The sequence below is a fragment of the Papio anubis genome, chromosome 14, assembly GCF_008728515.1.
Source record: "Papio anubis isolate 15944 chromosome 14, Panubis1.0, whole genome shotgun sequence".
Taxonomy (NCBI): Eukaryota; Metazoa; Chordata; class Mammalia; order Primates; family Cercopithecidae; genus Papio; species Papio anubis.
Window position 1 is genome coordinate 64,425,529 of NC_044989.1, and position 288,358 is coordinate 64,713,886.

General features: G+C 39.9%; 1 protein-coding gene, 2 long non-coding RNA genes and 1 pseudogene across 13 annotated transcripts; 2 read left to right on the forward strand and 2 right to left on the reverse strand.

Annotated features, from left to right (window-relative positions):
• Positions 1–8,932: 8,932 nt before the first annotated feature.
• Positions 8,933–61,498, reverse strand: LOC108581656. The gene is made up of 3 exons (XR_001894194.2): positions 60,892–61,498; positions 51,017–51,135; positions 8,933–9,785 (listed from the first exon to the last, which is right to left on the reverse strand). It is a non-coding gene; the product is annotated as an uncharacterized LOC108581656 (long non-coding RNA).
• A 1,966-nt stretch (positions 61,499–63,464) lies between these two features.
• PELI1 (pellino E3 ubiquitin protein ligase 1) lies at positions 63,465–129,233 on the reverse strand. Of its 5 annotated transcripts, none has more exons than XM_021924886.2 (9): positions 128,839–128,949; positions 128,107–128,279; positions 89,366–89,475; positions 78,781–78,920; positions 75,280–75,409; positions 70,967–71,068; positions 67,020–67,217; positions 66,736–66,924; positions 63,465–65,860 (listed from the first exon to the last, which is right to left on the reverse strand). In XM_021924886.2, the coding sequence occupies exons 4-9, from the start codon at positions 78,849–78,851 to the stop codon at positions 65,294–65,296; spliced, it is 1,257 nt and encodes a 418-aa protein (XP_021780578.1). In that variant the 5' UTR covers positions 78,852–78,920; positions 89,366–89,475; positions 128,107–128,279; positions 128,839–128,949; the 3' UTR covers positions 63,465–65,293. The 5 variants fall into 5 exon arrangements, with proteins under 5 accessions (XP_021780578.1, XP_021780579.1, XP_017803078.1 ...); XM_021924887.2 differs by lacking the exon at positions 128,107–128,279 and adding an exon at positions 102,234–102,308 and having other exon boundaries at positions 128,839–128,945; XM_017947589.3 differs by lacking the exon at positions 128,107–128,279 and having other exon boundaries at positions 128,839–128,946.
• Position 129,234: 1 nt separating this feature from the next.
• Positions 129,235–174,146, forward strand: LOC103876998. Of its 6 annotated transcripts, none has more exons than XR_004178280.1 (5): positions 129,251–129,561; positions 139,997–140,147; positions 142,225–142,347; positions 143,952–144,066; positions 164,073–167,146. It is a non-coding gene; the product is annotated as an uncharacterized LOC103876998 (long non-coding RNA). The 6 variants fall into 6 exon arrangements; XR_002516677.2 differs by lacking the exons at positions 142,225–142,347; positions 164,073–167,146 and adding exons at positions 144,208–144,298; positions 147,293–147,758 and having other exon boundaries at positions 129,262–129,561; XR_002516679.2 differs by lacking the exon at positions 142,225–142,347 and adding an exon at positions 167,161–168,733 and having other exon boundaries at positions 129,265–129,561; positions 164,073–164,370.
• A 110,861-nt stretch (positions 174,147–285,007) lies between these two features.
• Positions 285,008–287,198, forward strand: LOC101023085 (annotated as a pseudogene). The gene has a single exon (XR_636500.4). The product of XR_636500.4 is annotated as a 60S ribosomal protein L6 pseudogene (transcript).
• Positions 287,199–288,358: the final 1,160 nt, after the last annotated feature.

A 288,358-nucleotide genomic window follows, 5' to 3' on the forward strand; every position in this document is an offset into this window, starting at 1 on the left:
TGTTGCCCAGGCTGGAGTGCAGTGGCGCAATCTCAGCTCACTGCGACCTCCGCCTTCTGGGTTCAAGCGATTGTCCTGCCTCGGCCTCCTGAGCAGCTGGGACCACAGGCACGCACCACCGTGCCCGGCTAATTTTTTTGTATTTTTAATGGAGATGGGGTTTTGCCATGTTGGCCAGGCTGGTCTCAAACTCCTGACCTCAGGTGATCTGCCCACCTCGGCCTCCCAAAGTGCTGGAATTACAGACATGAGCCACTGCGCCCAGCCAGGAAAAAAAATTCTCATTTAAAACTTCTTTAGGGAAAGGAGAAATTTTGTTTAAACTTCTCAAGGAAAATTGTGGGCAATTTTCAAGCCATACATTGCCAGAAAAATAGAAGCCAGGGTTGGCCTCTCAAAGGATTTTCTCAGGAACCACCTTATACATCAACAGGGTATGTGACACCACCAGTCATTGCTCAGGAAGAACACCCTAAGCGGTAGGAATACAAGGGATACAAATTCTTACCCTGCTATATAATATTTTTAAATGGAAAAAAAAAAAGAAAAATCAAGCAGTGAGGAAAATTTTACAAGGCCAATAGAGACAAAACAACCCTGAGCATCACAAAACTAGGAAAATTTAACAACATAATCCAAAGAAATTAATATAACAATGGATTGCAATTATGTAATGGATTTTCCTGGATACCAAAATGCATTATAAAGGTCATTTAATTCTCATGCCACTGTCTGGTCATTTGGTTCCCATTACACCAGGCAGTAAAACATCTGTATTTTTTTACTCTCTTTACTGCTATGAATTCCTGAGCTCTAATAAAAAGTTCTCAGTCAGAATCTGGTTTCAATTTAGAAGTCTTACTTCCAAAAATCTAACTTTATATTTAGAACAGCATTTTTCCCTTCCATGCTTTTATTTAATAGCTTTTAAGCCAATATATAAAATAGAATTCATAAACTCAAAAGAAAGAAAACCGCTGAAATCAGACTTTTAGAACAGCGGATGCCTCTCATTTGACAGATGAGGGCTGAGACAGATCATGTTTTAGTGGTGGCAGCTGATTTCCAATCAGAAACCAGGTTTAAGGACATTAAGACTAGGTGATCTTTGCCTCACACTATACTGAGGGAATGCTATAACAAATAGCTGAAAAAGTAAGAATTACCTTAACTGAAATTACTTATTAGTTGAATTTTAAAAAAAGATATTCTCCTCTCACTGTCCCCAAAGGAAAAGTTAGAACTTTCACTAAAATATGAAATATGAAGTTTTTCATTAATTGTAAGAAAAAAACATCTTGTAGGAAAGATTTTGCTTGGTAACAGATATTTAATAACTTAGGAAATAATCAATATACATTAATTTATTATTTTAAATACTCTTTACCAGTTCTTAAGTCCAAAGATAGATCTCATGTTTGGTTGCAAGAATCCAGTATTTTAGAAAATGTATAGCCTATTTTTGTGTATTCTTCCTTCATAAATATGCAAAAGCCTATTTCTATTCTTCTAAGTTTGTCCCAACTTTACTTTGCAGATCAGTATGCATAGCAAAAGAAATGGTAAAATGAGCATAAAGGACACATTTACAAAGCATAGGTATTTCCATGTCTATTACAAATTGAAAGACTACTGACAGATTTTCCCCCTGCAGATCTCTAGAACAAGCATATATCAAATCAATGAGCAAACAAAAAGCTTGTATAAATGGCTTTGTCTTTATGATTAAACTGGCTCACTCAATGCATGCCAGTGGAGTGCTGCTTTGATTCCAGGTGGTCAGCATCTCTCTCTGGTTAATGGCATCCAAGAAGGAAATTGCTTATTCTTTACTGCCTGCTTGACCCACCTATATTTTGCTCTAGTATATTGGAGGCTACCTCAGTTACTCACTACTTGCCCCCAGAATGAGGTTAAATTTTGTCAAAATTATGATTCCTCTTAATGGTGGAACCAATATTGTGATCCTCATTCTAAGTCTTTTATTGTAATGACGTGGTAGGAAAAACATTTCTATACAAGTACTCCTTAACCCCCAGCACACATCCTCATTCCCAAATAAACATCCAGATATTTATCAAGGGCGTTCTCGGTCCTGTATGCTAGCAGCAAGCAAGACTGGTTCAGTTCTTGCTGTCATAGAACTTACAATCTGGAGTGAGAAGACAGACATTAAACAATTATAGGAAGTGTTAGACAATAGTTAGGATGTGTATCATGAGAAGGCAGAAGTTAGGAGAGCTTGTCAAGGTGAGTATAATTTAACATAGATAAGTAGAGAATCCTTGCCCAAGAAAGCAACATTTAAACTGAAAAATGAATAGGAGTTGGTCAGGGAAGAGGAGTACTGGTGGTGAAGAGGAAACAGCCAGCAGAAAGAGGCTCTGAGGCATGAAGAACTAGTAGGTGAGCAGAGGAAACAAAGGACCAATGTGGCTGGCGTTAAATGAGACAATTGGGCCAAAGCCAGAGCATACAAGGTGTAGGTCTTGGTGGAGTTTGAGTCTTATTATAAACTATAATAGGGCTTTGGGCAACGAGATGACATAAGCATGTTTTTAAAAGATCAGTTTGACCCACTATGTGGAACGTGAATTAGTGAAGATGACCAAGAGAAGGTGTGGCACCTGCAGTTAGAAGGGTATCCAAGGGGTCCAGGTGTCAGGTAAAGACTAAGAGCAGTTAGACAGATGTCCTTGTTGGCTTGGGGTGCCATAACAAAATACCATAGACTGGTTGGCTTAAACACCAGAAATTTATTTCTCACAGTTCCAGAGACTGAACTCAGGATGCCCATGTGGTCAAGTTTCTGGTGAGGACTCTCTTCCTGGCTTGTAGATGACTGCCTTCTACCTATGTCCTCACACGGTAGATAGTGAGAGAGAAACTTCAGTCTCCTCCTCTTCTTATAAAGACACTAATCCCTTCAGGGGAGCCCCATCATCCTGACCCTTTCTAAACCTAATTACCTTCCAAAGTCTAATTACCTCCAAATACCATTATATTACATTGAGGGTTAGGGCTTCAACATATGAATTTGTGAGGGGACACAAACATTCAGTCCATAACAACAGATCGAAGAGGTATCCTTGGAGACAGAATTGATAGTACTGGGTGATTGGTTGGACAAAGAAGCTAAGAAATGGGTAGCTATTAAAGATGATTCCAGTTGGGTGTGGTGGCTCTCGCCTGTAATCCTAGCATTTTGGGAGGCCGAGGCTGGCAGATCACAAGGTCAAGAGATTGAGACCATCCTGGCTAACATGGTGAAAAACAACGTAAGAAGGGAGAACAAATTTATTGCTTCTTGTCATTAAAAAATCCAAGGTTAGGGATGACTTAAGACATGGTGGGATCTAGCAGCTTAAATGATCGAGCAGGAACCAGTCTTTCCCCATCTCTCAGTCATGCTGTCATTCATTTAAAAATATTTATTGAAAAGCTGCTGTGTCCCATGCTCCATTTTAGGCACTAGAGATGCAATGGTACAAAAGACAAGCAAGTCCACTATCACTGCTTCTTTTTAGCATTGTACTGGAGGTTCTAGTCAGTGCAATAATTCAAGAAAAAGACATTTTTAACAATATAAGAATTAAGAAGAAGTCTGGGCACTGTGGCCCATGCCTGTAATCCCAGCACTTTGGGAGGCTGAGGTGGGTGGATCATGAGATCAAGAGATTGAGACCATCCTAGTAAACATGGTGAAACTCCATCTCTACTAAAAATACAAAAATTAGCTGGGTGTGGTGGTGCGCACCTGAGTCCCAGCTACTCGGGAGGCTGAGGCAGGAGAATCGTTTGAATCTGGGAGGTGGAGGTTGCAGTAAGCCAAGATTGCACCACTGCACTCCAGCCTGGCGACAGAGCACGACTCCATCTCAAAAAAAAAAAAAAAAAAAAAAAAAAAAAGAATTGAGAAGAAATAAAAGTGTTATTATATTTAGATAATACGAATGCATTTTTAAAAAAATTCCAATGACTCCATAAATATATTACTAGAATTAGTAAGTTGCTAGAAACAAGGTGTAGTGGGTAGAATTCTAAGTTGTCCGCAAAGATGCCAGTACAATAGATGTACAATCTATGTGAACACCTCCCCTTAAGTGTGGTGGACATGTGATATTGTGAGATTTCACTTCCATGGTTAGGTTATGCTGTATGGCAAAGGTGAAGGAATTTTGTGCATGTAATTAAGGTTCTCAGTCAGTTGAACTTGAATTAGTCAAAAAGAGAGATTATCATGGTGGCCCTTATGTAATTAGGTGAGCCCTTTTAGAAGACAGTCTAGATGTTAGAGACATTAGAAGTCAGAGATACTTGAAGCAAGAGAGATGCTCTCCTGTTGACCTTCAAGAGGTGAAATGCCATGTTTTGGAGAGGACCACATGGCAGGAAATTGTAGTGGCCTCTAGAAGCTGAGAGTGGCTGCTGGATGACAACCAATATGAAAAGAGGAAGCTCAGCTCTACCCTGCAAGGAACTGAGTTGTGCCAATAACCTGTGTGTTTGGTAGAGGATCCTGAGCCTCAGGTGAGATATTAGCCCTGGCTGATAATTTGATTTCAGCCTACTGAGACCCTAAGCAGATCTTTTGACATAGCCAATCTGTATGTAAACTACTAACTCATGGAAACTGCAAGATAATAAATTTGTGTTTTAAGACGCAAAATGTGCAACAATTTGTCTTGCAGCCATAGGGACCTAATAGATAAAGTCAATTTACAATAATTCAATTATTTTTCTATATGCCAGTAACAAATAGAAAAAACATTTTTAAATTTTAGTTAATATTTACAATTGCACAAAATATCAAATACTTATGAACAAAAGTAATGAAAGACTGCAAGACCTCTTTATACAGAGTACTACAGAATTTTATTAAGAGAAATTAAAGTTAACCTAAATAAATAGAAATATATGTCATGTTCATGGATTGGAAATGTTAATGTTGTAAATATGTCAGTCTCCCCAAACTGATTTACAGATCCAATGCAATCCCAACGAAAATCTCAACAGGTTTATTTGTAGAAAACAGAAACATGCTTCTAAAATGTGTATGGAAATACGAAGGGCAAAGAATGGCCAAAACACTCTGAAGAAGAGGAACAAGGTGAAAGGACTTATTCTACTGTTCATCAAGGTTTATTATAAAACAATAATATAATATGGTATTAGTATAGTAAAGCAATATTAATATCAGGATAGATAGACTCATCAAAGAGAATAGATAGTCCAGAAACAAACCCTTGCATACATAGACACTTGATTTATGAAAAATGTTACACTGCAGAGCATTAAGAAATGATGTCTTCAAATTAATAGGGCTGCGTCAATTGGAGAGCCGTATTTTTTAAAAAACAAACCTTGATTCCTACTTTATATCCCACACAAAAAATTAATTCCATATAGATTGTAGATCCAAATGTTAAATGGAAAAATAATTAAGCTTATAGAAGATAATATTGAAGAATATTTTACTCTAGGACACAAAAAGAACCACCATAAAGGAAAAGGTGGTTAAATTTGAGCATATTAAAATTAGGAACAGTGGCTCATGCCTGTAATCCCAGCACTTTGGGAGGCCGAGGCGGGTGGATCACGAGGTCAGGAGATTGAGACCATCCTGGCTAACATGGTGAAACCCCGTCTCTACTAAAAATACAAAAAATTAGCTAGGTGTGGTGGTGGGCTCCTGTAGTCCCAGCTACTCAGAAGGCTGAGGCAGGAGACTGGTATGAACCCAGTAGACGGAGCTTGCAGTGAGCTGAGATTGAGCCACTGCACTCCAGCCTGGCCGACAGAGTGAGACTCTGTTTCAAAAAACCCAAAAAATTAGGAACATTTGTTTGTCCAATGGCAGCATTAAGAGAATAAAAAGGCAAGCCCAGTGGGAGAAGGTATTTGCAACACCTGTAGCTAAGAAGGCTTTATATTCAGGATATTTTAAAAGATAAAAATTTTAACATCTCCTACAAATCAAAAAAGAAAAAAAAAAGGGTAACTCAATAGACACTTGAATAGGTACTCCACAAAAAAGGACATACAAATAGCCAATAAACATATGAAAGGGTATTCAGCCTCATTAGTAATTAGTAAAGTGCAATATGATATACCGTACATTCATGTTTAAAGACTCATAATACCAAATGTTGCCTAGGATATGCAATAACAGGTACACATTAGGGTAGGAGAGTAAGCTGATACAATCACTTCAGAAGATAATTTGGCAGTAATCTTCTAAAGCGGAATATTTGTATACTCCATGATCCAGCAATTCTATTCTCAGGAATATATTCAATAGAAATGAAGGCATATATATACCAAAGACATTTACAATGTTGAGTGACAGAAGCCAGATACACAAGTATATATTCCATTCATCTATATAACTTTAAAAACTGTCAAACAATGATGTTATTAGTTAGGAGGAGAGAAGGTATAGTGATTGGGAGAAGCATGGGGGGTAATGTACTATTTCTTCATCTAGACAAATGAGTGTATTCATTTTGTAATAAATTTTGACCCAAACATTTGTTTTGTACATTTTTTTTTTTGTAAAGCCAAGCTTTCTGCCCCCATGGACTTTACATTCTACTGTGAGGATCCCTGCTCTCCTCCCTGTTGACTGACTTCAATCTAAGGCTGCAAGTGGTGGCAAGTGGTGGAAATATGGCGACCAGTAGCTCATAGTCTACAACTTGCCATGTTCAAACAAGTAGAAGCCAAGGCTTACTTATCTTAAGCCAAGGCATACTTATCTTAGGAGTTCCGCAAAAGTCCCACATAGACTCTGACTGGCTCTAATTGGATCATGCCTTCATCTCTGATCCAATCACCATGACCAATGTGAGACTCTAATTGGCCAAGCCTGAATCACACCCAACTCATGAAGCATGAAGTCAGAGTCAAATAGTCAGCTTCACCAGAACACATATAATACAAATAGGTAAAGATTCAAACAAAACAAAAAGGTGGCCCTGTTTCAAAAGAAGAAATAAATGTGGGTTGAAAACCCAACAAATGTCTGTAACAGATCTTCTGCAAATGAGAACCCAGATTTCCTACTTCGTGTTAGGCTAACTTCCCTTTAATTCTTTCATTTTATCACATGTCTCAGGGATTTGGCTCTTCCACTGCTATCATGATTGCAAATGGACTCTTTTCTTCTTCCTTTTGGTCACCTGAGAAATAGGGTACTCTCTCCTACTCCATCTCTATTTTTCTGACTTTGAAATAAGACAACAACAATCAACCAGACAGATGAAAGTGAGTAACAGTAACAACAAAAATTTACTTAGAGTTTTAAATGTTTGTGTCTGCTAGAAACTACATGTTAACATAAAGGCTAATAAAAATAATCAGACCTTAGAAAGTAAGTTCTATTTCTATCCCTCTTCAAAGAATCCTTTGAGGTGCCTCAGGGAGTACCTCCTCTGGTCAGTTTTCTTTACCACCGCCACCCCTGATCTGAGTTATTGAACACCTCTGCCCCTGTGCTCACTCATACGATATTGTAGTTTTCTGTTTACTTATCTGCCTTAAGCATTGGCTCATGTGTTCCTTGAAGGAAGGGTTTCTACCTTTATCTCTGTATTATCAGTACAAAGCTCAGTGTCTGGGACATATACAGTGAAGGGTCAGTAAATATTTTCAGAATGAGTGAGTGTTTCATATCCCAGTTAAACTTAAACCTGACAGCAGCCCTGTGAGATAGAGGTGATCAACCTGAGGCTTAGAGCAGTAAGGTAGGTAGGTGACTTGCTCAAGATCATAAATAGTAAGTAGAATCAGGATTGGAGCTCAAATCTATCTGATAAAAAGTCTGAGCCCTTGACCAGGGCTTTGGTCAAAAGTGTTCATTTATTTGGAATAGGGTTCAAAATCTAGCTGGGAGTAGTTTTCCCTGATTGAATCCTACCTGCCTTTCTAACCCTTTTTGTCATTTTTCTCATTCATGCATCTTTCCTCACAGCCCCTGAACAGACTTGGGCTTTCCTGCCTCTTTGTTTTCACTGGACTCTGTCAACTCTGCCTACTAAAATCCTACGCCTTCTTCAAGGATCAGCTCAGACATCATCTCTTTTACAGAATTTTCCTTTATCACATACCCAGAAGTGACATCATCCTCCTTTGAATTGCCATATTATTTCCTGAACCATGAACATGGCGTGTATGACATACTAGCTCTGCTCAAACTATTAGTCTCCATATTAAACTACTAGACCATGCCTTGTCTTCTTTATGGCCCTTAGTATAGTGATTTGCACATAGTAGACTTTTTTAAAATTTGCTGAATAAATTAATGGTGGTAGTGGTGACTTTTTGGTACACCAACCATTTCCTCCACTGTCTAGGGCTTAGGACTGTGCAAATCATTGTTAGATCTGCCCTATTTCTTTGTACCTTATAGGCTGTGATATGGTTTGGCTGTGTCCCCACCCAAATCTCATCTTGAATTGTAGTTCCCATAATCCCCACATGTCGTGGGAGGGACCCAGTAGGAGGTAATTGAATCATGGGGGCAGTTTCCCCCATGCTATTCTTGTGATAGTAAGTTCTAGCGAGATCTGATGATTTTATAAGAGGCTTCCCCCTTCTCTTGGCTCTCATTCTTCTCTTTCCCGCTGCCATGTGAAGAAGGACGTGTTTGCTTCCCCTTTCACCATGATTGTAAGTTTTCTGAGGCCTCCCCAGCCCTGTGGAACTGTGAGTCAGTTAAACCTCTTTCCTTTATAAATTACCCAGTCTCCAGCATTTCTTCATAGCAGCATGAGAACAAACTAATATAGACTGTATTCTCTCTTGATGACCAAAGTGGTTTTATATATTCAGAACTACCAAGTATCAACTTGGCAAATTGAAGTATAAATGGGCTTTTGATAGCTGTTAACAATGGGTTTTCACAAGTAGTTGGGAGACATAGCCTTGTGAATAAGTTTTATTTTGTTTTAATTAAGAAGGAATAGTGACTGGGAGAAAAAAAAGAAGGGAATATATTCCAGGTGTTTCTAGGGGTGAGGTAATTTGGCCTGCTAATAGTAAAACCCCAAGTTAATCAGAACCCAATTAACTGGCATTAATTGGCACCTCAATTACACACACATACACACACACATAAAGCAGACAGAGAAAGAGAAAGAGAGAGAGAAGAGACAGAAAAGAGAGAAGGGGAAAGGATCTGCCCTTAGTAGAGACAAATGACGACAACAAATGACAACAGCAGCAAAATAACATCAAAACAGCATCTAGCAGCATAGGTTCTGCTCTCAATAACAGCATCATTTTCAGAAACGAAGCAACTCAAAATCCTGAATCATGCGACAAGATTGAAAGATAAAAGGGTTTAACCAGAAAATCCATTTAACCAGCACATGTCATTTCCCACAAATTATGCTTAAGCAGTGTTATATATCATATCACTATAGTCTTATAAGATTATAGTTATATCATACATCATCACTATATCATATATCATACCACTATACAGTTATATATCACATCACTATGATCTTATAAGATTATAGTGAGCCACTTAGAACTTGTGAGTAGGTATGAATATATAATATTCTTCAAAAAACAACTTTGCAAAGTTATTTAAGGCTTGAATTATGTTATAGCAACAAAAGTAACTAGAAATATAAGGGTATTTTTAAAGAGACTCGATCTTCAATATGCAGCTGGAGCAGCAGAGCCTGGTGTGACTTGTTTTCTGCTAAATTGCAGGCTTCTTCAATGATCAGGTTTCAAGTTTCACTGCAGCAACTGACTCAAAGTGATTATTTAGCCTGCAAAATAGAAAAGAGTATAAAGGGACATGGTTGAAGTACTGAAAATTGCAATTACAGAGGGCACATGAAAATTGATCTGTTCCTCCTTTTTATCTGGTTGAATAATACAGGGACAAGAGAATTTAAAATACATTTTAATATTAATGAGAATACCAGAGATGTATGATTTTATGTGGCATTTTTAAGAGGATATTATTCACAATGGCTAAGGAGGAAAAAGGAGGCACGGGGAAAAAGAGTGACAGAAGAGATGTATTTTTTACTGAATAATCACACATTTTAACGTTTAATGACAGAGTCAACAAAATCATGTTTCAGGTGATTAGACCAAGAACTTTCGGGCTAACACTGAAGATTCTGCTGGAAGAACACAATGGCTATTACAATAAGTAAGGTTGGAAGCAAATTAGCATGATAGGCAAAGTAGTCCATGTCACATAGTGTTCACATAATGATGATGATGATAAGGATAATAGCTAGTGTGTTTACAGCTACTTCCCCACCATATGTAAGAAAAATTATATGAGTTTCATTTCGTTTTGTTTTCTTTTATGCTTGAATTGCCTTCCCTGGGCTCCTTCCCAGTTCCCACATGCCCAATTCTGCATTTCAAATTTGACCTCTTCAAATACCCTTTTAAAAATGCAGTGTAGTCCAAACAGCAATCTCTGACCTCACTACTAAGAAAGAGTAATCTTCGCCGGGCGCGGTGGCTCACGCCTGTAATCCCAGCACTTTGGGAGGCCGAGGCGGGCGGATCACAAGGTCAGGAGATCGAGACCACGGTGAAACCCCGTTTCTACTAAAAATACAAAAAATTAGCCAGGCGCGGTGGCGGGCGCCTGTAGTCCCAGCTACTCAGGAGGCTGAGGCAGGAGAATGGCGTGAACCCGGGAGGCGGAGCTTGCAGTGAGCCGAGATTGCGCCACTGCACTCCAGCGTGGGCAACAGAGCGAGACTCCGACTCAAAAACAAAAACAAAAACAAAAACAAAAACAAAAAAAAAAGAAAGAGTAATCTTCTACCCTGAATCCCTCCTCTATACCGCTCACGCAGCATTAGTCATTTCCTGCCTAGTAATGTGGCTATGTGACATACTATGTGGTTAGTTTCCCTTACTAGATCTTTGCATATGATTCATGATTTATCTCTGTATTCTCTGCGTTGTCATAAGCTTTTATATAATAAGCAACTAACAAATACTTACAAATAATTATAAATATGTGTTTAATGAATGGAATAGTAGGAATGGAGTTGTATTAATTTCACTGTGTCACATCAGGTTCTCTTTGACCAATGTCTCATCTTTTCCAAGGATAAAGACGCAGTTCTTATGACTTCACGGGCTCAGCATTGCCAGTGTTCAGACAATGTGCAATAGATATGTGCCAGAATCTTTATGTGTGAGTTAATTTTATACATTTTATAAATTTTATAAATTTCATGTATATATATAAAGATGTATATATATATATTTTTTTGAGATGGAGTCTCGCTCTGTTGCCCAGGCTGGAGTGCAGTGGCGCGATCTTGGCTCACCATAACCTCCGTCTCCCAGGTTCAAGTTATTCTCCTGCCTCAGCCTCCTGAGTAGCTGGGACTACTTTGCCTATCATGCTAATTTGCTTCCAACCTTATGTGGTAGCATGCCACCACACCTAGCTAATTTTTGTATTTTTAGTAGAGACGGGGTTTCCACTATATTGGCCAGGTTGGTATCAAACTCCTGACCTCATGATCCGCCTGACTCAGCCTCCCAAAGTGCTGAGATTACAGGTGTGAGCCACCATGCTCGGCCAAATTTCATTATATCTTAATGCCAGAGGGGTCTTGCTATTTACAGGAACCATACATAGGATCCTTCTGAAATATTTAGCTTCTAATTTAAGAGTTTTGTAAGTTGTAATTTTAATACACAGTGTTTTTTATAATTGTATTTTTAAAATTTATTTTTCTTTCCTTTCTTTGTTTTTTTTAAGATGGAGCCTCACTTTGTTGCCCAGGCTGGAGTGCAGTGGTGTGATCTCGGCTCACCGCAAATTCTGCCTCTCAGGTTCAAGCAATTCTCCCTGCCTCAGCATCCCAAGTAGCTGGGATTACAGGCGCCCACCACCACGCCCAGCTAATTTTTGGAGTTTGTAGTAGAGACGGGGTTTCGCCATGTTGGCCAGGCTGGTCTTGAACGCCTGACCTCAGATGATCTGCCCACCTCAGCCTCCCAAAATGCTGGGATTACGGGTGCGAGCTACCTCGCCTGGCCCGAAAAATTTCTATACACTAAAAGTCACTCATTTTAGCACATGATACCATGCGTTTTGACAAATTCATAGAGTCATATAATCAAGGACAGAAAGTGCCATCGCTCAAAAAATTCTCTCATACTGTCCTTTTGTTAGCTTGTCCCTTTGCCCCTGACCCCTGGCAACCAACTATCTGTCCTATGTCCCTATAGTTTTGCTTTTCCAGAATGTCATATAAATGAAATTAGAAAGAATATAGCCTTTGAGTCTGGCTTCTTTCACTTAACATAATGCATTTGAGATTTGTTCATATTGTTGTAATATGTATCAATAGTTCATTTATTTTCATTGTTGGGTAGTATTCCATAGTATGGAGGTATTCATACTATGGAATATCAAAGGAATATCCTACAGTTGAAGGATATTTGGGTTGTTTCCAGGTTCTGGCTATTATGAATAAATCTACTGTAAATATTCATGTACAGATTTTTGTATGAACATATACTTTCATTTTTCTTTGGTAAATATCTAGGAGTAGGATTATTGGCCATGTGGTATGTGTTTAACTTCATGAAAACTGTCAACTGTTTTCCAAAGTGGCTGTACCATTTTGCATTCCCATCAACAATGTATGAAAATTGCTGTACACCATTACCAGCACTTGGTAGTATATGTGTTGTTTTAAAAAAGCCATTCAATGAGTATATAGTAGTATCTCGTTGTGGTTTTAATTTGTTTTTCTCTAATTACAAAAGGTGTTGTACATCTTTTCACTTACTTATTTTGCTATCTATATATCTTCTTTGATGAAATAGCTGTTGAAATATTTTGTCCATTTAAGAAATTGGGTGTTTTTTATGGTTTGATTTTATTTACATACTTTAAAAAATCAAATAGTTAATTTTGTAGAAAAATTAGAAAATTTAAGTAAGAAAAAAAGAGAATTTAAATAACCCATGAATCCACAACTAAGAGATAACTAGTTTAACATTTTGGTATATGTACTTTCAGACTACTTTTTAATGCAGATGTACATGTTACAGACATCTAACCTGAATATCCTTGGCTGCATCAGCCTAAATGTTCTGGCTGAACAGTGGACGGTCAGACTCATTTCTACACCTTGCTCACAAAATGCAACTTAAGATGGGAGAATTTAGTTTCTTCTATGGAGAAACTAAGTTACTTTACTTTCTCGTCCTGACATTTGGTAGTTGGCCAATAAAAAGACTGGTGTACCAATCGATCACCATAAGTGAAACCCACCATTTGACCTGTCCTCCTCACTCCAGCAAGGCCTTCCAATATATCTTTTTAGTTTATTTCTGTCATGTAAACACACATGCAAAAAGAACAAAAACCCAAGAATCACCAGATAATTGGGAAAAGCTCACAATATCAAAGGTAACAAACCAACCAAAAAGGAACTCAGAGGAAACCAAGATGATGCAGGGAACTAAAGAAAATTATTTTTAAAAAGCATTTGGGAATTTAAAATACAATCACCGAATTTAAAAGCAGAAAAGAAGAGCACGAGAACATTGATGACATCTCCCAGAAAGTCAAACAAGGAGACAAAGAGATGGAACACTGGAGAAGAAAGGTAAGAGACTTAAAGAATCAACCAGGAATTCTATTGTTTAGCCAGTAAGAGATCCAGAGAGTATCAAACAAAAATGAAGAAGAAAAAAACTACAGCACTGGGAATAAACACCATCAAAGCTTCCAAAGAGAGGAAAAAGGATCAGATCAAAAGAAAGGAGAAAAAATAACTTCATGCTTCTTAACATTGTCACTGAATTCTAGAAAGCAAAGGGCTGTTATCTTCAACATTCTGAAGAGAAATTAGGTTTAGCTAAGAATTTTAGATCCAACCAAACCACCAATAAAGTATGAGGATAGAATAAAGACATTTTGGCCGGGTGTGGTGGCTCATGCCTGCAATCCCAGGACTTTGGGAGGCCAAGGCAGGCGAATGGCTTGAGCTCAGCAGTTCGAGACCAACCTGGGCAACATGACAAAACCATGTCTTTACAAATACAAAAAAAAAAATGAGCTAGGCATGGAGGGCCACGCACCTGAAGTCCCAGCTACACTGGAGACTGAGGTGGGAGGATCACCTGAGCCTGGGAGATGGGTGCTGCAATGAGCCATAATCATGCCACTGCACTCCAGTCTGGCAACAGCCTAAGACCCTGTCTCAAAAAAAGACATTTTCAGAGATTCAAGGACTCAGAATTTTACCTATATGTACCTTTTCTTAGGAAATTTTATTTCAGGAATACTGGAGAGTGAACTGAGAAAGAAAAAGCAGTCCAGGAAATGAGAGAGCTAACACAGGATAGTGAGGAGAAGTCCAAGAATGACAACTGCGCCCCAAGTCTATGGAGCAGTCAGTCCTGATTAGATGAGGAGTTAGAGGGATATGAGAGGAAGGTCTTGAGAAAAAAATGGAACTACTAGGTTGCTGAATGTTTTTATGTTTGGAGATTTGGAAAAAAATATTGCTATCCCTTTGATATTTAGAATCTTTACATAGTCATAATTACGTAAATACTTATTACCAAATTAATCAAAACACTTTTGCCCTATGAAAACAAGGTTTTGTTTTTACCAAAAAGTCCTGCCTTATGACATTTAAAGATTGTGAAAAAGCTATAGTGAGAGGAAGTGGGGAAAGGAAGTGGAGATTGAGTAAGAGAGTGAAATCCTCAACTACTTTAACAGGATGTCTGTAGACAATGTTTTAAGTTGATAAATCAAGAAAAAGCCTGAATGAGCAAATTATTTAAACACAAAGAAGTAAGTAGTAGATGAAATGACTAAAACGTTCTTGAAAGTGGTAGATTGGAGAGCAGTATGGATAAGAAATGGAGCAGAGGTACACTGCTTTCCCATCTAAATCTTCTAGAGTAATTAATTTTAAAAATACCATGTGCACGCAGGACACGATGGTGCATGCCTGTTTTCCCAGCTGCTGGAGAGGCTGGGGCTAGTTGGGAGGATTTCTTGAGCCCAGGAGTTTGAAGCTAGCCTGAGCAACTTAGCCAGACCTTGTCTCTAAAAACAACAACAACAAAACAGAACAAAAAACCCAACCATGTGCATATATTACTTTGATTAAAAAATTATTTTAAGCATATCTGCATATACTTTTCAGATAGAGTTGGAATTGCTGGATCACAAGACCTAACATTTTTTAAAAGTTTTTGCTATCTACTGTAAAATTGTCTTCTAAAAGTTGTAATCCCTTACACACCCACCAGCAGTATATGACAGTACCCATTTCTCTGCATCTTTGCTAATCTAGGTTATTTTTTAAAATCTTTGGCCAGGAACAGTGGCTCACACCTGTAATCCCAGCACTTTGGGAGGCTGAGGTGGGCAGATCACAAAGTCAGGAGTTTGAGACCACCCTGGCCAATATGGTGAAACCTCGTCTCTACTAAAAGTACAAAATTAGCTAGGTGTGGTGATGGGTGCCCATAGTTCCACCTACTCAGGAGTCTGAGGCAGGAGAATCACTTGAAACGGGGAGGCAGAGGTTGCAGTGAGCCGAGATCATGCCACTGTACTCCAGCCTGGGTGACAGAGCAAGACTCCGTCTCAAAAAAAAAAAAAAAATCTTTGCCAGTTGGTCAGGCAAGAAAAGTCTCTCACCACTATTTGAAGTGTGTTTTCTTTATGAGTAGGTCCTACTTGTAGCTAAGGCTAAGTGGCATTCTGTTTCCTTCCTTTTGAGTTCCTGGATTAATACTTAATGAAATTACAAATCTTCTATATAAATATATGTATTAACATCTAGATTCTGGACCTAGAGGGAATTAAAAAATTGTCTTCATTGTGCAGTAACAGAAAAACTGAATTATTAACTGCTTGCCCAAACAAGTGTGTATGACTTCCTTATTTCTATTAATGCCCTAGTAATGTTTGACCCTTTCATCCATATTCAGTCAGCAAATTAATTAGACTCTACTTAGGCTTTCATATCTGTTGTTTCCTTTCCATTCTTACTCTTACCATTCAAATGTGGCTGTTGCTTTCGGGAGAATTTCGATAGATATTTCCAAAGTACTCTTCCAAGGGGTTTTATATGAACTTATATTTCCACCAATAGTGTAGAAGAATGTGTCTTCGAACTATCAACAACAGTTGGGAGTAACAAATTTTTTATCATTATCAATCTAATAGGTGAAAATGGATAGCCCTTCATTGTTATTTTGATTTGTATTGCTTATGTATGTAGGTAGAATATATTTCTGCCTAAAGCTCATTAACTAGCATTAAGGGTCATATGGACAGGCTCAGTGCCAGGAGGTTAGCAATGCCAACATTTCACTTTGTAGCCTTTACAACGGAAGGCAGGGAGGAAGGGAACTAGAATGGATGCTAAAGCCATCAACATTTTTTTCATTTATGACTTTTGGGTTTATGTCCTTCTCTACACTAAGACTAAAATTGTACATGTGGTTTTTTTTGTAGCTTTTTATTATAAAAACATTCTTCCAATACACAAAAGTAGAGAGAATAGAATCGTGAACTTTCATGTAACACACAGCTTAAAAAAGTATTAGCAGTCTATATTTTTGTTTCATCTATCCCATGCCTAATTATTTTTCTGAAGTTTTCTAAGAAAATCTAAAGTATCGTACCATTTTATTTATTAATACTTTAATATGTTTCTCTAACAGGCAAGGACATTTTATTGATGTGTAATATATACATTAAAATATATGGCTCAGCCAGATGCATGTAATCCTAGCACTTTGGGAGGCCTAGGTGGGAGGATCCCTTGAGTTCCAGGAGTTTGAGGCTACAGTGAGCCATGATTGCACCACTGCACTCCAGCCTGGGTAACAGAGTAAGACCCTGTCTAAAAATATATCTATATTGCTCATATAATTTTCACAAAATGAAAACACTCATATAACCACATCCCATATTAAGAAATAGAATATTTCCACACTTTAGCAGCCTCCTTTTCATCTTTTCGCAGTCACTACTCAAAGTTAAGCACTGTCTTGACTTCTATCAGCTTGAATCAGTTTTTCCTATTTTTGAACTTTATATACATAGAATTGCATTACAAACTTTACATATATAAATGGTATCACATTGTTTGGTGTTTGGCTCACTTTACTCAACATTATGTTTGTCAGACTTAGCTGTGTTGTCATGTGTAGCAGTAGTTTGTTCATACATACCATATTTACTATACTCTAGTACGTAGATTATCTACATGCTATGAAGACTTTCTAGAGTATTTCATTGTATGAATATACCATAGATTTTAACTCTACTGTTGATTTTAACTCTACTGTTGATTTCATTGTATGAATATACCATAGATTTTAACTCTACTGTTGATGTGTATTTGGCTTGTTTTCTATTTTGGGCCATTGAAAATATTGCTGCAGCCAGGCACGGTGGCTCACACCTGTAATCCCAACACTTCGGGAGGCCAACGCGGGCGGATCACGAGGTCAGTAGTCCGCCACCAGCCTGACCAACATGGTGAAACCCCGTCTCTACTAATTAGCAGGGTGTGGTGGTGCATGCCTGTAATCCCAGCTACTCAGGAGGCTAAGACAGGAGAATGACTTGAACCTGGGAGGCGGAGGAGATCGAGCCATTGCACTCCAGCCTGGGCATCTCAAAAAAAAAAAAAAAAGAAAAGAAAATAATACTGCTGTGATCATTCTTAAACAAGCATTTTGCTGCACGTATGTCTGCATTTCTGTCACAGGAGTTGCACCACCGGATCATGGGTATTCCTATAGTCAGCGTTAGTAGATTCTTTCAGTTTTCTAAAATGGTTATACGAAGTTACATTCCCACAGTGTATGTGAGTTAACAGTTGTTAACAATTGTACTGCATCATTATTAACACTTGGCATTGTCAGTTGAGAGATAGACTCTGAGGAGATTATCATGTAGAAAACATATTAGGGGTTGCTCTTGGGATTAACACCCGTGGAAGGGATGGAGCAGAGGCAAAATTGGACAGAGGCAGAAGTTGGGCTGTGGTGCAGTTTCAACTAACGCTTCAGCTGACCCCATAGAGAGCCCCTTTTTTTGTTTGTTTTTTGAGACAGGGTCTCACTCTGTCATCCAGGCTGCAGTGCAGTGGTGCAATCACGGCTCACTGCAGCCTCGACTTCCCAAGAGCCCATGCTTTTAAGACCTTCCATAGGCCGGGCGCGGTGGCTCAAGCCTGTAATCCCAGCACTTTGGGAGGCCGAGGCGGGTGGATCATGAGGTCAGGAGATCGAGACCATCCTGGCTAACATGGTGAAACCCCGTCTCTACTAAAAATACAAAAAAAAACTAGCCGGGCGAGGTGGCGGGCGCCTGTAGTCGCCCCCCCCCCCCCCACCCCGGGGGGCAAAAACAGGGCCCCTCCGAAAAAAAAAAAAAAAAAAAAAAAGACCTTCCATAGCCTACTCTCTGCCACGATGGTACACTGTTTATTTTTATTTATTATTCTTATTATTGAAAGGGAGTCTTGCTCTGTTACCCAGGCTGAAGTGCGGTGGCATGATCTCAACTCACTGCAACCTCTGTCACCTGGGTTCAATCAATTCTCCTGCCTCAGCCTCCCAAGCAGTTGAGATTACAAGTGCCCGCCACCACACCTGGCTAATTTTTGTATTCTAGTAGAGACGGGGTTTCACCATGTTGGTCAGGCTGGTCTCGAAATCCTGACCTCAAATGATCTGCCTGCCTTGGCCTCCCAAAGTGCTGGGATTACAGATGTGAGCCACCATGCGCAGCCATGGTACACTGTTTGTATCTAACATATTAGCACTAGATGCTGATGATGAAAGCTGGCTGAAGTCAACCAGCTGAGTCATTTTGACTTCTGGTTGTTTAGTGCCTCCTTGGTGGTAGATGGTGCTTGCTGGTAGGCATACCATGTAATCTTCATGCTCACTTTGCGCCTATTCACATATACCCATCCTTCCCCAGACTTTCTTGTTCCTGATCTGCCAAGCTTTCTCTTCCAGGTCCTGAGGAGCTTTGTTTTAGAAATCAGATAGTCCATTATTTGCTAGGATGGTTTAAATAAAAGAAGCTTGTTTTAAAACTCTCCATAATATATTTGACTTTTTTTTTTTTTTTTTTGAGACGGAGTTTCACTCTTGTTGCCCAAGCTGGTGTGCAATGGTGCGATCTCAGTTCACTGCAACCTCTGCCTCCCGGGTTCAAGCGATTCTCCTGCCTCAGCTTCCCAAAGTGCTGGGATTACAGGCGTGAGCTCTTTAGTAATCTGTATCAAGACGTTTTTTTACACCAGAATTGTTTTAATGTTTGTTTTACCCCATATTTACGCCCAGCCGATATTTCACTTTTTTAAAGCCGGGCTTTACTATAAAGAATGTTTTCAAAAGAACCAGCCAAATTAAAATTATTGAGAGTTTTTTGCTATCTTTAGATAGCATGTTTTAATATTCACAGTGAACTATCTTTTCTACTAAAGCCCTTAGACAACTGGCAGTAGCAATTTTCACTGTCTAGAAGGCAGCTTCTCCAACCTGACGTGCATAAGAAGCACCTGGAGCTCTTGTTGAACTGCAGCTTAAGATTCAGTTGCTCTCTGGGCTGAAGCCCAAGATTGTGCATTTCGGTTAGACTGGTGCAAAAGTAATTGAGGTTTTTGCCATTACTTTTGATGGCAAAAACCACAATAGCTTTTGCATCAACCTAATAACAAGCTCCCAGGTGATGCTGGCGCAGCTGGTCTGCGGACCGCACTTTGAATGGCCAAGTTCTGTGGCCTCTTGTCCTTCCCTGCTAGCTGGAAATTCACCTTATAACAAATTCTAACCCACTTTGGTCCTTTGGGCTAAAACTGATCCAAATTTTAAGATGTTCAAATTGGAGTGGTTAACTGATCCCATTACATGTTCTGCCATGCAAGTTAGAATGCAGACTTAAATGAAAAATTAAACTATAGTCAAGTATAGATTTAAAAAAAAAATTGAGGCTGGGCATAATGGCTCATGCCTGTAATCCCAGCACTTTGGGAGGCGAAGGCGAGTGGATCACCTGAGGTCAGGAGTTCAAGACCAGCCTGGCCAACATGGTGAAACCCGTCTCTACTAAAAATACAAAAATTAGCCAGGCATGGTGGCAGGCGCCTGTAATCCCAGCTACTTGGGAGGCTGAGGCAGGAGAATTGCTTGAATATGGGAGGTAGAGGTTGCAGTGAGCCGAGATCGCGCCACTGCACTCTAGCCTGGGAGACAAGAGCGAAACTCTGTCTCAAAAAAAAAAAAAAAAAAAAAAATTGAAAATGTGACCCACACTCTCCATATTCATTCAAACTCTCTATGTCCTTTGATTTAAGCAGTATTCTTGTCATACCTTAATCTCTTCTTAATGAATAAGATTTAAAAAGATATATTGATGGAAATGACGTGTTAAACAACTTATCTGTTGACATAGCAAATAAGTAGAATTCTTTTAGAAAGCTATATAGTAATCTGTATCAAGACATTGTTTTTTTACACCAGAATTGTTTTAATGTTTGTTTTACCCCATATTCTCATTGTTGTAATGTTTGCTTTACCCCATATTCTCATTCTCATTCTTATGTTTTAATGTTTGTTTTACCCCATATTCTCATTATTATACAAGATTATAATATTTGCTGAGCATTGCCACATGCTCTTCACTGTAATGGATTGTAGATCAACTTGCAGTAAGGAGAAAAGCACTTTCCAGAAAGATATTTATTTCAGTATGAGCTAAAATGAAAAACATAGGAAACTAAATCTTCAACAATTGGGTAAATTGTTGTATAACAACTCAAAGGAATAATTCAAGACATTAAAAATGTGTAAATTATAAAACTGTGTGTTAAATGAACGCGAATAAAAAACTGTAGAAGCAAAAAAATGAAATAAAAGTTAAAGAGGTAGAATTTTAAATAAAATGTTGCCTTAAAAGTTATTTGAGGCTGGGCACAGTGCTCACACCTGTAATCCCAACACTTTGGGAGGCTGAGGCGGGTGGATCACGAGGTCAGGAGTTTGAGACCAGCCTGGCTAACACGGTGAAACCCTGTCTCTACTAAAAATACAAAAATTAGCCGTGCGTGGTGGTAGGCGGCTGTAATCCCAGCTACTCAGAGTTTGAGGCAGGAGAATAGCTTGAAACTGGAAGGCAGAGGTTGCAGTGAGCCGCGATCACACCATTGCACTCCAGCCTGGGCGACAAGAGGGAGATTCCATCTCAAAAAAAACAAAACAAAAAAGTTACTTGAAACACTATACACACACACACACGTGTAGAAGGATCAGATAATGCAAGACTTCATCTCATTTCTTTGGCTATTGAGGCAACTTTAAAAAAGCCTTCTCTTCCACCAACAAAAATATTCTTGTCCTTTCCTGCTTTCATAGCCTACCTCTTCCTGTCTGTGAATACAGGTAGGAGATGTTGGAGTGGCAATCTGGGGCTCTCCTGTGGTTTACAGTGAAGAAAATAACTCAGTTTCATCAAGAGGCTGGCAAGTGTTTCGCAGATATTTTACAATTGCATCAACCATAACAATGCCATAGATTCTACAACGCTAAAAATCAGGCAGCAAGGCATTTGTGTTTCAGCTATTTTTGCTTAGAAGTTATTGGTGTTTGGTCTTATTTTTCTTATATTGTAAACTTTTTGGATATCGGATATTTAGTTATAAATGTCAGGTTGTTTATATTTGAGCTTACTCAACATTGGAATCCCTAAGGAATTCTTGAAGTTTGGTAAATTCCCAGATACAAAGGCACATTTAAGGAGAGGGGTTGGCCGGGCGCGGTGGCTCAAGCCTGTAATCCCAGCACTTTGGGAGGCCGAGGCGGGCGGATCACGAGGTCAGGAGATCGAGACCATCCTGGCTAACATGGTGAAACCCCGTCTCTACTAAAAATACAAAAAACTAGCCGGGCGTGGTGGCGGGCGCCTGTAGTCCCAGCTACTCGGAGGCTGAGGCAGGAGAATGGCCTGAACCTGGGAGGCGGAGCTTGCAGTGAGCCGAGATCGTGCCACTGCACTCCAGCCTGGGTGACACAGCGCGAGACTCCGTCTCAAAAAAAAAAAAAAAAGGAGAGGGGTTTAGTACTCTTAAAAATTGGGGGGCAGGGGGAGGCACAGTGGCTCACACCTGTAATCCCAGCACTTTGGGAGGCCAAGGCAGGTGGATCACGAGGTCAGGAGATCGAGACCGTCCTGGCTAATATGGTGAAACCCCATCTCTACTAAAAACACAAAAAAATTAGCCAGGTGTGGTGGCAGGCGCCTGTAGTCCCACTACTTGGGAGGCTGAGGCAGGAGAATGGTGTGAATCTGGGAGGTGGAGCTTGCAGTGAGTTAAGATTGTGCCACTGCACTCCAGCCTGGGCAACAGAGCGAGACTCTGTCTCAAAAAAAAAAAAAAGTTGTCGGGGGGACAGGAGACTACAGTAGCTGATGGGTGGCGAATGGTCTCAGGGTGGGAGTGGAGAATGGAGAAGGAGAAGAGGAGGCTCTGGGGCATAAAATGATGGGCCCTATATAGCACCTCATTTTTGCTTTTAGAGGGGAGCGAAAGACTTTTCCTTTACACTCCTAGGTTTAAAATTTGAGTCTGTGAAACAAACTGACAATACGCAGATTAACAGGAGAAAAGGTATACAAACTTACTGCATGGATGGGGCATCACAAGAAAAAAAAATGAATACCCAAAAAAGTGGTGAGATTTGGGAGCTTATGCCGTCTTCCTAGGGGAAAGAAGAAGAGGGATATGGATGACTTAGGGGAGAGTAAATAATTTGGGGGAAAGAATGAGCCCTTAGGGAGATGGAATCGTCTGTAGCAAACTATTACATTCTGTTACAGATGTAATAGAAGTGGTGTCCACTTCTAGTCTTCGGTCCTGTTGTAATAGTCAATCTTCCCTGGCTGATTAACCTACCAGGGAGGGGAATTTACGACAACTGAGTTCCTTTTGGAGGATCTGTCTTTAGGCAGGTAAGACAGAGTTCAGAGAAAGCCTCTCCCTGCATTTGCTGTCTTTCAAGTGTCTTCAGCTTAAAATAATTAGTATACCAAAGTAGCATATTTTGGGGTGGCATGTCCCAAATGCCTTTGCTTTCGTTTTTCTGAGTTTGGGAAATGTTCTTCCTTTTCTTGGGCACACTGTCCCCACCAAGAAGACAGAACAAACAAACAATTCAAGCGTTTATGCAATGGGATAGACACTGTGCTAGGCCTGCCCCCATTTTTGGCCTCCTACAAAAATCCCAAGGAGCAACCTGGGATTTTTTTTTTTTTTTTTTTTTTTTTTTTTTTTAACATGGAGTTTCGCTCTTGTTGCCCAGGCTGGAGTGTGCAATGACAGGATCTCACCTCACTACAACCTCCACCTCCCAGGTTCAAGCGATTCTCCTGCCTCAGCCTCCCAAGTAGCTGGGACTACAGGTGCGCGCCACCACATCTGGCTAATTTTCGTATTTGTAGTAGAGATGGGTTTCTCCATGTTAGCCAGGGTGGTCTCAAATTCGTGGCCTCAGATGATCCGCCTGCCTTGGCTTCCCAAAGTGCTGGGATTACAGGTGTGAGCCACTGTGCCCGGCCACAACCTGGGATTTTTGCGGAAATCCAGAACAAGGCTCAGGAATGCTGTCCTGAAAATGATCAGTTTTTATTTTCCTGAAATCCTTTCACCTGCTTAAGTCTTGCTAGGGGCGTGGAGAATACATAAAGATACACAGAACTAGAAGGATGGAGGAAGTAATGAGCCTGTCATGGGAGATTTCCTAAAGGTTACTTTGAATTAGCTAATTTGTGATACCTTGTTGCTAATTGCTGAAGAGAGGCTGCTCTTGTATTCAGAGTTATGGCTATGCCAGTTCCTTCTGGGCACCATTCATATGGATGAATTTGCCTCTTGTTCTACGTCTGTACCTCCTGGTTTGCCCTCCTCTTTATACTCTTGATACGCAGAGGTGAACGCAAGTGGGGTTGTCTTTCGTTAATTTTGTATGGGAGGAAGTGGTTGTTCAGTGACCTTGAAAAAGCCCAATGCTGATGTTTTACAGCAGGTGGCAGCCTTTCCCTGGGAGAGAAGACAGAGCTAGTCTGATCTAATGCAAAATTGTTTAGGGTTTTATTGCTTTTCCTTGATAGACGTTTCAAATGATTATCTGACCCCGAAGTTGAAATTGGCTTTATCACAGAGGGAAGAGAAGCAGAGACCCTAAACCCTGGAAAAGGGAGTGTAAACTCACTTCTGGGGCTCAATCCCACAGCTGCTCCCTCTGAGGAAACTGGTGGCTGCCCTCAGGGCGTCTGGTCAAGTTCAGACACCACATGGCACCTCTGAGCAAGGGCCCATAGGAAGACACGGGTTGGAGCAGATCAAGAATTACCCTGCTGTATTTTGTGAAGGACGGCATTTGATAGCAGAAGTACCCCCTTTCCATTCTAGATGTGTAAAGCAGCCTTTTAAACTAATCTGCCAAATGGTTTTCTTAAGGTTATTAAGTTATTTGCATTCAAATTTGCAAAGTGCTTAATAGAAGAAAAGGCAGACTTGGTAGAGAAGCTTGATGCTGGAAATATATCGTTTGTTTCTGAATTCTTTTTTGTCTTTATTTACTTTTAAAAAATTTTTTTTTGAGACAAGATCTCACTCTGTCACCCAGGCTGGAGTGAAGTGGCATGATCTTGGTTCACTGAAACCTCCGCCTCCCAGGTTCAAGCAATTCTCATGCCTCAGCCTCCCAAGTAACTGGTACTACAGGGGCTCACCACCACATCCATGGGAGTTTTTTGTATTTTTATTAGAGATGGGGTTTCACCATGTTGGTCAGGCTGGTCTTGAACTCCTAACCTCAAGTGATCCACCTGCCTCGGCCTCCCAAAGTGCTGGGATTACAGGTATGAGTCACTGCACCAGGTCTGTTTTGGATTTCTTAATGGTAGGATTGTATGTATCATTTATCAACAAAGTGCTATGTAGAAAACATTATTCAAAACTTAGTGTAAATGAGTAGAGACTGACCAAAGTCCCTATAGATGAATCTACTTTATGCCAAGAGGAAATAGGGGTGTTTAGACAAGGATAGGAGCAGACAGAAATCAAGGAACTAAGTGGACTATTGAAATTAATTAAAATTGGAACTAAAAATTAAATTCCTAAGTTGTGCTAGCCACATTTCAAGAGCTCAATAGCTACCTGTGACTCGTGGCTACCATAGTGAACAGCACAGATAATTGACCATTTTTATCACAGAAACTTCTACCGATAGCAGTGGACTAGAAGAAAAAAACAGGGAGTATGGCCAAGTGAAAAGGTGAGTAGTTAAGGACAAGCCCTCCCTGTAATGCTAATTATTGAAATACTAATTCCTAAGTGTAGCAGGAGTTTCAAATAGAGTATCTCATATAATCCTCATACTAATCCACAATCACAATAACGCTGCTGACATTTGTTGAAACCTTTTTACTACTGCAGGCCAGGCACTAAAAACTCTTTTGTAATAACTGTTGGGGCTCAGAAAACAATACCCTAAAACAAAGGCCTCAGAAAGCAACCTCAGAAACAGAAGTTTTTCTTTGACCTTCTCCTGCCTTCCTGTCTTTCAATCCATTCTCCACTGAGGCCAGCCGCAGAAACTAGAATCCCTCTTCCCCAAGGTAGGTCATAGAAACCAGAACCCCTTTCCCCAAAGCTAGTCATAAAATCTACAATTTTACTCTAACTTTCCCTCCACCTTTTTGTATAAAAACTGACCATGAAGAAATGATCTGACCTCCCTTATTTGACTGCAGGACATAAGGCCCTGGTTCCAGAGAGGGTCCTGTCCCACACCCAGAAGGAAGGAATGCATGCTTAGAGAAGCCAAGAAGAATCTAGACAGACAGGCCTTGCTGGGTTTCCCCACTCAGGCCATTAGCATTAGATCTTACCCTTTTTGTCCAGTCATATTCCTACACAGCTGGCCATACTTTGTTGAACCTAAGCATAAACATGACAATTTCCCCTGTGTGTTTGGGTCTTCATTCTGAAGGCTCCTGTGTATTCCCATTAAATAAATTTGAATATCTTTTCTCCAATTAATCCACCTTTTTTGAGTTGGTTTTTCAGCAAACCTTCTGAGGGCCATGGGGAAAGCTCTCCCTTGGCCCCTGCGTAACTTGCTTGTCTTTTCAAGAACTCAGTCAGGTCGGGACTCTTATTGTTCCTATTTAACAAATGAGGAAACTGTAACAGAGAGGGAGTTTAGTAACGTATCCAAGGTTACCTGGCTTGTAAGGAATAACTGGGACTCAAACCCATGTCTTTCTGGGTTGTAATAGAGAGAAGGCAAGCAAGGAAAATACCTAGCACTCTCTATATGTGAGTCAAATTTGCTTTTAAGCCACTTTCCCCTAAGGCAGGCCCACCTCTTAGATTTTTCTGTCACATAATTGTCTTTCTGGCTGAAGAAGAAGAAGGCATTATGCCAATTCTGAGAGAGTAACAATGACCCCCTGTTAGTCAGGATGTGAGCCACTTCCTTCCCCCTAGAGCAGAGTCTGCTGCTGCACAAGGGAAATTGGTTTCTCAGAAGCTCACCTTTGTAGACACAAGTGTGTTTGGGTGACATTTTTGAAGTAAAATATTCTTGTTTAAGATGAAAATGAAGACTAGAAGTGTACATGGGAGATGCTGTTTTCTCTAGGTGGTGAGATTAAGAAAAACTGTTTTTCTGTTCATCTGTATTCTGTAACTTTTCTACACGAATACATCTAAAAAATTAAAAAAAAAAAAAATCAAAGCCAGAGACTGCATGGGAAAAATTGTACCTTGGCTTTTGTTAATAGGCTTTTGATAAGATAGTAACTACTTTAGTACTAGTAGCCAATAAAAATACATTTGGTTGAGTGCTAAATACTTTAAACAATAGCTGGGGGATTGTGGAATTTAATTATAAGGTTAAAAAGGACACTAAACAATGTCCAGGTACTCAGTGCTTCTCTGCAGATGGGGACACAGTTGTTTTGTGTTCATGGCCCTTTTAATTTTTTTTTATTTTTTTATTTTTTTTGAGATGGAGTCTTGCTCTGTTGCCCAGGCTGGCGTGCAATGGCTCAATCTCGGCTCACTGCAACCTCCGCCTCCTGGGTTCAAGCGATTCTCCTGCCTCAGCCTCCTGAGTAGCTGGAATTACAGGTGCCCACCACCACGCCTGGCTAATTTTGTATTTTTAGTAGAGATGGGGTTTCTCCATATTGGTCAGGCTGGTCTTGAACTCCCCACCTCAGGTGATCTGCCTGCCTTGGCCTCCCGAAGTGTTGGGATTATAGGCGTGAGCCACCGTGCCCAGCCATAGTCCTGTCTTACGTCACAAAGTTCAAAGTGAGGCACAGGCTGGTAGATAAAAAACAGGGTAAGTCTGTGAATCACAATATTACTTTTATCACCAATTAGCAACAAATGGTCTCTGAAAACTAATAAACTTGGCATGGGGAGAGAGGTGATCTTTCCAAGCTACAGTACATGTTTGTTCTTCCCAGGTGAGACTCATTAAGTAGAAGCCATGTTACTGAGAATTTGCAAATGTAAACAGTATGGAGGCAGAGAAAAAAAAAAGAGGCTGAGAACTGGTCAGTGCTTGCTAAGGTTCTTTTCTCCTACAAAATTCTAAGATTTTGTGATTGTTTTAGTTTAGTAGTATGTCTTTATATACTTTTAAAGTTATGTACTCTTAAGTTTCTATACATTTTAAAGCTGGCTTTCCCTAAACTGATGTGCTGCTAAAGGGTATCTTAGACATTTAGTTAAAGCTGTAGGTGAGTCCAATATAAAATGCTAGCCAAATGAAATGGTAGCCAAAATCATTTTCAAATACCTAAGTATCCAGAGAGAGTACAGTTTATAGGTTCATTCACTTTAATGGCCAAATAAAGGAATTTTAAGTACAAAAGATAACTCAGAGGAAGAATCAGTGATAATACAGCACCAAGGAATCAAGAAGTCACCCCCCACCTTCCTCACTTCCCCATCTCTCAGGGTTCCATTTAAAACCAATTCCTGCTTATCTTGGAGTGTAATTTAAGTGGGGTGGCTATAATATTGAAGCTAAGGAGAACGAAAAACATGTGAATTCCCGGCAGTCATCTGTCTAGGCAGACAGTTGGAGACAAGAAAGAACAAACTGCAAAAGGGCAACAGACTCATGCCACAGGTGGTGCATGCAGCTGCAAGGACTTGGGTCAGACAAGCCCTTCTCAGAAACACAGAGAAATATTCAGCCTTGTTCACTCTCATTCCCTGCAAAAGGACAGACCTGGCAGCCTTAAAAAGGAGGAGTTCTGGAATCAAACCAGGCTCTTTTGTGTTTCCTGTTTGGCTGAAACCAATGTGAAGCGAACAAAATCCTAAGATCAACTCACTTTAAAAATTGTATATATACATGCACATATATACATTTTATATTGCCTGATTATGCCAAATAATCTGCCTTTACCACCTACATTGTCTTTGCAGATGACGCGGAGCTACCTGTTTGTTTTCTCTTTTCTGTGCTTCGTTGTTAGATAACTCCCTGTTTCGTTTGATGGAAATAACCACGCTAGGGTCACTGATCTGACACCGCAATCTCTTTATTCTTGGTCTTACACTGCACTTCTATTTTTATAAATAAGGCCGTATTTAGGCTTTGGTTTATGGAATTGAGTTTACAAGGGTATCCTTCACTCTGTTTTATTTCTACCCTCTGGCTTCTCATGGATGTGTGCTTTGCTCAAGTGTCCCCAGAGACCGGGAAGAACCAGCTAGATGGATGGTCCTTGAGTTGCTAGTTGCACAGATGTTTACGTGAATTATCTCAAAAATCAGATGTCGCATCCATTTATGGGATGAAAAAGCTTCAAGAAAGGAAGGTGGGATTTAGATCTTTCCTTTTTGCTTCTTTTGGACTTAAAGCACAAAGATCTGCGTTAATTGCCCTCCTCAGATCACTGTATGTGATCATCCATGAGAGGCCTTTTCTTGTTTTATTTTACTTCATTGTTTTCCTCCTTGATTGCCAGCATTGGCAGTCACTCTGATGTATTTAATAAGTGTTTGGATATGAGTGTATCCCCAGGTTGTTTTTTCTATAATGCTGCTTTATGAATATATGTGTTAAATCTGTAATGTTCAATGGCTCTCATTCTGTTTCTTTCTTTTTGATGCAATACTGTTTTACAGCTCTATTCATGTTGCTTTATGCACAGCTAGTGCATTTCTGCTAACTGCTGCATAAGGTTCCATATTATGTGTCTTGATCATGTCATGATCATCTGATCCTCTTAAAATACCCGTGGCGCTAGTGATGGACTCCCAGACTGCCCCGAACTCTCTTGTACCACAAACAATCCTGTGACAGACATCTTTGTGTGTATTTCTTCATGAACCTGTGTGGAGAGGGATTCCTGGATCGCAGGTTGTCAATGAGCATGCATGTGTGTGCATGCACGCGTGTGAGCACACACACACACACACAAATGAGATACTGCCACAGTGCACTCTAGGATACCTACATCTGTGTACACTCCCGGCAGCAGCACATGAGGATTTCTGTTTCCCACACCTTTGCCAAGATTACCAAGATTTCCCAACTTTCTAATTTTTATAAATCTATTGGGTGTAATGTAAGGTGGTATCTCAAATAGTTTTAATTTCCATTCTTCTGTTGACTAGTGACACTGAACTTCTCTTCAATCCTTCTTAGGCATTTGGGTTTCCACTTCTGAGAGTTGGCTATTCATACTTTTTGTCAATGTCTCTCTTGGGTACTTTATCTGATTTATAGGAGTTCTTTATACAGTCGTCCCCACTTATCTGAGGTTTTGCTTTCTGAGTGTTGTTACCCACCATCTTTAGTCCAAAAATATTAAGTGGAAAATTCCAGAAATAAACAATTCATAAGTTTTAAACTGCATGCCATTTTGACTAGTGTGATAAAAACTTGTGTCATCTCGCTCCATCCTGCCCAAGGCCTGTATCATTCCTTTGTGCAGCGCGTATCCACCCGCTGCCCACCCCTTAGTCACTTAGTAGAACTCCCGGTTCTCAGAATAATTTGTGGTATCTCCATGCTGTGTTCAAGTCACTCTTATTTTATTTAATAATGACCACAAACTGCAAGAGTAGTAATGCTATTATATTATTATAATTGTTGTAATGTATTATTAGTTATTGTTGTTAATCTCTTACTGTGCTTAATTTATAAATTAAACTTTATCATAGGTATGTATGTAAAAGAAAGAAACATGGTATATATAAGGTTTGGTGCTATCCAGTTTCAGGCATATACTTGGCGTGGTTTGGAATGTATCCCCTGCAGATAAGAAGGACTATTGTATATTCTGGGTTTGAATTCCTTGTTGGTGTGAAATATCTTCCAAATGTTTTCTTTCTGTCTATCCTCTGTCTGTGTAAGTTTGTTTATGATGGGCTTCACTGAACAGAAATCTGTAATTTTAGTGCAGTCAAAATTTCATGTCTTGTGCTTTTTGTGTCTGATTTACAAAATTCTTTCCCATTCCAAAGTCTCAGATATATTCTATATATTCTTCTATTAGCTTTATCATTTTATAGCTGTATAACAGGTCATAAGGTACTCATAAATATATGATTATTGTTGGCTACCCCTAACATTGTGTAACACAGTACTGGCCATATTGTAGGAACTTAACAAATAAATTATGTTTCTTTCTCTAGCCCTGTTTCTCTGGTAAGTGGATTGAATGACCCCTCTGCTGCGGACTGTTTTGTAGCTAAAGAGGGTGGAGAGCTCTTTCTGCTCTGGGCCTTACTAAGCCAACAGCATGCTATCTCCGTGCTATCACCCTAGTCCAAGCCACTGTCATCTCATGCCTGGACTTTTATAGCAACCTAGCAACCTCCTAACTGGCTTCCTGGCTTATATTTTCAGCTTTTTCCTATTCATTTGCAGCCCTGTTACCAGAGTGATAGAGCTTAGATTAGTGCTGGCACATAGTAAGTGCCCAATAAATGTTAGTTATGTGATGATGATGATAATTATTACTATTGTTATTATGCAGCTTGGCATTTATAAGCACTTAATAAAATAGTTATAAATGAAAAATGTGTTCCATATCTATATAGAATGCATTGTACTAGTGAAAGGCTAGTACAGACTAGCAACCTATATTTGGCCATCCATCATCTGTCATGGTCCCAGTGTCATCATTCCAAACATATACTCCCACTGTGCAAGATGTAAGTAGCTGGGGATGTAAGTAGCTGGGGATTCAGCTCTACAGGCTATAGAAAATGTCCTAGAGGGCTAGGCGCGGTGGCTCATGCCTGTAATCCTAGCACTTTGGGAGGCTGAGGTGGACAGATCACGAGGTCAAGAGATCGAGACCATCCTGGTCAACATGGTGAAACCCTGTCTCTACTATAAAAATACAAAAATAGCTGGGTGTGGTGGTAAGTCCCTGTAGTCCCAGCTACTCAGGAGGCTGAAGCAGGAGAATCGCTTGAACCCAGGAGGCGGAGGTTGCAGTGAGCCGAGATCACGCCACTGCACTCCAGCCTGGGCAGCAGAGCAAGACTCCATCTCAAAAAAAAAAAAAAAAAAAAAGACAATGTCCTAGAATTTTAAAAACTCAAGCCTTTGATTTTAGCATATTTTCAATTATTATTTGCCTTTTTTCCATAAAAGTCAAGTGCACTTTATCAGTCAAGGTCCAGCCAGAAGACAATCACACAATAAGTCCAATAGGGGAAATTTAAAGTACATTAACTAGAAATGGGATTAACTACTAAGGGGTAAACATAACTCTTAAGAATGCAAGAGGCCGGGCGCAGAGGCTCACGTCTGAAATCCCAGCACTTTGGGAGGCCGAGGCGGGTGGATCACGAGTCAGGAGATCGAGACCATCCTGGCTAACATGGTGAAACCCTGTCTCTACTAAAAATACAAAAAATTAGCCAGGTGTGGTGGCGGGCGCCTGTAGTCCCAGCTACTCGGGAGGCTGAGGCAGGAGAATGGCGTGAACCTGGGAGGCAGAGCTTGCAGTGAGCTGAGATCACGTCACTGCACTCCAGCCTGGGCGACAGAGCGAGACTCCGTCTCAAAAAAAAAAAAAAAAAAAAAAGAATGCAAGAATGGTGGATATAAAGAGCCGCTGCTACTTTCTAGACCAGAGTTTCTCAACTTATATAAAAAAAATTTGTCCCTGTAAGGAGACATTTTTAGATTTTTTTTGCCCCTTATCACCACCTGTCCCCCCATCCCCATGAAATCTTAATTCTATAGGTATACTGTATATCTGTGTGTATACTGTGGCCCTTTGGAGGAATAACCTAAGATTATTTCACATATACTCCCCACCCCCACAAAGAACCAATTTTCACCCCCACCGAGAATGCTTGCCCCAGGGCTAATGCTGAGTACCCAAGGAAGGAACAAATTTGGAAGAGTCCTCTCTCCAAGGCTGACTTCACTGGAGTCACTTCACTCGGATGTAGCTATCACCTCCTGGATGGTAAAGAAGTTCACCAAGGTTCTGCAAGTCAGCGTCAGGAAGCAAGAAACCACCTTCTGGGTTGCCTGTGAGACTCCCTGGGCAATTGAGCACTTTTGGGATTCCTGCACCCACTGGCTGTCAAGTTACCCCAAGAGAAGGAAAATCACATGGGAACAAAGAAGAGAGAAGCACTTTCCTCCTGCAGTGGCCCTCCAGCCCTGCAGACACAGCTTAACATTCTGCCAGCTGCAAAGGAGAAATGTTTACAGGGTCTAGCTCCAGCATCACAGAGCAGAGCAGTGCAGGGTAGATTTGGAGCTGAGAGGAAAGAAGTAGATGCATCAGAAAAAATTCTTTTAAATGAAATGTTCTAATTAATTTCTGTCTAACCAAAGTTTTATGATGCTAAGGTTTTACCACACTATGGAGGATGCACATCAAAATACCAAGGAATTTGTAAAAATGCAGGGCATAGCTGGGCGCTGTGGCTCACGCCTGTAATCCCAGAACTTTGGGAGGCTGAGGCAGGCAGATCACCTGAGGTCGGGAGTTCAAAACAAGCCTGACTAACATGGAGAAGCCCCGTCTCTACTAAAAACACAAAATTAGCTGGGCATGGTGGCACATGCCTGCAGTCCCAGCTACTAAGGAGGCTGAGGCAGGAGAATCACTTGAACCTGGGAGGCTGAGGTGGGTGGATCATGAGGTCAGGAGAGCAAGACCATCCTGGCTAACACAGTAAAACCCCGTCTCTACTAAAAATACAAAAAAAATTAGCCGGGTGTGGTGGCAGGCGCCTGTAGTTCCAGCTACTCGGGAGGCTGAGGCAGGAGAATGGCGTGAACCCAGGAGGCGGAGCTTGCAGTGAGCCGAGATTGCGCCACTGCACTCCAGTCTGGGCGACAGAGCGAGACTCCGTCTCAAAAAACAAAAACAAAAACAAAAAAAACCGGACATATGCTTAGTAAAGTAAATTGTTATTATATGTTGTCATTTATGTGTGAAGTTTATGCCTTTGACCCACTGACAGTGGGATTTATACTTGGAGTTATTTTCTTGAGAATGAAAATGAATGTCTGATTTATCTATATTCTCCCTCCAAACAATTCAGCCAGAGAATATGCTGACTAGCTGACACCAGTCTTATTTCTTTGACAGTAACATTTCTCAGCATAATTGAATGCACATTTTTATTTACCAGTAACTCTGTTTGTGAGGTTGACAAGTACATCAATTCATCGGAACCTGATTATTCTTGGGTGAAAAAATGAAATTGAATTTCTGAATCACAGAACTAAGGTCTAAACGTCAGAGGAGAGGTATAAGTCACTGTAACAAGCCTAGCTTGGCCATTGAGACTTCTCCAACTACCTGATACCACACCACCTAAGGGTAATATCTGCTGCCAAGCGATACATCAAAGATAGCTCAAAGACCTTGTTTAAAATTTTGCCTTAGACCTTGTTTGAAATTTGCAACAGTGCTAACTTCTTTTGTAAGCCCACAGGGGCATGTCCTGTAAATGCCTCAATTTATGCTTCTGGTTTGGATTTTGGTGTGAAGTGGCTTGCTGAGATGGGGTATGTGAATCAAGCTCTCTCGGATTCAGTTTCATTGTCTGTAAAGTGAGAAATTGGAAAACATTATGTTGAATAAGCACAATTCTCTGATGTAATAAAAAAGCAACTTTAGGCTGGGCACAGTGGTTCACACCTGTACTTGTAGCACTTCGGGAGGCCAAAGCGGGTGGATCACTTGAGCCTAGGAGTTTGAGACTAGCCTGGGTAACATGGTGAAACCTTGTCTCTATAAAAAAATGCAAAACTTAGCAGGTGTGGTGGCATATTCCCATAGTCCCATCTACTCAGGAGGCAGAGGTGGGAGGATCACTTGAGCCCAGAGGTCAAGGCTGTGAGCCAAGTGAGCTGAGATCATGCCACTGTACTCCAGCCTGGGTGACAGAGCAAAACCCTGTCTCAATTTAAAAAGAAAAAAAAGCAACTTTATTTTTGTCCCTATTGTCCCTTTACATATATAAAGTCTATCCATCTATCTATCTAGACGTCTACATATCTATTTATCTATAGATATGTTCTAGTATGAAAATTCTGGCAAGTCCTTAAATTTTCTGGCTTATAATGATCACTATCACTATAGATTATCACTTTCAGTTACAAACACAGTCTTCATGCAGAGATTAGGATGTCCAGTGTAAGATATTAATCAGGCTGGGTGTGGTGGCTCATGCCTGTAATCCCATCACTTTGGGAGGCCGAGGTGGGTGGATCACAAGGTCAGGAGTTTGAGACCAACCTGACCAACATGGTGAAACCCCGTCTCTACTAAAAATACAAGAATTAGCCGGGCGTGGAGGCACATGCCTGTAATCCCAGCTACTCAGGAGGCTGAGGCAGGAGAATTGCTTGAACCTAGGAGGTGGAGGTTGCAGTAAGCCAAGATCACACCACTGCACCCCAGCCTGGGCAACAGAGTAAGACTCCAACTCAAAAAAAAAAAAAATATATATATATATATATATACACATATACACACAAACACTCCAAATCTGGTAAGATATTAATCAACACTCCAAATCTGATTTTAAGGACACATCCTCTCCACTCTTCCAGCCCAAGACTGCTTTACTCTGAAAGCTTGAAAGCTTGCAGTGGGAAAGGAAGAGATGTGGATGGCTCTTCCTCAGTGCTTCTTGTGGAGTGAATGGGGGTGTCATTATGCTCCTCCAGATTCCTCTCCACCCTATTCTACCTCCCCCTCTGCCTGACCCATGTGTATATGCTCCATTTCCCTTTGGCTTCCAGGTGGTTTTGGCTAATGGGGAGCTCTGGCAGAAAAGGAAGAAGTGCAAGATCAAAGTTTTTATTCCCTTGGCTTTTTCCTAGAGAGGTTGACTCTGGCTGTATGTGTCCCTTGAGTAAAGGTCACTGCTCCTCTCAAGGTGGTCTCCTCCAAATGCTACTCCTTTTCCAGGTTCTGATCATCACTCCCTTAGGGCCTAAGGGCATAAGCCATTCTGAGGCTTCTAATCACTGGTTTCTAGACTAGCCTTATGTTTCCATTACATCCCACCAGCTCTCCTGTAAATAGTCCCTTTAAATATAAACTCTCCCCCACTGCACTCCAGCCTGGGTGACCGGGCAAGACTCTGTCTCGAAAAAAAATTAAAAATAATAATAATAATAAACTCTCCTCAAATTATCCTAATTCAAGTGTGTCATCTGTTGCCTGTTGGGACCCTCACTAGAAAAAAATCCATCCAAATTTATATTGCATAGCAACATTTGAACTTGAAAAAATCCATTTTCTTTTTTTTTTTTTAGACAGAGTCGTGTTCTATCAGCCAGGCTGGAGTGCAGTGGTGTGATTGCGGCTCACTGCAATCTCAGCCTCCCGAGTAGCTGGGACTACAGGCGTGTGCCACCACACCCGGCTAATATAGATATATAGTATTTTTAGTAGAGACAAGATTTCACCATGTTAGCCAGGCTGGTCTTGAACTCCTGACCTCGTAATCCACCCGCCTTGGCCTCCCAAAGTGCTGGGATTACAGGCATGAGCCACTGCACCCAGCCAAAAAATCTATTTTCTTAGATTAAGTAACTTACATTGCAAAACTTATAATTTGCTTCGCAATATCCTTATTCAAAGGCTCAACAACTACTGTACTATACTGTACTGTACTGGATCCATTCTAGGTTCAGCAAAGTCAGAGTTGGTACATCTAGCCTCCCTTGATGCATCTCTTTCTTCCTCTTTCAGGGCTCATAGGGAGGAACATGGATCTAAGTGGTTTCAGTGTCTTCATGAATTGGTCTAACATATTGCCAGGAATAGACGCATTTTAAAAAAGGACTCCAGGATAAAAACAGAGCTCTAACGGTAGAAATTATGGACACTATGAACGAGGGATGGAGAAGGATGTTTGATCTTGTTTATTCTGATCAAGATGAGGCTTAATTTTTCTGCACCTTTATTCAAAACATGTAACTTAGAGCAGATTTTTTTTTTTTTTTTTTTTTTTTTTTTTGAGACAGGGCCTCACTCTGTCACCTAGGCTGGAATGCAGTGATGCTATGATCACAGTTCACTGCAGCCTCAACTTCCTGGGCTCAAGCAATCCTCCCACCTCAGCCTCCCAGAGAGCTGGAACTACAAATGTGCGCCACCACACCTAGCTAATTTTTTTGTAGAGATGGGGTTTTGCCATGTTGCTCAGGTTGGTCTTGAACTCCTGGGCTTAAGCAATCTTCCTGTCTTGCCTTCCAAAAGTGCTGGGATTACAGGTGTAAGCCACCACGCCCAGTACCCAGGGCAGAATGTTAAAGTCCTTGCTTCAGTGTTTGTACAGCTGTTCAGGACTTTCCAGAGTATCAGTCATTCAAAATTTGAAAGCACCTATCAAAGAGAGCTTAGTTTTCAGTCTCAAAAGTCCAAGAAATACCTAAAGATTGTTGGTGGTTATTTTATAGCACACCCAAAAAGATCTTTCACATTGTCTCTCTTTCTACCACTTGCCTCTGATCAGGCCTGCCTCCTCAGCCACACTTCAAATGAAAGAAATCAAGTAAACAACTTTTAGCAATCAGGAACCCTAAAATAGCAGGCGATCTGCCGCGGGTCAAGCACACACCAACACACGTGCAAACCAGTCAAATTTTGTACCCGGCAAATAAGGCTAACAATTGATATTTTGATCGACTTGATTATTTGAAAAAACTGCTTTTCTGTGACATAAACATAGATGTTAGTTCTGTTTTGCAGCTAAGTATCTCACGAGAAAGCCACATTAATCTGAATGATTTCCTGACCTAGAAATTAATATTCCCTAGCAAAGAAATAAAATGGTATCCACTGGTGCTTGTGGAGTTAAAAAAATACTGTCTTCCTCCTTCCCTCCCTTGGTTGACATTAGTTGGTTTCAGTCCACAAATATTTACTGAGTGTTTACGATGTGCCAGGCAACTGTTTAATGCTAGAAACACAGTGCTGAAAAAGACAAAGCAAGTCCCTGTTTAAGGCAGTTGCATTCTAAGGGAAGGGGGATATGCAATAAACATGTAAACAAACAAATAAATAATACAATTTCAGGAACTAAGGACTATGAAGAAAATAAAGCGGAGTACTATGGTAGATGGTACCTGGGGTGTGGTGTGGCTGCTCCGTGACATCTGAGTTGAGACCTGAAGGCTCGGAAGGGGGCAGCAGTGTGAGAATCTGGGGAAGAACTCTGCTAGCAAAGAAACAGTAGGTACAAAGGACCTGGGGTAGAAACGAGCCTTGTGTACTCTGTACTTGAGGGCAACAAGATGGGCAGTGTGGCTAGAGGCAAGTAGTTAGAGGGAAAGCTTGGAAGGAGATAAGGCTGAACAAGAGCCAGGATGAAAGAAGCAGAGCCGGATCAGAGTGATGACAAGCTGGAGGAGGATTTAAAGCAAGGAAGCTGGGAAGGGGTGTGATCTCATTTGTATTTAATCTGGCTGCTTTGTGGAGAATGGATTATAGGAGGTCAAACACAGAAGTGGGGAGACCTGGGAGGAGCCTATGGCAGAAGTCCGGGTGACAGACACTGGCAGCTTGGCCTAGGGTTTCAGCAACAGACCACTACTGGCTCATACGGTGCCTTTGTGGAAATTAGAAAAAGGCTCCTCTTTCCCATTAGATGCCCTGATTGCAGATGGATTAAACATGAGGTGTGAAGAAAACAGAGGAATCCAGAATGACTCAAGTTTACACCTAAATAATTGGCTGGAGAGTTATGGAATCAGTAGTTCAATTTTGATCAGGTTCACTTTCAGGACCGTGAAATTTTCCCCATGCAGCAGGTGCACCCCTGTTACAATGTGAAAACTCAGTAGCATTTGCCACACTGACGCTGGTTTCCTTTCAGCTGGCTCTGGGAAGCTTATGCTGATGTAATGGAGATAACCTTTGTGAGACGTTAAATCAGTGTATTTGCCTGCCCAGTAAGTCTTTGTCTCCGTGGCTTCCCCTGCCCTTAGTCAATGGCATGCATTGAGTCACAGGGAGAAAAAAAACCCAGCCAAGATCCGATAAGTCATCCCTTAGCTTAGAATTTCAAAATAGGATTAATTCATAGGAAGACAATAGTTTGAAATCAAGTGCTTTTGAGTGGCAAAAACCAGACTTTGTTGGAAGAAAAAAATGTATTTGTATACACTAGTGAGGCAGAACTTGGAAAAGTGCCCCTGAACAGATCATAGATACAGCCGAGAAGAACACAGGATATGATGTCAGAGCCACTTTCTCATGACTGGAAGGGAAGATAAAAGCAGCAGGCAGAGGCCGGGTGCAGTGGGTGGCTCATGCCTGTAATCCCAGCACTTGGGGAGGCCGAGGCAGGCGGATCATGAGGTCAGGAGATCGAGACCATCCTGGCTAACATGGTGAAACCCCATCTGTACTAAAAATACAAAAAATTAGCTGGGCATGGTAGCGGGCGCCTGTAATCACAGCTACTCGGGAGGCTGAGGCAGGAGAATCGCTTGAATCTGGGTGGCAGAGGTTGTAGTGAGCCGAGATCGCATCACTGCACTCCAGCCTGGACAACAAGCGAGACTCTGTCTCAAAAAAAAAAAGAAAAAAAAAACAGCAAGCAGGAAGTTGGGACATCCAGAGAGTATGAGCACAGGGTTGCCCCACATGAGTGGAGGGTGCACTAAAGCAGAGGAGGCATGTACCCTGCTTTCTGTTTGGAACCAGGGTAACTACAGAGAAGTGGAAATGCTATGATTAGGCACAACAGGCTTGAGATAGTGATTTCTGTTCTTTGGGGTCGTGCATGATCTTTAGGAGATCCAGTGGCAGAACGACAAAGGCTAAAACGGGATGAATGGGCTGGAAGAGGCCTGGCCCTTGGGCCAAGAAGGTGTGAGGCTTATGGTCCTTGCCACTGGGAGCCATGGCTGGGGCCATGGTTGTCAGCAGTGGAAATGGTTCTAGGCCCAAAAGCCGGAGATAATTTCCTCATCAAGGGAGGCCAGGAGAGCCTGGAGGATGGCCGATAGACTTGCTCCGCCAGTTTTTCAAGACCCGAATGACATCTTAAGAAACAGAAGTGGGAGAGGAGAACTGTTGGATCAGGGAGAAACCTTGAAAGATTGAGTGATTTTCCAAGGGAAACTGTTTTAAACCTAAAGAGACTGCGTTACCTTTAATTGGCAAGACCAAGTGTTCCCACCTACGCCAGGAATGGGAGGTTTCCAGCAAGAAATCGTTATTGACAATGAAGTTACTTTTTTTTGTAAATCTGTTTTTTAGTGGGTACATTTAAACCCTGCTGCATTAGGAAGGTCTGTATTGTTATCAAATAAAGAGAACTCAGCTTGACATACCCCTGCCTCTAATGGAGAGAGGCGGAGGAAGGAGAGGGAGGGGGAAGATGGAGTCAGTGAACAGTGGTTACCTCCAGGGAAGATAACCGAGGGATAGAGAAGGAAGAAAAACCTATTTCCCATGGAACGTTTTCTGTACCTTTTGCATTTTTTCCATATGTGTGCATTAACTATTCAAAAATAAATTAAAATGGGAAAAATAATTTTCTGAAATGAGAAAAATGCAGATGCACAGAATGTGATATTCAGTGTTTGGCAATTAACCTTAAATAGTTTTCATCTCACCAGAATCTCTGAGCCACTTCTCCTCATTGGACCTTGTGGTTATTCTCTTCGTTTGTGTAGGTGTTGGGTAAGCTGTCTGTCTTGCCTCTCCAGCGAGCCCATGGCCCATTTGCGATTGGTACTCCAAACACTGCACCACCCACCCTACTGGTGGCCCGCCCCTTTCACAGGGGAAAACAATCCCACTGACCCATTTGGTCTTGCCTTTCATCCTGGATTGAGGTGTGGGAAGGATAAATAAGGGTTTTTTGTTCTCACTCTGGTTATTTCCACCCCATTGGCATCGCATAGCAATGGGGAAGCAGTGGAAAGAACTTAGGTGCTGGAATCAAATTTGCTAGGGATTACCTCTGCCAGCTACTAGCTTTAGTTACCTGGGTGGGTCTCAAGTTTCTTCTTCTATACATTGGAGTAATACAAACCTCACTGGGTTAGCACGACACAATGCTAGAACTGTTCTGATTACCCCAACCCCCAGTCTAAGAGACCAGACGAATTTTTGTAAAATCTTGCATCCGGCCAAACTCAGCGTACCTATTGTCCCTGTATTCCTCAGTTTCTACCCAAGACATAAGCCTCTTCATTCATCTGTTTTATCTCTTACTGTCATTTATATCATTCCCTGTATTTCACTCCCTTGACTCAACCTCCCTCTGCTTCCCTCTTTTAAGTAGTATGTTTTCATTTGCAGGCTACAGGAAACTCAAGTCTAACTGGTTTAAACATTAACGGGATTTACTGACTCAAGTAACTGAAAATTCAGCAGAGGCAAAGGCCTTGGGTTAGCTGCCAGACAGACACACCAAGGGCCTTGTTTCTTCTCTTTCTCCACTCTACTACCCTCAACGTGAGCTTCATTCTGGGATTGGCTCCCCTCGTGGTTATAGAGGCTGAGGTCAGTAGCCGCTGAGCCTGCATGCTTCTGCATTAAGTCCAGACGAACTGAGGAGTGAGTCTTTAACCATCAAACAAAAATCCTGGCCTTTCATTCAATTACAACGACCTGAACCAATCATGGTGACTAGGGGAATGCCATGTGCTGATTTGCTTAGCTCTGAACTAAATTATCCATTTTTGAGCCAATTACAGTGACAAGGGAGTTGAGATCATGATGATTAGTTTAGATCAGAGGTTCTTGACTGGGAGCAGCACTGCCTCCTTCAGAGTATTTGGAAATGTTGCTATGACTGGCAGTGCCACTGGCATTTACTGGAGGAGGGATGGGGGAGGGGGAGACTAGGAGCCTCAAAGTTCCTGGAATGCACAGGACAGTTATGTGGAATGAAAAACTAGCCTGCCCAAAATGCCAGTAGTGCCCCTATGAAGAAACACTGACTTAAACCATCAGGGCACACTTCTGAAACAGGAGGTTGTTTTCTGTTAGGTACATAAGCCATACTGGGGCATGAGGGACACCTAAACAAAAATGACTAGACTACTCAGGCTCCTTCCTAATCTTTGTTGACTCCCTTCTATCTTTACTTAGATTCCTACTCAGGCTATTATGTATTACTTTTAACTAACCTCTTGACAATGTCATTTATTTCCTAGCCCCATTCTGTTCTACCTACCCAGATAAATCCTATAGTGGCACTGACTTAAGAAAGAAGACACTTTTAAACCTTTTAAAAATCAAAGCGATAGGCCAGGCGTGGTGGCTTATGACTATAATCCCAATACTTTGGGAGGCTGAGGAGGGTGGGGACAGATCACCTGAGGTCAGGAGTTCGAGACCAGCCTGGTCAACATGGTGAAACCTTGTCTTTACTAAAAGTACAAAAATAAGCTGGGTGTCATGTTGTGCGCCTATAATCCCAGCTACTCAGGAGGCAGAGGCAGGAGAATTGCTTGAACTCGGGAAGTGGAGGTTGCAGTGAGCCAAGATCGCGCCACTGCACTCCAGCCTGGGCGACAAGAGCAAGATTCCATCTCAAAAAAAAAAAAAAAGTCTGGGTGCAGTGGCTCACGCCTGTAATTTCAGCACTTTGGGAGGCCGAGGTGGGCGGATCATAAGGTCAGGAGATCAAGAGCATCCTGGCCAACGTGGTGAAACCCCATCTCTACTAAAAATACAAAAATTAGCCAGGTTTTGTGGCGCACGCCTGTAGTCCCAGCTACTCGGGAGGCTGAGGCAGGAGAATTGCTTGAACCTGGGAGGCAGAGCTTGCAGTGAGCTGAGATCTCACCACTGCACTCCAGCCTGGTGACACAGCGAGACTCCGTTAAAAAAAAAAAAAAAAAAAAAATCAAATATATATAAAGTTTTTTTAACTTTTTTGTTTTGTTTTTTGAGATAGAGTCTCGCTCTGTTGCCCAGGCTGGAGTACAGTGGAGCAATCTCGGCTCACTGCAAGCTCCGCCTCCCGGGTTCACACCATTCTCTCCTGCCTCAGCCTCCCAAGTAGCTGGGACTACAGGTGCCTGCTACCACGCCTGGCTAATTTTTTGTGTTTTTAGTAGAGACGGGGTTTCACCGTGTCAGCCAGTATGGTCTCGATCTCCTGATCTCGTGATCCACCCGCCTCGGCCTCCCAAAGTGCTGGGATTACAGGCGTGAGCCACCGCGCCCGGCCTTTTTAAATTTTTTATACAGAGTCCTTCTCTGTCACCCAGGCTAAAGTGCAGTGGTGAGATCTCAGCTCACTGTAACCTTCATCTCCTGCGCTCAAGTGATCCTCCCACCTTGGCCTCCCAAAGTTCTGGGACTGGAGATGTGAGCCACTGCACCTGGCCCTTTGTCTGTATTTCATGTATACCTGTGCACATCCATGTGTTTGTATATTGTCTACATGATACCAAATGCACTTATACATAAATGGGCACTCATAAATTAGCCCAAATAAATGCTTTCCAAAGTTCACATTGACTTGTGAATATTGACTTTTGGTAAATAAGGTTAGTTTAACAGTGTTGGTTTAATAAAAACAACTATGTCTTCTGAGTTATCAACAAAATAGATACGTATTTAACTTTAAGATTCTTGCCCAATCATAAAAATGGTGAATAGAAAATTTAACTTGAGATGATGGATAGATTCGTCCAGTGTCTTGTAAAATTTTCCAAACATTATTGTTAAAAATAAATAAATAAAATAGATGTAAATGAGGTAGAAATTTATAAATGAACTTTTAATAATTATTATGTTTTATAAAATGTTTACTTAAAGGGGTTTTCAAATCTTTTTGGGCTATAGCCTTAGCATTTTTCTAAACTAGGCCAGGTGTGGTGGCTCATGCCTGTAATCCCAGCACTTCGGGAGGCTATGGTGGGCAGACCACGAGGTCAGGGGTTCGAGACCAGCATGGCCGACATGGTGAAACCCCATCTCTACTAAAAATACAAAAATTAGCTGGGTGTGGTGGTGCGCACCTGTAATCCCAGCTACTCAGGAGGCTGAGGCAGGAGAATTGCTTGGACTGGGGAGGCGGAGGTTGCAGTGAGCTGAGGCTGCTCCATTGCACTCCAGCCTGGGCAAGAGAGTGAGACTCCATCTTAAAAAAAAAAAAAAAAAAAAGGATTTTGCTAAACTAAATGATAGATATTAATTGCAGATGATAATCTAAATCATCTGCAAATAAGATATAATGCTAAGATTTTAATTACTAATCATGAGTTTAAGCTTACATGCTTTTAACTTACTTCAGAAAACAAAAGGTATTTAGATATACTAAAAATGTTCTGTTCCACATTAAAAAATTGTTCGATTAGAAAGCCTATGTTTCAGGCTTGGCGGGATGGCTCACGCCTGTAATCCTAGCACTTTGTGAGGCTGAGGCGGGTGGATTGCCTGAGCTCAGGAGTTTGAGACCACCCTTGGCAACACAGTGAAACCCCGTCTCTACTAAAATACAAAAAATTAGCCAGGCATGGTGGCATGCACCTGCAGTCCCAGCTACTCGGGAGGCTGAGGCAGGAGAATTGCTTGAACCCAGGAGGCAGAGGTTGCAGTGAGCTGAAATTGCACCCCTGCACTCCAGCCTGGGAGACACAGCCAAATACTCATAAATTCAAGTTGGTGCTTGACTGACAGTTAAAAATTGCTTACTTTTTAGATTTTCACCATAAATACAAAGAGTTAAAATGTTGACTAATATATGGTAACTAAAACTAAAGGAAAACAATTCTACATACAGAATATAGCAGAAAAGTAAGAGGTGTTTTTAATAAGGAAGATTATAAGAAAGACATGAGACTGGGAGCGGTGGCTCACACCTGTAATCCCAGCACTTTGGGAGGCTGAGGCAGGCAGATCACCTGAGGTCAGGAGTTCGAGACCAGCCTGGCCAACATGGTGAAACCCCGTCTCTACTAAAAATACAAAAATTAGCTGGGTGTGATGGTAGGCACCTGTAATCCCAGCTACTCAGGAGACTGAGGCAGGAGAATTGCTTGAACATGGGAGGCTAAGGTTGCAGTGAGCTGAGATCGTGCCATCGCACTCCAGCCTGGGGGGCAAGAGTGAGACTTTGTCTCAAAAAAAAAAAAAGAAAAAGAAAAACACATGAGGATATAGTTTTTGTTAAGGAAAAGTGATTTTGCCTAGTTAAGAGGTTACTTATATGTTGTATTAAATTGGAGGAATAAAAGAAGGAAAGAATGAGATAGATTAAATAGATATAGAAAATTGCGAAAAGAAAGAGAATGGAAAAGTTGAAGAGGTTGTAAAAGTTTTATGGAGATATTATTATCTTGTATGGTCAAAGCTGATTGAGATTGGATGGATCTGTCTACAAGGTTGGTTTGTTTGTTTTGGAGACAGGGTCTCTGTTGCCTGCTGGAATGCAGTGGTGCGACCATGGCTCACTACAGCCTCAACCTCAATGGGCTCAGGTAATCCTATCACCTCAGCCTCTTGAGTAGCTGGGATCCCAGGTGTGCACCACCACACCCAGTTAATTTTTCCATATTTTGCAGAGATGGGGTTTCACCATGTTTCCCAGGCTGGTCTCAAACACCTGGGCTCAAGTGATCCACCCACCTCAGCCTCCTAAAATGTGAGCATTAGGTGGGGCTGGGTAGGGGGCAGGCACCGTCTCCAGCTTGTTTACAAGATTTTATTAAAATTAGCTTCAACTTTAATACGTTGATGCAAAGGTAGAATTTAGTTTTCTCTTTTAAACTAGATTTTACATAGTATTAATAACAGATGGTAAAAGATTTTTTGTTTGCCTTTTAAGTAAACTACAAAAAAAAAAAAGGAGTTGGAAAGAGGGAGAGAGACAAATTCTGTTTGTCTCATGCTGTCTTTAGTAGGTCTTTTGATCATTTGAAAAACTAAGTCTCCTTTTCTATCAAAGAATAGAGGTCGTTGTTTTTTGAAATCTTTGAATTATTACTTTGGCTAAATGAATGACTTGTACAGTGACCTGTGATCCTATTTTGATCAAGTATTTTAAACCTTTCTTATTTTCATATCAACTGTTTTAAACCTTTGATATTTGACATACTTCCCAAAATCAAAGTTCAAATTCTAAATTAAGTATTTTTGGCTTCCAACTAACTTTTGGACACTGAACAAAGGACCCTTGGAAGTCCAAGAGAAACATACTAAGCTTATTTGGTATGTTAAAATCATATGGGAAGCATTGTCAAACAAGAAATAGTATTTTTTTTTTCTTTGAGATGGAGTTTCACTCTTGTTGCCCAGGCTGGAGTACAGTGGGGCGATCTCAGCTCACTGCAATCTCCGCCTTCTGGTTTCAAGTGATTCTCCTGCCTCAGCCTCCCGAGTAGCTGGGATTACAGGCACCCACCACCATGCCTGGCTAATTTTTGTATTTTTAGTAGAGATGGGGTTTCACCATGTTGGCCAGGCTGGTCTCGAACTTCTGACCTCATGATTTGCCTTCCTTGGCCTCCCACAGTGCCTGGATTACAGGCATGAGCCACTGTGCCCAGCCAATAGTATTTAATTTTCTTTGAATTATATTTATGTAAATGTATTATTAATAAGTGTTCCAAAATTGTATGAAATTTCCCCCCAAAAAATATGTATTGGTATATTTTATCAGTCATAATTCCGAATATTATGTTAAATTGTATGCCACAGAAATAACCAAATTTCTTGTCAACTTTGGCTTTAACTGTGGTTATTTTAAGTCTTGTCATTCACGGGCAGTTATTGGTTTACTTTAATTCTTCTCAAAAGCATTTTACAATCAGCAACAGTCAAAAATTTGCTGCTTCCTTAAGGAAATTCATGGAAAGGACCATGACAAGTACTCTTAAATACAGGTATCTGGTAATTTTGGAAGTCATACCATTGGACTAAGTAAAAACTTCCAGAACTCACCGGACGCGGTGGCTCACGCCTGTTATCCAACACTTTAGGAGGCCGAGGAGGGTGGATCACCGGAGGTCAGGAGTTCCAGACCAGCCTGGCCAATATGGTGAAACCCCCGTCTCTACTAAAAATACAAAAACTAGCTGGGCGTGGTGGCAGGCACCTGTAATCCCAGCTACTTGGTAAGCTGAGGCAGGAGAATCGCTTGAACCCGAGAGGCGGAGGTTGCAGTGAGCCGAGATCATGCCATTGCACTCCAGCCTGGGTGACAATAGCGAGACTCTGTCTCAAAAAACAAAAAACAAAAAAACTTCCAGAACTCTAAACCTGACAGGTTCATGAAGATTGCTAACCTAACGTTAAGCAGAACAAGACTTAATTTCATGGGACTGAATTGATGGAGTAGTGAAATTATTTTCATGTCTTTTTGTGTAAAACATTGCTGATTATGTCTGGACACGGTGGCTATTGCCTGTAATCCCAGCACTTTGGGAGGCCGAGGCAGGGGGATCACCTGAGGTCAGTAGTTTGAAACTAGCCTGGCCAACATGGTAAAACTCTGTCTCTATGAAAAATACAAAAATTATCTGGGCATGGCGGCAGGTGCCTGAAATCCCAGCTACTGGGGAGGCTGAGGCAAGGAGAATCGCCTGAAACTGGGAGGCAGAGGTTGCAGTGAGCCAAGATCAAGCCACTGCACTCCATCCTGGACGACAAGAACAAAACTCCGTCTCAAAAAAAAAAAAAAAAAAAAGGCCAGGCGAGGTGGGAGGTTGAGGCGGGTGGATCACAAGGCCAGGAGATTTAGACCATCCTGGCTAACATGGTGAAACTCTGTCTCTACTAAAAATACAAAAAATTAAACGGGCGTGGTGGCACGCTCCAGTAATCTCAGCTACTCGGGAGGCTGAGACAGGAGAATCGCTTGAACTCAGGAGGCGGAGTTTGCAGTGAGCCAAGATCATGCCACTGCACTCCAGCCTGGGAGAGAGAGCGAGACTCCATGTCAAAAAAAAAATTGCTGATTCTTTTTATGTTTTGTTTTCCAGAGTCAAGATATAACAGCTTTTGAGTTATTTGTGGCCAACAGCAATTGGGTAAAGTATACTTTTTTTTTTTTTTTGAGATGGGGTCTTGCCGTATCACCCAGGCTGGAGTGCAGTGGCACAATCTTGGCTCACTGAAACCTCTGCCTTCCAGGTTCAAGCAAATTCTCCTGCCTCAGCCTCCCGAGTAGCTGGCATTAGCTCACCACAAGGCCTGGCTAATATTTGTATTTTTAGTAGAAATGGGGTTTCAGCATGTGTTCCGGCTGGTCTCGAACTCCTGACCTCAGGTGGTCCGCTGGCTTTGGCCTCCCAAAGTGCTGGGATTACAGGTGTGAGCCGCCATGCCCAGCCAGGTAAAGTATACTTTTATGAACAAATTGAGACATTTACCTTTCTCTCTACCTGTCTTCTCCAGAATTCAGAAACTATTCATGAGTAATGAGTATCCTTGTTTTCTAGCAATATAGTAATTTGCATAAGTTCAATAAGAATTTGGGTTTTCTTTGTAACAGGACACAGTTGGAGACACTGGTAATTTTACCAAGGCGTTGGCCGGAATAATGTATTTTAGATTATCACCAGTCTTTGAGGGATTGAAATTGATGTTAGAAAGCCAACAGACTTAGAAAAAGACTGACTTGGTACCATGTCTATGCAGTTTTCTTACAAGATTCCTGACCTTGTGGTGAGTAAAGAATGTCAGTTTCTGACAGACCCAGAAACTTCAAGATATTTGGAGACCTTGAGAAGAGAGGAACTCACCTGATTTCTTGGCTTGGCTTCGTAGCCTCAAGAGGCTTTTAAAAGTGTAATCTGAAATTCTTTATGAAAATGTTCCAGCAAAACTAATTTAAAAGGAGACTATATGGCCAATCAGTATTCTTGTTGCACTTTATGTAAATAATCAGGCAAAGTATAGTAAGACTAAAACTTATTTTACAAGTAAATTGGTCTTACTATGATTTATCTTTGATACAATGGGGGAAGTGGAGAGAGAAAAATGGTATTTTAGTAGTATGCCTACTGTCAGATTTTAGCCCTGACCATTGTTTTTGACTTTTTATTGTTTACCTAATATTTGGATTGAATTTGGAATTATTTTCTGGCTACAAGACTTTTTTTTTAAAAAAAACACCTGGATTTAATTTTCTTCTTGATGTTTTTAGTTGGCTCCCTAATGGAATAGTTTATTTTTGTTATTGTTCTGTCATCCAAATTCTGTTTTTGATTATAATCCTTCTGTGCATTATATTTCTAGTATTCAAATTATTAATACTATATATCTCTCATTGTTTTACTTCTGAGAAAATTAAAATCATGGCATTCCAAAGACTAAAGATCATCCGACAAGTGATAACAGCTATATAAATCAGTGATTTGACTGAGGTCTCTTGCCAGTCTGTGATTCCATCACAATTCAGCTTTTGGGTGCTCTTAAGATTTCTTCCCTGAGATGTGTCCTCCTTACCTCTGATTAAGACAGGACTATATGGGAATGAGTCTTCCCAGTGATGAGGAACACTTTGACACTCAGACTTTGATCATCAATGCTTTCAAGAAGAAAGATTTTTGATCAAAAGGGGGAAATGATAAAGAAAAGAAACTTAATCTGAGGAATGCAAGTCTCCTTTAAATGATCAGGACCAGAGAGGCATTGAAATATGATGACAGTCACATCCCATCTCCCCCCTCCACTGTGCCCTTGAGTTTAGTAATCATTTCATAGTTGCCTGCTGTATGGGCTCTAGATGGAGTGTTTCCAGCAATAGCTATAAATTAATCTTGTAATGCCATATACTGGACACCATAACTCATACCCTGTTGTACAACAGTGTATAGCCAATCACATATCAGTGTTATTTCTGTAAACCAATGAGAATTCCTGACCAAAAACTTTTGTAATTGCCCCCTCTCCTGATTCATCCTTTTTTCTTTAAGACCTTGAGCCTCTCCTTTTCCTCTGGAACACTTCCTAGTGTTTCCCAGGCTGCAGTCCTCAACTTTGGGCCAAACAAACTCTCAGCCTATATTAATTTTGCCTCAGTTTCTTTCTTTAGGTTGACAGACTCTTAGTGTCTCCCAGGGGCTCTCCTTCTCTTGCCCTTGAAAAATAGGACCTCATAAATTTAACTGGGCACATGGTCATTCATGATAAAGACTATATTTATCAGCTTCCCTTGTGGCTAGATGTGCCATGGGACTAAGCTATAGTCAATGGATTTAAGTAGAAGTGGCATATGTAACCACCTGATAGATTCATCTTGCACACTGCCCAGATAGAGCCAATTATAAGACAGGGGAATTGCAATAGAGAAAGAGTTTAATTCACAGTGGTGGCTGAACAGGAGACCAGAGTTTTATTATTATTCAAATCAGCCTCCCTGAAAATTCCAAGGCTAGAATTTTTCAAGGATACTTTGGAGGGCCTGAGAATGGGTGCTGCTGATTAGATGGGAGTGCAATCATAGGGATGTGGAAAATAGTTTGCTTTCAGGTGAGATCACAAGACTGCTTGATGGGTCTGCATGGAGCCATTGTGGTCAGAAATGCAAACCTGAAAAGACATCTCAAAAGGCCAATCTTAGGTTCTACAATAATGATGTTTTCTGCAGGAATAATTGAGGAAGTTGTAAATCTTGTGACCTCCGGAATAATGGCTGGAAATTGTTTACATAGACAGCTTAGCAGAATTGATGCTCCTCTTATCCTCCTAACCTGGTGGTCTTTTATTAGCTCACAGTTTAGATTTGGGGAGGGGCTATTATCATTTAAGCTATAAACTAAATGTCTCCCAAAATTAGGTTGGCCCAAACCCAGGAATGATTAAGGGCAGTTTGCAGATTAAAGGAAAAATGGGGATTGGTTAGATTAGATCTCTTTTACTGTCGTTAATTTTTTCACTGTTATAATTTTTGCAAAGATGGTTTCATTATCTTTATTTCAAAGTTAAACTATAAACTAAATTTCTCCCAAAGTTAGTTTGGCCTGTGCCCAGGAATGAACAAGGGCAGCTTGGAGGTTAAAGGCAAGATGGAGTTGGGTTAGGTCAGATCTCTTTCACTGTCATATTTTCTCACTGTTATAATTTTTGCAAAGGCAGTTTCAGATATGCCCCTCTTCTGATACTTCCTCCTGTTGGCTGAATGCAAACAAAATGAATAGAGCTGGAGAAATTGTATTAAACCACGACATGGAAGCCAAACACCAAGGATGGCAAAGAAAGGAGCTAGAAAGAATCTGGATTCCTGACATCATAGACCTCCATTCTAGCCTTATTCATCTACCTGGAATTTTATATAAGAGAGCAACTAACCTCTTTCCTGTTCAAGCAATTCTTACTTGGACTTTTCTGTCATTTGTAGCCAAACACAACTAATATGATAATATTGGGCCAATCTAACTGTCTCACACCCCAATATGGGGAGTTCTAAACGCTGATGATCAAATCATGTGACTAAGCAGATCAATTCCAATATCAGGTATGTTCACCAACCTCAACTGGGCCTTCAGTGCTGCATAGCAGTCTCTCCAATTCTCTCTGGTAGCCACTTCAGGCATTTATGTTCTTCAAACTTTTCACTCCTCCTTCTCCCACTTCTCAGCAGTTGACCTCTGCTTATTTCAGAGGGAAGATATAAGAAGCCATTAGATAAGAACTTACCCTTTCAGGCCGGGTGCAGTGGCTCACGGCTGTAATCCCAGCTTTTTGGGACGCTGAGGCAGGCGGATCACGAGGTCAGGAGATCGAGACCATCCTGGCTAACATGGTGAAAACCCGTCTCTACTAAAAAATATAAAAAATTAGCTGGGCGTGGTAGCACCCGCCTGTAGTCCCAGCTACTTGGGGGAAAATTATTTGAACCCAGGAAGTGGAAGCTGCACTGAGCCCTCTCTCTCTCCTTTTCTTCCCGACCATAGTCAAACTACTTGACTTTTCTGGGTCCACTTCTTCATCCTTAAGGATCTTCTCAAAACCTCTGAAGTATGGCTTCAGCTTCCGCCACTCCATGAAAATGCTGTCAAAGTTGCCAACTTCCCTTGTAGCTAAATCTACTGTACATTTTTCAGTCCTCAGTTTACTTTGCTCCTCAGTAATGTGACATTGCAAACCATCTCTCCTTAAATGATTCTTGTCTCTTGGCTTCTGCGTCATTGATCTCCTCTGGTTTTCTATCTCTTTTTTTTCTGACAGCTCTTACCCTTGGTCTTTGTTATGGGTTTCTTTTCTTTCATCCTACCCCTTAAATGTTAATCTCAGTCTAATCCTAATCACCCGACCCTAATCCTCTTATTATGCAAACGAATTTTCTACTTGGCCGGCGCCATGTTGTCTGCTCCTTACTGTACATGTGGTCGGCAGGGAAAAGGGAAGATGGAGCCACCATGTTGAACATGCCAACCCACAGGTAGCCTTTCCCTACTGGCACAGGTGCCGGCATTCACCCGTGCAAGCTTCCAGTTTGTCTTTGTATGTCTGCAGCTTTATTTCACAGGCTGCACTCTGTTAGAAAAGAAAATGATGTGGGGGCTGCTTTTCATTAAAAGGAAAACCTTATTGAGGACTTTCTTACCCTCACTATCTGCCTAAATAATTTCTTTTTAACTTCTATATCAAAACTAGCATCCATCTAATTGCCCAAGCCAGTCATGGCTCCACTTTCATCTAATCAATCATAAAGCCCTGCCAAGTTTATTTTTACATATGTTATATACGTTTCAGACCCATTCATCTCTCTCCATTCCTACTGCTACTTCCCTTATTCCAGTTCCCCATCATCTCTCACTTGGGCTATTCTGTAACTTTCTCTCTCTCTGCCTCCAGTCTTCCATACCCAGTCTCCACAGTACAGCCACAGTGATCTTTCAAATGTGGAAATTTATTTATTTGAGACAGCTTCGCTTTTGTCACCCAGGCTGGAGTGCAGTGTCATGATCTCCGCTCACTGCAACCTCCGTCTCCCAGGTTCAAGTGATTCTCCTACCTCAGACTCCTGAGTAGCTGGGATTACAGGTGCCCACCACCACGCCTGGATAATTTTTGTATTTTTAGTGGAGACAGGGTTTCACCATCTTGGCCAGACTGGTCTTGAACTCCTGACCTTAGGTGATCCACCCACCTTGGCTTCCCAAAGTGCTGGGATTACAGATGTGAGCCACCGCGCCTGCCTGAAGCACTGAGATTTAATCACACCATTCTCTGATTCCTTATGGCCCATAGGATAAAGCTCAACATCTAGACTTGGCTTACAAAAGCCTGTCGATGTGTCTTCTGCCTGTGTCTTTGGCCTTTTCTTGCCACTCACCTCCTTTTACTCTCCATTTACCCACATTCAATTCCATTTTCTCAAGTATGCACTACTCTCTATTGGTGCTGAGTCACTGCAAAAACTGAGCCATTCCTTCTGCTGGGAATCCTCTTCCCACTTTCCCCACCTGCTACTCTGCCCCCGTCTTTAGCTATCTCCCTTTTCCTTCAAGTCCCTGATTCCTATCATTTCCTTCTACAGCATCTTCTCTGATTTCCAGAGTCTGGTTCAGCACCCCTTCTATGTGCTCCCAAAGGTCTTCTTCCTCTTTTTTAAAATTAATTTTTAATTTTTGTGGGTACACAAAAGGTGTATGGATTTATGGGGTACATGATATACTTTGATGCAGGCATGTTAATACGTTATAATCGCATCAGGGTAAATGGAGTATCCATCATCTCAAGCATTTATTCTTTGTGTTACAATCCAATTTTGCTCTTTTAGTTATTTTTAAATGTACAATTATTTTTTACTATAGTCACCATGTTGTGCTAGCAAATACTAGGTCTTATTCATTCTTTCTATTTTTTGTACACATTAACCATCCTCCTCACTTCTCCCCCATATCCCCACTATCCTTCCCAGCCTCTGGTAACCATGCTTCTACTATTTCCATGAGTTCAACTGTTTTAATTTTTAGCTCCCACAAGTAAGTGAGAACATGTAAACTTTGTCTTTCTGTGCCTGGCTTATTTCACTTAACATAATGACTCCAGTTCCATCCATGTTGTTGCAAATGAAAGGAGCTCATTCTTTTTTTGTGGCAGATTAGTACTCCATTGTGTATGGGTACCACATTTTCTTTATCCATTAATCTGTTGGTAGACATGTAGGTTGTTTCCAGATCTTGGATATTGTGAACAGTGCTGCAATAAACATGGGAGTGCAGATATCCCTTCAATATACTGATTTCCTTTCTTTTGGGTATATACCCAGCAGTGGGATTACTGGATTGTCTGGTTGTTTTTTGAGGAACTTCCAAATTGTTCTCCAAAGATCTTTCCTTCTGCTATAGCACTTACACCATATTGTAATTGCTTATTTACCTTCTGCAAGACTGCAGCATTGTAAGGGTAGGGACCATGTCTATTTTATTCATCTTTGTATTTCCAGAGCCTCTCAGCTCAACGTATTTTTACTGAATAAATGAACCCAAAGTAGGTATTCAGTTTTTAATACGTGCTTCACTTTCCTAGTAGATAAACTTGTCTGCGTAGTCAGTCAATTAAGAGATATTCTGTGTAACAACCACTCTCATGGTGAGTGAAAAGAAAGAATTCCCCTCTAGACATCTTTAATGTTCTTTAAAAAAATCACTAATTTTAACAGAGCATTGTAAATTGTGATACTCAAGCAGAAAAAAAGATCAAATTAAAATCAGCTCTTGTTTTCCAATTTAAGTTGTCAATAGGCCTCCATGTTTGAGGTTTCCCCAGGAGTCCCACAGGACAAGGAGAGAGAAAAAGGCTTATCACAACTGCCAGTCCAGACTCTTCCTACTTTCCTTCTCCACTCAAGAGTGGAGTTCCTCTCCTATCCAGTGATCTTAAGGTTGCTAGAAAATTAAAAATAGTTCTTCAACACATGCAGGATGAAGGCTCCAGTTCTAATCTGCTCAAATATTCAATGAATATTTAACTGCAGGCTGACTGTATGCAAGACATCTTATTTTTCATAATCTCCTCAGGTCTCCTGTAAGTATTTTATTCTCTTGGAAAGACCTCCATTTAAGAGAAGGAGACCCTTACTTTATTGACAAAGCCCCCCTAGCCTTTAGGAAGTAGAATAACATCTGATAGTTTAACTTCCAATCATACAAGTACCAATCACACTACTAATTTAAAATACCAAAAAAGAGATTTTGGTAACAGCTAATGGAAAGGTGTCTTGGGTCAACATAAAATTAAATTCCAATACAAATACAAAAAAAAAAAAAAAAAAAAAAAAAAGAATTCTGGTATCTTAAATTATCAGAGAATTTTGCTCTGAGCTGTTTTTCTAATCAGATTGATTATGATGTATTGCATTATTCATACTCTTTTATCCATTCATTCCTGTATATATTAGTCCCAATATATGTTTGCAAGATTGCTGGTCATAGGATAGTTTTTCTTCAGGAGAAAATAATTGGTCAACAAAGGGGATCACATTTTAGATTTATTAACATAATAACTACCTCAAACCCCACTTCAAAAAGAACTGATGATCTGGCATTCCATTAAAAACACAGCATTATCTTCTTGGCACCCATATTAGTTTGCTTAGACACAACACCAGAAAACAAAAAGCAAATGCTGGCATTTCAGAAATGCTGTGTTAGCTGGAAATGAACCATGCAAACAGAAGCACATAAAGAACCTCAAGAGTCAATGTGTTTTTTCCAGCCAGGAAAATAGTGTCACTACCTAAGATTCCCTTTTGTTTAATTATACCTAGTACTCTAAATAAAGCCTTTCCACCTTTCCACATAAAGGGAAACTTTAAAGAAACAAAGTAACAAAATAGATGTTTTTGAAGTATTTTCACTCAATGAGGTATGAGCTTCTTGTTGCAGACCCTCGGTCCTGTGGTTACAGATGTACTTACAAATCAGGCCAAGGATATCTGGAAATCCAGGTTAATCAGTAGTCCAAAATGTCAGTCATAACAACAATAATGACAAAGTCAAATTAATGTAATATTCTCAGAGTAAAAGTATGTATTTCTCCTTGTTATGTCAATTATTTTGCTCATGTTCCTTCCATTTTGTAGGACATTTCATTGGTCAGCAGGCTTAACTCATCATAATGAAGGAATGAATTAAAAGGTGAAGATCAGCTTTCTAATTCCCATTATGACAAAACATTTTTGCAGATCAAAAAGATGTTTGAACTAGTGTCACAGATCAACACAGAATTACATTCCAATACAAGCTAATAGGAACAAATTCCTTGGAATTCGTTGTTAGAGAATTTGATATGTTGGATCATTGCTCTGTACTCTGTCCTCCAAACTATATAACCTTTCAAAAGTGTTTCAGCTACAAATAATTTGGATTATCCTTTCCATTAGCCATTGAATGATTAAAAAGCTCCTTAGACTGAAGATAACTTTAAGATTCATTTAAGATGCTCCAGCTGGGTGCAGTGGCTCATGTCTGTAATCCCAGTACTTTGGGAGGCCAAGGCAGGTGGATCACCTGAGGTCAGGAGTTCAAGACCAGCCTGACCAACATGGAGAAACCCTGGCTCTACTAAAAATACAAAATTAGCCGGGCATGGTGGTGCATGCCTGTAATCCCAGCTACTTGGGAGGCTGAGGCAGGAGAATTGTTTGAACCTGGGAGGTGGAGATTGTGGTGAGCTGAGATTGCGCCACTGCACTCCAGCCCAGGCAACAAGAGCAAAACTTCGTCTCAAAAAAAAAAAAAAAAAAAAGCTCCAATTTTGTTTTATTTCGAAGAGCCTACTGAGCTCCCAAAATAAACAGGCTGTAAATTTGTTAGTCTGAGACCATCTGCTGTTACAAGTCTAATTCCATACATAGGGCCAGCACCAAAGACCCAAGGAACTAAAATAGGGTAGAAGTATTAATTCAGGATGCCAAAGGGTTGAATTACTTTGTTCCCATAGAATGGCCAGGTAATGAGATTCATGACCACAGAGCCAAGGAGTTAAAAATAAAAGTATGTTACAAAAAAATAGGAAATGCTGGCTTCAGTATAACCGAATCCTCTCCGAAGGACAAACTGCTTCTCTTGATATTTTCTAACTCCCCTCACTCAGTCTCTAGTTTATTTACAATGAATAACTGCCCATTGTTACCTACTTTGATAAAGGAACATTTAAGGACTGGTATCTGAGGCCAGACTGGATTAAGGCTTGGACCCATGCCTTATCTGAAGAATTCCTTGTATTTGTGAAATTCCACCCAGACAACATTTTCAATGGTCCTTTTGTATTTAAAGAAGAATTAAAACACTTTGGTAAATAAATATGGCTATATTTGAAGTCAGTAGCAATAACGAAACCATAAAAGCAGCTGCAAAGAAACTCTTGATTGTTAACTCTCAAACTTTAAAAATCCTATAGCATATACCAAAGCAGAAAAACATTCTTTTAATGCTTCTCTGCAAAAGGTTACATCCCAAGAGTCATATCTTTGACTTTAATTTCATCATGACAAGTATCACTTCACAGTTATATTAGCGCTGCAACAAGATACCAACTTTGCATAGTATACTTGATTCAGGGATTCCTGTCACAGTTGAGTTCTTTGAATAAAATCAATGAAAAATAGAATCAACATTTGCATTCATGCAGTATGACTAATATAGAAATGACACTAAGAAACATGTTAGAATTCACACACTCAAATGAACACTGTTTCTTTCAATCTGGTCACCTTGAGAAGCTATACTTATTCCAAAATTTGGAGGGTTTTTTTGGTGGGTGTGTTTATGAGAGAGGAGAGGGAGACAGAGAAAAAGAGGGAGATGGGGCTTGAGGAGAGAGACCAATCTCCAAAAAACTGCTTGTTCTCTCTTCCCCAACCCCTATGCAAAACAACTTTGGAAGACTCACAGTGGGGGATTCCTCCCACTACCCCTCCGCAGCTACCACCTGAGCCCATACTACTTTGGGAGCTCCTAGCTGTAGATATCAGACAGCCTGTGTGAACCTGTCATTCTCTTGTCCCTATATACCTGGTCCAATTCACCTCCTGCCCCTCACGATTCCAGATTTTGACAACTTTTTTTGTTTTTTTTGTTTTGAGACAGAGTTGCTCTCTTCACCTAGGCTGGAGTGCAGTGGCGCGATCTTGGCTCACTGCAACCTCCGCCTCCCCGGTTCAAGCGACTCTCCTGCCTCAGCCTCCCAAGTAGCTGGGATTGCAGGCGCCCGCCACCATGCCTCGCCAATTTTCGTATTTTTTTGAGATGGTTTCACCATGTTGGCCAGGCTGGTCTTGAACTCCTGAACTTAGGTGATCCCCCCACCCCCGTCTTGGCCTCCCAAAGTGCTGGGATTACAGGCGTGAGTCACTGCACCAGGCCCCAAATTTAGACAACTTTATGGTCACTACGGTTCAGGTTACTATTGTTCAACTACTTTGTGAATTGAGAAAGATTTTTTGAATTGCTTGATAGTATAGTAATTTTAACATTTTAATGAGACGTTACCATCTCCATTTCAAATAACTAATTTCCCAAAGGTCATTTGACAAAGAAGTCAATTGAAAGTGAACAGTATCTGAATGCATTGCATTACTGCAGAGGTATGGTATGTAAAACAACTGTCCTAACTCCATAACAAATAGAAGAGTAAAGTAAGATCCTTGTCCCTGAATGAGCACTCATATATTAGCTGAATGATTTATAATGATTTATATAGCGTACCAAAGGACTGTGAGTCTACTGGACAACTCTTGATTCTCTTTCCCTGCTTTTGTCTTTCATTTCCAAACTAGGCAGCCTTTAGTTAAATGAAATCTGAAGCAGATCATTCCTTACCTTTAGGGGAATCATTGTTTACATGACAATAAGAGTTGATAGTTTTACTCTGCAGACACTTATAATTTAAAAACAAAAACTTAAAATGCAATGTTCTTACCTCTGCTTCAACAAACAAAACATGGAAATATAACTGAGTCTTGGTGACTCAAGTTTATGCTAATCAAAGTATGAGGATAGACATAGGCATGGAAGTTCTAATACCAGATCTGTCAATCAGTAATCAGTTCATCTTGGCCTTCATTTCCTCATCTGTAACTTGATATCCAATATCCTCTCTAGTTTATATTTTATAATTTTTATTAATAGTTATGCAGTAATACGATATAATACAACTCCAGGAAATCTTAATTTTCCCTTTAAATATTGGCTGCTTGTTGTGCCTTTCCTCATCAAAATAGGTTCTTAAAAATTTGAATTCTGGATGACATCCTTTTTGGCTATCATTGATATTTCTTTTTTTTTCCAGGGTAATCCTTTTGTTCTATCCTGGCACCATCGATTTTCTTCTTGTTGCCTTGTCAACTTTCCAGTTAGTGCCACTTTTTCTAGTATCTTCGCCTTTTTCCTTCCTATTTTTCAGCCGATGAAAGCATATTTTCTGATCAAATAAAGAGCTTATACATAACCTTTATTCTTCTATTTTTGTTAATGCTTCTACTCAGTATTAAGTAGCTTAAAGGACCAGAGTTCTCAGTTTTCTCCAATCATCCAATAAATAGTTTTTGAACATGTATCATGTGCCAGAAATCATACTTATTTACCAACTCGCAAAAGAATTCCTTCAATGTGTTCCATCATTGAAATGGGGAAGCAGCAAAATGTGGTGGTTATGTACACACAAATTGGGTGAGACTTCCAAAGTTCAAATTCCAAGTTCCCCATTTAAAAGACACGTGAATCTTGGGCAAGTTACTTTGCTATGGCTGGTTTCCATTGTAAAATGGATGTAACAGTTCCTTCCTCACAGGGATGTTTTGATTTTTAAAATATCAGTAATATTCCTAGGAGGGCACATTTAGAATAGTGCTTGACACACAGCAAACACGCACATGTTAGCTGTGAGGAATGCTTGTATGCTGTGGCTTAATATTCACACACATAGCTGAGTTGACAATTTAATGTCAACCTAAAAAACCCAGCATTCCTATTGCATCATCTAACACAATGTATGGACATGGTATTTTATGGTGATTATTAGGAAAACTTTGGATCTTATTACTGTTTTTTTGTTGATAATTATCAAATACAGGCCTATTTCCTTCAGGGAAACTGGACACTAAAATCTGGACTTACAGGTTTAAGAATTCTGTTTTCCATAAGCACTCAAATATTTTTTCAAAAATTAATTAATTAATTAATTTATTTATTTATTTATTTTTGAGACGGAGTCTCGCTCTGTCGCCCAGGCTGGAGCGCAGTGGCCGGATCTCAGCTCACTGCAAGCTCCGCCTCCCGGGTTCCCGCCATTCTCCTGCCTCAGCCTCCCGAGTAACTGGGACTACAGGCGCCCGCCACCTCGCCCGGCTAGCTTTTTGTATTTGTTAGTAGACACGGGGTTTCACTGTGTTAGCCAGGATGGTCTCGATCTCCTGACCTTGTGATCCGCCTGTCTCGGCCTCCCAAAGTGCTGGGATTACAGGCTTGAGCCACCGCGCCTGGCCCTTTTTTCAAAAATTTTAAAATCAAAGCACAACCTGTGCTCTGCCACTGCCAAAAAGGATTTGAAGCAGCAAAATACTAAGATTCAAGAAAACTGAAGAGTTTTTTTTTTTTTTTTTAAAGGCAAGAACCAAGGAAAAAGGTATATATGGTGAGGAGGAAGAAAAACTTTATCAGAATACTTTGGCTAAATGAAAGGATTATAGTTGAAAACAAAACTTCATTTCCTTAGAAGGAAGCCAAAGCAAAGAGAGAAACATGAGAGGTGTCCCAACTCTCTTCAATGAAAGGAAATTCAGCATTAATCAGTTTCTAAGCTAGCGTGGGGTATAGAGAGAACACTGATCATAATGGTTGAGAACTTTGATAGTAGTTAAAAGTGGAGATGTCCTTCCTTTGCAAATGTCTTGTCTAACAGCTGACTCAGTCTAATACTCAGGACTGAGTTCCTGATTCCTCCACCAGTGCGCCTCATCCCCTAAACGGTTCTTCCTATAATCTCTACTTCAACAAATGGCAGTTCCATCCCTCTAGTTGCTGAGGCTGATTGAGTGGAGTCATCCTTGATCCCTCTTTTGTCTTTCAAACCCTGTAGCTGATCTGCTAGCAAATGCTGTCAGGTCTGCCTTTAAAACACATTCAGAATCTGATCACTTTTCAAACCACCTCCACTGCCACCACCTTATCCAAACCAGGGTTTATCTCCAGGATTACTGCAATGCTTTCCCTGATCCCACCTTCAGTGTACTTAGATCCTATTAAAATATGTCACATCAAGTCACTCACCTGCTCAAAACCCTCGTGTCCCAATCTCATTCAGAATTAAAGCCATAAATCCCAGGGGGCTCTCCAAAATCTATTGTCATCCCTATCTCTCACTTAAATTCTGTCATTTTACTTCAACCTTACCTGCTATTCTTCCTTGATTCATACCACTTGGCATCACATGCTTCTTTGCTATTGTAGAAATATCCCAGACATGCTATTTCAGGGCCCTTTTAAGGGCCTTGTAGAGCTCTCTGCCTAAATGCCCCTCTAAGTGGCCACTCCCTTCTCTCTTCAGCTCTTTTAGAGCTTTATTCAAATACCACCATCCCAGTGGGGCTTTCCCTGGCCTTCCTGTTTGATATTACAAACACTACTCCTCCTGCCCCAGCATATGACATTTTGCATCTGCATCTCCTCTACTTTATTTGCCCCCTTAGCACAGTTCACTGTCTATCATATTGTACATATATACATATTTACTTTTACATATATACATATTTACTTTTTCTTGCTCATTTCTATCTTGTCCACTAAAATACAAACACAATGAAGGCAGGGATCTTTTTTTTTCCTGCTGTATCACCTAGTTTAGGACAGGGCTTCGTGCACAGTGGGTATACAAAACTCTGTTTTAAGAAAGGAGAGGCAAGGCGCAGTGGCTCACGCTTGTAATTCCAGCACTTTAGGAGGCTGAGGTGGGCGGATCACTTGAGTCCAGGAGTTCGAGACCAGCCTGACCAACATGGCAAAACCCCATCTCTACTAAAAATACAAAAATTAGCCAGGTGTGGTGGTGGTCACCTGTAATCCTAGCTACTTGGGGAGGCTGAGGCAGGAAGAACTGCTTGAACCCAGGAGGTGGAGGTTGCAGTGAGCCGAGATGACACCACTGCACTCCAGCCTGGGCGACAGAATGAAATTCCGTCTCAAAAAAAATAAAAAATAAATAAAAAAGAGTAGAAAAAATTTGAGGACAAAACATTAAAGAATACTTATACAGAGTAATTCTGAAAGTGGGGGTGACATAGAGTAACAGAGTTCAGTGATGTAGAGTTTTGCTGTTCTGATTTGCTATAGGTGCTTAGAGAAAAAAAGAGAATGGAATGGAGCATAGGTTTATTAACCAGTGGTCTCTAAAGTGCAGTAGCACAGCAGGGTGTGGTGGCTCACACCTGTAATCCCAGCACTTTGGGAGGCTGAGGCGGGAGGATTGCTTAAGAGCAGGAGTTTGAGACCAGCCTGGGAAATCTAGTGAGACTGCGTCTCTACTGAAGATGAAAAAAATTAGCCAGGAATGGTGGTGTGTATCTGTAGTCCCAGCTACTCAGGAAGTAGAGGTGGAAAAATGGCTTGAGCCTGGGAGGTTGAGGCTATGGTGAGCTGTGATCACACCACTGCAGTCCAGCCTGGGCAAGAGAACAAGACCCTGTCTTAAACAAAAAAAAAAAGTGGTAGCACAAGACGATCCACTGCAATGAAGGGCCAAAGTATTAGAATTATGTTGATCTTATAACCTTAGAGACATAACAAGTGGACTTTCACCGGTGCCCTCAGTCTGGGTCAGAAGGGAAGAGTGAAGTGGGACACTCAAATGTTAGAAGTAATCCCAGCACTTTGGGAGACCAAGGTGGGTGGATCAGAAGGTCAGGAAATTGAGAGCATCCTGGACAACATGGTGAATCCTCGTCTGTAGTAAAAATACAAAAATTAGCTCAGCATGGTGGCGCCTGTAGTCCCAGCTACTTGGGAGGCTCAGGCAGGAGAATGGCTTGAACCCAGGAGGCAGAGGTTGCAGTGAGCCGAGATGGCGCCACTACACTCCAGCCTGGCGACATAGCGAGACTCCGTCTCAAAAAAAAAAAGAAGTAATTACATACTTTATTTATTCCTACCCTGCTTTACGTGTACTGGAAGACTTTTATATGAGGGAAGTGAGCAAAGAAGGCTACAAGAGGATAAGCTAGCAAAAGAACTCCGATGTCCGAATGGCTGCCCTTCATGTCTTGCTTCATTACCCTACCATGTTAGATAAAGGGAAATTTAATTCCTTGAACAAATTAAGTAGCATTTAAATATGAAGATTACTTTGATAAAAGAGTTAAGCCATAAAGATTATCTTTCTTGAGAGTGATTTCTTGGGGAGACCTAAATACAACTTTTTCTCCTCCTTGGCCAGAATACTGACATTCCCTTAATACAACTGAGTACTTACAAGTAAAAGTGTGCTATTAGGCCATGGCAAAATAACAGATCCAGTATTGAAATGCTTAAACAGCAAACACCCAACCGATCATTTAAATTGCCTGAGTTTTCAAAACTTGAATGTGATAGAAAATGAGCCAGGTTTTTTCCTGTTAGAAGAAATTGTCTTTACCTGTTAGAAGAAAATGCAGGCAACTTTAGGAAGGGCGTGAAACTTTTACGGTTATGAAGGCACTATTTAAATAGTCTAACATGCAACTTACAGGTGCCAACTCCCTAGCAAGGCTTAACTTAGACAAGTCCTCAATTATTCAACCACTAACAAAGTTTCTTTATTAATAAGAGATGCTTTTCAAAAAGAACCAGAGACTTTAAAGTGTTACATTAAATGCAAACTCTTCATCTGTTTCAACTGAGTATTTTTGGAGTGTGGAATAGAGTTGTCCACAGTTTTCACTTCTCGTTAATCATTCTCGATTATGCAAAAATGAACTCACAGAGACAAATTCAAATATCTATTTTGAAAAGTATTTACTTAGTTTAAATAAATTAATGGCAAATAAAAATTAAGCTACAATATATAGCCTGAATAGAAATGACTAGAACAAATACAACACAAGACTTGCTTTCTTGCATTAGTCACAAAGCATGTGACAATCTAGAAAACTTCAAAATCAATTATATTTCTTTGAAAAAGGGGTAACAGCAGTTACTGATACATCACAACTAATAAACTTATAATACAAGTTCCTGACATGCATTTCCTGAGTGAACCCAAATGATCATTTTTAAAAACAAGGAAGTTTTGACAGTTGAAGTAAAATAAAATAGTTCATGGCTTCTAAGCAACAAGTTTTGTTTTTTAAAAACCAAAAGAAAATTCAGAACAGTTTTGTAAGAGGATAAATTAAAGCTATGCTAACATATATAAAACTTTGCTACAGTCAATTAAGTATTATACAACTTCTCAAACTAAAGGAAAACAAATCAAAATATTAAAAAAAGATACTGTCTAATCTAAAAGTGTACTGGTTTCTACAAGTGTCAAAAACAGATTTGATGTAGTGCAACTGTCTATACTTGTGGTGCCTTTGAAAAAAGGGTGGGAAGGAGGGGAGAGAAGAAACTTGTTCTTGCTTTTGGAAGCAAAAGACATATTGGAATTAGAGAATAAACAGACCATGCAGTGCGTCACTCCACGCTGCAGTCATTGGTGCTCATCTGCCAAGCAAACATTTACTTAAGTCTCACTGTGGCAATCTCCTTAGGATTCAAACCCAGAGTTAAGGCTGGTCTGCTAGAAAGGGGGGCACTATTGTCATTCAACCCTTTAGATCTCTAGATTTCCTTATGCCTGAATAAGGCCAAATACAGAATAATTAATTAAGCATTTCTTTTTCCAAAAGCAAATCAAGTCACTCTCCTTTCTTGCTAATTTATACTTTTTCTTACGGGAATGATTTTTTTCTAGGAACAGTGAACAGATGAACCACAGTTTATATCCAAAAAAATAAACTTGCCAAATGCTGCTGATACTAAAAACAGATTAGTTATCATGGGAGAAAAATAGATAATCTAGATTAAATTGCATATTCAAAGGAGCATATAAAATGTTTCTTAGCATTAAGTTTTTGTTATAGTACTACGCTCGAGAGAAACATTAAGAAAAAATCTTTCCTGATTATCTTTAATGTGGTTAAAAACAAACACCTTTCACACAATGGTAATTAATATGAAATTGGTCTTACAAATTACAAAGTATTCTAATTTACCAAATTCCATATTTAGACTGGGGTGGGGAGAGAGGTTCTCTTGTCCTTCTTCCTAACTTTGCAAATCCTTGAGCTAGGTGTGCTCACTAAGCTACCATTCACACCAAGGGTGTGACACCATCGTTACCATGCTACTCTATCAAGAATATTCTAAGGTAAAATAGAAAAAAGTTAATATACATGTTGCTATATTTTACAATGTTTGCAACAAACTGTAAACTAACATAGTTTGAACCAACAGTACCCTCAGTTATACAAAACAATTTCAGCACTGAGGATGGGTGATTCAAAAACACTAAAAGGAAGGCATCAAATTAGACTATGTCTTTTTCTCCTCAAAATATATTTTCAAAACTCAGAATTCAGAATACTGATACTTTCAGTAATTCCTTTGCTTGAGTTTCCCAGATTTTTGCTCAGAAATTGCTATTTATTATAAACGTTTTAAAAAATTCTTCATCTTAATGCAAATGACCAGAGCAGAAAAACTGTGACGTGGACAACAGGTTCGAAAACCCAACTCACTTAGCTTATAAATTTATAATGTAGTCCTGGAGGACAATGGTCTGTTAGTCTAGAGGTCCTTGAAAAATAAGTCTGATGTAGCCTTGTTCACCAGCCAACTGATGTGCACAAAAGGGACAGGCTGCATGAAAAGTATGAGTACCATGAGGAAGCGGGATCTGGGACCAATAGGCAGTTGTCTTTTCTGAACACACATGCCCACAAGGGCTAAACGCATGGGTTGGAGGGCCGGCGTCCACATAAAATCCAGCTTCACATCCAAGCCACAGAGGAACATAGGGACCGACAGACCTACACATAGGACATTCACGATCTTTTCCATCACGTTCTTCTTTGTTTCCCCAGTTATGATAGCCATGTACATGGCCGCAGTTTAGATATACCCATGGTTGTTTTTCATCTACAACATCTTTCCTCTTCATACTAGGAAATGCTAGTGTGTTGAACCCTACAGGGCACTGAGGTCGTGCTGCATTGATTTCCTGTCTTAAAGCCTCCAAATGCTTCACGGTAGGAGTGTGGGAAAGGCCTTCTGCAGTACGCCATAGCAATGTTGCACCACAGAGGTCAATTAACGAGCCATCTTGTAACTGATTGGTTTCAATTTCCACCTAGAGAAGACAAGAGTCGAAAAACATATTCACCACTCTGTTTTGGATTTTTACATAAGCCTTTTGGTTTTAAGTGCTCCTTACTCAAGAAATGAGATTTCCTAGGATTTTCACTAAATATTCAAGAAACGGACAGTAGTTATCAAAAAGGTAAGTTTGAAAATCAAGGATAAAATATCAAACATTAACATATTTCTTTTTAGCCTTATGGTAAAGACAACTTATGATTAAAACACCTGGCTAATCAATAAGTCTAATATTTTTAATGAGGTAAATATGGTTAAAGATATACAGATGGCTGAAAAGATCAGAGTGCTGTTTAGTTTAAGAAAGCTTAGGTTTTAAAATATATTAACATGATATGACAGAAGAATAAACTTTCAGAGTTTACCAATTTTTTTTTTTTTTTTTTTGAGACAGAGTTTTGCTCTTATTGCCAGGCTGGAGTGCAATGGCGCGATCTCAGCTCACCACAACCTCCACCTCCCAGGTTCAAGTGATTCTCCTGCCTCAGCCTCCCGAGTAGCTGGGATTACAGGCATGCGCCACCATGCCCAGCTTATTTTGCATTTTCAGTAGAGACAGGGTTTCTCCATGTGGGTCACGCTGGTCTCAAACTCCTGACCTCAGGTGATCTGTCCGCCTCGGCCTCCCAAAGTGCTGGGATTACAGGTGTGAGCGACCGTGCCCGGCTACTAAATGAAATATTAACATACTGACCTCTAGTATAGAATCTGGTAGTCAGTGTTTGATAGCCTTAGTATTCTGTGTTGGCAATAGATTTAAGAGTTTTCTGGAATGTACGTAATGCATTCAGTTCAACTCATCCTATGTGTTTATTGTAGCTAATTAAGAAAATACCATTCAGTATTTACCATTTTTCCTCTCTGCTGTGCTGATCTGGTTTCACGCAGGCTAAATACGTTTCCACACACCGATATTTCTCTCCATATTCCAGGCTTGGAGTCTTCTGTGAATCCATTGCGTGGATGCATCACAAGAACACCATTAGTGGTCAAACCATCCATCTGCCCATCTGATGTCTTCCATTTGGCAGCCTTCTCCTAGTAGAAATAATAGAAGTGAGCTTCCAATTACTTGTAATTTGGAATGAAAGCTAGTATAAAAGAAAGCATCATTTAGAAAAAAAGCTTTTTACCCCAAGAAAGATGTTTTTTGATGAGTCAAATCCTGCAGCATAAATCCGTGCTGTAAAGGGAGGATTCCGTTCACATATGATTCTACAGGCAAATCTTGATATAGTACTTTGTACTGACTGTGTATCAGAATTACTTTGACTTCCAGGAACTGTGTCAGTTACTACAAAATCAATGGGGCTTTCAGTCGACCGGCCAATCTGAGGGAAAAAAAATATCTATAAACCCATTCAAAGAACACAGTGGAAAATCCATTCAAGAAAGGCACAATAAGGAGAAAACATTAGGCCTTTGAAATTTCTAAAGTTGAAGCTTACCATACTTAATGTTGGGGGCATCTATACTCTTGAAAACTAATCAGACTGTCTCTGATGAAGTAATCACTTAGAGCATGGAATTAAATGAGAACTTACAATAATATATGAAACCCTCAGGAAATGAAGAGTTCAGGAACGGCTGAAATTTCTAGATGACTGCAGATTTTAATTTTAACCCTTTTGGATGGAAATATGTGTATCATGTAGATTTCTTCTCTTTAGAGATATTTAAAGAGATATTCTACCTTATTTAACAGAATATAGTGAACATATATAAGTAAATATTTTAGGATGACTGCAGAACATTTACACTATAAATACCATTTACATTAAGCTGAAATGCAGTGATGTCTTCAGGTGCTATAAGAGGTATACAAGACTGCTGATCCTTATGTCAAGGGCTTACATAGCCTTGCTTTGAGGTCTTATGTATACTTCATATATTTTCCTGTTTCTTTTCTGCCAGGTTGTCAGCTATCACTCCTTGTTTTTGGTCAAGCCTGTATCCAGAAACAAGCCCCTCTTTCAACTGGCTACTCTTACTCTGTTATGGTTTGAGAAATCAAATAACCTACTTCAGAGAAAAGTATTCCAAAAGGTTCTGGTGAGAGCCTAAGGGATTCTCTAGGGAGCACAGAAAAGGAATTTCACTGCATCAACTTTGTGGCATTTATTTTATATATATACTCTTCCTGGTTCTTGGGGATATTTCAGAGAGACAAGGCTCCCAGGTAAGAGTTCTGGATGGGTGAGGTGTCAGAGATTTCAAAACATCTTCAGAGGTACTAGCTAGTAAATAAGTTAATTGCATTTTGAAAGTTGAAAAGAAAAAAGGAAATCAATGGGTAGATGACAATAGTCACAAGTGTCACAGGACTTTAAAGCAAACATTTGGAAATTATCAGTTCATGAATGTATTTGTTATAAAGTAGTATCATAAAATTGAAGAATGTGGGTACTGAGAAAAAATACTGACCCTCTACAAAGATAAAGACTCTTACTCTTTACATATTTTAGCCTCAAGTTCCCTGTATCAGCACACTTTCAGATAAACTTCTTTAGTGTTTTTGTCCACTTGTCAAGTATAAAGTCTTTATATTTAGATTGGATAGTTTTAGAGGGAAACTAGTTAACAAATACAAGGTTGGATATTCCTTTTCTTTATTCTTAAAAATAAACATATCTTAAATGGCCTCAGATCTTTGAAACTAAAAATATTTCCCCAAACACAAAGGCTCTTTAAAGGCTAAAAGATACAGGCCAAGGATTGAACTAATATTCAGAATCAACAGAAGTAGCACTTATTTGGAAAGAGACTGCTCCAGAGAGCTAACATTTCAACTTGGTCTTGGAAGAGACTAGTTAAGACACTGAAGCAATATTTGTAATGACAATGAGAAGGAAGAAACTTAAGTATCTATAAAGGGAAAAAAACCCATCATGAATGTGATCATATGCCAAAATCTGATTGTTACTAATTCTACCCCTTTCTAACTGCTATTATTAGCATTAAAAATACAGCTCTTTTGTTACTCTCCCTCACCCTCATGAGAAAACTCAATGGTTCCTTATAGCTTATCCAAAATTTGTAGTTTATTATTTCTAATAATAGTTAGAAACTGACTCAAGATTTGCCTCCCATCTACCAATCCAGCCAAATTTCCTGCTATTTATGTATATTAGCTACAAGTAGCTTATTCATCAATCTTTTACCACACTGTGTACTACTTCTTTGCCATCTCTTTTGCTAGAATGCTTTTCTACTGGTTGCTGGCAAAAATCCTACTTAACCTGATAAAAAGATCTACATGAAAAGACACCAGTACAAAGTCTCTTCTCCATCTTTCCTCAACACAATCAATGTGCTTAAAATTTAGAGGGTCAGTACAGCACCTAGGCATGTAATCAGCTTGTAATGTCTCCCTTACTTCGTAGTGCCAAACAATGCATAGAGTTGGAGTTGGAACATCTGATGACTTGAACAACAAATGTTCTTGTTCAGTTTACAGGGTAGACAATCCTAGAATGTTTCTAATACAATTCCTCAAAGACTGCCTAGTTTATCAAGGTAGTTTCTGATACATCACAGTCTTTTTGATGCTGAAATGTTTGGATTTTCCAAAGGTATAATACCTGTAGAAAGGACATAATCAGTTTATGATACTGGGAAAAATTCTCTACTTTATGAAAAAGACAAAACTCAAAATGTTAAAACTTATTTAAGGGCCTTCATTAGATGGTGAAGACATTGTTTCAGAATTCAGGATGCCTGGTTTAATTTCAGTTTTGCCCCCAAGTAACTCTATCATCGTTAACTCACAAGATTTCAGTTAACTTAATCTACCAAAGATAAGGGGTAAACAAATAAATATAAGGTACTTTCTGAAGCTAAAATTCTAGCCTGTGACCAAATATCTTGGAGATACACACACACACACACACACACATTTATCTACATTTTATTAAAGAGACGAAGTCTCACTATGTTGCCCAGGCTGGCCTCAAGCTATTCTCCCACCTCAGCCTCCTGAGTAACTGAGACTACAGGCCTAGTAGCACCTTGATTTTCAAAAAGCTAAGCTCATTCATTTTCACTGCTTGTCAGTGAAACAAAATGTGAAAAACCATCCTAAAGCTTTGTGTTAGGTTTTTCTTGGATCTAAACATTAATCTTCATTAAAGATGTAATTTATTTTTGGTAAAAGAGAGGAAAACACAAATGCCCACATTCTAATATTAACTAGAGAAAAGAAATTCAGTATCTCATCTCATTAAAAGGGTTGAGCAGAGGGAGTGACTTCAAAGAAATATTTCACTATTGACTGAAATTAAATATATTTCCAGGCCTTTTCACTTTTATTTGCCTTGTAAAATAAAGAAAAATGGAAAAGTCCATGTGACAATAATTATAAAAGCAACATTATCAGATAATTTATGTTCTACTTAAGTTTGTTTATAAAAGGCTAAGCTTTGGAGAGCTCAATATTAAGGGAGAAGATCAAAGATTCTATTTACATCTTTGGAATTGACTGTCCTAAAATCTACCAGTTTACAAAAATATCAGCACTGGACTGGTACAAAAAGTAAGAGAAAAATACTTTTATTGCATGAGTAGCACTGACCAAATATATGCTGAGAAAAAGGTTTGATTTCACATAGATAATAAAATAGTTAGCAAGTGCCTGGATTGTTTATTGCCTAGAGAGGAAGGTGGGAGGTAGTGGTAGAAAGAGTCATAAATGTGTGCAGAATATTTATTGTTTTCTTTTTTGGATAATAGCTACTATTCACTAAGTGTTTTTACTAAGTACTTGGCACAGCGCTGAGTACTCTACGTGTACTAGATCATTTAAGCCTCTTAACAGTCATAGGGGAGAGTCTATTATCTGCACTTTACAGAGAAGTAAACTGAGGCATATAATGGCTATGTAATATTTACCAGTAATTCTTATTCCGGAGCCTATCTCAACTGTGCTAGACTGACTTCTATTTATGAGGGTTAGCAATCAATCCAAATTTTAATAAAATACAATATAAATATATGATAATCCTTTATCTGATCTCAGCAAAACTTACCAATAGATTTTTAACTTTTTTGTTTTTAAGAAAAAAAATTTTAGATGTTATAATACCTGAAACATATCGGTGTTGCTGTCATGAGTATATTCAACCACCACAGTCTGGGCCCGAGATAAAGTATATGATATGCTATGCTGGTCCTTGTTGCTTATTGCCTAAGAATGAAAAAGTTAATAGCAAAAATTAGTAGGCAGGTCAATCCAATCAGATAATCTTTTCATTAAAAAAAGGGAAAACTATTTATCAAATACATGACATACTTATATATTTTCCCCCTGAAATTTAGAGAGGTTACTAACTCCTGTCAGTTGTGACAGTAGTTTCTTGGGTTGAATGGGGCATTGAAGAATATTTAGAAGCAGTTACAGAGTAAAAACATAATTTTCTTTCTTTTTTTTTTTTTTTTTCCAAAGATGGAGTCTTGTTTTGTCGCCTAGGCTGGAGTGCAGTGGTGCGATCTCGGTTCACTGCAACCTCCGCCTCCCGGGTTCAAGCAATTCTCCTGCCTCAGCCTCCCAAGCAGCTGGGACTACAGGTGCATACTGCCATGCATGGCTAATATTTTTGTATTTTTAGTAGAGACAGCATTTCACCATGTTGCCCAGGCTGGTCTTGAACTCCTGAGCTAAGGCAATCCGCCCACCTCAGCCTCCCAAAGTGCTAGGATTACAGGCGTGAACCACTGCGCCTGGCTCATAATTTTCTTTTATCAAACCACTACACTCCCTTATTAAGTATTTTAAATTATAAAATAATCAAAACCAAATCCCACATAAAAACAGAAAACAACAGTACTCTGATAAGAAGAAAATGCAAAATCTTGCAAAATAAGAGGAATCTTATTTTTGAAGTAATTCAGAGAGCTATAAAGTTCACTCACAAGCCGAGTTAACTGGTTTTCTAACCATTTTGTGACTCTACAGATGACAAATGTTTGCCATATGCTGGGTGAGATACAGAAAAATGCATTTGGGATTTGGTCCCAGGAGATAAAAGAAAAAAATTCTTTAAAAAACAAAAGAAACATTCATAGAATGATTAAACATTACCAAAGGAAAGGGATGTAATGCTTATGACTGTATTTCTGACTTATCTCAAACTAAAAACATTGCTAAAAAGAACTTTTCAGTTTTGTTTTCAAGTGTTTTCTATGTATATGAGTTGAAGATAATATCAAAGAAGGGGAAAAATCTAGTCATCACACAAAGGAAGTAGAAATGGGCTGCATAAAAAGAAAACAGACACAAAGACAGAAGAGAATAATTATATACAGCAAAGAAGCTGAATGAAAACATCCTTCTTAATTAGAAGTTTGGCATCATAAGCTTTTACTTGGTTTCAATTTGCAGCTAATCTGTAATAGATAAAGCCTTAAAACAACAGCTTTAAGACTGTCAAATTTCCAAATATCTACAAACAGAATACAGAAATACACTATTTCCAAATATACAGAGACCATACTAACGACTCAGCTTTATCAAAGCTTAATACTGCCACTTTTGCTTCTGATTTTTTTTTTTTTTTTTTTTTTTTTTGCGACAGAGTCTCGCTCTGTTGCCTAGGCTGGAGTGCAGTGGCGCTAACTCACTGAAACCTCCGCCTCCCAGGTTCAAGTGATTCTCCTGCCTCAGCCTCCTAAGTAGCTGGGATTAAAGGTGCACGCCACCATGCCCGGCTAATTTTTGTATTTTTAGTAGAGATGGAGTTTTGCCATGTTGGCCATGCTGGTCTCGAACTCCCGACCTCATGATCCGCCCGCCTCGGCCTCCCAAAGTGCTGGGACTACAGGCATGAGCCACTGTGCCTGGCCTGCTTCTGATTTTTTTAAGGAATTAAACTACAGATACAATCGAGGCTGCCTACATGTCCCTCCCAATTCCCTTTTCTCCACAGAGGTATCCAACCTCAAGAATGCAGTGTAGATCATTTACATGCATGTTTTACATATTTCTTTCTACACATTTAGGTATTCATAAATACTATATAATTGTTTTACAGGTTTTAAACACACACACACACACACACACACACACACACACACACACACACGTTTTAAGAGACCAGGTTTCGCTATGTTGCAGAGGCTGAAGTGTAGTGGCTATTTATAGGCAGGAAAACGGCACACTACAGCTTTACTCTGTGCTCAAGTGATCTTCCTGCCTCTGCCTCCCAAGGAGCTGGGACTAACAGGCATGTGCCACTGGTTAAACAGCTGACTTTTCAATGAAATAATTACTCAGTATTTTAAAATTAATTCTTAGTGGCTAAAGAGATTTTAAAACATTGGTTTTTTTGTGCTTTGAGATTGTAATCTTTGTTTGTTAGTTATTAAACCTACTGTTAGACTGAGAATAAAAACTATGTCTAGTTAAGTTTGGTTCTCACTGGTCTAGAACGCAGGGTTTTACCTACTCATCCCAGATGACTGCCAGACTAAATGCTTAATTTTCGTCATGACCTCACAAATACATTCCTCCAAAATTTAAAGAGGAAAGAGTCAATCTTTTTTCTTTTTTCTTTTTTTTAATTGAGACAGGGTCCCACTGTGTCACTCAGGCTACAGTGCAGTGGCATGATCTCAGCTCACTGCAGCCTCCGCCTCCCCGGCTCAAGTGATCCTCCCACTTCAGCCTGCCAAGGAGCTGGGACTTTGGGGCATGCCACCACACTTGGCTAATTTTTTGTGTGTTTGGTGAAGATAGAGTTTCACCATGTTGCCCAGGCTGGTCTCGAACTCCTGAGCTCCAGTGATCCGCCCACCTTGGTCTCTCAAGTGCTGGGATTACAGGTGTGAGCTATCACATCCAGCCAAGGGTCAATCTGATCCCTAAGATTCTTATTGCCTAGTAAAGATGAAAGATGAAAAGGAGATAACAATGAAAACATGAGGGCACGGCAGAGTAAAATAGGAAGAAAAGTACAGAATATGGTATTATAGAGGTAGGGATTAGAAATATTTTCCCTTATAGTGGTTTTCAACCAGAGGTAGTATTAGCTGTCTAAGGGGCATCTGAAAATATTTTGTGCATTTTTTGGCTGTTATGAGGATTTGCAGGCTCAAATGGCATTTTGTGGGTGAAGGACCCCTAAATGTCCTGTAGTATGTGGGAAAGTCCTGAACAATGAAAAAGTGGCACACCCAAAATGTCAAGAGCACTCCTGGGGGAGATACTGTAAGAAGCTCCTCAGATTGAATCAATCTGAGGTTTACTTCCACCACCTGCTTAGCATATTCCTTCTCTCCAAAGGAGCAAAAAGAAACTGTCCCCTTTCTGCACTAACTGGTTCCCAAATAGTAACAGAGGAGTCCTAGTCAAGGCCTAAGGATTCTTTCACAAATCAAACTGGATATAAAACAAAGCTGAGAAGCCAATTACCTTCAGACACTGAAGCTGTGACCTAAAACCACATCATATGCCAATTTTTCTGTCTCTTGTTTCTTTAACTTATAAAGATATGCTTCAGATGGTATAATATTAATGTACATTCTAGGGCTACTTAGCTAAAGATACAGGTACTTCCATGACTCAAAGAACTCTAATTTTTCTTATTTGCTCATTACAATATCAAATTCTTTATAACATAAGGTCTGTGTTATAAAATTGGAAGCAAATTCACAGAAAATATAAAGATGTGAAATTCCCCCTCCTTGTCTGTCGCTCTAGGAAAAGCCCAAGTATCCTGAAATGGTGGTCCAGCTTCTGGAAATTTTGTTAGAAGAAGACGACAGGGCTAGAAGCATGAAATAGGCTGGGGGTTGAGAAGTTATATTGTAGATGCAGTTGGATATTGCTTTCATAACTTTGATTCAATTTAATAATTATTGAGGTCTACTTTGTGCAAGGTACTATGCTAAAATATATGAAGTTATAAACCAAAAATGAATACAACCAATACACAGAATCTTAGGTAAAGACTCTTAGTTTAAAAATTACCTCACCCAAATATGCTTCTAACACCTGAATACACATATTATACATCACATTCTTCATCCAGCCCAGGGAGGCTCCTCTAGTAACAGAGTGGGAACTTTCCACTTCTCAGGGCAGACAGCTGCATAATTCCAGGTACTAGATAAAGCCCTGTCCCCCACCCCACCTCTTTTAATAAGGAAAGAGAATATTTCCTTCTAATTTCCACCCACTGATCCTGGTTTGTCTTTTTTTTTTTTTTTTTAAAGTCCAATTCCCCTTCCATATGGCAGCTTTTCAAATACCATGTCTCCAAAGTCTCTTCTCCAATCCAAACAAAAGGAAATTTCTGAAATAGAAATGTGAGGGGAATGCTAGAGAATATAAACAACACATAAAAGTCTTTCAATTTCTCCAAGTTAATTTATGTAGCTTTTTTTTTTTTTTTTTTTTACCTTTGCAGCCTGAGGAGTACAAGCAATATGCACAGTGCTGGGCTTCACCCCATTTGCCTTAGGTCTTTTAAACAAAGCAAATCTACTTTTCCTCCTTCCTCTATCGCCATTTGGGAGAGACCCATTATACCTGATGGGGGGAAAAAAAGTATAGGTGATCTCTTGCAAGAACTGCACAATTATAAAACAAATGTTTGACTATGCCTTGCAGAATCAATTCCCAATTAATTATCTATTAACACATTATAATTATTTAAAATTCCTTTGAGCAACTGTTGATCTCCATATCAGGTGCCAGTGTGTGAAACAAAATGAGATTCTTTTTCTGGCTTCATTCCAAGTCACAGAGAACCTTTTGGATTATACAAAGATTCAAGTTATCTCTATTTTTCTCCTTCCCTCTTTTACGGAAGATAATTAAGAGCTGATTAATGGCATGTCTGACTCCTTATGACTCATTCTGTTTTTTTTAAGGTGAATTGTTTGCATGTGCTAATACAACCTTTAAAAAGTATAGTATGTATTGTTTAAAACACAATCTCCTTTATTTGTGAACCAAACACTTTAAACAGCTGAACTTTTGAAGTAAGGAATTTTTAGACTTGTTAAGTCTTAGCTACCTGAATGTACAAATGCACTCTCATTATATTAGCAGAACTTGTCCAACAGACATGTTTGCTAAGTAGTAAACATACTTTTGTTTTTCAGATCTTATGAACATTTCTCTATAACATGTACACATACACACACACACACACAAACACACACACACGTACATCCTAAAGGTAAGCAAGTACTAAACCAATGGAAAAAAGTTAAAAACAAAATAAAAATACTTGGTGTTTACTATACACCAGGCACTACTGAATGTTATCCCATGCACATTACCTCACTAAATCTACCCTTGCAAAAATTCTACCAGATTGAAATCACTGTCCCCATTTTTACACGTTAGGAAACAGACTCAGAAGAATTATATTCTGAAGTGACACAGGCAAAGCCAGAATTTGAATTTAAGTATGTTTGTCATGTGGTTATGTCATTCTTTACTGCTTCATTGAGGCATGAGCAGTAGCTTAATAATAATCTTTCCTCATTCACTGTCCACCTCCCCTGCCCCCACCCCCTGATAAATCTTTGGTTTGATGATCTACCATATGTCAATCTAGGAGGAAATGAAGCAGGGAATAGGGACAGTTTTGAGGTTGGAAGAAGAGTGATTATAAAATGGCCTGTAATTGTGGCTGGCAAGGAAGAATGTCTTAAAGCTGAGAAGCGAGTTTACTCAATGACTGCCATATATAGAAACTACACTGACCCTTTACAAAAAAATAAAACACTTTGTATTGGAGAAAGCCCTTGGTAATGTTGCTAGCCTTGCTGTAAGTCCAAAGTACAGTCCCTTAGCTAATAATTATTTTAGCTATTCTAGGCTTTGTGTTGCCACCAGCCCCACTGTCAATTCCTCACTGTCCCTTAACTACTGTCGCCTGAGTTGCATGACTCATCCCACTTCTGGATCTCACTCTTTAGTCCCACATTGCGTTCCTGTAGTTCAAAGCTCTTTTCTAAGTAGCAAGAGCATGAAACCTTGTCTAGCTTCACTTCTAGAGGGTTGAGAAGAAAAAGTATTTGCATTTTAGGACACCAAGTACCAGAGACAATTACTGTTGCTAATGATTAACTGAGGAACCTATAGGCTAAGACTGGCAGTTTAAAACCATAAGCTAAATTTTAAACTATTCTTCAAATGACTCTCAAATTTCCTGCTAGAAGAATTTAATCTGGAAAAGTTTTCGGTAGTTAAGAGCTGTTTGTCACTGATACCATTAAAATCTATGTGATTTGAAGTTCTAATACTGAAGTTACTATGCTAAATTTATCATCTTTTAAAGTTTTGTTTCTGAGAAAAGAATTTTAAGTCTCAAAGGGCCTTAGAAGATCATGTCTAATTGTCATTTTTACAGAGGAGGAAACCAAAGCCCAGGATGGTTCAGTGACTTGCCCAAGGTCACACAGCTAGCAGTGCTGGAACAAGCACTGGATTCTAAGATTCCTAACATCTAGTCAAGCTCAGTAACTCCATATGATTTCCCCAGTTTCTCTAACTCTCTCATCTGAAACAACACATTCTCACTTTAACCTGACTCTCAAACATACTGCAATATCTTGAGTTGCTTTTTAGGCAAAAGCAGAGCAACAGCAGGAGGAAAATAAAATTAGCAATTTTCTTTTTTCTTATTTTTTTCGAGACAGAGTCTCGCTCTGTTGCCCAGGTTGGAGTGCTCGGCTCACTGCAACCTCCTCTTCCTGGGTTCAAGTGATTCTCCTGCCTCAGCCTCCCAAGTAGCTGGGATTACAGACATGCACTACCATGCCCAGTTAATTGTTGTATTTTTAGTAAAGATGGGGTTTCACCATGTTGGCCAGGCTGGTCTCGAACTCCTGACATCAGGTGATCCACCCACCTTGGCCTCCCAAAGTGCTGGGATTACAGGTGTGAACCATTGCACGCAGCCTAAAATGAGCAATTTTCTAGTTTCTGAGATCTCTAGTTAAGAAAGGCTAATACTGTGTCTCCACTTTGATAGTTATGACAAGTTTAAGTGGAACAAATTGAAATAATTTGGAATAACAGAATCATCTATTCCTCAATCTTCAGGTTCTATTTCTGTGAGTTACATGGATGAAATTACTTTAGGAGCTAAGACATAGCTAGGTCCTGGGCTTCAGAGGCATTATGCTGTCACCATACATATATACAACTCCTTTAACCAAAATGTACAGCACAAAGCAGTAACTACCTTAGATAGGCAAAAGAATAAATGAAGACTAACCTACATGAAATGACTTAAAGCAGGCAAGGGAAAGGGAATTTTTGGTAAAATCAGCTGAGACAAAACATGGGATAGGGAAGACAAATGGAATGACTGTGACAGTGGACAAATACAATTTTCATTTCATTTCATTTTTATCTTTTTTTTTTTTTTTTTTCGTGAGACAGAATCTCACTCTGTTGCCCAGGCTGGAGTACAGTGTCGCAATCTCAGCTCACTGCAACCTCTGCCTCCAGGGTTCAAGCAATTCCCCTGCCTCAGCCTCCCAAGTAGCTGGGATTACAGGCACGCACCACCACGCCCGGATAATTTTTGTGTTTTGCGTAGAGACAGGGTTTCACCATGTTGGCCAGGCTGGTCTTGAATTCCTGGCCTCAGGTAATCTGCCTGCCTTGGCCTCCCAAAGTGCTGGGATTACAGGCGTGAGCCACCACGCCCGAAACTTCCATTTCATCTTTAAGAAACTTTGCCCTTTCTGCGGGTAAGGGTGAGACAAAGTTTATGTCATATTTGAGTGCTTTTAAACAATAGCATGAATATGAGAATTAAAAGTGTTTCTTGATTTGGTAACATTACCAATTCCAAAAAAAAGTACTTATAGCCTAGATGCCAAAGTTAGCATATATTATTAAACTGTGTGTCTTATCAAATGGAGAAACCTTACCCTAAGACAATGAGTTCACCATATTTTACTGGTGCTTTAGATGGATGATTTTCTTGATCAGGAGAAAACATGAGCTTGGCTGTCTTTCTCAAATCTTTGTTCACTGGTCAGGAGCCTTGGGACACCTTTTGCATTATTTCCTAGAGGGGAAAAGTTTTCATTAATAATGTGAACAATTCGTTTCAGTTTAAATAAAGATGTTATTTTCCAGCAGTCCTCTTGAACACAGTATTATGCAAAGCATCACATGGTATATACATTTTATGGGACATTTTGCCCAATAATGATTATACATTTTACAAAACTGTTTAAATGAGTCAAAAAGGCAAATTTGAAGACTTCCACTTACAGAAGCATACAGCAGATAATACTTTTCCCTTTCATTTCTGCTAAGGATAACTAAAGACCCTGGACCTTATATATAGAACATGAGAAGACTGTGAAAAGTGGAGAGAAGGCAAACTAAGTAAGGGACCTCAGGACCCATGGAATGACACGGTGGTGTAAATTCTCTGGGTTTTCTTTTTGCCTAATATATCCCAGACTTGGAGCTAAAGAAGGCAGCAACCTGGAAATGCCAACTGGCACGGACAAAGCCACAACAAAAGCTTGCTCTCCCTAGCCAAAGAAACAAGAAAGGGACAGCCTGGCAAGACGGAAAACTTTTGACAGTAACTGCTCCACTCTAGCCAAACCCAGTAAACAGTTTTGCCCCACCACCACCCACACCAACGAAAGCTAAGTGAGGAGCCTTGACTTCCAGCTCATAAACCATAGTGAGGAGCTCCAATGCCCTACTGGGGCAATGTCAAAGTCGGCCAAGTAGGGAGCCAGGATTTTCACCCTGATGGCCGGGCATGCCCCAACACCTATCCCAGTGGTGTCAGCTAGACTTCTACCCCCCACTCACCAAAAACAAGAAGGATCCTCTTCCTGAGGCGTCAGTAGAGGCTGAGTAGGGACCCCTGACTTCTACATCCGCCTGGAAGTAATGAGGCACCCCCTATGACCTTGCCAAAGCAATGTCAATAAAAGCCAGTGGAAACAGAAGGTTTAGATAATATCCAGAGTCTAGGAACATAATATGAAAATATCTAGTTTTAACAGAAAATCACTCATCCTAGCAAGAACAATATTTAAAACAATACAAAACATAGGCTGGGTGCAGTGGTTCACGCCTGTAATCCCAGCACTTTGGGAGGTCGAGGCAGACGGATCACTTGAGGTTGGGAGTTTGAGACCAGCCTGACCAACATGTAGAAACCCTGTCTCTACTAAAAATACAAAATTAGGGGGGGCGCGCCCAAGATGGCCAAATAGGAACAGCTCCAGCCTCCAGATCCCAGCGTGAGTGACACAGAAGATGGGTGATTTCTACATTTTCAACTGAGGTACCGGGTTCATCTCACTGGGGTGTGTCGGACACTTGGCGCTGGTTCGCGGGTGCAGCCTGACCAGCAAGAGCTGAAGCAGGGCGAGGCATTGCCTCACCTGGGAAGCGCAAGGGGGAAGGCAATTCCTTTTCCTAGCCAAGGGAAATTGAGACACACAACATCTGGAAAATCGGGTAACTCCCACCCTAATACTGCGATTTACCAAGGGTCTTAGGAAACGGCACACCAGGAGATTATATCCCACACCTGGCCCACAGGGTCCCATGCCCATGGAGCCTCCCTCATTGCTAGCACAGCAGTCTGAGATCTAACTGCAAGGCGGCAGCAAGGCTAGGGGAGGGGCGCCGCCATTGCTGAGGTTTAAGTAGGTAATCAAAGCTGCTGGGAAGCTCGTATTGGGTGGAGTCCATCACAGCTCAAGGAGGCCGGCCTGTCTCTGTAGACTCCTCCTCTGGGGACAGGGCATAGCTAAACAAAAAGCAGCAGAAACCTCGGCAGAGGTAAATGCCCCTGTCTGACAACTTTAAAGAGAGCAGTGGATCTCCCAGCAGGCTGAGATCTGAGAAGGGACAGACTGCCTGCTCAAGTGGGTCCCTGACCCCTGAGTAGCCAAACTGGGAGACATCCCCCACTAGGTGCAGACCGACACCTCACACAGCGGGATACACCCCTAAGACAAAGCTTCCAGAGCAAGAATCAGACAGCAACACTCGCGGTTCAGCAATATTCTATCTTCTGCAGCCTCCGCTGCTGATACCCAGGCAAACAGGGTCTGGAGTGGACCTCAAGCAAACTCCAACAGACCTACAGCTGAGGGTCTTGACTGTTAGAAGGAAAACTAACAAACAGAAAGGACACCTACACCAAAACCCCATCAGTACATCACCATCATCAAAGACCAAAGGCAGATAAAACCACAAAGATGGGGAAAAAGCTGTGCAGAAAAGCTGGAAATTCAAAAAATCAGAGTACATCTCCCACTCCAAAGGAATGCAGCCCATCGCCAGCAACAGAACAAAGCTGGATGGCGAATGACTTTGACGAGTTGAGAGAAGAAGGCTTCAGTCAATCAGACTTCTCAGAGCTAAAGGAGGAACTATGTAACCAGTGTAAAGAAACTAAAAACCTTGAAAAAAGAATGGATGAATGGATAACTAGAATAATCAATGCAGAGAAGACCTTAAAATAACTGATAGAGATGAAAACCATAACACGAGAACTATGTGACAAACGCACAAGCTTCAGTAACCGACTTGATCAACTGGAAGAAAGAGTATCAGCGATTGAAGATCAAATGAATGAAATGAAGCGAGAAGAGAAGTGTAGAGAAAAAAGAGTAAAAAGAAATGAACAGTGCCTCCAAGAAGTATGGGATTATGTGAAAAGACCAAATCTACATCTGATTGGAGTGCCTGAAAGTGACAGGGAAAATGGAACCAAGTTGGAAAACACTCTGCAGAATATCATCCAGGAGAACTTCCCCAATCTAGTAAGGCAGGCCAACATTCAAATTCAGGAAATAAAGAGTATGTCACAAAGATACTCCTCAAGAAGAGCAACTCCAAGACACGTAATTGTCAGATTCACCAAAGTTGAAACGAAGGAAAAAATGTTAAGGGCAGCCAGAGAGAAAGGTCGGGTTACCCACAAAGGGAAGCCCATCACACTAACAGCAGATCTCTCGGCAGAAACTCTCCAAGCCAGAAGAGAGTGGGGGCCAATATTCAACATTCTTGAAGAAAAGAATTTTCAACCCAGAATTTCATATCCAGACAAACTAAGTTTCATAAGTGAAGGAGAAATAAAATCCTTTACAGACAAGCAAATGCTTAGAGATTTTGTCACCACCAGGCCTGCCCTACAAGAGATCCTGAAGGAAGCACTAAACATGGAAAGGAACAACAGGTACCAGCCATTGCAAAAACATGTCAAAATGTAAAGTCCATCAATGCTAGGAAGAAACTGCATCAACTAGCGAGCAAAATAACCAGCTAATATCATAATGATAGGATCAAGTTCATACATAACAATATTAACCTTAAATGTAAATGGACTAAATGGTCCAATTCAAAGACATAGACTGGCAAATTGGACAGTCAAAACCCATCAGTTTGCTGTATTGAGGAGACCCATTTCACATGCAGAGACACACACAGGCTCAAAATAAAGGGATGGAGGAGGATCTACCAAGCAAATGGAAAACAAAAAAAAGCAGGGGTTGCAATCCTAGTCTCTGATAAAACAGACTTTAAACCATCAAAGATCAAAAGAGACAAAGAAGGCCATTACATAATAGTAAAGGGATCAATTCATCAGGAAGAACTAACTATCCTAAACATATATGCACCCAATACAGGAGCACCCAGATTCATAAAGAAAGTCCTTAGAGACAAAGAGACTTAGACTCCCATACAATAATAACGGGAGACTTTAACACCCCACTGTCAACATTAGACAGATCAACGAGACAGAAAGTTGACAAGTATATCCAGGAATTGAACTCATCTCTGCACCAAGTGGACCTAATAGACATCTACAGAACTCTCCACCCCAAATCAACAGAATATACATTCTTCTCAGCACCACATCGCACTTATTCCAAAATTGACCACATAGTTGGAAGTAAAGCACTCCTCAGCAAATGAAAAAGAACAGAAATTATAATAAACTGTCCCTCAGACCGCAGTGCAATCAAACTACAACTCAGGACTAAGAAACTCAATCAAAACCGCTCAACTACATGGAAACTGAACAACCTGCTCCTGAATGACTACTGGGTACGTAACGAAATGAAGGCAGAAATAAAGATGTTTTTTGAAACCAATGAGAACAAAGATACAACATACCAGAATCTCTGGGACACATTTAAAGCAGTGAGTAGAGGGAAATTTATAGCACTAAAGGCCCACAAGAGAAAGCAGGAAAGATCTGAAATTGACACCCTAACATCACAATTAAAAGAACTAGAGAAGCAAGAGCAAACACATTCAAAAGCTAGCAGAAGGCAAGAAATAACTAAGATCAGAGCAGAACTGAAGGAGATAGACACAAAAAACCCTCCAAAAAATCAATGAATCCAGGAGCTGGGTTTTTGAAAAGATCAACAAAATTGATAGACCGCTAGCAAGACTAATAAAGAAGAAAAGAGAGAAGAATCAAATAGATGCAATAAAAAAATGATAAACGGGATATCACCACAGACCCCACAGAAATACAAACTACCATCAGAGAATACTATAAACACCTCTACGCAAATAAACTAGAAAATTTAGAAGAAATGGATAATTTCCTGGACACTTACACTCTCCCAAGACTAAACCAGGAAGAAGCTGAATCCCTGAATAGACCAACAGCAGGCTCTGAAATTGAGACAATAATTAATAGCCTACAACGAAAAAAAGTCCAGGACCAGATGGATTCACAGCCGAATCCTACCAGAGGTACCAGAAGGAGTTGCTACCATTCCTTTTGAAACTATTCCAATCAATAGAAAAAGAGAGAATCCTCTCTAACTCATTTTACAAGGCCAAAATCATCCTGATACTAAAGCCTGGCAGAGACACAACAAAAAAAGAGAATTTTAGACCAATATCCCTCATGAACATCGATGCAAAAATCCTCAATAAAATACTGGCAAACCGAAGCCAGAAGCACATCAAAAAGCTTATCCACCATGATCAAGTGGGCTTCATCCCCGGGATGCAAGGCTCGTTCAACATATGCAAATCAATAAACGTAATCCACCACATAAACAGAACCAAAGACAAAAACCACATGATTATCTCAATAGATGTAGAAAAGGCCTTTGACAAAATTCAACAGCCTTTCATGCTAAAAACTCTCAATAAATTCGGTATTGATGGAATGTATCTCAAAATAATAAGAGCTATTTATGACAAACCCACAGTCAATATCATACTGAATGGGCAAAAAACTGGAAGCATTCCCTTTGAAAACTGGCACAAGACAGGGATGCCCTCTCTCACCACTCTTATTCAACATAGTGTTGGAAGTTCTGGCTAGGACAATCAGGCAAGAGAAAGAAATAAAGGGTATTCAGTTAGGAAAAGAAGAAGTCAAATTGTCTCTGTTTGCAGATGACATGATTGTATATTTACAAAACCCCATCGTCTCAGCCCCAAATCTCCTTAAGCTGATAAGCAACTTCAGCAAAGTCTCAGGATACAAAATCAATGTGCAAAAATCACAAGCATTCTTATACACCAATAACAAACAGAGAGCCAAATCATGAATGAACTCCCATTCACAGTAGCTTCAAAGAGAATAAAATACCTAGGAATCCAACTTACAAGGGATGTAAAGGACCTCTTCAAAGAGAACTACAAACCACTGCTCAGTGAAATAAAAGAGGACACAAACAAATGGAAGAACTTACCATGCTCATGGATAGGAAGAATCAATATCGTGAAAATGGCCATACTGCCCAAGGTAATTTATAGATTCAATGCCATCCCCATTAAGCTACCAATGACTTTCTTCACAGAATTAGAAAAAAGTGCTTTAAAGTTCATATGGAACCAAAAAAGACCCCGCATTGCCAAGACAATCCTAAGCCAAAAGAACAAAACTGGAGGCATCACGCTACCTGACTTCAAACTATACTACAAGGCTACAGTAACCAAAACAGCATGGTACTGGTACCAAAACAGAGATATAGACCAATGGAACAGAACAGAGCCCTCAGAAATGATACTACATATCTACAGCCATCTGATCTTTGACAAACCTGACAAAAACAAGAAATGGGGAAAGGATTCCCTATTTAATAAATGGTGCTGGGAAAATTGGCTAGCCATAAGTAGAAAGCTGAAACTGGATCCTTTCCTTACTCCTTATACAAAAATTAATTCACGATGGATTAGAGACTTAAATATTAGACCTAAAACCATAAAAACCCTAGAAGAAAACCTAGGTAATACCATTCAGGACATAGGCATGGGCAAGGACTTCATGTCTAAAACACCAAAAGCAACGGCAACAAAAGCCAAAATTGACAAATGGGATCTAATTAAACTAAAGAGCTTCTGCACAGCAAAAGAATCTACCATCAGAGTGAACAGGCAACCTACAGAATGGGAGAAAATTTTTGCAATCTACTCATCTGACAAAGGGCTAATATCCAGAACCTATAAAGAATTCAATCAAATTTACAAGAAAAAAACAACCCCATCAAAAAGTGGGCAAAGGATATGAACAGACACTTCTCGAAAGAATACATGCATACAGCCAACAGACACATGAAAAAATGCTCATCATCACTGGCCATCAGAGAAATGCAAATCAAAACCACAATGAGATACCATCTCACATCAGTTAGAATGGCAATCATTAAAAAATCAGGAAACAACAGGTGCTGGAGAGGATGTGGAGAAATAGGAACACTTTTACACTGTTGGTGGGGCTGTAAACTAGTTCAACCATTGTGGAAAACAGTGTGGCGATTCCTCAAGGATCTAGAACTAGAAGTACCATTTGACCCAGTCATCCCATTACTGGGGATATACCCAAAGGATTATAAATCATGCTGCTATAAAGACACATGCACACGTATGTTTATTGCAGCACTATTCACAATAGCAAAGACTTGGAATCAACCCAAATGTCCATCAGTGACAGACTGGATTAAGAAAATGTGGCACATATACACCATGGAATACCATGCAGCCATAAAAAAGGATGAGTTCGTGTCCTTTGTAGGGACATGGATGAAGCTGGAAACGATCATTCTCAGCAAACTATCGCAAGAACAGAAAACCAAATACCGCATGTTCTCACTCATAGGTGGGAACTGAACAATGAGATCACTTGGACACAGGAAGGGGATCATCACACACCGGGTCCTATTGTGGTGGTGGCGGGGGAGGGATAGCATTAGGAGATATACCTAATATAAAGGACGAGTTAATGGGTGCAGCACACCAACATGGCACATGTATACATATGTAACAAATCTGCATGTTGTACACAGGTACCCTAGAACTTAAAGTATAAAAAAAAAAAGTGGACATTCTGATTTTATCAACATAGTGATTTTGTTGAAATGAAGACAATAAAAATAAATTTTATGAAACAAAAAAAAATAAAATATAAATAAAATATAAAAATACAAAATTAGCCCAGCGTGGTGGCACATGCCTGTAATCCCAGGTACTCGGGAGGCTGAGGCAGGAGAATCACTTGAACCCGGGAGGCGGAGGTTGCAGTGAACCGAGATCATGCCACTGCACTCCAGCCTGGGCAATAGAGCGAGACTCCGTTTCAAAACAAAAACAGAAACAAAAACAAAAATAATGCAAAAGATAATCAACAGGTGCCAAAACTTAGATGACAGCATTACCTGACAAAGATTTAAAAGCAACTATGATAAAACTGAACAGTGGAAATTACTTGATCTGAACAATAGAGAGAAAATAGGAAAAACAAAATGAAACAAAAAACAAAGCCTTACGGACCTGTGAGACTATAGCAAAATCTAACTTGTGTGTCACTGGACACACATGTCAAAAAGAGAGAAGAAAGAGTCAAGCTGAAAAAGCACTCAAAGAGGCTGGGCGCAGTGGCTCACGCCTGTAATTCCAGCACTCTGGGAGCCTGAGGCGGGTGGATCACTTGAGGTCAGGAGTTCGAGACCAGCCTGGGCAACATGGTGAAACCCCGTCTTTACTAAAAATACAAAAATGAGCCAGGCGTCGTGGTGTGCCTTCTAGTCCCAGCTACTTGGAAGGTTAAAGGGGGAGTAATTGCTTGAACCTGGGAGAAGGAGGTTGCAGTGAGCCAAAACTGCGCCACTGTACTCCAGCCTGGGCGACAGAGTGAGACTCCGTCTCAAGAAAAAAAAAAAAGAAAAGAAAATATCCTGGAAGCAGAGAGAGAGAACACTGCATTTATAGGAGAAAAACAATTAGATTGACAGTGGAGTTCTCACCAGAAACCAGAGAACCCAGAAGATAGTGGCATAATATTTTTCAGGTGCTCACAAAAATGGAAGGGAAGTCAAGACATTCTCTGAAGAGGAAAAACTGAGAGAATTTGTTACCAGCAGACCCACTACAAAGAATGGCTAGAGGAAATTAACTAAACAGAAACTAAATAAAAGAACCTTAAAAGAGAAGACGTAAAAACATGGTAGCAAAAATATGAGTAAATACAATAAACTTTCCTTGTCTTGAATTTTCTAAATTTTGTCTGATGGTGAAAGTGAAAACTATAATACAGTTAGATGTGGTTCTAAATGTATGTAAATGAAATAGTACAGAAAGGCTAAGGTGGGAAGAGCACTTGAGGTCAGGAGTTGAAGACCAGCCTGACCAACATGGTGAAACCCCATCTCCACTAAGAAGACAAAAATTAACAGGGCGTGGTAGTGTGTGCCTGTAGTCCCAGCTACTCGGGAGGCTGAGGCAGGAGGATCACTTGAACCTGGGAGGCAGAGGCTTCAGTGAGCCCAGATCGCACCACTGCACTCCAGCCTGGGTGACAGAACAAGACTCCATCTCAAAAAAAAAAAAAAAAATATATATATATATATATATATATATATATAAAAATTTGACACAAGTATGACAAACAAAAAACTAACACTTCTCATAAGCCAGAAAAATCACTACAATAAATAATCCCCAAAATATTATCATGTCTATTTCATCCTCAGTTGAATGGGATTAGGTATTTCCTGTATTTATTTCTCTCCCTAGTTCCTGATAGACCTGTTACAAAGGTTTCACAGCAAAACTCCTACTAGCTAGCCCATAAAAGTCTCCTCATTTTATACCTCCACCAACAGGTTTCATAGGAATCTCAGGAATGAAAAAGGTCTACTTGTCTTTTTCTACAGTACAGTGAAATACAGCCTGTGCAGTGGTACTTCTGGTGAGAAGGCAACAGGGAATGTATGTAGCCCAATGAATAAGAGTATGTCAAAGGAAAAGTCAATGCATAAAACAAATCATTCTGACCCCTACTAATCCCTTGGAAATGACATACACATTTAGACCAGTCATCCACACTAACACACAACTTCTGTCATCAATAAATTCAAAAAATTAAATTATTTTTAAAAAATGCTTCAGAAATACTTTAAGAACATTTCCATCATTCGAATACACTAAAAACACCTCTCGTCTCCCTAGATATCTTTGCTTTTGCTGAAGAGATTTTAATTCATCACAGTATTTAAAAGGTTACAGACACCAGTATATTGCTATTTCACCATAACTGTGATGCATTTGAGTTGTGAGGCAATCAAATTCCTTATTTAGAAAGATAAACTTATGCTAACTAAAACCTTCAATGTAAAAACTGAAGTTTCAAGAACAATTACATCAACCAAAGAATAATTTTGGTCCATATAAGATCTTCCGACATACATGAAATCATACTTTAGTATATAAACATGTATTCATGCCCTCTCATTTCCCCTCTAAGAAGCATTTCATTTTAAAAAGTTATACAGAAGCTTAACTAGAGGCATTAGCTGTACTTTTTCTGTTTAGACAATTAAGGAACTGCCATCAAACATGAAACCAATGCTTTGACACATTTCTGACCAAGAACAGCAATAATTAAAAATTTAATAACCATTAAATTTAAATTAATTTTAAATTAAATTTTAATAACGTTGCTTTGTTTTGATTTGAATTCCTATTTAGAGTTACTATTTAAAGGATATGATGGTTTTCTATTTATAGTAGCAAAAATTTCCTTTAAAATAAGCTTACTTATTTAAAGGAGTCAATTTAAATTGTATTAAATAGAATTAGTTAAGTGCACAGATACGGCAAACATCTGAAAGTGTAAATGCCTGTATTTGGCTGACATTAGTACATCGCATGGCTAGCAAGTATTAGCCTGTGTTCTAGTTCTTGCTGTCTTTGAACAAAGCAATCTGTTTCCTCATCTCTGAAAACGAAGGGACTAAAGTAGAATAAAGTGAATTTGGGAGCTGGAAAAAATATAAGCAACCATCTGGTCCTGACATAAGAATTTACAAGTAACGTGCATAACACTATAGATTTAGTTCTATTGCCTCTATAGCAAAAGGAACAATTTTTTTTTGCTCAGACAAGAAACTAAAAAACAAGAGGAGGGCTGGCATGGCACCCTCACTTTCTAGAGCCCTTGGTCAAATTAGCCAAGAAAAGCAATGTATTTCCAATCAGACACACTCTTACTCTGCTTAGATCCGTTAGAAGGTCTTATCTGGGGTTATTTTCTCAGTGACATCGAAGTTTCAATCACAGGAACACATTCAATCTTGGCTTCTACTTCTGTATTTGATAATCTGAAACCCAAAATAAAACACTTTTGTAGTACCAGTTATTTATATACATAAATGACCCAAGATAAAGTTTTTAAAATTTAAAAATGGCATATAATCAATCAATATACAACTGGCATTATTAAACTGCAAATAAAATGTGCTATGACAGCTATTCCTCCTGGAACCCTTTTTTTTACGTGTTCTCTGAAGAAAGATTCATGATCTTCCCAAAGGTTTATAGTCTTTAACAAAGTCCAGTACACCTAGACAGTGCTTTCCTACTCACTCTCTTTATATATTCTCTCTATATTTTAAAATCTGAGTAAAAGAATTCTTCAAAATGAATTCCTAGGCTGGGCATGGTGGCTCATGCCCGTAATCCCAGCACTTTAGGAGGCCAAGGTGAGAGGATCACTTGAAGCCAGGAGTTCGAGACCAGCCTGCACAACATAGTAAGACTCCCGTCTCTACAAAAGAAAAAAAAAAAGTAAAAACAGAAAAAATTAGCCAAATATAATGGCATGCACCTATAGCCCCAGCTACTCAGAAAGCTGAAGTGGGAGGATCACTTGTGCCCAGGAGTTTGAGGTTGCGGCGAGCTCTGATCCTACAGCCTGGGTGATGGAGAGAAACTCTGTCTCAAAAAAAAAAAAAAAAAAAAAAAAAAAAATCCTGAAGTCATGTACTTGAGAACTTTAAATGAGTATGTAGATAAAAAACATCCAAATGTTTCAATTACTGGCTCCATTTGTTGGTCTTCAATTAAGTTAGTTTGACCTCATATATTCAGCCCTATTCCAATGTTATCTAGCACCAAGAACATGAAATAGCACCATTAATTCTACTCAAGACTAGAAGAAATGCTAGAAAAAATCTTCCTAATAAAACTGTCTTCTATTTTGTCTATTACTTTAAAACTCTGCTTGATACTTGAAAGCATGTTGCTCTCGCTAGCAGAAACTAAACTTCCAGAGTTAAAAAATTTTTTTAAATAAATATATTCTGGAATAGTGTTATTTTCTTTGTGGGTGGGGAGAACATGAAAAATAAGTCATAAAATATATATTTATTAGGAATAGTATTATTAATTTGACTGTTAAACATTCTACTCATTTCTTCTTTAAGGGCCAGTGAAATACAATTATTTTCATATCAAGTTTTCCCAAAGGAAAGACTTTCTATAATATCTTGCACTTTCACCCATAAGAAGAAAAACTGAGAAATCAATCTTTGTCCCTCAACATAACAAATGTTTTCTTTCATTATTTACATCACACACAGCCTTCTGCTTACTACCTACTGAACACAAGTACAAAATTCCTGCCCTAAAAAAAAAAAAAAAAAAAAGCAAAACAAATACTAAGCAAGGGACAAAACAAATCTTATGCAGATTGTTTACACAATCTTCTGAGCACTTCTATTTTGGTGGGCAAGTGGGTAGGCATAATGGGGTACTGAGAAAAAAAAGAAAGGAAAATGTTTTAAAACATGAAAATGTTATAACATTTCTTTATGATGAAAAACAATGTGGACTGCATATATTATCTCAGATAAAACAGATTTCCATCTATACTAGAGTTTCCTTGTGGCTGATTTCAAAAACATGACTCAAACAGAAAGAACTGCTTTAGTATGTTTGCGGTGGAACCATTTTATGAAACCAATTCAGCTGATGACTGGAGTTTAATTCACAGCAGTTTCTTGATAAGAGTGAAAATTTAATCACCTTCTTCCTTCTTTTGCAACCAGCAGGAGTAACACACAGCATTTTTACATAAAAGGAAAAATAATGGTGTGCAGTAGTAGTTGGAGGTTACTACTTTCTGCTAGTGTCTTTTAGCTTCTCAACACAGCGGTGGAGGAAGTGAAGTCTATGTTCCCCTTCCCAAGATACAGGACACCACCTGTGCAAATTCCCAGCCTCCTCTCTTAGAGAAGCCAAATAACATGCTGATAGTCTATCACCTACAGGGATAACTTATTTTCATCCGGATGGAAAAGCAATTAACATCTTTCCTAGGGACAGTATGTGTTCCTTTAAACTGGGGTTTCTCAACTTAGGCTTTACTGACATTTTTATATTGTGGGGTACTGGCCTGTGCACTGTAGGGGGTTCAGCAGTATCTCTGGCCTTTCTGTTCTACCTAGACGCCGGCAGAACATTCTAGTTGTGACTTTAAAAATGCCTCAACTTCCTATCTCCCCACTACTCACTCCTCCACCTTATGAGAACCACTGCTCCAATCTTGAAGACAACATACTTTGTTCTTGGGATAGAAATTTCCCCTTTTTCTGGCATACTCCTTGGCACATAGTAAGGTACTTAATGTTTGCTTACTAACATTATACTGATACTGATAATAAAAGGTTATTTATACTAAGACTTGTGTTAGTAAAGGCCATGGCTTTGAAGGTGGGTGTAGTTTCAGTATTTTACTAGAATTTATAAGGGGCTGAGAGTGAGAATGAGAATCTTGCCTTGATGGCAATTAATTATTAATGTTTCCATGCATTTAAAATATTTTAATACTGTGGCTACCTCTCTCAAATGGTTGAAGAAAGCGACTAGAGCTGGAGTGGCCAAGGAAGTAGCTATAAGGCTAGTGCTGGGTAGCCTGCTGTTTAGAGAAAGGCAAATATTTGGAGGCTAGATAAGTAACTTCTGGACTAAGGGACCCATATTTAGAAAAATTAAAAGCAGGTTTTGGAAAGCATGGGAGAATTCTTTTAGGTCAAAAGAGGGTGTCAATTTGAATCAACCCTGGGGTAAGGTCTATCTTGCACTTGCATAGAATGGTAATTAGCAAAATGCTTTCACAAAATATTATTTTATTTGACCCTCATAATAACCCTGTGAATTGGGTAGGAAAGCCTTAACTCTATTTTCCAGATAAGGGAACTGAGTAGGTCAGAAAAGCCAAGTGACTGTTTGAAGGTCAAAGAATTCTGGCAGAGCTAGGACTGAGATCCACATGTTAACTCAACATACATTAACCCATTTAATTTCTATTACAACTATAAAGTACAATCATTTGTCCCCATTTTATAAATGGAGAAACTGAAGCTACCACAGATAAAGTGGTCCAGGTTTTCTGATGTCATTACTCCACACCCCAGACAAGGTAGAATGGGGCTAATTCCTAAACAGACTAAAAGACCCTATTATAGAACCATTTAGAGGACTTGAACGTATTCATGTGTAAAGTAAGCCCTAAAAAAGTTATACTTCAGCATAGATTAGTAACAACTATTCAACTATGACTCGTGCTTTTTGAGACTATTTGAACCTTTGTCACTTCCTCAATGTTCACTGTACTTGTCAACCATTTCCTGGTAGTGGCCAACAACAAATATTTCAGTAAATAAAGTGGACTTTGTGTGCTTATTTTAAAAATGAGGACAGAAAGGAACCACCCAAGGGGGGAAAATCAGGGTGTTTCACAAACGTAAATTCCTGGTACCACCAGGAAGAAAAACATACACATTAGAAGTGAGTCCAGACAGCTTAGGAACAGACAGGGTCAAGTGCTCCCTGATTGTGGAAGGAGAGCTGTTTACATCGACTTGCAACCTTACCCACAAATAATCACTTAATTCCCCACACCTAGAAAATATATTTTTAAAGACACAACTAAGAACCCAAACAGTTTTATTGTCTCTGCCCATTCTTAGCTTGTATTCAACAATTTTAGATTACCAAAGTTCTTAAAATGATAAAATGCTCCTCAGAAAGCAAGATTAGAAAGTCCTCTAGGTTTAACCATTAAAGTCGCAAATAAAATTCTGCAAAAAGCAGCAAATTCAGTGGGATTTGACAGTTATTTGGAACAAAAACATGGGATAAAAGGATATTCGGGAGAAATCCTATCATTTTCTAAAGTCAGCATCCCACACTGGTAGTCCCTTTTCATAACGGCAAACACTGAATTCTGTCTCTGCGCCAAGCACTGTTCTAAGCACTTTACATGTATTAAGTGATTTAATCTCTGGGACAACCTTATGAGATAGGAACTATTATAACCCACATTTTACAGATAACAAAACTAAGGTTACAAATCAGCACTCTGGAATTGCTGAAACAACTGAGTTTTAAAGTACAGGCACATCTGGTTTTATCGCACTTTGCTTTATTTTATTGTGTTTCACAGATACTGTGTTTTTTACAAATTCAAAGTTTGTGGCAACCCTGCATGGGCAAGACTATTGGTGCCAATTTTCTGACAGCATGTGCTCACTTCATGTCTGTGTCACATTCTGGTAATTCTCACAGTATTTCAAACTTTTTTCATTATTATTATTATTATTATTGTATCTGTTATGGTGGTCTGTGATCAGTGATCTTTGATGTTACTGTTGTAACTGGGGGTGTCCTGAATTGTGTCCATATAAGGTGGTAAACTTAATTGATAAATGCTGAGTGGGTTCTGACTGCTCTACTTTCTCCCATCTTGCTCACTCTCCTTAAACCTCCCTATTTCCTGAGACACAATATTGAAATTATGCCAATTTAATAATCCTACAGTGGCCTCTAACTGTTTAAGTGAAAGAAGAGTTGCAAGTCTCTCTCCTTAAATCAAAAGCTAGAAATGATGCTTACTGAGGAAGGCACATTGAAAGTTGAGACAGGCTGAAAGCTAGGCCTCTTCTGCCAGTTAGCCAAGCTGTGAATGCAAAGGAAAAGTTCTTGAAGGAAATTAAAAGTGCTACTTCAGTGAACACATGAACGATAAGAAAATGAAACAGCCTTATAACTGATACGGGGAAAGTCTGAGTGGTCTGGATAGAAGATCAAACCAGCCACAACATTCCCTTAAGCCAAAGCTTAATCCAGTGCAAGGCCCTAACTCTCTTCCATTCTATGAAGGCTGAGAGAGGTGAGAAAGCTGCAGAAGAAGAGATGAAGCTAGCAAAGGTTGGTTCATGAAGTTTAAGGAAAGAAGTCACATCTCCACAACACAAAAGTGCAAGGTGAAGGAGCAAGTGCTGATGGAGAAGCTGAAGCAAGTTATCCAGAAGATCTACTAGCTAAGGTCATTGATGAAGATGGCTACACTAAATAAGATATTTTCAATGTTGACAAAATAGCCTTCCTTCTATTGAAGAAGACGCCATCTAGGATGGCAGACAGCATTTCATAGCTAGAGAGAAGTCAATTCCTGGTTTCAAACTTCCAAAGGACAGGCTGACTCTCTTGTTATGAGTTAAGGTAGCTGGTGACTTTAAGTTGAAGCCAATGCTTATTTACCATTCTGAAAGTCCTAGGTCCCTAAGAATGATGCTAAATCTACTCTGCCTGTCCTCTATAAAGGAAACAACAAAACCTGGAAGACAGCACATCTGTTAATAACATGGTTTACTAAATATTTTAAGCCCACTGTTGAGAACTACTGCTCTGGAGAACATTCCTTTTAAAATACTACTGCTCACTGACAATGCACCTAGTCATCCAAAAACTCTAATGGAAATGTACAAGGAGATGAATGCTTCCTTATATGGAATCTATTCCTGATGAAGATGCTGTGAACAATTTTGAAATGACAGCAAAGGATTTAGAATATTACATAAACTTAGTTGATAAAGCAGTAGCAGAGTTTGAGAGGATTGATTCCAATTTTGAAAGAAGTTCTACTGTGGGTAAAATGCTATGAAACAGCATTGCATGCTACAGAGAATCTTTTGTGAAAGGAAGAAATCAATGTGGGAAACTTCATTGTTGTCTTATTTTAAGAAACTGCCATGGGCATCCCAACTTTTGGCAACCACCACCCTGATCAGTTGGCAGCCAGCAAAGATCACAATTTGCTGAAAGCTCAGATGATTGTCAAGCTTTTTTTTTTTTTAAGCAATCAAGTATTTTAAATTAAGGTATGTACTTTTTTTTTTTTTTTGAGACAGAATCTTGCTCTGTTGCCCAGGCTGGAGTGCAGTCAGCCTTCTTCCAACTTAAAGGTGTGAGAATTCCATGTTGTACTGGCCCTCCCAAGTCATAGTGCTTGCCAGGTCTCATGTCCTTTTTCTGATGTGAAACTGTCAGGGACAGTTGGTACTACACAAGTGTGACCACTCACTGGACTGAGTGATACCTAACCAAAGTGACCTAGCTACACACTGGCAAGAATTTGGCAGAACAATACTTTACGGTGTTTTCTTAAAAATAAAAACAAAAAACACTTGTGACATATAAATGGCAATTTTACTACTGAATGCTCCTGGTGGTTTTATTAGAAAACACTTTATATATGCAATCATATTACAGCTTCTGAGTTAATACTATATATCAAAATCTTTAAGAATATTTGAACTTATTTCAGTTCTGCCACCTACCCACATCAATCGTACTCTTAAGAGTTTATGAAGGGAAAAGGAATGAGGGCTTGGAGGAGGAAGAATAAAGAACAAGCAGCAGCCATAGGTAATTTTGACACATTTCATTTAAAAAGCTTTAAGAAAAATATAAATCTTGAAAAGCCAGAAAGTCATTTTATTGAATTATCACTAATTATTTCATTATGATTGTTTTCTTTAAACTAGAAGAGACACTCATGAAGGACTAAGCCATGACTGTACTTAGGGCCAACTGAGAACTTGGGCCCTTGACAGTCAGGAGGGTCCTTCACAAATTCTCTGATTTACAAACCAGCTCTGTAGCACATGATTTTCTCATCCTATAAAATGAGGACAACGCTTTCCAAACCTCATAGGATTTGTTGTGAGGACTGAATGAAATTCAGTTTGCTTCACTCACTAAATACACTCTTTTTTTTTCTCTTTTTTAATAAACCAACCTCATAGCACAGGACTCAACTTGTGCCTCAGCAAAATTTCAAATGACTACAAGTCAAAGACTTTTGGGTATCTTAAAGCTATTCTCAAAAAAAAAAAAAAAAAAAAAAAATCAAGCATTTATTAAATACCTACTATGTATTTAGTTGGGCATACGAAGTTAGTCTTAATAAATACTTGGTTGATTTATGGTGATGCTGCCCCATCACTTAATATTTAATTATTTTCTTAGAGATTCATATTTCTCAGTATCTTAAAAAAATGTTTATAATCTGTTCTTTGTAGATAACTTTTGATACCATGCAGAAAGTTCTATTTTTTTTAACCACTCTTAATATATAATAGACCTGGAAATATAATCAAAGACCTCAAAAAACATTACACTTAGTTTCAAGGTTGAATGCTGTATGAACATTTGATTCTCCATGGGGGGGAACTACATCTAAATCAAAAATCTAAATAGAGCATATATTCTCTGCTCTTTTAGAGAAGCTAACTTTAAGTCTTAGTTTCGAAATTCCATTATAAGCTTCATTCAAAAGGAATGAAAACAGAAAAATGTAGTTGAAAAATCAAATTACAAGTAAGTCTCTAATACTGTAGTAAAGTCGACTACTAAGAGAGAGAAATCGTTATTAAAAGATGACAATTATTACTACTCTAACGAACAAAAGTTTCATCTTACGAGAGTTCTAATTTTCTCTTTGGGTCATGAAAAGTTTTCAAAAGTAGCATCTAATCTTTCCTTAACCAAATCACAATGTTTTCCCAATAATTTTTTTTTTGGGACGGAGTGTCGCTCTGTCGCCCAGGCTGGAGTGGAGTGGCATGATCTCGGCTCACTGCAACCTCTGCCTCCAGGATTCAAGCAATTCTCCTGCCTCAGCCTCCTGAGTAGCTGGGTCTACAGGTGCGTGCCACCACGCCCAGCTAATTTTTTGTATTTTTAATACAGAAGGGGTTTCACTGTGTTAGCCAGGATGGTCTCGATCTCCTGACCTCGTGATCTGCCTACCTTGGCCTCCCGAAGTGCTGGGATTACAGGTATGAGCCACCGTGCCCAGCCCCTTTGTTTATTTAAACAGAGTGAATATTTTAAATCACTCAACATGGTATTCCTATTTAGCCCTTTTCATTAGCAAAACAATAAATACATACAGCTGGGATATTTCTATGAATTCCCTCTTTATCCACTCTTGATTACTGTTATGCTAGCACATTAAAAATACCCCAATTAGGTAAATTATTATGATCAACTTTCTTTCCAAAATTACAACTTTTCTCTTGTCACTAACTTAACATCCATTTTATACCTACACAAGAGAATGAATACTGCCTCCTCATAAACAGATTAGAAAATTGGATCCAAAACAATCATACATTACTGAGCAGCATGTCTGTATTCTAGAAATCAGATTAAGCTTTTCATGAATTTCCTATAGAAAGAAAAACATTTTCAATTACACTTTTTCTTCTGGTGAAAATAAAATGTTTCAAAAAAGAGCACTGCTGGGAAACTAATTATTCATTTTTTAGCGGAAAGAGTCCCCCTCATCAATCATTAGACCTAAAATTATTAAATCCCTTCCAACCATATCAGAGGAAGAACAAACAGAATATTCAGGTAGAAACATTACTTAAAATCTCTATAAAGCATGACTGTCAATATTTTTAACAAATTCTTCATAATTTTTCCCACCTTATAATATTTAAATATTAAATTGTAGTTGTCCCAAAGGTCTAGATCTCTTTTTTAGAAGATCTTGGGAAAAGATTTATGGCTGAAAAACTATGCTTCTGAATAAGTTGTCCACAGCTAATTAAAGTACAATGACAGCATCACCATTCTGGCTACAAAACAACATAATTCTCAAATTTGTAACAATGAACAACATTAAGTTCTAAAACATGTTTTGTTTTTTTTTTTAACCCTAACTACTGTAGCTTGGATTGCAAAAATATTAAAAACGAACAGCTTTCAGTTCTCTGTTGACCAATAATCAACAGGCAATAGACACCTGTAGTGATATTTCTTAAGCTTTCTTTAAGACTGATGAGAGATGAGATTCATAGTGTAAATATTCTCTAAGAACACAAAAGCCTTAGAGCTTGAGATTTACTTAACTCCTTCCCTAAGATGGAAGGAAATTTAATCCATACAACATACTTCCTAAAACTGAATATGAAAAAATAAATGTGAAAAGTTAAATAGAAAAGATCTGATGAATTATGCTTCAAATCATTCCTTTTGCAAGCTTACTTTTAACCTGAAGCATTGACAAGGTGACACTTAAAATGAAGCCACAGAACACTTATCTCTATTTCATCGTCATCACCACACGCTATAAAGACAACCTTCTCACGGAAAAATAAAATCCAGATAGCATTAAAGCATCTGCCAGTTACAGTTGGAACCACACACTGAATAGCTGGCTGTCTGCTCACGGTTTTTTCACTTAAGTACCTCATAATGTGTGTGAGTGGGCCTATGTTACGCAAAATAGGTAAACACTACAAAATTCTAGATTCCACTGACCGAAGTGACAATTCACTTCTCCCTCACCTCCTCCCTAAGGAAGTCTGTGCCCCAAAAGGGAAGAAATGGAAGAGGAAGCACAGAGCAATTTTTAACACAGGCTTAATATCAAGTTATAGAGTAAGGTACTTCCAGAAAGAGTATTGATATTCCATTTCTTAAGAAGCAGCCTGAATTAACTATATATTCTATAAATGTCAGAAGTATAACTATAATATTGAAGCGCCTTTTCATATTAGTAAACCTATTTTTACAGATTTAGTATAGTACTCAATTCGTTAAGCGACACTACATTTAAAAAAACACAAAAATCAATACAATTCAGATGTAAAGAAGGTAGCCCCTTTAGCACTATTCAGTGAAACTGATTTTTGTGGTCTGGTTATAAAATACTATATTATCTCAGGCATAAAAACAGGTGAAAATTCAATCACATTTTCAATGGATCACACTTGTTTATTTCCAGCTTTATTCTTTACAACTTTAAAATAAATTAGATACATTTGACGCTTATGAATATGGAGAAACTACAGCAGTACCCAGAGGTAAGCTGGGATTGGACAAGCTTAATCAAATTGCTATGGAAAGCACCAACTTACTGACATGTGCTGTTCTCAGATTATCCCACTTGTAAATTCCATTCTAGAAAGTACTGCCTGCCACTCCAAATTTCCCCACATGCTGTCTCTGGAAAAGAACTGTGTTTTCTTATGGTGAATGGTTACACACAGAGCTTGTCTAATCCTCCAAATAGTCAAAGGCGAACCTGATTAATTACATTTAGGATTATTTAAAAGAATACTAAAATTAAGTCACAATAGTAAATGCTTTTCATACTTGTTCAATAATTTGCCCATGCAAATCACTGATAATCTCCACTCATTAAAGTTCAACTTGAGTCTAGATGCTTGACATTCTTTTATTAAAGTTCTTTAGCAGCCCTCAAGTGTTCAACCCTTTTGTAAAAAGTTACTAGTTATTACAGCAGAGCCCTAAAATTAGTATTGATACCCACTGTTCTGAGCCACCTAAGTAAATGGCTATCTAGACAATTTTAGCCTTAATTCAATTATGCTATACTGAATAATACATTGCTAATAAAACCTGACTGGAGACTCAGTAAGTGTCCTTGGTGACCTTAATTGGAATCATTCAAAGTCCCACCTATAAATACATTGATCTTTTTTTAAAAAAGTAGTATAAAAATACTTTTGGTGGCCCTAAGTTTATCTGCAAAGCCTTCTTACAATGTGTCCACAGGACAACAGTTCTGTTTCACAGTAGGGCTATCATTTTTAAGAGAACATCACTATAACAGTATGTAGTAACTTAATGCCTTGGCACAAAATGAACCACCCTCTATCACACAGCTACAAGTTTACTTCTGTTGCTTCCCAGCATTCTGTAGCTGTCACATCCCCTGAAGCAGTTCTGTAAATCTGTTTAATGTTTCGTTTGCTCCTTGTGCTGGCAGCAGGCCCACTTAGGTTACAGCGAAATAAATCTGCACAGATAGGCTGCTTATATCCATTGTTGATACCTGTTCAGTCCAGGAAACTGCAAAAATGCTCGGGGCATATTCTAGGGTTTGTTATTTGATGATCCTGCCTTGTCATGTGATTCTGGGCTGATGAGATTGCTCAAGAAGCCGGACATGACAAACTTTATACTCATACTAAATAGAATGTAGTTGCAGCTGACTCTCAATGCCTTATACTTGATTCCATAACAAAACCTGAGGTCCTGTCATTCTTTGAACCAACATACCAACTCTCTTAACTTTGGAAGCATATCTCCTGTTTAACCCTAGGGAAACCAAGATATCAATAGTTCTTATATCATCATTACTATCTTGATGATTAAAAACAGAGCACTGAGAGTATAAAAATTCCTTATGTCTTTAAAGATCTGTGTTTATATCAAATAATCTCTTGAGGAAATATATTTTTTTCTTAAAAAGTTCTAAGAAGACATTAAAGATAAAATCTCCATATTTTCTAAGTATCATAATGAGCTGGCCAGGTGCCGTGGCCCACGCCTGTAATCCCAGCACTTTGGAAGGCCAAGGCGGGTGGATCACCTGAGGTCAGGAGTTCGAGACCAGCCTGGCCAACATGGAGAAACCCTGTCTCTACTAAAAATACAAAATTAGCCAGGCATGGTGGCGCATGCCTGTAATCCCAGCTACTCAGGAGGCTAAAGCAGAATAGCTTGAACCTGGGAGGCGGAGGTTGTGGTGAGCCGAGATCGCGCCATGGCACTCCAGCCTGGGCAATAAGAGCAAAACTCTATCTCAAAAAAAAAAAAAAAAAAAAAAAAGAGTATTATAATGAGCTACTTTTATAATGGAATAAATAATCAAAGAAAAAAGGGTTAGAATTTCCTAACTTTTCTTTTCAAAATTACATTGTTTTAAAAGAGAACTTTCTTTTTACTTCTCATATACGCTTTATTTACAATGATGTTTAATTAATAACATCATGGGGACCAATTGATACAAAAACAAAACATAACCAAAACCTGAAGTAGTGTTCTTGGTTGGAATCAAAGTTACCAAACTTTGGCAAATGAACCTGAATCTCAATGACCTTTCCCCTACTCTTCCACATCCTGCTTGGCTTACAAAAGTTTTAAACTTCCTTATTTTCCTCTACAATGTCTGAACCTCTAGCAATTATCTCAGTTGAGCTCAAGAAAATGATAAACTTTGGTACTCTGAAACTTAAAAAAAAATAACTCCAGAAAAAAAACCGAACAAAACAAAGTGTACTTACCTCACAATTTCTAGGCCTTTTCAGAGGTTTCTTTTCTTACTAGGTTTGCTTCACCCGGAGATAAAATGACCTCTGAGAACGTCCTTCTTCTTTAATGATCTCTCAGTACTTCCAAGAAGGCAATCAAGGACTCATTCCTCACAGTCCCTTTACCTCTAGCCACACCCTCAGCAGGTGCATAAATTATTTCTTCCTTTAGTTCCACTCCACAGGTGACTCTTAGGTCACGTTCCTCCACCCCACAGTGCAAATTCACGCAGATGGCATTTGCTATTCTACAGTACATTTGTACTGAATATCGACACATGCCCAGTTTTTTACTTGTCAAATCCATCTAACTCCAATCCTTTTGCGAAAACGTACATTAGGCCTAAGATTTTTCAACAAGGTTTAAGAAGAAAAATAATCACGGTGTGACTGCATTATATAATTACATTTTAAAGCTGGAAAGAACCTTAAAGAATATACTGTGCAAGTTGTTCAATTTTCCTTCCAATTTCATTTTATAATAGATGAGAAAAATCTGTATTCAGAGAGGGTAAGTTATTTAATGACAGTCATAGGGCTAAGTAGTGCAGCTAGCTAACTGATCTTGGGACTCCTATGTTAGAGTCTGTTTCATTAATTTTGGAGGCAATACCACAAGCACTAAAGAACAGAGCAGTCAGCCAATAAGTAACTCCTACCTTGTACTGTGTATTATTACAGGAGATGGCCAACTGTTCAACTTTAGCTCCACTCTTTTCTATATGTTGTTATAACTGTATACCACAAAGAAAAAGCCGAAAATTAGATACAAATTTAATGACAGGCATACCATGAAGATTTGTTTCTTTTTGCTCACCAGATAGAGCACTGCCTCCCTAAATTGGCTGTTCATATTCTGGCTTTGTGGGCTTTGTTTACCTGGCAGTCTCCTTAAACAAACAAAAGAAAACTAGGTATCAAAAGTATTGCCATAGGTAACCCACATAATGAGAAAAATTATTTGCAAATCATGTATCTGATAAGGTACTTATATCTAGAATATCTAAAGAGGTCTCATAACTCAATAAAATATAAATGAAATTAAAAATTGGTAAAGGATCCACTTATTTCTCCAAAGAAGATATACAAATAGCCAATATGTACATAAAAAGATGCTCATTAGCCATTAGGGAAATACAAATCAAACCCACAATGACCACTTCAAACCCATGGCTATTATCAAAAGGTCAGATAATGACAAATATTGGTAAGGATGTGGAAAAGCTGGAGTCCTCAATCATGGCTAGTGGGAAAGTAAAATGGTGTAGTTACTTTGGAAAGTCTGGCAGTTCCTCTAGATTAAACATTAAGTTATCATGTGACTCAGGAATTCAATTCCTAGGTATATACCCAGGAGAAATGAAGACCTATGGCCACACACAGACTGTGCATTAATGTTCATAGCAGCATTATTCATAATAGCCCCAAAGTAGAAACAACCCAAATGTCCATCAATGGTTGGATAAACAAAATGTAGTATATCCATACAATGGAATATTATTTTGCAATAAAAGGGAATGAACTACTGATATATACTACAACATGGATGAATCTGGAAAACATTCTGCTAAGTCAAAGAAGTCAGTCACAAAGGATCACATATTGTATAATTCCATTTATATGAAATGTGCAGAACAGGCAAATCCAGAGACAGAAAGAAAGTAGATTAGTGGTTGCCTGGGAGGGGAAAGGAAGGGGACAGAATAGGAAATTGGGGTATGATAGCTAAAGATTATGAGATTTGTTTTTCGGATGATGAAAAATGTTCTAAAATTAATTGTGCTGCACAACTCTAAGACTATACTAAAAACCACTAAAGTGTACCCTTTAAGTGTTTACATAAATGGTATGAAAATTATACCTCAATAAAGTGGTTACAAGAAATAAGCAAATAAAGCTCTAGCACATTAAAAACAAAACCCTGCTATAGACTCAAGGTTCACTGGATGCTAGCACATACCTCTGAAATTCAAATATATTCCTGATCTTATGCAACTTTATAACCTACACAAATTTTAAAAATTCTAAATACTGTTAACTCCTACTTCTTGGCCAGAGAAACTGAGGGAAACTAATCATTTGAACATTCTACAAGATAAGTTTTCACAAGCAAAACTGAAAACTTTCCCAAATGAACTGCTTTTTGTACCAGAAATTATGAAACTGACACTTAGGTTTGGAATTTTAAATCTCATAATTTGTTCCAGATTAGCTTTAATCATAAACATGTGCTTTTTTGTTTATGTTTTTGCTGATAATCTCGCATCATGTTCAATGAGTGTTCTCTCTGACATCAACCACCAACTCTCCAATTCTGACACCGACTGGGCATCCAACAAATCAACTCAATTCTGACATTATTATCTACCTGGAGTTAGCGTCAGATCTCACAAGTTAAAGGGCGCATGCCACAAGACTCCCCTAAGTTCAGATGGCAATCAAAAGTCCCAAAAACCTGACTTCTAACCAACTAGCTATAAATTGAGGGTTCCCACAACCCCCTCCTCAGGTTCCATAATTTACTGGTACAGCTCACAGAAGAACAAGAAAACACTTCTTTTATGTTTACTGGTTTATTACAAAGAATGCAACCCAGGAACAGCCAAATGGAAGAGATGCACAGGGCAAGGGCAAGGTATGTGGGGGGGAGGGTGGGTAGGGTAGGGAAGTGAAGCTTCCATGCCCTCTCCAGGAATGCCACCCTCCCAGCAACTTGATGTGTTCACCAATCGAAAAACTCAATCTCCAGGCCTCTGTCCCTTTCCCAGAGGTCACTGGGTGAGGACAAAAGTCCCAACCCTCTTAATTTCTTGGTCCTTCTGGTGACCAGCCCCATCCTGAGGCCATCTCAGGGCCCCATCCTAAGTTACCTTTCTATTATGATCAGAAAGGGGGTTGTTATAAATAATAAAAGACATCCTATCACTCAAAAAATTCTAAGCGTTATAGGAACTCTGTGCCAGGAACACCACGTGGTAGAAAGACCAAACAGAGTTTTGTATCATACCACAGCAACAGCATCAAAGAAAGCTGAATATTCAAACGCATTGCTCAATATAATCCCATGACCAATATAGTTTCACTTGATTCCTCTGAGGACAAAGACATTACCAAACCAACAGATCTGGTATTTAATCCAATGACTGGCATTTAATGTAAATACCTAATGTTTTAATTAATTACCTAGCCTGTCCCTCTAGCTAGCTAACAGTCCTATTTGGTTAAATAGCTAAAAGTCAACATTTTCTAATAACTAATATGTCTAGGTTACCAGACGATGATATCCCTCCACCACAGAAGTACCTAGGTTAGTACAGGTTGAACAACCCTAATCTGAAACTGCAAAATGCTCCAAAATCTGAAATTTTTGAGCAACACATGACATCATAAGTGGAAAATTCCACATGTAAGTACTTAACACAAACTTTCACGTACAAAATTAATAAAAATTTGTATAAAACTGTCTTCAAGCTATTTATATAAGGTATATATGAAACATAAATGAATTTTATGGGTCTCATCCCCAAGATATCTCATAATATATATGCAAATATTCCAAAATCCAAAACACTTCTGGTCCCAAGGATCTGGTTAAGGGATATTAAACCTATACTCTCCATAAAATGCTCATTAATGATTTCTTCTATTAATAACCATTGTGAGCTTTCTTTGCAGTTTAATTAGCTTTGATGTTGGAGCAGTTTTTAAACCAAGGGCTGTGGTCTCCCTATTTTTTTTTTTTTTTTTTGAGATGGAGTCTCGCTCTGTTGCCAGGCTGGAGTGCAGTTGCGCAATCTCGGATCCCTGCAACCCCCATCTCCCAGGTTCAAGTGATTCTCCTGCCTCAGCCTCCCAAGTAGCTGGGACTACAGGCATGCGCCACCACGTCCAGCTAATTTTTTATGTTTAGTAGAGACGGGGTTTCACCATGTTGGCCAGGATGGTCACGATCTCTTGACCTCGTGATCTGCCTGTCTTGGCCTCCCAAAGTGCTGGAATTACAGGTGTGAGCCACTGCGCCCGGCGGGTCTCCCTACTTTTAATTTAGTGCATCTAGAGTCACCAACAATACAATTACTAAGCCAACAAATATTACTGAGCATTCAGTATAAGGTCAGAAGTTATGGGAGTATTCAAACTAATGCAAAAGGTATGGCTCCCTATACCAAACATTTGTTTACTTATGTTTACTAAAAAAGGGTGTAAATCAAATCAGTATAGAACAGATACCATATTAACGCAAAAGACCATAAATACTGTAAGACTTCAAAGAAAAGTGTTACTACTTAGGAGGAAGAAGAACAAGAGGAAGCTTCATAAAACGAGAGGTATTTGATTTGGACCTTGAGAGACAGACCAGACTTTGATAAGTGGAAAGAAAACCAGTTTAGGTGGAAGAAACAATCGCATGAAGATAAAAAAGACAAGGGGGAAAAAGTATATTGTGTTCTCAGGAAAGAGTAAGTCAGGTTCAATGGAGTTTGCTTAGGAAACAAACGAAAAGTAAGTCTGTAGAAATCATGAACCATGGCTTTGTAAGCTCAGTGACTGTCAGGAAGTGCTGAATCAATGTTTAATAGCTGAGTGAGACGCATCTGGAAAGGTAAAGAAGTGCCTGTAATAGTGGGCCTTAAGAATCAGGATAGAGACTGAACTTTATCCTAGAGTTAATGAAAACCCTTTAAACTTAGGTTTCAGAAAGGGGAAGAAAACACCCATGTATATAGTAGGTACTAGGAACTGTCACATGTTAATCTTTACAATTGTCCTATGACAAATGAGGAAATTAGACTAAATAATTTGTTCAAGGTCATTTAGAAACTAAGTGGCTAGAGCTGAGATCTACATTTAAGCATGTGTTCTTTCTACCATTCCATACTGCATGAATAAATAAATCAACCAACCAACCAGTGGCAGAAGTCTGGAAACAATGTTTAGGACAAATATAATGTACTATGACAAATTTAAATTTTTACTCTGTTTATTATTACATTATAGTAACTTACTTTTTTTTGACAAATTTGAGTGGAATATTGAAATAGTGTGACCCAAAACATAGGCTGTGTAACCCACATAAAATTCACTTTTGCAACTCTTGGGAAGTCATCTCAAATAGAGTTACCTTTCAGAACAGATTAACTGATAGATGAGAGGTCAATCTAAAGGTGGAGAGAGAAAGATGTGCCATATATATTAAGACAAGACAGATGAGGAAAGCTATAAATTGGAAGCCACAAAAGACACCCACAGCCTGGTTGTCTTTCTAGTTACTGATTCTCATTTGTCTTTGTAATTTTTTATTGTTTATTTGTGAAAATCTATGTTGATGAATACAGGAGGCTCATGTGGCCTCCCTCAGTATTTGCATATATTATGGTTTAATTTCTCCCAGGAGAAAGGCTCTTTCCCTAAGGAAGGCAGGAGATCCTTGGAATCACCACGCAGAGATGAGTTTGCACCTGTCCTTTTTCTCTGGGTAAATGGACCAAGAACAGATCAGTAATGTGGCTCTCTCCTCAAGTAAAATGGGTTGCATGAAAATGTCTAGAATGCAATTATGTTAAAGAAGAAGCTGTATATAAAGCTGGAGGATGCTTATTAAACTATGTAAAACAAGCCCGGACAAAATTAATCAGAAGGAATCTCTATAGATGTTAGATATGGTCTTCCTATTTTTAGATATTGAGAACAAGGACAAATTAGATCAAGTATGAGTTTACTTAGAGATGGGGGGGAGAAGGGGAAGGTGGATTGGAACAAACCCAAAAAAATTATTCAATTATGATTTTTAATATCTGTGTAACAAAATATAAAATCTTACTTGAAAAAATTCAGTTTGGTGTAAACAAAAAGTATGACAATTATTAACTCCTCTTTACATCTGCAAAGAAAAATCTTTTTTTTTTTTTTTTTGAGATGGAGTCTTGCTCTGTCCCCCAGGCTGGAGTGCAGTGGCGCGATCTCGGCTCACTGCAAGCTCCCCCTCCTGGGTTTACGCCATTCTCCTGCTTCAGCCTCCCCAGTAGCTGGGACTACAGGCGCCCGCCACCTCGCCTGGCTAGTTTTTTTTCTGTATTTTTTAGTAGAGACGGGGTTTCACCGTGTTAGCCAGGATGGTCTCGATCTCCTGACCTCGTGATCCGCCCGTCTCGGCTTCCCAAAGTGCTGGGATTACAGGCTTGAGCTACCGCGCCCGGCGAAAAATCTCTTTATACTCTTAGAAAGATAGACTACCAAGACCAGAAAAAACATTCCCTTAACACATATTAATTTGCAAAAGTCCAGGTTGTTATATAACACTTTTGCTGATATTTATTAAACAACAATAAAATAAACGAGATTGAAGGCACAAGACCTATTAAATTCCAAGCCATTAAAAGTTTATTTGAGGCCGAGCAAGGTGGCTCACACCTGTAATCCCAGCACTTTGGGAGGCCTAGGCAGGAGGATTGCTTGAGCACAGGAGTTTGAAGCCAGCCTGGCCAACAGAGTGAGTCCTTGTCTCTACAAAAAATTTAAAATTTCGCCAGGCGCGGTGGCTCATGCCTGTAATCCCAGCACTTTGGGAGGCCGAGGCAGGCGGATCACGAGGTCAGGAGATCGAGACCATCCTGGCAAACACGGTGAAACCCCGTCTCTACTAAAAAATACAAAAAATTAGCCGGGTGCGGTGGCGGGCGCCTGTAGTCCCAGGTGCTCAGGAGGCTGAGGCAGGAGAATGGCATGAACCCGGGAGGCGGAGCTTGCAGTAAGCCAAGATCACGCCACTGCACTCCAGTCTGGACCACAGAGCCAGACTCCATCTCAAAAAAAAAAAAAAAATTTAAAATTTCAGACAGGCATGATTCTGTATGAAACATGTTGGGCTACCATGCTTTAGTAGATCATAACATCACAGTTACATGTTGAGTGAGGTTTTCTTATTTTTTAAGTTTATTTTATTTTTCCTCACACTATCAGGGAGAAGAGTAAGAAGAGTAAAGTTTTTAACATTGATGAATATGGCTTGAATTTGAAGTGGGTATCTTCTGGGAACTTTTGTTATGTTAAAAATATATTCATTTAATGCTGTTTTACCTTTTCCCCGGCCCTCTATTACCAACAAAGACCTTGACTGTGATAACTGCAATTTTGCTAACTATAGTTCTTTTCTTTGTTGTCAAAGGATTACTGTACTTGAAATTGGAACTAACTTGGAAAATCTAGGTGGTTGTCTCAACTGACCCCTGAGAGTTGAAATTTAGCTCCCCTTTAACCACACTGTTAGGACTGACCACTAGACAGGACTATCTTTTCCTTTTTTCAAATCAGCTGTCCACCTTAGTTATCTACTCCTTTTCCAATCAGCCATCTCAGATGAAAACAGACTCCCTCCCATTCATAATTTAGTCTAAGTCCTTCTTTCTGAAAAGAAGGAATTCTCCTAAATCAAGTTCCCTTTCAGGCAATTTCAGCTCAGGCCAACATTTAGTAGATTAAAAAATATATCAACTAGTTTTCTTCACACCCAAAACTGAGAACCTATTTGTATCAAAACTGAGATTCAAAGGTGTGTACAAGGGGAAGGAGGAGTGGTACAGTTTTAAAGCCTGGAAAAATAATTCTGCTTTACACCCTGATATTTCTAAAATTCAGGTTAGTTCAGTAAACATTTATGGAGTGCCTATTATGGTTCAGATTCTGTGCTAAGAGACTAATAAGAAATGTTCCTATCTCAAAAGGAGCTAATGGAGTTAGAAATAACACTTTTACCTTCTAGAATTTTCCAATATTTTCTATTTTTAATCATGTAATAATAATAGTATTAAAAGTGAATAACATTACACATGATATAATTCTCTGCTTTTGAACTAAGTGATTAGAATTGCAAATGTACTTCTTAAATATACTATATACATTCTAATTGCCAGAAATATTTATTTCTCCCCACATCCCACCCCAAAGTAGATTCTTTTCTTTCTTACAGTACCTTGAAAATCCCTAAAATTTTACATTTCTGACCAGAGTTACAGACTGAGTCAGACTAATGTGACATCCACTAGGTTTTTAAAAAATTCTTATTTTGCTTCTACTGTTATCTTTGTCCTAATTATGCCACCTGCCTTTACTGGAGTTTACTGTGGAGTATATGACACTAAGTTTAAATTTCTACACATATCTATGAATTTCATGCAGCTTTAAATTCTCAGCAAGGATCTCCTCTATTAATATTTTCACATAGTAACATTTGTCAAAACTCTTGGGTTTTACGTAAGTTAACATGATTATTTTTTCACAACAGAAATTCAAATAAGATCCTAATCAACATATTGCTTCTTCTTTAAATACCTTGACATAGACATAAAATTGTTGACATTTGGACCTATTAAGTTTGGTGGGTTTTTTTGTTGCTGTTTTGTTTTACCTTTCACCATGGAAAATTTGGTCTATCACCATCACAATGTTTACTGAGCCAACTATCTACAAGGACAAATAGCAAAGCTTCTTATTCATTCCAGCTAAATCAATTAGGCTATTCATACACTTATTGAACATTTGCCAAAGTGCCACCCTTTTTTAGTATCAATAAAAAGCAATCTTGTAATAAAGATTTATTTTGTTTTGAAAAAAAGCCAGGGTTCTCAAATTCACTGTATTACTGTGCAACTCTTGCTTCCCTTGCCTTCAACATTGTGTGGGCGGAGGAAAGAAACCAAGATATTCAGAACAAAATGTGAAGTCAAGAGAAATTTTTAGACAGCAATAAGTTGTGAAAATAACTTAAACTTATTGTCAGAACAATCTTTTGTACAGAAACATAAATGGAGGCATTTTAATATACCCCTGGCATTCAATGAAAAAATATGAGGCTCAGAATACCATAAACCCAGATATTCTATTTGTTTAAACTAATTGGGCTCTTTTATATATAACTCAAACTGTAATTACAACCATATTCAAACAAGTTTTGTCTAATTCCTCTTAATACCTTTTCAAAAAGAGGACTTTATTTAAAGACAAATTCTTAATAATTCATGAAATATATTATTCCTTTTCTGTGATTATGAAATGTTCTTCAGTACATATTTAGACTATTAAGTTTTCTAAGACCATTCATTTAAAGTTACACTGTATCTTCAAAAGCCCACTTTAAACAAACCATCCTATTATTTATAAAACACACTAAGACTTATGTAAACACCAAACAAATACATACACTGCTGATTCTAGAATATGTATAATAGAATATAGTCTACAATTGCTTGTACTGCTGATCCACATAAAGTCACAGGAATTTCTTAAATGATAGAAGATTAAAGTAACACTTTTTAAGGCAATGCATGTACTATTAAGTTTTCATGCAAATCACTGATTACCTCTCCAGAGACACAACATAATTTTTGTTAGAAATGATTCTCAACTCTAGTATATACTACAAAAAATTATTGTGGTGGCTGCAGTAGAAAGCTTCTCACTTGATGTGTCCCAATAAGCTACGTGACTTTTGATTTTGAAATTTCTAATCATGTGTCTTTTGAATTCACCATAATTCCAGATTCTTCCCAACTTCCCCCTCCGCAATTTAAAGTGACATGGTTATTGCTCTCTCTATCACATATATCAAAAAAACAATTTCTTTTGAGATAGGGTCTGGCTATATTGCCCGGGTGAGTCTGAAACTCCTGGGTTACTCCCATTTTTGCCACTCGAGTAGCTGGGACTACAGGCACATGCCACTATGCTACGCTCATAATCAGACATTTTTGACAAAAATGAAACTAAATATGTAATAAATACTCAGTAAACAAATGTTGTTAACGTTATCACTATTCACTTGTAAAAACTTCTAATAATATTTCAAGGCCCATTTGATGTTCTTTTCCCAGTCTGAAAGTTTTTCCTTATACCCTAAACTGGGTATAACCTTATTTGAGCTCCCATAGTTTATCTGCAATTCCTTTATGGGCCTTACCCAGTTTTCTATTATAGTTACATATGACCTTGTGCTATCTTCTATTAAAGCTGAACACTCCTCCAAGGGAGAAACTGTCTTGCTCATTTTGCAGCACTTAATATTGAAGAAATAAAGGAAAAGACATTAAAAATAGTTTGCTAAATTAGATCTTACGAAGTCTTCATTTTAATTTGGTGCATAAAAAGGCATAAATATTTCTATAAAATTTATTCAAGAAATTTAGAAGAAAAAAATAAAATTTCCTAGAGACTACAGAATGTTACAGCCTTTGGGGAATAGATGTGCTTATTCCTATACACAGTAATATAACAGAGGAAATAGAAGAAGCTATATAAATGATATTAGAGGCCATAATATATTATTTTTTATTTCATTTAATACTTTGGGTATTAAAAAGAAAGAGTAAAACACAATGGGCAACTTATATTCCTTTTTGGTAAGAACTGGGTTTTCATTTTCAGACTAAAATCAGTTCTAGAAATCAACATGTAAAGACCCTGTTAGTGTCCTTCACAACCCTTTACTCCTCTCTCTCCTTGAGGCCCTGAGTATCTAGGAGAGAATCTTCGTTTTCATGGTTCTTTATGAATTTCTTGGCCCAAAAGCACGGTCTGCTTAAGACATTATCAAACTAGCTATCAACAAATTTCATTACTAAAGCTAACAGGAAAATCAATAATAAGATGTTATATTAAACTTGTTAAAGTAGTGCCAAATTTTAAAATTCTGATACATTCTTAAAGCTCTCAGGCTCAAAAAGTTCTAGTAATTCATATATATATATATATATATATATAGCTTTAAAACAGCAACGTAGAAGGAAATTCATATAAATCCCAAATTAGTACTAAATACTAAGTAAGAAGAAAAAAAAAAAGAGAGAGAAAAACATGAACGTGTCTTTCCTAGTTAAGTGCTACCCCTTAAAATAGAAAAGGCACTATCAAGCATTATGGGCATCTGTTTCCTGCTGCCCAACAAATATTCCTCCTTTCTCTCATATAATGGTATCTTCATTTCCTTTTTGGAGGAAACCCCTCTTTTATTCTCAGTTTATATATATCTGGAGTTGACTATACCCTCAAACTTGATGGTTGGACATATGGCTCAGTCTCAAAAATCAGAGCTTCACAGTCTCCTGGCCACAAGGGAGTGGGCCAGTCAGAGCCAATGAAATGCACTGAGACTTTTGCTGGGACTTTTAAGAAAGATGGTCACTCTTTCTAGCTACACGACACTGGGTGGATTTAGGTGCTAAGGGAACTGAAGCTATCTTAACGCTCATGTACAGATGGATCAGAAAGCCAACACCAAGAAAGCAGCACTAAGAAATGTACAGAAATTAAGTCTTGATGACATCATGAGAGCCTTGGATGGACCCATTCTTTAAGCCACACCTATCCTGAACCAATGTACACAAATCAATACATTTCCCTTTTCCCTTTCAAGTCTGTTTGAGTTGTTTCTGTCACAATAGAGTGTCTTAACTGACACAACAACTATTTCAAGTATGTTTGTTTCCCCAAAAGTAAATACACTGGGTCACAGAATCCAGTTTCAAAACCAAGGTAAAAACAGACTTTTCTTCATAGATGATTCTGGTTTTTCAAATCTGCCCTCTTCTCAAAGACTATTAGATATTTGTATCTTTTGTCTTTATACTGTCTTAATACAAAGGAAATTCTTTTGCCACAAACGAATAAAACATTAACAATGGAAAAAAGAAATCAGTAAGTAATGGGGAATGAGATGGGGGAGAGAACAAATCATCTATAGAAACTTTAAATAGTAATCAGATGTGCTTTTTATTTTTACTAAAGGCCTAAATGAGTGTCACAGTCTAAAGCTTGTAAAATTAAGCAGATTCAACTATATACAGCATCTAATACAAAGACATCAAAATACTAAAATCAAAGTTTCTATTCAAAAAGCAGCTGATAAAAATTAAAATTCACAGAAAAACTAAAAACAGACAAATCACTACACAATTTCAAAAGAGGTACCAGTTAATCATATTCATAAAAATTCTTGATTTTAAGCACACTATGTAGTTACAACATGATAATGAGCGCCAGTCATTCTGAAAATGTTTAGCAAAAGAAGATTTAACAGACTAAGTAAATCACGACAACTAAAGTCACTATATAGTAATGTAAAATTAGTACTTCCACTTTCTAGGGATTTTGGTGACTGTTAACAAGAAATGGAGAAAAGCAAACATGAAATAAGATAGAATTAAATATATATTCTTATATTTCTCAGATCGTATTAAAGTGAGCTTTTACCTGCATATTTTAGAAATTCTACATTTTAAGTACCACACGTGACTGCTAGAATGAATTTTATTACTCCTATGATCACAATGAGACCATTAATATGGAGGCTGTAAGCAAGAGGATAAGATAAATTATCATGGCCGGGCGCGGTGGCTCAAGCCTGTAATCCCAGCACTTTGGGAGGCCGAGACGGGCGGATCACGAGGTCAGGAGATCGAGACCATCCTGGCTAACACGGTGAAACCCCGTCTCTACTAAAAATACAAAAAACTAGCCGGGCGAGGTGGCGGGCGCCTGTAGTCCCAGCTACTCGGGAGGCTGAGGCAGGAGAATGGCACAAACCCGGGAGGCGGAGCTTGCAGTGAGCTGAGATCCGGCCACTGCACTCCAGCCCGGGCTACAGAGCAAAGACTCCGTCTCAAAAAAAAAAAAAAAAAAAAAAGATAAATTATCATTACTTGAGATGAAGTAAAATAGAATGGTTAAGGGAGTTCTGGAGTCAGACTGCCTATGTCCAACTCCTGGCACTATCTTTTAATAGCTGTGAAACTTGGACCAATTTCACTGAGTCTCAGTTTCCTAACCTGTAAGACTAAGATAATAAATAACAGTAACTAACACATATGCAGTGCTTATTATAATAAATGACAGGCATTTCTCAAAGAGCTTTTTAAAAATTATTTAATTCCTAAAAATGTTCTTAGGAGATAAGTTATATTATCATCTATTTCATATAGGAGGAAACTGAGGCTCAGACCAGTTCAGTAAATTGACCGTGGTCAAACAACTAGTAAGGGCTGACATCTGGGATTGAAACCTCAGAAATTTTGGTTAATACTTGCAATCATTATACCCTATTACCTTTTAATATAATATTACCTACCTCAAAGGATTGTTATGGGACATTAAACAAATGTCTAGTACACTGTAGTAGGTCAACAAAGGTTTCCTGTTAGAGTTTTTCTGACAGTAAATTCCTACTGAATTACCTGACTATTTCTATTATCAATTATTTAGAAATGATTACTTCAGTACAGAAACTATTTTCTGCTAAAGAGAATTTTTTTGGGAAAGGGGCAATGATGGAAATTAATTTCTATTAAGGGTAATAAATCACTTTGAAGACTTGTATAGTGTGGTATTCTTGAGGCTCCCATAGGTTTGATCCGGGGCATGGAAATGGGAGGTACTTTTGAGGCATCCATGGGGAGAGTTAGAAACAAATATAGAGTTATCCCTTGTTATCTGCAGACTTTTCTCCAATACCCAAATCTGCAGATTTCCAAGACTTTTCTTCAATACCCAAATCTGCAGATGCTCAAATCCCTTATATAAAATGGCATAGTATTTGCATACATCCTCTGGTATACTTTAAATTATCTCTGGATTACTTATAACAGCAGTCCCAATCTTTATGGCACCAGGGACCAGTTTCATGGAAGACAATTTTTCCACCGATGGGGGTTAGGAGTGAGTGGTTGTGGGGGAATGGTTTCAGGATGAAACTGTTCCACCTTAGATCATCAGGCATTAGTTAGATTCTCATAAGGAGCGCCCAACCTAGATCCCTCGCACTTCCCAACAGGGTTCACGCTCCTGTGAGATCTAATGCCCTGCTGATCTAACAGGAGGTGGAGCTCAGGCAGTAATGCTTGCTCATCCACCACTCAACTCCTCTGTGCGGCCTGGTTCCTAATACGCCACAGACAGGTACAGGTCAATGCCCTGGGGATGGGGACCCCTGACTTATAATACCTAATAAAATGTAAGTGCTATGAAAATAGTTGTTATACTGTACTTTTTATTTGTATTATTTTATTGTTATATTGGTATTTTTTATTGTATTTGTTTTCCAAATATTTTTGACCCATGGTTGGTTCAATCCTCAGATGCAGATCCCATGGATATGGAAGGCCAAAGGCAGAAACGACAGGATCCTAACCGGCATGTAGTGATTGAAACAGTAATCTCTCTCCTTTTCGCTTTTTTTTTTTACATTGAGACGGAGTCTCACTCCATTACCCAGACTGGAGTGCAGTGGTACCATCTCGGCTCACTGCAACCTCCACCTCCTGGGTTCAAGTAATTCTCTTGCCTCAGCCTCCCGAGTAGCTGGGATTACAGGCAGACACCATCACGCTCAACTAATGTTTGTATTTTTAGTAGAGACGGGGTTTCACCCATGTTGGCCAGGCTGGTCTCAAACTTCTGACCTCAAATAATCCACCCACCTCGGCCTCCCAAAGTGCTGGGATTACAGGCGTGAGCCACTGTGCCCAGGCAGAAACAGTAATCTCTACCAGTATTGAAGGAGGCAGAACAGATATGGAAAGAAAACAGAGGTCTTTTTCACTATGGCAAGTTTGAAGAATTTTAGTTAATATGTCTAATAAGCAGTTGAAAATTTAAGTTGGCACACAGAGAAAGGTCCTGAATTGGCGACAGATCTTTCCCACTCTTTTTTGTCTTTCTACTAGAACAAGTCAGGATGCCAGTAGGAATAAAAAAAAAATAGCTTCCAATTCTTGAGTACCTACTTTATGTTTGACATTGTGCTGATAACTTTATATATTACCTCTATTCCTTTCAACAACCTTACCAGGAAGACACAGGTTGAACATCCCTAATCTAAAAATCTGAAATCCAAAATGCTACAACACCTGAAACTTTTTAAGTGCTAACACGATTCTCAAAGGAAATGCTCTTCCAAGTATAATGCAAATATTCCACAATCTGAAAAAATCTGAAATCCAAAACACTTTTTTGCCCCAAGCATTTTGGATAAGGAATTTAGTAAGTCCTGGTGAGGCTTGTACTCAGAACTTTGAGATTAAGTAAACTGAGTCAACTGTCCAAAGCAACAGAGCTACCAATTAGTGGGGGAGGCATCTGAATAAAGTTTTCTTCTTATTAAAGCCTCTTTCTATTATACTACCTTAGCTTTAACTTGAATGACCCCTACGTCAAGTTCATTCTAGAAAGGGAAAAACAACAAAACTAATGGAGCTCTCAGACTGAGAAAATAAGGAATGAGTCTAGTAATATGTGGCTTCAAAAAGTACAAGTTTAATAGTGATACAAAAGAGCAGGAGAAAAAGAAGTGGACTTATAATTTAAAGACCCTTTAAACCCGAAGGAGCCTTGGAAATGGCCTAGTACTTTTATAAGTGTGGTCCATGGCCTATAGCAGTAGCACACCCAGAAGCCTGCTAAAAATGAAGAATCTCAAGCCCCAGTCATACTTACTGAATTAGCATATGCATTATAATATGATCCTTAGGTAATTTATACAATACATTAATGAAAAACACTGGCCTGATACCATTACAATAGATGAAGACACTAACCAGGTTAAAAAAACAGTTTGCAAAGCTAGAACTCAGGCCTCTTTATTTCTCAGTCTAGGATTCCTATGTCTTCATTATGTGCCCTCCAGACAAATACATCACTTCAAATTTCACTAACCTGAGGTCTGTGCCACAAACATTTAGAACTTAAAATGAGTTTCCATCAAATTAGCACTAAAAATTTTTATTTGTTACCATTTCATTTGGAATTTTAAGTACCCTCATGAGTTTTTTCCAATCATTTGTTTTTAACATCACTAAATGAAACATAAACATGCTATCCCTGACTACAAAGAATTCTTAAGCTCAAACAGTAAGTTTCACTTCACTGAACACTCAATGTGAAAAGAGAGTATAGAAGACAGAGACTTTCCATAGGCAAATTATTTAAAGTCATAGAATCCTGGAGCTGGAAGAGACCCGATACAACTGAGATGATAAAGAGATTTCATCAGAATGGCAATTATATATATAGTTCCTGACAGTGCTGTATCAAAAAGTTATCTGAAGCTGGTTTGGGATACAGATACAGATACAGCTAGCAGCTGTATCTGCCATGGGTTGGTTCCAAAGAGGGTGTGAGTTCTGGAGTTACTGACCTTGTAAAGATAAGGAAACTCAGGCTCAAAGAGGTTAAATGAAATATATAAAGTCACATATTGAGAAGATGAACCAGAACTCCAGGTCCCCTAACTTCTGATACAGCGGTTTTTATCCTGTATCATATTGCCTGTCCTATTTATTCAATAAAGAATATAAAATCCTTTTCATGTAATAGATAATAAAAACCAAACCAATTAGAAATGAACAGGGAATAAACACCTCAGACGGTTTTATAGGCATTATAGGATTTACAATCCTATAATAAGGACATACATGGAAGTACATTAAAAGATTTAAAATGAAGCCCACAACCTATAGATTGTATCATTGTGATCAATGAATGATCTCTGACTCAGACTGCTGACATTCTCCCTTCATGGAGAGTTTTTCCATATGACAATTCTTCTTTAGAGTTTATCCATGATGACTCAGGGTACCTAGATGGTACGAAGGAGCCTTCAATTTAAGGAGTAGGAGGAAAATGAGGGGGCCTACTGAATCATTAGCAGCCTACTCAGTTCTGAAACTCAGCAAATCCTTTTGGAAGCCATTTTAAAGTCAGCTTTAGGAGACAAATTCTGGCTAAAGCCTTAAAAGACTAGTCCTTAAGAGCTGAACTATATGCAAATAAATAACGTTATTTCTAAAAGAGACACAACCAAAAGGCTTTAGCAAAATCTGATCTTCTTTTTGTTGAATAAATGTCAGTGATGAATTTTTTTAAATGTCTGCTCTCAATGAAGTTACAGATCTGCTCAATGTTAAACAGTTTAAGAGCCCCTGCTCAAAATTCATCCTAGTTCCTTTGACGAACAGACAGGGCTAGTTCAGAGACTGAATCATCCTATTTTAAATGAAAATAACAGTAAAGCAGTAAGTATATTTAAAAAGCTTTTTGATACATAAGGTATGTCTATAGGACTAGTTTCTAATTAGAAGCAGCCACTACTTTACAAAAGATACATATTTAACACATTTTCTCATGAATGATGAACTTAACTAGTTTTGTAATTTGGATGTTTTGATCCTTTAATGGTGAATTTAAAGAATGACAGTGAGAAACAATTCAAAGAAAAATCCATCATGTTAATTGTAGTCTAAAATTAAAGCCAATCAGCTTTTAGTGCTTCCAGTACATGCAGTTCATTAAATCTGAAATAAACCCAGAGGAACATGAAGTACTATGGATAGTATCTGCCAAGAACCAGAAATTCAACATTAAGGTTTTGAAGAATCAACAAAGCACTTTCAATTGTTTTCACTTATTGTTAAAAAATAAAATTAAACTGTGCCTTCTAAAGACTAAGCCAAATGATATGTTGAACACTACAATGAGTTACTAGAAAAATATCAGGGCCAGTCACTTCATACTTCATTCTTGTGGAAGGAAGAAGTTATAACCTTCTTTACCACATTACTTATCTTTTTATCTTTTCCACTTGACTGTCAAATAGAAGCTCAACAGAAGTACAGTCTCCCTCTAAGGTCATATATGATTATTATTACACTAATGATGAAGTCCCCAATTGTTTGACATTTTTGGAAAAGACAACAAACATCAAGAGCTGAAAATAGCTTTTGAAATTCCACTATTACTATCAAACTTTGCTAATTTAGGTATGTAGGTTCTGGATGGATGCAGGATTAACTCAATGAGTATGAGTTTAAACTCACTGTTTCCTACTGTTTCCTACATTACTGAGTTTAAAAAGTATTGCATCCTACAGTTCACGTAGTTATCTCTTAGTGTCTGATGAGAGATCTTCACAACGGCACACAACAGAAATAGACAAGGAAAGTTTAAAAAGATTAAATATGGCACAAATAGGAAAAGTATTGTACTTGCCATCCACAGGTTTCTACTTTATACCCCAATTCATTCCAAGTCTACTTTGTAAGTATAAAAATGGTAGACAAACATCGAAAACGCTGTTGAAGAGCAATAGGCATGACTAAAGCTGGCAAAGGATGATAAAGAGAGCTATTGGCAGAGTAATGAATAGATGAAAGTGAGACAGGCAGGAAATGAGAAGTATCTTGCAATGCACAAGCTGAGAAGAATAACCTTGAACCTGTTGCTGTAAAAATCTACAAAGCTTAAATAATAGACTGAATTTTCAAATAATTTCTCAATTATTATTATTCATTACTATTTCCAAAATTAAGTATAGATTTTATCATGGTCATATGGTTTAAGTCAACATGAAATGTAAGATGTCCTTTAGCAAAGCAACTTCTCTTCAAATGAAAGTTGTATTATTACTTCTATTCTCTACTTAATTTACACATTTGAGCCTTAGCTCATTAGGTCACAGACACTTAAGCACATCCAACTTAAGAGAATTATCCATAGTCATATTTACTGTTTTGTGAGATCCAATTTTTTCCTTTCCTTCCTTCTCTTCCTGACTTCCCTCTCTTTCTCGTCCATCATAAGTTACTCATTTATTCCACAAAAATGGAAATGAAAAACAGATTCATGATCCTACCAGTAAATTAACAGCCTGAATGAAAGCTATTTCTAAAATAAGTCACACTTCAGTATGGTCATCATCACAGAACTTCAAAGATCGTTATGAAAAACCACTCCCACTTGTTTTTTTTTTAGATTAATCAAAGGTTTTAAAGGACTTTCAGAGTTAATGGAAAGCCCAGGAATTAAATATGGGCTCAGTTGTTCCATGTTAACAGACTAGTGTTTAAAATACATTAAATAATCTAGTCCAGCAGCTCAGTCCTGATAGTATGTGCAGTATACAGTAAGAGAGTCTGGCTGTCTATCTATACATACACATGCACATATACATCTACATACACTACAGGGACAAAAACTCTGAGTGAATTAAAGAACTAGATTCCTAACAATTTACTGAAAAATGTTTAAAATAGGCAGTTTTGTTAAAGTATTCCTTACTTTAACATAAGTTAAATATAAGTTATATACTTATATTCTTAGTGGTCACTATGTAATTTACTACATGGTAAAAGTTCATAAATTCTACTTCATGGCATTAAATTTTAAATATAATTGGTTAAAAATACAAATGAGGCTGGGCGCAGTGGCTCACGCCTGTAATTCCAGCACTCTGGGAGGCCGAGGCGGTGGATCACGAGGTCAGGAGATCGAGCCCAACCTGGCCAACATGGTGAAACCCCGTCTCTACTAAAATACAAAAAATTAGCTGGGCGTAGTGGTGCGTGCCTATAATTCCAGCTACTTGGGAGGCTGAGGCAGGGGAATCACTTGAACTCAGGAGGTGGAGGTTGCAGTGAGCCGAGATTGCGCCACTGCACTCTAGCCTGGTGACAGAGCAAGACTCTGTCTCAAAAACAAAACAAAACAAAACAAAACAAAAAAAAACAAATGAAAACTTTGTGCTCCCCCACCACTGGACATAAATAACAAGAAAAAGAATGGCTTTCTTGACAGGAGAGTAAAAATCACTGAAATGTTTAGTTTCTCAGGTTGGAAAAACTGTACCTCTAAAGAATGAACTAGTATGGTAATTGTTCAAAGTAGTAATCCTACATGTATATTGTCCTGAGAGTAGATTTTTACAATCCATATTTATTGAGGTTTTTGGGGGCATTTAAACATTTAAATGAGATCCAATTTTTTCTATGCCTTTATTAATAAAGATTAAAAACAGTTCTTTAAGGTAAATCAGAATGTTTTCAAAACAACTACTAATCTGAGAAATGAAGCATGAATATAAGAAGACTTAAGAGCCAGATTCATCTCTTAACACTAACATGTGTTAGTCTTTTAGTTTCCCAAGTATATGCCATAGCGACAAGAGTTAAACAATTTCACTGCGTTTTTTTTTTTTTTTTTGGAGACGGAGTCTTGCTCTGTCGCCCAGGCTGAGTGCAGTGGCCAGATCTCGCTCACTGCAAGCTCCTTCTCCCGGTTCACGCCATTCTCCTGCCTCAGCCTCCTGAGTAGCTGGGATGCCCACAGGCGGCCACCGCTACTCGCTAATTTTTTGTATATTTTTAGTAGAGACGGGTTTCACCGGGTCTCGGGACCTCCTGACCTTTGTGATCCTCGGGCCTCCCAAAGTGCTGGGATTACAGGCGTGAGCCACCGCGCCCGGCTTCACTGCGTTTTAAATACCATCCCTTTAGTCTTGAATGCAGAAATGAAACTTACCTGAAATGACTGTTTTGAATACTTAGTATTAAGAATGGTATATGATCTTGTATGTGTGTATATGTGTGTGTGTGTGCATTTTGTGAGACCTTAAATATCCAAATGAGTATGGTGCCTTCCATACTAGTCATTCTCAGAAGTTATATACTCTTATTCCAAATGATGCTACAATTGTCCACAACATTATTAAAATTCCTTTTTGGTCTATGGGTGATTCTGACTTTTACAAACAATAACTGCCTTCTCAGACTGGATCTGATTTTTAGAAAGAGCCTCAAGTTACTTTCCATTTTCTTTCTGTCAAGATCCTCTGTGAGTCATTATCTGATAAATAACATGAAATATCACATGGCCAATCACCCCATTTTTCCTTAAAAACAAGGAGCAAATACAAAGTAATGAGCTATTTTCACGTGTGGCTCTTAAGCTGGCTTAGAAAACAACAACAAAAATTTCTAAAAGTCTTGAGTAATGCTAGTATTGTTAAGTGTACGGCTTCCACAGTGACTATTCTAAAGTAGAAGACTTATTTCAGATAAGTGTATAAAATATTTTTACTTTAAAGCAAGATGGACAACCAGCCCTACACAATGTAAGTCTTCTCTACCCTTCCTTTCCCATGCTGATGCTGATTTTATGTATTCATGCTCACCCTGATCTAGTGATCTAGTTACACTAGTTTTTTGTTGTTGTTGTTGTTGTTTGAGACGGAGTCTCGCTCATCGCCCAGGCTGGAGTGCAGTGGTGCGATCTTGGCTCACTGCAAGCTCTGCCTCCCGGGTTCATGCCATTCTCCTGCCTCAGCCTCCAGAGTAGCTGGGACTACAGGTGCCCGCCACCACGCCCGGCTAATTTTTTGTATTTTTGGTAGAGATGGGGTTTCACTGTGTTAGCCAGGATGGTCTGGATCTCCTAACCTCGTGATCCGCCTGCCTCGGCCTCCCAAAGTGCTGGGATTACAGGCATGAGCCACTGCGCCCGGCCGTTTTTTTTTTTAGACAGGATCTGGTTATGTTGCTCAGGCTGGTCTGGAACTCCTGGGCTCAAGTGATCCTCCCACCTCAGCCTCTTGAGTAGCTGGGACTACAGGTGCAAGTCACTATGCCTGGCTCACCCTTGTCTTCTTGTAGTTTCTTGCAGTTGTAGGCATGCTGCCATCTCAGGGCTACTGTACTTACTATTCCCTCTGTGTATAATGTCTTGCTCCAAAAAGTGACGTGCAAGGCTTGCTCTGCTACCTCCTTCAGGTCATTATTCACTTTCTCAACTATTTATCATCTTCTCAATGAAGTCTTTTCTGACTACCCTTTAAAACTGCATCTTGGCCAGGCATGGTGGCTCACGCCTGTAATCCCAGCACTTTGGGAGGCCGAGGTGGGTGATCAGCTGAGGTCAGGAGTTTGAGACCAGTCTGGTCAACATGGTGAAACCCTGTCTCTACTAAAAATACGAAACTCTGCTGGGTGTGGTGGCGTACGCCTGTAATCCCAGCTACTCAGGAGGCTGAGGTAGGAGAATCACTTGAACCCAGGAAACGGAGGTTGCAGTGAGCTGAAATCACACCACTGCACTCCAGCCTGGGCGACAAGAGCAAAACTCCCATCTCAGAAACAAAAAACAAAAAACTGCATCCCCCTCCCAACCACATACTCAAATCCCATTTATTCTCCCTTCCCCTTCCCTGCTTTATTTTCCTGTTTGTGTGTAAAACAGTTTATTAGGGGAAATTTCAAACATACACAAAACTAAAGAGGAAGTAAGAAACCTCATGTATCCATAGAGCATCTACCTTCAGCAATTTTCAATATATGGCCAATCTTGTTTCATCTACGTTCCTCTCCCTTTCAATATTTTGAAGTAAAAACCCACACATCACATTTTAAGTTGTAAACACTTTATTATATATCTCTAAAACAACACTTAAAAAAAATACATTCTCACACCTGAAAAAATGGACAAATCCTTTTCATTAAATATCCAGAGTCTAAATCTCCCCAATTTTGAATAAACGTCTTTTTACAGTTAGTTTGCTCAAAGCGGGATATAACTAAGGTTCATACATTGCATTTGGTGGATAAGCCTCTTAAGTCTCTTTTAATCTTATAGTTCTCCCTCCCTCTCTTATTTCTTGCTATTAACTTTTTGAAGAAACCAGATCATTTTTCTTTTATTTTTTTAATTTTTATTTTTTTGAGGCAGGGTCTCGCTCTGTTGCCTAGGCTGGAGTGCAGTGGTGCAATCATGGTTCAAGGCAGCCTCAACCTCCCAGGTTTAAGTGATCTTCCCACCTCAGCTTCCTGAGTAGTTGGGACAGTGTACAGTTCATTTTTTAAAAAAATTTCTTTGTAGAGACAGGGTCTCACCATGTTGCCCAGGCTGATCTTGAACTCCTGGACAAGAGGCATCTTCCCACCTCAGCCTCTCAAAGTGCTAGGATTACAGGTGTGACCCACTGCGTCCAGCCATTTTTCTTAAAACGCAATGTATTTTACTTATTTTATGGTTTGTGTCTTGTTATTAGAATGTAAACACCATGAAGGCAGAGATTTTAGTCTGTGAGGTATCAGCATCTAGACCTGTGACATGTAAAAGGCATCAATAAATATTGAATGTATTTGGCATCCATGTCAAAAGTCCACTGCTCACCAACAGCAGAAATTGCTAATCACAGTAGTCTTTTCTCTTAAGTTTGAATAAGGACTCCCAGTTTTCTAAACATGGCACTCTAGGCAGCCACCACTAAACAATCAGATTTGGTACCCCAAATGAAATTTATTTGCTGTACCTGCTTTACCCCCTTCAAAAGTGTACTGTCTCTAAAACAGATTTCATTGCACCTTGTATGTTGAAATTTTAGCATGATAAATTACTGTGTTTCTTGTCAACTACATGTAAACATTTCTTAGCTTATTTTAGACAGTTTAGGGGAAAAAGAAAACTGCAGCCAAAAAAAAAATAGAAAAAGAAACTGTAGAAGATGGTGGGAAACCGGGGGTATTACATATTTTTAGAATTAGCAACATCCCAAGAGACTCATAAAATAAAAATTAGCAACAAATTTTCTGAAAAGGAAGTAAATTACATGTGTGTTGAATTAATTTTTTAAAAAACTACATGAACAGTCAAGATTAACTGGAGGACGAAGACAGATGTCAGGATTTTCCCATTTACAGGCATCAGCAACACATTCTATTTTTCTGCAACTGGTATTTTGAGGTGTAAATGTATTACAGGGGTGATACTAGAGTACTATGTAGAACCTCAATTCTCTGAAGTGGAGTTTATGTGGCAAAAAGAATCTAAAACATCTGGTACAACATTCTGAAAAAACTGTCAATTCTTTATAGAGTCATTTACAATTCATTTCTGTTAAACTACCAGATGAAGCTCTCTTTCTCTAGGCTTATTTCTGAAGGTAACTATGCTAATTGAAAGACTCCAATCAGATGTTTATGTTTTGATTACTTTTTTCTATCAAAAAAGAAAAAATTAGAAATTCCCTGACATCCATTCAAGAAACACTGTGCTTTCTCTTTATTACCTGTAAATTCATTAAACAACAAAAAGTATTTAGGACCTACTAAACATAGTATGTTAGGCAGTTATTTTCAACCTTTGAAGGAAAAATAGAAGTGATCTATTCAAGACAATTTGGAGAGAAAAAAAAAAAAAAAAGCTAGGGGCAGAACTTGAAATCATATCCCGATATTTCAATGACCAATATTTCTTGTCTTGAGGTTCCCACACATTAGTCTAGGGGAATATTCTATGGCACAGGTCACACTTAAACTAAGAAAATATAATAAGCACTCCCCTCCCCCACTACCACAAGTGTAAAAAAACTCCAAGAACCCAAATCCCTTGAAAGAATGACTTCTATTTACTTTGCTTGTGTAATATATTCAGAGGGAATCTGGAAAAGATGGCTAGAAATCTATAAACAGAAAGTGCTAAGTGGAATTCACTGTTTATAGACTTCAACTAGAATTTTGTCCCTTATATATGAATGCTGCCAGGAAACTTTATATTGTATTATTTAAAAACATCTTCATCAGGTTTTCTTCACTTTGTTGATTTTCTTCCTTTTTCCACTGGCTTTTAAATCTGCTTTACTCTCCTCAAAGACATAAATGTAACTTTTAGAATAACAGGACTTTTTTTCCCCCAAAAGGAGCACCTAAAGCCACCTCAGTGCCATCATATATTAGTCATTATGAAATTTTAATATATACAGTTAAATATATTTGTATAATAAAATCATCCACAAAAGCCTTTCTAATCTAATAAATACTAGGATAGGTCTACATTGGTGTATTATGGTAAAATGTACACGTATATGTTAGTTTTCAATTCTAAGTCTTTGGCTTAAAATCTCTATCAGCTGTAGAAGCTTCTGCCTAAAAATATTAGTTGTCCACGAAGCATAATGACTATCTATAGTCCTTATCACCTGACCTACTAGAAAACCATAACGAATCATATTCTGAAATGACAGAACTCTTAAAATACAAAAGTGACATTCTGACAACCCAGAAGAGTCTGAAGCTAAATCAAACGGAAACATCCTTTGGCTTCCTCTTTGAAACTTGCCTCAATGGCATTTGGCAGTACTAGACTAGCTTCCTACCCCGTACTTTTCAGTCATTTCCTTTAAGGGGTCTCAAAGAAATTATAAAACCTGCAAAGCCAGACTTCGCCAGTCAACACTAACTTCTGCCTGCGGACTCCAGTGACTGAGCCAAGACAGTGTTAGTAGCTTCCTTAAAGTACAAATGTCCCCGGTAAATCTGGCTTGAAAATGCCACAGAAAAAGTTCAACATAACCAACTGCAAGAACATTTAAATGTCAATCTTAAGGAAAGGATGGATTATCTCCCCCTACAAACTCCACTGAGGCAAATTTCCAGCTTGCTTTTTAGAAGTAAATAAATACCACTACTACTACATTACAGCACTTCTACCATGCCAATAAAAAGCTAGGTGATAGTTTCCTCTTTAAAACCTGTAAATTCACTAGATGAGACATTATAACCACTTCACTACATGCAACTTTCCATACATATAATTGTTCTACTTTCCAATTATTTATGTTAAACTCAAGATCTCTTTTAACATACTATAGAAAGGGAACAGGTTAGAAGGCTCTGGAAAAATAAAATAAAATAACGAACATCTCACTTTCATTTTCTGATGCAACCACCAAAATCTAAAATCTAAGGACAACCACACAATACAAAATTAAATGTAAGAGAATTTAGAGTAAGTGAAACTATTCACTGTTACTACAGTTCTGATCATTATTTACCTGAGGAAAGAGCTAGTAGAAGTGATGCTTGATTTAAATTTTTGGTACTTTCCAGTTTGGTACCGAAGAAATAAAAACTCACAAAACAAATAAGGTCCTCAGAGTTAAAGATTTTTATCCAGAACAGGTTGCTGATATAAATAAAGGAATTCATATGCTGTATTTGTACAGTAAGAACAATGTTTTGAGACATGTAAATCTGATCACTCAGAAAATATTTTCTGTTGGCTATAAAGAAGATGCATCGCAAACTGAAACAGAACTGAACAAAGTGAACCTTTTCCACAACTAAAAAATTTTAAATTCACCCTATTAAGCAAACTGAATAAAAAATTCATTTCTCCTTAAGTGTGAGAGTAATACATATTCAACACAGTAAAGGACAATGCGATTTCTGAAACAAAAGATTATGTGCAAAGAAAACAAAGTAACATTTTGCAGAGTAAGAAAAAGTAGAGCCTGTGAACCGAAACAGATGACCTTTTCTTATCTATAAAGTATAAAGCTTCAGTTTTTAGCACAACCAGCATCTTACGAATAAAGTTCTCAATAATATTTGTTGATATACTGTTTGATGACTAAACGACAGGAATATTGTTGGTGCTGTTAAAACCAAGGCACATTTCCTTCTGTGTAGTGATTAAAATCTGTTAAATGTACATTTTTTAAAAACCTATGCCCTCTGTCCCATTCTTGCTCTCTTGCCTCTAAGAGACCTACACGTACAAAAATAAAAGTAGATGGTGACGTGACTTTATGATTTACATTAATTTCCCTACTCGAAGCATTTCTCAGTAACTCTTTAAAGGTTTTAAGATTCAAACACTATGTAAGAAGAATTATGGTTTGAACTACGTAACAATTACCTAGACATCTTTTGGACTTCAGCTAACCTGTAAGTAAAATGAGCATCTTTAACTTTTCCACGGGGCATTTGAGAACGGGTTCTTCCTCATAAACTCTTTCATATCCTCAGATACCAGGCGCGGTAAAAGATCAAGCGTATCCATCAGAGAGCTTTTCACGACCTCAGTTTACCCGCTTAGGGAAACGGGCGTATTGTTTCCTAGGGGACCCAGGGGTGAAATTAATTAGCGTGTTTAAAATGCTCTGAGATCCGAAGATGAAAGGAAATGTGAAAGACGCGCGGAGATTACGACAACAATCATAACAATAAAAAGAATGACTAACTTGGAAGTCTGCGTTATGTAAGGGAGGAAAAGAAGTTATCAGATCCGCACAAACAAAAGGGAAACCCACCGCCCCTTTTGTTTCTCCCATTTCCCTCTCCTACCCGCCACCCGCAGAGCTCCCCTCTTGCAGCCCGAGCGCGCGGCCAGCCAGGCGCGGGGCTCGGAGTTGGCCGCCGCGCGCCCGGCTCCCGGGCGGAGGGGGAGGCCGCACAGGGCCGGTTCCTGACAAAGGCGCTTCCTCCTGCCAGGGCGCGGGATGGAGGCGCCGCAAACTCCGCTCCCCGCCGCCGCGGGGGCGCGCAGCGGGCGGGGAGAGCTAGCTGGCTGGCTGGCCGCCGGAGAAGCCACCGAGGAAGTTGCGCGCCCGCCCTCCCCGCGCCCCTCGGCGGCCCCGCCGCCATCCATCCCGCGGCGCCCCGCGGCCACACTTACCGGACAATTGCTGGTGGCTGGGATCCCAGCGCTGCCCCTGAGACCCGAGGCGAGAGGGTGAAGTGTTGTGCGCGGGGAGCACGAGCAGACAGCCCGCCGTTCCGCCGCTGCCCTCCGCGCCAGCCAGCCGAGCCCAGCGAGGGGAAGTTGACCACGAAGTCGAGCGCTGAGGAGCCGCGGAAGCAGGGAGAGGCGTTGGGGCTGCTTTGTGGTGCACTCCCGGAGGGCTGGGGACCAATTCGACCGCGCCGCGGGGCTGGCGCTGCTGCTGCTGCTGCTACTGCTGCTGGTGGAGGCGGCGGCGGCGCCCCCCGACGGTCCCTCCGCCTCACACCGCCTCTGGTTTACTGACATACACTCCCAGGGAGGGGAGGGGTCTAACCGGAGGGCGGGGCCTGAGGGAGGGGACGGGGCAGGGCCACAGCGGAAGGCGGTGTCGTCGCGCCGAGAAGGCTCTTGGGAATTGTAGTTCTCTGGCTGAAGAAAAAAGGGATTCATTGTTTCCAGCACCCTACCAGGCTCGCTCTGCACTGAGCATGCTCGAGGGCGAGGTTTGGGCCGCCCCCTCCCACCGTTACCATGGTCACCGACACACTTAGCGAACGTGTTCAGTGCAGATGTTGGCTGAACAAGGGCGGTCTTGTATTCTGGTGTTGTTGGGGATCCACCCCTTAGCCGGTCCTTCCTACCTCGCTCCACCCCGAACTCCTAGCCTCACCAGTCGTAAGTGTCCAGTGAGATCTGACTTCCTCCCGATATTTCAGTCTTCCCTGCTGCCTAATTTATCTTCCACAAACCCTAAATCACGAATACCACTGTCCCTCATTTCCCTCAATTGAATCTTCTCTGTCTAAATTCAATTTTCTTTACCTAAGGCTTGTCGAAATGTAGTTGTTTCCAGTAATTGAACAATTAGGTTATAAAACTTACGAATATCACCACTATCAAAATCCCGTAATTAATTACTTTGCTCAGTTAATCACATCTAACTTTAAGATTAGCAAAGTACAGGATTAAGATCCCTATATTTTACTTGATTACTATACAAGAATCCGGGTTCGTTCATTTTAAGGCCTACAATTTTTAAGACATACAGATTTCATAAAGTATACGTTCAAAAGACAAGTTGAAAATTGTTTATGTGTATTGGCCAACTTTAGTTTGGTAATAAGAGAAGTCTGAACCAAGGTATGAGTATGTTGTTGGGCTGGTCAGCTAAGTCTACACCCATCTTGGGCACCCAGGTGTGGATAGGTGGTGGGGAGGAGGGTGGAGAAAGGCAGGACACATTACTGGCTCTCCAGAGAGCTAAAGGCAACGCGTCCTGAGCTCTTTTGTTTTCCTTCTCCGCCTAGCTAGAACCCCACACCCTGGAAGAAAAAGATGAATGCTTAGGAATCAGACAAACTTTTGGAGCAGGTTTTCAAACAGAGTCTCAAGATCAGAAATCCTTATATCTACAGACTACATAATTATACACTCATTCAAAAAATGCTTCCTGAGTGTCTACTTGTGCTAGGCACTGTTTTGAGCCCCAGAAATAGAGATTCAAAAATGTAAAAGAAACATTCTTATTTTCAAAGTGCTTACTATGCAAAGGAGGAGACAGGTAAATAGACTTAATATGAGAAATACTACAATAGGAAAGTGCACGGCTACCCCTGGATGTGGGCAAAATCAGGAAATGCTTCAAAGATCACTTGAGATAACTAGGAATTAGCATGTTTGTGTATTTTGGTAGGGGAGGAGGAAAAGAGAGGTGGGTGAGAGCATTGGGGGTGGTGTTTGGAAGAGCAGCAAGTGCAAAGACCTAGAGGTGTGAGACCCAAATGTATTTTGGTTCAGCAAATAGTTGCATTGCTGGCAGTAGAATGGAGTTGGAGTGGCAAGAGGAGACACTGAAAAAGGTAAGGGAGACGGCTTAGGTAATGAAGAATCTTGTGCAATATGCTAAGAAACATGGACCTTTTCGTGGAAACAATGGAAAGCCACACAAGGATTATAAGCAGACGAAATTTTGATAAGATATGCATTTTAGACAGATCATTCTATGGAGTGTGGCATGTATGGGACCTGTTACAGTATTACAGGAGAAAAAAACCATGAGAGACTGAGCTAAGGCAAGGCAGTGGCAGAAGAGAAAACTGAGGGTAATCAGACACTATTCAGGGGATAGAATATAGAACATAGTGACTAATTGCCTATGTGTGGGGTGAAGGGAAAAGGAAAGTTATGAATTATCATGCTTGTGGTTGAAAGCAGCAGAAACCCCAGCTCTAACTGGCTTAACCAATAAAGGAGATTCAGTGAACCATCTAGCTAGAAAGTTCAGGAAAAAGGCAGGCTGTAGGGATGACTGATTCAACAACTCAGAGATGTCATTAAAGGCACTTTTTTGCCTCATTTTAATTGTTTTTTCTTCTTTAGTATTAGCTTTATTGTCAAATGACGGTTGCCAACAACTCATGTAGTTTTAAGTTTTGCTATTTAGGTCCAAGAAGAAATAAGAAAAAGAATCACTTTTGGAAGCTCTTTTGTGAAGGAAAGAAAACTACTTTCCCAGAAGCCTCAATGATTTAGTCACATGTACCTACATAAACCAAAAATGGCTGCCAGGAGATGGCACAAGGATAATGATCTTAGAATGAAGACAAGTGCGTACCCATAGAGCCACAGAAGTCAGCTTCTACCAAAGCTGTGGTGACAAGGTGCAAATATCCCAGTGATAATTGAGCTGATTACCCAGAAAAAGAAGCATGGAGCTAAGAAGTGGACCACAGTGTCTACAAGGAAGAAACCAGGGATGGATCCCAGATTTTTGGATTGTGTGCTTATGGGCTAGTGGTCAGTTATGTACATGACTCTTGTGCCCTGGAGACAGATATGGGCAGCAGAAGATATACTTGGAATATACCATCATATGAATGGCTGTTGAAATTATGGCAACGGATGAGATCACCCATGGAGAGTATGCACGGCAGAAAAAAAGGAGTCAATAATAGAGAACAGTGCTTAGAGAACATCAGCACTTAAGGTGTAGGCAGGAAGATCATGAAAATGCCTAGGAAGTAGCAAGACAACTAGGACATACAAAGAAACAGGAAAGTAATCTACCACCAGGAGGAGAGTCAGTCAACATAAAGCCACAAATGACAGAGATGATAAAATTAGCAGTCAACAATGTTAAAACAGTAATGATAAGTATGCTCAGTATGCTGAAAGAGAGAAATCAAAGATATAAAAAATGGAATTTCTAGAAATTAAAATGACAACTTCTGAAATAATTTCACTGGATGGGATTAACACTCAGAGGCAGATTAGGCACAGAGCAAATTAGACACTCAAAAGAAAAGATTAGTGTACTTGAAGACACAGCAGTAGAATCTAGCCAAAAGAAAGCACACAAAGAAAAAAAAATGAAAAAATAACCCCCAAAACAAAGTCTCAGTGAGCTATGGGATAATACCAAGTGCTCTAATATTTGTGTAATTGGAGTTCCAGATGAGAGATGGGTCAGAGGGGTGACAGAAAAATTATTTGAAGTAATATAGCTGAAAATATTTTCACGTTTGATGAAAATTATAAACCCACAGATTCAAGAAGTTCAATGACCCCTAAGCAGAGTAAACACACACTCCCAAAAACCACTGTAAAAGACTTCACTGTTAAATTGTTGAAAACCAACAATAAGAAAATATTAAAAGCAGCCAGAGAAAAAAGGCAGATTCTGTATAAAGGAATAAACACAAAACATCAGTAGACTTCTAATCAGAAGCTGTACAAGTCAGAAGACCATGAAAAGGCATTTCCAAAGTGCTGAAAAAAAAACCTGCCTGGCATGGTGGCTCATGCCTATCATCCCTGAACTTTGGGAGGCCGAGGCGGGTGAATCCCTTGAGCTTAGGAGTTCGAGACCAGCCTGGCCAACGTGGCAAAACTCCATCTCTACGAAAAAATACAAAAATTAGCAGGGCATGGTGGCGTACGCCAGTAGTCCCAGCTACTCCAGAGGCTGAAGTGGGAGGATTGCTTGAGCCCAGAAGGTCGAGGCTGCAGTGAGCTGTGAACGCGCCACTGCACTCCAGCCTAGGTGACAGAGCAAGCCCTTGTCTCAAAACAAACAAACAAAACACCATGACACATAGAATCCTATAGTTAGAGAAAATAATCTTTCAAAAATGAAGTTTAAGACAACAAAAGCCGTGAGGATGTCACCAGTAGAACTGCACTGCAAGAAATGTTAAAGCCGCTTCTTGGTAACTTGGATTTATATTAAAGAATGAAGAGTGCCAGAAATGGTAAATATATGAGTAATTATGAAAAACTTCTCCCCCTGACTTAAATTTTTGTAAAAAAGATAACTGACTGTAAAATGAAAATGACAAGACTGTATTATCAGGTCCATAATTAAAGATTTCTGTCAGTATTTATATATAAGGGACAAAATTCTAGCTGAAGTCTTTAAACCTGTAAAGTTTGATAATAATAGCTTAAAGGATGGAAGAAGGAAGTGAAATTGTACAAAGAGGTCTTATATTACACACGAAGTATTATATTATTATTTGAAGGTAAATTGTGATGAGTTAAAAATGCATAATCTAAACCTTAGAGCAGTCATCAAAAATGCAAAAGAACAGATATGGCTAATAAGTGAATAGTGAAGATAACATGAAATCTTAAAAATAAAAAGCTTGAATGGAGAAGCAGAAATATGGAAGAAATCTGTGTCCCTAATGACCGTGGAGCTGACATATCAGCTCTGGACTCTACCTCTTGACTTCTTTTAAGTGAGAAACAAACTTGTTTTATTTTTAAAATTTTTTTATATTAAAAAAATAGAGACAGGGTCTTGCTATATTGTCCAGGCCGGTCTTGAACTCCTGGGCCCAAGCAATCCTCCCACTTTAGCCTCCCAAAGTCCTGGGATTACAGGCGTGAGCCACCATACCCAGCCAAGAAACAAACTTCTATCTTGTATAAAGACATTGCTATTTTGTACTGTGTTATGTATAGCTGAACCTAATCCAATTCACAAGCCTATAGAAGTTTCATGAAATAGAGCATATTTCTCAGAATCAGGTAATCCACGTGTGGCCAGCAATTTCAACATAGTTCTGAGGTTCCTATATTTGTCACTAAAATTCCAGGCATACAGCATCTTTCGTATGGATATCATTTACTATTAGTTTAATTAGTTTTTCTTGAAGGAGAAAACACATGTAAAGTGCTTAGCCCAGCCTTGGAATGCAGCAGATTCTCAGTCAATATGTAGTACTTTGAAACCAAACCACGATAATAAGGTAGATGGCCCACAGGTTAGACATATGTTCGGGTTTGTTCTCCAAAGTCAGGTGTAGAAAAGCATGGTGACATTCACATATATCAAAATCTGTAGATTCCTTTGTGAAATTGTGACTTTACCTCCACCATACATTCTGTACATTTCTTCAGAATCTACAGTCTTTTGAATTCAGGACAGTTCAGTCATGGAAAATGAGTGCACCTACAATTACCATATGCTCAGTCTACATATCTAGTTAAATACCTAAATTTCTTTCACCAAAGGGGCTATCCTTTTGTTGCTTATCTGCAGTTTCCAATTTGGTATATTCAGATATCTAGTCATTTCAGTAAGAAAGTGAATCCTGGGAGACTAAGGTTTTTTGGATCTCTTAAATTCTAAAAAGTTTTTGATCTGTGGACATTGCTCAGTAAACTTCAAGTTTCCTGTACCATCTGACTATATCAAAATCAACTAAAACTGTGTTTCTACTCTTTCCTCAAACAAACATGAAAACAGTGTTTGGGACATGAACATAAGGAAAAATCACAATATTGATGTCATTTCTAAAACAACATGAAATAAATATAATTTGCTAGTAAATGAGGAAGAGGAAATTAGATACACGTCTTTTCTTATAACTTGAAGAAACTGCTGCAAACTTATTTTTCTCCTTTCACTGCAAATATTTCATCCACTTCAAATGAACATATCTTCCCATGTTTAGTCCAAATTTCTCATAGTTTATACTAACCCTAGACTGCCTATTGGACTCTCACTGACATTCTTGGGATTTGAGAGTGATAACGTTGTGTGTGTGCGTGCGTGTGTGTGTGTGTGTGTAATATTCAGATTATAAGTAGGCTATCTCTCAGAATTCTTACCTCCAATATTTCTCCCAAAAATAAAATTATTCTCTTCTAATGTCCTCAAAGTCTCCAAATAGCTCATAGTCAACATAGAACATGTTCCTATTTTAAACCTGTGAATGGCACATAATTTGAAGGCCTGGGCTTTCACTCAAAAGATTTGTAGGCCCCAAATACTGGCTCTGACATTTTAGATATATTTGGAAAATGTCAAAGACAAGCCAGTTAAAATTTCAATGTTTTAAAGGAGTCTGCTTGTACACCAAAGAATGCAGCCTATAAATTCTCAGTATTAGTACAATCAACATATACACAAGCAGTTATTTCGGAATTTTAAATAATACTGTGAATTGAGAGAAGTGGAAAACCCATAAGAGAAGATTTAGATTGTATTTGCATCCCTAAAATAGATATATTTGCTGATACACTAATTACTTAAATTTTTGTATCTCAAATTTCATGTATTCTTTCATGGAATACTTACTGAGCACAGACTATGGTGCCAGACTATGGATACAAAGATTAATTAGTCTTGGTCCTAAGCTTTTTTTTTTATTTTTTATTTTTCTCCTGAGATGGAGTCTTGCTCTGTCACCCAGGCTGGAGTGCAGTGGCGCAATCTCACTCACTGCAAACTCCTCCTCCCGGGTTCAAGCAATTCTCCTGCCTCAGCCTCCCAAGTAGCTGGAATTACAGGCGCCCGCCACTGCGCCCAGCTAATTTTTGTATTTTTGGTAGAGATGGAGTTTCACCATGTTGGCCGGTCTGGTCTCGAACTCCTGACCTCGTGATCCACCTGCCTCAGCCTCCCAAAGTGCTGGGATTACAGGCGTGAGCCACCACGCCCAGCTGGTCCTAAGCTTTTTGATGTTTGGGAAAGGGGAAATGCAGAGAAGGGAATAATCAATTTTACATGAGAATAAAGTCAGAAAAACATTTCACAGAGGAGGTGGCAACTGAGCTGAATCCTAAAAAATGAGTAGGTGCTCACAAGCTGAACAAAGACATTTCAGCAGAGCTTGCGATGTTAAAAAAGACATGGGAAGAGCGAAGTAACAGCCCATTTAAAGAACTACAAGCAGTTCAGTATGGCCAGATCATAGGGTGTGACATGGGCCAGGTCAGGAAGTTTCTGAGACCAGATCATAAAAGTCTTATATGCCATGTCATGACAAAGAGTTTGGCAATGAAAAACTGTTGAAAGATTTTAAGCAGAGGAGAGATATAAAATCATACTAGTATTTGACAGAGTGACTAGCTAAGAGAATATGCAGTAATGCAGGTGAGAGATGATGGACAAACCAAGTAACTGTGGGAAATCAAAAGAAGGGGGAGATACCAATGATGTTTCAAGAGACAAAATGAATAGTGCTTGATATGTTGATTGGGTGTAAGAGGTGAAAGAAAGAGAAAGGAAGGATCATGTGGAGGTTTCTGGTCATGTAGCTGGGCATTATATATTATATTCATTAGTATAGAGTAGAAGCAACTTTTTATTGCTTTTTACAGTCAATACTTATTTATATTCATGCATTTACAGTCTTACCAATATTTTATTTTCTGTTGGCTTCGTTTTAGTAAGTATGCAGTGTGTCATTTTAGTTTTATTTATTTATTTATTTATTTATTTATTGGAAACAGAGTTCTGCTGTGTGCCCAGGCTATAGTGAAGTGTCTTCCCAAGCTCAAGTAATCCTCTCACTTCAGCCTCCTGAGTAACTGGGACCACAGGCTTGTGCTACTATGCATAGACAAGATTTTTTAATTTTTTGTAGAGACAGGGTCTCCCTATGTTGCCCAGCCTGGTCTCAAACTCCTGGGCTCAACCGATCCTCCCACCTTGGCCTCCCAAAGTGTTGGGATGAGCTACTGTGCCCATCCCCAACATTGTAGTTTTAATTTACATTTCCTTGATGGTGCATGCAACTGAGTAAATTTTTATAAGAATATTGGCCATTTGCAAATCCTGTCTTCGAAGAGGCTGTTTAAGTTAAATTTTGCCCATTTTAAAATTATATAGTCTTTCTTTATTTTCTTATTGATTTACAGGTGTTCTTTATATATACTAGTTACCAGTCATCATTCATCAAATATGTGTATGTGTATGCGTGTGTGTGTGTGTGTATATATATATATATATATGTAATATTTTCTCCTACCTGGACTAGTTTTTATGTAATCTCAACTTGGGATTCTCTTACCACAAAGGCAATGGGAATTTAGACCCTACACTCATCAGTTATGCAACTTTGGGTTTAGATTTCTCCCAGGAGAATATTTTTTCTTCTAGAGCTCAGGGCAGACAACAAACTGCTTGGTACTTGTCCAGTCTGATAGACTAAATTTTCTGGCTCCTTTTCACCGACCATATAACTTTGATAGGACTTTATGTCCTGGAATTAGCAGAAATCCCAGTGGTAGCCCCTGCACTGCAGATGCAAGAGCACATGTCTTGTCCCTATGTGGGCATTAAAACCCTGGCTACTAGCTGCCAGGGCATATATTCAGCCTTCTGACTTTGAGTCTCTCCCTACCCCCCACTATACCATCCCCAGCTTTTTTTTTTTTTTTTTTTTTTCTTCTTACAACAGGAATTTTTCTTTCTCTCAAGCTTGGTTATGTATTTCACTATTGTTTTAGTGGTTATATTTACCCAACATTTCTACATATTCATATCAGAAAAGGTGGCTTCCATTAGCTCAGTCTGCCACGATGTAGGAACCTATTTTCCATTCATTTTTGAAAATTATTTCAGACACTTTGCCATAACTACCTACATTACTCTTTTTCTAAAAGTATTTCAGGGATACTTGTAAGAACACATCTGACTTTCTAAAATTCTACTTTATTCATGTTTAAGTAGAAAAGAAACATACTGTTGGTTAGGCATCCCCATCTCCAGATTTGTAATGTAGAATCTTATTACATTGTTAGAGAATCCTGGAGATCTGGAACAGGGTCAGGAGATAGCTTAGGGTAACAGCTATATTTAAATTTGGTAAATTAAAAGAATAATAAACTCATTAAAAGAATATAAACTCAGAAAGCTCAGTTTAATTCTCCCTATTTCATCCCTCCAGCTGGGTGCCCACATAACCCAATCCTTTCTTGTAAGTTTCCTCTAGTTCTCCAAGTTACTTTAGAAACTAAAGTAGCAAGTTATGCCCTAAATGCCTCAGTTTTTGTTTTAAATCTCTTTATAGACCTGAGTACAGGAATCCTGGATTTTGCTAATTAAACTTTCCTATTTGAGTTCTGCCTTTTTGGAGACTGATTCCTCAGAACTAGCTTTCCCGAGTGGTACTGCTTTTAATATTTTGTCACATAATCCCCCCCAAGCAGTTTCATGCTTTGCCTTAATTATCCTGTGTCTCCTCCTGCTCCTCCAGCCTCCATAGTTACCTCTCAGGGATATTTCTTCACGACTCCACCCCACTGCATCAACGTACAAAGCACCCAGGCTCCAGCCTCCCGTCCTGAGTCACCCCATGCCCCCTTCTAGTGTTACCAGCTCAGGCTCCTGCCCTGCGTCTTGTCTCTTCTCAGATAAAATCAGTATCATGTAGTATTAGCATAAGTGCAGTTCCATCCATTTGGCTAGACTTAGCCAGCCTGGAGATTTTCAGTTGATGGGAGGTTTTTTTTAAAATGCACAATTTAAAAATCTTTTTGTTATAGAAACTTCCAAAACACACAGAAGGAGAAAGAATAATCTAATGAACCCCATGTACCCATCATCCAACTGCAATAGTTTCAATTCTTTGTCAATCTTGTTTTATCTCTACCTCCACCACACCCACTGGTTTATTTTGATACAAATCCCAGATGCCCTAAAATTTATTTTGTATTTCCATATGTGATTCTAAAAAGGGGGATTTTTTTTTTAAAAGCATAAGCACAATAACTCCATCACACCTAAAAGTAAAAACCCCAAATATTTTCTCAATATTCTCAAATATCCAGTTTTTAAAAATTGAGATCCAAATAAAGAATATGCATGACATTGGTTGATGTATCTCTTATGTCTCTCTTTTTTAAAAAACCTTTGCATTATGGAAAGTTTCAAACATATACAAGGCAAACAGAGTAATATATGTACTCTATATCTAGCTTCAACAATGATCAATTGTCTATAACTCTTATATCATCTATACCTTCACCTACTCCCCAACTCAATTGTTATTTTTAACAGTTCTTTTGAGGTAACATGTATTAGTTGTACAGCTTTGACAAATGAATATACCAGTGTAACCCACAACGCTATCATGAACACAGGACATTTTCATCTCTCCAGAAGTTTGTCTTGTGTCTCTTACTCTTTCAGAGGCAACCAGTGTTTTGATTTTGTTTAACCTTAGATTAGTGACTGTTCCACAACTTTATACTATTTTACATCCAGCTTCTTCTCACTATAATATCTGTGAGATTTATTCATGTTGTTGGATTAGTTTGTTTCTTTTCATTGCTATCACTACTAAAATATATTTATTCTGTTGAGCTTATTTACACATGTATTTTCTCTATAAGGCACATTGCAGCCTTTTTGGGATTAGGGACCTTAGGCAGCACTTTATCACTATGCTTGAGGGTCATTTTAAACAGTGAAGTCACCAAGAAAAAGCAAAAAATATGGCACTAAATAGACTGCAAAAAATATGTTTATTTATAGTATGAGAGCTGAAACAAGTGGGTAGAGAGCACGACCTCATCTGAGAACATATGCATCAGGTGATTCACTATTTGGCCACTCTGTGAGTGTTCATGAAAGACCACACCAGTATTGATTTTGAGGTTATGAATACCTTTTAGCGATCAGGCAAATTCACGAATACTGAATTCATTAATGATGAGTAGCAACTGTGCATATGTGTATTGGCATATGTACAGATAGTCCCTGACTTATGATGGCTTAACACATGATTTTTTAACGTTATGGTGGTGTGAAAGCTATACACATTCAGTAGAGACCGTACTTTGAATTTAATGTCAACAAGTGTCTCTGCCCCAGTGCCTTCTACCAATGATTCTCCAGCCTCAATAGAAGAGAGAGAAATTGATGACCCTGTTGATGTAGCATCCTCATCATCCAGCAACTAATTTTAGTTCAATACTTCAAACATTCTTGAGGCCCAGTGTTCTTTCAGCTGTGTGTGTTAATGGTGAGTACTCATACAACCATTCTGTTTTTTACTTTCAGTATAGTATTCAATAAATCACATGAGATAGTCAACACTTCATTACAAAACAGACTTTGTGTTAGATGATTTTGCCCCACTGTAGGCTAATGTAAGTGTTCTGGGCACAATTAAAGTAGGCTAGGCTAAGCTATGATGTTTAGTACATTAGGTGTATTAAATGCATTTTTGACCTGCATTTTCAAATTACAATGGGTTTATCAGGACATAACCCCATTGTAAGTCAAGAAGCATCTGTACATATGTATAGTTATAAAACAAGGTTATCATCTATTTCTATTGTCTTGAACTTTGGAAACTAAAAAGAAGAATAAGCTTCCTACTTTCAGAAAACTTGATGGGACTATATTCCAGGAGACTTGAGCTTGATGGGGTATCCTGCCCCAAAATATGTGTGGATGTAAGGGTAACCATAACTCATTGTGAGATGAGAAAATATAAATAAATTGGGTTTTAGATATGCTAACATTTTTACTAACAAAGATTCCCGCCAAAGTGAGAAAAAAATAGAGATAGGAATGACATGTGTTCTAGAAAGAGAAATATAAAAGTGTTTAAAAACCTGATTTGAAAGAAAGAGGAGACTGATAGTTGTATACTCAATAAAGATAAAGGATGCAGTTCTAAGGTATTTCAATGAATGGAAAATGACAGACATGCCTAATGCAGATGTCAGGTGACTGCAAGAATCAGTTTTACCTGGGAGCTGAGAGGTAGAGGTGGGGCACAAACAGAAATGACTTTGCCTCATCAATAAAAGGGAAAATAGTCCTGACCGGGACTTGAAGGTATATGCATGGGAAGCCCTAGTAAGAACAGACCAAGTAATTCCAGAATATGGGTAAAGGAAATTGTCTCAACCTGGTTGTGTACCTTAGAGAACAATTTATTAAGAATCTGAAGAATTAATTTATCAACATCAAATTTGTATTAAAAAACCTAATTATCTGTGATTTACATTTGAAAATAGATTTTATGCCCCCCAAGATCTTTATAAATTGTAGTCATGTATTTTTGCTCTGTATTTGACTTACTAAGCAAGAGCTGGACTGAAGAACATTATCAGGGATACTACAAGAAATGCATAAGATGAAGGTCATGTTCTCCAAATATTAGCATCACAATTACCTTTTCCAGTCTCTAACCTTTACTACTATTCTCTTTGACGATGACAACAGAAAATAAGTCACCTGACTTTTGTTCCACTCTCACCCTTAAAATTTCCCTGTAGCTCAGATATCCAACCTAAGATACTTCTTGGAGTCAAGTCATAGAGCTATTCTAGCACTATCTTAGGATCCTTGACCACAATACTTACATCTCTTGCTGACAGATTCCAGTCTCCTTCCCAACCTTAAACCATAATTCCTATAAAGCTCTCCTATCATCCCCACTCCTAAGACACTCTTACACTCCTAAGATGCTCTTATAACAGCATGCCCTAAGCCATAGCCTGGGTCTTCTTTTGTTTATTGGATATTTTGCTTGCACTCACTGGTTTCTATCTGGATATAAGAATTTCAAAGACTGTACAAAGACAGTTTAAAAAGTCCCTTGATATGGAGGGAGAAAAGGTATTAAAAAACCCACCAGTATATATTTTTAAAGAAAGCAACTTGGCTAATCAGATTATCATCACTATGATGTATACCTACATTTTAGTTTCTCACTGATCAGACTTAATATTTAGGAAATTTGTGAGAAGTAATCTGTTTATCTTAGAAGACTAGACATCCAAGAAAGCCCTATCATTCAGAAGTAGTTTTACTGATTGATAAGAATAAAACAGAATTCAGTGAAAAACTTGTTTTGTTCATAAAAGTAGTAGGATTGATATAAAATAAGAAAAACTAAGCCCTTTCATAATTTCAGGTTTAGCTTGAAGTTTTGTTTATTCAATTTCTAAATTTCATTCTTCTGTTACAATCATATATTACCATTTGTGCCATTATTTTACTATCTTGAGCAATTTGTTGCTATTTATTCCTTAACCGTAACTACCTGCCCTCATCTTTTACTCTCCATTTCCAAATTCCTACAGATTATTCAACTGGAGTATTAGACTGGGCTAGGGGTCGCAGACCATTGTTAGTTGATACTTCATAATAAAATCAGAACGTGTCAAATTACTCTGAAGACAGGTCCCCATGTACAGCTTTGAGAGGTAACAGGGGCCAGATTAGTGATTGTGTGTAATGTTAAGATTTGGGAATGGTGTTTAGCTGGCAGTTATTATTGCGTCTCACCTTTCCCCTTGGAAAAGTGTCTGCTATGTTGCAATCACTGAGCAAATGCCAAATGCCTTCTGGGAAGGTCTGATACTGCCAAGAATTCCCTCACCCCCAAGCTGTCTTCCATTGTGTGGGAAAGTTTTATAATTTCTAGTCTCTAGCATGCTACACCTAAATCCTGGCCAACCAGCCCTAACAAATGTGTGGTTCAAGCAGTCCCTTAGGTTGCTTGGGTAACTAAAAATGTCCAGGGAACAGAAGAGAATGACAGCACAGATACATATGCTTATGTGTGACTTTTGACACAACAGAATGAAAAAAATGCCATTAGAATTCTACTAATGTTGGAATCAGTAGTCATATTATGTCTTGATAAATAAGCATAAAAAGGAACTGTAGAAACCTTGTTCTATAGGTATAGAGCAGTGAAACTGATACAAAATAAGAAAATAAGCCCTTTTGTAATTTGAGGTTCAGTTAAAACATTTGTTTATTCAATTTCTAGATTTCATTGTTCAATTAGAACCATGAATATATAACATTTATGAAATAATTTTGCTATCCTAAACAAGTTGTTGCTATTCATTACTCAACAATAGCTATTTACCCTCATCTTTTAGTCTCCATTTCCAAATTCCAACAGATTATTCAGCTACAGGATTAGACTGGGCTAGTAGTTTGAAGATAAATAGGTGATAATTGACACAAGGAAATGGAATACATAATGTAAATATTTGACATTTTATTGGATTATGAAATGAGTTAGGTGTTAAAATTTATAAATATCACGGCTTTACTGATAACATGGTGAACTGTGGACTTGGCTATTGATATGGTTGGCTATCCGTGAATAAAAGGCAAACATTTGTACATGGGAACACTGGCAAATTGGTTGGCTTAGAATGAAACTGCAAATCTATCTTTATAAGTGGAACAGAAAAAAATGGAGTCCAATCATATAGTAAGAAAAAAGGAAAAGCAGCCAGGAATAGTGGCTCACGCCTGTAATCCCAGTACTTTGGGAGGCCAAGGTGGAAGGATCGTTTGAGCCTAGGAGTTCCAGATCAGCCTGGGCAATGTGGTGAGACTCTGCCTCTAAAAAAAAAGAAAAAAAAATTAACTGGGTGTGGTGGCACATGCCCATAGTCCCAGCTAGTTGGGAGTCTGATGTGGGGGGATTGCTGGAGCCTGGGAGGTCAAGGCTGCAGTGAGCCATGATCACGCCACTGCACTCCCACTTGGGCAACAGAGGGAAACTGTCTCAAAACAAAACAAAACAAAAAGGAAAAGAAAGAAAAAAAGGCTATCTTGCAGTTCTATGTGGTAAAAATCCCAATTACCTTGAGATCTTTATCCAGCAATCACAATAGGACTCACTAATCCAGAAGTCAAAGTAAAACCTCTGAGCTGCTTTAAAAAAAAAAAAAAGGAAAGAAAAGGTTTAAAAAGCTATATACTGAAGCTCAGAAACGTGATTAATAGAAAAATTTATTATGTTTAAATTCATTTAAATAAACCTGATTATTTCATTCCTCAGGCCATAGAAGATTAGAAACAACAAAAATTTTCCATTCATTATAGATTCTAACATCTATTGTGTGTTAACTACGTGTGAGGGATAATTCCACAAGCAACTGATTTAATCGTCTGAGGTAAGTATTATGACTCCTCACATTTTACAAATGAGAAAACTGAGGTGGAGAGAGGTTGATTAATTTGGCCAAGATCATAGAGTAGAAAGTAGTAGAGTCAGGATTCAAACACAAGTTTTCTACTGGTGTCTAAACTTTCAGGTACTACTGGCAAACAGCAGGGGCTACGGACACAACAATGAACAGAGCAGCGGAGGGTCCTGTTTTCACAGTCGAGAAGCAACAGGGAACAGTAAGAGAACCATGGCTGAGCGCAGTGGCTCACGCCTACAATCACAACACTTTGGGAGGCCAAGCAGGAGGATCACAAGATCAGGAGTTCAAGACCAGCCTGGCCAGAATGGTGACGCCTGTAGTCCCAGCTACTCGGGAGGCTGAGGCAGGAGAATTGCTTGAACCTGGCAGGCAGTGAGCCGAGATTGCGCCACTGCACTCCAGCCTGGGCGACAGAGTGAGACATTGTCTCAAAAAAAAAACAAAAGAGAACCGTGAATTGGCAGGAGCAAGAACTGTGACAAGCAGAACAATAGGGATGGGAGCTGAAGATTAGGGAGCACTGGACTCTTTACAGTTATCTTGTTTACTCTTTACAACCATTCTGCAAGTCACCATCATCATTGTTTAGATGAAGAAATTGAGGCTTTAAAAAGTCAAATACATTTCCCCAAATTGCACAATTAGTAAACAGTGGACATGGAGTTTGAATCCAGGTCTGTTTGACACCAAAGCTTAATTTTTTCTCACTATACCTCACTGCTGTAACAAAAAACTACCTACACAGGCGCTTAAAAAATATTTCAGTCTGGGCCACTCTGTATAGAAGGAAACAGTCCTGAACATACTATGCTAGTCATTGAGGGTTTTATTGAATGCATAAATGGTTGAATATAAAAATGGCACTATAATGAATGTGTAAAATTAAGACTCTAGTAATTGAGAAACAACTGCATTCTGTTGATTAGTGTCTGTTTAAGAAAACAGAGTAATGTATGATATATTTTTAAAGTCTAAAAATAGATATGGTTAAAATAAAACTAATTTGTGGATTTAAAGGAATGAGTTTCAAGTACCTAAAAAATTCTTCTATGTGGAATATCTATTTTCTAATGATACCAGATAAAGTTTTCAACATAGGGAAATAGTACAAACAGACATATTAAATAAAGGTTTATGCTATTTTGTGTTAACCTTTGTTTAATAAAATAAGTAAAGGGCCCACTGAAAACGAAAGGGCCAAATAACCTTTATTTAATAAAATAAATAAGGGCCCAATAAAAAATAGTCCCTCCTCGTTTCATGTTTTCCTAGAAAAAATAAAAAATAAAACAACGGTAGTCTCAACCCTTTAATACCAACTTAGATTATGTGTTAATGATGAATCATATAGTATTTTTAAATGTTTCTACAAATTATAAGAAATTATAATTTGTCAGGAATTTGAACTATTAGAATGGTGAAATAATTGAATTTTCCCCTGAAGTATACTTTGGTGAGAAAAAAAGGACATGAGATGTTCTTCAGAAAACCTCTAAACTTAAAATTCAGGTATTCAGCCAAGTAAACAAATCATTTACTTAAAAGAACAATGTATATTTTACATCTTTAATGCATGTTTAACTCCATTTCCTACACTTTCCCCATCTATATTACTGTATTGATGATCGGTCCCATAATGATAATCATGATATACATTCTGTCCTCTAAGCTATAAAAGAACAAAAAGATAAACTACATTCATTGCAATTGGGGAATAACATATTTGATTTATATATATATATATATACACACACACACATATATATATATTTTTTTTTGAGATGGAGTCTCTGTCACCAGGCTCGAGTGCAGGGGTGCCATCTCCGCTCACTGCAACTTCTGACTCCCTGGTTCAAGCGATTCTGCTGCCTCAGCCTCCCGAGTAGCTGGCATACAGGCACGCGCCACCACACCCAGCTAATTTTTGTATTTTTCGTAGAGACGGGGTTTCACCATGTTGGCCAAAATGGTCTCGATCTCCTGACCTCGTGATCTGCCCACCTCAGCCTCCTAAAGTGCTGGGATTACTGGTGTGAGTCACAGCACTCGGCCTTGGTTTCTATATTTAAAAATTAGTCAATTATTGCTTATCTGGTAGCTTTCAGATAACTCAAATATTAATTATTAATTCTTTAGATTTTTTTTTTTTTTTTGAGTTGGAGTCTCGCTCTGTCACCCAGGCTGGAGTGCAGTGGTGCAATCTTGGCTCACTGCAACCTCTGCCTCCCAGGTTCAAGTGATTATCCTGCCTCAGCCTCCCGAGTACCTGGGATTATAGGCATGTGCCACCACTCCTGGCTAATTTTTAAAATATTTTTAGTAGAGATGGGGTCTCACCATGTTAGCCAGGATGGTCTTGATCTCCTGACCTTGTGATCCACCCACCTCGGCCTCCCAGAGTGCTGGAATTAAAAAAAATTTTTGGAAAGTTTTCCTAGAAATATAAGAAAATCATGTTTTCATTGATTGCACAGTTACTTGTATTGACTTCCATTGACTTTAAAGTACTATGTCCTGCTTAGGAATTTGACATATTTTTAATGAAAAAAAAAATTTTTTTTCTTTTTGAAACGGAGTCTCATTCTGTCACCCAGGCTGGAGTGCAGTGGACTGATATTGGCTCACTGCAACCTCCACCTCCTCGGTTCAAGCAATCTCTCACCTCAGCCTCTCCAGTAGCTGGGGATACAGGCGGGAGCCATCACGCCTGGCTAATTTTTATATTTTTAGTAGAGATGGAATTTCACCACGTTGACCAGACTGGTCCTGAACTCCTGACCTCAGGTGATCCACCTGCCTCAGTATCCCAAAGTGTTGGGATTACAGGTATGAGCCACTGTGCATGGCCAAAAAGTTTTAACAATTTAAAAATAGTAAGAATTCTTCAATTGGTTAATGATCATAGACAGACAACATTCAAACAAACAAAATACCATTTGATACTGAATAGTTTTAACATTTTAATTGTGTTGCAAGAAAACTTTGTGTTGGAGATAATTACTTAATTTAGATCCGAATGTATGTGCACTGGAAAGTGGCATTTTATGTTGATTACAAAAATGTATTTAGGCAATAGGCTTAGTTTTGACCAAGCCTATTTGCTAATTTTGGGAAGTTTTTTTTATAAAAAATCAAAGAAGTGAGTGTAGTTTAAAGTACAAGAGAAATAAAAACATTATTTTCTTCCTAGGCACTTTTCTGGTGGATGGATGGAGGATACATAGCTACAACTACTTCTTCCAGATTTTTCAAGACAGTTCAAATTTTAATATTCCATTTTGAAACCATATTAAACCATTCACTTTCATTTTTGTTTCAAAATGTTTGGACACCACGGGGGGTAACAGTCTGACAATTTTAGGAAAATCTTACTTTTACTTTGATTCCAAATGTATTATCAGAGAGTTTCCAAAGGTGGGTTCCAAAAAATTTACAATATTTAAGTAACAAAGAATAATTGACTTTGGATAGGGCTTCTCATTGGCTTTAGAAATTTTATGAGATATGGTCTGGGTTTATAAAACCACAGAGAGACCTATTTTTGAAGCTTCATTGTGCCAGAACTACTTAGAAAATTCTTTCTTCCAACTTAAGACTTCATATAGCACATATATACTGATTAATTTGTAAATTAGAAAAAGTTTACCACCTATTACTAGGACAGCATTTCACAATGTAGTATATACTTCTCCTTTTAAAAACATTTACTATAATCCTTCCTTCCTCCCTCCCTCCCTCCCTTCTTTCTTTCTTTCTTTCTTTCTTTCTCTTTCTTTCTTTCAACAGTCTCACTCTGTCACCCAGTCTGGAGTGCATTGGCGCAATCTCGGCTCACTGCAACCTCTGCTTCCTGTGTTCAAGCTATTCTCCAGCCTCAGTCTCCTGAGTAGCTGGGATTACAAGAATGTGCCACCGCAACCAGCTAATTTTTGTATTTATAGTAGAGATGGGGTTTCACCATGTTGGCCAGGCTGATCTCGAACTACTAATCTCAGATGATTCACCCACCTCGGCCTCCCAAAGTGCTGAGATTGTAGGCGTAGGTCACTGCACACAGCCTATAATTATATTTTCTAAGAAATTATTTAGGCCAGGCATGGTGGCTCATACCTGTAACCCCAGCACTTTGGGAGGCTGAGGTGGGCAGAGTGGTTGAGCCTAGGAGTTCGAGACCAGCCTGGGCAACTTGGCAAAACCCCATCTCTACAATAAATGAATAAATAAATAAATGAAACAAAAGTGAGCTTGGTGTGGTGGCATGTGCTTGTAGTCCTAGCTACTTGGGAGGCTACGGTGGGAGGATTGCTTGAGCCCAGGAGGTGAAGGATGGAGTGAGCTGAGATCATGCCACTGCACACCCGCCTGGGTGACAGAATGAGATCCTGTCTCAAAAAAAAAAAAAAAAAAAAGAAAGGAAGAAAGAAAAAGAAAATAATTATTTAAATATTGAATCAGTATGACAGGGCTTGTCAAAGCAACAATTAAGTAATTGGCCTAGAATATTACTTTGCACATCTTGATGAAGTTCAGATAGTAGACTCATTAAAAGAACATAATGCTTTGCTTTCTACTCCTTTAAAGAAAAGGAAGCATTTTAGCAGTAATGGTGTAAATACAGGACATCCCTATTTCTTGCTTATTAAAGAAAATGTTGAAAGGAGACCTTATCTTCACTTGTTTGACATCCTTTTAGAAAAGATCAGTCTTTTAATTTCCTTTCTTTTTGTTCTTACAACTTTTAATTGGTTCATATGTTTTAGACCTCAGAGGACAATGCCATCTTTCATTTTTAATGTGGCATATCCCTAATATCCTAATGCCTATTCTTTGGGTACAATATAGGTAGCTCCTAAAACATACTTGCTTTTGTGTAATACTTGGGTTGCATACATTTTGTGGCGGTTGTGACATACTTCTTATACATAAAATCAGGATTTTAAAATTTGTTCTCTGGGATTAATGTATATAGTTGTGCAGATTATGTGTATATTAGTATCATTATTATGGACTCATATTATGACTCTGAAGGTTTCTTTTAATGATGAGATCATACATGTATCTGAGATGGGATTCTAAAGGTTGCCACAGAAAACCCAACACTCAATTCATGTAGGGGCTCTGAAATTGAGAGCATTTCTGTTTGTATCTGATTTCCTGGTCTTGTATCTTTATATAACTAAGAAATTATGCAAATTCATTTAACCATAACCAACAGCCAAATCTTCCACAGGCACTTTGAGTGTATGTGCATGTTCATGAGTAGATATGTTAAGGATTCCTATATTTGTAATTTCTAAACTTTTATGTCTAGACAGAAGAAAATACAGTGCAGTATTTGAGCATTATTTTTCATATGTGTGATGATAATTTGCAGGGACCATTTAGACAGACCTAAAATATGTGAATTAGATGTGGTGCTTCTAAAGAAACTCCTTCCCACTTTTTCACTCTGGAAAAAATAATTTACTCTTTTGTTTAACTATTTTTTTCTTTGACTCAAAGGATTCCATGATTTGTATATATTTTTCTTGTAGGTATTTTAAATAATATACCATAAAAATAACACACAGCAAATTCAAATTTAATTAGAAAGATATTTAACTAAGAATGCCACGTTTTGGCCAGGTGCAGTGGCTCATGCCTGTAATCCCAGCACTTTGGGAGGCTGAGGTCGGCAGATCACGAGGTCAAGAGATCCACACCATCCTGGCCAACGTGGAGAAACCCCGTCTCTGCTAAAAATACAAAAATTAGCTGGGTGTGGTGGCAGGCGCCTGTAGTCCCAGTTACTCAGGAAGCTGAGGCAGGAGAATCGCTTGACCCTGGGAGGCGGAGGTTGCAGCGAGCTGGGATAGCGCCATTGCACTCCAGCCTGGGAGACAGAGTGAGACTCCATTAAAAAAAAAAAAATGCCATGTTTACACAGTATTCTTCTCTTGAAATTTGATAGTGAGCTTCAAAATTCATAAATTTCTTTTCCTTTTCTTGAATAAAACATCATCTAACATGTAATTGGAAAATAAAAACTTACCTATTGCAATGGAAGCAATGATAACATTGTTCATTGTATTCATTGTACATGAAGCGCTACATTATGTTATTGATCAATTTTATCTTTAAATGACTTGTGTGGGCCATTATCGGGGCTTAAAACAGTCACAATGAACTGGATATTGTTTTTAAACTTAAAGAGAGCATTCGTGGTTTCCTAAATATTCCCCATTTAAGTTCATCTAGGCAGAGCAAGACCTTTTGCCAGTGTTTACGATCATGCTTCTATTATGTCATCCTACCTCCCTCAGTGTTCACTAGAAAGGGATTCAGAGGCAGCTCTCAAGGCCCTGTTTCAACATCATTTTGTCTTGCTCAGCCCACAGTACTGCATCTCTCTTTGCTGTACCTTTAATAGCTCCCTCTCCACTGGCTGTCTCCCAAAAATGCGCCCCTTGACCCTACCCCCTTCTCTAGCTATTAGTCTGTTTCTCCTTCTCTTCCTATTCAAGTTTCTTGAGAGGGGGCTACATTCAGTCCTTGCATTTTCTTATCTCTCTTTCATTTCTTTAGTATCTCTCTCTTATTGTACTAAAATATACATAAAACTTCCCATCGTAACTGTTTTTAAGTGTACAGTTATGTGGTGTTAAGTACATTCACACTGTTCTGCAACCATCACCACAATCCATTTCCAGAACTTTTTCATCTTCCCAAATGGAAACCCTCTACTCATTAAACAGTAACTTTCTATTCTGCCTCTACCTAGCCTCTGGCAACCACCATTCTACTTTCTGTCTCTATGAGTTTGAAAAGTTTCAGTGCCTCTTGTAAGTGGAATCGTATAGTTTGTCGTTTTGTGACTGGCTTGTTTCACTTAGCAGAATGTCTTCAAGGTTCATCTGTGTTTTCTTTATTCTCTATTATGACCTGTCTTCTCCATGTCATTGAAACATTCCTTGCCAAGGTCACTCATGACCCTCTACTTCCTCAATATTCTGGAAAATTGTCTTCCTTTTTCTTTTAGTGGCATTTAACTGCACTTGGTACTTTTTGATACTCTCTCTTCTTTTCACTTCTTATTTTCCTCTTTTGATTTTCTACCTACATTTCTAGCAATTTTTTGTATGTTTCTAGCACTTTTGTGGACTCCTCTCTACCTTAAACATTGTTTTTCTCCTATGTCTCTGTACACTCAAAAGTATATATTCCTTCAATGATCTCATATATTCCCGTGGCTTCCACCTACCGCTTATGTATTGACTCTGACTTTTCATCCAACTCTCATTTCTCTCCTGAGCTTTAGAAAAAGGGTGGCTGGAGATCTTTACATGAAAGTTCCACAGACAAGGTGTTCAAAACTGAACTTACCGTCTTTCCCTCCAGATTTGTATCAACAAATAGTTGGAACCAACCTGAGTCATTCTTAAGTCTAAGTTTTCCTACCCATAACATGCAGTTGATTTCTTAAGTTTTCTTGGTTTTACCCACTTAATGTCCCTGGAATCTGTCCTCTTCTATCCATCCATTCTCACTATTACTGCTACTTGTCAGCTCAAGTATTATTCTTTTTTTCTGGGCTTACTGTCACAGCCTCCTAATGAGTCTGCTTCTCTTCCTTCAGTTTTATCCCCATCGAACGAAATCCCCACTTGCTGCCAGAATGATCTTTCTACAAAGCAAATCCAATTATGTCACTTTCTGAATAGTTTTTGAATGCCTCCCCTTTGCCGTCAGGAAAAAATCCAAATCTCTTAGCAGAACATGCCATGGTTCTGCAGGACCTGGCCTCCACTCACCTCTTCAACCTCAGCATTTGCTACTTTCCTTTATGCATTACGTGCTTCCACACACGTGATAAACCTCCCTGGACACACTCTCTTCAGACCCACCATATCTTTGTATGCGGCATTCTCCTGGACAACTCCTACCAGTTCTTTAGGACTCAGCTCCAAGGCCGTCTTCTCCAGGAAATATTCCCTGGAGGTGGGTATAGTGGATGCTATGGTGTGCTGCTTGCATTTCTCTATCTCCTCGGGACTGAAGTACAGATATCACTAACTGCTGGGAGTGTTGGTAATGGATAGATCTTGGCAACACTTAGTTCTAGAGATTGCCCTTGTTTGAAGAGAGCTTAAGATCATGCTTTCCTTCCTAGAGCCAGCCCAGGAAAGACTACAATGATTAGTTGATTCAGAAGTTTATACTTTTATAAGCCTGGTCCCATTGCTCCAGTGGAGACAACTCTGTAGGCTATTGTAGCTCCATAATTCTCCCATAGAAGGGCTGAGGACTTTGTGGCAACTACATCATAATCCCACTTCTCCTTTTGCCCAGTTCAGCTGTTTTCACTTCACCCTATAGGTGCTAATTCTGAAAGCAAGCCTCCTGCACACAAACATCCCTCTGAGTCTTTTTCCCAGGGAACTGAAGAGCAGCACTGGGTTAGGACTCTTAATACCACTTGCCTACTCTTATCACAGCTCTTAACCCCCACCCCTATCATAATTGTCTGTCTGTTTCTCTTCTCACAGCTCTTACCCCCGACCCATATAATAATTGTCTGTCTGTTTATTTATTGGTCTATGCCTAACTATATTGAGCAAACTAGAGAACAGGGATTTCAATCTTGTCTTTTTATCCTTATTTCCTTTTTACCCTGACTCATTAAATCTGTTTGAATAAATAAAAGCATAAACGAATGCATGAGAGATTTCTATCTTCAAAAGCTTTGGGGGCTTTCCTAAAATCAGCTCAGCCCTTCCTGAACATTATTTCTTTTTGGAATAGCCCCAGAAAATCTGGGTCATCTCTCCTAGGGTGTATTTTAGGTTTGTTGCTTTTCATGCTTCATGAAATCATGAGAAGCATGGATTTGGAGGTCTGGATTTAGAAACCTGGGTTGAATTCTTGGAGCACCATGTACTAACTGTGTGATTTTGGCCAAATCATATAACTTCTTCATGTCTCAGTTTAATTACCTGAAAAACAGCACTATCTAGCCCACAGATACTGCTTGGTGGTAAATAAATGAGATAATATCTGTGTAAAGTGATGGCACATAGCAGATACTCAGTAAATTTTAGCTTCCTTCCTCTTTTTCTTCTTTTTAGATTGAATTTACCCAACTATAATAACTTGCAAAGAAATAAATTATAGTAGTTTGGTCCTACTGAGATGATCTCAATAGCTCTCATAATCTTCCTTTTCCCCCACATGGCAGAAATCCATCATTCTCTGCTACTATTCTTATTTTAGAAGGAAAAAAAAAAAAAAAAACAGCTGAAATCATCTACTCAACAATGCAAGTCTCTGCTTGCTATAAATTTTATTTATCATGAGGCATCAAATTTGCTAGTGGCAAGAGGTGTGTGTCTAGGTGTGCCTCAGAGTGAATCAAAGGCAAATAAATCACATGAATGTAATGCTACCTGATGGGTTTCACTGATGTGTAGGAGGAGCTAAAATGATTAACATAAGGTCACAATGAAGGGTTAAAGGGATGGTAGCAAGTTATCCCACTGATTCACCCATATATCCAGTTTTCTTCTTCTCAGTACTTGGAAAATCACATTTCTTGGTTCCTTTGCAATTGGGTGAACCCTATGATGAGCTCCAGGCAATTGGTTGGGAGTAGAAGTAATATATCACATGTAGGAAGAAGTTTTTAAGAGCCAGTGATCAGTTCCCAGCTAGAAACAGTCTGTGATATTGAAGGATATAAACCCTAGACACTGTCCCAGACTTGGGGCAGATTTTTCTGCAAAAAGGAAATAACCTTTTGTTGTGTTAAACTCTGAAATATTCATGTTACTTATTACCACCACAAAATTAGGCACTTCTAACTCATGCATTGGGTTCAGGAGAACTCAGGAAAATCTGAATAAATCATATATCTCAGGAAAAACAGGAAACACAGCCAGCTGTCTCAGAAAATAGAGCTGGAAGGTTATTTAGGATTATTGTTGATTTACTGCTCCACCACTAAAGTAACTTATCTTCTCCCTTTAGATCATCTCCTTTCTGTGTCTACTTCTGCTTCCACTTCCAATTGCCAGTTGTCTTTTTTTGCATCATTGTATTTTACATATCTTGCAAATAGATACAACCCAGTAAGTACAATTTGGATACTGAATCAGAAAGTGCTCTTGAATCAGACTACTTCATAGGCTACTGGGGAGCCTAAAATGCACTTTCAGGTACCTTCCTCTGGTCCAATTAGCAACAACATGGAGTTGGGTCCTGAAATACAAAACATGGCCATGTATTCTTGAGGAAATCTTGGGGTCTCTTCCTCCTAACAGGAGCTGTGGCTTGGAGTCCTGTTAGACAGGAGCTGTCACTATGGTAGGCACCATATTGGCCTGTTCAGTAAACTGGGATACAGACTTTTCAGGTCAGCGAAAGAGAGGCTATTATTCTATTACTGTGACTGCTGGGCCTAGAACTGGTTATAAAAATGTCTCGGTATTGACCTGGAAATTGGCCAGTGGCTTCTGGGTTGGGACAAAATTTTTGTTGAACTGAGAAGTCTTCCTAGATGAGACAGGAACTGGACCCTAGGTCAAATGCAGATTTCTTGCCTTTTGGATACTTCTTGGTCATGAACTAAATAGTCAACTTTGAGAAATGTTTTTGGTTGATAATATGTACAACAGGCAATAGTTTTTTCTTAGGACAATGTAATAATCAGTGACTTAACATTGTTTTGATGTTAAAATATAATATATGGACTATTTCACTTTACCTTGGGCATTTGGTTAACTCATAAATGTGAAATTAGAGCTTCCCTCTGTTCTTAATGTCACCATCCTAGTGGCTATTGTCTCTTTATGAATACTTTTTTTTTTTTAATGTAAGGTAGTCTGTGTTTGGTGTATGTTTATTTATTTACCTTCTTAAAATGCTTACTACCATTTTAAACTCCACTCCTCAACCTCATCCTTTCTTGTTTAACCTTCTTTTGAGGCACCTTTTATATTTTCCAAAGTACTCCATTGTCCTCTCAAATGGCTTCAGTGCCCCGATTGATCTGCATCTAATTCTCAGTCAAAACTATTGCTGCCTCTGAAGTTATCTCCATTAGGGGGTTAACAGCAAATAAGCCAATTAAATGACTATACACTGAGCTACAGGTTTCGGAAGTTATATATATATTTATTTTTTTATTTTTATTTTTTTAAATCAGAGATATCTTCCTAACAGTCTTTAAATTATAACAGGTCATTCCTGATTCCTTTTAACAGTACAAACAGGATGGTGGTCTCCAACACTAACTCTTGGTTGGAGGTAGTGGTACAGAATAGGGATGGTGGACTTAATATGTTTTGGGAAACCATGACCATAATTCACATACTTTAAGAGACCATTATTTATAAAACTCATCTGTATTGCAGGGCTGCTAAGCTGTGAAAAATGTGTGTCAAAAATTCTACTGAAATATGATACAGTTATACACCACATAACAATATTTTGGTCAAGAACAGGCTGCATATATGATGGTGGTCCCATAAGATTATAATGTCATATTTTTACTGTATCATTTCTATGTTTAGATACACAAATACTTACCATGGTATTACAATTGCCTCCAGTATTCAGTAGGCTGTAGCATGCTGTACAGGTTTGTAGCCTAGGAGCAATAGGCTATCCCATATGGCCGAGGTGCATAGTAAGCTATACCATCTAGTTTTGTGTAAGCACACTCTATGATGTTCACACAATGACAAAATTGCCTGACGATGTATTTCTCAGAAGGTATTCGGGTTGTTAAACAACATATGACTGTACATGGGTTGATGCACTATGGGGACGGAGCAGTGCAGGAGTAGAATGAGGGCTGAGTTTTCACTGAGACCAGGTTTGACTTCCAACCCTGCCCTTAATTAGCTGTGTAACCTTGGGCAAAGCATTTAACCTCTCTGAGCCCAAGGGTTTTCATCCGAAAAGTGGAGATAATAATGGCTATGAGCTTATTAGATGTTTCACTGAAGATATTGTACATGAAAAGCTCCTGACACACAGCAGATGCCCAGTGGGTATTAGCTGAATTTGAATCTACCTCCTTTTAAGTACCCTTTACACTTCAAGAAAGAGACTCCTGTCCTATTAAGGAGATTGATAGAGGACTAGAAAGAACTCTGTGGTTGGGAGAGAAAAAATCTTAGCCTTGACTGCCCGACCTCCTTTATACGATTATTGCCTTGATAACAATTTGCTTGTTATTCCTTACTCCCTTCACGAAATCATTAAATTCTGAGTTCCTACATTTTGTCAGGTACTAGGGATAAAAAGATGAATAAGATATACGGTCTCCATGGTTCACAGAGTCAAGTAGGGAAAGAAAAAGCGTAAGAAAATAAGAAGTGTTAAACTATTACTCTGAAAAAATGTGCAAACCTTTTCATTAAACAATTTTTTAAAGGTAGATTCCCAATAGCAGCTATGATTTGTAAAATGTTGTAGAAACATGGACAATTTAAAGTAAACGCTATCACAAAGCAAACTGCCTTCAACTTTTCCCTCTTAGAGTTAATTTTGACTTTGGCATGAGGACACATTTTGTTTTTCTTCTGCTCACACAGTGCATCTGTTACCTTCTCTGTCAGGCAAGTATAGAAAGTAAATCATCAGGCAAGAAACAGTAAGCACACATCTAAAATCTGAAGCAAAATTGGTAGGGATAATTTTAGCTCTACCTGCATATGGAATAATGTAACTATAGAACTTTTCGTTTTCTGGTGAGCATGGTACAGTAGGGAAAATACAGGCTGAGGAATCAGAATATAATCTAAATTTTGGCTTTACTAGTTTTGCGGGCAAATCACTTAACCTCACTGAGTCTCAGTTTTCTCATTTGTAAAAACGAGTGATAATACTTATGAGATTATGGTAACAATTATAATATGTCTATACATAATAGGCCTTTAATAAATATTATTATTCAAACCCTAGAACACAAAAGAAAATAATTTCTCAACCCTTAGGTAATTGTACAAAGTACTCAAATGCCTCATTATAAATTAAGTGTATATTGGAGGCAGAATTTGACCTGATCATTTTAAGCAGGAACTAAAATAGTCTTAACTTGGGATGCCTATGCCTACTGGGACAAAGTTATTACAAGCTATAAATGTCTAGCTGGAGTAGTAAACCCTGAAAATCAGGATGGGAACAGGTTGGAGCTTCATGGAATGTGGAATGCCAAACCTGGTCCGTAACACAAAATCGGAGTCTGCAGTCTTCTGGGGCTAAATATTGGGCCAAAATAGAATGTCTGAGTAGAGGTGTATAATAGTTTTGTCTTTAGTGTTCAATGTTGAACCCCTTTCTTAATTGGTAGCTATAGGGTCCACTTTCCATCACTAAAGTGCAAGGCCAGTGACTCAATTTCCATATTCGTGGCAATAAGCACATGCCATGTGATCTAGACCACTAATAACTCTAGACTGGAGAAGCGAGGCCTAGAAATAACTCATTTTGGCAGAAGTGACAGTGGCAGCAGCATCCAGTGTCTAGTGACAACAGTGTCCACGGGGCTTCCAGTGTCATTTCTATGTCTTGTGGAGGTAGGGGAGAGGTTGTCAGTGGTAGCAGTCCAATGTACCCTGACTAGACGTGTAGATTTGACTGTTCTGATCTCTTAATCTCTCTTGGTTCTGGCTCATTTCTTGCAGCTGGTTCTTCAGGCTTCTCATCAATTCTAGGAGCTACCTATCAGTCTGCCAATAGATTGCTTATCTGCTTAAGATAAAGTCCATTTCAGTTGTCTGCATCCGAGAATCTTGACTACTGTAGGGCAAATGGAAGAATCACAGTGTGGGGCAAATCTGAGGTCAAAGCTGTCAGAGACTTGAAGAGGAGGTAAAGGAGGGGAGCTCAGTAAATATGTTGACGGTCCAGAAGAAAATGTGTAGATAATATCCATTTGAGATTGAGGCCTTGCCTTGACAAACCACTTCTTGTCTTGAAGACACACTCTTCAACCCAGCTTCTCACAGAAACCAAAATCTCAGCTGATGGCAGAAGGCTGGAACCAGAGTGAGAAGGTTGGTTGCAACAAAGGGTAAAATACTTCCTTAGGGGATAACCCAAGGCAGCTAAAATACCCAGACCCATTGCTATGGTAATCTACCCGCATAATAATTACAGGTTATTTGTATATCTGGATTCCCTTTCATAGCCAGGGGATGGTGTGAAGTCAGTGCTAAAGTAGCAGCAAGTGGCTATCATGTGTCATCTCTGCCCCAAGTGGTTCTGAAATTGGTTTAAAGCTTGAGGAGCCTTCATTCTTTTTGGGATAGAGGATAAGAATCCTAACAGAACTCACCCCCAGCCATCACTAGTCAGAGAGCGAGCCTTCTGGCAGAGTAGGGTAGTGAAAGGCATGGGCTCCAGCAGCAGTAACCTGAGTCATGTCCGAGGTGACAGAGAAGAAAATAAACCAGAAGGCCAGAATCTGGGAGGACTGAGAACCGGTAGGAAAAGAGGGTGGGAAGGTGTTTATGAAGTAAGACAAAGGCTGAAAGTATTAGTGCTCTATGGGCACAGTTACATGTGATGATGGCTGAGGGAGTGGGCTTGAGGGTGATTCTCCAGGCCCAGCCCCAGACGTCTCAGGGAACTAACATTGCCTCTTCTGATTCACAGTGATAATAAATAATTAACAATTATTTGTTATAATTTATATAATATAATGATATGTTACATATATCACTTTATTATAAAAATATATTTATATATTATAAAATATGTAGTTATAGATAATAGTATATATTACTATTATAGTTATAGATAGTATATATTATCTATAACTATATATTTAGTTATATATGTTGCATATATAATATAATAATCAAAATTTGTCACTATATTATTTATAACAAAAATTTAAAAATCCAATTTTTGCCTTCTGATACCATTCTGAACCTGGAGTAGCCTCTTAAGGGGCAAAACTCACTGCCATTTAGTGAAGTAAATTTAGATGAGAGTCTTTTAAAATATATATTGAGCCAGGCCTGCCCTACCCGACCCCATCTTGGGACAGGAAGAAGGTAACCCACTGTAGGAGCAAGTTTGGTGTCCCCTTCTCCCTCTATAGCTTGATCCCTTGGTCAGGGACTGTGGCATCTTGGTGCTTCAAGGAGAGACAAGGCCTTAAGGAGAGAAGGGGCATTTTGGGACAAGATTGTCATATCTTCTATCACTGTCCTCTCATAAAACCTGCTCTAACATGCTCTTGCCAAAAGCAAACTGACCAGTGCTTAAAATGCAAGTCAGGAGCAGTGCATGAGCAGTCATGCAGGATGACAGTGGGTGAGATGATCTATCCTTAAATCAGGCATAAAGTCCTCTTGCCTCCATGCATATCAGGACATCTGAGGAGCACTTCCTGTACCCTGGGCAGGATATTTTAAAAGTTAGCTGCCTCAAAGTAGAAAATAAAACTCAACAAGATTTTATCTTGTTTTTAATTTCGATGTCTCCCTGGCAGCTGTAATATTATACATAGTAAATATCTAGGTTAAACCAAATAGTCACATGGGAAAATGATATTTCACACCTCTATTTTGGAATTATGTGCAAAATTTGCCACATCTCTCTTGTTGAATAATACAGAGTTAAATTGATAACTACCCCAGTTGAACATGATGATCTATAATTAAGTTATTAGCTATTGTTTTGTTGCATAAAAACATTTTATTTCTCAACTCAGGGGTAAAATCTATAGTAAAGATTGTGCTTTGCAAGTCGTTATTTATCACTGGCTTATGTAAGGTTGTAAAAAACAGATTAAAAATGGCCAAAAACAAAAAGAGTGAATACTTAGAGAAATTATTAAGTCTTCTGTTAAAAAAAAAAACAAACAAAAAAAACACCACTTTTATGAAAAGTTAGATTTAGTTCCTAATAGAAGAGTAAAACCAAAAGAAACTTGCTTCCTCCACACCTGAGCTCTGCAGTCCTGTGGCATATTTTATCCATGCTTAAAATTCCCCTCTTTGTGCTAACGCATTGTCAGAGCAAGTAGAGCTGGCAATGTACTATCCTACCTCCCTTTATTTTTTATTCCTCTTCACTTTTCTCCAACTCCCCATTGCTTATCATTTAGTCCTCCCTCCTGCCTTCTCTATCCTCTTTGCCTTTTTGTTTTCTGCTTCCTTCCTCTTTCTCTATAGGCTTTGGGCTTTCTCTCTTTTCTTTCTTCCTTATCTCCTTCTTACTCCTCTCTCCTTCAGACAATGCTGCCTTGTGGTTATGAAGAGCATGGGCTCTGGAAGCTGATTAAGGCTTCCAATGTGGGTTCTGCCATTCAAACTGGGGTAAGCTACTTCATCTTAAACATTTGTATCAATCAGGGTTCAACCAGAGAAACAGAGATGCTACTATGGGAGGCACTGGGGAGGAGATGGTCTGAAGGGGGAGCTGGAAGATCAGAGGGGCCACCCATCAGTTCACCTGAGAAGGCAGACACGCCCAGCTGCTGAAATAGGACTGTGAATAGGGAGCTGGTGGAGAAATCTATGGGGGGCTGTTGCCACAGAAGGTTCACATTCAAGTATAAGGTGGCACTGCAATTAATCAGCAGTGCCAGAGGCCCCCCAAAATGGCAGGATGTAGAGTGGAGGAGAGCAGACAGCTGGAGCCCACTGGCACCTCTATGTCCGCCCACTGCTGTATCGAACGATGACGATCTTCAGAGAGTAATAGCTGCTGCTTTACTTCTGTCTTCCAAATCTCCCGCAAATTCTACTTTTGGCAAAATCAACCCCAGAATCATATGGGGGAGAGGATTCTGGAGAACCCAGATCTAGCTTAACTGATTGGAGGAGTAAAAATCACCACGTGAATCATTTAAAAAATTTAGTTATTCAGAGTTCATAGCTCATGGGGATGTTGTGGAAAGTAAATGAAATTTAATACATGCAAAGAAAGCACTAATCACAGTCTGACACATAGTAAGCACCCAATAAATGTTGTCATTTATGCTTTGCTTTCAATCCATTTCCTCTCATTATACTCTTCTACCTAAGCACAATTACCAAATTTATCAATGTCCATTGCCAAATTTATCAGATACATTGGTATGTATCATCGATGTTCAGGATAATTAGTGAATGATTGTGGGATGTGTAACAATAAAATAGATATTTATTGAATACTTAGTAGGTAATATACAATATACTTTTACATGCTTTAGCACACATGATACTTACAGCAATCTTGTGACCATCATCATTCACATTAAAACATGAGGAAACTGAAGTAGAGAGATTATTTACTTGCCCCCAAATTACACAGGATTAAACACAGTGCCAGTTTACACTGGAGTAATGTAAACCCACCATTTCAAATAATCTGTTCCCATTAAGAATAGGAATACCTCCTGTAGGAAGATTATCTTCAGAAATACAGCACCTTCAAAACTTACAACAGATCTTTTTTATTGTTATAGTTCCTTTTTTGTTGTTATAGTTTCACACAAAATTTGGGCAAATTATAAATCTTCCTTGTATGGTTTGCAATAAGACCAGTGGTCAGAAAGAACTTGGTATGAGGCAGTGTTTGACAAAGTAGCCTTGCTCAAGCCAACAAAAAGTAGAAGTAGTTGGGAAGAGAGATGGAGAAAAGCTGAAGAAAGGTTAAAGTTGGCTTATAACTGGATGCAATTTTACAACCTAAAACATGAAAAACTTGCTCCAAATAGACTCCTAGGCCCCTTTAAAGCATGGCCTGTGACATTTACTGGAACAAAAAGTTCCTTAAATTAATTACAGCCAGTATTTCTCTTACCCTAGCCCTAAGCTCGAGTTGTCTCCTAAAGCAGAAACTCCAAATTGGCAGCTCTACAGATTGTACAGAGTGGGCTTGTGCAATCTTTTAAAACTTAGAAAGAAAAAAAGAAAATCTAAATGTTTTCAGATGGGGCTTATCACAGTTTCTAATCATCTCTCCTTATCTCTCTCTGAGCCTTCCTTCACTTATTGATGCTACATGCCTCAATCTAGAAGGCATGTGAGCTTCCAACTCCTACAGTCATGATTTCTAGGACAGATTTCAAAGGGATTGGCTGGTCCTGAATTTCCACATGGAAATCAACAGAGACAAGGGGCATGAACCTTCCCAATTCTGTTTCTACTCATCTGACCCCTTCCCTCTCAGCTCATTCCTTAAAGTTCTTTATGGATAAACTTGTTGTGTGGAATTCTGACAACTGCTAGGTTTACCCTCAGTTGGTATAAGGCAGTGTTTGACAAAGTAGCCTTGCTCAAGCCAACAAAAAGTAGAAGTAGTTGGAAGCAAGACCTGAATTGCTCAAAAAACCAAGTGATGAAACCATACAATTTCACCTTTATCAAATGTTACATACATTTTGTAAGTGAAAAATCCTGAGACATAAAGGCTAAGCACTGACAGAGTGAAACAGAAAACTTAAAACTTGTTCATAAGTAGGCACAGGTGCAATCTCTGCAAATACACTTGAAAAAGGGTTAATTGTGTGCTTATCAATTTGTAGGGCTTGAAGTTTTAAAGTGTGGTATTAGGGAAATATTTGATATCCTAGAGTTTGGAACACATGTGGTATGAAAACTTGAAGGTACCATATGATAAATCATAATGTTTTAGCTATGTTGACAAGCAAAAGCTGGATTTGGGTGTAGTTAAGGTATCCATAGATTTATTGAATAGAATCTTCCTTTTTTATAAAGATATGGAGATAAATGGCATTATAGAGTCTAGATCGCTAAAAGGAGACATAAAATCTTGCTCTTTATAACAGAAACCTCGTAGGAATTTACATTTGTAAATTTCTCCTGGTGTGCTCAGTTTCCTGGTATGTGTACCTGAATCTGAGCATCTGCCCCATTCCTTTATATCTTCACCGTTCTCTTATGCTTTTTCTGAAACTTATATAATTAAAGATGCTTTTGCTTGTATGGGTATTTAAATCAAATTATTGCTTTAAATTAAGTATAAATGTTATAATTTTGTTTTCCTAACTCCTCGCAATGTTCTGATTTTTGCTTTCACAAACAAAATACTTGTTTACAGTTTACAGAATGAGATGACTGTAAATAGAGTCTTCAATTTAAAAAAAAGCTTAATTGTTGAAATTAAAGGATCTCACCAAACATATTGAATATTATTCATTTGGAAAACTATATCAATTTACACATAATTACAATTCCAGAATATGTGCAGTCATGCACTTAACATAATTAGGGAAATTAATACAAATCCCAATTCCTCATACACTAATGATGGCTTCTAGAGCACATTATATCTTTCCCATTTTTTTCCAAGGGATAGTGCATAGAGGCCCGGCCTGTGTAAAAAATGCACTTTTAGAAAAGTATATATTCCCAATTTCAAGGATTCTTTTGAGTACTCAGGAAAGCATATAAAACTATATATAGACCCCTACAAATCAAAGTAGACAAATTATTTGTTATATATTTTAAAAGAAAAGGAGGTGAAATATTTGGCTTAAGCTCAGTCATCAAGGGGGAATAGTTTTAGAGGAAAGAGGTTTAAGTTGCACAATTAATATTATCAAAGGCACCAATAATAATGATCTGACTCGTTTTGGAAAAATAATGCCGTCTTTGGGCTAGAATTTTAGAATTGCTTGAGTTGTGCTAGTAGAATTTTCTACAACGATGGAAATGCTGCATGTTGTGCACTGTCAAATATAGTAGTGAACAGCAATGTGTGACTACTGAGCATCTGAAATGTGGCTAGTGCAACTGAGGAAATGGATTTTTAGTTTTACTAATTTTAATTAATTTAAGGGTAAATTTAAATACTCACATATGGCTAGTGGCTACTGTATTGAACAGTGCAGTTCTAAAGTGTTACTGATAAAAACTCTGCAAAATTTCTGTAATTTACTCACTTATTCGTGGACATATTTATACATATTTTTACATTCGTTTATTAATTCTACAAATATTTATTGGTGGCCTTCTTTGTTCCAGGCATGGAGAATATAATGGTGAGCAAAACTGACCAAGGCCCTACTCTCATGGGATTTATATAGTCTCATGGAATACATGGATACCAATCAAATAATCACACAGCTGGTAGAAATTAGAAGAACTGAAGGTTGTAAGATTATCCTGTGTAGTGATTTCTGTGAGGAAGTCCAGGCTTTGCAACCTCTTTAAAGTCTTCTGATTGTCCACCAGGAAATGACCTCTGACCTGAGATCTAAAAGATGTTTGGCTCTACCAAATGGATGGATTTTATCAGTTGACACTACAGAGATCAAACAAGGTTGGTAGGAAGAAATTTAGATAATTATCATACTGACTACATATGTAAGCAAAACAACTGTTTCTCCGTAGAAAGAAGAATATCAGGAGCATCGTGGCTTAGAATTATTAAAGCTGTCAAAACAGAAAGTTGAACTGATCACAGTATAGCCAGGGAGTTTCCAAGTCATTTTGACTCACAGTGTATAAGGCAGAGGTGCCCTTAAGAGCTTCCTTCTCTGTTATTGAAATAAGGTATAGAAAACACATATATGCACACACACATCACACACATACTCACCCACACACAGCTGGGTGTAATTTAAGAGGAAAGTAGTCAGATGAATTGCATTTTCTTAAAGAAATATTTTGAGATGTTCTTGGAAAAATATATCCCTACTGAATAGCTAGGTTTCTGACATAGACAAAATATGTCTTTTGCAAACATGCCATAAAAAAACAGTGCTGATCTCTTCCATTTGGATATTTCCCAGTGCCTTAGGGTTACCCAGGGAAGTAGTTGCTCTGAAGGTTTAGGAAACAATTTGTCCAAAATGATCATAAATAGGGATTGAAATCTAGTTTGCATGTAGAATTCCAATCCCGCTGGAAGTTCTAGCTGATAATCTAATTTAACCGTGAAATGATATATGATAATTTGAAAATAATTATGCACTTTCAAATGAGAAGCCACTGAAGTACTGCAATACAGAATTAAAGTAGCATGTGACACTCCAATTTTGCCTGCTGTAATTTTAATTTGGGGTTGGAGTCAGAGTGGCACTGCCTCCTCAAAACATCCTGATGCTAGTAACATATCTAGGCAGAATATCTAAGACAGATATACTCTCTCATCTTCAAAAGTGTGCAAAAAGTATTTTGAGTACCTCCCCCATTGTAATATTTCATGAATCGGCCCAGTTTTTATGGAATGCTGCCAGGTGGCTGAACTGTATCCTTCACCCTTTCTTCTCCCTTCTTGGTAGGCCTGAGAGTATGTGAATTAAGTGACATGCATAATAACTATAACAAAATTATATTGCATTCAATAGAGATCACTACATAACACACCTGAATATTCTGGGGTTTTGTGCTCCATAGAGTCAGTGAGAACTCTTGGGTCGATGCAGTATTGAATGCTTTTGTCTCACCCACATGAGACAGATTGATACCATGTCGTTCCCTGGGCCTATGTGTAAAATCTCCATCCCATCACAGAGTGCATTCACACACACTCCAATGCTCCATGAGTCCACGTCTGCAGATCCCCTGAAGCCTCTGAACGTTATCGATTGTACTGAATTAAATTTTCTTTCAAACATACAAAAATTGTTTTCATTAGGATATGTGCCCAGTCCTTGCCCAGAGGTAGGCATTGCTACTAGGCAAGTCCCTGGGTTATTATCCTGTGTTCACCCTTTCTGACTTGTGGCTTTACATTAAAGAGATCTTGTTGAGTAGGCTTGTGTGTATGGAGGGGGAGACAGGGAGAGTCAGTTCATTTCACTCTGGTGGTCACTAATGTCCCTCCAGGCCCAAACCATTATCATACACTTACATGTGTATGTGTAAATGACTTGTGGAAGTCCTACAGGTAAGTTAGCTTGTGCAACATTTTAACTTTTTATAATGCAAAATTTCAAACATATCCTAAAGCAGACACACTAGTGTAATGAAGTTCTATGTACTGCCATCACTCAGCTTTCACATGATCAACTTATGGTCAGTCCTATTTCATTTACAGCCCCACCTGTTCACCCCTTTCTGTATTACACAGCAAGTCTTCACTTAACTTCATCCATAGGTTCTTGGAAACTGAGAAACAATGTGTAAGAAAACCAATTTTGTCATAGGGTAATTGATATATAAACAAGAGTTACATCCCTAAAAATAGAACTACCATTCCAGTCAGCAATTCCACTACTGGGTATATTCCCAAAGGGAATAAATCATTACATCAAAAAGATACCGGCATTCACATGTTTATTGTAGCACTATTCACAATAGCAAACATAGGGAATCAACAATGGGGGACCGGATAAAGATGAGGTGTATATACACCATGGAATACTCAGTTATAAAGAAAGAATGAAATCATGTCTTTTGCAGCAACATGGATAGAACTGGAGGCCATTATCCTCAGTGAAATAACTCAGAAACAGAAGGTCATATACCCCCTGTTCTCATTTGCATGTGGAAGCTAAACAGTGGGTGCAAATGAACACACAGAGTGGAATAACAAACACTGGAGACCCCAAAATGTCAGAGGGTGGGAGAGGGTTGAGGGTTGAAAATGTACTAAGAGCCTAGACTTCACCGCTATGCAATATATACATGTAAGAAATCTACACCTGTACCCCCTAAATGTATAAAAATAACACTTTTAAAAAAGAGTTAAGTTTCTATGGCATATTTCTGGTCACAGAAACATCACCAGACTTATAAATAAAGACCCTAAACACTTCTAATATTAAACACTGAAATAAACGTGAGCTATCCATACATTTAAGGAAGATTAATAGAAACAAGGTAACTACCCAATTTTGGTGAATCACTGAGTGATGGTAGTCACAGAGGTAGTGGGTTAAATCAAAGAATAAATGTTTGCAAAGCACAAATCATAAGGAGCATCTTCTCCCACCAATACGGTTCAAAATCAAGCAAGGACAAATCTGGTGGGCTTGCTAAGTGCTTTTGTGCTGCGTCATTTGTTGCTGTGCATTTGTTCAATAAATATTATTGAACACTTTTCAGATTCTTATTTTATAATAACTTGTATTCATTCATTCATTTTCCAACCTGCATATTCTAGTTCAGGTGGCTGGAGCCTATGTCAGCACCTCAGAGCACAGAGATGGAAACCAGCCCTGGACAGGACACCATCCCATCGCAGAGTGTATTCACACACACTCCAATACTCATTCACATGGGGACCATTTAGATGCACCCGTTCACCTGATGTGCACATCTTGGGATGTAGGAGGAAACAGAAGTAGGAGTACCCAGAGAAAACCCATGCAGACATGGGGAGAACACGCAAACGCCACACAGACAGGGGCCCTGGCGCAGAGTCCATTTTGTTTCTCATCAACGGTGTAACAATGTTGAACGAAACGACATTCTCCGGGGACCTGCTGCATTTTAAAACAAATTCATGAATAGTTTGCATTTGGATGGAGCAGTTAATAGAGGAGGCCATTTTCCCCCAAAGCCTTCTTTGATCTTTTGCTCCTCAGTAGGAAGTAATGGCCACCCTTGAGACTCCCCAGCATTTTCTCCCTATTTTTCTTCTAGCACCTACTATTTCTTGTCTGGAATTATAGGTCTTTTTGTATATCTCTCTTTCCTATTGAACCCTAAGCTCATTGAAGGCAGGCTCCATGACTAACTCATACAGCATTCAATAAATGTTTATTGAATGAAGGAAGAAATGTATAAAGATGGGTTACAATGATTGAAATCCAAATTTAGATCAAGACAGATCCATACCCAGCACTGGAATCTCTTTATTCTGTGATTTGATCTGGCTTCTGTTTATAGATCTTAATTAAGTACAGACTTTGAGTTTCTTCCAAATGCCAATAAAACCTTTAGGCAAAATATGTTTATCTTGAATTGAATGAAGAACTAAATATGGCAGAAGATATATTTGTTATTTATGATAATATAAAAGAAGCAGTTTCATGCAGCTATGTATTAAAGGACACAAACTTGAAAATGGAAATCTATATTTTTGCATGAAATAGTGAAAGAAATTTGGAAAGGATGAACTTCCATGTGAAAATAAACTTTAGGGTCAGGTAGACCTGGCTGCAAATTCCAGCCCTGTCACTTTGCTATACGACCTTGAGTAAGTTACTCAGCCTCTCTGATCCTTACTTTCCTAATCCATAAAAATGGGAAGAATTTTTCCTTGCTTCTCAGGATTGCGAAGAATTAAATGAGGTAGCATATGTGAGATCTCCCAGCACTGTCTCTTATGGAAAGTTGGTCCTCCCATGTGTTGGTAATAATTCTAACCACCACTTATTCAGAGCTTACTATGTGCTGGCACTGGATTAAGCAGGATACAAGCATTATTTTAATTAGTCCTCACAGTAACTTTGAGGATGGTGTTAATATTTTCATTTTGCTCATGAGGAAACTGAGGTCTAGAAAATTAAGTAACTTGCTCAAGGTCACACAGCTAGTTAGAGCTAGGGCTCTAACTAGAAGATTTGATCCCGAGTCTTTGTGACATGGAAGTGGAATTCTTTGTTCCTACTGTGCTGCCTAACTTTCTTTCATTATAATTTCTTTGAAACTGGCCGGCAGGGTGGCTCTCACATCTGTAATCCCAGCACTTGGGAGGCTGAGATGAGTGGATCGCCTGAGCTCAGGAGTTTGAGACCAGCCTGGGCAACATGGTGAGACCCTGTCTCTATTTAAAAAAAATTTTTTTGTTGTTGAAACTTTGCATAGAAAAGGACGTAAAACTTTAGGGAAAATGTCTTTCAATCACTCACTGCTGTTGTAATTATTTAAAATAGAATCTGAGAAATATACAACTTTGAGTAATTGGTAGCTTTTGAAAGTGGGAGAGTAAATAGTAGAGGAATGAACATTTGAAGACCATACTCATTTTTATTTTGAAAACTTATAGGAATAGTGATCTGGTAGAAAATTAATACATTTAATCAAGGCATGCAGAATGTACAGAGACTTTTTTGGTAACACTTATTCCAGTGATGTAGTAGGAAAATATTCCTAAAGGCACAACTCAACTTCCAGCAGACATCTATAGAAATAGCAGCATCAAAAATGTATACGATTTATAAAATTTGGAAAATTTTCTGAAGATCTTAAGTAAAAAATTTAATATTAGTAAAGTTTTAGAAAGTGTTTAGAAAATTTAATATTAGTAAAGTTTTTAGTAAAGTATTTTAGAATAAATATAGAATAGGTGTTTGTTGGATTACATGAAGGATGAGGCATAAAATGCCCAACATATCCAGTCATTGAGAATCTGAGGCAGTATCCAGGGCTTAATTAGGAGTTCTGGCATTTCCTAAATCTATTCATTCCATTAGTTATCCCAACACAAATGTCTAGAAAAGCGTCTATTAAAATATTCAGGTTGATTATTGGAAGCTGTCATTACTGTTCTCTTTGAATGAAAATATTTAAAGGATTTTTTCCAGAAAATGCAATCTAGCCAGGAACTCTGTCTTTAAGGTGGGACTGGCATGGCTAGTCCCTACAAGCTTCCATGATCCAAGTACAGATTTACTGTAGTAAAGAAAAATCTGAGTCAAATGTCTGAAGAACAGGGTGTGATTTAGCTAAAAGTGCCAATTTTGTTACAGCATGTTTGGAAAAGTTGCCCCCGAACCGGCTGTCATGAGTATTTCTTACATTAAAATAATTCCCACTGAACTTTTTGAAAGTAAATAGCTGGTATCCAAGAATCTCCCAAAATAAGCCATTGGAAAGTCTCATGAGGACAGGAATCTTTGTCTCTGGCTCTCACCATAAACCCGTGTTGACTGTGAAATGAGAGGGAAATTATCTCTGCCACAGTTCAGCCATACCAGGAGTCTGGCTTTGTGTTTGTTCTTACATTTGAAAGCTTTCCCTTAACAAACTCTCAAATTCCTGGATGTTATATGAAACATTCTTCAGATAAGTTTTGGATAATAACCTTGATATGATCCAAGTTGTATGCGGTAAATATAAACCTGCTCCAATATTATTATTGCATCTCCTAAAACTCCCCATGGATTTGAACTCTAGCAGAGATAAAGCAGACCCCAAGATGGTCTCCACTAGACAAATGTTGAATAGAACAATTGCTGCCTCCAGTTGCTCTTGACACAAGTATTTGGTGGGGTGGGGAGGAGGACAGGGTGTTGTTTGCTATTCATGGACAGGCTCTTTTGTTTTTTATTCTGCAGACAACGATAACTAATTAATACTGCAGTGTCCTCAAGGTAGGACACATGGGTCAGGTCCTCTGTACCTGGACTTCTAATCATCTCAGATAAGGAGAAAGAGGAAGGAGCAGTAGCCACCTGCCTTTAATAGATTTGTTGCTTGGTTTTCTGGCAGGGCTCTGCCAGTCCACTTTGGCTTGGGTGTGGGGTGGGCAACTTCTCACCAAGAGGTCCTCAGGAAGAGAAAGTCTTGGGAGGAGGGGCAGCGTGATAGATGAACCATCGGGTTGAAAAATCCAAATATGTTCATCCTTGGTCTCATCTTTAATGTAAGCAGTTGAGAAATTAAGTTGCTCCCGCTGTGTTAGAGTGCCTCAGTTACCCCAAATTTAACCATCAGCAGAGAGCACACGTACATCCTAGGGGTTGCTGCTAGCAGCAGAAGATAATGCTTTTGCATACATTTCTAAGCACAGTGTGAAATGAGTCCCTAGTGGGAGGAAGCATGACCAATGAATATCAGATGTTCAGGCTTTCTGTGTGACTCCAGCCAGGGGCAGGGCTGTGGGTAGGTTAAGACAGGGTTTAGGGAAAGAAAGGAATTTGAAGGCAACCAGAGCTCCAGCTTAACCAACCCCACAGTATAAAATGCATAAAGAGGCAAGTGGGAAGGAGGATGAGTGGGAGGCAGTGGGATAAAAGAGTGGGGGTTGGAGGGTGGGGAAGATCTTTCCAAGCCATATATGAGAGTTCTTGTTAACTGGCCTGACCACTCACCAGCAGGGTGACCTTGGGCATGTTACTTAACTTTTCTGGGCCTCACTTTCCTCATTTGTAAAATGAGGATGATGAGTGTACCTAGGTCATCAGATTCTTAATGAAGTCCAAATGAATACATGTAAAATATTCAGGTCTGTGCCTGGCAAATGGTAAGTGCTCAATAAACATTAGCCCTTAGTATCTGTGGCTCAGGCTTGCTTTTATGATGTGGTTTCATTAGTTTACCTACAGTTTGTACTAAGAGAGGGCTCTTTTGGAACATGCAGAGAGTGTTTTGGAATACCCAGAGAGGCTCTAGTGGGTATTACTTCATAGTTTGAATAAAATGTATGCTTGCTCAGGGAAAACTTGGAGATCCTTAAGAAATGTCTTTGAGAAGGATTACACCTGCCACTGAGTGTGAATTATTTAATTTAGTGTTTCAAATAAAAGAAAAAAAGACTTTCCTTACATATGTACTCACTTCATAATATAATAGGACACTTAGGGTCTCCCTCTCTGGTTTACTCAAAAATAAAAAGGCAATTAAAGAACTTCACAAAACATTCAGTTTCAAAAAAAAAAAACACTGAGGCGGTGCATATCTTGAGAGCATTTCCTTTCTTCTGCAGGAATGCTTTCTCATTAGATCTCAGTTCAGCCTGCATCTGGGGGTTGGGAGCGTGCTGGTTTGAAACAGACCTCTCTGTACAAATCTACAAAGAGATATGATTTTGAAACCCACCAGAGGGAGAAAGATGGTATGAACTTCCAAATAACTACATGGTCAAGAACTCACAGGACCTGAAATTTGACATGTGATCAAGGCCAGCACAGGCCTTTGAGAAACACAGACAAAAGTTATTGTAAAGGTGATACATTAACTGGTTCAGTAAGAGAAGGAGGGCAATACTGCTTTAAAAATTTTTTTTGGATTATTTAAATCATAAGGGAGTGAGGACTTACTCCCTTATGAGATAGCTAAGAGTAACCTTAAATGTTAAACATTTAAGGCTAATTGAGATAGCTAAGCTTAACCTGTTTAGGGCTAATCTTAGGTATCTCCTTGCCAGAGCAGTCAAAACAGTTGGTACAAGGTCATTTTAGATATAAACCAGAAATAGCATGGAGGCATAATTTTTATATCGAAAATACGAATCACAGCAAACACATTTTTCTAGAGACTCAGTTATGGTTTTGGTCAGGAAAAGAATCTTTGGTGTATTTTCACTAGACTCTAGCTTCATGGGTAACCTAGGGACTAGTACTGAAGTTACTGGAAAGTCACTATTATTTGGTGTTTCTTCCAAAGTCTATCATTAATATGTCTCTGACAGAAATTAACTCTGCAAAAAGCACTGTGGATAATCTGGGTTTTAATCTAGGGTTTTGCAAGTTCATACACATGACAGTGGCCTAAGGCACAGAAGGACCAAACTGAAGTGGGTTGTTACTAAATTGTTTGCATTCAACCTTAGTTTTCTTCTTATTAAAAATGTTTTCAGGGCAAATAATTGCTAATGCTTCATAAATAGAAAAAAAAAATTACACATCAAATTGCTGTAGTTCATAAGGAAGGAGAGAATTAAAAAGAAAAAGAACTTGAACTCTTATCATCTGAAAGTTTAGGATCAGAACCTGGGAGCTCGGATCTTGCGCATCAGTGACAGTGTGATCCTGAATAGATAAGTTAGCTTCCCTACATAGGAAGCTGAGTAAGTAACAATCTTTCTGTTACACATTAGGAATACTTTGTGAACATTTCTACTGTGTTTACACAACACAAAATAAAGTGATTGCTGATTATTTGGTTTAGGTGATCAGTGAAGTTGGCCGAATCAGCCAAGATAAGCCTGAGACTCATTGTCCTTGACTTGTCTGCCTTGATTACTTACATGGGTCTTAATTAGCCAGTGGATTGCAGATTTCCTTTCACTTTGTGCTCAGCAAATTTGATGGCAGAGTTGTTTTCCTCCTTGGTGGAAATGAGCAATATTTATATTGCTGAGGTCTAAACGACAATTTTTAAAGATGATTAAAAAACTAGAGAGTGGGAAATTTTAGTTTACTGAACCTCTGCTTTCTTTTTCCTTTCTCCCAAAAGGTGGCTCCTCATTTCCTTCGGTCACCTGTTTCGCTTCTAAACCAATGACTCTCAAATTTGAGGGAGGATCAGACTCACCTGAAGGCTGGGCCCCACTCCTAGAGTTTCTGATTCAGCTGGTGTCGGGTGGGACCTGAGAATTTGCATTTCTGACAAGCTCCCAGTGATGCCGCTGCTGCTACTGGTCCAGGCACCACAGTTTAAGGCCCACAGAGGGAACTGGCCTCCTGTCAGTTTCTGAATCGCCCCTGTGGCTGGAGATCCACCCACAGTCTTCATCTCTGCCTTAGACTCTTGCTTCCTTCACTGCCTGTCTCCACTTGGATCCCAGGCTTCTCTGGGAGCTCTCAGCTGGGAGCTAACGTGCAGGAGGCCTAATTCCCCCCACCCCCTCAAACACATAACTTATATGTTTTTAAATGAAAGGATAGAGAACAAGAGGGAATTACAAGCAGGAGTGAATAATGTGAAACTGAAGCTAAATATAATTGCTCTGAAACACTGTTCCTCAACCTTTTTTTTTTTCCTTATCACCCTTCCCCCAAAGAAGACCTTTAGACATTTTTTTTTTTTTCCTAATTGCACTCCACCCCACCCTTTACTCCACTCATGAAATTTAAACTCCACAGATACACTGTATATTTGCTTATTTACTCTGGCCATTTGGAGGGCCACAATCCATTATAATATCTAAGATTTTGTTCATCCACCGAGAACCAATATTTACCCCCTTGGAGATGATAACATTCCTACTGACAAATGCATTTTCTAGTCAAGCAAGGTAAAGTCAGTAAACAATGGAAACTGTTCCTGGGTTCCTCTGCAGGCACACTGCCCTTCTCAACCTTGCTCCAGCATTACCAAGGCTTCTCTTGTCTCCTCTGAGAATGGCTTATTCTTCAATTTTCTTAGTACTGCTTCTCTGCAGCTCTCCTTTTCAGAAAAACCCCATCCCATTCTTTTACCCTGAGGCCTAGAAAGTGATAGAAAGGGGAACAATAAAGCCACTTAAGAGATCTACAACTCTCCGTTTTCCTTCTTAGTTCCTTACCAACTGACTTCACGGGTGAAACTCTGCCAAAGGGGGATATTATATTAGAATCGGTACCAGATGCTTCCCTCCTTTTGTCTGACCAGGTAGTCTCATGATACCACAACAGCATTTCCCAAGGTCTGAGTTATTCAATCAATAATAACCCCACGGGGACTTTGTCAGGACAGTCAGTGGGAAGCTCCAACCCTTCAGGAAAGGTCCCCTCAAGGTTTCTTCACTGCTGAGATGTGCAGAAGTTTCTCATTCTCCCTGCAAGCTTTGGATGGGTGAATATGAGAACGTCTCCTTCACCTCCCTCTCCCCACCCACCCCTTCCTCCCCACACACAGACACCACAAACACACACATGCAAGCATGCACAAAGAAAAAGCAATAATTCTCAGAGACTGAATAATCTAAATTCAGGGCAAGAAACCTTTGTTTCTTCTAAATACAACTGGGAATATTTGTCCAAATTCCTGTGCCCACAAGGGAGATAGACTTTTACATTTTTTATGCAGAACACTTTCAGTTCCTTTCTCCTGTTGCCAGATAATCCCCTAACTCCTGCTGTGAGAAGCCCATTAGAACATCTTGCCAAACAACAGAACTCTCTACCCCAACTAGAACTAGAGCTGGAAATTAGAGCTTTTTCTTCACTTGGCGTCATTATTTCCTTTATTGAGCTCTAAAGTAGAAGAGGAAGCTTAGGCCTTGTCAGCCTCCTGCCCACAGTAAACACCTGGAGAGATAATGGCAGGTGGTGTGCTAGGAAAGTATTGTGCTGCCAGTCACATTTTTTAAAAAATGGAAGTCTGTTTCATTGGGATGGGATATGTACTTTTGTGCCTCTTCTAAATGGAAAAATGGAATAAATATCACTTAATTCACTGGATAAGATCTTATATCTAGCACAGTTGATGGATTACCAGCCAAGACTCAAAAGAGGCAGATGGCAAATGCTTGGGCCGAAAACCATATCTCTAGCAGATCGGAAACGGTGGCTCTATTACAATAGCATTGGCCATGTTAGTGACTCCTACTTCCAGGCCTGGGAAAGATGTTAGAGGTATCTTAATTGAGGCTGCTTGTCTATACTGAGGAGTGACCCAGAGGTGCACAAACTGATTTGTCTAGGGTCAGCCAGGTGAAACGGAAAAGAGCCAGAGCTCAAAACTAAGATCTTCTGATTCCTACCTGGATTCCTTCCTTCCTTCCTTCCTTCCTTCCTTCCTTCCTTCCTTCCTTCCTTCCTTCCTTCCTTCCTTCCTTCCTCTCTCTCTCTCTCTGTGTCTCTCTATCTCTCACAGGGTCTTGTTTGCTCTGTTGCTCGGGCTGGAGTGCAGTGGTGAGATCTCAGCCCTCTGCAACCTCTGCCTCTTGGGCTCAAGCGATCCTCCCACCTCAGCCTCCCAAGTAGCTGAGACTACAGGCGCACACCACTATGCTTGGCTAATTTTTTCTTTATTTTTTGTAGAGATGGGCTGCCCAGGCTGCTGGATGTTTCTTTTTACCACACCAGGACACTTCCTGCATTTCCTTCTTCCTTTGTTTTAAAGTAAGGATTATGGTTTCTTCACAGATATTACTGATATGTGTTAAATCTACAACAGAAAACCTGAAAGGTTTGTCTGGGTTTAGGCTCCAATTTCCTGAAGATTTAAAAGGAGCAGGATGACCTTTTTGGCTTATGAATCAGAGTGGAGATAGGAGAGACCAAGAAGGAGACCCAGCGGTTTAGGACAGCTTTCCTATGTTTTCAAGAGCCTCAGAGCAAGAACCCCAAAACATCTTCCTATGGCTGCCACATGACCAACATGGAAACTAAATAGGGAAAAAAGGAAGCCAGGGGTGCGGGCAGGACAGATTTCCCTTTCCTTCTCGAGTTCCTCATCTAGCATGTGAAACTCTACAAGCAAGATTCAATGACATCAGCATCTTTGGTGAAAAAGTAGACAGAAGTGGAGGGGTTACAAGAGAGGAATTAGAGACCTTGACTTGCCTGACGAATGCAACATGGGCATCCCACAGCTTACTTAGTGGAAGCACCATCTGAAGATGGCCTCAAGTACAGGATTGGAGCCCAGATTAAGCTGTAACCTGACCTAATTCAAATTTAAAAAATAGTAAGCTTTGATTATGTGCCAGGGAAGTGTTGTAGGAAATAGACAAATATGACATGGATTCTGATTTCAAGGGGTTTATTATTATCTAGGAGAGAGAGAGAGCTGTACACAAACTACTAAGATGCAAGACAGAATGTGACTGTGCTATTTAAAAAGTTAAAAACAAAGTTCTCTGGGAGCCTGAGGCTATGGTTGCAAATGAGCTCTCAGCCAGTATCTTGTGCATCTGGGCCACCATCAGATGTTAGAGAAGGCAGAAGTGAAGGGCCCATGCTAGGGAGTAGGTGGAAGTAGTTGGGGGATTTGGTGATAGAGAGGTTTTCCGTTGGCTGAAGAAGCAACTACTTCTAACTAGTCATTTGTGATCATTGAGGTCAATTTTCAATTTTAGTTTATGTATTTGCATTCCTAATTTTGGTGAAATCCCTCTTCCTGCTCACAAATTTGTGCTTGTAAATGGCCAGTTGCTCTTTTCACTTGGGCAGTTAAGCAACAAAAGGATTGCATGTGCAAATTCAGGGGTTTAGAGACAAACACAATGGTGTTAGTGGTTGCGTAACCCCAAATCGGGAAATGGAAAAACTAAGAGACAACTGTGAAAATCATTACTAATGTTTTCTTTCTGAACTATCAAGAATAGATGGGGTAGAAAATTTCCTTAGACAAAGGACATGGTGATTTTCTTTTCTTCTGTTTTTTGAGATGGAGTTTTGCTCTTGTTGCCCAGGCTGGAGTGCAATGGCACAATCTCAGCTCACTGCAACCTCTGCCTCCTGGGTTCAAGCGATTCTCCTGCCTCAGCCTCCCAAGTAGCTGGGATTACAGGTGTGCACCACCACGCCTGGCTAATTTTGTATTTTTAGTAGAGACAGGGTTTCTCCATGTTGGTCAGGCTGGTCTCAAACTTCTGACCTCCCGGTGATCCTCCAGCCTCAGCCTCCAAAAGTGCTGGGATTACAGGCCTGAGTCACTGCACCTGGCCAGGACATGGTGATTTTCTAAGTCGCTTATGCCTTGTTATTTGAGTCAGTAGGGTCAACATTAAAAATTAAAGAATACAACAACAACAAAAACCCAAATCACAAGATCTGGAATATTTTTGGCCATTCCATTTCAGTATAAATGGGTCTAGAAATAAAGCCTAGGCACACCCCGGATAGCGAGTTTGAGGTTTTGCATGGCAGAGATGGCCAATGATTCACCAAAACTTTACCCTCCTCTTTCTGTAGCGGAGTTGTTGCTGGGAGGTGGCTTCTAAGATGGAGGCTACATTTTTTAGCATGTCGTACCTTCCTGACTCCTTGCATCCAGGTGGTCATTGATAAAATGTGACAGAAGATGTGCGTGTCTCTTTTTCTAGGCCCAGACTTTTAAGAAGTGGATGGGGGCATCTTCATTTTCTTTTCCCCATCTGCTGGGTGGAACCACAAGATGGAAATAGCCTGGGTTTGTTTGTTTGTTTGTTTTTGCTTTGTTTTTTATTTTTTGTTTTTTGTTTTGAGACGGAGTCTTGCTCTGTCGCCCAGGCTGGAGTGCAGTGGCGCGATCTCGGATCACTGCAAGCTCCGCCTCCCGGGTTCCCGCCATTCTCCAGCCTCAGCCTCCGGAGTGGGTGGGACTACAGGCGCCAGCCACCACGCCCGGCTGATTTTTTGTATTTTTAGTAGAGATAGGGTTTCACCGTGTTAGGCAGGATGGTCTCCATTTCCTGATCTCGTGATCCGCCCACCTCAGCCTTACCCGGGGTTTTTTTAATAATCACACGGAGGAAAGGTGCCTACAAACCAGGCGCACTTGCATTGAAGTATTACATGAGTGAGAAACAAAATTCTATTTTTAAGTAAATTGTATCTGCTACTTGTAGAGCTACAGGGGTCTTCTGTGGTGAGCTTCTCTGGAGGAAGAGCATCCTTCCTGTCCACTGATGTTGGGCTTGGCCATCTGACCTTCTTTGGCTAGTGGACTGTGAGCAGACATAATGTAGACTACATTCCAGCAGAAGCTTCAAGAGCTATTGCATGACTCCGCGATGATTCTTTCTCCTGTTCTCAGAACAGCATTTAACCTGGATCCCAGACACAGAAGTGACATTTAGGCTGGATCCCAGATGAAGAAGACAAGTGGAGCGGAGGGACAACTGACACGTAGCCAACATATTCCATAGCGAAACATAAACCTTTGCGGTTGATATGAGGATTGCTTGTCACTGGAGAATAACGTAGCAAAAGCTGACCGACGGATTGTGCTAAACCACTGACATTTTAAATAGTTATCTAGGCTAGCATTTGGTGTTACCCTACCAAACTGGAAGGATTGAGTGTGTGGCAAACTGGGGAGTGGGTAACAGTGAACAAGATACCATAAAACATTTTTGTTTTAAAGTAAAATTAAATGCAAAATACTCTAATGGAATTAAAAGTCATAGTAAACCAGCCTAAGCAACATGGCGAGACCCTGTCTCTAAAAAAAATACAAAAAAATTAGCCAAGTGTAGTGGCATGCACCTGTAGTCCCAGGTACTCAGGAGGATGAGGTGGGAGGATCACTTGAGCCCAGGAGGTTGAGGCTACACGGAGCCCTGATTGTGCTACTGCACTCCAGCCTGGGTGATAAAGTGTGACCCTGTCTCAAAAAAATTATTAAATATTAATTGACAAATCACAACCTGGTAAAACTGCAGACCAATAAATTCATTTTCAAACACAAATTGAATAACGCATCATTAAGGTAGTGGACCACTCTTTGGCTCCACGGAGCTATCTGACTTCTGCCAATGGAAAGTTCTTGGCAGAATCTGAAGAGGTGGGTGGATTGATGCCTAAAGATAGAGATGATCCTATAAAGATTCCTCTGTTTCTGCAACCCCAGTACAACCTGACTCTGCCCATAACCCCCTTCATGGAATGTCACAGGAGAAGCATACCAGAAGGGTGCAGATAGGCTGACACAACAAAGTAGTCTTTAAACTTGTCATTTTTGCAAGAGACTGAACCCTTCACAGGGACTAACTACTGAAGAAAAGGGCTCGGTCATTTTGGAGCTCAAGGACACTTGGAGATGGCATACCTTGTGAATGTCTGGAGATGGGATGTGGGAAGGGGTGGAAAGAAAAGCTTGTGATGGAACCAAAGTGATACAACTGCCCAGAGGCCCTAATCAGCTAATACCTGGGGATCTTGGGCAGGTTACTCTTATCCCTCACTTGATCAACAGGATAGTTATGAATAAGAGATGAGTAATTTAAAAAAATAATTTAAAAATGTTGTCATAAGAAAAAAAAAATGAAAATATGCTCCGGTAGATTGAAAAAAAGTCTGTCGTATTTTTTTTTCTTTATTTCATTATGATCAGGGAATTTATTTCCATAAACAATAAGTTTATAAAAAATAGTGAAGACATAAAAACAGTTATTCATAAGCTAGAGAATAATAAGGTCCTTGGTGATGTCTGATTGAGTTGCAGAAGGCATGAGGTTGCCACCAACAGCTCAGTCACCTCCATGCTCTCCACCACAGGAATGTGGGATAAGGGGGTCTTGTCATTCGCAGTACTACCCAGCTCTTTTAAAAGTCGGGTTGGCTCTGTCACATCATACTCTGGCTGTGGTTTCACTTGAGTGACACTGTCACTTCATTCAACATATTCCATTTGGCAAATATCTTCCATTTTTACCCTAGTGACAATCTTCTACAATTACTTAACATGGCAGCCTCTTTGTGATGTTAATGGATATTTTCTAAACAGGAAAGGTGGATGGTGACAAGGACCTGGCTTAGCTCCTCACTGCACATCATATCACATCCCATTTTGGCTGATCATCAAAAACACTCCCAAACCACGCCATCAGCTCCAAACTTTATTTGAAGCAATTTATGTGGAAAGTTAACTATATTATTATGAGACTAGTCTTAATTTCTTCCTTGTTTCATTAAGAAATTAAATGTGTGAAAATTAGGAGGTTAGTGTATCATGGGAGTTGAAACCGTGGCAGCAGTATGTAAAGTCTATGTCTGGGAATGGTTGAGGCCAAGAGTCAGACCGTGCAATGATTAGTATTGCGGACTTCAGGGAATAAAACGGATGTAAAGAGAACTAGGCTGCCAGGCACAGTGGCTGACTCCTATAATCCCAGCACTTTGGGAGGCCAAGGCAGGTGGATACTTGAGGTCAGGAGTTCGAGACCAGCCTGGCCAACATGGTGAAATCCTGTTTCTTCTAAAGAAAACCACAAAAATTAGCCAGGCGAGGTGGCAGGTGTCTGTAATCACAACTACTCAGGAGGCTGAGGCATGAAAATCATTTGAGGCTGAGGCACGAAAATTGCTTGAACTTGGGAGGTGGAGGTTGCAGTGAGCCTAGATTGCCACTGCACTCCAACCTGGGCAATAGAGCGAGACTCTGTCTAAAAAAAGAAAACAAAAGATAACTAGGCAATAACTTTTGCCCCTTTCTTTCAGTTCTTTCACTTGTAAGGCACTTAGTAAAGTCCATTTAGTTACTACCAAACATGCATTTAAAAGTGTTAAACTACAGTCAAAGATTTTATTCTTTTAAAATGCATTGAAATATTTTAAAATACAGCAAAAGATAGATTTATTTATTTATTTATTTATTATTTAATTTTGAGACGGAGTCTCGCTCTGTCGCCCAGGCTGGAGTGCAGTGGCACGATCTCGGCTCACTGCAAGCTCCGCCTCCCGAGTTCACGCCATTCTCCTGCCTCAGCCTCCCGAGTAGCTGGGACTACAGGCGCCCACCACTGTGCCCGGCTAATTTTTTGTATTTTTAGTAGAGACGGGGTTTCACTGTGGTCTCGATCTCCTGACCTTGTGATCTGCCCGCCTCGGCCTCCCAAAGAGCCACCACACCTGGCCAGATTTATTTTTTTAAATACCAAATATTGGTGTCAACATAGCACAATTATTGTAATTCAAACTTCATATTTTGTTGGAAATGTTTTCGCATTTATATTACTACTATGTACTTCCAGACTGACCTTTCTCTTTTCCTAGAAGAGCAAATTGGAGTTAGAGGTGAGGGAAGTGGCAGAACAGGATGCTATAAAATTGATGAACAGCCTGTAGGGACACAAGAAACTAAATATTGATCTTTGTTCTTTCAGTGAGGACTCTTGCGTTTCTAAGGGTGTCATTACAGCCATGGCGGTATTGGTTCATCTGATCTGCTGTTCAGCTGTGGTTGCTCTCAGCATTGAAAGGACGCTTTGTTCATGGGGTCAGCTGACGACCAGGGAGTTTTCTAAAGTGAGACTTATAGTGAGAAAATTCCTCTCTATGTGTTATGCGAGATATTTGGGGTATGTAGGACTGTGAGGCAAGGAATACAGTTTGCTTTTAAAAATGACACAGCTAAAAAAGATGGCATAGCTTATACATTCAAATTAGTGTTATTCTTCCAGGAATCATATTGGGAGACATGAACTTATCCTAGTAAAGACACCATTTTGCAAAGCATTTTGGAACTCTTTATCTTAGAGTTGCCTTCAGAACCAAGGTTAGGGTCTGTAGACCCCTTGGGACTAAATACTTAGTGTTTTACTTCAATTTTTAGCCACGACACAGAAGATTGATTATTTATTTTTCTCCCTTCTAGATTTAACTCCAAATAACTTGGGATATTTAAAAAAAATTAAATCTATTCATTTGCTCATTCATCCATTGATTCATTTTTTCAATAAGTACTCATTGAATGCCCCTGCATGTCAGGCTCTGTGTTAGAAGTTGAGGATTCAGTGATGCATAAGACAGAAACAGTTCCTGCTCTCTTGGAGCTGATATAATAGGAAAGACAGACCAAAACCACCCCCACCACAACAGCTAACAAACAAATTAATAAAACACTTCAGAGTTGGAATAAGAGCTATGAAGGAACAGATAAGGGACTGAGCTACAGAAATAACAAGAAGAGAAAGGTAGGCTGAGTTGGAGTGGGAATGGTGACATTTAAGCACAAATTCAGTCTTAAAGGAGGTATCTTTGCCACCACTGGGAGTATTTACATGAATAAACTTTAATTTCGAAGGACAAATTTCTCCACTGTGTAGATATCTTTCTTTCTTTGCAATTAAGAAGTTCTCTGTGGGGTGACTTTTTTTTTTTTTTTTTTTTTTTAAGATGGAGTCTCTCTCTGTTGCCCTGGCTGGAGTGCAGTGGCGCTATGTTGGCTCACTGCAAGCGCCGCCTCCTGGGTTCACGCCAGTCTCCTGCCTCAGCCTCCTGAGTAGCTGGGACTACAGGTGCCTGCCACCGCGCCTGGCTAAATTTTTGTATTTTTAGTAGAGATGGGGTGTCACTGTGTTAGCCAGGATGGTCTCGATCTCCTGACCTCATGATCCACCCGCCTCGGCCTCCCAAAGTGCTGGGATTACAGGTGTGAGCCACTGCGCCCGACCTGGGGTGACATTTTGAGGCTATGTGAATTTCCTGTTTTCTGACAACATTTTAATGCCAAAAGATTTACCCAGTTTCATAGCTACTAAGTCACAGAACCATGACTGTGATAGGAAGCTATATCTCCTATTCTCCGTCTCATGTACTTCCACCTGGCCACACTTGTCCCATTCATGGTACATGGACATTTCAGGAGAGGTTTGGAGAAGTCAGGGTGCAAAGAAAATCTAGGTGCTATTTAGACCTTTATAGTTTATTAAGTGAATTCAATAAGAAAAGTTTCATTAGAAGTTCTCATTTTGTGGGAAATAATTAGATTTCCCTTGATGTGGCTAAGGAATAAATGGCAATACTACTAGATAAGTAAATTATTGCTATTGTTACTCAAAAGAAACAGATGTATGACCAAGTTTCCTGCCCCCAAATATTCTTAAACAAGCTTGGATCCTGTTTCCTTTGCCCTTTGTCACTTTGATTGCCAGTGTAGATTTACTGGACAGAGACTCTATGCTGGGCATGAGTAAAAATATCTTTCTGTAGAATCATTAACCATAACTTTATATCACGTGGATTAATGTTCACTTTTTTTTTTAACCAGGCTGGACGTGGTGGCTCAAGCCTGTAATCCCAGCACTTTGGGAGGCCGAGGTGGGCGGATCACTTGAGATCAGATAGAGACCAGCCTGACCAACTTGGTGAAACCCTGTCTCTAATAAAAATTTAAAAAATTAGTTGGGCGTGGTAGTGTGCGCCTGTAGTCCCAACTTCTCAGGAGGCTGAGGCACGAGAATTGCTTGAACCTGGGGGGTGGACGTTGCAGTGAGCCGAGATCGTGCCATTGCGCTCCAGCCTGGGTGACAGAGCAAGACCTTGTCAAAAAAAGAAAAAAAAAACCACACACACACGGTGGTGGCTTTTATGTGAATCAAATTCCTTTTACTGAGTCTTTCTAACCCTTAGGAGCTGTCCCAAAGACTTCCTGTGTCAATGTAGTCTGTGGGGTAATTGAATTAGGATAATAGGGTTGAAACATTTCATAATTTAATGAGTTTGTGGATTTCTTATTCCCAGAATTAAAAAGAACCTCTATGAATGGCAAATTTAGTAATTATCAAACTGAACAGAATTTGACTCTATTTAACCAACTGGCACACACTCTGTAGATAACAGCATGATCTAGTATTTATGAAGAGCCTATTCCCCCTGCTCCTACCCTTAGACACCAGAAATTCATTAAATGTAAAGCCTTACATAATTCTGTAAATAAACTCACTTATCTGGAATGTTCCTAGCCTCTAAATTAGGTATTAAAGAAGTGATATCATTCTTTTGGTACAGGCCTTTGGCTTTCCCTAAAATGTAGTGGCTAGGTATGGCCCAGAACACAAACTGGCTACAGTTTGATGGAATTTAATGAATAACAACAACAACAATAATAAAATGCCAAGTCCTCTTAGTGTGAGAGCAATAAACAATTGAATTCTTGGGAGAGAGATGAAAATAGGATCTAGTCCTTAAGTGGCCTACGGCCTAGCAGATTCCTTCTGGCCTTAGGTTACATACATTGGGTTGATTTGGATTAGAAACATGAAAGTACACATTTTGCCTTTAATTACAATTTTTTTTTCAGTAGTACTCTTGCTAAATGTCCAAAGAAATACAGAGCTAGACAATAATAATAGCTTACATTCATGTCTCAAGTGTTTTACATGGATATCTTTTAACCCTCACAAATAACCCTAGAAGGGATACTATTATTATTTTCCCCTTTGAAAGATGAAGAAACTGGGATCCAGATATGCTAGGCAATGTCCTGTGGAATAATCTGGCGGCAAACTCAAACAAACAGAATGACTGCAGAGTCTGAGATGATAAGGACAGGTGATACCATCTCCCAAACTCTGCTGCCTCTCCACTAAGGGGTAGCAGATTGATAGCAAGACTCTTTCATAGGAGGATCACTAAGTGTTTTGCTTGAATGTAATGATAACTTCCCCCAGCAATCCTTCTGTGTGGTTTATAGTTTTGTTTTGTTTTTGAGACAGAATCTCACTCTGTCACCCAGGCTGGAGTGCAGTGGCGCGATCTTGGCTCACTGCAACCTCCACCTCCCATGTTCAAGCGATTCTCCTGCCTCAGCCTCCCAAGTAGCTGGGATTAAAGGTGTGCTCCACCATGCCCAGCTATTTTTTTGTATTTTTAGTAGAGATGGACAACCTCTGTGTTCCAAGTTCAAGGGATTCTTATACCTCAGCCTCCCGAGTAGCTGGGATTACAGGTGTGAGCCACTGTGCCCTGCCTGGTGTGGTTTAAAAACCAAGAACTGGGCTGGATGCAGTGGCTCATGCCTGTAATCCCAGCACTTTGGGGAGCCCAGGTGGGTGGATCACTTGAGGTCAGGAGTTTGAAACCAGCCTAGCCAACATGACAAAATCCCACCTCTACAAAAATACAAAAAAAAAAAAAAAAATTAGCTGGGCGTGGTGGTGAGCACCTGTAATCCCAGGTTCTTGGGAGGCTGAGGCAGGATAGTTGCTTGAACACAGGAGGCGGAGGTAGTGAGCCAAGATTGCACACTGCACTCCAGCCTGGATAACAAAGTGAGACTCCGTCTAGAAACAAAACAAAACAAACCAACAAAAAACAAAACCAAGAACTGACTAGAGGTCCATCAAATGGAAAAATGATTTGTGTTAAGGCACTCCTTGCAAAACTGGCAGATAGGGGCAGAAAGAGAAGAGGCTCTTACCTTCACTTGTGGGACTTCACCAATGGCCAGTGCTCTTCTGAACTCCACATAGTGAAAGACAAATAGCATTCTTTCCAGTCAGTGTGCTCATTTGCTACTCCTTCTATATTTCTCCCTAGGGGCTAACATTCCTGGCAAAAAAAATTAAACCAGGATCATAGCCATAGAAACCAGATTATAAAATTGCTTCTTATCTGAATTCATATTCTAGCCTTTCTTTAGTACTTTCATAAACCATCCCAGACTGATAGAATGATCTTTTTTATGACTCATGGATATATTTTACTTTGCCATTTTTATCCTCTTTACTTTGAGGCAGAAGATCAGATGATGAAGAAGATTCACCCTGTAGTGCTACATAAGATTTTATTTTACCCTAACATGTGGACTATGGACCTAAAAAAAGAAATATGTTCAGCTTAGTATTATGTATAAGAAATACTTTTTAAAGTTTTATAAAAACATAATCCAATGATAAAATATATTCATTTAAAAAGCATTTGTTGAATTCTTTCTAGGTGTCAAGCACTGCAGTAGATTCTGAAGATACAAAAATAAATAAAACATCATTCCTGCCCTCAAGACACTTACACTCTTATGTGTAACATTGTGTGACCATCTGTCTGGGCCTTCCTAAGACAGTCTTAGTTTACACCTGTTTTCCCAATATAAGTATAAATAGCACCCCCTTTCACTCTCAAGTGTTCCTTTTTAGATGATAAATTATATATACCCTAGTAATAATATTTCCCACTAGATGATGTTTTTAAAATACTTGTAATTCTTGGATATAAATAAAAAGTACAAACAGTGAAGGACCAAAAATGTACTTGACACTCTGTCTTCATTTTGAAATCACTATTTCTGTCACTGAGTGTCAGTTTAAGTCAGTTCATTGGGAAAATGTGAACTTGGTTCACATTATTTTTGTTGTGGTTTTACATTATTTTACAAAATGCAACTGCTGTCCAATCTCTATAGGAAGGAAGAAATGAATGGCTAGAAAACTTAAGAAGATGAGAGAATACTGCAATAAATGGAGATCATAGTATGTATCATATCATATACTCAACTCCAGTTTTGGTACAGGCCAAAGGTGAATAGGGCACAGAGGTCTTTAAGGGGAAGAGCAGTGTCAGGTAGAGCAGCCAAAGCAATGATTGAAGGCAGTTGTTGTCAAGGACCTCTGATCTTAAAATTCAACGTGGCATGTGGCTTTCCCTCAGACTCTGGTTTCTACTCCATTTCTAAAGACACTCAACTCAATGGTTTTTAAAACTATCCGTGATGTTCTTTTGTGAAAGGTTGGTGTTTGCAGAACTTCTCATTACACATCATTCTGTGTACTGTTGTCTGAATATGTATACGTATGTATTTTGATATTGAAGACAGACTATTTTTAGTTTCCTTTGGATATGTTTGGAGAAACTCCTAACTGTTGCTATGCTGCTATGGAAACGGTATCCACGTATACTGACATGTTTACAATGATTAAAACACTATAAACTTTCCAGGGCAAAGGCAAACAGCTTACTTCTATCAAAGTTGCTCCATGCTTTCCTTTTTTTTTTATTAGTTTATTTATTACTCTCAGCCCCATGTTGGAATCTGTTTCATCTGTGCCTGCATTAAAGAGATTTTTTTTTTTTTTTTTTTTTTGCTGACGTGCATATTCATTTAATTGATTTCACATTCACAACTATAGTGGCGCTGAAAGCCAGTGAAAAATGTTCCCTGAAATAAAAAATATTCCTTGTTAGGAATTAAGAATTGAATACCTGCTAGTTTTCCAGATGAGAAATGGAAAGAATACTTCTTGAGAGTATGTTGACAATCTATCTAGAATTTTCAAGTGTAGGAGACTTTGAAAGTAGCTTAAATGTAATGATTGTAATTATTATTTGTGTATACAAAATGAATTTAAGGAGTATTCTAATTGCTAGGAAATATGCAAACCTAAAAAGGAGGTTTATTGCTTTTCTTCGAGCATAGGAAAAATTAGGTGGCTGAGAATCTTTACAATTTTTGGAGAAAAGAATCTTAACAAAGCCACAGGAATGAAAGTGAATAAGAACCTGTTTGTTTGAAGACATCAGAAAAGTGGTTTTTGTCAGGGCTGTTTTCTAGGAGTCAAAAAATATTTGAAAGTAGAATCTATAATTGTGACTCATACAGCAGTGGGTCCTGATTACATAAAAAGGCACACACGCTCTAGTAGAGCATATTTTTTAATAGAAATTTAAACCCAGAGTACTTTCTCCTTTAAAATATCTTTTCCAAAATTTGATACCTATTTTGCATAAGTATACAGTAAAACAAATTTAGGCTGTCATGATGGAGTCTACTTTCCTCTCTCTTCTACTGAAATCTCCTTTTTGTCATCTTCTTGAAATGGTCATTTTAAGTCACACATAAAAAACAAAACAAAACACCAAATAGAAGTTCTATGGGAATGGAAATGATTCATGGAGAGCTGGTTGCAGCAGGGAACTGGGCTTGCTTGCATCTGGAGATCAGGGCTCCAGTACTTCCCCCTGACCCAGGCCCCTTTCCAGCAGTGTTTATATGCTTTCTCTGCTTCTGCTGATCAGATGATATTCCATTCTAAGCCTTTCATGGGACAATGTTTATGTGCTTTTTTTTCTTCTACTCTGTGGAGAGGATTCCTCCCTGCCTCTTGGAGCTTAGCAGCACTAAGAAATGTCACCCTAAGGTCACATTTAGATGAAAACCCAGTAAAACATGATGGACTTGCTACAGCAAGTGACCGTGAGGGACACTCACAGTATGATGACTGTGGCTTGCTAGTCTAACATGGGGACAGGAGTGAGGGTGTGTCACAGGAGGTCCTAATGGGGAGGCAAATCTGCTTTAGCAGCAGCTCATGTCAAGAGGCTGGGTGTTGCGGCATTAATTCTCCTGGGTTGGGAGCCTGGGGAAGGGGGGTGTCAAGTGGCTCTGGCAACTGGACCCCTTCGGGATTACCCTCAGGATCAGGATGAAAAGGGGGAAGTCAGGCAGGGGCAGCAGCATGGTTTATGCAGAGAGCACCCCAGGCAGCCATGAACTGGCTTGCTCCGTTCAGATTTCTCTTACACAGCAGTTTTTCGTTTCTGTTCTGTGGCCTCTGAGGGAATTTCCCAAATTAACCTTCACTAAGCTTTCCTGAGGGACTGTTTTTCAGGGCTGGTGGGGGAATTTCCCCCTTTTGACCACACTGTTGCCGGGAGATTTATTGCGCTCTTCATCTGGGGATTTTCTCACTGGCATTTTGCTACTTCCTGTTTCCCAAGAGTCTCTGCTCTCTGGGAACTGAAGAGTTATCAAGAGAAGGGGACAAACAGCCTTTGGGAAAAAGGGGAGGAGGGTGTATTTAATACAGTGTTGCTTTTCTTCCCCTCCTTTAGTTCTTTGCTATAGTAACATTGGATTTGAAAATCAGGCCCAGGGAGCTTGCTGAGAGCTTTGGATTGATTACTCTAAAAGTTCCACAGGAACTTGAGTTTTACGGTGTAATCACAAATCACATAAGTGATTGGTTTATTAGAATATCCTTCCTCTATTTGGGATGGATAGAAACTCCTGTGTTAAACCACTAAAGAAATCATTACTCCTTTTACTTAGTGAAAATGCACTACCACTTGTTGAATGCTTCCTGTGTGTCAGCCATGGCACTGGGGCTTTGCATACATTTCTTATTTGATAGGGGCAACAACCTGGAGGAGTAGGGCTTATTCAGACTCATTTAATAGATGAGCAAACCAAGCCTCGAAGAGGCTCTGAGAGGTTAACTGACAACCACATTTTCCTGGCTGGTATTAAGCAAAGCTCCAATTCTGTGGGTTCCCAAAGCCTATGCTCATGTTTACTCAGCTATAAATTTGCATTGAATTGGGGATTTGTTTCATGGGTCTTTTAGGTGCTATTATCAGGAAAGCAGTGAGAAAGACCCCAAGAAGAAGCAGATCCCCAAAACCAGGGGTGAAAATATTTTAGGGAGCAGTATTGATAGTCCTTGGCTTAACCCTGTGCACCTGCCAGGCCCTTTTGCCGTGTCACCTGGAAAAAGCTGCTGAATTGAAAGGTGACAGGAATAAATATATAAAAGAAGCTTCAATACCAATTCATTAGTTCTTTCTCTTAGAGAGCCTTTCCACTTAACCACTTCTGTCACCTTGCTACTTCCTACCTTAGCTTTGTACATTTTATCAAGGGTATTAGAAATAATTCCCCTGGGGACAGGTCCCAGAATCCCTCTGACCCTGCTCTGTGGAAGTTGACATCTAGAGAAAACAATGTTCTGGAATTGCCCTACCTCCTTGACTCTTGATGCTCTTAAGCCAGATGAGTGTCTGTGCATGCATGTGTGCACATGTATCTGTGTTCTTGTAGTATGAGGTTCTTAGGGGGATGAATTAGTAGCCACAGTAGACCTTTGCAAAGTTCTCCAAGTATTAAATATTTTCACTTCCACTGGAGGAGTGACCAGCATACACGAGGGTGTTGGAAGCAGCATGGGGAGTGATGTGGAAGTTCCTGGGAGTTCCTGAGGAAAGGGGGTGCAAAACATGCATTGGTGCCCCTTGCTTCCTGTACACTTTGCAACAGCTCTTCCTCTCCAGGGTCTGTCTAGGAGGGCTCCCAGCTGTATCGTCTTCATCCACATAGTGAACTCTGATAAGCACGAAATGTTGAGAGTTTACTAGTTGCCTAATAGTTTACCTGCATTGACTTAACTTGATCCTCACCCATGAAGATAGGCAAAATGATTCCCTTTAAAACAAAACAAAACAAAACAAAACAAAAACAGTGAGAAGATCAAGGCCCTGAAGGGTTAAAATGGCCCAAACCTACCTAAGTAGTAAGTCAAGGGGTTGAGATTCAAATATTTGTCGGTCTGATTCATAGTTGTAGCTTTATTAGGGCCAGGGGTAGGTGAATGGAGTAAATCTTATTTATTTTTTAATCACTAGGAAACTATATCACAGCCTTGAAGTTGCGAATATATGGGCTATGTTATCATTTCAAATAATCAGGTGGTAGAAAGAGAGCAAGATCCTAATCAGCACAATGCCCAGGCCAGGGAAGGAACGTGGCGTGACCTAGAGGCCCCTGGCTTGACCAAAAGTGGTATTTGGAAAAAGGGGTGCTGACCCTCTTTTGTACTAAAGGGACATTGTTTTCTTATCTTCACTGTTTCCAAGGCATCTTCTTAGTGGTGGCTCTGCAACTAGAGAGGGCTAAACAAGCAATGCCAGGTTTAGGCTTTCATCCCATGCTGTTTGAGAAAAAAACAAGTCTTCCCAAATCTAGTACTTTACAACACTTTGTAATTAAGCAGCCGAGAATCTGTCTTTCAGTGTTTATGCCCAGTCACTGGTACACATTATAATCAAAATCCCTTTTCCCTTCAAAGCAGAGTGTCACTGCCTTTTCCACTATTCTCCTGCAGAAGAGCAGGGGAAGGAAGCACCAGGGTCCATCATGGAGGTGGGAGAAAAGTTCTGCTTCCCATGCCCAGTGTGATGTGTGCCTCTCATGTACCAGTCTGGGTCCAGGCTGAAAGATGTAATGTGCAAGAACCTTGAGAAAAACACAGCTGTGTCTTGGTGGCAAGAAAGGCACTTCCATCAGGAGTCTGTCCAAGTTCTAATCCTTACCCTTCTCTCCAAGTGCCACATCTTAATCAATTTCAGTCCCTTGAATGTTGTCCCTGCTCGTTTTGTGCTGCTATAACAGAATACCTGAGACTGGGTAATTTATAAAGAACAGGTTTCTTTCAGTTCTGGAGGCTGGGAAGTACAAGGTCAGGGGCCTGCACCTGGCAAGAGCCTGTGTGCTGTGTTATCCTATGGCAGAAGGCAGAAGAGCAGGACAGTATGAGAAGGAGACAGGGTGAGGGAGGGGGCCTGTCTCACTCCTCAATGCTGTTGGGTAGGGGTTTAAGTTTCCAGCACATGAACTTTGTGGGACACGTTCAAACCATAACAAATATAAAAATCAAACCAAGCCATGCAAAAATACCCCGAAAATATGTTTTATTTTCAAATTAGAAATGACATCATGTAGGTTTCTTCATGGCCTGTGGAAAATGGTGTGGTGGCACCTCCTGGTACGTGGGAGTTTGGCAACAAACAGAATTACCCTCTTCAAATTCTATCAGACCACAGGCAGATGAGGGGGATTTTCTAGTCCATTGCTACCTGTGTACCAAGAACAACTGGTTCAGAGGGCTCTGGCTTGGTATGATAAGGCAATCCATACGGTTGAAACAAGCTCTTACTGCATGAAATCTGGGCTCTAGAAAAATCTTGTACTACTACTGACTCAAAATTTACTTATTTATTTATTTGAGACAGACTTTCACTCTGTCACCCAGGCTGAAGTGCAGTGGCACCCTCTTGGCTCACTTCAACCTCTGCCTCCTGAGTTCAAGCAAGTCTCCTGCCTCAGCCTCCCGAGTAGCTGGGACGACAGACACCTGCCACCATGCCCAGCTAATTTTTGTATTTTTAGTAGGGTCGGAGTTTCACCATGTTGTCCAGGCCGGTCTCGAACTCCAGACCTCAAGTGATCTGCCTGCCTGGGCCTCCCAAAGTGCTGGAATTACAGGTGTGAGCCACTGTGCCCGGCCTCTAACCCAAAATTTATCATCACTTTCTTCCATTTCTTTTCCTATGGATTAAAATGTAAAATAGAGCCAAATGTCCAGTGGCAAGTTAACATATTATTTGAACTTAATACAATTCTTGATTTCTTCATTCCTTAATTTTTTTTAAAAGACAAAATATTTCATTCTTTTAAATAGTTCTTGTTTTTACCCCTGATGGTCATGGGCAAAGATTCTTATTTCCCAGCAGATGAGAGGGAACCCGTTATATTTTTGATCATAGATATGATTTATGTGCTCATCCACACTCTTGCTCCCTGTATCCGTCAACTCTTTGACTTTGTTGTTGCAGGTGCATTGGGTTGTCTGGTCCTGGAACTTCTCCAACTTGCGGGTCACCAGGGCCTGAGGATGCAGCTCTCCCTGCACTACTTTTTCTGCTGCATGGAGGCATTGTTGCCCCCACGGTAGCTGGTGCTGCGTGGGAGCTGGAGGCCCTGCATCCTCCTCATGTTCTGTCTTTCCTGCACTTCCTAGACCCAACTCTGTGCAGTGCCCATCTCTCCAGTGCCCATACGAACTCAGGAGGGCATGCCTCCCCCTTCATCGGCACTTCCTGGGCCATCACTGTCATTGCAGGTCTCAAAACTAGTGTTCTTAACCATTCTACTGTATTATAATTGGAACATTGCTAACACAGACATAAATTTTCCTCACAGTACTTTAATCATAGGGATAATTATAATTCTGAAAATTGGTAGTTATTAGTAGTTTTAAAAATGTCATTAGCAATACATTCTTTTCCATAGTATATTAAACATAATTTCAACATTTATTCTTGCACAATGAAACTACTTATACAGCTAGGCGAGGAATGATCTGTGTCAGTGAAAGGCATAAGATAGAACATGTTCTTTTTACTTAGAGATTATCTTCACTATGATTGTGGGTGCAATAAATGTTATCTCTTTTGGAGGATATTTTCAGAGCTATTTAAATTAAATCAGATTTTTAAAATGCAAGTTTCAGAATATTACCAGTGATTTAGATACCATGATATGGCTTAGGTATAGTTTGAATAGGGAGCAGAATAGCAAAAAATTCCTGCTGTTGTCACCTCTCCAAAACAGAAAAGTCTTAAAAACAAACAAACACATGTGCACCTTTGGGTTTGAAGTTAGCCTTTGTTATTAGCACAAAACACTAAAATTACAGTCAAAATTAGTCACTGGAGTTATATCTGACTTTTAAGACATGCTTCCTCCTCTCTCTTTATCTTCCTCACACCCACAGCACCCACATACCAACTCACTACCTTTCCCCATTGTACGGTACTGTTGAAAGTAAGACATTGGATGCTAAGAACTGCAATGTCTTGGGTATAAGTGGCAAAGGATGCGTGCTTATGCTTCACAAGGTACTCCTCCTGAGATAAATGGTAGCATTTTGAGAAGGATGGGAGTGAAGATCCTAAAACATATATCAATTTGAGAAGGCCTCTTTCGCTCTTTCTTTCTTACTTTGTTGCTTTCTTTCTCTCTCTCTCTCTCTTTCTTTTCTTTCTTCTTTCTTTTTTTCTGAGATGAAATCTTGATCTGTCACCTAGGCTGGAGTCCAGTGGCATTCTCAGCTCCCTGCAGTCTCTGCCTCCCAGGTTCAAGTGATTCTCCTGTCTCAGCCTCCCGAGTAGCTGGGATTACAGGTGCGTGCCAAGACGCCTGGCTAATTTTTGTATTTTTAGTAGAGACGAGGTTTCACCATGTTAGCCAAGCTGGTCTCAAACTCCTGACCTCAAGTGATTTGTCTGCCTCAGCCTCCCAAAGTGTTGGGATTACAGGCGTGAGCCACTGTGCCTGGCCTGCACAGTTTCTTCTATAATGGAGGTGATATTATATCTCCAAAAAGACCTTGTACAGAAAAGAGAATTCATAGTTTATTAATTCCATTGTAAATTGTTAATTTTCCAGTAATTTTCTAGTAATTACATGGTATTTAGTAGACACCTATTAGACATGTTTGCCTGTCTGAAAAAATAGGACATTCATTTAGCAATTATTAATTTTACATGCTAATGCATAGGAAAAACACTTAAGAAAAATGGGGCTACAGCCCCATTTCTTTGTATCTGCTTTTGAAAGCAGAATTTTTCTAAATGGTTATCACTGTTTGCTGCCTCTAATTTCTCTCTTTTTATCACCTCTTAATCTTTCTCCAAACAGGATTTTCTCCCATGAATACTCTACTGAGACTTGTCTTTTCAAAGTCACCAATAACTTACACTTTTCTTCTGTTTTTTTTGAGACAGATTCTCATTCTGTCACCCAGGCTGGACTGCAGTGGCACGATCTCGGCTCATTGCAACTTCCACCTCCTGGGTTCAAGTGATTCTCCTGCCTCAGCCTCCCAAGAAGCTGGGATTACAGGCATGCACCACCATGCCCAGCTAATTTTTGTATGTTTTTGTAGAGACAGGGTTTCGCCATATTGGCCAGGCTGGTCTCAAACTCCTGGCTTCAAGCAATCTGCCTGCCTTGGCCTCCCAAAGGGCTGGGATTCCAGGTGTGAGCCACTGCGCCTAGTCTGACCTACACTTTTCTAAGTCCATTACTCACTTCTCAGGCAACATCTGAGGTGTGTGTCAGTAGCATCCGACACAGTGATGACTGACTTGTCTCTGAAACAGCTTCTTTACTTGTCTTCCAGCACACCTCCTTTCTTGATTTTCCTCCTCCTCCCTTCCTTCTGAGACTCCTTCGCTGGTCCCACCTTTTCCCTCTGACCTCATAATCTTAGTGCTGTTCCCTTCCTTACTCACCTTCTTGGTGATCTCACTTGGTTTCATAGCCTTAAATATCATCAGAAGCTGACAAGTGTGCACCTCCAGCTCAGACTTCTCTCCTGAACTCCAAACCTTTATCCAGCTGCTTGCTTCACATATCAAACTTAACAAGTACAAACTTGGACTTCTGTTCTTCCCTTTGAAGCAGGCTCCACTCCCAGTCTGCACTCCATCAGTCAATGGTGACTCTATTCAAAACCTTTCGAGTCTTTCTGGATTCCTCTTTCTTTTTTTTTTTTTCACATCCGAATCTTGTTGGCTTCTTCTTCAAAATATATCCCACATCCAACCACTTCTCACTACCTCCACTGCTACCAGTCTGTTCCGAGCCATTGTCATCTCTCTCTTGGATGACCACATTCACTTCCTCACACATCTCCCCACTTCTACCCTTGCCATACTGTGAGATTTGGTCAGAGAGATGCTTCAAATGTGTAGGTTCATCGTATCATGCCTCTGCTGGAAAACTCACAATGGTGCCCTGTTTCATTCAGAGTAAATAGAAGCCCTTACAAAGGCCTACACCATCCAGATGACCAACTCCTCATCACCTCTTTGGCTTCAACACCTGCTAACCTTACCTTCACTCATTCCATGCCAGCCATACTGGTCTCCTGGCTGTTCCTCAAACACTTCAGTTATGTCTGTTCCTCAAACACCCCAGCTATGTCTGTTCCCTCAGGGATACTTTCCCCCAGAGCACATGACCCACCCCTCATCCTCATCACCTGTTCATGCAGTTCTCACCTTCTCAGCAAGGCCTCCCCTGCTGCCTAGCTGAAACTGGACTTGCCTTCCCTCTCCACTCCTGATGCCTTACCCTGGTCTAACATTTCCTTTTCCCATAGCATTTATCCCATCTAATATCCTATTGAAATTACTTACTTATTGTGTTTATAGTTTGTTTTATGTCTTCTACCTAGAATGTAACCTCTATAAAGACAGAGATCTTTTGTTGTTGTTGTTCACTGATGTATTCTAAGCACCAGATCAATGTCTGCCACATGGTAGGAAATCAGTAAATATGCTTGAATAAATGAAAGTTCAAAACTTCAGAGACAGGAATGACAAAAATGAGAAAAGTCTACAAAAATCATATCTGTGGGCCCAGCATGCTGGCTCATGCCTATAATCCCTGCACTTTGGGAGCCTGAGACAGGAGGATTGCTTGAGTCCAGGAATTTGAGACCAGTCTGGGCAGCATAGTGAGACCTCATCTCTACCAAAAAACAAAATTAAAATAAAATAAAATAAAATAAAATACAAAAGTTAGCTGGGCTTGGTGGCATATCATTGTAGTCTTAGCTACTTGAGAGGCTGAGGTGGTAGGATTGCTTAAGCTCAGGAGTTTGAGGTTAGAGGGAGCTATGATTGTGTCACTGTACTCCAGCCTGAGCAACAGCGAGAACTTGTGTCAAAAAAAATCCCCAAAAAACAAACCAAAACAAAACACATCATATCTGCGTTGATTCAGTGAATTTAAAAGGAATTTTTTCTCTTACTTCCTGATAACAGAAATAAGCATATGACTTTGCAAATTTACGTATTAAAAGCACCTATGACAGTTTATTCACATTAACTGTTGTTTTTGAAGAACTCAATAAGTGCCTTTTCTTTTCAACCCTTCTTTTTTTTTTTTTTCTTGTTTTGATAAGCCTCCTTTTAAATACTCAAACCATCTGGGTATTTATACTCTGAAGGCATCAGAAAGGCATGTAGCTAAAGGATAGAATTGATCAGGTTTCATGGTCTAAACAACACCTCAACATTTATTCCATACTATCTTTGAAGGACAATACTCATGGCTCCCATCTGGAGAGTACTCATAGTGTTCATAGCACTGGGTAGAGGCCTTGAATTCCTATCACCGGTGTTTTCAGCTGAAAACAAGTGGGATTCTGACTCACAAGCTGGCTTGTGGGTAAAACCATTGACTACAGTTGGTCCAGATCTGATGACCACTGTAGCTGTCACAAGTTTATATTAATACTTCTCTTTTTTGAGACAGTTCAAGTACTTTTCTCAGTATTATGAGGTAGACTACATGTACAAGTGACTCAACATTTCTGAGGCTGCTTAAGAGTGTTTTCTGGTAAGCCTAGCCACTACATCATAGGTGCATAGTAAGTGACAACATGGTTTGTATAGAGGTTAAAAAGGGCCATTCATCTCACTGCCCTCATTGGAAGGCCTAAAATAGTCCAAGATATTTTATTCTGTGGTTTTCATCCATGCCCTTTTCCCTCCTCCCCAGAAGACTTAAGTGGATTTGCTGTAATAACTGTGTTATGCTATGATAGATAGAATCCGTGTTATGATTAAATAGTTGATCTCTCTTTTTAAAAAGTCACTTTAAAAATTTATAATGGAGGTTATGTTACTTAAAGTAGTTTTATTTGAAGAAATCAAAATTTATCACTCAATTTTCAATACCAGGGCTTGAGATTACTGTTGTATTTTTAAATTCAAAGCATTAGAGGAATGTAATTATAGGAATATGATAACATCATAGGAATTTGGGGAAGTTTTAAAAATTACCAATATTCCATCTAACCATTATGATCATTTGTACATATTTCCTGTCAATCATTTCCTAAATGCATGCTGCTTATTCCTATAACTGAAACTAATACCAGTATCACTGGATGGTAAGTTCTTTGAGAATGGGGCCCCTTCCTGATGATTCTGTGTATACCCATAGTTTAACACAGAGCCCCGTAGATACAGGTGCTAGAAAAATTATTGCTAAAAGAATGGATTAATAAGAGGATCTGCTGAGGATCTAAAACTTAATTAAGTACAACCAATGCTGGATTGATTATTTTGTTGACTCACAGGAAGAGGCCAAAGTCCCAACACTCAGCAAAGATCAGCCATTCTATGACTTCCTCTTCTGCTCAGACCTCTAGGGGCAGCACGTCAAATGGTGACGTGTTACTCTCCTGCTTTGCTCGAAAACAATAGCAGTAATTTCTTTTACTTCTCCATTCCTTGTCTGCAGATCACCTGGCCCTAGAATGGCCCTAGAATGGCCCTATATTGCTGAGATACAGACTGAATGCTAATAAATGAGTTGCTGATCCTAAAATAAAAGTGGAAATCAGGTTTGGAGTTTGATGTAAAAGCCAGAGAGGCACAGGTTTGTTGCTCATTTAGATTACAAATGTCATCGAAAATAGAAACCAAAAAGGTTAGGTAATTTCTAAATTAATCACTCTTAGAATAATTACCATGTTACAGCATCTGGGTGCTTTGGTAGAATTTGAATAACACTTTTTTGCTCAGAATAATGTTCTATTCTTGTCACCAAATAATACTTGACGTCTGCGCTCTTGTACTACCTAACTGCAGGAAGGGTGTTGCCCTGAACAGTTGACACACCCTCGGCAATGAGGCTTAGTTTTGCTGGAACTTTTCAGGTACTAAAAAAAATCCCTTTCTCTACACTCCATTCATTCACAGGCATGAGACTGAAGCTTTATTATTTTTTCTAAATCTAAATTGACTGAGTCAGGCTTGTAGTAGTCACCACTAAGAACAGACCACAGCAGCATGGAGAATATTACTTGAATCTTCTTTCCATTGGAAACTGGCTATGAAAAGAGTAGGCCCATTAATCATAATTTGAAAAAGCAAGTTACAAAGGCTTGCTTTGTAACTTGTAAAGCCTCCTTTGATGAAGGCTTTACAAGCTGTCATTGCAGTAAGCAGAACTGAAACACTTTTTTTTTTTTAGTTGAGCAAATACACCTGGTCATTTTGGACGTTTCCATTTTGATAACTTAATGGGTGGGAGAAGATTCCTGAGCTTAAAAAATAGCTTTTCAGCATTTCATGTTTCTAAGACTGAGACTGAGTTTAAGGAATGTTAATCTGTCTCCTTTTATACCACAAACCTACAGAATTTACATACAGTTTTGTCAAAAGTGACATGAACTGGTTGTCACTGTCTGGCAGATAGCTTCTCACTATGACACAAAATTGCCTTTATTTGAAGGCCACTAATGACATAAGTAAACAATGGCAGTGTTTTGTATTTTTTTTCTGTTACTTTAATGTATTTCGATTTCAATTATGTGGGTACAAAACTTGAATTGTATTTTTAAACTCTGTTACTTGATGATGACTACTCTTTTTCTTTCTGTATTAAAAAGAAACTCTTTTAACTACGGTCATCATTCAATGCAATGTATTGTATATTTCAAAATTGCTAAAAGAATGGCTTTCTAACATCCTCACCACAAAAAAATTGATAAGTTGATGAGGTGATGGATATGTTAATTAGCTTGATTGACTCTTTCTACAATGTATTCATAGATCAAACAATCACACTGTACTCCATAAATATATATAATTTTTGTCAATTAAAAATAAATAAGAAACTATTCTAGCTTAAGAGCCTTATGTATTCTAAAAATGAATAATCAAAATGCAGAGACTGCTACTGGTCCCTTAATATGTGTTCTCTTCTTCCACAGTGATAGAACCCCTGATTTTTAAGCTAGGCATGTAGCTGTTCAGAAAAAAAAAAAAAAAAAAAAGCAGCTATTTTCCAATTTCCCTTACAAAGTACTAATGGAAGTATATGGCAACTTCTCTCTCCTGTTGCCTCCAATATGGACATCCAAGCAGGAGCTCTGGCTGCCATCTTGGACCATAAAGACAAGGGCAACACTGCAGATGAGTGGACAGAAATGTCATAAGCTTGTCTACCTCTGCAGCTTCGTATGAAAGATAAACTGTCTTGTTTAAATGACTGTTCTTTTGTGTCTATGTTTCTCAAAATGAAAAATAATCTTAATGTATATAATCATGAATAATGGAAAACATAGATTTTATCTGACATGAAGAAACCAACACACTGTAGCAGACACCTGTTGGCTTATCTGCCAACACTGTTTTTCAGAATTAACTGACTCTGTACTACTGTCTACGTGGTTATAGTGGGAGTTTCCAAACTCAAGAACATAACCCCATTTTTGGTTAAAGGATAATGTTGACCCTGGCTGGGCCAGTCAAAATCTTTCCCCAGGAACTTGAAAATAAGATGGAGAAAAAGAGAGTTTAGTTTTTTTGAGCTGTAAGACTGTAATAGTAAATATCTGAGCTATTGGTAGCTGTATTTTCCACCATATGTTGGGAGAAGTAGCAGAAACCAGGTTGTGTTTAAAAACAAAAACAAAAACAAAAAACAATGAATCAGAGTCAAAGAGAGAAGCAAAGATTTAGAGATGGAAGAGAGAAACAATTCTTAGGTTCTTCCATAGTCCTCCAGTGCCTGGTTGTGTGGGAAATGTTGCTCACTTAACTTAACAATCACTCTTCATTTCTTTTGAGGCAGAGTCTCGCTCTGTCATCCAGGCTGGAGTGCAATGGCACGATCTCGGCTCACTGCAACCTCTGCCTCCCAGGTTCAAGCCACCCTCCTTCCTGAGCCTCCCGAGTAGCTGAGATTACAAGTGTGCACCACCATACCTGGCTAATTTTTGTATTTTTAGTAGAGATGGGGTTTCACCATGTTGGCCAGGCTGGTCTCAAACTCCTGGCCTCGAGTGATCTGCTGTCTCAGCCTCCCAAAGTGCTGGGATTCCAGGTGTGAGCCACGGCGCCTGGCCCACTCTTCATTTCTTTTTTTTTTTTTTGAGGCGGAGTCTCCCTCTGTCTCCCAGGCTGGAGTGCAGTGGCGCAATCTCAGCTCACTGCAAGCTCCGCCTCTTGGGTTCACGCCATTCTCCTGCCTCAACCTCCCGAGTAGCTGGGACTACAGGCCCCGCCACCTCGCCTGGCTAATTTTTTGTATTTTTAGTAGAGATGGGGTTTCACCGTGTTAGCCGGGATGGTCTCGATCTCCTGACCTCGTGATCCGCCCACCTCGGCCTCCCAAAGTGCTGGGATTACAAGTGTGAGCCACCTCGCCCGGCCTTCTTCATTTCTTAATGTTGATGTTTTTCTGGATCCATCCATCCCTAGAGGAGGTTGCAGACTGGTCCAAGACACTATGTGCATGGCAATGTCCTGGCAGCTGTATTGATCCAGTGATGGACATGTGACCTAAATTGGCCTAATCATCTGATTGAAGATTTATATTCCATTCCTGGGGAGAAATTAGTATTCTGCTGGACGTGAATAAGGAAGTGCATAGTTCTGATTGCCATTGTCAGCTCTCTTGCCATCACGAGCATGACCATGCTGGTTTGAGGGCAACACTGAAGATGGCAGCAAGAATTCTAAAAAGCCTGGACTTTTGATGGCTTTTCTGAGCCCACCTTCAAACTCAATCCAATATATTAGATAGTAAATGACCTATTATAGAAGCCAGAGGTCACCAACCTGTAAGGGCCAGAGAGTAAATATTTTAAGATTGCTGGCCATAATGTCTTTGTCACAACTAGTCAAGTCCTCTGTTTTGCTCTAAAGCAGTACTAGACAATACATATATGAATGGATGTGAATGTGTCCCAGTAAAACAAGTAGCTAATCTACAGGCTATCATTTACCAACCCCTGTTGTAAGCCAGTTTAAGTCTGAGTTTTCATGACTTGTTGCCAAAACTAGCAGATATGATACACCGGTTCTTGCGCATTTTCGGGGTCCAGCTGCATCTAGCCCTTGGAGTATATGAGGAGCTCCAATGTTCATGGCTGATGGGCAAAATGTTTAACAAAGGGTAGCGCATAAACACCAACCAACCATAAACATGTAGGATAACCATGTTGGGGTGAATTGGCTAAATATCACTCTGCTGTTATTCCTGTGACAAGTTCTCTTTGTTACTTAAACTAGTCAGAGTTTATTTCTGTTATTTTTAAACAAAGGCATCCTTCCCTGTTCTTTTTAGATTTTCTTTTTGGGTACTACTTTAATCATTTCACTCATTGTTTGATTAAAATGCTGATCAGTTTTATATCTTTCTTCTTTTGGGTTCTCCATTTCTTTAGTTCAGTATTTCAGTGCCAGGATGGCATTACTGATTCTTTTTAAAAACGAGTATCTGGGCCAGGTGTGGTGGCTCACACCTATGATCCCAGAACTCTGGGAGGCTGAGGTGGGAAGATGACTTAAGGCCAGGAGTTCGAGACCAGCCTGAACGACACAGTGAAACCCCATCTCTACAAAAATAAATTTTTAAAAATTCGCTGGGCATGATGGTACACACCTGTAGTCCCAGTTTTTCAGGAGGCTGACACAGGAGGATCACTTGAGCACAGGAGTTGGAGGCTACAGTGAGCCATGACTGTGTCACTGCACTCCAGCCTGGGCAACAGAGTGAGACGCTGTCTCAACAACAACAACAACAAAATGGGTATATGAAAACTTTTCCTGATAATGAGTTCCTGCAGGCCTTGTAATCAATAACACAAGCTACCACTTGACAGGATGAGGTGTGACCATAACATACCAGAAACATTTTAGCATACATGCCACAGTTCAGACATCCAATGTGTTTTGTGAAATGAAGTCACAACTGGGACTCATATCCCAGTAATGCTGCCATTTCTCAAAGTATCTTTAGTATTCTTCCAATCTCCTCACTTTATTTTAACATCTGATATTGATAAAGATATATCACATCGTCATTAGGCTTGGCTCTGGATAGATTCCTACTATTTCAAATTTTTGAGACAGTTTCCCTCTTGTTGCCCAGGCTGCAGTGCAGCGGTGCGATCTCAGCTCACCGCAATCCCGGGTTCAAGTGATTCTCCTGCCTCAGCCTCCTGAGTAGCTGGGATTACAGGCATGCACCACCACGCCTGGCTAATTTTGTATTTTTATTAGAGATTGGGTTTCTCCATGTTTGTTAGGCTGGTCTCAAACTCCTGACCTCAGGTGATCTACCCACCTCGGCCTCCCAAAGTGCTGGGATTATAGGCCTGAGCCACTGCACCTGGCCTGAAAAATAGATCTATCTTAATATTTATAAATCATTGAATATTTTCTCTTCCTTCCTTTCTCACATAATTCCTAGGCATGTAGCTATGCCAGTCACCCTTCTAGGTGCTGGCAAGATAAAGTCCTCATCATCAATGTGTTCATGTTTTAATAGGGGAGAAAATAACAAAATAAGTTATAAGAGAACCTAAATTTGTCCAGACTTCACCAGTCTATGAGTACAAATATGGTCCTCATAAGAAAAATAACCCAGATTTCACAGGCTTTGGCCCACTTACATATATAGGAACTTAGCTTCCTGCCAGCCTTTTCACAGAGACTCCCACACTGACCCCTGAGGCTTTTCCAGTTCAGCTCTCCCCTGTTCATAGCTGCTGCTTTCAAGCCTCAAGGATTCCAGGTATCTGGTACTTCTTCCTCATCTTTTTTTTTTTTTTTTTTTTTTTTTTACTTTTAAAACTTTTATTAAATGGTGGAAGAAACAATACTACTTATTATACTAGTCTAAAGCTTTTCAAAAAATTCCAGAAAACATTTTACAGGAGAGAAATCTCTGTAGTAGGCAGCCTGACCAGCAGCCAGTGTCTCTCAAATAGCTTATAGTAGAGAATTCTTACTGCTTTCTAAACTGATCTGCTCTAAAAAGGAAGAGGCTAGTTTAACCCAGTGAGCAAATGTGGAGCCAAAAGACAGGAAGAAAGGAGGAACAGCAGAGTAACTGAGACATTTCCTTCTGAAGCTCAGTCAGCTGCCCCCTCTTTTGGAGTGAGGGGTTAAAAGAACATAAATACTCTGCTACAGATGGTGGCCCCTGGTCATCACACAGCAGTGACACACCCCACGAGGGCAGAAGTTTTATCCATTTTCTTCAGTGTTGTCTTCCTCAGGCCTAGAAGAGTGCCTGACACTAGCTGCTCAATACATATGTGAACGTTGAATGAACAAATGTCAAAATAGGGTTAGTCCTTCAATCCACATTTCACTGTGACCCAGTTATCTTCTACGCAGAAATGGGGAATGACTCTCCCCTTGCTCATTGCAACATTTTGTTTTCTGTGTCCCAAGGCAGAGGCATCTGGGCCCCTCTTCTTCCAAAATCCTTGATGATCACAGCCCTTTTCAAATTCTGCATCAGCTCCTTTTTGTAAGAACAGTTTTGATCTTTGAGTCATTGCTGGGAAACAGACATACTTGAACCCCAAGTATGACCTAGGCTCAAACTTAATCTCCTGACTTAATTACCAGTTAGCGTGATAAGAGCTATACCAGATGCACATACAGGGACATGGGAAAGGAACAAAGAAACTGCAGACAGCAGGAAATCAGAGGGAGGAGGACAGATGGTATAGAAAGATGATGGATGAAACTCTGCCTGCTTTGTATTTTTGCTTTGTATTTGCTCCCACCCCCCAATTTTTACTTCATAATCTGATTGGAACTTCCTTTTCCTCATTTTATAATTTCCTCTTTCCAAGTACATGATAGGTGCTAATTTTGTTGCTGACTGGCTAACAGAGAGAATGAAGACCTTAGTGGAGTCCCATTGCTTTTCACTTACTATTTGCTTTTCCATATTGATTGCTCTTTAGTTGAACTAGGATATGAAATACCAGATAATGAGAACACAATAAATCCTCATTTGTTCAAATCAATCACTACTAATTGACTGCACACAATATCCCAAGCATTGTGCTAGATGGAAAGCCACACAGATTAATAAGGGTGCAGCTCTAAAGAAGCAAACAGTGTAGCAATAGTGATAAAGCATGCCAAACAGCTAGGCTGTAAGGTAGAAAGAGTCCTGTGGTGTACTGGAAGATCACATAACTTGCTATGAGAACATGGAGAACACAGAGGAAGCAAAGAGAAGTCTAATTTATAGGCTCTGGGAAGGTTCCATAGAGAGCTAGGGAGAATAAACAAGATTTTAACCAGTGGAGATGTGTGAAGGAAGCATGCAGACAGTGGAAGCCCCATGAACAAATTCCATCTTCAAAGGGACATATAGATGCTTCCAGTGGTTTCTCTCATCCTTTATCAGTTATGTGGCAGTCTCATACAACATAACCTATAGCATAGTTATGGCATGTTTTTTAGAGTTTGCACTGAAGGACAGAGTTCCATTGAACAATGCTGCTGGCAGTATATTAAAAGAAAGATTAAAGTGTCACACTGCATGTGACTCTGTCTGTCTAATTCTGCATACAAAGCAGATGGCTGTTAAATGTTTGTTCCATCCCTGGTATTGTCTGCCTTGTAAATACTAAAGAGGAGTTGAAATAGAGAATTCTACCACGATAAAGGAATTTTTTTGCCTCTAATTTGTTTATAACATATTCTGGACTAACAGGCAAGCTCTCTGTTCCCTGGGGCTATGCTCTAAGTGCACACACATTCCGGAATGATTAGCCTTTTCCTCGCTGATGCTAAGAGCCCCAAAATCAATACATACAATCATTTATCACTGACAGATTAACAATTTCTATTGATTTCTTCTGAAATGGGAATTTGCACCCTCCACGGAGCTTTATTATTTTAACAGGCAACTAGGCAATCCGTTGTAATTTCAAGTTTTGAAATGCTTTGGCAACAGTTTTTATGAAACACTTAGAAGAAAAACAACAAGGGGCCCTGGATAATTTCAAAGTCTTGCGAAGATGTACAGAAGCGAATTTCGATTGCCTGCCTGTGCCAACAGTGTACCTCTGTCCCCTGAAGCAAGTGCTCTGTCCTTTGCCATGAATCTAAGGACTACTGTTAATTTGCAAGCTTCCAAAGTTTGGTGGGCTTCTTGTCTTTCTTCCCTTTCTAAAAATCATTGTCAACCTGGGATACAATCTTAGGCTGTACATCTTCAGAGACCAGCAGGCAGTAGTGTTTGGAGGATCCACTTTTAAGCAGGCTTAAACTAGTGCTTTTCAAACTCTGCTGGGGAACCTCTTAAAATGCAGATTCTGATTCTGGGGTGGGGTCTCAGATTTTACATTTTCAGCAGGCTCCCAGATGCTACTTATGGCAGGACTTTAAACTCTTTTCCCTGACAGAATTCCTCGTCAAGGTAGAAAAGACAGGTGTGAGAAAGGGCAGGTGTAGAAAGGCCAGAGTGCTGGGCACTCAAAGGCCACTTGATGACACAGAGCCCTGAACAAATGTCCCACAAACACCAGCAATAGAACCAAAAAGGAGAGTCTGAGCTCTTCACTGATAAAGCTTGTTCTTTTTTATGTGTATCTCTGAGGGAGTATGCGAATGGGATAACAATAACAGAAGAAGAGAAAGAAAATCAATCATTCATTCCTCTGTTCTGTATATTTGGACCCCTTACTCCATACCAGGCATTTTAGGTGCAGGAAATATAAAATGTAATAAAACCAGTATAGAAAAGTCTATTTTGGAAATGCAGATATTGAAAGCATCCCCCTCAACCTCTTTCTTTTGGTCAGGAAACTTACTCCAAGACACCCTACACACAAGGAATCCAGCCGTTCAGCATTCCCAGCAGAACAACATTATCTGTCATTGTTCTTTGTGCTCAAAGATATTCTGGCAAAGATGTTACTATTCCTGTGTGTGAGTTTGGCAGAAAGCCCTAAGATGTGACCTAATTTCCAAATAGCTTGTCCTTCTGGTTAGCTGTTATTAGTAAAACCTGCTATATGGTTTATGACTCTACCTTATAGATTTCGGGAAAATCATCAGGAAGGCAATGGAGATTTCCCACCTGAATTACCTTGTGTTAACTAGATAATCTTTTTAGAATAGTAGCTTCTGCCCATAATTTAAAGAAATGATGTAGAAACCAATGCATTATCTTTTCTTTCCGGGAGAAGGGCTCTTAAAATCCTGGAAGTGGAAGATCATTAGGTAATGTGTTGTTAGCTCAAGAAGGGCACATTGTGGTATATTTATAGTCATACTGTCCAGGGGGGAGAATGTTTATGTATGGACCTGTCTTATCATCCCTTCTACCCTGAGTGGATCTTGAAAGTTAAATTATAACATTGCATTATGCATAAAGGAGAAGGATGCTGTACAGAAAAGACATTTACCAAGCTCTTGAGGGACCATTGTGCACTGATCAAATGACAGATGGTGTTCAGTTTTCACAATGTAGGAGTGCTAAAGGATGTGGGGTCACAGAAAAGCCGTGGAAAATCATAGAGTAAAATATGGTGCAAGTTGTTGTCAGTCTGGCATAAGAAGAGGAGGTACCAAGAAAATTATACCAAATACCAAGACAGGAAAGGAAACTGAAATGAAAAATGATAGTACTTCAATTTCTGAAAAACAGGCCTGCCCCTAATTTAGCTATGGGATGTTGGGTAAGTTACCAACATCTCTGGGCCTTGCTCTACTAGTACAACAGAGAGAGAGATTCTAGATGATTTTCAACTCCCCTCCCTGCTCTGTAACTCTGGTTCACTGTGTGCTAAATGCACTTTGAAATAAACACTTCCTCTTTGTGTGTGTGTTGGGCGGTGGAATCCTCATTTTACAGAAGAGGAAACGAAGGTTCAGAGAGCTTAGGAACCCAGGCCAAGCTTACACAGCTATTAGGAGGCAGAACTAGAATTTGAGCCCAGACAACCTGACACCATAGACAATGCTTTTAAGTTTTATTACATATTACCTTTTTATGTCTAAGACTTTTTTTTTTTTGAGGCGAGGGTCGCTCTGTGCCCAGGCTGGAGTGCAGTGGCGGATCTCCCAGCTCACCGCAAGCTCCGCCTCCCAGGTTCACGCATTCTCCTGCCTCAAGCCTCCAGTACTGGGACTACAGGTGCCCGCCACCATGCCCTGCCAGTTTTTTGTATTTTTTTAGTAGAGCGGGGTTTCACGTGTTAGCCAGGATGGTCTCGATTTCCTGACCTCGTCTGATCCACCCGTCTGGCCTCCCAAAGTGCTGGGATTACAGGCTTGAGCCACCGCGCCTGGCTTATGTCTAAGACTTTTATGGGTAAACAAGGAAGGAATATTTTGTAGCTTTCTTAGAAAATCAATTGTCAGGGGATCTCTTAAAACATTTGTTACATACCTTCTTTTAGAATTCTTGACATTGGGCCGGGTGCGGTGGCTCACACTTGTAATCCCAGCACTTTGGGAGGCTGAGGTGAGTGGATCACTTGAGGTCGAAGGTTCAAAGTCCAGCCTGGCCAAAATGGTGAAACCCTGTCTCTGCAAAATACAAAAAGTGGTTTAGTGGTGGCAGGCACCTGTAATCCCAGCTACTCAGGAAGCTGAGGCAGGAGAACTGCTTGAACCAGGGAGGCAGAGGTAGCAGTGAGTCGAGATCACACCACTGCACTCCCAACCTGGGTGACAGAGTGAGACTCGGTCTCAAAAAAAAAAGTCTTGAGTGTGGAGAGTGGAATTTGATTTAAATAAAGGAAGATGTTGTAACTGACAAAATATTTTAAGGTCCAAGAATTTAAGACGTGAGATGAGAAGCACATACCTTTCTCCTACCTTACTCAGCTCAATTAGTTGCAGGTGCTAATACATTTACTTTTCAGGTTTTTGCCTGCCCAGCTGAGCCGATGTTCAAGCCAGGCTGCTGAAAAGTAGCCGCACAAGTGTTGACTAGTGACAACTAGGATTCATGTTCCTGTCTCCTAAACTTGAGATCCTGGGAGTCTAGGGGAAGCTGGGCTTCTGTATTAACCTTCCCCTGCATCCTCATCCAACAGTTTCCCATGCCCACATGATGAAGTTCTGGCAGAGTTTCCTGGTTTGACAGACATTCCTCCTGAAACTGAGTTCTTTATTAAACACCATCCTGCCTGACTGGAGCTAGGACACCTCTCAGCCCTCGGAGGCAGTGTGTTAAAGGGCAGTGGGGGAGTGCCAACTTCATCATTTTTGCATATCTGTATCCCACTTGTATATATCGTTATTTACTTATATTTGTCTTTAAACTGACTCATTTTTGAAATTAAATACTTTAATTTTTTAAAGAAAATGTTAAATTTTATAGTTAATAAGTTTTGTATGTAGATCTATGATTCATGTTCATTTTCTAAATGGTGAGAGGGAAGGACTCAGGAGTTTTGTTTTTGCATCCTGATATCCAAGTATTCCTGCACTATTTATTGAAAAGACTATATCTTTTCTTCACTGAATTATCTTTGCACTTTCTTCCCTCTCCTTGGGAGTTAAACTGGAATTTTTGTTCTTCTTAATTGTTAGCTAGGGAGCCAAAATATGAGCTGCCACCTACCTGTCTTCAACCAGGACTCTTTCCAGGAGTATCTGCTGCTGCCCACCCATTAGTTTGGAATCTAAGTTTGCTAATACCTTTGAACATTGTAATTTAGTCTCTTATTGGCTTCTCTTTGGCCACTTCTGTTTACTAATAAAAACCCTCCCTTTTCTTGAGAGTTTACAAGTACTCTGGCACTATTTCTGCCAATTCCTCATGTTCTCTCATTTTCTACCAACCTGCCTGTGATGCTCCAAAAGTTACGACTTACAAAATAAGTTTGAAATTTTATAAGGGGTGGAATAGGGTAGCAAAATGTTTGAATTTTTGTGAAGGAGAAAGCAATATCATTAACTATTGGCATGTCATAAATGAGAGTCACTATTTAAGGGCTCCTGTGACCAATATGTTATTTTCCCCATAAGATTCCTGTTTTGGAGTAGCCATGTACATATTATCACACATATATGTACATATACAGACATAAACACACAAACGTACACAGATACCTGGAAATATTTTGTGCTTAACTACGACTTTTCTTCTAGTTAATTTACAGACATATTTTATAGACATGCTATTGGGGGAAAATTTTAAGTTATAGGATCTCAGAGACACTAAGGGATCATCTGGGTTGGGTAGGTTGTCAACTCTGATAAATTGGTGGGGATGGCTTGGAGCATTGTATTGAGAAGGATTGCTAGACTGAGTTTAGCTCAGCAGGGAAGACAGCTGTCATTGATTAGTAATAGCCTCCCATTGCTGGGGGTGGTGGCATGTATATGGTGTATGACTAACTCTAAGACTAGGCCACTCTTTTCCAATGCCATAATCTCTTCTACACTATTCTTGACAGCTGAATTCTACCCATTGCAGGAATTCTTTCAGTAATTGTGAGCTTACTATTTTTCAGAAATGCTCATTGCAACGTTGAACAGCTCTTCTACATGTTTGAGTCCAAAATCTATCTCACAGCAATGTCTAATCATGTCTCCTAATTCTACCATTTAGAGCCATACAAACCCACTTTATACCCATTCTACGTCATAGCTCTTCAAATATCAGAAGACAGTCATTTTGTAACCTCTTCTAGATAAAAAACACCATTTCTTTCAATTATTTCTCAGATATTGTGGTTCCTGGGTCTTACATCATCCTGGATGTTATTTAATTTTTCTGTGCTCCCTTTTAGGTGTGCTACCCAAAAGGGGGCAGAGAATTTCAGATAGAATCCGACCAAGTAAAATTAATTCGGACTTTTTACTATTGGCTTCCACGTACTAATATTAATAAACTTCAGTCTGCACCTGAAACATGTTACTTTGTTATTTCATATTGAGCTTTTGATAAATTAAAAAATTCTTTCTATATGAACTATTTGATTCAGCTCTTCGCTTTCCTGAGTTTGTATTTGTACCTTTTGAATTGTATCTTAATAAGGATTGCCCTTCCTTGAGTATCTATGAGTACCTATGTATTTTCTTTAATATCTATGAAGTAGATATTCTATTCTTATTTTGCAGTTGTGACAACTGAGATTCAGAGATGCCCAATCTACTCACACAAATAGTAAGTTGCGGAGCCTGGAATGAAACCCAGTTCCCTCTGGCTCTAAAGTCTATTCTCTTTTGGCTACTGATATGGTTTGGATCTGTGTCTCCACTCAAGTCTCATGTTGAATTGTAATCCCTAATGTTGGACGTGGAGCCTGCTGGGAGGTGGTTGGATCATGGAGGTGGATTTCTCAAGAATGATTTAGCACCATCCCCTTCGTGCTATTCTCCTGCTAGAGTTCTCATTAGGTCTAGGTGTTTAAAAGTGTGTAGCACCTCCCTCTCGCCTTCCTCTTGCTCTGGTTATGTAAGATACTGGCTCCCCCGTGCCTTCCCCTATGATTGTAAACTTTCCGAGGCCTCCTCAGGAGCAGATGCCACTATGTACAGCTTGTGGAACCATGAGCCAATTAAACCTCTTTTCTGATAAATTACCTAGTCTCAGGTATTTCTTTAGAGCAACGCAAGAATAGACTAATATAGCAACCAGATACTCAATTTAGCAATTTTGAATACTGAGTCTATTATAGAAAAAAAAAAAAAAGGTTGGGGGACGTAGGTCATCCTTTTGCCAAGATGTTCATTGTTTTTGGGATTGTGATGAAGTCAAGCATTTTGTTTTTTAAAAATAAATAAAAAGGAAATAAAGGTTGGCTTGACCAGTTCTGATGAACTCTTACTGGTTCTTAGGAGTCACCAAAGGTGACTAACTGCTTTTAAAGGCACTAACTGCTTGCTTAACTATCCAATCTAGAACTTTGCTGGGGATTGATGGCAAATGTGTCTGTCTATAATTGCTAGAATCCAAGTTTATGGGGATGTGTGTTTATGTCCTTTGTCTGATCCCTGTCCTATTTCCCATAAGATCCCATGGGCTGCTCGCAGTGGTTCTACCCTCATATCTGCATGTTTGTTCAGTTCTCTGGTATGGAAGTGGAGTTGGGGAGGGGTTTGCCTTCATTTAAGGTAGCTAAATGCTTTCACAATATATTCCTGTTTATTCTTTGGTTTCTTCCCAACGTTATTTCTTCCATTTCCAATTGGTAGGTAAAAAGCAGAGTCTCTCTCTTAATGGAGGGATTAATGGAATAGAGGCACTCAATAAAGTTCCAGTAATTTCTGTTAAGTGGATTCTAAAGTAAACACTTTTATGGCCCCAACAACAACAAAAGACAGTGAATCCACTTACCCAAAAGCCCACCTAGTATTATAAGTCAATGAAATGCATTTGGGAACTATCTACTCTTTCAGATGATCTATGCTGGGAAATCTCTCCACTAATATAAATAATAGTCAAACGTGAGTACTAATAAATATGGTTAATACTTACTAGTGTCTCAACTAGACCTAAGAGTATATGTATTTTAAAAGTGTTTTTTTAAAGTTTCTAGCCCATGACAGACTGACATATCTAAAAATCATAGATTAGGTAAAGAATGTGTGCAAATTAAAATCCATGCACAGAAGCATGTGAGAGAAAGGAGCGTTGTCATCGCAGACATTTAACTGGGTAAGAGTTATGAAGCAAGCGCTTAAAACCCAGCTAAAAGCCTACTCTCTGTTGTTTTCATGCTCCCCAGTGCTAGAAAGAGAGCCTGTCTGCGAAACACCAGTAACTGCACGTTGTCTGTGTGGAAGGACATTGAAAGACTCAATAAATTACAAGGAGGAAGGAGCTAGCTCTCATTGCAAACTTGACCTAGCCTAGATTAGCAACCCGGGATTTGACTTTCCATGTGACCCTTCCCCTTTGTAGTCCTCAAAAGCAAGCCTGGACAAAGCCCGGCTCCCTCCTTCCTTCTAACTCCCTATCAGGAAGCTCCTTTGCCCCTTCAAATCCCTTCAGCGGCTTTGAAATCCCGGGCTCTGAGCCCAAACTGGGCATGAATATTCATCGGGGGCGTGGCCCCGCCAGCGCGCTGGGCTCCAAGCAGCTGCGACTAGCGGAAAACGCGCGCCAGCTGCACGGAGGCAAACAGTTCCCATTTTGTGTGCTCGGCTGACAGCACGTCCAGCCTCAGTCAGCTCAAGACGGCCACATTGTGCGTCTGTGGGAGGGGCTTTACCGAGACGAATGGACTTTTCTGAGGCAGGGCCCAGGAGCTGTAATTCGAGGGGCCTCAGATCTCCCTGCCACCCACCTGCCAGGGCAAGTGAAATTCCACTGAGAAAAAAATCAGGCGTATCTATCCTCTTCCAGGAGTTTGTCCCCCTTTTAAGAAACAAATATGCGGGCGTGATAGCTCTTGCCTGTAATCCCAGCACTTTGGGAGGGCCAGAGCCGGGAGGCGGATCCACGAGCTCAAGAGGTTGAGACCATCCTATTCTTTCACAGTGAAACCAAATTCTCTACTAAAAATACAAAAAAATTAGCCGGGCGTGGTGGCTGGTATAGTCCCAGCTACTTTCGGGAGGCTGAGGCGAGACAGCGTGAACCCGGGGCTGAGGGCTTTCTGTGAGCGAGACCAGCAGCCACTACTTTTCACAGCCTAAATGAGACTCCATCATAAAAAAAAAAGAAGCAAGTATCCCTTGTGTTAACCATTGGAGGCTTTTTATCCTCTGGTGGCGCCTCCTCCTTTGCAATTCTCTACAGTGGAGACTGTTTCTTCTCCCTTCCCCTTCTTAGTGATTACAACTGCTACTTACATTTTTTTTTTTCTTTCAAGATCATGAAGCCATGTTGTCTCTATCTTTCCTCTCCTTCACCCTTTACTTAGTAGCACCGATAGCACTTTTAACTTATGTCTGGTTAAAAGCCAGACATCCTGGATTCAGATTCTAGCTTGACCACTTATAAGCGCCATGAATGTGGTGAGTTAGCCTTTTTTGCATCTATTTCTTTATCTGCATAATAGCGATAACAATACCACCTACCTCACGGGTTTTTTCTGAGAATAAATAATTATATACAGTCATGTGACAGTCATGCATTGCTTAACGAGATCTGAGAAATGTGTCATTGGGCGATCATGCGGTTGTGTGAACATAATAGTATGTACTTACACAGACTCAGATGGTGTAGCCTTCTACACACCTAGGATATATGGCATAGCCTATTCCTGCTAGGCTACAAACTCAGTGCACCTTGTTACGGTACTGAATAGTGAAGGCAAATGTAGCACACTGGTAAGTATTTATATATCTAAACATATGTAAACATAGAAAAAGTACATAGTAAAAATGCAGTATTATACGCTTATGGGACCACAATAGTATATTGACTGAAATATTGTTATACATCACATGACTTTATAAAACAAGTTTGAATAGCGCCTGGCATATAGTAACCATTTAGTATATGCTAGTTATTAATGTTATTATTTTGATTGGATAGGCCTTGTTGAAGATGGCTGAGTGTAAACTAGAATGCAAATCAGCTGGGGCACGTACTACTGGAGGCAGCGCCCCATGAGAAGGGGCCAAGAACCCGCACCCACCAAAATCAAGATGAAAGGCTGAACCGGGAGAGTAAAGGGAGGTGAGCCTGCGGAGGGAGATGGGATGCAGCTGAGAGGGGAGAGCCAGTGGGGAGGTGGTGGGAACCAAGCCATTAGAGGAAGGATCACACAATGTCCAGAGGTAATGAACACAGAACTTTTCAGTTTGTTTTTAGGTCAGAGTCTCAGATCCTTGTCTGCACTCCGTGGATTCTTAAAGCAATTGGAACCTCAGTCTGGTCCTGGAGCAGGAGCTGGTCCTTTACTTGGGGCTCTCAGGTTGAGAAGTTTGAACTCTAGGATTCTCCACTGACCACCTCTCCCTGTCTTTGCTCTCTTCCCATCTTTAAACTCCCATTGAACTGGCATGCTATTCTCAGCATGACACTCAGGCTCTTGACTCCACCCAGTCCTTCTAGTTACATTGGCCATGGTATCTACGTTCTTGTGTTTCCTAGCACTGTCTACCTACCCTCTCTCCACAATACATATTACACCCCCAACCCAACCCATAATTCCCATTGGTTTTCAGGTATGCCAGTCTTCTGACAGTTTCCTAACCATGTTGTAGTGGGGTAAATGCTACGTGTTCACTACCTCATTTCACCTTCCTAGGCAGATGAGAAGACATCTCCCAGTTTCTTTTTGCAGCTAGGTTGGGACCCTGACCAAATTTTTGACAACAAAAAAGTAAGTGGTAGGATATGGCATTCTGGTTCAGGAAAACTAAGAGGGAGTCTGAGTTCTTCATGCTTATTCTTTTTTGTCCATATGCTAGGATGTGCAAAACTGTAACTCAGTGGGTTGTAAAATGGAAGCAGGCTGGGTCCTGAATTTCTGTTGCAGGAACGCTGACCAATTGGCATAAGATTTTTTTTTCTTTTAAATGAGAAAAAAAGCCACTGAGATTATGGGGTTTTATTCGTTACTTCGGCCTATCCTGTTCTATCCTAACAGCACACATACCATGCTTTTTCTTATTTTGGCATCTCTATAGTTACATTATGTCACTTGGAATGCCTCCCTGCATTCCTACCCTGCAGCAAATTGCTACTATCCTTGGTTTCTCCTCTGTGATCTTATAGCACCATGCTCTGGTTTCTGGTATGAGTGATTAGATGGATCTTGGCACCAGTAAGGAAAAATGAAAAGGAGGAAGAGGTGTACATTTGGCAGAGAAAAAGAACTCTGTATGTGCACAATGTGTTTGAGAATGGGACATCCAGGGATATATGGATCTGAAGCTCAAGAGAGAGACCCAAGCTAGAGATAGGTTGAGGGTTGAGAGTCATGAGCATATGGGAAGAAGTGGAAAAGATCACCCAGGGAAAGTATGTACATTAAGATAAGAGAGTGGAAGATGGAAAGGTGAATCTTAGTGGAACACCATCCTTTAAAGGAAGGCAAAAGAAGCAGAGCCTTTATAAACTTCACAGTGCCCCCTAAGGACATTCAGGATTGAGCATGAAACCTGGGAAAGCAGGACTAGTTTATTAACATTTACAAATGTGAAACCTAATTCTGAGGAAAACAGGGAATAGTGCAATCAAAGCTGTTGAGTAGACCCAAAAATGCCTTTGAAGGTGGAATTGCTCACCTTTGTTACTGAGAAAACTCCCGGGCAAAAGTTTAGTTTTGATCATGTTGAAGGTAAATTAAAAGCCGACCTTGGCTTTTATATTCCTGGCTTTCCTCATCCTGAAGTCTTCTGACTTCTATGAACCTAAAGGAATGAGAAAGTTGCAAGGATTTGTAACTGGCTGTAGGAATTAATTGTGCTCACTAGCCTATATTTTGTTTTGCTTTTTTCTCCATGTGTTTGCTTTTTGGAAGTAGTTCTTAAATTGTCTAAATGGTCACCTTTTGTTGTTGTTATTCTTTAAATGGTACCTGGACAGCTATGATGGGTCAAGAGAGAGAATTGCTTTATACTACAAGGCTATCAGAAGATCACTGAGGTTGCAGTGAGCCGATATTGCTCCACTGCACTCTAGCCTGGGCGACAGTGAGACTGTCATGAGGAAGTGAATGTGATAATCCAAGAGAGATGACAATGGATTGGAACACAGTGGCAGCAGTAGAGGTAGTGAGAAGTGGTTGGATGCAGGATATATTTTGAAGAGGAAGCCAACAAGATTTGGATGTGAGAAAAGAAAAAAAAGTAAGAGGAGTCCAGAAAGACTTGAAAGGTTTTGAATAGAGTCACCATCGACTGAAGGAGTGCAGACTGGGAGTGGAGCTGGCTTCAAAGGGAAGAACAAAAGTCCAAGTTTGGACTTGTTAACTTTGATACATGAAGCAGGCAGCTCGATAAAGGTCTGGAGTTCGGACGGGCGTGGTGGCTCACGCTTGTAATCCCAGCATTTTGGGAGGCCGAGGCGGGCGGAACACTTGAGGCCAGGAGTTCGAGACCAGCCTGGCCAACATGGCGAAACCCCGTCTCTACTAAAAATACAAAAATTAGCTGGGCGTGGTGGCAGTCGCCTGTAATTCCAGCTATTTGGGAGGCTGAGGCAAGAGAATCACTTGAACCTGGGAGGCGGAGGTTGCGGTAAGCTGAGATTGTGGCACTGCACTCCAGCCCGGGCGACAGTGTGAGACTCCATCTCAAAAAACAAACAAACAAACAAACAAAAAACAAAGAAGAAGTCTGGAGTTCAGGATAGAAGTCTGAGCTGGAGGTGCACATTTGGCAGCTTCTGGTGATATTTAATGCTATGAAACCGGGTGAGATCACCAAGAGGGTGAATAAGGAAGAGAAGGGGTCTGAGGGCTGAGCTCTGGGGCCCTCCAAGATTATGAGGTCGGAGAGAAAAGGCCGGGCCAGGGAAGGATTCTAAGAAGGAATGCCCAGTGAAAAGGAGGAAAATGAAGAAAGGGTTTGTGCTGGAAGCCAATTAAAGAAACTGTTTCAGAGGAAAGGGAGTCATCACTGTGTCAGATGCTACTAACACACACCTCAGATGTGACCTGAAAAGTGAGAAATGGACTTAGAAAAGTGTAGGTCAGACCAGGCAAGGTGGCTCACACCTGGAATCCCAGCCCTTTGGGAGGCCAAGGTGGGCAGACTGCTTGAGGCCAGGAGTTCAAGTCCAGCCTGGCCAACATGGCAAAACCCCATCTTTACAAAAGCACACAAAAATTAGCTGGACATCTTGGCGTGCGCCTGTAATCCCAGCTCCTTGGGAGGCTGAGGCAAGAGAATTGCTTGACCCTGGGAGGTGGAGGTGGAAGTGAGCTGAGGTTGTACCACTGCACTCCAGCCTGGGCGACAGAGTGACAATAATAATAATAATAATAATAACAACAACAACAATAACAGCAACAATAACTGAGGTTCTTATAACACTAATATTATTCAACATCTACAGTCTCAGAGATTCTAGGTCCAGATCGCTGGAGTGTCTCTCATTCAGAAGTACAACTCCCTCTGAAATCAGTTCCTTGTGAAAAAGGGATGGTTTCTCTTTGATATAGAGATATGGACGTTGTCAGCTATTGTAATCTCATATAAAAGTCCAATGCACTGTGCTGGTTTAATGTAGTTTTTAGTTGGAAAATGAGAAGCCCCAAATGCATTTTTGGTAACCAGCTCTGTTGCAAATGATGCCAAAGGATGTAGCTTTAAGTAACTTAACTCTTAAAACTTTGGGCATATTCAAGTGCATAGTACATCTGCCCTCAATCTTGGGAGTCTGTCGTAAAATGCAGTCTGCAGGGTATATGATATATCATTCTCCAGTATGTGGTGTATTTGCTGAACATCATGTATCAGAAGCTGAGAGAGAGAGAGAGAGAGAAAGAGAGCAGACAATTTAAAAAGCCCAGCCTGCTCTGTGTCGAGGGCACTGCTCCAGCGTGAAATCTGCTTGTGAGCTACCAAACAGCATTTTTCTCACACTGAAAAGAACTATCCTTGTAATCTGCAGTTTGAGTGACCTGTTCATGTGTTTATTCATTACTTTAGATTTCCTTTCATCAAGTCAGTGGAAACTTTACATGACCTCTGGCTGATGCTCTGCTGTTCCTAGTGGAATCATTGTCATAACTAGCATTTTGTTTGCGGGTTTGTACCTGAGTGCCCATTTTGGACCACTCATCATGTTAGGGGCTTATATCACATCTTTACTTTGCACATCAACTCTATGAGACAATCATTATCATTTTCATTTTAGAGTCGAAGAAACTGAGTCTTGAAGAGGTTAAGTTGCTTCAGGTCATGACTGGTGAGTAATAGAGCTAGACTCAAAGCCGGGACTGCCTGCTTCCGGAGCTCATGCCCTCTCTTTGAAACTTCACCAAAGTGGTGAGAAGAGTCTTCCTTGTGCCGTCTTAGAGTTCTTCCTACACAACTTCTCACTGGAACTTGGAGGCTCCTATTTCTCGAGCCAGCCCATAGGAGAGTTTGATGAGTTCATTTTAAATGTTCTCATTTGTGATTTGAGGGAACTGAAAATTCTCTGAATTTAGACTTCAGATTCCATTTGTCTTAGCGTTCCTGCCTCCTCAGCTCCTGACCTTGTCAGTGGTGGGCCAGTTCGTTGGTGGCTGGTGGTTGCTTGTGCCTCTGGACTCCTGTCTTGATTATGCCTCTAACAAAGAGGGTGACCTGAGGAGGTCACTCAACCAGTTCATGTCTCTCATTCTCCAAATATAATATTAAGAGGGCTTGCCTGGACTAGCTAATTAGGCACTGGACTGCATGTTGGAACTATGAAGCCTATTAATTCAGTCAATTAACATTTATTGAGTGTGTGCATTGTGCAGAACCCTGGGGCAAGTGGAGGCATGGTATTCCTGACCTGTGGATGCACTATTCTATATATTTCCTTTATTTTTGCACCTCTGTATGACTCCACCCAACCCCTAAGAGTACTCTTATCCCCACCTACATGTTTCTTTTTTTTTTTTTGAGACAGAGTTTTGCTCTTGTTGCCCAAGCTGGAGTGCAATGGCGTGATCTCAGCTCACTGCAACCTCCCCCTCCCAGGTTCAAGTGATTCTCCTGCCTCAGCCTCCCAAGTAGCTGGGATTACAGGCATGCAACACCACGCCTGGCTAATTTTGTATTTTTAGTAGAGACAGGGTTTCTCCATGTTTGTCAGGCTGGTCTCGAACTCCCGACCTCAGGTGATCCGCCCACCTCGGCCTCCCAAAGTGCTGGGATTACAGGCGTGAACCACAGCTCCCGGCCACATGTTTCTTTAATTTCTCTGTGTGCCAGGATTCACTCCTGAGTACTTTATTATCCTGGCCCACTCTGCTTTGCTTGCAGTGAAACAGCATGGTTTCCTCTTGGCCTTCAGGAAATCCTGTTATAATTCAACCAGTTTTGAAAATGACCTCTTTCTGCTCTACTAAGCTGGTAATGTTTCACTGGGTTAGAGTAGGCCAAGGTCATGTACAGTTCTATACTATTAGCTTAGAGGAGCATGCTTTTAAATTTTGATTTCAAACATGTAACCTGAATTAACAGTGGGTCTTCCCACAGTGGGACTGTGATAGTGGCAATAGAAAGTTCCTGTGTTTGGGGCTCTCAGCCTGTGCATCCATGAGCCTGAGACAGAGCATTCCTGTGATTCCCAGGTCTGCTCTTCCTTGGTTCTCTGTGCCAACCCATGAAAAAACTGCGTGCTGTGACCAAATTCAGTATTAAGTTTATCCTGTCTACAGCCAGCTCTTCGAAGGTGAAATTTTACCTTATTCCATTGAATCTATTTACTTTCATTTTTATTTTGGGATCTTTTAGTAACAAGGCAGCTTCCCGGGATTCTGTTGTGAGCAGTTCTGGAGTCGATGGATTCAATGAGTATTTTTACGTGTGTGTACATTTGCTTCTATTTGTACGTGTGTGTGTGTGTGTCTGTGACCTACCAGAGGAAAGAGCCTCCGTTTGCCTGGAAGCCTGGGATGTTTAATCTCTACTATTTGGGTTGCATTAATTAAGTGGAGTGGATATTTCAAATACTTAGCTATCTCAGAGATACAAAGGGAAGGTCTTCGAAGAATCTGTACCATAGTGAAAGACACGTAAATAGTGTGTGCTGAGAAGAATGAGCAGCCCTGTGGGCCAGGAGCGAAACTACTGAAAAGAATTGGTGAAGGATTCATCAGCTTTCTAGGAAAAGGGCAGCATGGGTCTTTATGCTTCACTTTGTCAAGTTTGAGTCATGCCCATTTCATAAAGTATTTGGTGTGTGCTAAGTGTTGTTCAAAATGTGATATCCTTGTTTGATATCACAAAGTGACATGAAATGGCAGATTAAAGGGAAGAAAACTACCATTTTAGAAGAACAACAGCAATTGAACACCTGAATGTACAAAAAAATGAGATTATTATTCATCTCTGGAAACCAAGTTTCATCAGAAATAAGAAAACGGAATACAGTTTGAGACAAGTTCTTGGCTGTTGGGCTTCTTTCAAGATTCCTTGACTATCAGAGCTCTATAGGGGATCCAAATTCAGCCTTAAGGGTTTTGTCTTCTCTCTTAAATTAATTCACCTGATGGCCAGGCCAGTGGCTCAGGCCTGTAATCCCAGCACTTTGGGAGGCCAAGGCAGGTGGATCACCTGAGGTCAGGAGTTTGAGACCAGCCTGGCCAACATGGTGAGACCCTGTCTCTACTAAAAATACAAGTTAGCCGGGCGTGGTGGCGCGCTTGTAATCCCAGCTACTCAGGAGGCTGAGGCAGGAGAATCGCTTGAACCCGGGAGGCGGAGGTTGCAGTGAGCCGAGATTGCGCCACTGCACTCCAGCCTGGGTGACAGACCAAAACCCTGTCTAAAAAAAAAAAAAAAAAAAAAAAAAAAAAAAAATTCACCTGACAACATGTAGGTTTGAAAGATCAAAGCCAGTTGGGAGGGTTATATAGGTCAGGGATCTATTCGTATTTTCTGAGAGTGGGATCACTTTTTTTTTTTTTTTTTTTTTGAGATGGGTTTTCGTTCTGTCACCCAGGCTGGAGTGCAGTGGCACCATCTTGGCTCACTGAAACCTCTGCGTCTTGGGTTCAAGTAATTCTCCTGCCTCAGCCTACCAAATAGCTGGGACTACAGGCACATGCCACCACACCCTGCTAATTTTTTGTATTTTTAGTAGAGACAGGGTTTCACTGTGTTAGCCAGGATGGTCTCGATCTTCTGACCTGGTGGTCTGCCTGCCTTGGCCTCCCAAAGTGCTAGGATTACAGGCGGGAGCCACACTGCCCAGCCTGGGATCACTTTTTAAAAACAGCTTTTCATGGTGATGACTAACATTACAGAAAGTACGCTATCACAAACAATAATCCTAAACCAAGTTGTTGGATGAGGTTCATTAGCTTTAGTTTCTTGACTGTGGTTATCTGAGATGCAGTTGGCTTTAAGAATGGCCACTACTGAAAGTCATCCTACACAGCAAGATTTTCTTTAGGTTTCCTTTAGAAACGTCGTGGCTCCCTACCTTTTATTTCTAGCATTAACTTTCAAGGCGCTTTTACTCCTCTAGGAGTGCAGCCAAGCTGACCTTCTTGACCCTGAATCCTGTTATTTATGGAATCAGTGATTCTATTCATTATTAATTCACAGTAGGTCTGGCTTCACACTAATTTTAGAAGCTCTTTCCTCTTGTTACCAGGGAAGACAACAAATGGCCTGGTTTGCCTTTTAGGAGATAAGAAACAAAAGTACTCAGATATGACCTTTTAAGATTTGTGCAAATCTCAAAAACTTGAGATCTTTCTTGGAAACATAGTGAAGAGGTCCATGATTGTTTTCTAAGATTATCACTCAATTGAATATATTTTAAAACTCCCCAGAATCAGAAAAAAATACCACTACAAGTATCTTAAATTTTGAGTCAAAAATGCTTCTTAGGACAAAGGTGCTGCCATTTCCAGATGGCACCTTCAGAATTTCTTTCAATTTAGCATTACTAACATTTTGCTGCTTTGATTGAAGCAAGCTGAAGATATGGTAAAGCAACTCAATGTAAATAAATACAAATGCTGTTAAATGTTAATTTTTTGAAGTTGTTAGCTTTGTGCTCTTTGATTTAAAGGAAGGTTATGATTTCAAACCTGGATGAAATATCCTATGTGAAGCCATGTTTTTCCCACATACAAGTGCAAATATTGGGCCCTATAATTTTTTTTTTCTCGAGATGGAGTCTTGCTCTGTCACCCAGGCTTGAGTACAATGGCATCATCTCAGCTCACTTCAACCTCCGCCTCCTGAGTTCAAGCAATTCTCCTGCCTTAGCCTCCTGAGTAGCTGGGACTACAGGTGCCCGCCACCACACCCAGCTAATTTTTGTATTTTTAGTAGAGGCAGGGTTTCACCTTGTTGGCCAGGCTGGTCTCAAATTCCTGATATCGTGATCCACCTGCCTCAGCCTCTGAAAGTGTTGGGATTACAGGCATGAGCCACCACGCCCAGTCTGGGCCCTATAATTTAACCCCTTTACTATATTAAAGCAAATAATTAAGGATATATGCAAAGATTTAGTTACAAGTTGATACTGGCAAAAATGGGAAGTAAACTAAATGTTCAACTTTAGGAGAATAGTTAAATAAATAATGGCACATGCATACAGTAAAATTCTAGCTACTTGAAAAGATGTTGTAGAGAAATATTCAATAACATGATAAGATGACAATATGTACTGACTAAAAAATGCAGTTTACAAAATAGTATAGATAGCATTCATTTTTAGCCCTTTTTGGGTCATACATCTCTTCAAGAATCTGAATAAAAATGTACATTTACCTTGGGCTTCCTAGCTCCCCATCTTCTCTTTCCTCTGGTTATTGTTTCAGCTTTAGATAGGAGCACATTACTACTATTTTACCTGTTGACCTTTTCCAAGCTTTGCTCTTGGCAGTTTACCTATAAAACTTGAGTTTCTCCCTCGTTTGCAATTGAGGTTAGGTAAATCATGAAACACTGAACTTGAAACGTTCCCCTAAATTTTATGTAAACAAAAAGGCTTCATGCATAACTTGTGTAAGATTACATCCACTATTCATTCAGATACTTCTAATGTTCTTATTGTTCATTTTTGATGGTCATTCATTCATTCTCACAGGTAAAACACTCCACACAGAGCCTGGCATGTAGTAAACAAACATGTAAATATTAGCTAGGCATGTAGTAAACAAACATGTAAATGTTAGCTAGCTATTACTATTTTCACTCACTCATGCATTGATTTATCCATTTACATCTTCATTGGACCGCCACCTTGAGCCTAGCTAGCCAGTGTAAGAAAAATACAGTTCTGCTCTCCTATAGCTTTCTTATGTTTATTGGGGGAAGCAGACATCAATCAACCACTAGAGGAAAAAAAAAGGATAGTGCTACGAAGTCGAGATGGAATGCACTGGAAAAGCATATACTGGGGTGCCCAGCCTCTTCTGAGGTGTCAGCGAAGCTGAGACCCTAAGGGAAAAAAAAAAAAAAAAAAAAAAAAAAGAGTGGAGTGTCTGGGGAGGGAACAGCATTCCAAGCCGAGGAAACAAAATGTGAGAAGAGCCCTAAGTCAACATTTGACCTGGATTCCTGTAGGTTTTCATAATTTAGAAAAGTTATACTCTTAGTCATTGGCAGTCAAGAGAGTTGAAAGTGTAAGTCCTCCAACATGGACTTAATTCTGTTTTCAAAGTTTGTCTTCCTTAACTCTGTTTAGAAACTGGAAGATTGGATGTCCATTACAATTGTGGCGAGCTTCCCAACAGCTCCAAGGGAATACTGTTGGATGTATCATGGGAAGCCAGCAAGGTTTCAACTGCAGATCTCAAATGCGAACACCTGGCTCTGAGTCCTAAATTGCCCTGGAAATTTTAACAATGTTATCTCAAAATTGTGTTTGAAAAAAATAAAAACAAACATGGTTCTCCTTGCCCCCATTGTGTGTACAGATGATCTGGCTTGCTTCCTTTGAAGCCTGTTTGAACATACAAATAGACGCAAGCTCACCAGGAATTACAGGTGTGGTAGATAGCTTTGTAGGTGCATGTGATTGCAATGGACCCTCTTATCAAATTTCAGTTATATCAAATTTTACAACAGGCTGGAGTCTATGAAATCAGACTTTCTGGAAGCAAAAGTTCAGTGAAAGTTCAGAGGCAATGGATGTGGCAGAACCACTTTGCAAACATGAAAGATCGAAAGAAAAATTATTTCCCTGTATTTAAGCATTACTAGCCTTTCAAAAATACTTTGCGTTGTTCTCCCTCTTCCTAAATAACATCATGTAAGATAATATTGCAAACCAAGCTCAGACAGATGCTGAATTATTCATAAGAAAGGGCTACTGATGTGGATTGGAGAAAAGAAATAACAAATTAAGAAATAATGTCATTGAGACTATAGAGTAAAAGGACATAAGCACATGTGAGTGAACAATGTTTCTAGAGATTTTTACCCCCAGGAGAGTTGTGTGCTGTTACTTGATTTATGTAGATTTTTACTTGAGAATGGAATCAACACCTGGAGAATTAAGTGTACTGTATTATTTAACATTTTATTTATAACTTTTCAGCAATTTTTATAATCAGCGTTATCCAGTCAGAGATGTCTTCTGATTCAGGATCCCAGGCTCTGACAGCCATGTTTTTTTAAGAGAGATAATTTATAGTACCTCTCCAAATTGTTTGACAATTTGGAATCTTCCGGTCCTTGCCTATTCACTATTGTAATTTTACAGCAGACTACGTCAGCAACAGCAATTAGAAGACTTAGAAGCTCTATTCTAGCGCTCTTTCCAAAAGAAGTATCTAAAGGCTCTGTTTCTAAGGACTTTATTGTTCTGGTTTTTTTTTTTTTTTTGGGGGGGGGGGGGTGTGCATGGCCAAGATAGTATTTAAATTTTGGCTATGAGCCAACAGGAATCTCTATGGCTATCACTGGGATTGGGGTACAGGAAAGCCACAACTCTTAAGAGGGATCTTTCTCTTTTAGAAAGTTATTCCATGGTAGATATGTGCTTCTTAAACCTTCCTGATGAACCACATCTAATAAGTTCTCTAAATTTTCAAGTACAAAAATCTAATTTCCTTATCATTGAGCAAACTATATTTAAATTAAATGATAGCTTAAAAATTAAAATGTAGATAATTCTTTTTTGTTTGAGAGAGAAAATCTTTTGTGAATCTTAAATAAATGTTTTTCCAGTTTCTAGTCATTAAATTTCTTAGGAATGATTTTCAACCAGGATGCTGTATTTCAATTAAAATAAACTGGGCTAAATGCAGTTAGGTCTCCTGGAACAGAAAAAGGACATTAGCGGAAAAACTAGTGATATCCAAAGTCTGTGGTTCAGTTATTAGAAATGCACCAGTGTTAATTTCTTAGTTTTTACAAATGTACCAAGGTTAAGTAAGATGTTAATATTAAGAGAAACTGAGTGAAGGGTTTACAGGAACTATCTGTACAAATTATTTTATAATTTTTCTATAAATTTAAAATTATTCCAAAGTAAAAATTCATTAAAATGTAAAGCAAATTGGGACACAGATTTCAGGCACCAGAATTGAACTAGCTATTACAGTTGATCATTAAGTTTAGTGCCAATCTTAGAAATCAAGATAATGAGGGGTGTGAGTAGTTTGTATGGTTCTTGTTAAGAAAAAATAATAGATTCATTACCTTCACTTGAAGTTATAAAATTTTGCAACTTAAAATTTTAGAAGGAATTTACTACATAGAGGCTTATATAAGAAATCATAAGTAACTTAAAGGGTGATGTGTTCAATTACTATTTAATAAAAAAAAATTTTTTTTTAAACTTTTAAGTTCAGGGGTACATGTGCAAGATGTGCAGGTTTGTTACATAGGTAAACTTGTGTCATGGGGGTTGGTTGTACAGGTTATTTCATCACCCAGGTATTAAGCCTAGTATCCATTAGTTATTTTTCCTGATCCTCTCCCTCCTCCTACCCCCTACCCTCCAATAAGTCCCAGTGTGTGTTATTCTCCTGTATGTGTCTATGTATTCTCATCATTTAGCTCCCAATTATAAGTGAGAACATGTGGTATTACTAGTTTTCTGTTCCTGCGTTAGTTTGCTAAAGATAATAGCCACCAGTTCCATCTATGTCCCTGCCAAGGATATGATCTCATTCTTTTTTATGGCTGCATAGTATTCCATGGTGTATATGTACCACATTTTCTTTATCCAGTCTATCATTGATGGGCATTTAGGTTGATTTCATATCTTTGCTATTGTGAATAGTGCTGCAGTGAACATATGTGTGCATGTGTCTGTATAATATATAATAGACAATAGAACAATTTAATATACCTTTGAGTATATACTCAGTAATGGGATTGCTGGGTCAAATGGTATTTCTGTCCTTAGTTCCTTATTCTCCACAACCTCACCAGTATCTGTTATCTTTTGACTTTTTAGTAATAGCAATTCTAACTGGTGCGAGGTGGTATCTCATTGTGATTTTGATTTGCATTTCTCTAATGATCAGTGATCATTCACTGCAGATTTTAAAATATGCTTGTTGGCTGCATGTATGTCTTTTTGAGAAGGGTTTGTTCACGTCCTTTGCCCACTTTTTAATGAGGTTATTTTTTTCTTGTAAATTTGTTTAAGTTCCTTATAGATGCTGGATATTAGACCTTTGTCAGATGCATAGTTTGCAAAAATGTTCTCCCATTCTGTAGGCTGTCTGTTTACTCTGTTGATAGTTTCTTTTGCTGTGCAGAAGCTCGGTGGTTTAATTAGATCCCATTTGTCAATTTTTGCTTTTGTTGCAATTGCTTTTGGCACCTTCATCATGAAATCTTTGCTCATACCTATGTCCTGAATGGTACTGCCTAGGTTGTCTTCCAGTGTTCTTATAATTTTAGGTTTTACATTTAAGTCTTTAATCCATCTTGAGTTAATTTTTGTATGTGATGTAAGGAAGGGGTCCAGTTTCAATTTTCTGCATATGGCTAGCCTGTTATCCCAGCAGCGTTTATTGAATGGGGAATCCTTCCCCCGTTGCTTTTTTTTTTGGGTCAAGTTTATTGAAAATCAGATAGTTGTAGTTGTATGGTCATATTTCTGGGTTCTGTATTCCATTCTGTTAGTCTATGTGTCTGTTCTTCTGCCAGTACCATGCTGTTTTGGTTACGGTAGCCCTGTAGTAGTTTGAAGTGGGTAGTGTGATGGCTCCAGTTTTGTTCTTTTTGCTTAGAATTGCCTTGGCTGTTCAGGCTCTTTTTTTTTTTTGCTCTATATGAATTTTAAAACCTTTTTTTTCTACAGTTTAGAAGAGTTTTAAAAAACAATTCTGTGAAGAATGTCAATGGAAACATTGAATCTATAAATTGCTTTGGGCAGTATGGCCCTTTTAATGATATTGATTCTTCCTATCCATGAGCATGGAATGTTTTTCCATTTATTTGTGTCATCTCTAATTTCTTTGAGCAGTGGTTTGTAATTCTCCTTGTGGAGATCTTTCAATTCCCTTGTTAGCTGTATTCCTAGGTATTTTATTCTTTTTGTGGCAGTTGTGAATGAGAGTTTGTTTGTGATTTGCTCTTGGCTTGACTGTTGTTGGTATGTGGGAATGCTAGCAATTTTTGCACATTGATTTTGTATCCTGAGACTTTGCTGAAGTTGCTTATCAGCTTAAGAAGCTTTTGGGTTGAGAGGATGGGGTTTTCTAGATCTAGGATCATGTCGTCTGCAAACAGGGATAGTTTCACTTCCTGTCTTCTTATTTGAATGCCTTTTTATTTCTTTCTTTTTGATCGATCTGACCAGAACTTCCAATACTATGTTGAATAGAAGGGTGAGAGAGGGCATTCTTGTCTTGTGCCAGTTTTCAAGGGGGAAGCCTTCTGCCTTTTGCCCTTTGAGTGTGATGTTGGCTGTGTGTTTGTTATATATGGCTCTTATTATTCTGAGATATTCCTTCCATACCTAGTTTATTGAGAGTTTTTAATATGAAGGGATGTTGCATTTTATTAAAAGCATTTCTGCATCTATTGAGATAATCATGTGGTTTTTGTCTTTAGTTCTATTTATGTGATGAATCACATTTGTTGATGTGCATATGTTGAACCAACCTTGCCTCCCAAGGATGAAGCCTACTTGATTGTAGTGGATAAGCTTTGAAAACAAATGATGGGCCAGGGCCAGGAGCGGTGGCTCATGCCTGTAATCCCAGCACTTTGGGAGATTGAGATGTGCGGATCACGAGGTCAAGAGATTGAGACCATCCTGGCTAACACGGTGAAACCCCGTTTCTACTAAAAATACAAAAAATTAGCTGGGCGTGGTGGCGGGCACCTGTAGTCCCAGCTACTCTGAAGGCTGAGGCAGGAGAATGGTATGAACCCAGGAGGTGGAGCTTGCAGTGAGCCGAGATCATGCCACTGCACTCCAGCCTGGGTGACAGAGCAAGACTCCTCAAAAAAAAAAAAAAAGAAAAGAAAAAAGATGTTAAATAGATTTTTAAAAATTAATCTTCAAAATGTCAGGTACCTAACTTTAAAAAAACTCACCCATTATTTTGGCAGAGGGGTTTGGGAGAACTAAGACAATATGCCCTTTTCAGTTGTCTTAGCTGAGAAGTTAGAAATATAGAAAGTTAGGATTATTTTTTGAAGAACCTAAATGAATGAAACTAATATATCCTTCAGGCTGTGTCTCTTAACTAAAGGCATCACAGCGTAATCAGGGAGGGGTCATAAACTTAGTGTTGATTCAAGGGGTACTGATAAGCTTTAGGATGGGCAATAAAACTGACAAAGATGTATTAATTTAGGAAACTTACAGGTGGGGGCTCATCCCTCTTCTACCCCAAGATAGGCTTCATGAGTCCTATTAAAAGAACTTTATTTATTTTTATCCCAAAATGAATTTTTAAATCTGCTTAAATAATTGAAACAATCTAATGACTGTGAGTTCTGCACCAATTTGTATGTAACAGGTGATTTTGGCTGAGACGTTTTTGTAACTATTGCCAGTCAACTACCCAGACCATGAACAAACAAACAAACAAATAAGCACTTTAGTGGGTTCCTGTAGAATCAGGACTAAACTTACAACCTGAAAAGGCTCAGCAATTCCTCTGTGGTGGAGAATGCTAGCTGTCCGCCATAATCAGTGCTCCCATTTCCCAGGCTCCTTTGGAGTTTGGGAGGAATTGATTTGGGCAACTTTCAGCCTATTTACTTAAGAGTCGTCTCTGGCCCTGGACTGTCCTCTTTCGCTTTTTGTGTGGCTGGAATAGAGCAGCCCTGGGAAATGCATGTTGAAGATAGCAAGAGGCACTGTCAGCCCCAGCTCTCAAAGGACTATGTGGCTCAGAGCTGTCTGCTAACCCTAAGCCAGTCATCTAAGACCAAAATATGACAGAGGCTACCTTCTGTATACTCTGAGTTAGTGGGTCTTCCATCATAGCTACTTAGCCCACCTTGTCTAATGTACCCTCAAAAAACAGGGTTTCTGGCAAATTGTGCTGGGGAGTATGACTTGGACCTATGATCTCCCATCTTTGACCCTAAATCTCTGCTTTAGGACTCACAAAGTCCAGTGTGTCTTTGGGCACGTGCTTAAGCCTGCAGCACAGATTCCAACTAACCCGGCCACCTGTGTGGAGGCAAAGTCCATCTCACTCCCCAGGTCAGGGCTGAACAGGGCAGGGAGGAGAATGGTTGGCCTCCTCTTGTGAGAGGACCTTGCTGGTTTTGCTAATATATGGAAAAATGAAGCACAGGGGTAGACAAGAAGAATTTGAACTAGATAGGCTGGACCCTGTTCCTCCTATTATGAGATGTGTAATCCACCCTGCATAAGAGTGGGGCTTAGTCAGTGTTAAGCTCTGGCCAACTGGATCAGCCCTTCCTCCCTTGAGGAGCAACAGCAAGTAGTTAGGGAGAAAACATGGAGATTCTCTCTCCATCATTCCCCGGAAGGGAGGACACAGAAGCTGTATAGAAAAGACCTGGTGTAGGGAAGTGTATATTGATTAGGGTGGGAGATGGGGTAGAGAAAATGTTCCCGTTACTCAAACAAGTCAGCTATCAAATGTGCTCTCCAAGTTGATATGTTGAATAAGCCTAATTGGTGGCATCCACATCAATATTAGAGAATGTTTGCCAAATATGAGAATTTTGGTTTCACTGTTTGGTAATCCTGGCCTTTCTGGGACACACCCTCTGGGAGAGGACACAGAAGTATTGAATAATAGATGCAAAGGTAATGAATCCCCAGGAAACAGAATCTCAGTCACACCCTGTTCTTTCCCATGTCCTGTGACAGGTTCCTGGGTGACTCACAGGCAAGCCCACCCTAACATTTGTGGGGTTTGAGAGAAAAGTATCAACAGAGTTATTCAAATGTTTCGAATCAAGCTAACAAATTATAAAATATGTGCTATTCTTTGAGCCACGAATTGAAATATTTTAAAAAGCAAGAAAATTGCCTCTGAACACTGCTGCAAAGCTGTCTTTAATGCAATAGTCTGTTCCATTCATGCTACCTGAGGAAAGGTTGGGCAAGTTTTCTTCTCTTGTGTTTTAGTCACTCAAACCCATAGAACCTCTGCAGCAGTGTCCATCTCTGAAGTCCACAGCAGCAAGACCCACATCTCTGATGGCATTTGGATGTGAGGCAAGAGATGTGGGGAACATTTCCCTGAAGCCTGAACAGAGGTCAGGAGATCTGATGTTTAGGGTCAGGGTCTCAATTGCAAGAGCTGAGGGACAAAGCTGTCCACGTGTTCTTTAACATTATGTCATTTTTGTGTTTGTGACATGTGGAACCCTCCAAAGCATGGTCCCCTCTTGCCTGGGCCTAAGGGCAGTATGTCTTGCACATTCTTCTTGGACGCTTACTTGGAAGATTTCTTGTAGTTGTGAATGGAGCCACTCCTGCTCTGCTGTCTGAGACTGTATCTGCTGCTCTGAGAGGGAACTTTCTTCCTAAGGATTCTTTCATTAGCATCCTGAATGGAGGGCGTTGTCTTTTCTAGTTCCTGATAGCCCTCTTTCTGGGGAACATGGGACAACAGCCCCACAGTTAGCTCAGGGGCTATTTGGGCAGCATTATCCTTTGTATTATCTGGAAGCATCCTTCCACACCAACAGTCAGCCAGAGCACCCAGGCAGAATCTAGGCATCCAAGTTCTCAACCACTTCCCCAACTTCCCTTCAGTCCCACAGACTTCTTTTTCATTCTTTTCCTTCAGGGCTGACTGAATCCTCCAGCAAATACGCAGGGCTCCTGCTCTCCGCCCCAGTAGCCAAACACCTAAACTGGGCCTGCAGATTACCATGGCCCCTTCCCCATCCCCCATTGCTACAGTTTATGCTCAACTACATTTTCTCCCAATAATCAGACAACAGGTACAACTGCTTCATAAAGCTGTTGCAAATTCCCTAATGATAAACTCACATCAGCACCAGGGAAGATGCTTGTCTTTCTATTCCCAATGGCTGGAGGGCATCCATCTAACCCTCCCAATGGTTATGGCAAATACCAAATGCTCCCCAATGGGGCTATGTCCTGATAAGTCTATTTCAGTTGAAAAAAAAAACCAGTAAGTTAAAAATGCATTTAATGCACTGAATTTACTAAACATCTTAGCTTAGCCTATCCTACATTAAAGGTGCTCAGAACACTTACATTAGCCTATAGTTGGGCAAAATCATTTAACATGAAGCCTGTTTTATAATAGTGCTGAGTATCTTGTGAAATTTATTCAATACTGTGCTGAAAATGAAAAACAGAATGGCTGTATGTGTACTCGAAGTATGATTTCTACTGAATGCGTATGGCTTTTTCACCATCCTAACCGCCAAAAAAAGGAAATTCCTGTAAGTTGGGCACTGTTTATAATTTACACAGATGTTTAAAAGAATGGGAGGCACTCACATAGGCTCTGCTTTACATCATTTAAAATCCGGATTTCCTCTTGTCAAAAGGTTATTTCTACCTACTCTAGATTTGGGCAAGTGCATTTACACAGGATTTATGGGATTTATAGCCTGAAATATACACCATGACTATTCAGGGTTTTTTTTGTTTATGAACTCAAAGGCTAATCTGCAGAAGACCTGCAGATGCTGAGACAAAGACGACACTGTCCTTAACCACGACTTTGGTGAAATGCAGTAGAACATGATCATAAGGGAAACCCATCATCCTTGAGCCTAAATGTAATATTTAATATCATTAGACTGGGGTTTATCCTTGAGTATGTTGAGAAGAAAACTGATGTTCAATTTTGAGGGAAAAATAGAAGAATTATCTCGAAAATTGGTGAGTAGGATGACTCCTTTTTGGGGATGGGGTTGATTATACTTCAATTTTCTCCTGAGAAGTCCATACATATGTCATTAATTAGGATAGTTCAGCAAGGATTGAGATCCAATTAGAATACTACATTCCAATTTTGACCATCTCCTGGTTCATTTGTTTATGTATTTTGCTTTTAAAATAATAATTAAGCAAAATAATAATTCAACTTGATATGTTCCAGGCACTATAGTAGGCTCTTTCCCAATGTAATAACTTACTTATTCCATGCCAAAAAACTTCTGTAAGATGGGTTTAACTGTGTTCATTTGACAGGTGATGGAGCTAAAGGTAGAAGAGAGTAGTCATCTACCAAAAATCTCACAAGTAACAAATCTCAAAGCTGGAATTTGAGCTTGCAGCTCTATGGTCCCAGAACCTTTTGCACTAACTCATACTGCCTTCTACAGTATTTGCAAATACACAGGTGCCCAGTCTAAACAACTCATGCTAAGGGAGTTCAGGGCTGGGGTGATGAACAGAAGTTTCACTGCGAAGGTGAAACTAGGAGGTGAGGGCTAGTCCTGACATTAGGTAACAGAGATGCATTTGAATACAGGAAAATATTTGCTTCTCTGAAAGTCTAGCCTGGGTAGAAACAGTCCCAGACTGTGTCAGAATGCCAAGTCCTATGGTGTGTTGGTTTCATGTTCATGGGTAAAGTTAGGCTGGATTTTTGTTTTTAATTCAGGAATCCAAAAGACGTCTTTCTTTTTTTTTTTTCTGTTGAGGTTTATATTTGCTTGTAGGGCAAAATACTGGAACGAATGTGATGCAGCAGAGAAAAAAAAAGCAGCTTTAATATAAACCTACTCTTTCCTCCCTGCGAGGCCAAAAGTTTCAGCAGAACACTCCATTGCTCTAATTCCATTCGGTTACAGCTGCTCACCATTCAGAAGCCAAAACTCAAGAGACAAGAGTTGGTGGGAGCAAAAGCAAGTTTATCTGGAGGGCCAGCAAATTGAGAAGAGGGTAGACTAGTGTCCTAAAGCACCATCCTAAGTCAGTACAAATTTTAGTCTCTTTTTAAGTTAAGCACAGGGGAAAAGGAGGGGGTCAGAATCAAGAGGTAACCAGTGATCACAGACATCTGCGTGTCAGTGAGGGTCTGAGAAGGGTGGGAATTTCTTTGTTCTTGGTCAGATCACAATGCTTCTATAAACAAGTTATAGAACACAGTTAACTATATTTAACAAAACATAGTTGTTTACATACTTCTCCTTTAATCCCAGAGTTAGTTTAAAAAACTACATGATTGCTGTTTTTGTGTATTATCTCAGTGTTCTAAAATTATCCTAGCCTACATACAGGAATGGGTAGAGGCCCCTTCAACAAAAATGGAGTTAGTTATTTTAGTTCTTTGGCTGTTTCACTGTTACACATTTGCTTTGGGCACACAGCCTTGGTCCCCCCCATCCCCTATTTCAACTCTCCTGGGGTTCTCCGTATAACAAAACACCTTGTGAGTTTTATGTCAACAGGGAAATATTAGAGAATAGTATATGTTCCACAACTTTGGGCAACATGAACCTTTGTGAGCAGGACATTAGCATTTCCTTTTCCATCATTATTGAACTAATTTTGTGGTGCAAAATAGAGGGAGTGATGATGTCACCTTGGGGACGAGAAGTGGAACTGTGAAGCAAGTTCCTCAGGGCCTCCACACACCTGCCTAGCTCTCCACACAGGGCTCTGCATTCTTGGAAAGGATCAGAACTTTCACTGAGGTTTTTTTTTTTTTATGTTTCCTTATATCACCTCCTGGTTTTATATTTATTCCATGTTTCTTTATATCACATGAATTAATCTTATTGTAGAGAGAGGAGGTGCAATGTAACCATTAAAAACAGGGACCATTGTGGAAGACAGTGTGGTGATTCCTTCAAGACCTAGAGGCAGAAATACCATTTGACCCAGAAATTCCATTACTAGGTACATACCTAAAAGAATATAAATCATTCTATTCTAGTATAAAGATACATGCATGTATATGTTTCTGGTAGCAATGACATGGAGTCAACCTAAATGCCCATCAATGATAGATTGGATAAAGAAAATGTGGTACATATACACCATGGAATACTATGCAGCCATAAAGAGGAATGAGATCATGTCCTTTGCAGGGACATGGATGGAACTGGAAGCTGTTATCCTCAGCAAACTAATGCAGGAACAGAAAACCAAATACTGGATGTTCTCACTTGTAAGTGTGACTTGAATGATGGGAACACATGGACACAGGGAGGGGAACAACAGACACTGGGCCCTGCCGGAGAGTAGGGGGATTGAAGAGGGAGAGCATCAGGAAGAATAGCTAATGTATGCTGGGCTTAATACCTAGGTAATTAGATGATCTGTGCAACAAACCACCATAGCACACGTTTACTTATGTAACAAACCTGCACATCCTGCATATGTGCCCGTGAACTTAAAATAAAAGCTGGAAATAAGAAAAAAAACAAAAAACAAACAAACAAAAAAACAAATACAGGAATTATGGAGGCAACTGGATCATTTCTGTCACTTTCTAGTTGTATGACCTTGGGTAAGCTACTCAATTTCTCTGTAAATAGTCTATAAAATGGGGAGGTAATTCCTCCCATCCAGGTTTGCTAAGAGGCTTAAATGTAAAACTGTATGACAGCCCTTAACAAAATGCTTACTACATTGTAAATGCTCAAAAAGCGGTGGTCATTATTGTTATTGGTTTGTGTCTTTCATGTTTCTAGTTTCTTGGTGAGAGAGTCATGACTATTTTTTTTTCTTCGACAGCAGGATTGTTGACAATGTCTGTGTCTACACCAGTGTTTCCTAATTGCCAATATAGGCCATGGAAGGAAAATGTTCTTGCCTTTGGTTTTCCCCTCCCTGCCCTGTTTCTGGGTGGTCTTTCCCCGCTCCCACCTCATCTCTTCTTCCACTCCTTACCCTCCACCTCCAGATTCAGGGTAGAGAATATAGGCGTGCTGTTACCAGTGTTCAGCATAATCTTAATGGAAAAATGCTATTCTTCATAATCTCACAATACTAAGCTGCTTCTGTTAACAAAAAACTATTTATTGTACAGACCAAAAAACCTCTGGTGACTGAATTTTCTCTATTTTTTTCCAATCAGTCATGCAATATACACTTAATACAACTCTGAGACTCCTTGATAACAAACTAGCAAAAATGAGGATAAAACACTTTGCAGACTAAAAGTTCCATTTAAATCCTTGTTTTTGACCCAAGCAAATACAGGGGTAGGAATGCTGAATGTTCAAAAGAGTTGTCTCTATCCCCAAGAGAAGTGGCCTGGAAGGGAGGGAGAGGTCATCATCAATGAGATGTCATTGGCAGTCATGCTGACATGGTCTCAGCCATTTGCTGATTCCCTTGGAAGGGTGGCTCCACTCGGGCCCCCGCTCAGGGTCTGGGCCAGCTCACCCCCACTCTCTATTCCTGCTGTGGCTGTCTGCACAGCCACGCCATCAGCCCAGCAATTCCTCTTGCCTTCGCAGAAAATTCACGCTTTCCTGGCACTTAGAAATGGTAGTAGATCTGGAAAAGGAAATCAAAGTGAGGTAGAGAGGGTAGAGCCCAGTGTGGGAGTCACTGCATGAGTAAGTCTGGGTTCAAGTCTGGGCTCTAATGCATCCTGGCTGGGAGCCTCTGAGTAAATAATTCAGCTTCTTGAGCCCGATTATCTGTAAAACAGTGCTTCCTTTATTCATCGTTAGATATTGAGTGAGTATTTACTGTATGCCAGCACTGTTCTAGGTGCCCACTGGTGCTAGGGATGGGGGTGAGGGGCTATGGGTATAGAGAGTCCAGGTTTAAAATAAGTCAGAGAAGAATTCACTGAGAAGGTGACATCTGAGCAAACACTTGAATGAAGTGAGGGTCTCTGGGGGAAGAACGTTCTTCAAGAGGTAGCTAGTGCAAAGGCCCCGTGGTAGGAAGGAGCCTGATGTGCTAGAAGCCCAGCGAGGGGGCCAGTGTGGCTAGAGCAGTTGAGAGAAGCAAACAATAGCAGAGATGGGCCAGCTCCCTAGCCAAGGTGTGTGAAGCCACATAGTTCTGGGAAGGATTGGGCTTTCACATTGAGATAGGATGGGAAGTCATTGGAGGGTTGTGAGCCAAGGACTTACGTTTTGCGAGGGTCACTCTGGTTACTGTGTTGAGAATAGACCATAGGGAGGCCTACCCGGGAAGCAGGGAAACGGGTTAGGAGGCTATTGTCTCTGCGTGACAGGTGGTGGAGTGGACTAGGGTGTAGCTGTGGAGGTGGTGAGAAAAGGCTGAATTCTGGAGATAGCTTAAAGGAAGAATGAATAGCGTTTCTGATGGAGTGGATGTGGGTGTGAGAGAAAGAAAATAGGAGAACTCAGAGGTTTTTGGCCTGAGCAGTTGGAAGAATTGTGTAGCTATTAACTGAGATGGGAAAGCCGGGGGAGGAAGGGATGGGAGCTAGATGGAGAACATGATGATAATAATAATTTTGCCCTGCCTCCCTCACAAGACTAAATGTGATGATTTATGTGTAATTTACCCCGCAAATATGCTCTGTGGTATTCAAAGGGCCCTCTCCTTCCTGTGCAGAAGTGGTCTATTCTCTGGACATACTCCTCTCTCTCACTCCTCAGGTGGTGCCAGTTGGTGGGGGAGAATGTTCCTGACATGTGGACCCGAATCTGGCAGGTATCATCTGAGCTACGTTTAGGTGGATATTTTGGGATAGGTCCTCACAACTGTGACTCAAGTATGACTTAACAGTTAATATCTTTATTTCTCCCTAACAGAATATTGTTTCTAATTTTTCTTTTATATAGCAACTGATGTTGCCATGCAGATCCCTTGGTTGCTATGAGATGGTAACATCACTCTGCCCCGCGATTGGCCAGTGCCTCCTCAGCTGCGGTGCCTCCCAGGCTGTGTGGTTCTCATGTGGGCCACTGACACAGAGCTGTTACTATGGTGAACTTTACAATTTCCTTTGATTGGTGGATTTCAGAAATAGGCCATCAGTGGAATTCATTATATTCAGCTAAGTAAAAATGAAAAATACCGTAACTTTCCCCTCATCACCAACATGAAGGAAACGTGACCCTTCATGACATAATAAATCGCTGTTAGGTAACTTAGGATCCTTCAGGAGACTGAAGCGGGATGATCCTCCTATGCCAAATTTGGGTGGGAAATATTTTCCCTGTTGCTTTGAGTTGGCTCTTCAGAGTTAAGAGCAATGGGTCAACCAGAGCTGGAACTTCAGCGTTGGGAGGAGGTGTGGGATGGGGCATGCACTGAAATGTAAACTCTATTGTCTCTGGAGTGATGGGTGATGCTGGCGGCCTGAGTGTGGAGGGCAGTTTTACATCTCAGGACAATGTTTTCTCAGATGCTCTTCCAGAAAAGAAAGCCAGGAATACTCCTGGCTGGAGGCGGCATGCCTGGGGTCAGAGTCAAAGTAGGGTTTGTGCTGTCTGAATCCTTTCTCCCACTCCCCCAGCCTGGCTCAGGTTCTCATAGGTGGATTGGTGAGTCCTGGCCAGTTATGCTTCTGCTCATCTCTGCTCTCGGCAAATAGGAAAAGAGAGTGAAGGACTGAGTTTTAACTCTTCTAATTTTGTAACCTGACTCTCTATAAGAAAAAGTGGGAGAAAGACCGATGAAACCGAGAGAAGAGGTGAATTATTTTAAGTGCATTAGATCTACCTTTCTAACAAGTCTTGTTTGGAGTGATGGGGGTGTGGGTGGGGGAAGGGGAAGGCCCAGGCTAAGGAGAGGGAGAGAGTCAGGGAACCACATAAACAAAGCAGGTAACAGATTAGAGCGCTAGGGCTAGTGTTTAACACCCAGAGCTCATCTGGGTTTTAAAACCCAGAGTTTTAAAACCTCTTTGCTCTATGTGACAAAGCTGTTTTTAGTAATAATCGCAACATGAAATGAAAATAATGATGGCCAGAAATGTTCTTTTATGAAATTTTGTGTCATTTCAATAAAGACTAAAAATACAATAAATACTACAATCCAAAAAAAGAAATAAAGTTATAGTATAATATTTTAATTTCATTAGTGTATTTTTTTGAATAAAGGGATGAAAACTTATACCTATATATTGGTCTTTCACAGTCATGAATAGTGATTTTTTGGTTTCTGTTTTTGTGATTAACTTCTGCACATTTGTCAGTGACTTTGTCAAAGTTATTTTTCTTCCCATATTCATGAAGTTTCTATCTATCTTTGATCAAAGAACATTTTTCATTAATTTTAATTTTGAAAGCTTTCTTTCACATGAAGGAACAGATTAAATAAATAAGAAAAAGCCTTAAACATAAGGATACATTTGGCAGAAATACATAAAATCCCATTTCACAATAAATTCCAGAAAATTTAAACACAATAAAAAACTCCAGGCAGTCACATAGAATGACAGAATTGAAGTAACTCAAGTTCTGTTTGTCTTTACAATCACTGAGCTATCACTGTTTATTTCAATCAATTGTTTGAAAACAGGAATATGTAGTATAGTACCAGGGAGGCTCAGACTCAAATTGTGCCCAAAGCAAGCTTTGTTTTGTACTTACTCTCAAAATAAATGCATGGAGTTAATTCTCTGAATCAACTCCCATGTAGAATGCAATGTTTACTAAGGAAGGCACAATTTTAAAAAGTGCTGAGTTGAAGCATACATTTATATTCCTAAAATTCAACTGCAACTTCAGCGATTGTATAGAACTTAGACCAACAAAAGATTTTTTTTGGTGGTGGGGAGAGCAGTTTGTCACTGATATTGTTTAGAATTGCTTGCAGTGGTGATAATAAAAAGCACACTGGCTTTCAGTGTGTTTTATTATTGTTTTTAAGCCCCTTCCAGGCTATGGACCCCTTGATTGCCTGCCCTGGGGGGTGGACCCATCTTCTTGCCCTGCCCTTGGAACCACACTGCAGTGGAATCAAGCATCATTAGTTTAAATGCCTCCTTTCTCATAAAAACATTGGTGATTCCTGCAGTTTTGTGTGCCATTTGTGCTAGTTGTTGTGTAGCCTAACATTTCCACCTCAATGTTTGCCATTTTGTTCTATTTTGTGACACTGTTTTTGACCTCTAATTTCATTTTGCAATGATCTCAGCACTGGGTTTATCTTTACCAATGAAACGTGTGATAAATGCTTTGCTGAATCTTCATAACTGGTTCAATCACATGGGACAGTGGAATCAGAGACATGAAGTTGCAGGAACCATTAAGGGGTTAGAATGGATAAGGGAAAGAGAAAGAAAAAGTAGCAGAAGCCATGACATGCTCTTGTGGGTTTGCTTGTATGACACTCTCTTTTTTTTTCTGTCACTGCATCAGACAGATATGTTTAGATACACCATGCATCAATAAATGGTTTCCTGGGTAGGGTTAAAAAGCTCTGGTGCCTGAAATTCTACCTGAAATTCTGGTGTTTGAAGTTCCGTATATTCCTTTAGGTTAAATATTGTTTGCTGTCCATGGGCCTCTGGAAAGCAACTACCTCTGGGAGAAGTAACACATCAAATCTTTAACACTTTAGTATAAATGAGCATATGAGATTGCTTCCTCTGTGATCTGATCAGCAGGCTGGGAACCCTGGGTATGGAGTCATGGAGACACCTCTAAACTCAGCCTTGAATGTATTTCTTCACTTTAAGAAATTCCAACTCCTACTTGGAGGAAAACAACAGAAAAAGACCCCCTCTCTTGATGATAGGTCTGAAAGAACTTCCTATGTAAAGGATAGCATATTTTAATTTTATTTCTTTCCCAAGAACAAGAACATTCTCCTGACCTGCAACACAGCCCCTCACTTTGTCCAAAGAGTGCTGGAGGCTTCGTGCTATCATTTGTGTCTCATTTTTATTCTATTCACATATGTCTAGGGAGCAGGTCCTTTGAGATTTCTTCTTGGCTCTGCTTCAGGCTCCATAATAGCAATGGATCCACACTTCTTAATTCAGCGAGTGCAGGTGGCAGCAAGCCAAAGCTGCCTCCGTGGAGTGTGTGTGCAGGAGTGGCGTTTTCAGTGTGCATTGAAAAATCAGGAGCCAGCCAGGACAAAAGCCCAGAGTGACAGTGTGGCCCTCAGAAGGGTGCCTGCACCAAGTTTTAAAAAAAAAAAAAAAAAAAAAAAAAGCGTTTTTTTCTATTGAATTCAGTTAAGGTTCTGTGCCAGCTTTTGTTCCTAGGAGCATCGTGTGTGGGTGCATGCGTGTGCCCACGTGCACACGGCTAGTTGCTCACAGAGCTGCTACCTGATAAATCACAGAGGCAGGTTGTAGAAGTTGAACCTGGAGAGTGTTCAGAAGGCAGCTGAGAGTGTGTTCACACAAGGCTATCAAGGGCAAATGAAGTGGCCTTGACCTCGTTAGTAATTTGTCTCCTCTCAAGGCTTTAAAATATATTTGTATCATTATATACCCTCAGGACATTCATTAATTGCCTCTCTGGATGGTTCTGTTAATATGTATTTATTCCAAACACAAGTTGTTAATGGGAAATACTAAAACAAATTTGGATGTGCAATGGTTTTCATTATTCTAGAATATGAAATGACATATGTGAATGTGGTACCACATACATTCACACTCCATTTCACAAGCAATTGTCCCTCAGTACATGTAATAGTGTTTTCCTAGGAATGTGTGTCTAACTTAAATCGTTTTAAATAAAATCATCCTTTTTTTTTTTTTTTTTGAGGCAGTGTCTTGCTCTATTGCTCAGGCTGGAGTGTAGTGGTATGATCTTGATGCACTGCAACCTCTGCCTCTGGGGCTCAAGTGAGCCTCCCACTTCGGCCTCCCAAGTAGCTGTGACTACAGGTGTGTGCCACCATGCCTGGCTAATTTTTATATTTTATGCAGAAACAAGGTTTTGCCATGTTGCCCAGGCTGGTCCTGAACTCCTGAGCTCAAGCCGTCTGCCTGCCTTGGCCTTCCGAAGTGCCGGGATTACAGGAGTGAGCCCCTGCACCTGGCCAATAATCACACTTTAATCGCTCTAAAAATTTAGAGTTCCGGTTGCAAAACTTTCCTTTCTGCAAAGAATGAGTTAAGAATGAGAGGGTCATTGGCCGAGTCATTTTTCCCTCTGTGGGCTTAGTATTCTCAAAAGAGGGTGAGTGTAATGAAAGATTTCTAAGATCCCTTTTCAGCTTTCTCATTCCGGGTTCTAAAACTGTTGTGTAGTGTGAATAATCACCTCATAATGTGTCCATCATCTTTTAAAATCTGAGATTTTTACTCTTGGCTGCCTTAAGAGGGGTTCAACTGAATTGGGACTAGCAGGGTGTCTGAATTCGTTTCTCATCTCCTTTATTCTTTTGGGATGAAGTGGAACAAGTGATAAGTGATAAAGATATAAAAGCACACACAGATCAACAGGAAGACAGACAGGAAGAGAAGTAGAGACGCGTCAGCATTTTCCCCAGACAGCTTGATCTCAGAAAGCAGAAGTGGAAGTCCCTGTTGTTGGCTCACAGCTTTAGTGCACTGACCTGTCAGCCACAAGCCTTTCCTGGAACCCGGTGGGTTTCAAATGCAAGTGGCTGTGCCGCGGGTGTCTATGCAGGAGAGGAGTCTGTGAACTGTATGAGTTACAGGAGGTGAAATTCACAGGGTCAATGCTGGGGTAGAGCCCTCCCATCTTCACCCTTTGAAATTGTCCCCAAACCAAAACATTCATTGAATGGGTTTTTTCTTAGTATGTCTATTGTGGGAAATTAAAAGCCTCTTCCTTGATGATAGCAAAAATTAAGTAATTTTGTGGCATCAGTGGCTTTTGGTAGTATAAACCTACTCTTGGAGCAAAGGTCTATTGGCTAAGAATATTTATTAATATATTTTGAAGAGAATTGACAGCAGAATATGGTCTGTCTCTAAATCACACAAATTACTCAATTCATAGATGTGGAACTGCACCATTTACAAAAAATAACTTGGTTTAGTTTAATATCCATTTTCTAGGCGCCTACGCTGTATCAGGAGTACACTAGGGATGAATAGATCAAACCTTCTTTGCTGTATTTTAATATTCCTAGATGTTCCCCTTAGTGTCAGCTCTGTTTTCCACAACCACATATTTATTTTTCCTACCTAGCATTTTGTAATGTGCAACAGCATATCAGTAAATTCCAGTTTCTCTTTGGTTGGTTATGACGCAGAAAGCTTGCTAAGATTCTCTGTTCTGTATTTTAACTCTATGCTAGTCAGTAATTTTCTAGTAATGGTTGTTTTCTAATATAGTCTTCAATTCATAGTATGGCACTGAATAATTTGAACCCGACTCGCTTGTCTATAGCCTTAGCACTATTATTATGGCAGTTTCCTATTGCATTATCATAGGAAGGGGAGCAGAGTTTACTCTCTCACTGGTGACTCTACTCTCTTTATGCACAGGATCAAAGGCTGTTTTATGTATAATCATTTCAAAAACCATAAACCTGTTATTAATTATTTTAATAACTCTTATGTCATCAATAAACATACCTTGGCTATATTTTACCTACATAATTTTAGCTGAATTGATGGGAGTAAATACTACAAAGGTACAATCTAACCTGGAGTGGGATATACTCCTGAAAATACTGTCAAATTTTAGCATTCTCTAGATACCTCATTATTTATCAAAAGTTAATAATTAGGGATCTAAAGCCACCACATGATATTGTCACGAAAAAAGTGGTAACTAAACCCCACATTCGGTAAGAAGATAATTAAAACCTAAATCTGAATATGAGAGAAAATAGAGTTTAAAGGGATATGTGTAGAAAGGCTGCTAGGAAGTTATTGAAGGCAAATTCAACTTGCTCCACAATTCTCCTGTGGACCACAGTGGTAGCCATCTGAGTGGAACTGGAAAGACGTGGCATGCCGTATAAATGTGAGCAGGGCACTTTGTAAATTGAATGTATTTAGTGTATATTGAACCTTTAGTGTGAGGGTCCATTTCTACCTGCCTGCCTTGAGGTCTTCTTCTTAGTGCTGCTCAGTTGTGACACATGACAGAGGTGTGGCTGAGATCAGCTAGGCCCCCAGCTAACTCTCCTCCTGTTTTCCCCAGCTGCAGTCTCAGTAGACCTTCTTTTCTAGTCTCCCAGGCTTAGTTGGAGTTGTTGTTTTGCTCTTGGATCCATTCTTCCTTCAAATCTATGAAAAAGCTACTCGAGAGGAGATTGTGAGCTTTTGCTGCTCTTGATCCCTGAGCAGGAAAGGTGACTCTAATATGATTAATGAGCTCAGCTGGACTTTGCCCCCTGACCTAAGTGATGATGTGGGCTCCCCAGAACATTTAGAGGAGGAGCAGGAAGAGATCCAGCATGCTGTGATGGCAGATGCCCTCCTGGAAAGGTCTGGGCCTGGAAAAGGCACTCTATCCCAGCAGGATCCCCTGTCAGGGTGTGACAGAAACATGCTGAAGGGGACAGCTACCCACCCACTCACCAATAACAATTCCACCCCTCTGCTAGCTGTATGTCCCCTCTGATTCAAGGATGTTCCTGTTAAATGTGGTAGCACCTAAATTAATGGGGAAAATGGCTTGAATGGGATACAGAAAGGAGCTTAGCCAAGAGGGAGAACCAGGCGAGAGGGAGATTGCCTGAACTGCAACCAGCCGCAGTTCTCTAGCTCAGAAGGGCTGTCATCACCACCTAAACCACACTGAGTTTAGATGGTGACCGTGACCTTCTTGGTAAACTGTGTAGTGTTTATTGTACTGTATGGATTCAGTTCTTCTCAGTAAGCTTTTCTTTCTTTCAAGAAGCATCCCCTCTTGGAGAGGAGAGGTCTCTGAACTGAGTGGGCACTTGACACTTGTATTGGCTGTGCCTGGAGATGGTGGCTTGTCCGGGTTGAAGGGCTTCAGCGGGGGCTGGATCCAGCCTGCTTAGCTTGCTGAGCTGCACCTGGCTCAGGACGGCGTGAGCTGTGGGAAGGAGCATCTTTGCAGAATTGGTCGGCCTTCTTCTAGTTTGCAGAAAGACCTCTTCAGTTGCTGGTCGTATGTCACCTGTTTAGATTGCTGCTTACCACTCTTGTACCTAAAGAGAAACAAAACTTTGGCCTTCAAGAATTGGGTGAATGCCTGTGCTGGCCTACTCTGCTCTTGATGAGACCTGAGACTCCCTCCAGCATGGGCTTAGGGAATAAACCCTCTACCCAGAGACAACCCAGAAGACCTGAATTTTTGCTCTGACTCCATCTCCAACAGCAGTTTTATCTAGGGTGAGCCTTTTAACCCAAACTTTAGATTCTTCATTTCCTTACCTGTAAAATGGGGGTGAAAATTTTCACACTACGGGATTGTCCTGAGGGTTAAACAAAAGAACGCTGTGGCGAACATTTCTGTGAGCTGTAATATCCTGAACAAATGCAAATGTTAGAAGCGATTATTACTTCCTGTGCATGCTTAGCCTCTGATTCACCTCGGGATGGGAAACCAGATGTTCTTGTTTTCTTTGTGCAGTGGCTACTTCAAAGTCTTGCTAAGTCTACTTAATAATGCTGGTGTGGAGTGAGCCCCAGCATTCTGGAAACAAGACTGCACCATGCTCTCTGTGGCTGTTTTGCTGTAGGAGACTTCTTCAGAGATAAATAACTCATGGGGACTTCAGAGAGAACATCTATGTGCTATAAAAAAGTTTTACTTTGTGAAGTTCAATATAATGTCTTTGTGAAATTTATGAATAAGACTAAACATTTGGGTGAGACTGAGACAAATGGCAATCTCCTGGGTTGTGTGTTTTTGACTCCAGAAGTGCTGCCATCTTTAGCACTCTCAAATCCCTTTCATACCAACCTCTCTTTTGAGTCTTTCTCCATGCCCTCATAACCCTCTCAATCTTGTTAAAATACTCCATAGGTAGATCTACAGCTCGGATGATGAGCAGGTGAAGTATAGATAGCTATTAAGCTTAAGAAATTCCCCAACCCCAAAATACCTCTAGAGTATTCCATTGCTAATGACCAAAATTCTGTTATTAGTGATTAATTCCTTTAGATTAAGAAAATTATCTCCCTATTAAAATTGAAGTCATCCCTGGAGGAGTAACTTTTACAAGTGCTAAACTTTTCATGTGAAGGGCTTTATTCAGGGGATGGGGAACTTTTTCTGTCAAGGATCAGAAAGTAAATATTTTAGGCATATTGTCCATAACGTTTCTGTTGCGACTGGTCAGCCCTGGCTTTGTAGGATGAAAGGCAGCCATAGATGGTACACAGACAAATAAGCACGGCTGTGTTTCTATAAAATATTATGTACAACAGCAGGAGGTGGGCTGCTTGTGGCCCCTTGACTCAACTGCATCCTCTCAAAGCAGGCAGCCAGCTGAGAGCTAGAGAAGGAGGAGGAGAGAAGCAGCACCTTGCGTCTGGTGTACCAGAAGGGGAAGTGACCAGTAGGGTGTGAAGATGTGGAGCAAAGAGCCACAGTGGACCCTCAAAGCCAAGTTTCCCAAGAGCTAGTCCTGTTTAGCCATTTAGGCATTGTTTTCTGAGTGGAGAATATTTGACTCAATATGTTTGCTACATATATTTCTACAATTTTTTATTTCATGGTGGAGAGGTGACACTTTTTTTCATTCATTTTCATTTGATTTAGTGTATCTTTCTTATTTAGTGTATCAATTTAGTAGTTACAGGAGAAGGCAGCTGCCATTCTGCCGTCTGGCATCTTACAGTACTACTCATGTTGTAGAAACTGCTAAACATTAAAAGGGAATGCTTTTGAATACAAATAAATTTCAGGCTGTATTACGCTCTCCCCTTCCTCTGTTTGTTTGAACACTCTTTGACACTTGAATTACATTGCAGACGGTCTGTGAAGTGAATGGTGATCTGATTTCCTAGGAGCAGTGCATAAAAGAAGTTTTTTCTTTTTTGTCCAGACAGCATTTTATTTCAGGATCAATGGTAGCTGATGCATGGTGCTTATTCTTAGTCGTGACATGTTCTTGAAGTAAAAAGAGAATTATTTGTAAGCCTTTGAAGGCCCATTCAGGTGTCGGGCACGTGCTGCAGAGCTGGGCTGCGGACCCAGCCCACGGAGGGAGTGAGCATGCATGGTGTCTCACGAGCAGGGTGGATTTGAGCTAAGACCTTACTTTCTCTCACCCAGACTCTCCTGTGGCAGTCAGTGCAACATGGAAGACAATACATTTAGAATTAGCAATGAAGCCTGCAGCTGCAGACCGGGCAAGCTGGAATCATAACCACAGCCTCTGAGAAAATGAAAACTGACCACTAGGGTGGGGAGAGGAAGGGCAGGGGGCTTGTCGAATCGGTGCCTTCTTTTTTCTCTGAAGCATGCTGGCTTCTTTCCTCCTTTGGGAATAGGCTCAATGCCTTGGAGACAGTCTAATTACTTTTTATACATTCATAAAGAAGTTTATTTTTGGTAAAGACACTCAAACTAGAATATACTTGATTGGTTTACACTGAAAAAGTAATTTGGGACTCATCACCCAAATTGCATTAAAAATGCTGAAATGCATTCCAGTTATTATCTAGTCTAGCCTACTTCTTACTGTATCAGAGAGATGGAATAACATCCAAATTACTGGGCCAGCATATATTTTATGTTCCTAAATATGAACTAGTAAGAGAAAAACTCTCCTTGTTAAAGGGAATGTTAACATTCACCAGGAGGTTTGTACATGGACTCCTCCCCTCCTTCTGCAGAGTATTGTCAAGGGTCTGAATACAGAAGGGACATAACATCCTCATCATCTGTGCTAGGCATAGCCAGCCCTGGAGGAAAGGGCAGTATTGCATCTGCATCAGTAAGGGGGCTACCAAGGAAGCAGAACCAGCTGGACACACACACACACACACACACACACACACACACACACACACACACACAAATCAATTCTTGTTATTCATAATAGCAATGTTCTATAAAGCTCTCACAAACATTGAATTAGCAAATGCTGAGCCATTGCTTCTAGGGGATCTACAGGGTTAGGTTCCTATGAACCTCTGGCCACAACATTTTCAACTGATCAAGATATTACCTTGTTTTATGTGTGTTTCTGTTTAAAGACACCTTATTTAATATATACTGTTGATGCATTAACATTGAACTCATGGTCAAAAAGTTACCACTCATGCCTGAATGAAGCTTGTCTAACACACGTATTTTCACTGAGGCACATCATAGTCTTCTGGTGCTTAGAAACACCAGACAACACCTCAGCACTACAACTCAAGGGTCATTTTAAACAATGAAATCACCAACAAAAAGCACAAGAATATGAAAATTATGGCACTAAATGAACTGTGAGAAGTACAGTTGTTTACAGTATGAGAGCTAAAACAAGACAGTGCCATTGCAATTGATTTCAGCTGAAAAATGTATGTATTGGGTGACTTAAATTTTTCACTGCTCTGAGCATGTCTGTGAATGATTGTGGAAGCACTGCAAGTATTGGTTTTGGGGTTACAAATGAATTTTAGCAAGTAGGCAAATTTCCAAATACAGAATCCATCGGTAATGAATATCAACTCTACATTACAAAGGTTTTTCAAGGAATTGGCTTGTGTGATTGTGGGGACTGACAAGTCTGAAATCTATAGCGCAGGCCAGTGGGCTGGAAACTCTCCTGCAGGAGCTGGAGCTGCAAATGACAGGTGGAATTTCTTCTCCTTGGAGAAACCTCAGTTTTTCTCTTAAAACTTTCAACTGGTTAGATGAGGCCCATAGAAATAATCAAGAATAAATCAAAGTCAGCTGATTGTGGATGTTAATCACATCTACAAAATGCCTTCACAGCAACACCTAGACTAGTGTTTATTGAACAACTGGGTACTATAGTCTAGCTCAGTTGACACATAAAACTAACCATCACGGTACCCAATTTGGAGCTCCTGGAAAGTGGCCCTGAAGGAAATTTTCCCTCTATATTTTCCCAGATAACTGTGAGAGAACAGTTGCCCCTCAACCCTGTCTGCTGGCCTGGATCACAGTGTTTGTTCAGCATACTCTGAGACTCTCTGTAGAGGGACCTTACTCAAAGCACTGACCACAGTGGGGGTAATGAGAGATCCTTTTTTTCAAAGCATTAAAAAGGGGTGGAGACTTAAGCCTCTTCCCTGGACTCACCAAATATGACTTTTCTTTTTTTTCTAATAAATATTTTTCTTATGCCCATTGTTTTGGGCTCTTTTTTGCTGTGAGCCTCTTCCAGTAGCCAGTTGCTCAGCTTCTGCCCTGGAATTAACAAGAGGACTTTGCTACCCCAATCAGTGGGGGCTGATGTCTCTTCTCAGCAGTGTTATTGGATAGTGGCGGTGGTGTTGCCCAGGCTCTAGAGTATAAGGCTTCCTCATTCCTCTTGGGACCATGATGTTTAGGAGAAAAAGAAGGAGACACCTTACCCTATACTCTAGTCCCTTGATATTCAAAGTGTGGCATATGAGCCAGCAGCAGCAGCATGGCCTAAGAACGTGTTAGAAATGTAGACCCCCAGACCAACTGAATTAGAATCTGCATTTTCTGTGAGACTCATATTCACAGGAAAGTTTGAAAACATACTCTAGGTAGCTATCTGGAGACTTCTGGTCCTTTAGCCCTGATTGTTTAGGTCCTGAGCCCTGACCCATTTTTCCACCTATTTTGAATGGGATATCCCAGAATAACCCTGCTACACCTGGCACGGATGGATGAACACCCCATCCTGCTTCTTGCAACTGGCAGCCCTTGAATATCCCTACCTGCCAGACTGGCCTGCATTTTTCCTCCTTGTTTGGGCATGACATCCTATACCCAGGCCCTCCCCAGGAACACTACTTCTGCCCCATCCCACTCTGTGTTCCTTCCTGCCAGCCCTCCACCCCCTAGAACTCCTTTTGGATTCTCCATGCCAGAATATATGTAGGGAAGACTGCCTGGAATTTCCTCCTCAGAAATGACTTAAATGGATTCAAACACTGGTGAGCATAGAAGACTGCCTGGAATTTCCTCCTCAGAAATGACTTAAATGGATTCAAAGGGTCAGTTTCTGAGTATCCCACTTCTGAAGTGACCTGAGGTGAACGTAAGACTCCATTTAAGCTTCCACTGCCTCAATTCTAAATTGATGGGAAAGCTACCTTTGAACATTTCTGGGAAACTCATTAAACCAGTTTGGAATCTTAAAGGCTCTCCATACATTTGCTTTTGAGGCCAGTTTTAACAAGGAATCCATGGCCAGCAAAGAGTTACGCTGCTGACTTTACTAGAAGTCTAATGGTCCCTTTTGTTTTATTAAACGTGGAATCCATTAACCTGTCATTATGGGATATCCCCATGCTATGGAGTCAAATGGTTAATTGAGTGGCATACCTTTAATAGTATAGTCTGTAATTATAAAAGCTATTTTCAAAACCCCACATATGAACATTACCAAAGAAGGAGGAATTCTCACCATGAAAACTAGCTTTCAGCTTGGACAGCAATTACTCATATTTCCTTTTCCTGGCGTTAGGAAGACAGGAGTAGACAATGGATTGGTTCCAAAAATAATCTCAAGCTTTTCCCACTTACAGTATGTCAATTTCCAGGCTTGTCTCCCATGTCTCCAGACATGGAAAAACATATACATAGTCACAAACTGCACAATCAACTCCATTCTGCAATTTTCTAAGGGTCATTTTCTTGACTGGTCTGAATTACCACATGGTTAATTTGATTGCCATTGCATCCAGCTGTACTAAGTGCATGTCGATAGATGTCCAAAGTTACTTGAGCAAAGTAAATTAATTATACAAGTGAATTAACTTAAACATGCTTGGAACACCCTGAGCTACTGTACTACTCCAGGGGCACCATTGGTGTCCTTGTAAGTGGAGTTCATGTGCAATTCTCGACCCATACATAGCAGCCTGGGAACACTCTTTCCCTGACTGTGTGTGGTTGGCCATCCGTCTGTTTCAGCCTAAGTATTACCTCCTCAAAAAGGCATCCTTGACCATTTCATCCTCACTCCCCAGTCACTAGGTTTATTTTTTTCATGGTACTTATAGTCTGAAATCATCTTGTTTGGTCTCTGCCTCTCTACACCAAACTGGAAGTTTCTGGAGGGGAGAGATGCTGGCTTGTTAGGAACCTATTTGACACACAGTAAGTACTTGATAAGTAATTGTTGAATGGGCAAATTAGATACTAAATATGTGCTTTTGAAATCCCTAAGAAGTGGCAAATTACATTAGAAATATTTTATCCTATCAACAAAATGCTAAGGTAAATTTTCTTCTGGAAATTTTTGCTTTGTATCATTTTTTTTTCTGTCCCATGTTTTACTTTGTCTTATCTTGTCTTCTCCCTACCCCCTGCGATCTTGATTAAGGTACAAATAATGACCTTAAACATCTTTAAAATAACAGAACCAACTGGTATTTGAGTACCTACTGAATATCAAGATGAAAACCATGGGCCTTACATCAATGATGAGCTAAGACAAAAACATGAAACATTGACAATTTTAAATTATTCAAGCTATCTCTGTGTTCTTCAGAGTTGAGAGGGAAGAGGACTGTCTTTCTTGACTTTCCATTCTTTGCTCAACATGCTCAAAAAAGGCATACCTATAAAACATATCTTTTTAAGTACAATAAAAATGTTAACAGCAATTTGCAGAAAGAAGAGCTGTCACAAGGAAATACATGAATAGTTGCCAAATTAATTGTACAGTTGACCCTTGAACTACATGGCTTTGCACTTCAAGGTCCACTTAAATGCAGATTTTCTTCTGCCTCTTACACCCCTGAGACAGCAAGCCCAACCCCTCATCTTCCTCCTCCTCAGGCTATAAAGATATGAAGACAATGAGAATAAAGACTTTTATGAGGATCTGCTTTCACTTAATGAATAGTAAATATATTTTCTCTTCCTTATGATTTTCTTAATAACATTTGCTTTTCTATAGCTTGCTTTATTGTAAGAATACAGTAGATAAGACATATAACATGAAATATGTATTAATTGACTGTTTATGTTATTGGTAAGGCTTCCAGTCAATAGTAGACTATAAGTAGTTAAGTTTTGGGGGACTCCAAAGTTATATGTAGATTTTTGACTGCAAGGGAGTTTGGTATCGCTAATCGCCATGTTATTTAAGGGTCAACTCTACAACCTTCATGCCTGCTACAGAGGCTTGTGAGTTTATTTAGCTTGAGATAGAGATTTTATGAAGGTTGGCACTGAGTCTCAGGATCTGAAAGGGTATATAGTCAAATTGGCCATTTGAACCTTAACTGTTTCCACCAATGGGTTTAGAATATTTCTGAGCACATCTGACAAGCCAGCTGGGCAAATAGCTATCAGATGTCCATTTGCATAAGTCAATTGTCAAGAGTTCTCTATGGCACAGGGACAGGAGAATGGAAAGGAAAGCATGGGGCCTGTTGAGGCCCCTACCAGTCAAGGGCCTCTGATCTGAGCCTATGGAAGATGATAGATGCCAAAGGAGTGGCTTTCAGGAAGGATCTTAGTTACAGGGCTGTGAGTGGTGTTTCTTGGCATCCCTAGCACCTGCACCTTGAGGACTCTAGGAGCCACAATGCTGGCATCTTAAGGGGTGCAGCCTTGGGGTCATCAGGAAAGAGGACATTATGATATTCATGGAAGGCTTGAGCAGGAGTGGCTGCCTCAGCTGGAAGCATAAACATGCAGAGGAGGGTAAGAGTGGCTGGAACAGGAGAGGAAGAACATGGCAGGAGACACATTTGTGGGGTATTGTGAGGACACATCAAACATCCCCCAGGGCGAAATTTCTGGCTATGACTTTGAGGGGCCCAGAGGTTCTGTATCACTCAGGTGTGGCCAGATGCAATGTGGGGAGCTGCTATTGCTGTGATTCATAGGTCAGTGGAGCTAGGCAAACTCAGATCATAGAATTGGTATGGAGATATTTGAAGAGAAGAGTTGGTCACATAACATGGTGGAAAGATGTGAGCAAAAGGTTGGCAGTAAGAGCATGCATATGGTATTCCAGAGACAGGGTCTTGTTGAGGATGATGGGACATCAAGCTGTAAAGATGGACTGTAGCCAGAAGCAGAAGGTCCTTGCTATCATCTGAATGTTTGTGTCTCCCTAGGATTCATATATTGAAATCCTGACCCCCAAGGCAATGGTATTAGGAAATGGGGCCTTTAGGGAAGTGTTTAGGTCACAAGGGTGGAGCCCTCATGAATGGGATAGAAGAGACCCAAAGAAGCTCCTTTGCCCCTTTCACTATGTGAGATTACGACTAGAAGATGAATCCTCACCAGCCACAGGATTTACCTTCATGTTGGACTTCCCAGCCTCTAGAACTATGAAAAATAAATTCCCATTGTTTATAAGCTACCTAGTTTCTGGAATTTTGTTATAGCAGCCTGAACTGACCAAGACAGCCCTGAATGGCCGAGGTGAGGAGGTTGCCATTGGAGGCTGATCAGAGGATAATGATGCAAGGAAAGCAAGAGTCAGGGAATTTACCTGGACCAGGTGTTTAGCAGTAGTTTTAAAATTTTCTTTATCAGTAGAAACATTGGGTCAAATGAAATCTAAAGACGACACTGCACAGGTATGAAGTAGATCAGACTGGAGTGGTAGGAGGGAAGTGTAAAGCAGTGGATAAAGATGGGGCCAGGCCGGGTGCAGTGACTCACACCTGTAATCCCAGCACTTTGGGAGGCCAAGATGGGCAGATCACCAGGTCAGGAAATGGAGACCATCCTGGCCAACATGGTGAAATCCCGTCTCTACTAAAAATACAAAAATTAGCTGGGCATGGTGGCACTTACCTGTAATCCCAGCTACTTGGGAGGCTGAGGCAGGAGAATCACTTGAACCAGGGAGTTGGAGGTTGCAGTGAGCTGAGATCACGCCACTGTACTCCAGCCTGGCGACAGAGTGAGACTCTGCCTCAAAAAAAAAAAAAAAAGATAGGGCCCAGAGTTCAGGGTGACACCCCACTAGTTGCTTTGCAGCGGTGGTATGGTCTGTAAGTTTAAACTTTTTTCAAACCTGTTTTTTTCTAATTTTCTATAACAAATTTTTATTTATTTTGTGATTTAAAAATCCAAAGCTATTTTTAAAACTAAAACAATCCATTGCTTTGTTTTTTAGAATCAGTTCATAGCCTGTTCTCAGAAAAACTTATCTTCTTACTCTGGACCTCACATTTCTTTCCAGCACATCTTATATGCTCTTTACTAATTGTAGTTCAATTCACAGAGGCACCCCCTGCCCCATGTTACCTCCCTAATCAGTCTGTAAACTGACTAAGGTCAGCTTGTTTTACTCCATGGCTTCTTCCTATTCATTAATAGGTATTCAGTTAATGCCTGCTAGCTAGGGAAAGATCCCTCTGCTGAACTAGGGGACAGCAGGGTTAGGAAACTTGTAGGTAGCCATTAAAACTCTGTTTGGAATGTGGCCTACACCTTGGTAACTTTTGCATACATCTGTTGACTTGTTTTTTGTTTTTTGTTTTTTTTTTGAGACAGAGTCTTGCTCTGTCGCCCAGGCTGGAGTGTGGTGGCACTATCTTGGCTCACTGCAAGCTCCGCCTCCTGGGTTCAAGCAATTCTCCTGCCTCAGCCTCCCAAGTAGCTGGGACTACAGGCGCACGCTGCCATGCCCAGCTAATTTTTTTTGTATTTTTAGTAGAGATGGGGTTTCACTGTGTTGCCCAGGCTGGTTTCGAACTTCTGAGCTCAGGCAATCTGACCGCCTCGGCCTCCCAAAGTGCTAGGATTACAGATGTGTGCCTGGCCGACTTGTTTTTAAATCAATTATTGAATTCCCACTGCTATCTGAAATGACACAGCCACTGCTATCGATTGGGTCCTAGCCCAAAAAACTGCACCCAAGAAACTCTGCCACTTACTCAGGAGAATGTAATCTTTTACTAATTAGGTTAGGATGCAGAAAAAAGTGTGGGAGGCTGGATGCTAATACAGCTTAGACTTGAGGAAATGCCAGGGTGATGGGTAACTTGCTCCACGTGTTACTTGTAGGCTTCAAACCTGCCAGATGCGCATCCCATAGGCATTTCGAATCACATCATCACCTGCCCCTGCAAAGCTGTTTTGCTCTCTTACCCTCTCTCCTGCCCTGCTGTCTCTCTCTCCCTCTCTCTCTCTCTCACACACACACCCCTTAGTGTTGTGCTTTCCTTTGTTAACTCTTTCAATCAGACTTTGATTTTCTAGATTTGTATGTTTCAGTTAAATCCTAGTCCCTTTCGGACGCTGAACTTGCAGAAGTTTTTTTCCTGTATCTTCAGTTCTTGGTTCTTCTGATAAGCGCCTAAGGAGAAACAAATAAACAAACATGAACAAAGAGATAAACAGCAAAAACCACTCCCCGAGGCCTTCGCATGGAACCCATTCATTATATAACAACAAAAGGCCCCCAAACAACTGCAGACCAGCGTGACATATTGATGACTTATTCTTTTTAATATTAATGACAGTCTGAAGGAAGTTGTGGTGACAAGTCAGGGATTAATACTGCTAACTCTTTATGACTATCTGATCTATTAGCACCACTGGGCTTAATGGGATTCATGAGTCTCAGTCACTGTCATGTCATTGCCCATATTGTGCAATCAGAGATCAGTTTTGCAATGGCTGATAAAAACAAAGGCCCAGAACCAAGGAGTTCCAGCAGAGAGGAAGGAAATGAAACTTCCTGCTGGCTGAAGCTGCTCACCCAAAAGAAAGGGAATTAGATATAGTGAAAGGTATTTCTCAGAGATGGGCCCAAAGCTGCTTCTGTTTCCTTGTGGCCTCAGGCTGGCTCTAGCTATTAGGACACCTTGACCCAGAGTAACTAAAGGGAATTATTGGCATCCTCCCACGAGCTCCTACCAGGCCAGTACCAGAAACACTCATCTACTCCCTTACAGAGGATCACTGAGTCATGAGATCTGTGGTTTGTCTGGGTCTCTACTTCTGGAAGCCAGCCAAGGCTAACCGACCTGGGATTCTGAGGGACTGTACGGGTGAGCTGGGGGGCTTCAGTAGCAACTGGCCTTCTGGGTGGGTGTGCCCCAGAGCAATTCTGAGTTCAGGGATCATGTCTGGCACCACCCTCGGCTCTCTCAGGGTTCTGGGAACCCAGTGATCAGAGACTGGCTGGCTGTGAGATGTTCTCTATAATAAAACACCATAGACTGGGCAGCAAAAAAACAGACATTTATTTCTCACAGTTCTGGAAGTTGGGAAGTTCAAGATCAAGGTGGCAGCAGATTTGGTTCCTAGTGAGGACCCATTCCTGCTTGCAGTTGGCCTCCTTCTCACTGTGTCCTCACATGGCAGAGCGAGAGAGGGCTCTGGTCTCTTCTTCTTATAAGGGCACCAATCTCCTTATGAGGGCTCCACCTTGATGACCTCCCAAAGGCTCCACCTCGCAATGTCTCACATTGTGGATTAATTAAGGCTTCAGCATAAGAATTTTGGTAGTTGGGTGGGGGAGCACAAACATTCAATCTATAGCAGCTTCTATTTCACAAACTCCTCTCACCCTCAGAGCTGCAGGCTCTTCTGCAGCCACCTCACCTTCCAAGCCCTCTCCTGTATTTTCAAAGAAAAGCTGAATTCTCACCAGGCCAGAGCCCTCACTGGTGCTGTAGCTCCAGTCTCTCATGAGCCTTTGCTGTCTCCATGATTCCTTTTTCCTTCTTGTTTCCATTTCTGGACCCTCCCTTGCAGCAGGGGAACATGGTCAGGAACATTCCTTTAAAATGAAACACTCTCTTCCTAGCTGCCGCTGTCCCTCTCCTTCACAGCTGAGCTCATGCAGTCAATTCCCTTGTGACCCCGTCCACTTACCTGCCTTCTCTGTCCATTTTGCCACAGGCAATATCACTTTTCCTAGCTTTCTTAACCCCAGGTCTTCTGGATTCTCCTCTTTGCCCTTTGATTAGTCCTTCTCTACCTCTATCCTTTATTTTTAAATTTTCTTTGAGATGGAGTCTTGTTCTGTTGCCCAGGCTGGAGTTCAATGATGCAATCTCAACTCACTGCAGCCTCCATCTCCCAGGTTCAAGCGATCCTCCTGCCTCAGCCTCCTGAGTAGCTGGGGCTACAGGCGCATGGCTACACCATGCCTGGCTAATTTTATGTAGTTTTAGCAGAGATGGGTTTTTGTCATGTTGTCCAGGCTGGTCTCAAACTCCTGACCTCGGGTGATCCATCTGCCTCAGCTTCCCAAAGTGCTGGGATTACAGGCATGAGCCACTGCGCCTGGTCAATCTCTATACTTTAAATGATGGAGTGGCCTGGAGATTTGAAACTGGGTCTATTCCAGTGCCAAAGGCTGATTCCATAAGCATGTTGGTATGCCCCAGTCCTTTCCAAGCTGTTACCTTGTGAGGCGTGAAGGTAGACTCTGGAAGCTGGGCTGCTGGCACACCTGGGGATGAGGAGGATAGAGAAACAAAATGATTACCAGCAGGGGGAAAAGTATGAAGAACATTCACATTCCACAGATTCCTCATCTGCTCTGCTGCTCCTGTGGCATCCTCTTTAGCCCTGTCTAAAGAATGTAAAAAATGTAAATTTCCTGTTTGAATAAGATGTCTGTATTTTAACTGCAAGTATTGTCATGAAAAGGGCACCCAAATGCCTGCTTCCAATGAGGGCAGCAGCCAGAACTCCCCTGCCTGCCCAGCTTAGGGACCTGGCACATCCAAGGGACCACCAGGACTTTGCTCCAAAGAGAGTCTGAGGAGAAGAAAGGTTTTTCTCCAAGTCCTGGACTCGGGTTAGAAATCCTCACATAAAGGGCAAGAAAGAATGAAAGACTGCTCTCCAACTCCTTTATGAGATGGAGAAGGCACCCTGAGTGGGAGAGGTTGGGCTCAGGGTCCCCAAAAGGGTTTGAGAATTGACCCTGGACCCTTTTCAGTTGGTTTTGTTGGGACTGGTCTCGGGTTTATCAGAAAGACCTGTAGATCTGAAAGGGTCTGCAGGGCAGGCCTGCCTCAGCACAGGGCCAGAAAACTCAGACCCTAGGCAGGAACAGCCCGAGCAGCCTCTCAGGGACTCTGGTGAAAGCTGGCATCCTGGGAAGCCAGGTAGTGCCTGAAATCAAATACCTCTTTGTAACCTGGGCCCTCAATTTCTTTCCCTATGACTGGCAAGGCCTAGGAAATAAGCTGCCCTTGGAAACCGAAGCCCAGAGGTAAACAACTGAGAAGCTCACCAACCAGTTGGAGAAGTTTCACTTCCTCTACAGAATGTGGGTTTTGGAATAATAATGCTCTGCTTTATAAATTACATTCCAGTTTTGAGAGCCCAGTGACTGTAACCATTCATTTCCATAGACAATTAGTCTCTCAAAGTCCTTCTCCAGCCAGGGAGGCTCTGGTGTCTGGCCCACACCAGCTCTGGGGGTGATCATGGACGAGGCTGTGCCACCATGAGGCGTGACCCAATATGTGAAAATATAATCAGACCCACCATTTGAGAAACCAGAGTGCTAATTTCCTAAAGTGCTTAGTCACTTTTAGCCACTGATTGCCTTTTAGATTAGTTTGGGACGAGAGGCTTTTCATCTATATTAGGGATGGAAGAGAATAGAGGAGATGCGTGACGACATCTTTAGATCGATATTTATATATAACTTAGGATTCATATGCCTCCTGGCCTTTAGATTTCTTTTCTTTTTCCTTCCCGCCTTCCACTTTTTATTTTTCTTTTTCTGAAAAATGCCTTTTCCTTCTTTTTCCTCTCTTGTTCTTTTTCTTCTTCCATTTTTCCTTCCTTCCTTTTCCTTCCATTTTTCCTTCCTTTTTAAGTGATTTTTCAGTTTAGGGAGTTTGAAGAGATTTCAGCTGTTTCAATGGATCAGCAGTAGCGGCTCACCTTGCAGTTTTCACAGCATGAATACTAAGGAGTTTCCTTTTTGCACACTTGGTGTTACAGATTCTTCCAATATTTAGCCTGTGGGAAGAATCCTCACTTTCCGGCACTTCTCAGCCTCCAGTGGAGTTATGGAGTACAAAAAGAAATGGAAAGACAGGTGTTTGGGAGAGCCTCCCACTGAAAATTAATCTAACCCAATTCCAGATGCTTGACTCCATTTAGAATGGGACTTTCTTATTGTTTTTCCCTTTGTCTTTGAGATTGGTTTTCATGACTCATTGATTCCCTACGTGGATGAAAACTGAAAACATTTCAATTGGGGACAGTGATATTCCAACAATTAGGAATTTAACTGATGTTTTTGAAAATTCAACGTGCTGGCAAGAAAAAAATATTTTGCTCAAAATTTTCATATGTTGATCCAGGAGGGCAGAGAAAGCCATTTGTGTTCCAAATAAAAGATGTTCAAATATGGTCAAATAGTGAACTATTACCCAGTTCTATTCTTTTACTTCCTACAGAATATGGGGGCCATTGCCGGTGTCACCATGAACCTGATACTTGTTATTACAAGCATAACCCTATGGCACTCTTACTTTCCTCATTAACTCTTGTTGAGTGCTTTGAGATAGAAAAATTACTCATTCTTTTCAAGAGTGGAACCTCCAAAAAGAATGATTTTTAAGGAGTTAGTCATGTCCATTATTAACAGCAGAGCCGAATATATGTGATGCATTACCACACATTCTTCATTAGTGAATATAAAGACATCAAATAGGATTTAATTTGCCTGCTACAAAGTTAGGGAAACAAATTAAAATCTCCACTTTATTTGAAAGATCTAATTAATTTATCAGCTACTTGCATCATCACTTGAACACAAGTAAATAAAATTGCCACTTATAGAAACCATATGGTTTTTGTTACTTTGTATATTATTTTCAAAAAAAATTATCTTAGCCAATAGATTTGCACTTCTTTTTTCACATTTTTATTGTTGCTTTTGGAACTTGGAATGTACAACTGAGAATTAAAGTGTGCTTCAAATTGTACAGGTCATTTACCTGAAAAACTGGACACTATCTGTGTCCACTTTAAAAGCTGTTCACTATCTGCCTGGATCTAAGGATTCAGTCCTGACTGAATTTTTTATCTCAACTCAGCTCTATATTATTGCATAGAATCTAGATTTCATGTCCCAAATTCCAGAAAGGGACAGTGTAGGGGAAGAAAACGACTTGATGTATATCCACTGCCCTGAATGGTCAAAGGCAAACACACATTGATATAATCAACTTGTGAATGTTTAAAATCTGTCTGGTTCAATTCTTTCCAATTCCTGGAACATTCACAAATGCAAAATTTTTTTTAAAATGTCTTATCCTTGTGTTTCTTTTATGTAAAGCCAGAGTAAGTCCTTTAGGGGCCCTAAAACCCCACATAATTTAAAATAATTACTCAATCATAACATAAGTTTAAGAAACTCTTGTAAGTTAGTTTTCTCCAGTGATGACTGTTTTGATGCTCTGTTTGAGATATCAAACTCTTTCCAAAATTTATTTCTTGCAGGGGAGAGGGAGAGGTTGGCATTTGCTTTGCTGGTGGCTGAATCCCAGGCTTATTCTGCATTGTGTGTGATCTCATAGTGCCTTCCCTCCGTGGTGGCAGAGGGTCATGGGAAAGCTGGGCAGCAGCTTAGCCCAACTGCTTATGGTAGCCATAGCCTTAGCATTCCTAGGAGGCCAGCCTATTATACACTAATTTAAAAATTAGTTCAACTCAGTTCCTTGGAGGAGAAGTAATAAAGCTACTAATCATCTGATCAGAACTTCTACTTCCCTAAGAGCTCACGGAATACTTAAGACTGATTCATTCCTAACATATTTGCTTGTGTTCCAGACAGAAGAATATAAGACCAATCTTATCTGTACATTTCACTTATCAGGCAAGCAGGGTAGGGGAGACTGGGTGAAATCTGAAACCGGAATTGCCTGATCCTTGTCACCTGGTTACATAATGTTCTTGTAACTAAAATGAATAATGGCCTTGCCAGAACTTACAAGAAAGCATTCAAGGCAAAGTGGACCTTGAAAAGAATCGATTGTGATTGTAAATAAATCGCAGTAACCACTGCCTTTCTTTTATTGGCTAGTTCTTCAATCCCCAATTTTGCTTCTAGGGCTTGTTAGATTAAAGTATAATGGTCCCTCAGTATCCACAGGCAGTTGGTTCCAGGATCCTCCCTCCGATACCAAAGTCCCAAGACGCTGAAGTCTCTTATATATAATGGTACAGTATTTGCAAGTAATCTACACACATCCTCCCATATATTTTAAATGATCTCTAGATTACTTATAATACCTAATACAATGCCTGCGTATCATTTCATTCATGTGGGTTCAATGTAGTACTCAGTGCATGGCAAATTTAAGTTTTGCTTTTTGGAACTTAGTGGAATTTCCTTTTTTTCCAAGTATTTTCTATCCTTGGTTGATTGAATCCATCGATGAGGAACCATGGATATGGAGAGTCCCAGCTGCTACTTGTCTACTCCTTAATCTCTTAACTATATTGACTGCTATACAAATAATATTCCACTTTGTATAGAAGAGATGTGAGGATGCGAGCTGCACTTGTGCAACTGTGGTTCCAAAGTTGCAACTAGAAGAAGTTGCCCACCACTTGTGAAGGGGCACATACTGTGCAACTGGCCATCTGGGTTGTTTGAAAGCATGGTGAGGACAAGGCAACTGCCTGGCTGGCCTCCTAGGAATGCCACGGCTATGGCTACCATAAGCAGTTGGGCTAAGCTGCTGCCCAGCTTTCCCATGACCCTCTGCCACCCAGAGGAAGGCGCTATGAGATCACACACAATGCAGAATAAGCTGGGATTCAGCCACCAGCAAAGCAAATGCCAACCTCTTCCTCTTCCCTGCAAGAAATAAATTTTGGAAAGAGTTTGGTATCTCAAACAAAGTATCAAAACAGTCATCATTGGAGAAAACTAACTTACAAGAGTTTCTTAAACTTATGTTATGATTGAGTAATTATTTTATTTTAAATTATGTGGGGCTTTAGGATCCCTAAAGGTCTTAATCTGGCTTTACATAAAGGAAACACAAGGATAAGACAAAAGGAGGAATCAATGAGTTAATTCACCAATAAATGTTTAGTGAGTCCCACGGTAGGTGTAATGATGATACAAAAAGCATGTGAACTCTCCCCAAAGCACTTTACTAGTTAGGCTTGTAGGTTATTTGGATGGTGCGGTTAGGGGAGAGTGAAACTTTTGTAAACCTATACAACGCATGAGAAATAATCTTGAGAAATGGATTGTAAGAACAAAATCAGGCATGAAAGAAAGCTGTTGATGAGAACATGAAAAACCTGGACCAACGTAAAGAGGGCCTCACTGTGGGTAGAGACACCAACAAGATAACTCCAGGTATGTGCCAGACTTAAGTGCAATTGTGGACATACAACAGTAAAACAAACAAACAAATAAACAAATAACACCCCCCACCAGTCTCACCCTTACGGAGTTTAATTACTGGGTATGATGGTAAATTTTATGTGTCAACCTGGCCAGGCCATGGTGCCCAGATATCTAATCAAAAACTAGTTTAGATATTGCTGTGAAGGTATTTTTTAGATGTGATTTTTTAGCCTTTTTTATATATATAAAATATATAATGTATAATATATTACACATAATATATAATTATACATACATAATTATACATATATAATATACAATAATGTGTTGTATATTGTATATGTTGTATATTATTGTATATTATATATGTATAATTGTAATAATATATAATTATACATAAATATATATAACATTTTCTGGAGAACCCTAACTAACACAGTGGGAGAGGTGGGCATTGAACAAATGGGGTGGGATAATACAGTATTTCTGAATGTTTACTGATGTCCTAGTTTCCTGTTATTTCTCCCCTTTGCCCATCCCTCAGGCCAAGCTGCTTGGCACTCAGTGCCCATTGCTTTAAGGTGAATGTAACAGAAAGAAATGAATCTTCCTAGCTCTGGTCCCTAAAAGGCTAAAAGCCCTCCAGGAACTGTAGAGGACTCCAGTCATAGCCAAAATATTTGGGGGATATGGGGATTGAGGAGAGCACAGTCTCCCCTGGACTAGAAAAGATCTCCTAGGCCCGTGGAAGGAGAGGTAGAGGGGACAGGAGGAGACCAAAGGTATCATCTGTCCCAAGGTCCAGTGGGGAGTGGGGTTGGGAAATAGCTGTGCAATGGGTCTGAACAAAGTGTTCCTACACAGCCAGGCAGAGTCCTGGCTCACAAGTGAGACGTGAAAACCGTAAGGAGATTGCCCACCATTTGTGAAGGGGCACAGACACCAGGAACTCATCTGAGTGGTGATCTATGTGCCTCAGTGACCTACAATTAGGAGAACAAAAGATGTCTCAGTGGACACCCTTGTGGACAGGTGACTCAAGACTGACAGGCCTTCACCAACCTAATGACCTGGCACAACTTAACTGTCGAGGAAGTTAGGCAATGCCAGAGAAGGAAAGAAAGTCCAAGCTGGCTGAGATACGTTTCTACCACTCCATAGAATGGGAACTCAATGCTTTAGAGAAAAATATAGGCGTTAGTCATCTGAATTGTGAGAAGTAACCTGCAAGAGAGGGAAGGCTTTGAGGAACTGAAAGATGGCCACAAGAGTTTAATCCAGTGAGCGAGGGGAAGGCAGCCCAGGTGAGGCTGGAAGGACAGGCAGGGGCCATATCACACAGGACTGTGTAGTGTGGGTCAGGGGATTTGTATTTAAGTGACATGGGAAGCTGTTTCAGAATTTTTAAGCAGTTCCTCTTCTTTAAAGATCACATTAATTGTTGCATGGGGTTGGGGGGTGTCCTGGGCAAAGGTTAAGAGCAGTTGAAGGGCTACTGCAGTCTTCCAGTTGAGAGCAGATGGTGGCTGAAACCAGGCTGGGGGCAGCAGAGCAAGTGGACGGGTTCTTGATATTTTTTAGTGGTAGAAGGAAGAGGTCTCGCCATTGGGTTGGATGTGGGGAGTGAGGGAAAGGAGGAGTTGGTAAGAACTCTCAGGTTTCTATTTGAACAACTGGTGGGAAAATGAAGCCATTTACACAGCAGGGGAAGTCTGGGGAGAAAACAAGTGCCTGTGAGGAAATTCAGACTTTTTGAGATGCCTGAGTGATGCCGGAATGGAAATGTTAAGAAGGTAGGAAGGGTTGGTAGATAAGTAATCGACAGCATAGAGAAGAGGTCTGGGTTGAAGGTAGGAATATGTGTGTCATCTGTGTGAGCCTTTACCACTTCTTGTTTTGTTTCATTTGCTTTTGCTTTTGCTTCTCCTCTGACCCTGCACCTGTGCAACTTCCCCTCCTCCTTCAGGTCTCAGCGCCAATGTCGCTTCCTTAGGGAGGCCTCCCTACCCCTACCCCAGTGTGAATTAGGCTGGGTTAGGCTTTCCCCCAGTCTTTCTGTTTAAATTTTTCCTTCCAAGCACTTATCGTGGTTTGAGATGAAAGATCTATGTTTGCCTGTCCTTTAGCGATGAATCCCAGTCCACACTGAAATGTGTTAGAAAAAAACGACTTCATTTTTCTGTAATGAAATAATTTAGGCCCTAAATTTGAGGAACAGAAGGCAGGAAGAAGAGCTGAGTGCAGATAAATTGCAACATTTATGGATCAGATAGAAAAAGAGACACTGCCACAAGCAGCTAAGGAGCTAGAAAGGAAACAGGGTGTCCGGGATGCCAGGGGAGATGGAGATGGGAGCGTTTCAGGACAGAGCACATGTCGCTGTGTCTGATTCCTTTGAGGAGTCAAGCACGTAAAGAGTGGAGAGTCTGCTGGATTTACAACACAGGGACACGGGTCCTTGATTCCAGCAGTTTGTGTGGAGCAGTGCAGATAGAAGTCAAGTTGCAGCAAGTAAAGGAATTAATGGAAGGCAGGAATAAGAGAGAATATGTGAAGATGATTGTTCCAAGAAGTTTTACTGTTAGGAGAGAGAAACTAGGGCAGTAGCTAGGAGGGTATATGAGGTTAAAGGAGGATATCTCAGAGAGGCATGATCCTGACATATATCTACGTGTAGATGGGAACAATGGATTGAAGGGGTGGGATGGGGAGAAATAACAAAAGGAATCAGAGATGAACACAGAGAGAAGAGGAAGGGAGAGAGCAGGTGTGGGGGGTGTTGACATGCAAAATGGAGCAAAGAAGGTTTTGAAGCCCACCCCAAGAGCAACCCCCCGCCATGCCCAGATTAAGACGAGCCAGAGGGCTCCTTTGCAGCCCAAAGGGGCCAGGGGCAGAGAGGAAATGCCAGCTGCAGCTCTAGGAGGGGAAGCCATGGGTCTGGCTCAGTGGTAGTCAGTAGGTCGGCAGCCAGTCCCTGGCCCCCAGCCAGGCACATATTGGGAGCAGAGTGGCAAGTCTTCTGGCAGCATTGTTGGAGAGGAAGGACCATGTGGGTGAGCACTGAACAGCGGGAGGGCAGCCAGGACCAACTTCAGAGCCGAGCAAACTCAGTAGGAGCCTGGAGGAAGGGTTGGCAGGTGCCACCCCCGCTTCCCCTGTTTCTCTCTACTACATCATCTGCGACCGAAGGGATGGGGGTGCAGTTTAACGCATTTCTTTTACTACCTTTCAGGCCTGCCTCTCTGAGCGACTGCCCCTGCTGCCAGCTAGAGGAATCCCCCTCCTCTTGGTGGCCCTTACACAGGAGCAGATGGGCACAGTTGCTGGCTGCCCAAGAAGGAGAGCCAGGGAGACCTGGGAGCCAAGGGGTATCTTCACTCTGGCTTCACGCTGACCTCACCCCCATAGACAGCCTCAAGCAAGCGAGCAGGGGACAGCCCTGGCTGCCCTGTGAGAGGTCGGGGCTGGCTGAGCCATAGAGTCACAGACAGGAGCAGCCTTGGGTTCCTGGAATTGCAAAAGCTCTGGAAAGGGTGTCTCATTCATTCTCCTGCGGATGCACACACAATTATTCAGTGTCCTTAGCTGAATGAGGAATTGGTAGATTTGGACCTTTCATTATCTGTACTTTTTTTCACCTCTGAGACCTCCTTTCTTCCCTCCTATCACCCTACCCCTCTCTCAGATCAGTGCTGTTCAAACTGTAATGTGCAAGAGAATCATGGGGGATTGTGTTAAAACGCAAACTCTGAGTCAGGAGGTCTGGGGCGGTGCCTGAGAGTCAGCATTTCTAACAAGCTCCGTTTCTAATAGATGCTGCTGATGCTGCTGTTGCTCTGACCACGCTCTGAATAGCAAGGCTTTAGAGGACCCGATGGGAGTTAAGACCTCTCTTCCCTGAAAAATATATACAAAAGCATACATACAAACCCTTCATTCTGTGCGGGAGTCACATATCCACAGGAGGCCACCCCAGGATAGAAACCTCGGCCCTACATGTTTATTGTCAAATTGTTGCCCTACCCTTAACCCCAGCCCAGGTGTTCTCAGACTTTAGAAGATATCAGAATTGCCTGGAACAGATGTCAAAAATACAGATACCCTGCCCTTCTCCTCATCCCCAGAGGATCTGATTCAATAGGTGTGGGGAAAGGTCCAGGAATATACTTTTTTTTTTTTTTATTATTGGAGTTTTACTCTGTCGCTCAGGCTGGAGTGCAGTGGCACGATCTTGGCTCACTGCAACCTCTGCCTCCTGGGTCCCAGCAGGAATACACTTTTTATCAAGTTCCTCAGGTAATTCTGATGCAGGCATACTTACTGAACACACCTGAGAAACACCAACTTAGGGTTTATGGCTTCCCAGGAATGTATGTACTAAAGTCTGAATATCTGAAGACTTGAAAGAATGAAGCTGTGTTGGAGGAAAGTTAGGTGCTGAGGTTGATATTTCTAGTCAGGGGAGTCAGGATTATTGAAGCATCACTTCAGATAATCCTAGTGTGTGATTAGTTTGACCTCACATTTGATTGATCCCACCTTTCAGCATATAAGTTGTTGCTCCCCAGGGAGGTGACAGTTATTTTTCAAGCATTGTGAGTGGGTGTCCCTGGGGACTAAGGACACTTCCCTTGGAGCTGAGCTGCTCTGTGCTTTTCTTCATGAAAAGTGCTTGGGTGTTTCAGACATCTCCAAATGGAACATCCATGAGATGAGCAAACCTTTCTCTTGCTAATTGGCAGGCAATTTTAAAATAATTTCAACTTTTATTGTGGATTCACAGGGTAAATGTGCAGGTTTGTTGCCTGGGTGTATTACATGATGCTGAAATTTGGGGTACCATTAATCTTGTCACCCAGGTACTGAGCATAGTACCCAATAGTTAGATTTTTGTCCCTTGTCCCCACCACTTCCCACTCTAGTAGTTTCCAGTGTCTATTGTTGCCATCTTTACGTCCATGAGTACCCAATGTCGAGCTCCTTCTTATAAGAGAGAACATTCGGTATTTGGTTTTCTATTTCTGCGTTCATTTGCTTAGGATAATGGCCTCTGGGACAGGCAGGAATCTTATTCCACTATCTTGGATACGTGAGAAATGATGCATCGATTTGCTTCATTTACATTGATTGTAAGTCCCCAACCCACTGGGTTGGTGGGAAATTTGAGTCATTATTGGGGGAGTCTTACTACGTCCAGGGTGGCGTGAGGGTCCCACGTATCTTGTGCAGAACAAAGACCCACAGGTCTTTAACTCCCTCTGGTCTCTCTTCAAAAGCCCATTTTCCAACCTTCCATGGCCCCTTCAATCCAGTAACTTTAATTAGAGTGGCTATTGTATACTTGGATCTTTGTGGAGGCTGGGAGCGCTATGCTTGGGATGCAGCCTCCTATTGCGTTCCCAGACTCCAAGGGGCCCCATTCAGCCATTCCCCCTCTGGAAACCCTGCTACTTTCTCAGGACTCTGCAAGAGAGCAGACCAGGAGTCAACCTGACCTTTAGGACTTATGGGCCCATCACCTTCCCAGTCTTGGGAAACCTCCCTCATTCTGTCTTGCTGCTTCTGCTTTCTTTTCCTCCCCATGTCGCATAAACCTGTCAAGAAGCTCAGCCTTTTGAAAAACAAAAGCCAGACAGAGAGGTTGTCTATAACATAAACCATGCTTGAAGGCTAAAGAGTATGACTCTCATGTAAATATAAAATGAACACATGTCAAAGATTGTATTTAAGTCCCATGAATGAGGGAAACAGTAAGACGTTAAAACTGGTTCAAAGAGTATTTGAGAATGTAGTATATGTATGCAACTTAGTAAATTGTTGGGTTAATACAAAACTAGTCAATGTCCAACAGGGCCATAAACCACAGCTTTTGGGTTTCTCTGTTGCACTGAACAGAAATTATTTGCATCTCTACTGAATAAAAATCTATAAGTTAACCTTACCTCTATAGAGTTGTAAAATAGCCTTAGCAAGTAGGAAGTCACCCCCAGCACTGTCCTAAAATAACACCTAGTACTTATTTTCTTTTGCCCATTTCCAAGCTTTGGGTAATTTTTCTGGCAGAAGGAATCTCAAAGGACCTAGCTACCTTCTTGGAATGGAGAAGGGAAAAATATAGCAAGAACAAACATCAAAATAATATCTCTATTATCCCCTCACAGAAACATATGACCCCCCATTATTATGACCCCATTATTGTGCTAACAAAGTATCAGTCTTTATTCTGCCTCACTGAAGGACTTCTTCCTGCTAAGAGAAGGTAATGATAAAGACACAAAACTTCTTCCTGCCCCATATAAGACACTCAAGTGGAGCCTCTGCCCTCTAGCATGAAGCACACTCACAGATGCTCCCGAACAACACCTGAAAATCCAACAAAGCAGGACAGAGGTCAAGCCTAGCCTTGATTTTATTCGTGTGAGATGTTAGACCCTCATTTTATTGCCAAAACCTTCACCCTTATGACAGCTTGGCCATCTGTCTAATGCCTGACTGGGGAGTCACAAGCTGGGGAGAAAAATGTTGGATGCATTGAGGGCAAATCATGACTGTGGTTGCACATTATTACATAGAAGAGGGAGCCAAAGAAATGCACCCGTGGGGAGAATTCTTCCTTAAGTCAACCAAAGTGGCCTCCCCCACTTCCCCAGGTCGTGCTCTGGGCATTTGATCCACCAAGAGAAGACCCACTTCCTGTGAGCAGGCAGCGTTTGCTTCCTTAGTTCTTGGGTTGTTCCATTCCCCAATTCCCTGCTCTCTCTGCCCCCTCTTCTCTGTTTCATATGGAAAACATCTGGAAGTCAGGCCTTGGGTAGGAGGTAATGTAGCCTCTGGCAGAGATCCTGCCAGAGTGAGAGATCAGAAAGACCGTGAGAAAAATGTCAAGCCTCTGCTCCAACCGGATGTGCCCCAAGATGGAGGAAGGTGGGTCTCACAGAGGAGAAGCTATTGTTATTCATCCTCAGTCTGTTTGATTGGAAGCCAAAGTTACACACTAGGTTAGGGAAGCGAGTTAACTCCGAAGCCTATAAAACATTCAGCGGACCAGATTCCTTAGTGGGAATCTGGGTTCCCAATTTGAAATTATTACTTTATCTCTCGGAATTATGGTTCTAAAACTGTAGCGGGTGCCAAAATCACCTGGATAGCCCCACCACCAAGAGTTTCTGATTCAGTAGCCTATGAATTTGCATGTCTGAGTTCCCAGATGTTGTCTATCCTGCTGGTCCACAGACTTGCAACTTTGAGTAGCCTAAATAGCGTTAGAAGTGGTTCTCAACCCTGCCTGCACATTAGAAAAATCTGGAGGAGCTCTGAAAAATCCCTATGCACAGGCCATACTTGACCAATTAAATCAGAATTTCTGGGAGTAAGGGTCAGGCATCTGTAGTTTTTACAGCTCCGCAGGCAAATGCAATACGCAGCCAAGATTAAAGACTATTTTTTAGAACAGTGGTTCCCAACCCTAGTGCATATTTAAAATGCATAGGATGCTTTTATAAAAAACTTATTCTTGAGTCCCATGCATAATACCATTCTAACTGGTCTCCCCCGTGTGTTATCCACACAAACATTATTGTCATCGTCATCATACACACGCAACACACACACACACATGCACGCACATCTTAAAACCTGCAATTGCTTCTTGCCTTTAGAATAAAAACAGAATTCAGAATTTCTGGACATAGGCTTTTGTATTTTAAAAAATGCTCCCAGTGATTCAAATGTCCAGCCGGGATTGAGAATCACTGCTCCGGAAGTTCTCTTAATCACATTCTACCCACTCTTTCATCTTAGCTGGTTAAGTGTGGTCTGCTTACCCAGGCCTGTAGAAACCTGCTTTGGGCAGCAGCTCTGGGGTCCTGCATTGGTATGGACCCCTCCCACTTCCTTGCCTAGCCTTGCAGTCTCCATTTGCCCTGCATTTTTGGCTCCCCAGAGCTGCCTTGGCACTCCTCCATTTTGTACTAAACACTGGGCCCCCTTCTCTGGCTTCTGGCTCTGTCCCCATTCTCCCATATCCTGAGTTGACTTTTGGCTCTGCACACTTTGTCTCTCAGCTTCAGCCTCACCTCGATCCCTCAATACTGGCTGCCTTCTTAGCCTCCCATCCTCCAGGTCAAGCTCATAAAACTTCAGCAAATATTTACTGAGGGCCTCCAAAGTACCAGGCACTGTGCTGGGCATGGAATGCCATGAGAGAGAAAACTGATATTGGTACTGCCCTTGTGGAACTTTACATTCTAGTGTGGGGGACAGACAATGATCAAACAAATGGAAAACTGCGATGGCGTGAGGTGCTGAGAAGGAGAGAGTGCCATGGTGTCTATCAGACAGAAACCTTGCCTGAGGAGTGATATGTAAACTAAGATGTAAGAGAGCAGTAGGAGTTCCTAGGTGAAGAGGGTAGAAAGTGGGGAGGAAGAGGTGGCATATGCAAAGATGACATGTGGGAGGGACATGGCATATCGGAAGACTGAAAGCCTGGGTGGCTGTAATGCAGGTTGTGTGAGATGGTGGTAGACATTCTGTAACATATATGGGCCAGGCGTGGTGGCTCACGCCTATAATCCCAGCACTTTGGGAGGCCGAGGCAGGTGGTTTACGAGGTCAGGAGTTCAAGACCAGCCTGGCCAAGATGGCAAAACCCCGTCTCTGCTAACAATACAAAAATTAGCCAGGCGTGGTGGTGGGTGCCTGTAATCCCAGCTACTCAGGAGGCTGAGGGCAAGAATTGCTTGAACCCAGGAGGCGGAGGTTGCAGTGAGCCGAGATCATGCCACTGCACTCCAGCCTGGGTGACAGAGTGAGACTCTGTCTCAAACAAACAAACAAAACGTTTATGCACTCACTCCTTTGTCAAGGTTCTGCAGGCAGCAGCCATCCACCTTGGCAAGGTAGTCACTGAGAAACCAGTTCTGGTAGTCCACACTTTGCACATTGGAAGAAGTGGTATGCCCTGGTTATGTGTGCAACAAAATAGGAATTTTGTCTTCCCTTTTCTTACCCCTTTTCCTGGGGTTTTCTCTCACCCTTGCCTGGGGAATCAGGCAAATCTAATGACAATTAGAGGAAGATGTGGGTACCATTGTTTATTTTAGCTGGGCAGGATCACCTGGAAGAATGTTCAAAACATCCTTTATTTGGGATTTGAGTCATGAGTCTTCTAATCCATACACTGTTCACAGGGGTTGGAGGTCTGGAGGAGGACTCCCTCTTTTATTTCATTCAGTTGTCCCCCACATCCTCAGCAGTAGAAGTGTTTCTTGCCATTTTAGCTTTCAGAGGCCAGTCTCATTTTGTCCAGCAATGACAGCAACAGCAAACCCTACTTTTGAGGCCTCATTCACAATGCAGTGTTCTGGGAGGAGCTAGCTGACCAGCTGACTGCAGTGATGGAGAAAGGAGTGTCCCACAGGACTCTGATTCAGCAGGGACCTCCAGAGCTTCCAACTCATGGGGGTGTGCTCCCAAGGGACATAGGTGTGTCTTCAAGTGCCAAGAATCAATGGCAACTGGCCTCTGCACTTGGCCCTGTGAGAACAGCCTAAGCCAAGGGAGGGAAGATTCTAAAAGAAATGACTGTAATTAAAGGTAGAAAAATGAGTCAAAAAAATGTACAAATAGTGTTTAATATTCAACTTAGTACTTAATTAAATATTGTCTTCTATTATTTATATTCACTACAAGTATCAAAGTCTTTTCTTCCCAAATTGATTATAAGCTCTTTGAAGGCAGGGACCATGGTTTTCTAACATCCATTCAACCAAAGCATACTAAATACTCTTTGTTGGTGTACCATCGGCACACAACCCATTGCCAGATATGGAGGTAATCCCCAGTAATTACTTGCATTAAACTGAATTCCCTCTAGCAAGCAACTATTTGCAATGAATGGGTCTAGTGGTCCCCATGGAGGAAAACAAGGAAGCTTGAAGTAGTCCTGCCATGGAGAGGCTGAGCTGATGTCGAAAGCCTTTGGTTAAGCATCCTGATGTGTTAGGCAAATCTTGGTGTGGGAATCAAGATTTAAGGTTTGTGTCAGGCTCTACAACAAAAGAGGTATAAAACTTGGACAAGCCACTCAAATCTTCCAGAGCCTGTTTCCTCATTTGTCAAAAGAGGAGGTTCTTACTAGATAATCTCGACAGCCTTTTTCTGTCCCAAAAATTGCATGGGTCTATAAAGTCTGAACTGCCCAATAATTTTTTATGTCTTAAAAATTTTAATATGTCTCTTTCAAACGAAGGTGTCTGGCCAGACATGGTGGTGTATGTCTATAGTCCCAGCTTCTGGGGAGGTTGAGGTGGGAGGATTGCTTGAATCCAGGAGGTTGAGGCTGCAGTGAGCCATGTTCATGCCACTGCACTCCAGCCTGGGAGACAGAATGAGACCCTGTCTCAAAAAAAAAAAAAAGAACTAAAATAAAGGTATCAGCCTGAGGAAGGTACATTTAACTTTTTTCAGTTGATATTACCCCACCACCCATAACCCCCTAAGAGAATCTGTACCCCATTCACAGTCCATCCTGAAGAAGTGGGTCTAGATAACCATTTTTGTACTAGATAACCTTGCTTTCCTGGCCACAGTTGATTGAACTGAGGGTAGACATCTGACCAAAACTGGGCCAATCAGAATCTCTTGAAAATTTGAACTACAAAGCACTTAGCCTTGTGATTCTAGAGGAGCTGACCCTAGAATAATCTCAGAGGTAGACATGTGACACAGTCCTGGTCAATTAATGAACTCCACTTTTCTGGTTTCAGTGATTGGTTCAACTGTAGTCTCATGACCAAAACTGGGCCAACCAGAGTCCCCTAGATTGTAGCCAGGACTACTGGGGAAAATAGTTTCTCTTCTTCTGGGATTATAAATCGAGAGGAGGAGCAATGTAAGTCTATAGCTGCTGGTTGCCTTGTTGCCATCAGGCAATATCGATAAAAGCAGGGTGAGAATGATAGACAGAGAGACACACACATGCACAGAGAGATGGCTCATATTATTTAATGATGAAATATTCAGTTGTGGCTACAGCTATATATCTTTAGACTTTTTCAATTACGTGATTGAATTATTTTATTATTTTTATTTTATTTTTTTGAGACAGGGTATCAGTCTGTAGCCCAGACTGGAGTGCAGTGGTGTGATCTTGGCTCACTGCAACCTCTGCCTCCCAGGCTCAAGCTATTCTCCTGCCTCAGCCTCCCAAGTAGCTGGCATTACAGGCATGCACCACCACGCCTGACTAATTTTTGTATTTTTAGTAGAGACGGGGTTTCACCATGTTGGCCAGGCTGGTCTTGAACTCCTGACCTCAAATGATCCACCCGCCTCAGCCTCCCAAAGTTCTAGGATTACAGGCATAAGCCACTGCGCCCAACCTGAATTATTTTATCTTTGGTGATGCTAGTTTGGTTTGAGTGTGTATCAACCCAGAGAGTCTTGACTCTATATCCCAGGGAGTCTTGACTAATCCAGTCATGAGGAATTGAAGCTAGAGTTGGGCCCATGGCAAGCTAGAGCCTTGTGCAAGCCCAAGTTTTGGGAGAGCCAAAGCAAGAGTCTTGCAGAGAAGGTCAGCTGAAGAGAAGATGGGGAAGAAAAGCGGAGTAAATAAAAGACAAGAAATGTCATGGTTTCAGAGTGTGGGTAAGACAGAGAGAGAGAAAGAGGGAGAAACAATGTTCTTCCTTTTTTGTTGTTGTTTTTGTTGTTGCTGTTTATTTATTTACTTTGTTTTTCTCTTTTTCTTTTCTTTCTTTTTCTTTTTTTTTTTGAGATGGAATCCTGCTCTGTTGCCTAGGCTGGCATGATCTCGGCTCATTACAACCTCTGCCTCCCAAGTTCAAGTGATTCTCCTGTGTCAGCCTCCTGAGTAGCCAGGAGTACAGGTGTGGGCCACCATGCCTGGCTAATTTTTGTATTTTTAGTAGAGATGGGGTTTCGCCATGTTGGCCAGGCTGGTCTCGAAATCCTAACCTCAAGTGATCCGCCCACCTTGGCCTCCCAAAGTACAGGGATTACAGGCATAAGCCACCTTGCCTGGCCTATTTACTTATGTTTTATCAGTATGTAATAGATGTATATATTTTCAGGGTACATAATACCTCTACTTTTAAACTGGTTCCTATGAGATTCCCGCATCTTTCCTTGTAATTCCCACTTTCATTTGAGTTCTTTTTAGTGCATGTCCTCAACCAAGACAAGTAGGAGGTCAAAGCTTCAGAGATGACCACAATGCTGTAAAGCCCAGAGGAAAACCCAAAGAATGCTATGAAAACTAAGTGTGGAAAAAATCCCACAGCACCTGCAGCAGGTTTTACTCCACCTCATTGATGGACTATTTAAATTACTTAGCTGGGCATGGTGGCAGGTCGCTGTAGTCCCAGCTACATGGGAGGCTGAGGCAGGAGGATGGCTTGAACCCAGAAGTTAGAGGCTGCAGTGAGCCACGATTGCCCCACTGCACTCTAGCCTGAGCAATAGAGCGAGACCCTGTCTCTAAAAAAATAAAAAATAAGAAAACTACTTGATTTTCAGGAAGATACTTCCAGTTCAAGAATTTCAGAGAGAAGCAAACAAGTTCTGGTGAGGAGATGCTGCATGCCTGGGCCTCTGTATAGCACTCTCAATTACAGCTGACCTGCAGAGAGCTTTGATAGTCTGAGGTTACAAGTAAAATTAATGACCATGGTGAGAAAGTTACTCAGGACTAAAGGCTCTCAGTCCTCACAACCTCTTATAAATGATGTGCCTTTAGATGATTCTTATGCTGTGCAATCATTCTTCATTTCATGTAGCCACCCATCTACCCACTGATTCTACAAAAATTTATTTAGTACCTACTGAGCAACAGGCATTAGAGAGGCCAAGACAGATGAGACACTCCCTGTCCTCAAAGGGCACTGAGCACTTCTCATTCACAGAACGTTTACGGCTTGTAATTGTATGCATTTGTGGGATTTGTTTTTGTTTAATCTCTCTTTCCCATTATATCAATTTTATAAGGACAGGATTCATGGGTTTTGTTGTTGTTGTTGTTGCTGCTGCTGTTCATTCTTGTATCCTAGAACCTGGTAGGGTTCCTGGCACACAATAGGCACTTCATACATATTTGGTGAACAAATTATTAATGAAGGACTTTTAGTCTATTCAAGGTGTTTTTGTTTTTCTTGTTTTCTTTCTGTTTTTACTTATGTTACAGTCTACCCCCGAAAAAAGATGTCTTCGTAGGACCACCAGGCAATAATTTGGACCATAGGTGGCTTATGTCCTCCAGAATGGTCCACAGTATATGGCAACTGCAGGCTCCGTGACAGATGCCTGAGCTACTAGAACTCGGTAACCAAGAATTCTCCCTGTGATGTAGATCCTCCATGTCTAGGGACCTTCCCTTCCTGGTAGCTCTCAGATTAAAGCTGCTCAGGAGAGAGAGTACAGAAAATGCAGCTGATTCATTGACCTTGAGGAAATGGAGTGTAGAAAGCAGACGTGGATGTGAGAAATGACCATCTCAACACCAGCAGGAGGAGGTAGACAAAGAAGACAAGGGGCTGCATGCACAGCTGTGTGGGATTGCCTTGCACAAGGGCACCCAGCCATGGGGCAAGTAGGGGCTGAAATCTAGCCAGGCTCTGCTTCCAAGCCATGAACCCTGGCAAGAGGTTGTGTCAAAGGTGGCCTAAGGACCAGAGGTGGCCCAGTGAGAAGTCCCCAGTTTCTTAAGAAGACTGACAAAGTAATGAGGGAGGGTGTGGAGAGCACCTGCACTTTGCATTCAATCAGAAAGCTGCGGGTTGGGGTTTTGCCCAGTGTGATGGCCTCACTCTGTGAACCGTGATTGCCCCTTCACACCCCCACACCTCTAAGCCCTGCTCCCACACATGCAGCTCTCAGAGTGACAAAGGGTGACTCCTAGCAAAAGCAGGAAAGATTTGTAAGAGGTCTTCTAAGATCAAAGCTGTCAGCAAGAGGCAAAGAGCCACTTTGCTGCCCTGAAGATGGAGGATGAAGCAGCAGGTAACCGGGCTGTTAGCCTGCTTGCTCAGCTCTTTGTACAGGCTGGCAGCGTATAGCTTCCTTTGCCCAAATGTGGATAGCCTCTATTGATGCTGGAGAGAACTCATGCACAAAGCCTAACGGAAAAACAATTTAGTACCAGATAGCTTTAAAAAAAAAAATCATCCACATCCTCCCTTATTCTGCTCTTCATGGTACATGGAGACTCCAGGGCTATTTCTAGCTCAAGATGCAGGGGTGCTGATGAGCAGTGGGGTTTCTGCAGCTGATCGCTGATAGGACAGAGCTGTTGCCACCCCACAGAGGTGCTAGGGACAGGCAGCTTAACTGCACATGGCCAGCACATGGCAGGTGGGCGGGAGGACGTCTGGCTGGTTCAGGGGGAGGCGCAGGGGATGGAACAGCTCTGAAACAGCATTTTGGAAGCAGTAAGCTGAAGATAGTGTGGCTCTGTGTGTCTGCAACACCACCTTTCTTCCACAGCTCTAGGCTTAAAGGGGAACAAAGAAAGAAAAAGGGAACATCTTAAGGATATCAGTGCAGCTCCTGCACTTGCTTCTCTTGCTTCAAATCTGGAATGCCATTTCAGCAGCCCAGATGCAGATGCAGTTCTTTTTTTTTTTTTAATTGAGAATGTGACTAACAGAATGAATAATCTTAAGGAGAGTGGTCAAATTGTAACGAAACCCATGAAAACATCATAGGGAGGAGGGGGAGGGGAAACATTGGCTTCAACAGTAAAATTTTATAGGCTTTGAGATGAGATGAATTTGAGTTCTATTCCTACCTCTTTCATTATCAGCAATGTGACCTTGGGCGGCTGCTTAATCTCTCTGTGACTATTTTATTCATTTGTAAAGTGGGGATAATCCTAGGGGTAGCATGACTGAAATGCATTTTTATTTTGGGGGGTGGGCGGTTGCCCCTGCATGGTCATGCCTCTGTCCATGGTTCTGAATGCTCGCTTCTTTTGAGCTGGTCAGTCATTTCAAAACCCAGGATACTGCTGATTCTTGTTCAACGTCTCCTATGATAATATTTGTTGTTTTTCTTTGTTTTTATATTTTATCTTAATGGAAAGCTTGCAGTTTTTACACACTCGAAGAATAAGTAGCAACGTGACTTATGTTACATTACTTACATAACAAAATCTGCACATTGCCTTATTTCCAACGGTTTAAAACATTTTTGCCTTGTAGGATGTGGGGTGTCAGACACTGCTCCCCCGCAAAGCTAAGTCTAAAGCAATAGTAATACATACTTCAATGGTTTTTGTAAGAATTAAGCGTATAAATACTTCAGCTCCATGCCTGGCATGTAAATGCTAAGACAAAAAGTGGCTATTGTGGCAGGTGTGTGTTTGCAGATACCAAATTTGGACACAAAAGTTGCTCAAAATTACTTTCTAAATCAACTTACATCTCACCCTAAGCCTCTACTTTCTACATATTATTAGTTATTGGGGCAGGAATATTCCCTTGAAGTTATGAGAAGGTCTTAGGGATTTTATACAGAACAAAACTTTCCGGACAAGACTCCCTTGTCTTCATTCCACACTGGTTACCCAGAGATGTGCTCATTGTCCCAGTACTCAGAGAGAAACTGCTCTGATGCTTCTATTCCTTGCTTAGGTTCAGTGTTTGCAGTGGTTGATAGCCCCAGGTCCTGGCATCGAGCTCCCACATCTCTCCTGGCCCCAAGCCCTCTGGCTTATCACCTAACTATTCACCTCTGAGACTGAGACATCTGCAAAGAAACAGCTACCCTACTACCTGAGAGCCTATGAGTCTCCTGGAGCCTAAACCACTACCATTTTCTTCTTGGGCTCAAGGACTGTTTCCTTTTCCTGGGAAGGGAGAGGGAGGAGGAGAAGACAGCATCAGCCTGTACTCCTCCAAACACCGAGTAATCTCTCCTCAACTGGGTCATTTCCCTTATTAATTCACCCTTTTACTTACTTACTTTATTATTATTGAACAGTATATGTCGTCTGATCACAGGAATTTGGGACCCCCTTTGTTATGTTTTTATTTTGAGAGTCATGAATGGCCTTGGAGTCCCATCCAATTCTGACACCAAATGAAGATCTAAACTCATAGAGCAGAAGAGCTCAGGTCCATTGAGAAACAGAGTTTCATCTTCTAATTATTTCGTTTAACTTATTGGTGTACTGCTCCCTTTAAGACATCACGGTGCTTGACTTCACTGTTATTCTCTGTGAAATAGCCTCTGCTTACCCTTCTCTGTTAAAGAATTTTCCTAACTCATCCGTGGGCTATTTCACCTGACTGCACTGTGAACTGGGGAGAGAGTGTGGATCTGTAGGAGTTTGATTCTCTCAAGAAAGGATATATGTTTGCCTGGAGTTTCTCTAAAGAAGGCAGGCAGCAACACAACCCTGTGGCCTATATGTAAATCATCTGACTTTCTCACCAATGTGGTTAAATCTTCTGATTTCTTACTCAGCAAGAGCTTGCTGAAAACCGACATTGTAGTTGCTGACTGGGATCGCAGCTCAACAAATTATTTCTAGCAGGTATGCAGTTGTTGTAAAAAAGGGTCAATCAAGGTCAGTATGATGGGCATTTGTCTGATAGCCTTAGGCATTAATGGGCATTTTTGTTTTCTTCAAGGAGGAAAAAGAGACGAGGGGCTAAAGATCTGTGATCTATAATGTAACTTGAAACATTTTGGCTATTGGCTAATCTCATAGATGTTTCTTAATTTTTCCATCCAAAAAGAAAATAACTGATAACATTTATGCAAACTTAGCAGTCAGCCATTAATAGGTTTATTTCTGCTTTTTTAAATGTCTCTTGAAAGTCATTAGAGTGTTAATACATTCAAGAGGTAGCTGTATCACATATTAACAATCTAAATATGTAAGCAAGCCCAAAAAGAGGAGAAGGATGGAAGTTACCTAGGCAGATATGGCCATCTATAGGGAAGAAAGTCATACCATCTTTTCTATCACAAACTTTCTGAAGCTCTGGTTAATCTGTGAAACTGGATTAGCTGTTCTGCAGAAAGTTAGGAAGGTCTTTGGTTAAAGGTAAGAGACACGTGAGTGGAAGCTCTTCACTCACTCCAAATATTTAAGAACTTCTGGCTAAAATATAATCAAAATGTTTTAAATATATAACTAAGCATGAAGTCAAGTAAAGGAAATTGCCAGTTCCAAAAGCAAAAAGATAACTTTCAAAGTCAGAAGTGAATAAGAATTGCACTGTGCATATGGTAAGATCTAAATTCACATTGTCTATAGAATGTGGACATCCAAGTTGTGATAGTAATGTTAAAAATTTATCTCAATCTTGATGTAAAAAGAAATTATATAAGTTTACTAAAAGATAGGTAAAAAAGACCCCAAAGTGAAAAAAAGGTCATGTTCAAGGATAAAAAGACCCAATATCATGAAGATCAATTTGTCCCAAGTTTACCTATCATTTCAATCAGAATCTCAATAGAAATATTTTATGGATTTTATGCAGACAAATCCTAGCTGCTTATAAAGTGTATATGGAAGGGCAAAGAACCAGAAAGAGGAAAGAGAATCTTGAAGAAGGAGGAGGGAAGGGACTTGCTCGCAGATATCAAGAACTTACTATAAAGCCCCAGCAGTTAAGCCACGGGGGAGGGGAGGATGTATGAGAAATAAACAGAGAGACCAATGCAATGGAAAAAAGCTTAGACATAAACTCACCATATGGGAAAAAATTGATTCGTAACAGAGCAGCCATTATAGAACAGTAAGGAAAGGAATGGAGTGCTCAAAAATGGAGCTGGGACAATAATCACCCCCTACCCTGCCCAAAAAAAGGAAAGAAAAATTGGATTTCTATCCCATGCTACATACACAAATCAGTTCTACATAGATTAAATGAAAGTTTAAAAATGACAAAACTTTGAAATGTTATTAAAAATATAGACCATTTGTATGACTCAAGAAAAATTATCATAAGTAACAAAATGCTCAAAAAATAGTATAAAATATTCATACATTTGAATACATGAAATTTTAAACTTTTGTTCATTATAACATGTAATTAGGAGAGTAAAATATAAACTGAGAGAAGATATTTGAAATAAACATAAAACCAAGGATTAGTATTTCAAATATATAAAGAATCTCTCTGAATTAACATGAAAAAGACAACACAGTAGAAAGAAGGGCAACAAGTCATGAATGTAATTTAATAGGAGGAAACAAAAATGGCTAATAAGCACATACAGAGAGCATTAGCACTGGAGTCATTAAGGCCATTGACAGATACTCCAGTTCTCCTTTCTCTGCTCACATGGTAGGATTGCACTTCACTGATTAGACATGTGACTTGCTTTCACCAGTAACATGTGAATGGAAGCTTGATACTTTCTAAGCAGTTGCTGCCACTCAACTCTCCTCTTTTATTGACTGACAATGGGACAAAATTCTATACCCACCCAATGGTACAGGAAGTGATGATGTTCCAGACACTGGAGACTCACTCTGTCAGCCTCCATCCCTGAGTGAAAAGACACAGAACTGAGCCATCAACCAATTAATGATGAAATAATGATGTGTAAGAAGCATACCTTTGCTGTTGGAAATTACGATTATTGGAAGGTTGTTTCCATAGTAACCTAGATCAATAGCTCTCCGAAGTTTAGAATCATCTGGAGAACTTTAAAAACAAAAACCCCAATGCCAAGGTTGAATTCCAGATCAATTAATCCGGTGGAACAAGACTCATCAGTAATTTTTTAGGCTCCGCAGCTGATTCTGATACGCAGCCAAGGCTGAGAATCAAGAACCTGACCAGCCTGAAGGAGGCTATAAAAAGGGAACATTCAGACAACAAATAGAAGCTCTTAAAAATTTAAGGTGCAGCAGCAGAAATAAAAAACTCAGTAGAGGGGCTGGAAGATAAAGTTGATGGAAGTTTCCAAAGAGTAGAATAAGAAGACAAAGAGTTTAAAAAGGGAAGAGAGAAAAATAAAAAATTTAGAAGACCAGTCCAGGAAATCCTAAATCTGAGAAAGTAAAAGAAAAAGAGAGTTCCAGAAAGATAGAAGAGAGAAATAGGATGAGGACTAAATAGTCAAAGAAATCATGTAAAATTATTCCTCTAAACTGAAGGACATGAGTTAACAGACTGAAAGGCCCACTGAGTGCCCAGGAAGAGATGAAACTAGACTCAGTGAATGGAGACACAAAGGTCTAACAAGTTTCCAGGGAGAGAAGAAAAAAATCACATATGAAGGATAAGAAATTAGAATCTGTTCAGCTACAGACAGTGGAACAATGCCTCCATAACTGTGGAACAGAATTAACATACCCAACTTTGTATTCTCCTCCCAGCAAAATTATCAATCAAGTGTGAAGGTAAAATAAAGATGTTTTTATACATACATGGTCTCAAAAATTTTTCTTCTAAGAACTCTTTCTCAAAAAACTACAGACATCATGGTGACTACAGTTAATAACAAAGTATTGTATATTTAAAAATTGCTAAAAGAGTAGATTTTAAGTGTTCTCACCACAAAGAAAAAGCATGTGAGGTAATGCATATGTTACATAGCTTGACTTAGCCATTCTACAATGTATACATATGTGGAACATTTGTATACATTTATGGTGTACAACACAGAACATTTGTATACAACATGGAACATTTGGAACATTTGCATACATTTATGGTGTACAGGATGTTTTGATGTGACACATGACATCAAAACATCATGTTGTATAGCATAAATGTATACAAATTTTACTTGTCAGTTAAAAAAATAAACTTAAAAGTGAAGCAACTGGAGGATAGGATCCACCAAAACAAGGGCATAAATGAAGAGAAAAGACAATGAAGGATTCAACTCGAGACAAGGAGAGGCGTTCCCAGTATAAGGATGAAGGGAGAATCCAGGGGAAGGCTGATTAGAACGGCCCAGGCAAGTCCTCTGGGAAGGTGAAGATTGATGGAATATGTGATGTGTTTGAACATCCTGAGAGAAGATTTAAACAACTGTCAGAGGGTTCAGATTAAATTAACCATAGAGTCGTAAAAAACTAAACAATTGTGATAGACAATTGTGAAAAACAACTTTTTAAAAATGTTATCTTGTAATTGACAAATAATAATTGTGTATATTTGTGAGATACAATGTGATGTTTTAGTACATGTATAAACTGTGGAATGATAAAATCAGGCTAATTAGCATATCCATCACCTCAAATATTTTTCATTTCTTTGTGGCATGAACATTCAGAATTCTCTCTTCTAGTTAATTTTGAAATACCGTCTTGTGTTACTTAACTACAAGGATACATTCTGAGAAATGCATCTTTAGGTAATTGCATTGTTGTGCAAACATCATAGAGTGACTTACACAAATTTAGAAGGTATAGCCTACCACATACCTGGGCTATTGGGATAGCCTATTGCTCCTAGGCTACAGACTTGTGCAGCATGTTGCCGTACTGAATACTGTAGGCAACTATAGCAAGATGGTAAGTGTTCGTGTCTCTAAACGTATCTAAACATAGACAAGATACAGTGAAAATATGGTATTATAATCTTATGGGACCATGGTGGCACATGTGGTCTATCATTGACTAAAACATCATTATGCAACACGTGACTGTATACAATATATTATACGTTATTGTTAACTTGTCATCATGCTGTGCAATAGGACACCAGAATTTATTTCTCTTATCTAACTGAAACTTTGTACCTGTTGATGGGTTTGAGCCATAATCCTGAAAAACGCAATCCTAAATGCTGTCATCCCAGATGTTGAAGTCCCGAAAGATCAAAATCCCTGAAGTCTAAAATCCCAAAAATATAATTCTGGAAAAAATAATTTAAAAAATTGAAAGACATGTGTTCACATTTCTAAAGGGGAATTTATTTGAAAAACATATAAAAACACAACAGAACACTTCATAGGGCATTGTATACAATAAAATAGGCATCAATAACATACGTAGATTTGCAAACATGAGCACTCAGGTATACTAACGACAGTTGCAAGAGTATAACAATTATGAGCAGACAAACCATACTCATAAAGAAGTATGTCAAAGAGCAAAATGTATAAACATACATCACTATGGTTGGCAATTGCGTGCACCCAGCTTTTTAACATCTGAAATTCAGTCATCTGAAATGCCATTACAGACAAGTTATGTCTTTTGACAAGATTGATCAAAAACCATGATAGGTCACCACTACATATACAGTCTCCCAAACAGCCAAGATCTTAAGGAATTTTATATTTTATAAATGCAGATGTATAAAAAGGACATCTCTTCATTTATCTCTTCATTTTTATGTGCACGCACAATGATTACACACAGTCGATCATGCACTTTCATGGAATCAAATCTACAAAAAATGCATAAAATGAATTAGAACTCTAAAAGTCTTTATACAATTTATACATCTAGTACTGAAAATGATGCAAAGATGAAATACATAGCATAGCAAATTGGCGCTGTGAAGAGGCAGAAGTCATACATAGTTGAATAAGTTGGCAGGGGAGATTTCTTGCATTTTTTGCCTGTGTTGTCACTTGTGTGATCTTCAAATCAGTTTCTGCATTTGTATTTGGAGAGTGGTTGTGGTCTTCAAATTTTGTAAGCACATGCTGTAAATGTAAAGAAGTCTCGTTATTGCTTGCTTGTTGCAATTAAGTGATTTTCCGCTTTTGAAGCACCAATAATAATTAGCTTTTAAACTTTCATCTTTCACCATTAAGTAGCCTTGTATATTTAATTTATCATAGCCTTTTGGCAAGGGAACAATGTTACAGATTTCTTTCATGTGTTATAAGGAATATAGTAAGAAGAAATAATACTTTGCTTCCTCAATACCAAATCTGTATTAGTCAGAGTTCTCCAGAGAGACGTAACCAATAGGATATGTGTATTAATATAGTAGAGGAGGTTTATTAGGGGAATTGGCTCATGCAATTATGGTGACTGAGAAGTCCCATGACAGACTCTCTGCATGCTGGAGACCCAGGGATGTTGATAGAATAGCTTAGTTCAAGTCCAAAGGTCTTAGAACCAGAAAAGTCAATGTTATAACTCAGTTTGAGGCCAAAAACGTCAGGCCCCAGAGGGTCCCTAGTGTAAATCCTGGAGTCTTAAGGGTGCCAAGCCTGGAGTTCTGATGTCCAAGGCAGCAGAAAAGTTTGCGCCAGCTTTCAGAGAAAGACCAATTTGCCTTCTGTATTTGTCCTCTCTGGGCCCCAGTCAATGGGATGGTGCCCATCAACACTGGGAGCAGACCTTCCCCACCTGGTCTACTCACACTCACACACTTATCTCGTCTGAAAACATCCTCACAGCCACACCCCAAATCATGCTTTACCAGGTTTCTGAGTATTCCTCAATCCAGTCAAGTTGACACCTACATTTAAGTCCACAAGACCACCCCTTTTAACCTTAGCATCCATATGCATTTCATTAAATCATACTTAATTTCCAAATAAAGACAATAACAAGCTAATAGTTCCCCCAACATGATGCAACTAACACGATGCAACTATCCCACATACAACTGAAAATACACTAACCCCTTCCCCAGAATTTGGATTTTAGTATTTCAATATTCAGTATTGTGATTTTGGAGATTTTAGACATTAGAGGTTTTAGAGTTTGAGGATTTTAGACTTTAGGAATTTTGATCATTCAGGATTTCATCACTGGGATTACAGTGTGCAGAACTGTGTCTTCTTAGGTTAATTATTGGCACCACTCATTGACCAACATCTCCCTTTTTCCCATTCACCTCTGCCCCCAGCTTCTGGTAACCACTATTCAACTATCTACTTCTATGAGTTTAACTTGATTAGATACTACATACAAGTGAGATTAGATGGTATTTGTCTCTCTGTGCCTGGCTTATTTCACTTAATGTTCTCTAGGTTCATCCATGTTGTCTCAAATAACAGAATTTGAGGGCCTTTAAAAAAAAAGGTGGAATAGTATTCCATTGTGTATATGTACCACATTTAAGAAATTTATTTATCCATTGATACATGATAGACACTTAGATTGTTTCCATATCTTGGCTATTGTGAATAATGCTGCAGTGAAAATAGGACTGCAGATATCTCTTTGACATATTAATTTTTATTTCTTTGGGCATATGCCCAGTAGTAGGATTGATGAATCATGTGGTAATTCTATTTTTAGTTTTTTGAGGAACCTCCATACAGTTTTCCAAGATGGCTGCACTAATTTACAATACACCAACAGTGTAGGATTCCCTTTTCTCCACATCGTCACCAGCCCTTGTTTTCTTTCATCTTTTTTATAATAGCCAAGCTAAGAGTTGTGAGGTGATATGTCATTGTGGTTTTAATTTGCATTTTTCTTGTGATTAAAAATGTTAAGCACTTTTTCGTATTTTTTTTTTTTTTTTTTGGTCATTGTATGTCTTCTTTTGAGAAATGTCTATTTAAGTCCTTTGCCCATTTAAAAAATGGGTTATTTATTTTCTTGTTATTGAGTAGTTTGAGTTCCTTGTGTATTTTAGATGTTAGCCCCTTGTCCAATGTATGATTTGCAAATCTTTTCTCCAAATCTGTGGGTTGTATCTTTAGTCTCTTGTTTCCTTCACTGTGCAGAGCTTTTTAGTTTGATGGAATCCCACTTGTCTATTTTTGTTTTTGTTGCCTGTGCTTGTGGGGCCATATTCAAGACATCACTTCCCAGAGCAACATCATAGAACTTGAGAAAAATAATCATTAATTCTATGGAAAATAAAAAACTGCTATAGGAAAGGAAATGTATTCTTAGTACACTACATGGCCCAGCAATCAAAGCTGCTTACCTAATCACAAATGACCTAATCAAATTAGGATATAACTATTTATATATCCTATGAGGGAGGATGAATGGCTGTGATAGGGCATGAGAATGAAAAAGAAAATCTCTTGCTTTCATAATGGAATAGCAGCATGATGTCAACCACTAAAACAAACTATAAACAGACTAGAAACAATACAAATATGTCATTTAGAGACATAGCAATAAATCCCAAATAGTCAGCTAAAAAGAGCTGAAAGTTACTTCTGTGGGGAAGGGAACAAAAGATTGCCTTCTAGGACTATTTGTCTCTTCTAATGATGAACATATATAACTATAAAATATCAAATATAAAACATATATAACTAAAAAATAGAAAAATAAAAGTGACTGACTAGTAATAACAAAAAGCAAAGAGAAAGCCTATAAAAACCCATTGGAGTGAAAAGCTCAAGAGATGGATTAAAATAAGAATAGACATAAGTCCCTATGGAGTTTTTTGGTTCAATAAGTAAAGTAGGGAAAATTAGAATGAGATCATGTGGAGCAAGGACCTTGACCAGGAAACCGAGGCCTGCTGTGCAGAGTAGGGAAATTTCTAAACCAGTTACCACTGTCCAGCCCCCTTCTACAGTCTGGCTAAAGTAGCAAGAGGGAGGGAGGAAGGGAGGAACCGAGGGCAGCCAGTAGTGCCACCTTCTCTCCACCTTTGGAGAGGGACTTGATTTCCAGCACCACCTCCCTGCCCTGCCCACACCAACAATAACCATTAATGTTCCAAGCATTTTACATGTATTAATGTATTAGCATTTCATCCTCACAATCATAGTATAAGGTAAGTATTATTACTCTCTATAATTAAAACTAAGGTCCACAGAATTAAGAAAGAAATTTGGGTTAGTTCTCTTTCCCATCTTGCAAGATGGCAGGTGAAAAAGTTGAGAAGCCAGACACTAAAGAGAAGAAACCCGAAGCCAAGAAGGCTGATGCTGGTGGCAAGGTGAAAAAGGGTAACCTCAAGGCTAAGAAGCCCAAGAAGGGGAAGCCCCACTGCAGCCGCAACCCTGTCCTTGTCAGAGGAATTGGCAGGTATTCCCGATCTGCCATGTGTTCCAGAAAGGCCATGTACAACAGGAAGTACTCAGCCGCTAAATCCAAGGTTGAAAAGAAAAAAAAGGTTCTTGCAACTCTTACAAAACCAGTTGGTGGTGACAAGAACGGCGGTACCCGGGTGGTTAAACTTCGCAAAATGCCTAGATATTATCCTACTGAAGATGTGCCTTGAAAGCTGTTGAGCCACGGCAAAAAAACCCTTCAATCAGCACGTGAGAAAACTGCGAGCCAGCATTACCCCCGGGACCATTCTGATCATCCTCGCTGAATGCCACAGGGGCAAGAGGGTGGTTTTCCTGAAGCAGCTGGCTAGTGGCTTGTTACCTGTGACTGGACCTCTGGTCCTCAATCGAGTTCCTCTACGAAGAACACACCAGAAATTTGTCATTGCCACCTCAACCAAAATCGATATCAGCAGTGTAAAAATCCCAAAACATCTTACTGATGCTTACTTCAAGAAGAAGCTGCAGAAGCCCAGACACCAGGAAGGTGAGATCTTCGACACAGAAAAAGAGAAATACGAGATTACAGAGCAGTGTGAGATTGATCAGAAAGCTATGGACTCACAAATTTTACCAAAAATCAAAGCTGTTCCTCAGCTCCAGGGCTACCTGCGATCTGTGTTTGCCCTGACGAATGGAATTTATCCTAACAAATTGGTGTTCTAAATGTCTTAAGAACCTCATTAAATAGCTAACTACAAAAAAAAAAAAAAAAAGAAAAAAGAAAAGAAAGAAATTTGGTTAAGGGCACCAGGCTGGGAAGTGGAAGTTTTGGGATTTGAACCCATGCGGTCTGTCTTTGGAGTTCACATTCTCAACTATTGTGCTACAATGCATCTTGCTACACACACACACACCCCTGAAGTCTTTGGTAAAATAGCAAGGAGTTTATCTTTGAAAACAAGAATTCCTTCCATATCACAAATGAGAGTAAGTTGAAAGCAGAAGGAACTGAGGAATGCATAATTATCCGTTCATTTCATTTATTCCCTACCTCATTTTCAAAAAAGGTATGAATCAGCTTCCAAAAATATCATATATAGTAAGTAAAAAAAAAAATGAGGAAACATTTTAAAAATAGACTCAAAGAAAGTGGATAAATAAATGTGCCAACTGAAAAATTCAAGAAGGTTGCTGTATCTGAAAATAAAACCTGTACATGAGCTTCCTGGCAGCCAAGATAAAGAAAGAAATGTAAGCAATTGCACAACTCTCATTATAAAATAGGAGATAGTTGTTGAACATTTATGTGATGTGCAAGTTAAGTACATGATAGAAGAGGAATAGCAGGCAGAATATCATGTAATTAGTTATATATTGAGTTGCTGTGATTTTGGAGAAAGTTACCACTTTTCTTTCAATAATTAGGAAAATAAATTTGGAAAGGCCTCTCATGACCCTTATGCTTGCCTTGAAGATACGTGGACTGTTTTTAGGTTCACAACACTAAAATCACAACGCAGATTGCTGTCATGTCATTAGAGCTATCCTTATGATGAATCAAGCTAATGCCAGGTGAATACGGAAACCAACCAGCAGAGGTCTGCAGGGACATAAACCCAGACCTGGAAAAATGGAATGTAAATGTGTTTCCCATGCTCATGGGGCTTGTTGGCCAATTCCACTTCCTCTGATGTGCAGAGGAATTGATCGTGCAGATTTTATAAAGTGTGGTGTTCTTAAGTTGAACTGGGATGGAGTCCAGCGGTATACTGGCAGCCAAGCGTGCCAGACGTCTGAGTTGAGAATAGAGTCCTTAAGGTGCTCATGGGTTCTTGGGTACTCTGGGAAGACAGCAGCCATAGCCACAGTGATATTTAAGAGAATAGAAGATAGCCAAGCAATGAGCAACTGAAGTGTTTTTCCTCTCTCATCGACCTGAT

What these genes read in the sequence shown, in the direction of transcription:
- PELI1 (XM_017947591.3), bottom strand. Translation starts at nt 78,851, where the DNA reads ATGTTTTCTCCTGATCAAGAAAATCATCCATCTAAAGCACCAGTAAAA. An exon ending in GGTGAACTCATTGTCTTAGG is followed by an intron (nt 75,410 to 78,780) that starts GTAAGGTTTCTC and finishes TCCCCCCATCAG; the next exon opens with GTATAATGGGTCTCTCCCAA. An exon ending in GCAACACCGATATGTTTCAG is followed by an intron (nt 67,218 to 70,966) that starts GTATTATAACAT and finishes TTTTTCCCTCAG; the next exon opens with ATTGGCCGGTCGACTGAAAG.